At 36.9% G+C, this 288,358-nt stretch overlaps 9 protein-coding genes across 14 annotated transcripts; 3 read left to right on the top strand and 6 right to left on the bottom strand.

The window, feature by feature from the left end:
* Nucleotides 1–1,378: 1,378 nt before the first annotated feature.
* Nucleotides 1,379–32,208, bottom strand: fbxl4 (F-box and leucine-rich repeat protein 4). 3 transcript variants are annotated; one of them, XM_088909460.1, is made up of 9 exons: nt 32,121–32,193; nt 30,519–30,578; nt 28,638–29,203; nt 22,128–22,473; nt 15,324–15,568; nt 14,583–14,796; nt 10,631–10,702; nt 9,665–9,977; nt 1,379–7,806 (listed from the first exon to the last, which is right to left on the bottom strand). In XM_088909460.1, exons 3-9 carry the CDS (start codon nt 29,138–29,140, stop codon nt 7,643–7,645), a joined length of 1,857 nt encoding a protein of 618 aa, XP_088765586.1. In that variant the 5' UTR covers nt 29,141–29,203; nt 30,519–30,578; nt 32,121–32,193; the 3' UTR covers nt 1,379–7,642. The 3 variants fall into 3 exon arrangements, with proteins under 3 accessions (XP_088765586.1, XP_088765585.1, XP_088765588.1); XM_088909459.1 differs by lacking the exon at nt 30,519–30,578 and having other exon boundaries at nt 32,121–32,208; XM_088909462.1 differs by lacking the exons at nt 30,519–30,578; nt 32,121–32,193 and adding an exon at nt 29,469–30,493.
* Nucleotides 32,209–78,085: 45,877 nt separating this feature from the next.
* Nucleotides 78,086–91,283, bottom strand: faxcb (failed axon connections homolog, metaxin like GST domain containing b). Its single transcript, XM_088908795.1, has 6 exons — nt 90,759–91,283; nt 85,637–85,772; nt 84,710–84,906; nt 82,804–83,021; nt 82,077–82,193; nt 78,086–81,183 (listed from the first exon to the last, which is right to left on the bottom strand). The coding sequence occupies exons 1-6, from the start codon at nt 91,016–91,018 to the stop codon at nt 80,888–80,890; spliced, it is 1,224 nt and encodes a 407-aa protein (XP_088764921.1). The 5' UTR covers nt 91,019–91,283; the 3' UTR covers nt 78,086–80,887.
* A 3,287-nt stretch (nt 91,284–94,570) lies between these two features.
* On the bottom strand, nt 94,571–111,066 carry coq3 (coenzyme Q3 methyltransferase). The gene is made up of 6 exons (XM_088909476.1): nt 110,764–111,066; nt 109,884–110,036; nt 105,230–105,329; nt 104,250–104,492; nt 97,393–97,552; nt 94,571–94,975 (listed from the first exon to the last, which is right to left on the bottom strand). Exons 1-6 carry the CDS (start codon nt 110,973–110,975, stop codon nt 94,797–94,799), a joined length of 1,047 nt encoding a protein of 348 aa, XP_088765602.1. The 5' UTR covers nt 110,976–111,066; the 3' UTR covers nt 94,571–94,796.
* Nucleotides 111,067–114,263: 3,197 nt separating this feature from the next.
* Nucleotides 114,264–124,690, bottom strand: pnisr (PNN-interacting serine/arginine-rich protein). 3 transcript variants are annotated; one of them, XM_088927802.1, is made up of 12 exons: nt 124,471–124,690; nt 122,682–122,796; nt 122,014–122,196; nt 121,454–121,683; nt 121,032–121,188; nt 120,008–120,201; nt 119,471–119,617; nt 119,226–119,325; nt 118,507–118,560; nt 117,832–118,005; nt 115,063–116,152; nt 114,264–114,566 (listed from the first exon to the last, which is right to left on the bottom strand). In XM_088927802.1, the coding sequence occupies exons 2-12, from the start codon at nt 122,767–122,769 to the stop codon at nt 114,536–114,538; spliced, it is 2,448 nt and encodes an 815-aa protein (XP_088783928.1). In that variant the 5' UTR covers nt 122,770–122,796; nt 124,471–124,690; the 3' UTR covers nt 114,264–114,535. The 3 variants fall into 3 exon arrangements, with proteins under 3 accessions (XP_088783928.1, XP_088783919.1, XP_088783936.1); XM_088927793.1 differs by lacking the exon at nt 124,471–124,690 and adding an exon at nt 123,928–123,992; XM_088927810.1 differs by lacking the exon at nt 124,471–124,690 and adding an exon at nt 123,909–123,964.
* Nucleotides 124,691–128,966: 4,276 nt separating this feature from the next.
* usp45 (ubiquitin specific peptidase 45) lies at nt 128,967–173,163 on the bottom strand. Of its 2 annotated transcripts, none has more exons than XM_088909381.1 (18): nt 173,004–173,142; nt 170,338–170,446; nt 169,786–169,955; nt 168,823–168,923; nt 168,500–168,600; nt 157,885–158,033; nt 155,456–155,551; nt 153,060–153,190; nt 141,839–141,926; nt 138,439–138,520; nt 137,094–137,185; nt 136,314–136,370; nt 134,684–134,839; nt 133,895–134,576; nt 133,361–133,458; nt 132,917–133,003; nt 132,672–132,813; nt 128,967–130,188 (listed from the first exon to the last, which is right to left on the bottom strand). In XM_088909381.1, the coding sequence occupies exons 2-18, from the start codon at nt 170,438–170,440 to the stop codon at nt 130,061–130,063; spliced, it is 2,463 nt and encodes an 820-aa protein (XP_088765507.1). In that variant the 5' UTR covers nt 170,441–170,446; nt 173,004–173,142; the 3' UTR covers nt 128,967–130,060. The 2 variants fall into 2 exon arrangements, with proteins under 2 accessions (XP_088765507.1, XP_088765508.1); XM_088909382.1 differs by lacking the exon at nt 128,967–130,188 and adding an exon at nt 130,437–130,662 and having other exon boundaries at nt 173,004–173,163.
* A 740-nt stretch (nt 173,164–173,903) lies between these two features.
* On the top strand, nt 173,904–177,652 carry tstd3 (thiosulfate sulfurtransferase like domain containing 3). Its single transcript, XM_088936225.1, has 4 exons — nt 173,904–174,169; nt 174,469–174,648; nt 175,113–175,272; nt 176,181–177,652. Exons 1-4 carry the CDS (start codon nt 174,019–174,021, stop codon nt 176,245–176,247), a joined length of 558 nt encoding a protein of 185 aa, XP_088792351.1. The 5' UTR covers nt 173,904–174,018; the 3' UTR covers nt 176,248–177,652.
* Nucleotides 177,653–179,698: 2,046 nt separating this feature from the next.
* Nucleotides 179,699–196,575, bottom strand: ccnc (cyclin C). The gene is made up of 12 exons (XM_088936213.1): nt 196,405–196,575; nt 192,873–192,979; nt 191,267–191,351; nt 190,917–190,986; nt 188,230–188,281; nt 186,346–186,401; nt 184,717–184,752; nt 184,376–184,467; nt 183,706–183,773; nt 183,202–183,281; nt 182,697–182,815; nt 179,699–181,926 (listed from the first exon to the last, which is right to left on the bottom strand). The coding sequence occupies exons 1-12, from the start codon at nt 196,434–196,436 to the stop codon at nt 181,872–181,874; spliced, it is 852 nt and encodes a 283-aa protein (XP_088792339.1). The 5' UTR covers nt 196,437–196,575; the 3' UTR covers nt 179,699–181,871.
* A 5,132-nt stretch (nt 196,576–201,707) lies between these two features.
* Nucleotides 201,708–211,898, top strand: LOC148839778 (desmin). The gene is made up of 11 exons (XM_088909029.1): nt 201,708–201,922; nt 204,152–204,302; nt 205,658–205,801; nt 207,195–207,314; nt 207,438–207,533; nt 207,618–207,752; nt 208,621–208,731; nt 209,334–209,444; nt 209,695–209,819; nt 211,026–211,181; nt 211,805–211,898. The coding sequence occupies exons 1-11, from the start codon at nt 201,708–201,710 to the stop codon at nt 211,896–211,898; spliced, it is 1,458 nt and encodes a 485-aa protein (XP_088765155.1).
* Nucleotides 211,899–223,216: 11,318 nt separating this feature from the next.
* Nucleotides 223,217–228,782, top strand: prdm13 (PR domain containing 13). Its single transcript, XM_088909455.1, has 4 exons — nt 223,217–223,357; nt 224,762–224,893; nt 224,999–225,119; nt 227,299–228,782. Exons 1-4 carry the CDS (start codon nt 223,217–223,219, stop codon nt 228,780–228,782), a joined length of 1,878 nt encoding a protein of 625 aa, XP_088765581.1.
* The last annotated feature ends 59,576 nt before the right edge of the window (nt 228,783–288,358 follow it).

A 288,358-nucleotide genomic window follows, 5' to 3' on the forward strand; every position in this document is an offset into this window, starting at 1 on the left:
GTCCTCCTGTGATATAGTTTTACTCACTATCTATTAGGTGTTTTCTCTGTAATGTGCAAGTTGAAAATGATCATAGTCTCATTTAGTACAAAGCATACAAAAAATCTATTGCTGAATCAATGGAAAAGGGTATATTGATGAATAAAATGTTTTGAAACTAGACAATTGCAATTATAAAACCTAGAATAAACATTGAATTTCGGTGACATTACAGTACCATTAATCAGAGAAGTGTTCAAAACCACTTAACCCAATCATAAACAGATAAGAGATTAGCCAAATAAAACTTAATAATGGGAAGCAATACTGTATATTGAAAGAAATTAAATCACTATCCCTTTGTTTAAAAAAAATATCTTAAGAGCATTTTGAAAATAATGTGTCCATTACAGGTCACTGCTGTAGTTTAGTACCATTTAATTTGAGAAACATTACTTCAATATACTGCACATTATTTACTTGAGCATAATTGAATCACACTAGGCTATACAAGGCAATATCAATACTTATTGCAATATTAAAGAACTGAGTGGTACGGTATCGAAGTCCATACAACACTACTGTATCCATGTGTGGCTAAGACAACGAGCCCATGCACAGTGAGCCAGACTTGTCTTCTGACCCCCTCTATTGTAATCGAAAATGGAGGTCAACATGAGTCCTTGGAAGCCCATGCAGAACACTGGAAGTTTGCTGATAGCGCCCTTCCTTTCAGATAGTCGAGAGAGAGTCTGAAACAAAAGAGCGACTTCACAACCAAGTATTTCTTCCACCACTCGCGACGATAACCTCAGAACTAAGACTTAGCGTTAACAAAGCAGTTACACGTCATGGATGGGTGTAACATTCATATGTAATGCTCCTAGATGCCCACAATGCGGAAAGGAAAACAGCTACAAATCACTTTCATCTAAGATATAACCCTCCTCTAATCACTCAATATCCCACAGTCACATCTTCACTATAAAGTAAATGTAACACAGATGTCCATAATGCCACTTCAGATTAGATGTATTCCCATTGTACATTTCGTATTATTGTACAATTCCTATCATGAAAGGCTAGGGAACCAACATTCTACACCAACAAGCTTCCCTTAACGTGCAAACAAACTTCCACAGAACTTTAATTTATTGCCTGTGATTTTCAAAGGCAGTACTGAGACTGGTCAGATGTGGAAATGCATTACTTCATGTCTGGCCACAAATATTTTCCTTATCTTGGAAGATTATCTCCAAAACCCAGCTCAGGGTTAACACAAGCGAGGACGATATGGCTGGGCATCAATATGTGTACAGCATTTTACATCTGAAAATAAAAAATGAAACAAAATAATCTTCTTGATAATTGAGTCAGTTATTCATTTAAAATGCACAAAGAGATTTAAAGCTATTTATTTTTTCAAAAAATACCACAACAGCATTGTCCATGAAATTGAGAAAATATTAATAACATAAAATAAATCCTGATATTTACTTTGTTTACATTTAGCACTAGGAGAAAGCAGAAGCATGAAATTCTCCTTTTCTTGTTTTTTCAATGTGTTAGTTGCACACTTTTAAGGAATTCATAAATAAACCTCTATACTAAGCTATTCAAATATTTTGTGTAATAGCACAAATTAACCACAGATGACACAAAGTTTAACAATGATAAAGGAAAAAAATCATTTGCATAAGATCTTCAATACAAAATTAAACCTCAGTACATGTTTATTTAAATAAAAACTATGCAAATGTTAAAGGACCCTCATTTAAAGTAAAACTTCAATTCTGAGATTATGGTTTGATGGTGCTTTCACAAGGTCAGTGGTAATTATATCAGCATCATCTACAAAAACAAGACTCATGAAATGTACAACTATTTATTTGTTTTTATTTTGTCACCCTGTTTGGTATCACAGCCTCAGCTTCCTTTAAAACCTGAGAATAATGTGAATCCACACATTGTAAAGCATCTTCTTTTTCGTGTAGAAAAAAAGTCCCACAGATTTTTACAAATGGACAGGCGATTACAAATTTACTATTTTTTATAAATGTGAAAATACATGCAATTAGTAGTGCCAATGTTATATTGCGTAAATAAAGAGTATCCCTATATAGGTAACATTTTGTAATATGCGATGATGATTTACAAAGATAACATTTAGGTTCCATGCAAATCCCAACCTCGGCTTTGTTATGAGAAGTTATCATGACAGCGACATTCACTACAGAATACTTAGTGATATTTAAGCAGGGCCAGGAGCTTTTCTTGAACGCAAGATCTTCGGGCTCCTAACCTGCAGTTCACTCCTTATCCTCCAGATGTCCTTGCAGGCAATCTAATTTCAGCAGTCATTAGGCAATCGGCGTTGGCAGTGCGGTTAATCATACCATTAGAAACTAATCTGGTAAGAGACAAATTGATGCAATAAAGTATAAAAACAGAAAAAATGTAAAAACTACATTCAAAAGCATTTCATTGTGTGAACAAACACAACATCTTCAAGGCGTTCTGTACACAGATTTAAAATTTTGCCAAATGTGTAATTTAGCATTGGACCATGCTCGAAAGATTACAACAGACCAAGGTTTAATTCAAAATCACAAAATCATATAAAACAAAAAGCTAAGATTGACTCTGGTGAGATAGAGTCCTCTGTATAATAAATGCAATTGATACTACACCAATGCATACCTGCATTTCCCAACAAACGTACAGTAAAACCTCGATATACGCAAGTCATACATTCGCAATTTCGCCCATTCATGCAAAATTTTTAGAAACCGCTTTTTCTGCATTCAGCGACCAGATTCGCTCATTTGCAGGCTGTGCAGCAGGACGATAAATGTTGGCAGCTGCCTGTGCATCTTCATCTTGTTGATGTACTTCACCTGACCTACACTGGTCTCTGTAGTAAAAGTATAGCTTGGTTAACAAAGAGTTAACATGTTTATGTAGCAGTGCATCATGGGTCATTCTTTATTCAGCATCCTTCAAGAAAGCATTAGATGTACATTGTGTGTAGACCTGTTATCATATAAGTTATGCCTGCATACAAGTTTTGTGCTGCAAAATAAAAGAAACATTAAATAACAAAATAAGCCTCTGTGCTATCACAGGCTCAATTCAAGTATGTCTCAGAAAAAGGATAACAAAATAAATTAGAAGACAGAACTAGACAAACCACAGGAGAAAGAAAGTGAGCTGGTTGAGTGAAGGAAATAAGTACACTTAATTTACTTTGTTATTACTGTTCTGTAATAAATCTTATTACAGTACATTAGTGATACATTTATAACATGAAAACAAGATGTTAAAAGTAAAGAAAATGCTCTTGTACTAAGAATGAAAAAAATGAATGCAGAGTAAGCTATAATAACAGTGATCTAATTTGTTTGCACAAATAATTATATAATTATGGATTGTAGGGGGAAAACAATGCTTTGCTTTAATTTTGCAGGATCCATTTTCATTAAAATACTTCCTTCCAGTAAATACAAACACTACTTCTACAGTTACACCAAAAATATTACTACAGAAATGCTTGTTTCTCAGGCCTTGGAACCATAACTTGTTTTTGCCATAAGGTACTAAATGCTGCATTCTATGAATTCTCCATTTGTGGAGACTTCAAGGTATCTATCCCGCACAAATACAAAGGTTTTACTGTAATAAACTGGAGGCAATTCCCACAGCAGGTCAACTGAGAAAGAAGTGTTTATTGCATGCCTTCTACTGACCAATTCTATGACACTATAAAGAATCACTCTATTTTGCACATTCTGTTTTACAAGAGCGTAGTAGTTAGAGCTGGTGAAATGACAGTTATTCTATTTTCTCTTATGTGCACATGATCATTATTTTATAATCAACTGTTTAAACGCTTTTGAAGTGGATTTTAAAAATATGAATGGATTTTTCTCAATGCCAGAATTACAAAACAAGGTACATGTATACATTTATATTCTTCATGGCTTGTTGTCAAATCTATTGCCTGCTATTTTGTCATATAATGTCCACATATTTGCCTGTGTGCGTAAGATATAGGCAAATAATTTCCTGAAAGCAGACATGCTTGTTGGAGCTACAATTTAACTTTTTAAACATTGCTCAAGGTTAAAACATTTTAAAGAACATCGGAGAGATATAATTCTATAGATTCCACTACTAAAGTACATTTATGTTCTAAGCCATACATAACACGATGAGGCACTAGGTATTCTACCCCAGAATACCTTTCCAAATATACAGTATTTGTTTTTGTCTAAGTTTTGTGGAAACGGACACTGAATACAATGTAACACAATATAATGTTGAAATCATTGCTGAAGGATATACAAGTCTTCTTTGACTGCTACACATGGAAAGCATCTGGTTGTTTTAATACAGTGGTTTGAGAGTTGTGAAGTTAAGAGTCCATGAAACATACATAAAACCAAGGAATTAAATGCATTCTGAGAATTGGTACAGCAGATGCACAGCACAGACACCACAATAAATAGACATACAGCATAGTTGCTGATAAAATGTTGTATACTTCAAACCGGAAAAGAAAAAAAGAAAAAGAAAACACGTTTCATTCATTTCTCGAGCCAGTCAGGATATTCAACCTAAAATACAGTAAGCATGCAGTTTGGATGTGGATACCCTCCTGTAAGATTTCTGAATTTCATGGTGAATGCAGATTCCAAATTGGAGAAATATAACCACTATGCAAAAGAAGTTAGCTGTGGAATTGGTCTGGATGAATATTGAATTGAAGCTAAAAAACTATTTCCTAACTTAACACAAACAGCTAAGTGGTATTTGTTTTATACACTGAGATTTTAATCCATAAAAAAATAAAAAGTAAACCAACTGACAATGATTACATTCAACAGTAAATTAGAGAAGCGGATACTTTTTTTCACTGGACTGTGACACTTACAGTAAGTGCTCTTTGCAAACTGCCTTTAATTATTTTAATTGTCTGTTTTATGTAGCCTACAGCAGCAAAATTATGTTAGTGCTCTCTTTCTGATTTAAATTTTTTATTTTTTTTCAAACAAACTATTCAATTGACACATTATACATATTCCTGGTTATTTTAATTTATTGCCATATTGTGATACTACTGAATAAAACAGATGCATGATTAAAAGTCAATAGTTATATCACTGTTAATCTACATGTTTATGCATGTAATTTGAAGTAATTAAATAACGAATTGAGATGATTAAGGTACCAAAATGGAAATAATGTTTGAATAAGTGGCTTTAAGAGAGGCTATATCGACACTTTTGGTACTGTAGGACTGAAATAGAGGTTAGAGAATTAGTCAAGAAAACTCCAAGCCCAATCTATAAGGCACAGAAAATGTCAAATACTAAAAGTGTGCAAGAGGAAACATTTTATGAGAGGTAATAGTCCATTTTCTGTACTAGATTCATTGCTGGCTGTCCCACATCTCACACACAGCAGAATTCTTGTAAAAGAGAATGATAAATAAAAAATAAAAGTACACACAAAAGTGTTTGCGTATATACATTGTATCAGGATGGCAGGAGCATAGGGCAAGATGATGGATCTGGACCCTTCATCCTCCAGTAGTCTAGGGGATGACCTTTTACCTTCCATTACCTGAGTACCCAACATATTGCAGACATTTTTCGCCATATATGAAATTTTGTGTGGTGGCTTGGTGTTGTGGACTTTTCAATTACACAAGGGCATCAATATGGTGGAAGATAGTAAATATATGCGGTGCTGAAATCCAAATAAAACCAGAAAATACATTTCTTCTGATAGCTCTTTACTCAACCAGGCAGATAAGCTGCATACTGACTTACACAACACAGCATGATGCAACCAATAAATCTAATTTCTTAACCAGATCATGGTAAACAACTTTGATTTATTGCTCTTCTTCAGCTACATCGCTCTCTCGCTTTTCCATACAGCTAACTGGCAAGGATCTGCTCCCTAAGGTAGGCAGCAGATTACTGGAGCTGGAGCTCTCTCTCTCTCATTTGCTCCATCTTGTTTTACATAGTCACCTGACCGATCACTCACTGGAGTGGTCAGGAGAAGGCAGATAAGAGATCATCTCCTAGTGGATGTAGGAGGGAAAAGATCCACCATCATGCCCCCTTCCTAATGTTCTGTTATTATATATAAATAACCCATACTCCATAAGGAGCACAGGGCAGGCAGGCACCAGATCTGCTTTAGAGAGGGTAGGATTATGAGGTGGGGTTGCGTAGCTCCCCTCCATACAGGGACCAAGGAATGAATCCAGGGAGGCATAATTAAAGTGTCCAATCAAACCTATTCTGTACATCTCTTTGAGATGGGAGTAAACCAGAATACCTAGAGAAAAACACACATGGGGAGTGCATAAAAACTCCTCAGTGACAAGCATCCTAGGCAACAACTGAACCCAGGAACCTGAAGCTGTGAGGCAACAGCACCAGGTACTGCAACACACACTCACATTCCCCTACCAAACTGTTATAGAGAATGCCTCCAGCAATGATTACAGCTGACATGAGATGTTCACCAATGTCTATTGAGATATGGCATCTCACATTGGTCTTACAAGATAAAAGATGCTGTGCAGTGCATCCTTTTGGTTGAGCAGCCTCTTGTGGCCAGTATTATGTATTATGTTTTTTTTTTCATCCATCAACCACTGTCTGTAAAATGCCAAGTCTGAATTAATACATTAGCCAAGTCTGTCACTACTACCTTCAGCAAGGCTCCAAAGGTACATGCAGCCATAATCATGTCTGTTTTGAGGTTACTTGTATCAGCCTTATTTCCCAGACTCCAACACAGTGAGGAAACACCTGGTCTGGTACTATTTTACAGTCTGCAGGAATAATGAGATGTACCATAAAGTATGTTGGGCCATTGCCATCATGTTGAACAGGATGCAATATATGATTTTCTAATATTTTGGTAGAGGAATGTATATTTGAATATATACATTTATATATGTATACATTACATACAAATAACAAATTTGCACTAACCTTCCACGCTAAAATAAATTTAAAATGTTTCTTCTATTTCTGGATTTTATCGCAAGCTGTTAATTAAGATTACAATTGCATAACAGAAGTAACACTATCAAAACTGTTCTTCAATTTTTGTAATTAAAATATCTGTGATGACTTGGAACAGTTTAAAATAATAAAAAAAATTAAATGTTATTTCTTCCCGTAGAAATCCCAAGACGTTTGATTTTAAAAAAGTTTGGAATAAGCAAGAATTTACATTGATACATTACAAAACCACTAAAGATCAGGAAAAAAGACACCCTGAGTTTCACAGCAATGCAGTTTTCAACGAACAATATTAGTAGGGATGGTGACAACAAAAAAATGCAGAGCTGTTAAATCATTGTCTCTGTGGTGTGCTTAAAGGTGTTTGAGATAGGAAGTCAATTTTTCAAGATTATATAGTATTGCACACATCTTTAATCTTTCTCCAATCTGGAGGCCCCGTAATTCATTTTTTTTTTTATTATCCAAGAGCACACTAGGAATTCCCCAAAAAATTACATTCCCAAAACATGAATGGGAATTACTCATAACCATTCAGCCCTAATCACTTTGATCCTTGCACTACTGTACCTTGGTGGACTGCAGTCACGAGAGGGACAGGAGTCCGGGAGTCACTGAGTGAAACTTTTTTGGATGGACACATTAGGAAAGTGAACGGTTAGCTCTTGTACCACACGGTTGTCAATCTGGGAGCAGAAGGACACATCAAGCAAAAGGAGGTTCTTACAGGACTGTAGCAACTTGCGAAGAGATGCTGGGCTCACCATTCGAGTTCCTGAAATTAGGAGGAACAACAAGCTTTAACCAACACATGACAGAACACATAACATTAATGGTCTACAGGAAGGGTGTTTACTATAGAAATTAACAATGCTTTGTATGCTTGACTTTTTTTCCCCACCATTACCTACTACACCACACTAACATTTCACGTTGCTGTTTCTGCATTGACTGATATCTTTTTAACAGGTTTAGTATTTTTAAATTAATTTTAGCTGCATCTATAAAAATGCAGAGCTTAATTGATTTAAGCAAACACACAGAACAGGTGACTACTTCCAATACTCAACTGTTCAACAACTGTATTAAAGTTCCTAAGAGGAAAACATTAAGCAATATTAAGAGAATAAAAGAACTGCTGTACCTTTGCACTGCACATTTAAAACAACTTCTAGAATTTCAATATAGAGAAGATAAAAAGCCACAAATGAAATGGTCCATTTCTTTATCAGTTGTACAGGAGCTTTTTTACTCTCAAACCACTTAGAAGATAAAACCAACATGTATTAGTGTTCATAAAATAATTACATTTCCACCAGAAAGTAAATACCTCCCTTGGGATTTTGCCACAATGTGTTAGGTTGCAAACTCAAATAGAAATACATTTATATGGGATTTTATGTGACTGATCTACACAAATGACTCTATCATATCAAAGCGGAATTAAGGTTCTGGAAACGTTTTTGCATGTAATTTAAAAGCAATCACTGAAATGTCTTCATGCCTTTCCTACAACACTCCAAATTGAGCCCTGGTGCATCTAATTCTCTGTGAGATCACTCTAAATCACCTGATCCTTGGATTAAGATTTAAGATTTATTTGCCATAGACAACAAGTGTATTGGGATGCTGACTCATTCAGCTGTACCCAGTAACATTAGAGAAAAAGAAAATAGGCACAAATGACAAACAGACATGGACAATAAATTTAGACAATAGACATTACAATACAGCCAACATAGAGTAGGACATAGTGCAAACAGTGCGGTACCTTAAAGTGCAGGTGCTAATCTGAGCTGTTTAAGATGCGGACTGCTTGGGGGTAGAAACTGGGGGGATCAGACAAGATAAGACACTAACTACTAAATGGGATAAATGGGCCGAATGTCATCCTCTCATTCGTGACCTTTATATGTTCTAACAAAAATGCAACATTATATTTCATATATTATGCAACTGCTGTATATGCATAATTTTTAAAACAACCTATTTTGGTAAAGATTGGTGAGGGCAAGATATAGACCCTAGTATGGCAGAGGAACTAATTTTCTGAGATTTGTTTCATGCACTTGAACCTACTGTATATATTTTTTTAATACTCAAGGTCATAACATGAAGATTCCACTTCAGGAATATACAATGCAGATTTAATGACCATTTAAAAGAACTGCAACCGTTTATACTGTAGGGTGGGTCGTGTAATTAGATTACACAAAATTAGCTTGCACTGATCCATTCATAACGGTAATGGTACCTTGGTATTTGAATTAAAATGCTCATGAATAAACTACAATACTGAGCTGTGCAGAAAAGTCATTTAATTCATGAAAACTGTACGAAGTATGAGGCACAGTGGCAGGGTGGCTGAAGTAAACCTGTAACCTGAAAAAAGACCCAACCAAAACATAAACATAATATGACAGTGGGCATGCTTAAATCAATTCTTGAGTTTTCAGGATTGAACCCTTTTTTGCTAGAAAATGTGCATGATTTGGCAAAGAAGATCAATTCTAACACTGCTTTTAGTCATGGGGAGGTTATTGCGACACACATCGGCTTCTATTCAAGTATGGCCAGGGATCCTGACACACGCCTGTGCACCGGGCTTTTCAACTTCTCGGTTCTCTGCTCACCGAGGATGTCGAGGTGCTGCAGGTGGCGGCAGTGGGCAGCCAGCTCCTCGACGTCGGCGTCGCACACGGTCCGGTTGGCGGTGATGAAGAGCTTGCGCAGGCCGGGCAGGTGGCGGGCCAGGTGCACGAAGCAGCCGGTGCTGCTCTGCAGGGTGGAGCACCAGCCCAGGTCCAGCTCTTCCAGCAGCCGGCAGCCTGACACCAGGTCTCTGAGGCCTTTCTCCGTCATGTTCTTACAGCGCCACAGGTCTAGGGATCGGAGCTTTTTACACTTGGCGCTTATCATGCTAGCAATTAAGTCATAGTCTTCAATCTGCAAAACAGGTCAGCACAGTATACTAGGTACAGTACGTCCCTCCTTTCTCTACAGGTGAGAACAGCATTGTTTTCCTCCCAGTGTTAACCCTTACTAGAAAGCCATTAAAAAAATTAAAAAGTTGGATCATTTCAAATCCGTATTGTGCATTTTTTATAACGTGCTATTCAAATCAACGGCTCTAATAATCCATAGGTGCATTCTTATTTATAAAGTGTACATTTTGCTTGGCAAAGTATTCTGAAGGACAAGCCACAGTAAATGTGAAACACAGTAATGCCTATTAATTTTTCTGTCAAGCAGTATTTCTATTAGGCTGTTGATAAATGTGACACAGAAGTATCAATTCATTTGCAAACTAAATGCATGCCACTCTTAGAAATAACCCATGAAATCATTATGGTGATGAAAAGTGATTTGTACTCTTAAAAATAATGAAGTTACGATGTACTTTAAAGCATGAAGCATTGAGTGTCAGAAGAATCTAATTCATTGTACAGCATCACAATCTAATAATAAACCAGTACAGTCTAAAGAGAGAATAAATCTAGAGGGTCTACTACGGCTGTATGGATGATGTCACTACATGGCAAGTAGCTCCCAATCTGCCATGACATAAATAAATTTTAAAAAACCCAAGCCATTCTTACCATGATGCAGCTGCCAAGGTTAAGGTGCTGAATCTCTGTGCAAAAAGTCAGAATGCTGAGCAGTGCTGTTTGCTGACAATGAGGACCACATCAGAAGCAGGCATGTAAAGAGAAACAAAGAGAAAAGAGGTCAATTAGGCATTAAAGGCTGTCAGTAAGTTCTATAAAATACTGCTCCCAGCTTAGGCTAAAGATACCACAAATGCTAGTTAATGAGTCCCTTGACGCCAAACCCATTGATTGTCTTGCAGTCAAGGCAATCATTACAAGGCTCAAAGTAGCAGGCCCAGATATGAAAATGCATGAACTGGAGCCACCATGGTCCCCTGGCCGCTAAGTACTCTTCCCATAGGAAGTCTCTTGGAAAATGTGGGAACCTTAAGTAACAGGCAAGATGGATGTACCCAGAGAAAGGATCAGCTAATGTCCCAGATGAGCAGAGGCAACTCTGACATTCAACGATCAGCCCAGTTGACAAGGCTGTCAATAATGGAGACAGTCAAAGCCACATCAAGTGATGGTGACCTTACCATGTCAGAGGATTTCTGAGACTCACAGCTGTGGAGGACAGTCTAGAATGCAGTGCACACGTACAGTATGCCTTATTCTAAGGTTTTGTAAATGCAGTCACTTCATGGAGCAAGCATACAAATGGGTCATAAGGCTTGTAAAGAACGAATTGTGATTCTGCATTTATACTTATTTTTTTCTCTTTTTAATAGAAAAAAATAATAAATAATGATTAACAAAATAAGATTGATAACAAAAGCTCCTATTTGACCTATCTGGGTCAATTAAACTAGTTGGTAGCGCTGAACCTCTTTATTTTGAAGGAGAAGCAAATACCTTGGTACGAGTGGCTGACAGAAGTCTCTTGCTGGACAGGTGTCTGTTGTTGGATAACATAAGGCATTCATAAAAGAGCCATGAACATCTTATTAACCTGTCTTGCTTGGACTTCAGTGTTTCAGGTCTGTATTCCAAAGTAAAAACGGAAACCAAAGAACTCTCCATTATAGAAAGGGGGATATTTTTAAAAGAAAAACAAACTGAATCAGAACCACAGCAAAGAAGCTGGACATACCAAAATCAACAATTTGGAATACGCTGAAGAAGAAAGAAACCACACGCATAATTACCAATCAGTCAAGTCTGGGTCGGCCAACAAAAACATCTGCAGCTGATGACAGAAATATTTTCAGAGATGTCAAGAAACCTAAAGCAACTGTCAGTGAAATCACCCCCAGAGTGGAGGGGTGAAGGTATCAAAATCCACAGTTCGGAGAAGACTGAGACAGCAGGATAACAAAGGCTACACCACAATATAATCCTCTAATCAGTACCGAGAAAAAAAAGCAACATTTGCTAGATTCAATTCCCATCGAATACATATTTTACATGCTGTAGAAAAACATAAAGTCACAACACTCCAAGAAGAGGCAATAACTCAATGTGACTGCAGAAAAGTCTGCAGGAAAAACATCTCAAATGATTACACAAAGAGTTTGGTAAACACAAAGAGTGAAAGACCTCGTGCATTTATCATCTCAAAGGGACATGATACCAAATACTGACTTTTACACTCTGAACTTTACTTAAAGCTAAGTTTTATTTTGGTGTCCCAACACTATTATAAGGTACTGTAAGGACCAGATTATATCTACATCCCAAAGGTGAAGAGATTGGCATCAAGCCTAATCCAAGGCATGGGTTTTGACTCAGTTGGTTAGATTACACTAGGCTAACAAAATAGTGATTTAACCTGCTAAAGAGAGACAGTAAAAGAAAGCCTGTCACACAGACCTCATCATCATTACTGCCATGCACTGTTGCTGAATGAGTTACTTCTGCAATGTAAACTAACAATCACAATTTCTGTTTCTAGTTTTGTAATGTTCTTACAATTTTCCTGTTAGGAACACATAACATAGTGATAATTTCAAAAGAAGCTTATAAAACTTGTAAATAATATTTATGTAAAATAAGGAACAGGTGAAGGTTTATCCATACTGAAAGGAAAAAGAAGAGACACAACTTTTCAGGTATGGAGCCTTCTCCTTCTGTCAACACCTAAAGAAGGCTCCACAGCTGAAATGTAGCTGCCGCAGCTACCCACTCAAACATGTATGGTAAAATACATAATTATAAGAGCAAGTGAAAAGCATCAACATAGTGCAATCTATCTCAAAGTTTCTATTACTTGTAAAAGAAGAACCCAGGTAGCATGTTTTATTTCATTATTTACTGTACATTATGTATAAACATCAAACGTTATGGAGTAGCATGTCAACCTTCATGGCTCCAGTGGACTCTGCTGTTCTCTCTCATTTTCCCAGGCATTATTGTTGTGCATATTATTAAGAAAATAAAATAACTTGAAAACACATAATACAGCTCAATAAATGGCTAAGCACTCCTTCAGACATAAATCATCTCAACTTGCCTAGCAAATACATAAACCTACTTACTGTTTATAAAGGTTATTCTGTTCTTTTAGGTTTAAGCATTATCAAGTTCATCAAAGTAAAATGAATGTAATATTTAAAATGAGAAAAAATAAAATGATGCATGCATAGTGCAATAAATACAGGGCCACTAGACTTTTCTTCTGGCATTATTTCATGCACAATATTCAAATCATAAAACTAAGAGACAATCTGACTCTCTGCCCAAATCATGGGGTGGCAATTTTTTAAAAAACAGGTCTTGACATGTAAAATTATATATACAGAAATTCTAACTCAACCTAAACTTGCAATGGAATACATAATTATCATTGTCTAATTGGTAAATGTGGTTTTAAAAATGGTTTCTCTTCCAGGTTTCTGACATGATGCTTATCATGACAAAAAAGGTGCCCGACATGGGTATTTGTGGTTTCTTATTTTGCTACACATGCTCTTTTAAACAATAAAACCATAATACAGTAATTATAATCCTGACAACATAATGACTATCTGCACTGGTAAGGTATCGGTATGAACACAGAGGGTGCTCTGTTTGTCAGATACTAAGTATTATGAACAAGACTGAGCAATACAAGGATACAAAGCATCATCAAGGTGAAAATCATGTCAGTAAGAGAAATCTGGAACCCCAAATGTATGGTAATGACATCTGTATTCTTTAAAAGAATAACTTTAAACTTTCACTAAAACATACCATTGGTCTAGGGCTTAGAATAGATTAGAACTGCAGTAATAATTTGCAAAGAATTAAGAATTTACATTATCATCACTAATAGTTATAATTTAAGAATAATGAAAGTTACTATGTTTCTGAGACTGTTGAGCGCAGCTCTGTTTTATATACATAATCCGCTGCTTAGGTCAAAGCTAGTGCATATTTATTCTTGTTTAATGCAGTAAAATGTATAAGATATTCCTTATCTGTTCAAGATGTAAGAAATTTTATACTAATTATTTGGGGTACAGTTTTTCATCATCAGTAGTTCCTATACAGTAGTTATAACTAATGTAGTTATCACTGCTCTGAACTCACAGTTCCCCAAAGTTGCTACACTAATCTGGTAAGCACTGTAATACAATAATTGGCTATCCAATAGCATTCACAGTGCCTTATTGCTTATGATTTGTATTGCTTTTTAAACAAGTATTGCAGAATATCAATACATAACACACTTAACACAAATAGTAAAATTCTCGAGTATCTACCAAAAATGAAATCAGCTCAGTGTTGCATCTGACAACCTTGTCTGAAAATGTTGCTGGTTTTGGTAATGAAAGTGGCTCTGAGCCTGTCTGGGAAAGAGATAACCATTGCCATAAAACAAGCATTTGTACATCTCAGCAATAATAATTATCTTGCTTTGATTAAACACATCCTCATGTACTTTAAGGCATCCAAGATATCAGCTGCAGCTGAAAATGTAATTTCATCACAATGAATTATTTGCCAGGGTACAGGTTTTTCCACGCTTGCTCCTTCTTACCTCAATTTTCGTGCGATAAAGTACGAGCCGTCTTAACCATGACAATTTGGATATGTGGAGAAAGGACTGAGGATGCAGCCTATCACAGGAGGAGAGGTTTAGTTCCTGGAGGTTTGGACACATCTCAGCAATGACCTCTAGACAGGCTTCATTCAGAAAATGGCAACAGGCCAACTCAAGACAGACCAGCTTTGCACCACACGCTTTCATAAAGCTACATTTGGGGGAAAAAAGAGAATGATTTCAAGTAATTCCAAACCTGAAACTAACTTTTCCGAAGAAATAATAGCATACTGTAGTTCAAGTTTTAAGATATTACAGATGCACAGTTGTAAATAAAGAGTTATTACTTATTATTTTCTGTAAACACATAAGGTTCTGAATTTTATAGGAAAGATGATTTGTCATTTTAACTGTGTATGCAGTACTGCACATATAGAGAAACTGTTCTAATACTACTGTACAAGGTACAGTATAGGGCAAAATAATATTGTGCCTTAATATTTTATAGTATAAAAAGAAATTCTTAATGTTAATACTGTATGTCCTAAATTAATATGCACATACAATCAAAACTAAACAATTCCTTTGGTAACTCTTCCAATATTTGCCAATAAAGAAGAAGCAAATGACAATACCTCTGATATTTGTTCACAATTCCACAGATGACAAAAGAGGAAACCGCAATGGTTTTACACCACATTGGCAGACAATAAGGCCTTTGTTAAAACAAGCACTAACCTGTGAAAACCTGAGTATGTTATGGCTCCTCTGTTGCCACACCATGACATGTTGAGCCTCTGAATCTGGGTACAGCGAGACTGCAGGTGCTCCAGAGAAGCATCTGTCAGTCGAGCCCAGTATGGCTGTAAACTCAGCTGGATATACTGAAGAGGATCACAGCAGTGCTGGTGTAGCAGCTTACAGGTCTGTGCCAACCTGCATAAGTCTGGCAAGGTGAGGTGACTCACAATCAGTTGAATCAACTGGAACAAAAAAGATAATTGGAGTGAGAGTTCACTGCAGGGTTTTAATACATAACAGGAATGCACTTAATCTTCAAAAGGAATATCAAAGGGAACTAATTACAATAAAAATCTGTAGGTAGAGAATGTAGTAACACATGTATCACTTAACCGTACAAATGCACTCAAGGGTCTTTTGAGTTGAATAATGGTGCTAAGCAGACTGTATTTTGTATTTTACTTTGTCAATTAAAATTAACAGCTAATATTGAGAAAATAAGATATCTAAAATACATGACTTGTGGGAAAGAGGACTTCCTAAACCTTAATTAATTTTGAAATGTTGGTGCATTCACCTTTAAAATCTTCTTCCATGCTCATCCCTTAACATTGCAATGGTTCCGGGCGAAACCATGCAACAGCTTCAACTTGAAGAGCTAGCTAGGAGAAGTTATTAAATCCATCTAAGCCAGTTATGATGTGATTTAGGTAATTAAGAGTGGAGCTGAAGTGGAAATCTGAAGACACACCAGCCCTCCAGGACCAGAACTAGACACCTCTGATCTAAATTTTAAGACACGTTTGAGATGAAGTCAAATATTCAAATTATGCTCTTTTTCTTTGCGGTTTAATTGAAATACATTTAGTCTCAATGTCTTTATAGGGTCAGTCAAGATAAAAACCAAACACTGAGCACAAATGGCTTTCCTATATACCTGAGGGTATATATGCAGGACGTATATAGTATACTGAACTTCTCTTTAGCAACCTCAACACTTTCTTGTTTTACTTTATATGCAACACAACATTATGCTACTGTCTTCTTTGCGTGTTTTTCATCACATGCACTCTTTACATTGGAACTGAAAAGTTCAAATATTGTTTCATATGTTCAAAACACAGTACTCTTCTGTGCTGAGACCTGATATGGAACTCAAATAAGGATAGTGGAGTAAGGAAGTATTTGTCTTGAACTTTTAAGTAATCAGTCTGTCATCCGTTTGAGGTCTTTGCCTTTCTGCATGCCATTTCTGCTAACATATTTACAATTTCATCTACATGTTGATCTCAGAATGCACACCATTAGCCATACCATTGATTGTTTTTACTACTGTATGTTCTCACAGGACATTCTTCCTAATAAAAAGGTAATTATAGATACAATATAATTTTGTTTCTTTGTCTGTGTAGCTTCTGTAGTCCAATACAAAAAGAAGGACAATAAAATGAACATGATGTTTTGTCTGTTTGCACAGTACTTACTGCAGAAATAGAAAGAAAATGTCTAAAGGCAGAACATAATTTGATTGATTGATTCTTCAATATTCTCAGCCACTAGTTGATAAAGTTTTTTTTCCCAACACAATTATGACCCTAAATGAAGTAGGCCAAATGCAAATTCAGAAAGCAGAAAATTTTAAACTTTCTTGGAATGCAATTGGATGAGCTTGATAGGAATATTAAGCTTATATGTTGGTTCGGACTTAATGGTGAATATCTGATGGCAATCTGCTGCTGACAGTAAGCCCAGAGTATCCTGTGTGTGTTCTGCAATTGCTAAAAAGGGTTAATATATTTGTAAAAGAAAAGGCTGCCGTAAAATGACAGCAAAATACTCCTCTGTTCTTTTAACGTTTGAGAAGGTTAAATAATTTACATGCTAATAACTGTTTTCTTAGTTATACAGCAGCGACATTTTCAAGGTGATTCCATACATTTTATCCACTAGTGTATTTAATGTATCACAAACGTATCTATATTACTTTTCTGAGTTGAAAGCAAAACTTTTCAAATAACATACTAAATCAATTATTAAAAGCATACATTTCAGATTCAAAAAGGTACAAGGTAAGAGACTATAACTGAGCTCTGATTACAATAAAGCCCAGTCTTGTCTTCTTCCAGATTGCTTTACACCTGTGATGTCAGGCATTGCAAAGGAATAAGGTAAACCTATTATTATTAAAAATATATGATATGAAGCTGCTACCATCTAAGTACAGCCCAGAAGAAAACCATGTGAAGGTTGTGAAGTTGTGAAGGAAATTTAGGTGGCTTACAAAACTAACTAAATATCCAAGGCTTGACAAATTTTGCCAGACTATACAGGCTTCAGCTATTGTCACCCATGATGATAACTGATGATACAGTAAAGAACACTAATTGGAAGCTGCAACAAAATGTGTTTTTTTCAGCAGCAGCTTCAGTGTCAGCTTTCATATCTTTAGCAATTCCTGCTCTAATCCAAGGCAAAATAAATGATGGTACTGGAAACGCATGGTGAGCATGCATATATTATTATTTGTTTTCTTTACTTTAATTAAACAGAAGATGGGTTTCCAGGCCTACAGGGCAAATCTCATTAATCATAGTTGGTTGGGAATATATGGCGACTGCCATAAAGCTGCTTTGTCTCAGTGTAATCAGCCCCATTACCGAGCTGTCATAACAATTTAGGATTTCAAAATTCTGAAAAATCTGATAGAAGGATGGCTTCTGGTCTTTTATCAGCACAAAAAGTATATATTTGGATTATAGAAGGGACAGTACTACTAAATAAAATATTCTTGCTGAGTTAGGAGGAAATGCATCAAGACAAAAATTAAAACACTTTGACAGAAAGTTGACAAATAAGACAATGTGTGAAAATAAGGTGCCGAGAGGGTAAGAATGGACAAAATGGACAAAAAAAAAGTCGGATTAAGAAAGGATTTAAGATATCTCTGAATTTTGCAATGAGTATGTTGTTCTATCCAGAAATGGACTCCTGGTTGTCACTATGATTCTACATTCGCCTCCTATATGATGTACAAAGTATCCAAATTGATGACTTGTGTCTATTATCTCATGCAGACTGAGCTCTTCTCCAGCTGCAGTGAACACCTGCATTAACTAAACTTGATCCTCTGCTTCTGTACTTGCACTTTCAGGTGGAATGTTTTACCAAGTGACAAGGAATGATCTAACTGCTCAGTGAATGTCTCAGAGTTTGGTTTTCAATTTGAAGTTAACAGTAGACAGCAAACAGTAATTAGTAATAATTTGTACAGGTACGAGGAAGATGGGATTTGCCTTTATGCATTAAAGCAGTAATTGGAATTTACAGGCTACCAGTGTGCAGTTACAGAGATGCGAATATTGATTTAGGTGGCGAGTTCTTACTTTGCCAAACTACAAGACTTTAACATGTATGTCTGCTACTAACTTTTTAAAAGTGCTGTAATTCAAATTCCCAGACAGTGAAAATGTTTGTGATAACCCCCTAATATTTTCTGAGGTTAAGCACATTTAAGTTCTGTGGTGAAGTATATTTAAGTTAGCTTATACAGTTCTGTAGAAGTACTATTTCACTTCTCCCAAAGTCATGTTTTCATTACTGAAGAAACACTAAGTTTAGTTGTGGCCAAAATGCCTTTTAAATTGCAAACGGGAAGGCTAAAATTATATATTCACTGATGCAATCACTCTAAGCATTTTAAAATGTGAGGAAATCCAATAGGAACAGGCAACAGAAAATCCAGTGTCCCACACACAAAGAATGGAAGAAGAAGAAGTATTAGAAATGAGAGTAGGGTATTTGGCCACTTTGATTGCGTGGGTCTACTTGACTTTCCAAATCCAGCCTAACTTCTTCTGGAAGGTTCCCAGAGTGTCAGCTTCAACAGTGTGACTGGGCAGCATGCTCCAGATTCCCAGTATAAAGAAGCATGTTCTATTCTTAGTCCTGCATGCATTTTAAAGTTTAATTTACATTTGTGATCCTAAATCCATTTTACATTTTTGAGTTTGAATGACTTTATATACTTTTGTATAGGTTTGGCTTTATTTACCTTTGAGGATTCCTAACCTTAATTCAAATTCCCTCACCATCTCCTCCATTAAAAATTAAATACATTTGGTTCTATAAGCCTATCTACACCTGATATGCCTTTGGAACCAAAAATAAATTGTATTACTTTTCTCTAAATAATTTTAAGGGCAGCCACATCCTTTCACAAATTATTGACCACAACAATAAACTTAGAGAAAATACCTACTGTATGTGTGTTAGTAGCTGCCTTGCTTTCACAACTATGTAATCCACTCTTTTCCACATTTAACTTCACAAACTACACCAGAATTCAAATCAATTACATCATTGAACCAGGAAGAGCAATGGCCCTAAAACAGATCCATGTGGAACATAACTAGTTACATGTGTTTTACATTATCACTACTCTGTTAAATTACCTTTTTGCTGAGTATGGAAATCTAAGTCCATCCAAAGTTCTATTCTTTTCCTTGAGCACTTTTTCTAATTCAAAGAAAAGCTAAATATCTGAACACCATTTACAGCTTCAAAGCAGAGGGGATGTTTGCTGAGATGTACTGAGAAGTTGTGGGTAAATGATTATCAATGAGCAGTCCAGAAGCACAGTAATTAATACATTAAGACCACAGAGGGGAGAAGAAAAGGAAGACAGAAGAGAAGAAGAGGAAGGGAGATAATAGAAGGGCAAACCACAAGAGAGAGGGGAGTCAGGAGGAGTTGGAACTTGAAACTTGCGCCAGGTGAAAGCCCTTACTTCATTGTCATCCAGAAAAAATCTGACCGTACCTGAGTACTTAAGCCGTGCTAGAGAGAGTTTGCTATGTGGTGTTTTTAGGGAACTTGGGTTTCCTAAGGAAAAGATACGTCAGTTAATCACACCCTTTCCTGCTTGTGGGTGCATTTTTAGAATAGGGAGATAAGCTCCCATCTTTATTGTGGCATCAGGTTTTCCAGAGAGACAGATTTAACTGTAGGTTGTATTGCATTTATTTAGAAGGCAGCTTTTCTCTTATTTTGTCCTCTTTAGGCATATTTGAAGAGTTTAATACCTAGTAACAGTCTGGGTGATAAGGATGTTAGGCCTCTGAAATGCCTTGTCTATACATACTGTAAATATAGTAACTTGTGTGTGTAGATTTTGTTGTGTGTAGTGTTTGTATTGTCATTGTTAATAAACATTTGTTTAAGCCAGTGTGCCTGGATTATTACTGTTTCACCAAAGCTGTGCCAGAGAACAAAGAATTCTCATGTCTCTAATGTATACCAACCACTTGGGTATATTCTGGAGAAATCACCTGGAAATTGGGAGTTAATAACAATATTTTACTATTTGACTAAACCACAGTCAATTGCTGATATTCACCATTTTTGTAACCCCCCCCCCATTTGTAACAGTAGTTTAACTATTGTTTAAAAAAACATTGCAAAAACAAAACATAAAAGGAGGCTGATTGGCTTATGGTGTCCTGGGATAATTATGACATTTCTTTATAGATACATTTGCAATTTTGAAATTGCTTGTATCACTCCCTGTCATTTGTAAGATCCATTTCCTCTTTAGGAGCAGCTAGAAAGCTATTTATGAGCTATGACAATATTAAATGTCTATTTGATAGTTGTACCTTTAAGTTTTCAAGATTTCCCAGGGCTGCTTAATCAGCCTGAGGCATGCAATCTCCATTTTCATTAGTAAACACCACAACAGTTTCTGTTTTCTTTTCATTATATAAAATTAATCCTTTTAGATCCTTTATACAGTACATCTTACTTTCTATCTGATATACTTTTGCAAAAAACCCTTTGTATAAGAGTATAGCCACGATTAAATAATATTTTCTATTTCTCTAATAATTTTTCTTTTTTCATTTCCACTTGTGATTGAATGTATTATTTTTGCTTGTTTGGGTCTTAAATTATGTCTTTCTCTCTCTCATACAGGGTTAGAGTGTGTTTTAAGAGCAAGCAGTAGCTCTTGAAACAGAGATGCAAAAGAATATTCATTAGCTATCATTGTTTCACAACACGTGTGAGGAAGAACCATCTAAACAGACTTTTAATTGTAATTGTATTCAATGTTAACAGCTGCCATTCACTTTTATTAGGACTCATTAGCAGGCCATAACTTTGATCAGTGAAACAAGAGTATATACTGTATGCGTCTTACAATGCAATCTTTTCAAGGTTATGCCATGTTTTTAGAACAAGCAGTCACTATGAAGTATGAGAATGAATCTGCATTACAGTAGTTCTCATCACTTCAACAGATACCCTGTTTATAATGTTAACCTTTCAGTTAGTTTGGCGTTTGACTGATTCCACAGTCTTCCTATACCTGTGCTGTTGAAAAACATAAAACCTCATGGACACATCTGAGAAGCAGCTCTAAAAGATAAAACAAGACAATGGCAAATTGCTTTTTTTACCTGTGAATCATGGCATAGCAGTACCATATAGAACTATACAGTGTGTGCCCTTGATACCCTTGCACTAGTGCAAACAGACACTATGCCCAAAGCTGTCATTTTAACTATTTAAGCATGGTCTATACCAGAAGCTTTAAGCAATGTACCTGCAATGTGCAGAACATTCATTTGCATTCCATAGTTAATCAACCCCTGATAAACTGTATGTGGTTTCATTTAGCAGTGTCCTCTGCTAATAAAGCAGTCAGGTTGTTTCATGAACATGAAGAAAAAGAAAATGCTGCTTTTCAAATAAAAAAACAGCACTATGTGAATATGACACATTTCACATTTGATCAGCAATTACCTCATAGGGAAGTTTATCAAAGAAGCCGTTTCCTGTGAATTCGTGGGGACAGGGATGCCCACACTGCTTACACAGTCTCCCAGGGTCGCAGGCATCCTTCTCTTCATCACTGTCACTCAGGTCACTGATGTCTATCAATGGCATCTTGTACAGGGACAAGACAGGCCTTTCTTTCACACCGTGCAGAACCACTGCATCCAGCTCCGTATAGTACTCCAGCAAGGTGCTGTTCACTTCTAAACGGATGAGGTTCGTTGCGAAGTTGATTTGCTTTATGCTAGGTGAGAACTGCCGTGCCTGAGGTGTGAGCATTTTTGTAGGTTTTCCAGACCAAAGCACCTCCCATCTTAAAAAAAGGAAAGAAACAATAACTGAAGCACATGAAAAAGATGCAGAACATTAATCGGAACTCTTCATAAAGCATAACAATAAAAATATCATTTTAAATGGTTAATAACATGCTAGAAAATACTATAGTCATTCCAACACCAGCTGGACACCAATTGTACAATATCGTTTCATGAACTCTGCTATTATTTTTAACAAAAAACTACAGTTTACATTATGGCTTTACTGAAACAGGGGTTCTCAACTTATGCAAGTTTGATGTGGGATTTGGAGCATACTTTTTAATATTGAAATATTAATGGCTAATTGCTAGATTGCAAGAGCCTCCCAGAATTAATTTTGGGCAAGAAGCCCAATTTAGTGTAATTTTGCAGAAAATGTCATATCTGACTGAGCCAACAGAACTGGATGGGCATCTGAGCAGAGAAATCTTACTTGCCTGTTAAATGGCAACTTGGACAAAGAGGAGACATAAAAGAGGAAGAGTTAATCCTGAAACTCAGAAGAAATAGTAAAACATGAGTAGTGTTGCACTGTGAGTTTATTTATAATTTCCTGCTCAGGACAGACATAGTATTAATACAGTAAGGTTTGGAACTAAGGCTAATTAAAGGCTGATGTATGTTACTATGAGATGGGGAAACACAAAAATGCTTAGCAAAGGGGCTCAACCAGAATCATCAGCTTTAGTTTATTTTCAAAAGTCATACTGTAAAATCTGCTTAGCTCAACTCTTTTCCACAGGTCCTAGACAATGCAAAAGTCAGCCACATTCAGACAGACCTGAGAAAATGCTATCATAACATTGGTAGGCATAGTACATCTTGGTTAGCTTTAGCTGGAAAACAGGACATAGTTACTGTATGTTTTTCTTTTTAAACACCAGCAGTGACCCTGGCAGCTTTGTCGACTAAGCTGTTTGAATCAGTGTAATTGTGGTTGCAGACATTTCACTGACAAAAGAAACAGATGTTTTGCAACTATCTTCTGGGTGCTCTCTGGGAGCAAATTCTATCACACATTTTTGCTGGTACAGTATGTCACTATGTCCCATTCTTTACTGCTGGAGTTCTCTCACAGTCCTTGTTATAAAAATCAAAGCCTCTCTAAAGTCCCTTATTTCTCTAATGGTTTTTCAGCTTCATATAAGAATTAGTTTAACTTACTCAATATTCAAATACAGGTATACCCATATTAAAATATCTTGTTGCTGCATTTTTTTAATGGAACTTTTTTGCTATCCATGAAAAATCTCTTGATGAAATAGGTGGCATAGGAACCATATTGATGCCCAAATACAGTCCACAGCGATGATTTCTGAGTTGTCTTTCTTAGATTTCTGGAAAAGGCTATCACCTGGATTCTTTCTAAAAGTCTGCTCTGTGTAACTTACCATAGATATCAAAACGTGACAGCTTCCTACTCAAAATTAAGAAAACCACAGAACAGATAGCCATGTTATTCAACACACACAGTAAAGCTTCAGCACTGGGTTCACCTTTGAGCTTCTATGCTTAAATATTAAACTCTGCCTGAAATGTTATCATCAAGTTAATAGAGTCACCTTCACCCTAATAGTCATATTTTCAGAAACATCCACTTTTGCTGCTATTAACACAAATGTTTTAATATCTCAATTAACCTAGCAATTTCAAACAAAATGATACCAAAGCAGTGCCTACAGCTCAAATGTTTATTAGATACATTATCCATTTGGAAGACATAGCTAAAAATGTTTCTCAGTTGCCAGTTGAGGAAAGCCACAATTGTGAATTTGGAAAACCTCACAAACAATCATTTTCAGTGGAGTCCTTCCATCATATCACACTCACACTTTTCTGAAATTTGGCACATAGATTTATCCTGCTCAGAAAGAAGATTGCTCAGAAGATGCCACACAATACAACTTCTATTTTAGGATCTTCATTAATCATATTACTAAATTTTTGCTTTTAATGTATAATACACGAATATTGGTTCTCTTTCATATTCAGTTTTAGAACAAACCCAGCATAGTGTGACTGTGTGAATATGTAACACTTAACAGCTGAAATTAAGGTTAAAGATGCAAAGTGAATTGTTACAAAAAATTGAAAATATATTTATTATGGTATCAATTTCTTCTGGGCTTATAAAAGACTAAAGCTGCACAAGATGTGTTGTGACCTTAGCCTATTTTCAGTAAATTGCCACCTTGTTTCTGCTTAAGTTAGAAAATTGATGAATGCATGGACTATGGAACCAGAAAATCACTATCTTTTTATCAATTTCAGGACATAACTTCTTATCAAACAACATCATTTAAAGAAGTCATTTTTAAGCATTTATGTACCTACCCAGGCTTCCTTTAAGACATAGTAATGCCTGATCCACATGTGCTACAGAAATATTTAGGTTATAATAATATAATCAATAATATCAATTAATTTAATATTATAATTAATATTATATTTCAAAGCTTTGGAAACATTGCATTCCCCATAGTATTAATTTGAAGGCTATTAGAAATGAATGAATACTGTACAGTATATCAATAAACACCAATCTTGCAGAATAACTGGCTTGGTGTGCTTTTATGTTTGATATGGTTTTCAACAGAAAAGGGGGAGGGTGAGGACAAAAAGGATGCTATTCAACGTACAATCATTAGTCTTCACCAATGTCTGCAATATTGGTCATTCATTCGATACGCAATTCTTGTATTGGATCTCCTTACTCACATGCAATGGGAGGTAAGAGAGTTAGTGTTGTACTGTAGTTCAGTAGTTGCTGAAATGGAGTCGTTGCAGTAATCATCATTAGCATCATGATGGTGGTATATGGGACAAATGCACGTGCAGAGCAAATGTGTGCCATGTTTCCCAGTAAGCGCACATCTTCTTAGTCTTAACTCGGCAAACCTTGAAAGTTTGATGTATTTTAAGCATCTTTAAAATTCATGTATGCCTTCTTTTATATTACACGGTCTCAACCATTCAGTATTTCAGTTTTCCCCACACATTTTTGTATTGAATGTTGCTTCAATATTGGAAACTCCCCAATGACACACAAGCAGTCACTGAAATATTTACTTTCTTAACCAGCCACATGGACATCTGGACCTTGGTGGCTGTGGCTCACGGCAAATCCAGCTGCATCTTCAACAGCACACACACTAGCAGGAGAAACGTTTGCAGTGTTACTACATGTACATTTCTTATGACAATTTTCACAAATACTCTACACAGCTACTGGAGGAGCTGATGGGAATTTCAGAAGAACCAAAGATAGCTTTCAGACCTCTAAGAAAGTTTCTTGGTATGTATTTTGAAGAGATCACAACAGGCAAATTGTTTTCTGCGTAAGTAGCCAGACAAAACAAAATCCATTACTCATTTTAAAATCTTCTAAAACTAGTTCCAACTAGAACTACTTTCCTTCAACTCTCAATTTAAGTTTTGAAGTTTTACTAGATATGTTGGTTTATAACAAAAAGACGTATAGCTCGCATAAACGTCCGTGCTATTAATTAAACTGTAATGGCCAGGAGTGGAGAACCAAACCGTTTTAAATTTCAGGCAGGTTTTGAATGACGACTTGCTTGGAATGACAACTTCATTCAGGTATTACCTCTGTAGAGTCTGTAGAACATCATACCAAAAAAAAAAACAAGATGGTCTTTCTGAAAAATGTAGATTCATTTTTTTTATATTAAAGATGAATTATAATTCCTAACAAACCTCAAAGACAAACTATTAGCAAAGAACTTAAAAATTACAGAAAAAAATGTGACTGTAGCATATGCTGATTAGAAGTAATGATGTCTCTAAGGAAGCCTAGGAAAGCTCAAATAATTTTTGAGATAAGGTCATTATTGTGATTATATTATTTTGTGAAATTTTGTCTCAAATCCTCCCTTGACAAGACATATATGCCAACTTTCTGGATCATTTGAGCTGGTCATGTCAATATAACGGTTGTTCTCCACAGAATTACCCATTAAACTCTTAAATAGTGCTGTTCAGGGTGTCATGGAATGAACCCGTTGTTCATGTGGTGCCTACTAGTAAACCTGCAAAAGATATCAGCCATATCCTTTAACCATGAAAATAACCGGCAAGGACACGCAGTATTGCATTTCTGTAACATTAAATTATTCAATTAATTTTCAATTCAATTACAGCTACTAAGAAACAACATTTAACGGACATACGTCATGTTTAAACTAACACTGAAGAAAGTGATTTGCAGTTAAGAGTGCCGAGAGAGGTATGAAATGTAAACAGTGAATACCAATTGACTTTCATATTTCATTAGTTTATTTATTTGATTGCATGTTGTCTTTTAGTATTTTTTAAGGAGATATATTAGTACATAACCATGTCACACAATACAACTTCTATTTTAAGATCTTCATTAAGCATATTACTATATTTGTGCTTGTAATGGATAATGCAAGAACACTGGTCCTCTTTATATTCAGTTTTAGAACAAATCCAGTAAGAGTATGATTGCATAAATATGTAATGCTTAATACCTGAAAATAAAGGTTAATGATGCAAAGTGAATTGTTAGAGATTTTTGACACTATGTTTTATCATCAATTTCTTCTGGGCATTTAAAAGACTAAAGCAGCACAAGATGTGTTGTGACCGTAATTTACTTTCGTATTAAGTTGCCACCTTGGTGCTGCTTAAGTTAGAAAATCTGTACATAGATGGACATTAGTTCATTTAAAATGACTATGGGTTTTTATTCTGTACCATGGATTACATAATTATTTCAGACTTGTTTCTCTTCTCACTACAGACAACAATAACACATAGCATTAACAGAAGAGGAGTCTGTGCCATATGAAATCCATCCATGACATTTCTAACCCCTTTATCCAATGCAGGGTTGGGGGGAGCCACAGCCAACCACAGCAAGCAATGGGCACAAAGCAGGGCATTTCCTAGACGGGACACCAAACCATCACAGGGCAGACACAGATACAAACACACTCATAGGGCCAATCTTCCCAGAGGCCAATTAACCTATGAGTGTTTCTTTGGACTGTGCAAGGAACCAGAGCACTGGGAGTAAACCCACATGAACACAGAGAGAACATACAAACTCCAATCAGGTGGTTAACCACCATGTTAACCACTGCTCCAAAATGCTGGCCTCTATAAGAGATCAATCACCAATATTCTGATTAAAATGTGTACATTTGCCTTTAGAAGAAAACATTTGTGGTATAGGTCTCAATTTAGATCTCCATGCAAGAAAGTCCCAATTTTCCTTCATGCCTGACACATTAATATGAACTTGCTTATTGATGAGACTCTTGATGAGCAGTTTGCCACACAATGAAACATGTCGGCTCACTCTCGAGGGGAGAAGAAAGACATTTTTCCTGTTTACATTGAGAAAGTCAGGAAAAAGGGAGCACCTACAGAAATAAAGGGAAAGATTTGCCCTAAGTGTAAGACAGCCTATACAGTGGAACTGTTCTGACCACTCCAACAGTGCATCTGTTCACTCTGCTTTAATATCTAATAACCAACTGCAGAAGGATGTGCCTTCAAACATTAATGGGTAAGCTGCAGAATTCTGGAAACGTCACAGATATGAAAAATGAAAAAATGAATAAATTAACCATCGTTTATATATATAACTTTTGGGCAGTGACCAAAGTGTCAATGTTTCAAGCTTGATTTATAAACAAGACAGAAGACTGTTCACAGGGGAATTGTGTGTGTGGTGCAGTTCACCTTTTTCACTTCTCCCGACATGAAAAAGAAAAAAAGAAAGCAGCTGAGCAAGTGTTTCACTGTCATCAAGTTCTGCCAGAATAAGCTGACTATGCACTTTGACGCAGACACATAACAAACATTGAAATAAGTAACTATATTTATAATACTGTGCATGAAATGATAATGTACTCGTGTGAGTGCTGGGGGGGTCTTTTTCTGTGATCATTTCTCCCAAAAGAAAAACATGAATCAAAAGCAAAGATGGTTGAGGATTCCTGCGATCGATATCTTATGACCCAGAACTACAGCCACCAGTCAAAAGGACAATATCAGCTTCAACCGATAGAACTACAGACTCATAGGCAGCAGTGTTTTTATTTAGAAATAAGTTCTCCAGCTCATTTAAACCCCTCTTGTGCTGACTGAATGGTGATTAGGGTTTTACCTGACGTCTGCTGGTGGGTTCTGGGAGAAAGGATTGAGTGAGCAGGCAAGAATCCGCACAACAGCCCCTGGGTGGTACGTTTCCATAACATCGATAGCCGTTGGATAAACGGGCTCTTCGAACGCAAGCTCTACAAAGTCCCGACTCTGAAAGGTAAGAGGAGTCCTTCGAAAGGCTTGGGGGGAGCTGGCACACTGCTCCCACCATTTTCCATACGTGCGAAACACAGCAGTCTGCGTAAAATCTCCGGAGCTAGGATACACATTGGGCATCCCGGCCAAGTTCCACATGGTGTAGGACATGCTGTTCTCACTGCCATAATGAGAACTGAAGTCGAGCACTTCTTTGGCAAACTGTTCCACTTCAACAGTGAGAGGTAGAGTGCGGTGGTTGGATTCAATGGCTCTGCGACTGTTCATGACTTCTCCTCTTGTTCCTGTCCTGGCTCGGCGCCGGAGACAGATATAGTAAAACATGCTCAGAACTGTTAGCATGGGGAACATTGGGCTGGAATTCGACTAGGTTGAAAGCAGCAGAGCCAGGCTGGATTTTGCCACATGCATAACCTGCAAGGTTAAAAGGAAAAACAGCATAAGAGCAGCAAAAGTAATATATGGTACTATAAGATAAGATAAGACCACTTTATCGGCCATATACAATTTCTTTTATTAGGAATTTGTCTTTTCCGATACCCCAGCTTGCTCTCCATGAGACACACAGACAGGGAGAGAAGCTTAAAGTCAGAGCACAGGGTCAGCCATTTATACAGCACCCTTGGAGCAGTTGGGGTTAAGGGCCTTGCTCAGGGGAACAACGGATAGGGATACGAACCTGCAACCTTCCAGCCACAGGCGCAGATCCTTAGCCACAGAGCCACCACTCCACCCATTTAGGTTACAATCTGAAATTTAAATTTAATCACCTAAAACTAGACAATCAGTAATGTACAAAATTAGGCTACATACTGGTACATGATAATGTCATGGTGGAGAGTTAATTTGACCTATGTTATTTTTCAGAAGTATCAGCACTGATAATTGAGCTATTTAAATGATAAGGCTACTTTAATTCATTAACATGTGCAGCAATGATGGGTCAAACTGTTCAAAATAGAATGTAAGTCTATTCACTAACTGTAAAAAGGACAAATTATACTCCCAAATCCAACAATGGAAAAAAAAAGTGCCTTTTCAACTTTTAAGTATTAAAAGCCCGGTACTGGTAAGTCGTTACTTTGAAAAACTATCTTCAATGCTTTGAAAACTATGAATTAAAACCAATGGCATGTGACTAAATGTTAGCTTCAGTTCAGAACCTAATAACTCTCCATACAGTTAAGCCACTTTCTATTTTTATCACATGTTCTACATAACGTCAATTAGTAACAAAACAAAAATATCAAAGTAAGATAATTAAACAGAAAACTATATAAGATTTTAAAAAACAACTGACAAGGGTGTCTTGAGAGGAAAAAAAAAACCAAAACCTTGCAAACAGTTCTGACTTGCCACTAACTCTTTGACAGCTGTTTATGTGATCACTGAACATGTTATGTGAAGACACACTTGAAGTGAACCTGATCAGGAATCCTTAAATAGCTCCCTCTCCATCTCCATCTCAGTACCTAAAAGGACCTAATAGCTTTCAATATCCCTTAAAATACAAACCGTAATGTTTATACTCATGTAGCTTTAACACAATGATTTGAAATGTACTGCAGACATGACTTCTTTCCAAGCAATTTTGATACTGCAATAAGACAAGCCAGCTAACACACAATATGTTTACAATCTTTCCAAATGCTGCTGGACATGTTGTGATTAGAGGTTATAGAGAACTGGACACAACAGGAAATGATGTTTAGGAGTGTCCAAGACTCACCGTTAGGAAGAGGACTGTGGGAGTAAAGAACCAGCTCCCTAGTCTTGTGGGAAGTGATTCCTGATTTAGAAACAGATGGCAATTCTTAGACCATGAACCTACTAGCAACCAAACAAGCTCGACTGTGACCTTTTTCAAGTTGTTATGTTCCACAGCGTAGTTAATGCTGTGCAAAAAAACCCTTCCTGCACTACCCAACCTTGCGTAGATAAAGGTACAGCACCGACTCCAGAGGAAATGCGGTAAATATGTAAAGTTTCCCCCCCCCAACAACGACAGATCATTCACAGAGAGCAAAACACATGGGCCAAGACAGCAGCTGTTCTCTGTGGTCAGCAACTTTGGCTAAATTATTCCCTTGGGGGCACTCAAATAAATTAGGCAATAATAGAATAACAGAAATAAAAATAACAGAAAAGGTATGATATTAGCTTTGGCTACAGTTAATTGACTTTTAAAGATTTTACTAATCAACTAAACTTATCACCATTCCTGACAATCCATGATACAATTTAAAACAATCTCCTAATTTGCTTAGAAGTGTCCTCTCATAGCAGATCAGTCAACCCTAAATGTCTACACCATCTCAGATATGTAATTAAACACATTGGCTATGGTGCAGCTACTTAACTTTGACCTGCTTGTCCAGTTAGGTTAGACTTAGAAATTTGGAGAGTTTCCATGGAAACATTTAAACAAACAATACAATAGTGATGAATCAACAAAGCAATTTGTTAAAACACAACACATTTATCATGAAATGGTCCAAAACCGTTTCAGTCCTCTGGAAAATAATGTTACCATACCTTAACATTAAGAGATTAACCAGATTAAAGCATTTTCATCTGAAACTCAACGCACATCTGGAAACTATGAACATTGCGCCGTGTGTTCCACCCGTGAAGTTAGCAGATGCAAATAAATGTCATATTATTCCAATGCGATTCCAAAGTTATAGATAACTATATATTTAATTAATTCTGAACTGTATGCTCCGCAAGGTAAATAACATAAAATGGAATATATGATTAAAACAATGTTAAACAATGTTTAATATCGCTCTTCAATTACGTTTTTATAATTTTACAATTAACTAAATGTGTGTGTTCAGCTTGTGTCTCGGTTTGGCAGTAGGCGTCAGCTAATAAACAACAGAATACTAAAATCTACATTTCCTATTTTAATTATGTTGTTCTTTAAGCTTGCCAAGCATTTTGCACCCATCCAAGGTATGAAACACACTGTCTCCGTCTTTACAATTTATTTTAGTCCAACCCTTTCACTCGTTGTACTTTAAAACGGGCAATAAAAAGTACCAAACTCTGGTAGAGATGACAATATCTGATTACGATTTCAACATGAATTTATAAACGTACCCCCAAAAACAAAGCAACAAAACAAAACGATATAACTACAGCTTTGCTTACGGTGTCAGTTTGGGTTAGCACTGCTAAATGCTTTTTTTTCTCGTTTGTTTACTAAAGTAGGAAGCATTTAGCTGGTGCAAGCCATTCCTGTTATTTACGAATTATACTTGACAGAGTCTGAATAAAAGAGGGATTCATTCACTATAACAAATAGCTTTCAACACAAAATACTTACAGCATTTACTAAACTTATGTCATAATATAAACTTGTCATATTTCCACCACTCTTCCTGCAACAACCCCCACCGGTACCACCTAACAGTGCACAGTTTACCTCAAGTTTCAACATCCGTTCATATCCGGTTACGGCAGTATCAAAGGATTGTGGGAATTGTAGTTCGTGTTTATCGTTGTTACTTCCGACGTCTTATTGTTTGATACAGACGGATTTGAGCAGTAAATAATGAACTTTTAAAGTGTAAATGTCAGTTACTTAAGAAACATTTTTTTTACGTAATGTCATCATTGTTAAGATGTGGCTGTGTTACAGGTTTCTACTGGTGGGTGCATTAACTGATTTATATAGACAACGGGGCTACAAGTAAAAGGCTAAATTCAGGGTAAATTTCTAAAATAAGGGCCGATATACCTGTATATTTTCTATCTATATCAAATATCAATTACATCCCTAATAAATGCAAAGCACTTTTGAAATTCCTTCAAAGCCTTGTTTTGTTAGTTCATGATATAATTTGTGATATAATTGTTGTTCCAAATGTGTCGAGAGCGTCTCTGCCCTCATCAGGAATCTAATATGGCCATTCACAGACAGCTGTGGCTTCAAAGCCACACAGCGACATGTCTTAGACAGCAGAGAGCTCCATTACCCCAACAGGCAGGACCTTCTGTTGCAGGAGAATTCAACACCACTCAGTTTCCAAGGGTCCAATAAGTCCTGTCACACAAAGACAATCTCATAGTTCGGAAGAAAATCCCCTTTTCGTGCTGGTGTAAATTTTAGCAGTAATGCACTACAATTTCCAGTGTCAGTTCATGTGTACTGAGCGGCTTCCACAATAGTTAATCTATCATGGCAGTAAAAGCAAACCAAAAATGTGCTTTCCATTTTTTTCATTATATCCATGCCATATCTCTAAGATGCTGCTCAAGACAGTTAATCCAGTATTTCACTTTAGCTCAAAGGTTAATGTGTGAATGCTTATATGCCAATAGAATATTTGATATGCGCTAAGAACAGGTAAACAAAACAAAAAAAATAGTTAAAAAGACAAATCTAAGTCTTTTTCAGGTAGAGTCAAATAACAGGTGTGCCCCAGAACTGTTCTGCCTGCTTCAGCCTCATATGCACTGAAACACACTCTCAACAGCAGGTGTGTCTCCCAAAACAAACCAAATTTGGCTCAACAGCATAGCCTTCTGGGTATTTTAGTTCTTACCAGTTTTTCTGCTCTTCAGAGGACTGCTATTCTCCGCAACAGTGGTATCAAGAGCATGGAGTTCCCTAAGAGTGATAGCCTAAACAATGGCCTGGCCCCATATTCCATCGAAATTCAGACAAGTCTCTACTGTACATCGGTTGCCTATAAAGTCACATATTCAATACAAGATATTGTTACTGACATTTAAGGCTTTGAATTATCAAAATGATACATTTCTAAAAGCCTTCTTGTTTACACTCCCTCTCGTAGGCTCTTTTCAGTTGAGAATGGTTCTTCGCTCACTGTAGCTAGAATAAAATCTCGGTCTTTTGGTGACCATTTTTAACCTGTCACTTCTCCTTTGTTGTGGAATGCCCTTCCTCTGACTCTTTGGGATACAAATTCTTTATCTCTCTTCAAAGCAAGTTCAAAACTCACCTTTTTACTGGGGCCTATGTCTGATTTCTCATATTCTATCCTGTTTTTGTTTAATTTTTTCTTTTACTTTTTATTGTGCTTGTTTTTCTTTGTCACAATATACAGTGTCTTACAGTGTCTTAAGGTCTGGAAAGGCACTTTCCATAAAATAAAAGGTTTTCTTTTTCAGTTCCACCCAAGCCCCCTTTGAGCAGTGTTCTGGGGTGTTGCTGACTCTGTAATTTTTGGACATTTTCTCCCATCTCTAACCCTGTACTCTATAACTCTTTCGGTGTTGGCATTGTGGCATCTACTTACCTGGTTGCTCAGACTGGAGGGATGGCCTGATCTACTGAATACTGAAGTCTGAATGCTTTCCATTTCTCAAGGATCAACTTCATCAGGCTCACCAGACCCTTTATACCCTTCTGATCTGGGTGATTAGCCAGCTTTATCCCTGAATTGTCTGGAAAGCTCCTCGGTCTTCATGCTTGCTTGAAATTTACCACCTGCCTGAGGGATCTTACAAACACAGGTGTATTTATTCTGAAATCATATGATGATCATACCCTGATAATTGCAGACAGAGACCACTTAACTACTTGCCACAGCAAAGGACTGGAAGACTTATACAGTCAGGACATTTCCATTTTTCTTTCATATTAATCATCTGTTTTTTTCTTTTTCTGTACATTTTTTGCTTTGAATCTGTAGAGCAGGTTTAACATATATTAAATTTAAATGCTGATTGAAAGTGTCATGACTGCAAAACCTTAAAGCCACAAAAGATGAAAACAGTCAAGGGTCCGAATACGTTTGCCAGGGTTGTATGCTACTCTGTATGTTAAGTGTTTAATCAAATTCACATTGGTAATGTTGTCATTAAAATGCATCTTCTGAATGTGAAACAAAAAAGGTGAACGCCATTATTAAGAGAACAATTACCCAGCCAGAATGCTGTCGTTTTTGTGTATGAAAGGTTAAGAAATAAAGGGATGAGAAACCTGAAGTCCCATCTCCTTCCGTTTCAGTAGTTTCTCATCGATCAACATCTGATTAAGACCCGAGGAAACAGGAGACAGGAATTCTAATCAAACCCAAAAACACAAGTTCTCCATGGCCACCCAGGGCTGGGGTTATGTGGGATATTGGATCCAGATTTCATGATTGAAGGTACAATCTAAAAGAATGCACAGGAAGGCCCAAGCCTGAATCCTGCCGACAAGCAAAACTTTCTGCATCTTGAGTGGATTATCTGATGTGAACATTGAAACTATGCGGTATTGAAAGAAGGTAAATGGAAAATGTCGACTTTAGTTGAATTATCTCATTATTCTTTTTTTTTTTCCTCAAGCAGACCCTTCTAAAACCTTCCTCTAGTGCCATATTTCCTGCGTATGTATTTATGGAGCTGAGGCTTACTGTACCCCTGCATTCAGCAATTGGCTCTGTGGAATGTTGATATCCTGCCCCGTTCCTGACCTTGAGGGCTTTTTGTACACAGTTTCACTCCCTTCTTAAATCCTAAAAATATTATATTACCAAACACAAAGCCTTTCACAAAAATCATTGTTTGATATGTTGAATAAAACATTTGTCAATCAAAAATCTCTAAGAATGTGCCGATGTGACATTTATTCTTTCATAAATCAACCAAGTCTCCTGTGGCTTGCCTTTTCCTTCTCTTTTGAAACACGGCTAGGGGCACATATCATACTAGGGGCCATGTTGATGATTGCCAGTCACGATTCCTGCCTTGTTTACTATAATGAGGAGAGTAATAAATTCATGTGACCATTCTTGGCTGGCATTTGCATAGATGAATGATTTGTCCAGTCATTTGCTCTCCAGTGGTTTGAGCCCCTATTGTCAGTACAAAGAGCATTCAGTCTCTCTGGAATCCACAGTGGCCAATCTGTCATTAGCAAACATCCTGTGCCAGGAATGATTCAGACAATTACAATTGAATAAATAAACTCCTTCAAAAAAACACATTTTAGAGGATGGCTCCAAACATCAAAACTTTTAAGTGAATTGCTGACATTTCTACAACAGTCAAAGAGCTGTTTCTTATTTTAAAATAGAAACAAAAGGCCTTTTTTTTTACAGGTTTGATTGCTTTCCTGCATTGTGGCTTTTGAAATGATGTGTCAGCTATGTATTCTTAATTCCAGTGGTTAATATGTAAATACAAAGGATTAGGTTTTGTTGTAAATTCTTGTATTTTATGCATACTATACATTTTTTAGACATTTGGAATCTTAAAAAGGGTATTAACTGTTTACTGTACATTCAGACTTGTATTGAGGACACTCAATACAAGATAGAGACAGATATCTTGATAACACCATATGCTGTAGATTTCCCTCCTGTCCTTATAGTAGAACAGCTCCAGTATGCAAGATTCCTATTACACCATGTCAAAAACACAGCATGATATTCTTTCAAGGCTCTTTCCATCATGTACTGTAGGTGGATTTTCTGTCCATTCCTTTCTACACTTTCTAGGCCTCCACCAACGTACAGGAGTAATGCTTATTTTAAGTTTGTCCATGTCATGCAGTTTGGTTTCAGTTGACGAGCCCAGCTGAGAAAATTATCTCGGAATCCTCCAAAATGTTGCCTGTGGTTTGTCTCTTCTGTGTTTTTGTATCGTTGAAATTTCAATCAATCAGCCCACGAGCAATAGATTATTTTTATATATGTGTGCATGTAATCAACTTTCAATCTAGCATGCACCTCCAAGCCCTGCAATGTTAATACATTTCAAATTAACATTCAATTGTATTTTGAAACCACCTTTTCAAACCACTTTATCCAATACAGAGTCGCAGGAGAGCCAGAGCCTAACCCTGCAATCTACTGTATGGGCACATGATGGGACAAACCCTGGACAGGATGCCAGTCCATTGTAGGGCAGACACAAACACACACACTCACACTAGGGACAATTTACGCAGATCCAGCCTTGTAAAAATAATCATCATCAACTGCACTCGCTGTTTGACAGCAACCATAAGACTTGTGGGTTGTAATTTCCTCCAAACGTCTTGTGATGCTGTGTAGAAAAAAAGGAGTTTGCATCATACCAAAGCACATGCTGATCACAAAAATACTGCTTTGCGTACCTTAAGTGATTTTTGCTTGAGATGTTTTTTCCTGTGATTTTTAGGTGAGCTCTGTTTCCATGAACAAGCTGATAATTACAATGATGCACTATTTAGTCAACTATAGTCATCCCAGAATCATTTTTCTTCAAATACCTATGTGCTATTAAAATACCTATGTGATAATATAAAGACCTATGTGTTTTAAATTATCAAAATTCTTTTGATAATTTAAGGTTACTAAAGAGTAAACTTTCCATGTCATCCACATGGTGGGGAGTTTGTAATACTATATCTTTTATCTCTTTTTCAATTTTTATACCATAAGACACTGTCCATTGTTACGAAAGGGTTTTGAAAGTTCTGTATGTTCTTTCTTGTTTTACATTCATAATTAATTTTCCTTCACAATCTTCCATGTTGTGTTATATAGTTTTAATGTACTACATTATTAGATACAAGTAATCCTAAAAAATAATTTTAAATAATCAATGATTTTTCTAATTTTCTCATTTTCAATCATGAAACAAGCGATTCATGCTGAATAGAGTACTTAGTTTAGTAGTTTAGTTATATACATTATACAGTATATAAACATAATTCTAGCTTGTATTTTAAGAAAAACCTGTATCAGTTACTGTATATCAACACATTATTTTGTTGAGCTTTATTCCATTATAGAGGCTGTCAATATGTTTGACATGACTGCAGACAGATAGGTTTATATTTTATTCTTCTGTGAAATCTCTACCATCATTATCTTCCAACTTTGTTCTAAAGGAGAAAATCCATGAAAAATAGTCCAAATAAAACACCATAATTTTAGTAAACCAGTTTTTTTAAACATGAAAAAGACTTGTCTGCTTTAAATATTAGTGAAAATGACAGCTGTCCTCTGAGTCATTTTGTCACTTTCCCTACTGAGAGATAAGATTCATACGCTGCTCCAGCATGTAATGCTACTGTCAGTACTTGTGAATTTCCATAAATCATTCAACACTTATTAAAAAGAGCATCAAGCCATTTTTTCCCACTGTTACTCTATTGTACCTATTTTTTTCTTTTCCTTTTTATTTTAAAGTGAAATGTTGGGGAAGACAGTGGGTGGCAGTAACATCCACTAATGTTTCTTTTAGCTTTTACTTTACTAGTAATGTACAATGTACGATTGTAATTGTTTTTTAAACTTATGATCATTTTGGAACATACTAAAACTGAACTAGTAGTAACTCCAGTTTAGTGGAATTTGGCTCACACCTTAGGAGGCAGCTCTGAGAACTCAGCTGCAAATGCGGTGACAGCAGAGAAAATACCGCATCGTGTTGATCAGCTAGATGTCAGAATGCATGCCTGGGTTATTGTGTTCCTCTCCTGGTTGAAAACACCATCTTGTTACCCAGATTTTCTAACTTTGATAACATCGGGGTTAATTTCCAAGCTTTTTCTTTGGTATCATGTCAAATAATAAGCTTAGCCAGATAGGTACTTTACTGTTCTGGTATCATACAGGTATGTGCTATAGGCACATTCTACGCTAGAAGATCACTGTTAAAATAAAAGTGAGCTACACTGGTCCATTTAAACATTCTGTAAATATTTTACGCTGTGGTATATCATACCACCACCATGTGGTATATCTTGAATCTCATCTACACAGTTTTCACTGTATTTAGCATTGCACTACTTGTATATATTGCATACACCATGGACACATAGCAGCTCTATTCATATTGAGTTTTATTCAATTTCTGTTACATCTATTATTATGTTACCATATTTTTTGTAACCTTAATTTTGTGATTGTAACCTTAATTTGTGATTTTTGTGATTTTTGTGATTCTTGTGATTTTTGTGAGCTCGCAGAAAAGACATTTCATTGCCAGCAACTACTGCTGCATGCTGTATTGTTGTGCATTTGATAAATAAACTTTGATTTGAAAAAAAAATTAATACAACAGAATTTGAATTCTAGGTTTATTAAACCAAGCAGGATATGTCTCTAGTGTCTAGTGGCAGTATATTTATATGTGAATGGAATAAAAACACTTTAGTCCCCATAATTTCTGCTGTTAATTCCACTATTGTCAAACCTAAAAATATGTGTCAGAAGGGATCTGTGTTTTCTCACCCAATCACCTTCATACTTGATAAAGTCTGCATTACAGTACTGTGACGATCTGCAGATGCACATACTTGAGTCTTCTACACCCTGCATATTGGTACTCAAGAGCATCACATTATCTGCAGTACATGCAAGAGGATGGCTGAATAACAAAGTTATTTGGTTATTAAATTCATTTTGAAAATACATGTATCATTTGAGAGCTTTGTAAATGAAACAAGTCAAAATGAAACAACTTCACATTTGGTATGGGACGAAAGTGAATATTTTGTTTTTAAAGACATTCCTAAATTCTCTTATACTGAAATTACCATTTTAAAGACAGGTGTTTAACAAATAAACTTCTTGGCTACTTATGACAACTTCTTGGTTACCGGTATTTCACACTCAAGCAAGAGCACATTCTTTTGAAGTGAACCATGTGTGTTTTGTGCAATAGGAACATTATATTATCACAAAATCATTTAAACATATGCAGTTTATAACACCCTAACACCCTGGTGCAGTATAAAATTAAAATAAAACCAACAAATAAAAGAGGAACAACACCAGATTCCTCCACCTCATTAGGATGAATTCACTAGAAATATGATTTTGTTAACCAACTTTCACTGCCTGCCTGTTGATCCACATGCACCAAATGCATCCTGACACCTTGTGATTACCATGTGAAAGCCTTTAAAAGCTCTGTGTTTGTGTCTCAACTAAAGTAACTTTCATTAATTTTTGTGAAAGTTTGATTTTTAAACATGAACTTAAGAGTCTCCTTGATTTCTGTACATAAGGTACATATTTGTAGAATCATATTTCTACATTTGTAGAATCTATAAAATGCACAAATATTTTCTAGGTTTCATAAAATAAAATAAGAGAGGAATGTACTTTTTTATGTCTGCTGTTTGAAGAAAACGTCCAGCAAGCCAAGTGCACTGTGTCCATTCAAACCAAGTACTAACAAGTGAAACTAAATTTTTTATGCCTGGTAACTTAGTCAGTTTAGCTGCAGTGCAGCATGTAGTCCTGATTGACTGTAAAAGGTGCTGTCAGCTTGTACAGGCATCACTGTCGAGAGCTCATGTCATCTGTCAGTGTCTGTTCCAGCTCAGTGTACCACACACAGGCAGTGCACTCTTGCTTTCCATTTGATAACATGCTGCCAAAAGTATGTTACTGTCTCATCACTCTTTCCCCAGCTGTCAAAACTAGTGGTAAATAATTAATTTATCCCTATTTGCCTTTTTGAAGAAGCCACAAATGAGGCAGTTCTACTGTGTACTGTTTAGGTTTTAAAGTGATTCTTTAAACCAAAAAAACAATCATATGGAACTGCCCTAAGGGTCATCATTACATTATTTGTGTAGATATTAATTGGCAACTTATTTGGGATCTGTCTTTAGTCATTCAGCGAAGAATTTAAAAAACAGAATGAACGACAAATAATTAATAATTATAATAATTGCTTACACTTATATAGCGCTTTTCTGTACTCTCCACTCAGAGCGCTATACAGGTAATGGTGACTCTCCTCCACCACCAGCAATGTGCAGCATCCACCTGGATGATGTGACACCAGCCGTAGTGCGCCAGAACGCTCCCCACACACCAGCTATCAGTGGGGAGGAGAACAGAGTGATGAAGCCAATTCATAGATGGGGATTATTAGGAGGCCATGATTGGTAAAGGCCAATGGGAAATTAGGCCAGGAAGCCAGGGTAACACCCTTACTCTTTTTAAGAAACGCCCAGGGATTTTTAATGACCATAGAGACTCAGGACCTCAGTTTTACATCTCATTAGAAGGACAATGCCTTTTTACAGCATAGTGTCCACATCACTATACTGGAGTTTTAGGACCCACACTGACTGCACGGTGAGTGCCCCATGCTGGCCCCACTAACTACTCTTCCAGCAGCAGTTTTCCCCAGGAGGTCTCCTATCGAGGTACTGACCAGGCTCACACCTGCTTAGCTTCAGTGGGTTGCCAGTTGTGAGTTGCAGGGTGATAGATCTGCTGAACATATCAATATTCAGTGCCTTGCAAATGTATTCACTGCCTTCTAATGATGTTCCATTTTATTGAATTACAAGTGAAACATACTTATTTTTACATCAATATAATATTGTTAATCAAATGTTGAATGATCAAACTAAACACTAGTGGGTGAAATATGTTGTCTGCACAATCTGCAAAGAAAAATCCAAAATATGTTATGTTCATAAGTATTCATCCCCCCCAGTGTCAATACCTGATGGAAGCATCTTTTGCAGCAATTACAGGTGCATATTACTATGAATAAATCTCTACCAACTTTATATACTAGGCTGGTGCATCTTTCTTTCATTCTTCTTTGCAAACTTGCTCAAATTCTGTCAAGTTAGTCGGGGATTGGTGATAGACAGAATCCATGCATGTATACAGGATTTTTTTTTATATAGATAAAGTATAAAAAAGCAGAACTAATATCTTTACCTTATAAAAGTATATCATCTAAATAGAAACATTGCTGAATGAAAAATTAATTCTCTTTGTGTGAGATGACATTTGTTTACATAATGACTAGAACACCTCCACAGATGCATGCTGTATAATGAAAAGTCTGAACTCTGAATGATCATTAGCTGAAAAGGATTGATTATGGGAGTCATTCTTCACCTGAATGATGCACAGCAGTGGCAGTCTTTATGTCACTATTATCACTGTAATACCGAGTATGAGAGCCTGCTGCCATTGGTGTGCAGGTCCAGAAAATTATTAGTCAAGCACTCAGGTCTCTTGTGTTCTTCCACGTGTCAGCTGTTAATCCTTCCTCATTAGGAAATCTGTCTGAAAGGTTCCTAGTGAACATTTTTTGATGGAAGGAGGATGTCTTTTTTGTTCTATGTGAATTGAAATGAGTGTCATCACACACTGTATAGATCAATTACCTCTCAATCACCAGGCTTAAAGGAAACTGAACCTGTATTTCAGGCTTTGCTTTGGGCGAGAATTGCACTAATACTAGATACAGTTGGCTAAAGTGAAGACCCTCTAAAACCTTAAGGCTAGACATGATCTGAAGGACATAATTTGTGCTGTCTTTCCTTGATATTGATTAAGGTTTTCACTTATGGGAACTATGATGATCTGATTATATTCTCATGCTTGCAAGTTAGAATATTGTGGAGATATATAAGACTGAACACAATATAATTCATTGGCCCTTAAGTTACCCTGATGACTGTGTTTGCATCTTTCATTTCTTAATTTTAGCATGATAAAGAAAGACTATACAATGCTTTTGGCAAATTAATCAAAGCCAAACAGTATGCATATCTTTATGTTCTTAATAAAAAAACATAAAAAGTACTTCAGCCTCAGTATTTTACAATATCACCACCCCATTGGAATTTTACAACAGCTCTTTTGGCATCTTAGTTTCTGTACAGCTCTGTGGTTTTGGTGGCAGTGTGCTGGCTATAAAGAGTTCTGGTGGTCAGTAGTCGCATACCTCAGTTACTAGTCACTGCAATGGCCCATACATTGGCTTCCTTGCATGTGTACTGGTTGACTGGCATCTTTATTGGTTACCTGGCATATGTGCAGTGTGTACTGGCTTGCTGAGATACTACATGTACTGTACATGTTGATTCCCTGCAACATGCATTGCTGTTGTGGTACAAGTGTTGTTGGGACACAAAGGCTGATAGTACTTCCCCTACAGACCCATAAGTGTAACTGGCTCAAAGCCAGATAAGGGAAGCTAAGGGAGCTGGCTTGACAGATACCTGGAAAGACTGAACGATTGCTGGGAGCCACTAGACCCACATTTGGGCTGTGTGAGAGAAGACCACCACCAAAGACCACCAGGACTGAGTTTGACTAATTGTTTTTTTAATGTATGATTACTGACACTTATATAACTCTTTTTAGGCCATAGGATCCCAAAGCTATAGGTACTGATAGGATAAATGTGGACTCATTCACCACTGCAGTGCAACACCCAAATGGTGAGACAGCTGTTATGTGCCAGTGGCTCCACTACACAGAAGTGAGAAACCGGGGTTGAAGGGATTTCAGGGATTCCAGATTGTGCAAGTTCAGAGTTGAATTTGACCTTTGCGCTGGGCCCCCTACTCTTTCAAAAAGTACTGTAGGATCTTTCATGACCAAGTGGTCAGAACCTTGGTTTGACATCTCATCCAGGGGAGAGGATCTCCTTCAGCACAATGTTTCTTGTCAGACACCATACTGGAACATTGCTTTGGAAATTCTGGTCCAGTGAAAAGAGTAACACTTACTGGTCTACCAGCATCATTTGCAACAAATACCTGGTTTTATTTGGAGGTCTCTCATCCCAGTTACTGACCAGAAGCAGCCTCACTCAGTTTCTGATTTTTGAGGAGATCAGGCTGCAAGGTAGCTAAGCTGATGCTGAATGTTGCTTTACAATATGGCATCCCATAATAAAGTCAATTTTTTAAACCCCTGTTTTCTGGGGTTTAAATTAAACTGGTAACAAAGATTCCTGTACATAAACAGAATTAGCTTAAAAGTTTATTAAATAGGAAACTGAGATGCCTACCCTCCCAGTAAAGTACATTTACATCTGAGATGTTAAATACTTTGTGGTTTTGACTGCCAGTTATTTAGGGTCATCTGAGCCAATGATCGAATTAAATCTACAGCAGACTATTTTTTTTTCCCTTGCCTGTAACAGAAATGTTTAGCTTCTTTGTTTCTACTGTAAATGTAATTTCAGTTCAGTACCACTCCTTGCCTTCATTATAAAGCTAAAGGCTCTTAGCTAGTATTCTAGTAGTTCTACAAATGATCTATAGTTAAGCCACCTACAGTGTAAACTCAAGGTGGACTCACACCACAACTCTGTCAATTGCCAGATCAACTTTGAAAGATAAATTTTGCAGCTATTTTTTTTTCTCACTGAGCAATCCAACTGAATTCATCATTTATTTTCCATTTGTATCACGAAAGATAATCATATGTGAAAACATACTGACAAGGCCCAATGTGCCCAGCTCTGGTTGTTTAATTACTGCTCCTTTATTTGTCTACAAACCTCATCAAGACAGCTCCTGAAATATCCAGACAGAGTATTCACAGCATGGCTCAATATTTATTCTGGAGAGCTACAACCTTCTAAGTCAAGAATGAGTTCAATCTTCCATTGCAGATCTACTTTCAATTAATTTCCAATCACGCCTCTCATTCTTGGTCTCCAAAATACTTTACAGTGATTTTTTCCAGCCCTTTTTTGGGATTTTGAAGGTGTCAAGCAAATCTTCCATGGCTTACACAGAGATATACTGCAGTGTAGGCTTGTACATGAGTTGTATAAACTACTGGTTGTTATAACAAATTCTGCTAAAATTGCATATTTTTTAATTACACCTTATGCGTTCTAGGACTTTAACTCACTTGTTTAAATAAAATGTTTCTAGGAGTCAATGTAATTATTAACATTTATTTAAATACATCTGATCCTCAGGTATACTGTAAACAAGAATATTTACATCACTTGAATTGCAATGTGTTCTACAGAAGCGTTGTTACTGGCATTTGAAATTGAAATACGTTCAAATATAACAAGGGTCTCCTCCACAACTCTGAAAGGTGTGTACATTATGGATATAAAATCATTTTGACAGTCATTTCTATGGTCAAGTTCAAACTACAACCGACTTTGTATTTGAGCATTAATGAAGCAACTTCAGGACCAGCCTCTCTATAAAAGAATCATAGTTTTAAATGTAATGGCATACTTAAGTACAACCAAAGAGATACAAAGAAAACTGAAGACTTGAATGAAGACAAGAATCTTACCTTGAAAGTCTAATAGGTAATATGTGAATCTATTAAGCTTTTGTGAGGGACTACTAAAGGAAATAAGACTCAAGTGACCAGTAAGCCAAACTTCTCTTTATATTTATCTAAGGATATCCTCAATTCCATTTACAGCTGAGTGTTTTATTTTAATTAACGTGTCTGCTGTAGTATTCAATTCTCATTTTACTTCCTGATTTGTAATGAACTGCATAACTCAATTTTCACACACATTTGTACTACTGGACATTGCATAGACTCAAAACAGACAGATCGTTTATGGATATCCTCTCCTAGAGAGATCAACTTTACACAGGCCAAAGCTAATTGACAGTTAGTGAGCATTAGAGAGGACTGAATTCACCCAAATGACGATTTGGCCTCTGCAATGTTTCTGTATAGCACTCAGACCAGCCAATTACAGAATTTACAGAAAGCACTATGCTTAATGAGTAAGGATGCTCTGTGTGCTGTTGTTTGTTGAAGTAATGTATGTGAGAAACGTGCTTGTCCCCAGTGCGAACCATTGTTTGGTTTTGGACTACCAAATTTCCAAAAATGTTCTGCTTCTGTTACCATTACAGAACCTTCTACCATGTAAATTGTTCAGTATTGATGGTCTTGCCCTGTGTTTGTGTTTAAAATACATACCATTGAGTGCTGCCTCTGCTGCCATCACAGAGACTCAGAGTGGAAACAGGGATACAGTACATCCTTAATTCCAGGACTATTTCTGTATAAATGTATGTTTTATCATTTATAAATGCGTGCATCTGCAAACAAAAGTCAATGAAGTAGCAGCCTAAGAGCAGATTATGGTTTATCTCTTAAACAACAATTGACTTAGATGCATAAGTTCCAGTACTGTGTAGAAAGAAAAAGCAATAGAAAGGGAAAAGAAAAGCCTACTAAGCAAGTCTATTGACTCGTATCCTAACTGTTGTTGCAGGCATGACTTCATGTAACATGATGTGAATGGTCCGGGTAAGGACCCACAATTTCCATCTTGTTGGTTTTTCAGATTAAGCTTGTTGCTCAATTAATAAAAAAAAAACAATTAAAGTATTACAACATGAACAATCGTCCCATGGGCACAAGGTTAGAAAGCAAAACAATTAGTGCAAAGCTGCCTACCAAAATAAAGTGATTGACTCACCACTAACTTTTGCAATATATTTAAAGAACATGCATTGTCACATTTTTAAAACCTTTTTTTAACATTCTGTCATCCTTACGTCTGTTCCTTGGGTCTTGTAAAAATGAAACTATTTGCAATGCAATGAAAATTATACAAAATAAAAGAAGGCAAAAACAAAATCCTTCCAAGTTGCAGAAGAACTTAGTTTGAGGCTCTGTCATTTCCTCACGCTATTGTACTCTCTACCATGCCCTCTATTTGAACTTCATCTGTGAATTTAATTGATTTTATGAAATCAGTTGTATTGCATATCAGGATTATTAAAAGACCAGTGGATATCGCAACCTTGATCTTTACCCTTGATAAGTAAGCATTTTTCAAATGCATGCTAATGCGGTAAAAAGAAATGCAAACAAAAGTAAATCATTTTATTTTGTGTATTTTGTACTGATTAGAGACTTTTAATTAAAAATGACTTTATTAAAGACATTTCAGGCACACAGTCCTGAATGTTTTTCCACAGTCATGACCCTGAAATCTTCCAGTGTTATTTGCGTTCCATGACCTTTATTTCACTTTACAATTTTGACGTGAATCGGCTTGCTGAGAGATCGTTGCCTTTGTGTGCCACTCTTGCTGGTCTTCTCCATTTCTAGATTTAGATTTAAAACAGCATTTGTAATCCTTGAAGCCTGACTCAAGTCAAGTGACTCAAGTGACTCATTTCATTTATTGCATATTTTGGACTCTTTTCAAAAGTAACAGATAAAAAAAATGGGTCAAAACATTGAATGGAAAGATTTAACTCAACATGTGGAAGATATTTGGAGGGTGAAGGTTGAGTATTAGTCTGTATATGCCACACAATGGGTGTTGCTTACATACTGTAGATGGTGATTTTCAGAATATGAACTCCAGATGCTTCCCCATGTGCAAAACATAATGTTTCCTAAACCAGAAGTAAACTTCTCATGGCAAAACTCTGTTGGTAGTGTTAACACCACTGAAAATATAATATGCTATTGTTTTTTTAATGTTCTTAGAACGTCCGTAAAGAAGCCTTTCAAACTGTTATGTTGAGAGTAGCCAAAAGACATGTCAGATTGACTGCCGCTCTTGCATAGACTTGACAACCGAAGACAGAAGACAGTATTAGAGAACCAACAAGGGACACTGGATTGTAATCTATAGCACCAGAAATATTTGCCAGAGCTGGTCACAGGGATTGCAAACAATTGTGGAAAATACTCACTTAAAAAAAAAAATTGTCCAAAACTACAGTACATGAGAAGAGAACCTGCATAACTTCAATTCCCAAGTGAATGTTGTCCCTTCATTTACAGAAGTTTACAATAGGGCTTGTGGGTTTGTTGTGTGTTTTAGCAAAAGATTTTTCCAACATTGGATGGGCACATCTCTTTTTTACAAGAAGTGAGTTAATAATATAGTATATTTTAAACAGTTGAATATTGGAAAATATTGGAAATATTGGCAAACGTTAAAAAAAATCTAGATAACCACAGGTCAAATTAATGTGTTTCCAGGAAGGCCTGAAAGACAAAAATGTGCTTCAACCGTGTTCATAACTACAAAAATATAAAATAATTTACTTTCAACTTGTATAAAAGCCTACAGTCATAAAACAGAAACATCTCAAATACACATTTAAAAGGACCAAACAAGAATATCAATGTTAAGTGTATTTTTTTTTCTATGCACAGTTCATAAAAATACATGGTTGTTACTCACTGCGCACAGTAATACTTCACTTGAAAGCTTGACCACTTTGTTTCACAAGATTATCCGTCCATCCATTAACAGAATTGGATCACCGTGGCAACCCAGAGCTTACCCCAGAGGCACTATAGACAAGGCAGGACTTAAAACACTGTATTAATACAAAATAGTTAAATACACTGTCAGTTCATTTGTTTTCTCAATTGCACATCGGCATTAAAGAACACACTACTGTGCGCCTTTTGTGTCAGTGCCAGTGCATAGATTCGCTTATCTCTCCTCCAGAATCCCTGTTGGCACTAAGGTCAACTCCCAGTGTCTTTCAGACCTCTGGCAAATTTTTTCACTTGAGATCATTTTTTTACATACACTATTGTGTAGTACAGAGGCATGTTATCTTCCAAGCCAAAGAAACTCCGATATTTGCCATGAATGCATAATTTGAATTGTAATGTATCAGTGTTCCATATTGTGGGTCATTGTTAAAATACTGTTTCACTAACCAGGGAATCAAAATGTTTCTCATTTTTCTATTTTAATCTGTACATTTCTACATTATACAGTACCTTACATATTGTATCTTACCTGAGTACACACTACTGAAAAGACAATATAAACTGTAACAGAGAGACATAAAACTGTCTATTTATATACAATGGAGTTACATATGGTTCCTGCACTTGGAACTTTCAGTGTTTTGGCAGGGAATGCTACGTGTTTTGGTCTCTCGATTTAATGCAAATTCCAAAAGTCAAACTGTGTAAATCCTATAGTTTCAGGACTGACAATTCTAAAAAAGGTATTTTCTGATATTACCAAAGTTCCTTGTATGTATGAGCAATTACAAATAGCAGTTTGTCCTCCGAAGTCTGTATTACTTTCTAATGACAAATGTCAAAGATAAGAAGACAGGTCTGATATGTCCACTACACAGACTTGACACTTTATTTTGTAGCTTAATTTTGGAAGATTCAGAATTATGTCTCCTCTTAATCTTCACATCAATTAAAATAATAAATCAGCATTTGTTTCTCTATGTAATTATGTCTTTAATTTCCACATCTGTAATTGAATTACTATATAATTAGCCTGTTATGATAGTGGAGGTACAAATAACGTTGAATATCGAATACGAATATGACTTATACTTTCAAATCAAGAAAGAAATGAGAAAGCCAAAAAGATGCAAAGAAGAAGACCACAGATCAGAAAAACTGGCCAGTGTCCTATAATTTGATAACTTTTCTTGTTACTGGGCAGCAGATCTTTATCCCACCTATATTTGTTCTCCATTTACACTTTAAAAATAATACAAAAATATTTTTAAAAATAAGGTATATATTTTAGTTTCAAGATTAAGAATTCAGCGTTGCATTTACTGTATGCAAGTATACTCAAATTCATATGTAATTAGCAATTTCTGAATGGCTGTATTTTCCGAAATGTTACAAAAAGATTATATTTTTTTATAATACTACTATTTCATCTGAAGGAGACCCCACCTCCCTCAAGAATAATTTCATATACTTCTCAGGAAAGGCAATCTTACATTTAACACATATCCTCCTATTTCCCCCCTTTTTTGAGGCTTCAGTGCAGATTATTCAAATATTTTGACATTTTGCTTCACCTCACTTCCAGAGCAGAAATTGTTTCTGACAGATACAAGATCGAGATGCTACTGTTTCACTCTGATGAACCTGTACTAAAAAGACTGAGATATTGCTTTCTTTTTAGGGAGGGGATTTCTGACACACAAAGTGGGTATTGCTGTCAACAGCAGCGGCTTTCTGAAACTGAAATTTCCTGTCCTAAATAAAACCTCCTGAAATACAAAGTTGAAATGTTAACACGATACAGACTAAAACAGCACAAACATGAATGCATGGTGTGTTTGATTATGACACTGCACTCAGAGGACCCATAAAAAAGCACAGCATTGCTGAAATGTAATTTCAGTTGAAGTGGAAAAACATAAACAAATAGTACTTCAAAAACATAAAAAGTCGATTTGACAAAACAATCCATTTTCTGATTTTATTTTTTTTTATTTGCAAACATCTTTATAATGAGAAAAGCTGAACTCTGAATGACCATTAGCCGGGATTAGCTGAAAAGGATTGATGATGGGAGTCATTCGTCACCTGAATGACGCACAGCAGTGGCAGTGTTTATGTCACTATTATCACTGTAATACCGAGTTTGAGAGCCTGCTGCCATTGGCGTGCAGGTCATGGAAAATCATCAGTCAAGCACTCAGGTCTCTTGTGTTCTTCCCCATGTCAGCTGTTAATTCTTCCTCATTAAAAAACTCTTCTTAATGGTTGCTAGTGAACATTTGTTTTTTTATTAATGGAGGTTTTCTGTTTTTACCATTTGAATTGAAATTAGTGTCCTCACACATAGTGCAGATCGTTTCCTTCTAAATTATCAAAATTAAAGGAAAATAAATTCGTGTTTTGGGCTTTGCTTTGGGCCAGAATTGGCTTACATGTAGACCCTCTAAAACCTCAAAGCTAGACATGATCTACAGGACATAATTTGCCATGACTCCCCTTGCTCTTTATTAAAGCTTTCACTTATTGTAACAATGAAATATGATTATTTGTATTTTACTCCCAAGCTAGAACTATGTGTAGATGGATAAGACTGAACATTAACTTGGCCATTATATTACTCAGGAGACCATCTCTTTTCTTACATACTGTATCATCAGATAAGTGGAGACTATAATGTCATAGGGAAATTAACTGAAGCATAACAGCAGGGATACCGTTAACTTTCTTCATTAAAAAAGATATATTTACTCAAAGAAAGTTTAAAATGCCTAGGTAAAGGCAAGGCTGATTACAAAATTAAATATTTGTTTACAAGTAAAGAACAATATTGACATTGACATGATGCATTGGAATGTATTAGTTAATAATTAAATAGAATATTAATTAAATATATATGCTTTAGTCCCGTGGTATAGATTTGTATATACGGAGTAATGTACAGCTTTGTTGATTTGGCAATGGTGATATATGCGTAGTAAAAAACACAAGTTTGTTGATTTACACATTGTACTGTAGCACAGTCCCAATATTTTCTCTTACCTTGTTGTTTGATTCTGGTTGGCTCTTAGGACCTTCACCCATGATATCAAAATCTTTACAGGAGGTTACTTCACTGCAAGCTGTTTTCTTTCCAAAAAGGAAGACTACTTGAAACCAAAACTTTACAAAGTGTAGCTACCTTCTCCCCAGTACTGCTTTCTCTCTAGTCTACCAGCAAACATATACTTATATAAATACAGGAACCATGATGAACGGCTAATTCAAAAACAATTAACGATATCACTGAGGTTAAACTATTTAAACATCGTCGAAGACACATTTTTGGTGGCCCCTAGTGTCAGACACTAGGTTATTGCATTCCTTTCACGGGTTAACCTGCTACATAGGGGCCCTTAAAACTGAACAGAAAGAGGTGAGTGTAAGTCTTTTGCATAGCAATGTATAAACAACGAGAGGGAAATAGCCCGGACAAGCATCACCCTTCTGGCTCAACCATCACTCCTTTCCTTGACCATCATTTGTGCAGTTGCCTGCAGCCGTGGGTACTTACTCTTCTCCACAGTTGTCCCATGGATACACCCTCCCTTTCATCAGGTTATTGCTGGGGCTGACTCGACATCCTCACCTTCACAATGAGATACTGGGAAAGATGCAGACTCCAGTGAAGTCCTCGTCTCCTTTGTCTGGCCACGAGCTGAGAACCTTGGCCTTTGGCTGAGATGAGCGATGGCAGCTCATCTTCCCCGTCCCCCTCTCGAGAGTATTCTGACTCTAGCTCAGGTCTCCAAGCCTCCTTCATTCACAGCAGCAATGTGGCTGCTGCTGTAGTCAGGTGTCCTTGACTGGCAACTCAAAGGGGTTCACCCACAAGTCTTCAAAAAAGTTCCCCAATAGCACTTCCACTTTTATCCAGCAGGGTGGCATTAAGTCACTCTATCACCATATTTGGAAGGTCCTTGGCTCAGGCAGTGTGGCAATGAGGAATTTCGCACACTCCAACAACGAAAAGACAGGAAACCACCTATTATAAAGATGTTTTCTTCATAAAACTAAAGACTTCCCAATATTAAATAGCTATAAATAATGGAAGTTTTTTTTTTTAAAAAAAGCATAATAAAGGCTTTAGAGAAGCTAGCAGCTACCACACATCAATATTCTACTGCTTTTACCATTATTGTTAACTCCCTGCTGAGCAACTACCACTTCTTCTCTGAACTATACACAGAGACATGCATCTACACTCAAATATATAACACAAATTTCATTAACAAAGCCCATGGAAGAATTATACATTGCAAAAGTGTTATTCAAGCAGTTATGCCCCACGAAGAAGCTACTCAAAGGTGAACTATTTACACTCTGGGATTTAGAAGCCATTTTGGCAACCTCGTGTGACATATCTGTGGTCATTGCAGAGTTTTCATGGGGAATTCTCCTGCATTTAAAATCCCAGTATACAATTCAATGTCAATTCAAGCCTTACTATCCCCTGGGGGAATAATTCACAGTGAAAAACAACAGACAAGGACAGACAAACACTACCAACAAAGAAAACAGTCCAATAGTGTTAATACCGCAGATAAGAGAGTTACTTTACATTGTTTGAGAGTGCGATTGCAGCAGGGATGAAAGATTTCCTGTGTCTGTTACTTTTACACCTGGGAACACAGAGGCATTTCCTAGATTCACAATGGAGGGGGTGAGACACACACTCTTGGCCTTCTTCTCAACCCTCTGTTTGTAGAGGATATACTGTAAGGCTACAGTGCAGTTATGGGATATGCATTGAACATTGTTAGTTTGCTGAAAAGTACATGGAATTTTATATTAAAAATATACTATTTTCCTACAGCTGAACTGACTTGCTGATAGTCCAACCTTAACTGACTAATGTAGAATTTAGTATACAAGTCTGTTGGTTAGCTGTTAAATTAATGCATTGGAATTTTGTTACAATTACGCTGTTTGGTTGGCATCTGTATTGGTTGACTGGCACATATTGTTCTGCACCATACAGTATGGTAAAAGGGTTGGAATGAATATTTTTTGCCAATGCATCGAATTATTGTATGGTATTTAAGGTATTTCAGCTGTAGACTGTTGCCGTTCCTGTTTTCTTGTGTGTGTTTTCCCTAAGTAAAAACAACATATCAAAATTCTTTTAACATAAGAACAGAAAGGCCGATAAAAACTGATTAACATATTTGAACTTGATTACACAAAATATCCACAACCAGCAAGGGCTATTTTATTTCCCCTTACTATAGATATAAAGGAACTGTTAAGGATTGAGAACACAAGAAACTGCGCTGCTTGACAACGGAGCGACTGTTTGAATAATGTCCCTAATTAGGAATGGAAAGTGTTTTCTATTTGGTCATTTTGTAGTGCTGTAATAGAAAAACATTTTTTCTCTAACTGAAGGCTGTCATCCATCAATGAACGGTGCTGTGTGTCCATGAGAAATGACTGCATTTCTTCTGTTTTTAGTGATACAGAGGACTGTCCGTTTGTCTTATGGAAGCTCTCTTGGACATTGAATTGAGCCAATCTTCCCCCAGAATTCCACAATTAAAGCAGTGCATCATACACAACTAGAAGACACATAATGTGTAAAAAATACAGTATGTCCACATATTGTTTTCCTTTTCAGAATTTAAGATGTGACTTTTTTACTGGCTATCGTAATTTGAAGTACATTTGTATCAACCTTCTCTCGTGAAAATGAGAACTGAAGCTGATTTTCATAATTTTGATTGTTTCTGTAAAAATCTCTGTTTAATTTTAATGACTGAGTACATCTCTAGACTGTGTTTGCACCGATTATGATTTGAATGTACTCTATTTGCAAATCACTTAAAATGATTATCAGAAAAGACCTGATAAGGTCACATCATAGGCAGAACTACAGCCAAGAGTGGGACTACATCCACAGGAGGCTGGACTACACCCATAGGTGGGACTACAGCTGTGGGTGGGACTATAGCCACAGGAGGCTGGACTACACCCATAGGCAGGATTACAGCCATAGGGAGCGGTGCTACAACCATAGGAGGAGGGAGAACAGCAATAAGCAGGGTAATAGCCACAGGAGGCAGAACTAGAGCCGAAGGCTGGACCAGCCGTAGGAGGTGAACCTACAGCCATTGGAGGATGGACAACAGCCATAGACAGGGCTACACCCATAGGTGGGACTACAGCCATGGGTAGGCTACAGCCATAGGGACATACAGGGACAGGTGACTGGACAGGATATCAGTCACTGAGACTTTAAGAACAACATTTAACCCAGTTGGCATGTCTTCAAAGGCATCCTAACAGGGATAACATGTGTTGGGTTAACTGGGAGGAAACTGTAGCACCTGTTTAAAGCCTTCACAAAACACACTGTAACTATATAGTGTCTACACAGACTACACCCCAGTCCAGAACCCAGGAGTTAAGACTTGTGAATCAGCAGCACTAACATACTACTGTGTCACCGATGTATAAACTAAGAAGGATATGCTGAAATATGGAAAGTAACAAATCAGGAAAATGAAAGAATGCTTTCTAAAGCATTGTTTAATAATAACTAATAATATCCCTGCCACAGTTCAACCTACAGAATGTCAAAACACTTAACAAAATGATTATATTATTATTAGTTTCATAGCTGTTCATACAAACAATCCAGATAATGTATGTAATTATAAATTTCCGTTTAGCTCTGCCTTTTCCAGTGATATTTCTCTGCATATTATCAATATTGCATTATGCAATCCAATTTAACCTCCTCATAAAAATAGTGAAAGCAAATTATATATAAATATAGGAGAGGTTCCTTTTGAAGGAGCACACAAACCATAAATCAATCAATGACAAAATATAGAAATACATAAGTGGCGAAGGCAGTGTGAGCTAATTTGATAATAGAATATACTCATCAAAGCACAGCCAGTCGAAAAGGCATCAACACTCAACACAGCTCAATCTCTTGTTTACTGTCTTCCCATCTTCATAATCTTCACTGCACACACTTCACACAGCCCCATCTGGATGCCTCTGTCCTTGGGGTTGCTGTCAGGAAAACGGTTTGTTTTCTGTGTGACTTCACTGACATGACAGGAGATTGAGAAGTTATTTTTATTTCCATGAACTGGTTAGAGCCAAGAGAGCTGCGCATTTGAATTTGTAAAGAAGCCGTGTCTGCTGGGAGCTGAGCTGTACTTATAAGAGAATAAAACTCCCTTAGCAGTGGGATATCTTCCAGGTCACTCCCCAACTTATCTCGAGGTCGTGACACCCACATGCATAAAAGAGGGTAATTCAGAAGGAGCTGAAATACAAAGTTCCATAGCAGAACTTTCCCTAATATTTTCTCTTTACTATTTTAAGACAAACACAGATATGAATGAGCTGCACATTGTTTGTCCAAAACTCTTATTTTATGTACGAAAGAGTATTATTTCCCCATGATTTGGATGTAAAAACATCATCTTCATTGCATCTACTGTAGGTTTTGTCTGTATTCTTCAAGTGTGCAGCTTGACATAGGGTAAAATGACTGAACTTCCTTTCTATAAAAGGTTTGTTCATGACAAACATGAGAGCAGTTATCACTGCACTGCTTTGAGGTGTGCTTACTGACAAATAAAGTACAATTGATGGAAGCAGGAATTGTTATAGGCTCACTTGTGCCGTTGTAGAAAACAACAGTCATCTAAGAGTCTGTTACTGTCCAAAACAATCTAAAATTGTCATATAATGCAAATTGTCAAGTTGTACTTACAGTGTACCTTCCTATGTTTTGGGAAAATTCCAATATTTTGTTTTTCTTATCTATTTTTTCAGAGGTTAAACATCATAATCTTCTGATAGGCCCAACCGCACAGTTATCCGCTATTTAACATCTACAAAACATCACAGAGCCAGACAGTAGAGTTGGCACTGGCTGGTGGACCAGCTCTTCTCTCGCCATCCAGGTCCCAGAAGTCACTGCTGTAATGGTTAAAGAGCCCTGGACAATCAATCCCAACTCCCTCCTTCTAGCACCGAACCAGCTGCCACACAGGGAATCCCAGTCATAGCTGGCTGGTGAAATGACCCAGGTTCGAACCCGTGACACCTGAGGCAAAGAACATGACATCTGCTCCGAGCAAGAGGTCACACTGGTTGAACCACTCTTGAGCCCTGTTAGGATTTTAACTGTAGTTACACGGGTTCTGTGACGTATCAGTTGTAACACTGTGCCACAGTGTAAGAAGGGCAGGGGTAAGAAGAGTTTGAGGGAAATTCTTAAGTAACTTTCAACTAAATTTTAAATCACAGTCACAATACAATACTGACTGTATTGGCTTGTGACTGTTTTGAGATTTGCTTGTCTGTCAACATACGGTCTAAATATGTGATGTGCAGACTTTCACCACATCACCTAAAGATGACAGACAACTATATGGGGGCAAAAAATTGCAACTATTTACAATACAACTTTTTTAGAAGTCACAGCATATTTAATTGACCTCCGTCAGCTGAAATGTCACAGATTTACGAAGGTTATCAGATCTAGATGGCTTCCTTTACACAGACAATTTCAAGCCAGTCAGTTCCAGATTGTCCATCACTTCAGCAGAAAATTAGATGTTATGGAAAAGGTATTGTATTGCAGAATTCAAAAACTAAGAGTGGCAGCCATCCTTTCCATTTTATCTATTCAGATACCATGATATGAATGACAGATTTTTCTGTTAACATATTAACTAAGGAATAGTTCGCAAGAATTATTAGTTACAAGATTAATGTTTTTAGTAATATTTATAAAGAAACAAGATTTGGAATTTCCCATACAAAGTTCTTTAATGAAAGAGTCAAATAAAAAAAATATAGTTCTCAAATGTTTTAATTTGGCATTTTATATCTAATTTCCATGTATAAATCAAAGATACTGTATAGTATTGCTTTGTCATTACTTCCCTTCAGTTATTCATTCATTTTAAAACAATACATTTTCACAGCTTTAAATAGTACACCAAACAACTTTAGTGCTCAAATAAAACTATAATATCAAGTCCTGGAAAAAAATGTTTGAGTATACAGTAAATAGGCAATTAAAGATATGTAACTAAGACATACCACCAAACTAACATGATTTAACTGCTGATTTTTATTGCATTTTTTAATAAGGGATGTTTTGGCTCAGATTAAGAGTTTCTCTATGAGAGATGATGATGATCAGTAGTCTAAAGGTTAAAATGATAAATATTAACTGGTCCCATTTGTTGGATCTGGGATTTTTGGAAAGGAGGCTGAGATTCAAATTCTCAATATTCAGAAGAGATGTGTCAGGTGTACAGTTAAGTCTCTAGAAACTTCCATCGGAGTTTTATACAGTGCCTTCCAAAAGCATTGGGACAGCAAAGCTCATGAGTTTATTATGAATCAGCACTTTGCAAAAGCATTCACTCTATTTGCAATGATGTTCCATTCTGTTAAAATTACAAATGAGGTATGCTCATTTTTAAATTATGTACTTTTAATCACAACTTGAATGCATTCAGACTAAAGTTTTTTGTAGGTGAAAGAAGTTAAATATCAGCAAAAACTACAGAACTACAAATAATTAATTTAAAATATTTCCAGGCATACATTTGATCACATTACAAGAACATATGTTGTGTTCAACCCAGTGATTGGAAGTGGCCAAACTGTACGTCCTGGCAAACGTTCACTTTAAGTAACTTTCAAAGTGTAAAAGTTAGTACTTGGTGTCATATCCCTTTGAAGCAATAACTGCATGAAGACTGTGGTCAATTGAGCTTACCAAACTCTGTGTTAGCATCTGCAATTACTGTAGTTCTTTGCTATTCTATTTGAGATATCACTTGCCAGTCTAATATTTTCCACATTTTTTCTCCTGATGAACTTGTTGGTTGTCCTGGCTATATGTTTTGGGTCACTGTCATGTTGCATGATGAATCATCACCCCATATGTATGGAAGGACTGACTTCAACACAAAATGTTTCTATACATTTCAGAATACATTCTGCTGCTGCTATACTGCATATTGTATTGTATTATTTTTATCATTCATATTAATCTGAGGATCACACATACAATATACTTAATGTCTATAAAACAAAAATAACATTTTTAACATTGCTGTCCTAAGACTTTTTGAAGGCACTGTAAACGTCACATAGAGAAATGTCAGATGAGGGTAAGTTATGGTGGCTGAATTCATCAATGAAGAGATGTATGTATTACCTTGTCATTCCCAGATGTAGTGTCCATGCTGTGATCTGACAGGGAGAAGATGTAGTTAGAGTGGCCTCTGTTAACAAGAAGTAGTATTGCACTCAGGTTATCAAATAAGAAAAAAAAACAGCAGTGCTCACCTAGTGCCACAGGCTAGCTCTTCAGCAATAAGACACTGGGATCCCTGACCACTTGAGCACAGAAAATCTCACCAGCGGACCATGGTCCACAGCTATCAGCAGTTCTTTGAAAAATGTTATTTGGTACAGAGTACACATAATTAAAGAGCATCCCAAGCACTTAGATGGGAGAATCCTTCTGTTGCTTTAAGTGATGTTTTTGGATCAGTAGGGGGCGCTCTTCTCTTAAGAGTGCCACCTCAACCATAACACCATTATACCATAATTTCATCATAACTCCAATGCTGTGGCATGGCGATAGCATACACTGAGCTGTAAGAGGGGCCATCCTTCAACAGCGACAACTGCTAATGACTGCCATCAATGACTTCACAACAAACAATGACAGCTTTGTCATTAAAATTCCCAGAGTGCTTCTTGTCAGAACAAGGGTATTAACCCTAGGAAACTGGTTGAATCACATTCTGTCTTGCACAGTAGTTCAGCTTCCCCAAACTTGCCCCACGGTTCAAATGGTGAAAAATGAACTACTTACTTCTCCAGATTCTGACTGGCATGTGACGTGGAGATGTGCACTGCACCTTGGTGATGGGTGAAGTTGGTGCCCCTCATCATGTAAAGTGCTTTGGAAACCTACGTGATGAAAATTGGTATACAGATGTAAGGAATTAGTTTTGTAATTGCTCATAGTACCATTTAGCCTTAAAACAGCATCAAGCATTCAACAATACATTGCATTAAAAATGATGTACAACACCCAGGACACCAGTTTCCATTGGTAACACTTGATAATCTTGTCCACTGAATCTTTAGCTATTCCCAGTGTCTTTGAATTGTTCTGTACAGTATGCCTCTAGATCAGGCTTTGGAAGACTACAAGTTAATGTGATGCAGATTTCTGATCGTGCGGCATTCTTTTCACATCAAAAGCAACAAAAGCAGCAAAAACAAATGTCTTTCTGAAATTTGAGTGTTGATTGATCACAGTATGTTTCCCTTTCCCTGTAATTTTAGAATGAAACCTCATGTAATTAATTTTATATCTATTTATAGCAAACACTTACAAGCATGATGTGTTCATATAAATTCTAGGCATTGAACACAAGTACAATTATTTAATTATTTGGTTATTTTAACAAAAGGGATAACTGCAACCTGTACTCATACTAGGGTTATTTAATCCAAAAGCCAATTAACCCACCAGAACTTCTCTGGACTGTGGGAGAAAACTCCCACAAAGACGGGGAGAACATACCAACAGCACCCCAGGAATTGAACCCAAGGCAGCAATGCTAATAACTCCACTAATGGGCCACCCTTAAGATCCCTAAGCAGCATTCCTAAATGCATATTCCTATTTGGTGTTGATATTCCTTGTGATTTAAGAATTAATCTGATTATGAAGTAAACAACAATTCTGCATCTTTTACTCACAGATGTAAGAAGGATTTCGGCAGTACTTTACTCAACTCTTGAAGATTTTACATGATTATGTTTGAAAATCTCCAAAGGATCCCCTCTAAGGGTTTTGTGCCTCCAAAATATTAAACACATTTATGTTCCTCTTCATTAAATCAAATAGAAAAAAAAAACGACTGCTCAAAATAAATAATACATCTCACAAAACATAAATCTGATCTTGTTTTTTAAGAACCCCAAACTCTTCAAATACTGTACTTTTGAGTTGTTTATTCTGTGAGTGCAAAGTAACTTTTTAAAGAAAATAATGTATTCCCCTACACGATACTAGAATTCAATTACACAGTTGCAACTGGGTTTACCCTTAGGATTGCTATCAATACCATTTAAAAGTATGATTACTAATAAAACTAATAACATTTTGACTCCTTGGTAATGGACCAGTAGATTAGAAAATTCAGAATAAATTTAACTGCCTGTAGATTCTCATTAAAACAGTATGAACTAGTTAGAACCAATAGGTAATTAAGAGTTTAATGAAGCATGCTGCAGTTAGCTCAAGTCTACTGTTTGCTTCTCTGCTGGGACTCCATTTTACTTTGCACTTATCCTACAGCAAAGCTACTCCACCAGCTCATTTGGGCAATACGACATATTTAATTAGATTAATGAATTTTTATGGCCTCTCTTAGGAATCAGTCTTGCTCTTCCTGGTGACAATGTAACAACAGATTATATATTAGGGAGGCACTGGTGGCAGGCTTTGAGATCTCACTGCTCCAGGCCTACCTCCCTCTCCTGGTAGGAACAGGATATTTGACAGGTACAACCTGTCTTTGAAATTTTTTGATGTTAAAAGTAAATATTTTCCAAGCTAGTTTAATGAACACAAACTTAAATATGTTTGCTTTTCAAAATTATAACATTTAACATCACCCAGGCATTGTTCATCAATAGTGATTTCAAAACTTAAAATTGTGTTTGTGGTTGTCTGTTTTGTTCTTTCATTTTCTTTTCAATTCACATGAACTGCTATGCAAAAGTCTTTTTTGCAATATTTACATTTACATTTTTGCATTATTTTTTTTCTTTTCACTCAGTGCTTTTCTGTATTTATGCAGAAACACAATTCTGTGGTGATCTTCTACTGAAAATGTAGCTTTGTTTCAAGATTATAATTAATCCTGGTACTGTACGTCTGTATTTTACAGCACAAAAAGCAGTATTTAGCTTTATGGCTGATCAGAGATGATCAAATGATGTAAATGATGAGAAGCACCAGACAATTAGCTGCGATTTTTAGATATGGACTAGTTAACACTTCATATTGGATGCTCACACACAGATTATTTTGAGTTCATTTGAATTATTTCAAGATTTTGAAAAGGTTAAATCACCCAAACAAATCTTTAGTGATAATTAACATTACGTTAATCGATATTAATTGACTAAGAACATCTTAGTCATTAGAAAAATAGAAGACACTAGTGGAGGCAGTGAATAAGTTATGTTCATAACAGACATTTACTGTATTGTAACTCCTACTGTAATTGTATCTGAGATGACACAGACCAGCATGTTACAAATTATTTGCAGACGTCTATAGGCATAGGATGTGAAAGCTAAACATAACTGTACTAAATTAGCAAAGTACTGAATTTTTGTTTTATGTTATTTAATCTCTGGGTTCTGTGGTTCTTTGTGCTTTTGAGATCCTCCCAGATTCCAGATACTGGATTAATTGGTTTCTGTGATGTGTCCGTGTGTGTTTGAGTCCCCTGTGATAGGCTTGGCATCACAATTCAAGCATTGTTTGGATTGTTTCCAGAACAATCTCTGAGTTTTACAAGGACAGGCTCAGAGTTGCCAGGAATAAGCATCTTTCTGACAAATGGTTATTGTTATTATTATTAATAATAATAATCCATATTTTAATATTGTAACATATTTGTTTCCATTAAAAAATATCTTTAAATGTTTACTTGTAGTTTAAAACTAGGCAATCATTCACAAAGACAATCAAAAAAGGTGTCATATTAGCACAAACTAAACACAGTCTGAAGATATTCTACTCAGAAAGATTCTGTGTTCAATATTCGACTGTGTTGAGAAGAGTTATCTCAATAACGTCAATGAATAATTTAAAAAGAATAGTCTAAGACTGCCCTCTGTAGGTACCATGTTATAGTGGCGTGCTTTACAAATACCTCTACCTTTTTGAAAAGGACAAAGTCCTGTTTAATTCCCAATCTACTTCTTAAAATGTTCCACTTTTCTGGTAAGAGAAACAGCTGCCATTTTCACTCATCAAAATTTGGAATTTTTGCGTCACCCCTGAAAAATTACACATAACTATGAACATATATTTTTAATTCCTGTGTTGCTGATACATTCAATAAACTTATTTTGGTTGCCACCCTATCAATAGGTCAGTGAGAAAATGAATTTTAAAAGTGTCCCCTGGATGGCAGTGCAGGTCAGTCACATGCTTTGATAACCAAAGAACTATACTGTACATCATTGTCTTGATCAGAGTAAAACTGTAATTACATTATATTCAATTGTTTGAGCTAAAACAGATTGTTTGAGGGAAAATACTCCTCTAAGCATTAGCTAAAATGTGAGAATTAGTTGCTTGGGCTTTTTTATTTTTAGTTTTTCATGTCATATTAGATAATGTTACAATAATTACAATAATGTTGAAGATGATGATTTGTGTTCAGAGACAGTTTTTTGTTTTGTCTAGTTTGTGTTTGTCTTTTGTTCATGTTAGTGTAGTTTTTAGTTAAAGTTTTTTGTTAGTTTTAATTATTATATTATAAATCTCCAAAATATTTCAGTGTTTTTTCAACCATATGGCATTCTGTTCTGGAAGCTGTTAGGTGAAGGGTATACAGGATGGAAAGTATTTTAAATATTACCGCTGTCGATCAAGAGTGCAGACACTTTTATAATTTACACATAATTTTAACTTAATTATAAAACACAGTTACTAATGGACCCTTGCCCCCTTAGTATCGATCCTCACTTTATATATTTTTTAAATCTAAATTTTAAATGTATTAAATATGATTAGAAACACGTTTTCTAGCACTATTGGATCTGGGTAAAGTGGGAGTTGTTTTTGCTTCTTGAAGGTGCTTATAAACTTCTGCAGTTTATAAGAATAGTTTGGGAGTGCAGGTTGTCTACTAATCTATTTCCAATGCATTCAAACTAGAGACAAAGAGAATTTCCCGCTTTGTCATCACGTTTAAGTTATCTGAGACTATTCCAACTCGCCGAGGCATCTGGACTCATGACCATACACTCAGAATGGAATACAGATTGGCAGTGAGCTGTTCCCTCATGCCCGACGGGAGTCTCAGTAGCACAGGCTGCAGGCGCGCGCTTGCGGCGGTGTGAGAAACCTCGCCGTGTCACTCGCTGCGCGTGCGACTGTTCGCTTGTGGAGAATACGGACACGGCTTCTGGCTTGATTGCCACCGGTTAGTCCTTCAGCGCGAAAAGGTCACCATTCAAAAAAAAAACTCATCAAATAAAGCATAGATCTTTTCAGTTTTCTAAGAGATCAGTCGCATAAAATTCTGCAGTGCTCCCTCGTTCGCCTAAATTGTTATTAAACTTTGGAAACGTAAACAGCCCTCTTTGACATAGTGTACACCAAGAAAGTTACTGATCTTGGAATAAGTACGGACACAACAGCGTTGTCTTTCGTACTAAATCCTTTCGATTACAATAGTTTTATATTAAACCAACAGAAAGCAACGCACTGAAAGTTTACTGTAAATGTTAATAAACTTTTCACTAAACAGAAACATACAGATCACAGTACTACACAGGCAAAGGTGCTGAACAGGTGCCTCATACAGTAATTGGGGTACTTCCCATGTGTTTCTTAACACCTTTTTCGTTTATGAACCGTTTTCCTACGTCCCAAAAGCCGATTCTGTTTCCCCAGTTAAAACTAAACCACTAAAATGCCGCTAATTTCTAAAGAATTAGTGTTATTTTTCACTTAACATGATGGCCCCTGTGCTTTGCCTTTCCAATCCCCGTGGTTTACAGGTGACACTGATCACTAATTCCGATTAAGGCCTATTAAATCGCTTCCTAGGGTTTCCGTTTCACAGTTTAGCCTGGAGAAGATTTGTTATGGTGGCTGTTTTATTTTCACCAGCGGTTACACGAGACCTCGAGACATATTCTTTTCAAAAGCACGGAGTTGCATATAGTGTACAATAATCACAGGCACAGTGCTTCAAATCATTACTCTGAAGAAAATGCCCTCAATATATTTATAGAGAAGTGGCACAGTTTTATAGAAACCCTTAGATGATTTATACAGTCATTTATTTTCTTAAGTGTATTATTATTAATAATGTTAAAAAATAATAATAATTTATTAAATTACAATAAATATTTTAAATGTTTTAAACTATACTTTTCAATAACTGGAATCTAGTGGTGATTCAGTGACTTCTGAAAACCAATCTGGGCCATTCTTCAGGAGCTGTGGACTCTTTGTAAATGCATAACAATGCTATGAGCACTTGGGCAAAGTCCATTAACAAAGCATGCACTGTATATATAAACTGTATTTCTAAAAATAATATTTAACATAAGGTAATGAATTGGTATAAAACACTGCTTGGCCTATACAATATCGGACAAAATAATAATGGCACAGGGCAACATTTACAATTCTATATATATGTGTTTTTGAGACTTGAGCCCAAAAGTTTCTTTGTATTAGTTATCATCAGTTCTTTTCAGCGTTAGTGCTATGATTTATTTTAATGGATACTGCAAGTTCTGGTGTCCAGAAAATGTACTTCTTTTAACACAACCAAAAAACACTCTCAGGGCAGAGGGAGTGTGGAATGGAGCTCTAACAAAAGTTGGGAGGGATTAGGGCAGCTGGACGAATTAAGATCAGCTGTCACAACCCACAAGTAATCCTCAAATTAAATTCTCAGATTCCCGTATACACCTCACTCATTTTCCATTCCTCTTCCACCCCATGTCCACCTTTGGTCTCCTTTTCACCGGGCACAGGGACTTTTAGCCTCCCCACCCTACGGCTGGGAGGTTGACTCTCGACCAAGTGAGTTAATATGAAATGTGCACCTGAACTTATTCTAATTTGCTTCGCTCTTGGTAACATGGAAATTGTGAAGCCGATATCTCCCGACGGTAACTATATCATGATTTCTTTCACTAAAATTGTAACAGCATACTGATGCCTACAGATATTCCACTAGTGCAGACATCAATGAGACCACGTTTAACTGATTTTTCTATTGACATTCTATGGTGCTAAATTACAGTTTTGGGGTTAAGGGACAATTCAATGGCTTTGTTGTAAATGAGATCTTTTGTGTTATTTTTCCCAGAAATGTTCTTTAAAAAAACCAATACAGGTCAGCTTGTCATGCAGGCACCACATCAAGATCATCATGCTGTATTTTGTTTTAATAAACTGTAAAATAAATAAGTGTCAGTCCGAAAGGAGGGTAAAACTTTATAACAAGTGGAATAGTTTGAACTACTATTCAAAGATAGTGCATCAGTACAGTGTACTAAGGATAATGAGTTTATTATTTAATTATTAAGGTTTCTTCAATTTTCTAATTTCAGAGTAATATGAATTGAAGACTTTTCTTAACATGTTTATTAAGCCAGGTTTCCACAAACTCAATAAACGATTCTACTTTCACACAATCTTTGGCTGGCCTTCCTCATAAAAATAGCAACCTCCTAAAAAAATATAAATTTTGCTTGTCTTCATCACAAGGCATGCAGAATAGAACTGGACCGTATGTCTCAAGCTCAGTCTTGTTTTTTAACCCTTTTTCCGTAATACTGTATATGTGTGATTAATTTTGTGCAATGCTCTGTTCTACTTAGGAGTTAAACACGGTGCTAAGGTCTGCAATCCTGTTCTAAAATGGTGTCAGTCTTTTTTTTATTTACTGTGTATAATTCTAGGCAATATCTCCCATATCCTCTTCAACATTTAATTAGCTTGAGGTTGTCTTTTCTTCTTGTCTTAAGATGATTCTAATCAGTCCCTTTGAGGGATGTAAAGTCTCCGAATCTCAACAAAGCTCGCAGCGCAGACCTGCACTGTCATGTGGAGGGAGCAGGCTTTATCATCCCAGGAGCCTGGCAAGAAGCCCTGGGAATTTCTAAGACTCACTAAATGCCAGATATCAATATCCTTGTTTGCTGTAAATAGGCAGCAATCTTCCTGTTTAGGTGGCAGTGTATCTGTTTGTAAACAGATGAATAATTGAGCCAAATTCAAATTTCTACCAGTCCCAAAATGGGGAAAACTCTGACAAGGAACAGCGTGACAGATGGTCCTGTAAAGATAGTCTAAACCCTGCCCTTGGGCTTGCTCTAGAGAAAAAAGCTTTCAATTGTTGTTCCAAAAGTGGGTTGTTGTTATGCAATATATGATTATTCTATAAAGAGCTTATATTTATGGTGTCCATGTCCTTGTCCCATTGTCTCAGTGTTTTTAATTTCTAAATGCAATCAAGTGTGACATGAACTATTTACGTTCCATGTCTGATAGAGCTAAAATATGCAGCATCTCAGCACAATAATCCACAATAATGCCATGAAGTTAAAGCAGCTTTGCCAATACGCAGCTTCTCTCTCTCTCTCTTTCAAGAAAAAAAAGAAAACTGTTAAATTGGTCCAGTCTCTTTGGGATTGCTAATTATTGTTTCAGTGCACAACAATTAGGGAATTAAGGTCTAAGCGGCTAAAGTTAACATCCTTAAAAAATGGAAGATCAAAAGCATGGCTAGTAAGATAATGCAAGGTGGAAACTCAGACTTAGGCCCTTACTGTCAAGTCACCTTCCTTTTGACAAAGTTAAATCACTCACTGGGCCTTTAAGAAACAAGGACAAGGTAAGAACATGTAACCTCTTACGTTAGTCAGTATTATTCTTTGGAGATTCTTAGTTTTGGTTAAATGAAACATTAACTTAAAGCTGGGCTACATAACACCATAAAACTACTGTAAAAAAATACACAATTATTTTTTAAGAAAAAAGCTGCCATTGTATCATTTTATGAGCCTAAGAAAGGTTACAAATGAGATGTGGCAATTTGGCCCATTTAGCTTATTTACATTTTAGTAGCTAGTTCATTCAAAGATCTCATGTAACCATTTCTTGAAAGAGACCTGTTTGTTTCAATAACATGTCTGGATAGCTTGATTTTTGTGTCTTAGTGTAAAAATTGCCTCCTGTGTTTTAAATGCTCATTCATGAACACTGTTGTTTCTGAAGAGGTCTCATCAATTACCTTTGCCAATACCTGAATACCTGAAAATCTAATTAGGCACCTGCCTAGTTTTCTCAGTTCAAGACTGTAAAGATTTCTTTCTTTCATTCCTTTAATGAGAATATCTGGTCACTCATCTCTGAAATTATTCCAGAGCTGCAGTATCTTTTTGCAATGTGCTAACCAAAACTCTGGACAATATCCTAAATATGATCTTACTAGTGCATTCTGCAATTTTAAACTGAACTGTATTGTAACATCTCCCATTTCAAGTTCTATACCTTCGATTTCAGTAGTCGGGACAAATCCGAGTTAATGGGACGTGGCAACAGAGATTTTTAGGACAATGTATTGAGAGTTTATTTGGCATAATTTGCCTAGCTGAGGAAATGGCAATCTGACTTACAGTAATAATAATAATACTTTCTTACACTTGTATAGCTCTTTTCTGGACACTCCACTCAAAGCGCTTTACAGGTAATGGGGACTCCCCTCCACCACCACCAGTGTGCAGCATTGAGAGGTTAATGGGACCCCAAAAGAGATCAAAAGAACTCTGTAACACTGATGCAGAGTTCTTCACAGACAGATCAATTTGGATATGGGTGATGTATACTGTTCAGAGGACCACTGAACTAGGGCCCGATGGTAGAGACTGGAACTCCAGGAAGATGCTGCACCAACCTGGAAGGAGTGACCAGGAAGCTATCGTTGCTGCGATCGGCCTGGGATACCCCAACACAGAGGTGGTGCAGGAACCTTTGGTGAATGAAGAGTCAGAAGGAGGAATGTCTGCCCAAGATAGCAGTCCCGCATGGATGAACCCTGACCTGTCTGGTCCATTTGAATGAATAAGGATTTTTTCTCCATTTCAAACCCCGGAACATTGCAATCTAAAGTGAAGGTCTCTGAGGTCAAACAGGAGGCCTGTATGCTGGAGAGGGGAGCCACTGGGGCTGCCCACAGGTGGATGAGCTGGGGGGGCATGGCAAACTGGGGAAGAGGAAAAGATGACAGCACTGGGCGATGGGATGGAGGCCTGGCAAGGAAATGGCGGCAGAAGGGGTGTAAGGGTGTGGACCAAGCAGGGATTGAGGGAAGGGGGAGGGAAGAGGAGGGGGAGGGCATGGTTCTGCCAGAGGCCCCAAAAGGTTTGACAACATTGGAAAGAGCCAGAAGAGAAGAGCAGACATGATAGCGAAGGTAAGGAGCCAGTTGTTTTGTGCAGAGCATGGAGAATTAGAGGTCAAGGAGTGCTGTCTGCTACAGGAACTGTGTGGTAGAGGGGACAAGGGATTCACAGGAACAACGATGAGGAATGGAAGGTATGGGCTGCCTCTGGCAAGAGCAAACACAGACTGTGAGAAGAAGGTACTCAGGAGGCAAGATATTCACACATACAGTAAGAGAGTGGAAGCGGGCGAGATGACTTCTCCTGAACTTGAGTTTAAAATCAATTATCTATCCTAACATTCTTCCTGACTTTTTTATTGTTTTCCCACATTGTCTAAAGGACGAAAAGTATGTATCAGTATACTGTATGTATCTGTCTAGAGGATGAAAATTATGTATTGTTCGTACAGATGCTTCTTCAGACTCAACATCGTTTAATGATAATTTATGTTTATGCCACTGTCACACTAACCATACCTCTCTTTTTGAAGTTCACTTGCCACTCCCCCTGTCAGACAAAGTCAAAACCACAGGTGGAAAGACAAATGGAAATGAATAGCAAGTTAAGTTTAAAGCTTCATAAGTTTAAAACTTCTTGGTACACTCCGGACAAGACAGTGATTCATTTAGTACAGTAGGTGGAAGCTGAACACGTCATCTGTGTGTGGGTGTTCCTGTGTTGTACGAGATGGGTGTAAGTGAGTTCCCCCCATGAAAAAATCACTTTGTTTGATGTCTGTGAATTAGGTCCTCCCATCCATTTTCTAACCACTTTGGGAACTCCGGGAGTTAGAACCGGCAAGCAATGGGAGCAGGGCAGGATACACAGGGCACACACAGACACAGACAGGCACACACTCACACCACGGACAAGTAAACTACCAGTATATATTTGGACTGAGGGAGACACCCACGCAAAAATAAAGAGAACATGCAAAACAACTTCTTACAGACAGAACCCCAGGAATTGTCCCAACACCGCAAGGCATCAAGCCTAACTACTGCACTATCGTGCCACCTCTGAATTCTGTCTATATTATTACTTAAATTTGCACAGCAGACTTATATATATGAAGTAGATCCTCTCTGTAAAATGGAAAATGCCAAAGAATAAATAAACCCCTCGATGTCAAAATCTCTGAATCTCCTCCTTTGATATCTCTTCAACAGTGGCTCACCTGACAGGGGGGACTCTGAGTCAGTTCCAGCATGGCTATCCAGGAGCCACCTGGTTAACCCAAGCAAGTATAGCAGGATGACCAGCTGATTTCCTTGGATGGAAGCAGAAAATACCAGATGGTCAGGTCATCCTGTTTACCATTTTGAGGGTCACTCAGGTGGGGACCAGATGGGTCCCTGACCCTATAATTCCACTGGAAGATGTAAGAATTAGTATCAGAGTCTTCTTGGGCACCAGCTTCCAGATCCTGTAGGCAGGATATAGCATGGTCTGGTTGAGACGTATGACTGTCCTTTCTAACCTTCATACAAGTGACTAAATTTATCAGTCTTCAAATCCTTGGGTCTGAAGAATGTATCTGCAAACATTCTGTTTCTCTCAAAGTGAGAAGTAAGAGACAGTTATATGTAACTTGTAATTCCATAGTTGCACTTTAATATTAAACACCTTAGTGGTACATTAACAAATGAGGATGGTTCTGGGGTACTTCAATAGCTTTTGATCCAAAATTTTACAAAATGTAAAAGTCTGAATGTATACCAAAGAGTAACCCTGAGCACTTAAAGTTATTTGTGAATCAGAACATACTGGGATTTTCTCATCTTACTACCTGAGGTTGGACATACTGTCTGCATAAAACATTAATGAAGCCAGGCTGCTTGGACAAAGCAACATACAGTACATTCCCATATAGTACATAATGTACTACTACTGCAGTCATCCACAGGAAATAATGGGTATGCCAGCAAGATAATAATGATGTAACGTGTTTAGCAATAGCTGTGTAAATTGTTTGAAGAGCATAAGATTGTTTTGGAACATATCCTGTTCATAATATTTTCAACTTGTTACAAAATAAGTCCTAATATCTAGTACACGATTTCCATCTTTTGTTGGTGGAAAATTATTGTTCTGTGTAGAATGCTGTGCAGTATTCTGTTAAATGACAGTCAGATCTCTGATGTCAGTCCACTGGCAACAGCAGAAAAATACTTATCAACAGGTTGATGAATCCAAGGGTGATAGGATTCAGAAATTATGTATTGCACATAATAACACATAACAGCCTTCAGTTATTAATACTTGAAGCCAAGTGAGAAATAACCCTTTGTTTTGTCATATGTCATGCTGTGCCGAAGTGTCAGCTGTCTCTGTCTATGACAGACCTTGCTTACTTTCCCAAACTTTGGGTGATTCTAAATCACACCTTGATCCTTATATACAGTATGTCTGATCCTCTTTAGAAAAGTTTCCCTAAAATGTTCACCATCTGTACAATACTAAACATGACAAGCCAGGTGGGAATCTTTTAAACTATTTGTTAATAAAAATTCCAGTTGGCAAAGTGAATTTAAAAACAAAGACAAGCATAAGATATCTAAAGTGTATTGAGCTTGGACTTTCCCTTGTGACAATGCTAAACCCTCTGGATGTCTTCTATACAGGTATGTATACAGTGGCTTACAGCACGGAGACAAATTGCTAGATTCTTGGTAGGACGAGTGTGTGTTCATAGGAATGGTACCGTTCGGTTAGTTGTAACTTGCCTGTGCTGTTGCTTTGGTGGCAGACACAGCTCCGCCGCCAAGAAAGATATTCACAGATGCTCCAGTGTTTATTTGTTGACTCTGTGTAATTTGTTTGCTCTAATTTGTTTTTGTGTGTCATGGGAGTTCCCTTTTTAATTTCCTTTTTCTCTGTTTACCTCTCTTTGTGGAGCAGTGATCTGTTAAGCAGCAAGAGAGGGACAGGGAGAGAAGCAGAACCCAAATTAAAAAAAAAAAGCGCTGCAGATTGTTTTAAGCTTTGGCTGCCCCATCGGGCCTAAAGGCCTTGCTCGCAGCCTGCACCTGCTCCTCCTCCTGAGACCCAAGGTTCCTGATCTGTATCCCTTGCCTTCAGCTGCCTGATTCCCATTATCCTAAGTCAAACAGCATTTTCTACATTCACGCCTCCAGCACTTGGCATGAAATTAATAAGGCTGGCTGATATATTTCACTGGAAGCATGCCACTCTTTAGCAGTGGTGTTAGATTAAAAATGCTGGCATGCCTAATGAACAGAAAATCAGTACATCCAAAAGCTTAGTGTGGTGAAGCAGAGATGTGAGGTTTATCAAAAACATTTCAACCATTTATTTTATTGTCTAGAATGTATATAGACCTACTGATATATGATTTTCTGGAGAAAGTATTAATAATTTTAGGTCATTTTAAAGCTTTTTAATCTAGTACAAAACTGTATCCTATTTTTACCTTTCCCATATTATAATATCCCACCAGTTTTTCCAACATGAAGATTGATCGGAAGTTAAAGTTTGAAGTGAAATATACTGTATATTGCTTCTGTAGACTGACTACATTTTTGCTTTAAAGTGAACATCTTTGAAAGTCACCCTGTTGGTATAATGCATTCATTATTCTATGAAGATGATTTTTTTTTTAGAAGCATCTCTGTAAAATGTAATTGTTGTACCACACAAATCTGTCTGTGTCATGAAAAAAATGAATTGGCAGAAACTGGATCTTTTCTGTGAAACACTGATGCTTACCAGACCTATATTATTCGTGAATGGCAATCTGTAGGCTATTTTAAAATTAATTTGGGATATATATTTCTCTATTTGTGTTCAAATAGATTGTGTATTACACTAATGACCTTAAGAAACCTAAACCTTCTGGAGCTATATTTTCATTTGTGGTACTCAGATCTTTTCTCATTAATAATCAATAGATTCCTACTCCATAAGTATTGGGAAAAAAACAATATGTGTAAGAGAAGAACAAACAACAGTCTTTGTTTGTCATTTAGAAAATTATTTATTATTAGTTCTGAAGGGGTACTGCCTATTATGCATTCTTTCAAGAAACTCCAGTTACAAAATGTATCATATATAATATTTCACGTGCCAAACAGCTGGTCAGTGGCCTTGCTAAGAAATGAAGGAAAAACTAGAGGACAGAACACTGCGATGCTAGCTGCACTGGGGCGCTATCTGCATGGAGTTTGTATGTTCTCCCCATTTTTATATCCCCAGTTTCCTCCCACAGTTGAAAGACATACTGGTAGGCTAACTGTCTTCTAGGAAAACTGACCCTGGTGTGAGTGTGTATGTGTCTGTGTCTATACTTGCCTGCTAGGATAGACTCCAGCTCCCCTGTAACCCTATTTTACCAAAGCGACCCTGATAAAGTGATTAGAAAATAGATGGATGGATGACCTGAAAGCCATATATAATTGCTGTATCATTACTCATGATCAGGAAGCTGGTTAATCCCAGTCAGGGCCTCAGCAAGACACAACGGCACAACTACATCACAGAAGGCACAGCAGAGCTCTGGTGGGGACACCACTCACCAGGTCATCACAAGACGCACATACATCCCATTAAAGACACCAGTTACCTCAGCCAGTATTTTTTTGAGAGGTGGGAGGAAACTAGAAAACCTGAATAAACCCATGTAGAAGTGAGGAAAACATACAAACTCCTCACAGCCTGAATCGAGTGCTAACTCCCACAGTGTCACTCAGTTTCATCATTACTTACTATGAATATACTGGAAATGTGCATTTTTCTAAAGGTTTCACAAAGATTTAATTTCTATAAGGAAACAAATATAAAATGCAGAATGACAAACTAATAATGCAGACCCTTGAAGTATATCTTAATTTTACATGGAGTATAATGGAGTAAAATAATAGTGGATATTCTTTGTTAGGCATATGATACATTCTGTCAATAGGGCACATGTGGTAGTTTTATGTAGTGCTTAGGACAGAAGCCCACCTCTGAGCCCTGTGCCTGGCTGACCTGTGTCTGTCAAGCACATCTCCCTAGTTTGTCTTGAATAACAGTGTTTGCAAAAAGTCTCCGCCATAATTCAAGGAGCTTCAGTACTCTGACAGGCAACAGACACATCATGCTGAACTAAATCAAAGAAAACTTTAAAAAATAGACGTACCTGTTGTTTTTTTTTGTCTGGAAGAACTGGTCTGCTGTGGATTTCCCTGAAGCAAGAAACATAGGTTGTCATCTTGATGATCGTGATCATTTTGCTGCTGGACAAAGTTGCATGCTGGACAAACTATAATGTACCAACTAGTTTCTCTACCTTTTTCAATAACCACCATGAGAAAAGCAGAGATTTCATGTTTAACAGATATGAAGTGTTGCCCCATGCCTTCCTGTAGCCTTGGGCAAGCTGTCATTCAAGCACAACCTGCAACCTAGTGTGTCTTACTGCTTACTTAAGGCTTGTCACACTTAATTCCTCCCACAAGTTTCTCTTTTTTCTGCACTCTTCAGGAACTTCAGAAACCATCCTAAAAAACAGACTTTCAATCACAGTCATGGCCCCAGGCTTCCTGTATGCAACATTTCAGTCTCTACCTGTCTAGATGTAGACATTTCAGAATTTTCACTCTTAGTTTTATAAAGCCTGTACTAACTAAACTACTATATGTGGAGGGATCTTACCTACACATTGTTAAGTAGCTCAAAACATTGTGGAATGTGGTGGGTGAATCCTTAAGGGGCTGAGCAGAAACACAGGAAAATAAGTGACAGAGGACAGGCATACAGCTACATTTTCCGATTGTCTGGGACTGGTCACTAATGACACTTTAACGCCTTGAAGTCAGTGAAGAACCCATCAGGGATTGTGTCCAAACACTGGATAACCAGAAGAGAACAGGTAAACCCACACAGAAAATGACGATCAATACACTGTGCAATGCAGTGCTTTCCACATGCCCACCCTCAGAGCATTAAAAAGGGTGTGGGTCTTATGATAGTTAAATTTACATACTGTACATAAGAATTCATCTCTTCTCCTGCTTGCTTCTGTAAACTCCTAAGAATGCTGTTCAAAGAGTCTGTTTATCAATGGCTTATTTAAGATCGGATTGAGACCTGAGAGAATGTTAATTTTGGCATGGTGCGAAGAGAGTCCATACAAGACCAGATGTTAGCTGGAAAGCAGCTGAAGATTCTTTGTTTGATGGATTGTTTCCATATTGCAGAATTGCTTGGAATGCTATCCTGTGTCCCTTATTGCACTTTATTAAATGAATGGAGCTTATTTAAAATTTAAGGAAAAGCTCCCACTACATATCCTCAACCTAAAACCAAGCTGACCAGCCTCATGTACAGGATGATGTTGAAGGGTTTCTGCGGTGTATTTTATGTTCCTTTTTAACTTATTTTAGGCCATTATTCAAGACTGTACTGCAGTGAACTAAAACATTATTGTGTTTTTTCTTTTTTTATATTCCTATAGTCTCTACCTCTAGATATGAGGATTGTATTCATCTTTGATCCCACAGTAAAAAAATCAACAAATTTAGTGGGGGTAAAATGTTCTTTATGTATGTAATGTTAGTGGTTTCTTTTAATGGATACAGGGCAGACAGACAACAGAGACACCCATAACAGGGTAGAGTTATAAAGAGCTCTCTCACTCAGGGAATGAATCATTTCAAGTTTTCAAAGATTTCTGGAAGGTGGAAGTTAAATAGAGGGCCTGGAAAACAATCTTTGGGGTAATATGGAGTAAACATACAAACTCCTTGCAGAAAAACTCCCAGGAGTAGAACTAAATGCATTGCATACCTACAGGTATGTCTTATATGCCACATGACTACAACACTCTGCACCACACCAAAGTCCAAATAAAAATGTTTAAACTACAAATGGCCACTGTCATTGTTTACTTCAAATTTTCAACCTTACATTAAAAAAGTGGATAAAATATTTCTTTAGTGAAAATTGGGCACACTATCATTTTAAATTTTAAATTTAAACTGTTGGCGTATTGAATATTGCATCCACATAAAACTGTATGTTCAGTGTATGAACAAAACTCCCTGCCAAAACTGAACATATTATTATAACTATGATACTATATACCATATGAACTAATAATAATATTATTAATAATAACTGTTGTTGTTATTATTATTTATGACATAATAATAACTAATAAATGTAGTTCATTATCTAGCATGTTGAGAAAACATAAATTGATGTATACTGATTACAACAAAAGGCTTTACCAGCTACATCATTCAGTGGTTAAGTACATAAAAGTGTTCTACAGTATGTGTACATAAAACCAATCCTGAGAGCTACTGTAACAGTTCAGCATACTGTAACTGGGCTTTTCAGTATGTTAGCACAGCATTTAAAACACAAAGAGAAAACATTTCAGTTAAAAAGGTGAAAAGAATAGCATTCAAATTTTCAGTATGATCCAGAGCATAAAATGAACGGGATTATTTAAACCCTTATTATTTAAAAATGCTTTTAAGGAAGACAACAGTGAACTTGGCTTGACACTCTCTGCAGCATCTCTGGGCCACCTACAGCAGTATGGGTTTAAAATGTATGATTGTGTTGTTTAGAATTCACTGGAATAACAGACTCAGCCATACGAAAACCACAGGGCTGTTCTTTTTACAAGGCCTATTTGTATGTACTGTATATAAATATACAGTATATTAGATGCAGCAGGATAACTGATTTTTATTTAATCAATAGAGAGTTTGATCTCTAACTTACTGTTTACAAATGCTTAGTTTCATTTTAAAAGAAAGTTTGTAATTAAAACGTCTTATATTCAGTAATATAATGCTTAATGGGCCGCCACACATTGTGGTGTTTTTTCCCATCATACTCAAGACATTTGAACTCCACAGTTTTTAACTGTCATTTTTAAGTCCCATGGGCTGCAGATAAAATCATTGTCCCGGGAAGAAAATTACAAACCAAATGGTTCTCTGACAGAGCCTAGCTAGGTGTGAAGGCAGAGCTTGATTGCTAGCCAGAGATTGCTCGAGGGAATTTGGGAGCACCAAGGAGAGTTGGAATAAACCTTTGGTTTAGTTTTTGGAATATTTGGATATAAAGGCTTAGTGTTGTGACCTCATTGCAAGAGCTTCAAAAATCTTCTTAAGAGGCAGAGGAAGGAAATATCTTACAGTCATTTTACACAGGTCAGATTTGCTAGTGTATGGTGTACAATCAAACTGAGAACAAGTATTTTAACTAATACTTGATGAAGACTAAAAGACACATAAATTAAAACTTGTGAATTGTGTCTATCTTTTCCTGAATTACACAACTAACAAAATTGAGATTTTTCCATGGAAAACAAAACTGCCAATCCTGTTCACAAAGTTAAAGAGTGAAGCTCAACTATATATGGCGTATGAGTCATTTGTAAAGATGGTAAAATATACATGATTTACCATATTTATTTGCTATATATTAAAGGTAAATGTATACATCTAAACTAACCAGTAAGGGTACAGAATTACTGTTTCATTGGATACCCTATAAATAACCAAGGAATGAAGAAAATATACATAGTGTGCACATATATATGCAGTATATTGTATATTTACCACCAAAAAGCAGTTAGAATTGTTTGAGGTGAAATCCAAACCAAATGTCTGATATCATTTAAAAAATAATTACTTAGTACATCAAGCCCATTTGGTACTAGTAACTAATTGATCCAAAGATGTCTAAGGAAGGCAGGGTATTGGCTGACAAAACAAGTGATGTTCTTGTTCCAGACTCCCACAACCCTGATATCCTCTACTGAATAGCCTATTGGACGCATTAAGGTGATACAGTAAGTGTACAGACTTACCTCATTTCTTATTTTACTTAATTGCTAAATGTACACACTTAGCAGCTCATTGGACAATCTAGTCCAAGGGGCTGCTAAGTTCGTACATTTACCAATTAAATCTGTCATTTGTAGGACTTTAAAAATAAATCGTAATGTCAATACATATTTGCCCACACCTTTTTTATTTTATTTAATTAGAAATACAAACAACACGTTGCCTACTGATACAATGAGTGTTATGCGTTTGCCCTGGATTTAAAAATGCTTAATGCCTCATTTCTGTCAGACTTCCTTCTCCTAAACATCAATTGCAATCCTTGCCTTATGAATTTGACCAGGAACAAAGCAAGTCACTGATTTTTCAAAAGGCATATTGTGTAATGGAGCGAAACATACAGTATTTATGTTTGTTTCTAATAATAAATGTGCAATGTATGACATTAATTTATCCATGTACCTTTTCCCTTCATCCACCCATCCAATATGGGGTCTTAGTAGCTAGCAGCCATATCACCCTGCAACTTACAACTGACAGCCCACTGAAGCTCAGCAGGTGTGAGCCTGGTCAGTACCTGGATGGAGACCTCCTGGGAAAAACTAAGGTTCCTGCTGGAAGAGATGTTAGTGGGACAAGTAGGGGGTGCTCACCCTGCAGACCATGTGGGTCCTAATGCCCCAGTACAGTGACGAGGACACTATACTATAACTATATATAACCGGGGTCCTGACTCATTAACAATCATTAAGGTCATTAACAATCCCAGGGTATTTCTTTAAAAAAGTAAGGGTGTTACATACATTTCCCTTTGGCCTTTACCAATTATGACCTCCTAATTATTCCCATCTATGAACTGGCTGCATCGCTCTGTTCTCCACCTCACTGATAGCTGGTATGTGGGGAGTGCACTGGCTTTTGCATCATCAATCACAGTGGTGGTGGTGGAGTGGCACAAGGCAGTATTCAACCTCTTCATTGCAGGACACACACAGGCACAAACACTCACACAACCACAGCAGGGCTAATTTTCCAGAAGCCAAATAGCCTACTGATAGACATTTGGCCTGTGGAAGGAAACTGGGGGAGAAAATAATAGAACTGCACCAAGACAGCACGCCAGGACCTGAACCCAGGGCCCAGCCCTGCGAGGTCTCAGTGTGCCGCCAGATAGCTTTTCCCTCATTTGTTAATATTGAGAACCTAATCTAAAACCCCAGTAGATGAGAATAAACCTAACTGTTGCATATATAGTTATATAAAATGATGTATTGTCAGCAGAAGTATCACAGCTATATTTAATTCATTATTTTGTCAGAGTAATAACTTACACATATGTGAATACATTCATCAAAAATCATACGTATATCATATCTTACAGTACTTTAGACTAATGTACAGATTTGGACACATTATGTACATTTCCCATTATAGTGCAGAGTTCCATAAAAGGTTAAACATATATGATGTAAAATCTTCAATATGGCTTTATAAACTAGTTGTACAGATATGTACATGGTCACAAAAGAGTACATATCTAATTAAGTTCTAATCAGACAGGCCACTGCATTTCAATGTTAAAAACAGGACCCTCAGAATGTTTTATGCAGATTTCTAAATGAATGAGTTACTCAGCACAAAATGTTGCAACACAACCCAGTCATGTTTTCAACACATGCCAGACACGCCCTTCTTACATTTCGCAAACTGCTCTTTCCATATTTTTTTATAACCAAGATTAAAAGTAAATTCAGCTGCAATTAAACTGTTACACAGTTTTCATGTGACAGTAATGTTGTTTTGATCTACTACAGTCACTTTAACACACGTACATTTTGAGACATTTCATCAAAGATTTCTGTTACGTCGGCTCAGTCTTGAACTGTCTTACCTGAGCTATTAGCTTTACTAAACCATATAAATAATAGGTTTTATTGAGTTCACCGATTTAGACATTTATTTGGTACTGTATTCTATGTGCATAGCTAAGTAACAAAATCGCATTAACAACTGAACGCCCAAATCAAGTTCTTTTAAAAGAATGCTGCTGTTCAGCAACATCATTGTAACTGGAGAGTATACTGCGCATATGAAGCAAAATTTACAAAAAAAAATACAAGCTTGAATACGGTATTTTTAAGGGCTCCAACAGAATATTCAGAACCCACGATATTTACCATCTGAAAAGAAAAATGATACAATTTATACAACAGGGATTCACCTATTTCCCCATCCAAAGTGCATAAATTAATAAACGAGGAGTGGCTAAGTCCTCCTGTCTTCAAGCAAGGTGTTTATACATTTTACTCTCCATTGACCTGTTGCTTTTGATTTCTTTCTTATTCACTAAGGCAAAAACATGTAAATAACTGTATTTCATTCAAATCATGCACTTTGATTATCTTATATTATGAGACACAAATGCACAAATAATGCTGAATTCAATTTTTCAATTGAGAAACCTTAAGGAGCTGGATTACCCAGTACATTTATGATCAGTAACTTTGAAACATCTGCACTGAGTGCATTCGAATGTCTGTCTTTTGAGTATTTTAATTGGTAATAGTCATGTTTAAAATCTCCAGTGAGTAACCTTTATTCTTATTTTCCAGATGTCAAAATCTGACCTGACCAATTCACAACACTGAAGATGTAGTCAATGGAAAGTGAAGACAAACACAGTTATTGCATTTGGCAGAACAGGCAATTCTTTACATACATATATAACACGATACATTAATGATGATTCAAAGTTGAAGACTATGGAAATGCATTTTTTTTTCTGCTACAAAAAAATCTAGGCAGACTGTAGTCATTTCTATCTGAAACACACAGAAAGGCAGTAATTTGAGTCCCTGTTTTTTTCCAGATGAAAAGTGAAGTGACGAGGTAGTGGTATCCCAGCTTATCTCAATTCATGATGTCACAATGTAAATTGAATTCTTTAAGGAGGCTTTCCCATTCCTTACCCCAAGTCAAACGGATGGCAACAAACCTCAATGTGGTCCAACGTTAAAGTACAGAGCAATGATATATTTAACCAGATGACACTACAGCACTTGTGCAAGTATAAATTGCTCAAAGAGAAAGACCTGTGATTAATCAAATGACACATTATTAACAGCCGAATCAATGTCAGCTGAATTTCCCATTTTTTAATAGCAAATGCAATTTCATTCAGCTTGGTTTGTAATAATTTCCCAACTTTTTAAAATCTAATTTGTCTTGCCGGCCAATTGTACTTTGTCTCATTTGTATAGAGATCTCATTTTCATTTCAAGAAGAATTCTTAAAATCTCACTTGACAGAGCAAGTGTCAATAAGAACAATAGGTCCACCAAATGGTCATTTTTTGTTTTTTTGGCTAATATAACCTAACGATCATTCAAATGAGAGATTTATTTCCATATGTTGCCGACTTACATGGGATATAGAGATAGGAAGTGGTAATATTTCTACGAAGGCCAAAACAAAAATCAAAGAGATTTCTTCAAGCAAATGTGTTGTGATGACTTTCTAAAATGAAACTTTCTGCATTTGGGGAATTTCAGACACTGAAAAATGTGACTAGCTACACGCTGCCTTGTGTATATTTTATTCTCCAAAAACTGCATTGTTGTGGCACATAAAACGCACCACATGCTCCTCTGTTTTTAATGTGAACCCATGGAATGTTAGGAATCGCTGAATGGCTGATGCTTAAAGAGTGACGGGTCTGGGATTTAAAGTTACATACTGTAGCTTTTTTCTGTGGGGAAAAAACCCAACAAATATAGCAGTCAAAATATTTAACTGTCTTACCACTGATACCCGAATATGTCATTGGTCCTTACTGAGGTTGTTCAAGCACATATCATTAGAAAGAAGCCGAATAAAATAAGTGTAAAATCAAAACAGTAGTGGTTACTCTTCTCTCTTGTTGTATTCTGTTTTTCAATCCATCTGAACACCTTCTATCCCAAAATCTTATTATGCCATCTGTTATTCATTCATTTACCTTACTGTTATAGTGACTGGTTTCCCCATATGATTCATTTTGACATCCTTGAAAGACAGGCACCTTGCACCTACTGTACATGTGATTACTTACTCGCTCCATCTAAGTGCTCTTGATCTGTGAATTCTTCCATTTCAACATCTGAGTCAAAGAGTGAATGTCCGGTATAGTCTGTGTCTGGCGTGTGAGAGAAAGACAAACTGCTTTCTGTCACTTCTTCTTCGAATGTTTCAGTTCGTGAGTACAAGCCGTACTCATGGAGCTGTGTTGGCGTCAGGCTGTCTTCACTGGTCTCGTCATAAAAATCAAAGTCATCACTCCACTCTGGCCAGAATTTTCTTCGGATTCTTTCACAGTACATGGCTAGGTTTATTAACTCACCTGCGAAGAAAAAAAAAAGACAAGACAGGACTGTTTGTTCATTTTAAACAACACGTGTTGCTTTCAAAACACAATGAAATGCACAATGGTTGAAAACAGTGGCTCTTTAATTGTATTTGCCATGACAAAAACTATAAAAAAAGAGGTTGATCTTTCAAGTTAAGCTTTTCAATGCCTTTCAGTGCTTCACTAGCTTAAATAAGGGTAAACAGGTCAGCAGCAGCATCTTGTGGAGAAGAGGCAGATTTGCACTTGCAAAGCAAGTGTAATTCCCAAAGTTGACCAGAAGAGGGCGACTTTTAGCTCTCAGTTATTTTTCCAAGAGCTTACGAACACCCACACCTGAAGAAGGCTCCACGGCCGAAACGTTGTGTTTTTTCTCTCTTCTTTTTTTCAGCATGGAATAAACCTATTACTTGCTCCTTTGCAGCCTACGCATGCTGACGCAGCTACCCACCTGAACTAGAACACCCATTTGGTTCATTATATTGAAAGCAAAAACACAAAACTACTCATAGCTTGAAAACCAAATTAAATCACTCCAAACATTCTAAGCCTTTACAAAGCTTTGAAAGTTATTAATATACGTTAATCCTTTATTAAATATGAATGACAGAACAAAAGACGGTATACTTATTTGAAACTTCCAATTAAATATCTGAAATTCAAAAGACAACAGCAGCTGATGTTCCTCTGACCCCAATAACCAAAACAATGGCAAGAACATAACTGGAAGACGTATAATGATTAAATCACATCTTAGAAAGAGCACGGATTTTTGCATTGCAGACATGGCTATTCCTTAATCTCATCACAGAGGAACAAAAGACCAATCAGTAGTTTCTATAAGATAGTGGTAAAGTAGTAAAGGAATATGAAAAGATGAGTATTACCTTTAATCAGCTGTTCAGGCCTTGTGCCTGGTAGTGTCCACATTGCCTGAGCTAAATGTCCAAACACCGTAGCATCTACTGAAGAAAGTTTTGGTCCCATTATATATTTCTTATCACCTGAAGAAGATAAAATGATAAATAAAATGTCCCCTTTAAACAAGTGCTAATGATCTGCGAGTAATATATTGCACACATGACATGGTGTTTTAAAACACAATTAACACTGTATTCCAAGGTCATATCAGTGTTGTTAGACACCACAACCCCTTCATTGCTGTAAAGCAATGATAATTGTTGGAGATCTAGACAGCACTGATTTGCACATAATACAGTGCACAACATTCAGCAGATGTCAGGAAAACATTAATACTCTGAATTCAGTTTGTCAATGAAATGAGAGAAATAAAGAAATATTTTTTTTTACAACTTACTTTTTAACTTAAATGTAACTAACTTAACCTGTAAAATTCTTGACATTAGTAGAATAGACCTTATTTATTCCTTAGTCGTAAAAATAATTTTAAAAATAATTAAATAAAATACCAAGAAAGTAATTCATCTTAAAGTATATAAAGCACTTTTACATATCTTGTATATAACACCATGATAATCTCAACATTACAACACCTGTAACCTTATGCCTGTACTCGAAACACCGATAATTACACGATAACTACAAGCCAAGACGTGTCAAACAAATGCCAACACAACTCCTCCAATCCCGCACCTAAAAGGGTTGCTAGAGTTCGCATGTCCTTCTCCATCAGTGCGTAGATTTCCTCCTTGGAGAAGCGCCCGATGCCATGACCATACATCTCCCTCTTGACGATGCCTCGGGTCAGGTGGCTGAGGATCCACTTCAGCAGGTCACTGAGAGGCCCCGTGACTGACAGCATCTTCTGAGTCTCCTGCAGATTGTCCACCCACTGGCAGTAGGCAATGGTCCTGTCATTGAAAACGAAGAAATTCAACCGATCAATCAGACAGGCTGACATACTCACTAACTCCTCAGCTGCTGGCAGTGTTTGGGGTTCTTTTTTGGATCATCATGTGAAACTACTTTTATTTATCTTAATCTGCCTTTTAATAAAAATCCTTCATTCTCGGAGGCTTGCAGCACAAAAATATCTGAAGCATTGGAATCTGGCTAATTTTATTTAAGGTCGGGTTCAACATCAACAAACCTTTACCTTTTCTACAGGTACATGGGAGAAATGTTCAAAACAAAAACTCCCGCACACCTGCACAAATATAGATCAGTGAATCATTATAGAGTTTTAGTCTGAAACGGGGCATAATGAAAATATTACCAAGTTAGTTCCAGGTATGACCTTTAGAAAGATTAACAAGATTTTAGCAGAGCTGACACAAAGACCTGATCAGCCTCTGGACAGACTACTGTGGGAGGTTCCACCACTCTTCCTGTGCAGCTGCCAGATGCACTGCATGAATGTCCATTTAATATTAAAGGTATACTTAATAAATAGTTTTTGTGAAAAGATGCAGATTTTCCTTAAATAACAGCAAAGTTGTTTCTCATTCATTTTTTGTTTGATGTTTCAAATCAGAAATTGTATAAACCAGACAGAACTGAATCATAGTTAGAATCATAACAACACTTGCCTTATTATATAGAATATGATCAATTTTGGAGAGATTCTGCTATCACAATATCCCATCATCTCCTACTTTAATAACTGAATGGTCTGATAATCTACAATGGATTATCTCCTGAAGTCACTATCCATTCCATATCAATATATCACAGTTCTGTATATTCAGAATTCATGTGGAAATATTTATAGTCTCAGTATTTTTCTACTTGATAAAAGTTTTTAATAAATTAAATGAAAAAAGTCAAAGAAATGTTTTAATTTAAAACATTAACAACTAAACTATATTATAATACTATGACTGCGCGACACGTCAGCCTAAGAAGGGACTGCAATTACCGTCAATTTACCACTAGAGGCCGCCAAAGGCCTCAAATTCTGCAAAAAGTCATTAGATTTTTGCCTTCTGCACCTAGTTTGATAATAATCCTTACATTTACATAGTGCGTTTCTGGACACTCCACTCAAAGCACTTTACAGGCAATGGGGACTCCCCTCCACACCCATCAATGTTGAGCCTCACCTGGATCCAACAGTATCCAGAGTGCGCCAGTACGCTCACCACACACCAGCTATCAGTAAGTAGAGAGGAGAACAGTGATGAAGCCAGCTCATAGATGGGCATTATTAGGAGGCCATGACTGGTAAAGACCAGGGGAAAATTTGGCCAGGACACCGGGATAACAGTCCTACTCTTGTTGAGTTTTGATGGTCATAGTTTTTATGTGTGTAGATTGAGATGAATCTACAGGTAGTGTTTGTCACAAACTGTAATACTGAATAAATGTCATATAAACATCACATAATTCCTCTTACATGACATAATGCACATAATCTAAATTTGGGCAGTTCACATGCCTTGATTTCAAGTGACTGAATTTAACCAAAATTGACACTATAATTGAATAATATGAATAATGAAAGTAATTCAAGTCTAGCACATCTTTATATTAACTAACTGGAAGCACTGCACAGTGAGAAACAAACTACTGAAGCCTCAAGAAAGAAAGTGAGACTCACCAGTACAGGTGTTCTTCAACCATTTTAGTCACTGCCCTGGATACAGCTCTTTCATGGGGGTTCAGGTTCTTATTTAAGTTCACTCCCAGTTTTTCTTCTAAAAAGTCTATGATGAATTCAGTTCCTGAGACCTTTTCATGGTTGTATTCAATCCATGGCATCTTCCCTTGGGGAGAAAGCTTTCCATCAAAGTAATTCTAAGGAAAGGGAACAATTGCTCATCATTACAGTGAACATGTTTACATAGGATGATCATATTATTTGGAAAAAAAAAAGAATTAAACTTATTTGGCATGCGACCTTCCTAGTCACTATTGTTTTTTCAAGCTTTGCACACTTACAAATTGAACTTTCCACCCAAAGCATTCTGTGATTTAAAATCGGATTGACCAAACTGGACTCCATCGTCCAGGAGCCCTTCAGAGATGCGACAAAAATTTGTTTGCATTCTGTCACAGTGTAAAGACAATGAAAAGTACTACACCTGTGTTAATGCACACTTCTTCCATGCTGTGTATTGTACGCACTGCATGAAAACATTATTTTACTCTGGTAACTACACAATGCTCTTTGACCATACATTCCAAATTGCATGTTTCAGTCACCATACTGTACATACAGTATAGTGTCAGTGTCTTAGTATGGACGGGTCTAGAGTGACTCTTTCTCAGTTCGTTTAATAAGACATTTTATTCAAAAGTGCAGTAAAGTGTGGCCTTCATCATGCACTGAGCTGAATGCTGTAACTGCTATGGCTTAACATCCTTTCCTACTTTATGGAGTAAGTTTTTTTACAGAACCCAGTTAACCTGCCAGAATGTCAGGTTGGACTGTGGGAGGAAACTGGAGCACCCAAAGGAAACCCACCATGCTGCCAACACCACCAATGTTTTGGAATGAAAGAAGAACTGCAGAAGAAAATAATACCTGATAAGGTAAGTCCACCATTCTGAGGTAAGTTTCCATCTTTAAGCAAAATGGTGACAAACTAGGAACTCCATTCTTTGGCCTTGAGAACTGATGGAGAATAATTGCATCTTTTGAATCAACCTCCTGTTCCTTTCTGCAAAAGGAAATTTCTGTCACGTTTTAAGTACAAAGACTCAAAAACCATTAAGGGAATCTTTACGACATTGAAATAAATTCATCATACCTTTCCTCTTTGATACTTGCAATGACTTGTCTTACTTCAAATTAAATTCAAGTGTGAAACACTCTTACAAATGTGACTTCTTGACTTTTTAAGTACATACTGTACTTTTCTTAACTATATACTTACACGTGTATATATAAACAACACTATTAAACAAATATTAATTAATAAATAACTGAGAATACTGAGGAGGCAATGTTTAGATTCAAAGCAAAAATCAACCTTCACAATTTTATTTACAATCAATAAAACAACAAAATGTCCCTATTGCAGAACAGTTGGCTTTATGGTTGAAAATAAAAGCTCCAATACATTTTAATACTCAGTAAAAGGTTTAATTTGATTTGATGATATTTTGTTTTTTGAATTTATAGCTTATATTTATCGAATATAATGATCTGTTGTAACTTTCTATTCATTGGAAGTGTTTGTAAGAAAATACAAGGGATCAAATAATTCTGTCAATTACATTTCTTGCCTTTTGAAATTGCTTTCTCACTGCCTTTTGTGTTTGTACTGTGTAGTTCTCTGTTGCTCTTATTCCATTAATCAACTTCCATGTTTCAGTTTCAGCAACAGGCGCCGGTGACATAGCTCTTCTATTCTTTGCCCAGAAGTATACAGAGGAAGCTTATATTTGTTTAAAAACTTCAATGACATTCTACATCTTAGACATTTATTATCTTCGACCAATTTTGTCTTTACATATACAAGAAAAATGTATTAATTCTAAAGAGTTAGAAAACAAAGAAATGAACACTATATTAACAACAAATGGGCCTATGACTCAGATACATTTTAATGTTTACAGGAACAAGTTCCATTATTCCATGATGTCGTGCGGTTTCTCATATAAACAGTGATTTTCTGAAGGTATCAGTTAAATACACCAATAGCAGTGTAACTCAGTGGGCTCTCTGCTAAGTTGCTTTCCATTAGAACATGGTGATGAGGCCTCTTTGTATTACCTTTCTGAAAAGAAACAATCTCCAGCAATGTCAAAGCATCTTCTAGGACGGTGAAGAAGATGCAAATAAAAATCTTTATGGAAAGATAACATGTACAGTTATATTATCAATCTAAAATAAACAACGATACCTATACAATTCCACTTTTTATATTTGTTAATAAAGAAGAACATAAATCATTCAGAAAAACATCATACAATGTTATTTAATACACTGGAGCTACATTTTGTGCACTAAATTCTAAGTGCGAGATTTAAAAAGCATGCATCAGAGCTCTTAAAAAAAACACAGCCACATATAACATTTCTGTCACATTACAGTGACATTATAGGTACAGTAACATTACAGATCGTTTTGGTGGACCAGTAGGTGGCACTATTCTTTCTGGACCAGACATTCCAATCAAATGCCCCAGTATCATGTCAGGGGACTCTGCTGCTGCTAAACTTAAATTGAGATTTTGACTAATTGGTTATGAAAGATCCCTTGTGCAAGTTGAACTTGGTCCCAGCTCCAAATTTGTAAAAAAAATACAGAGAAGTCGATTATGATAGCTTTCAAGGTGTCAGTTTGCATTTCGCACACACCTTGACACGGAGCACATTAGACTTCTTAGTTGTAGATTTACACGCTTGTCAGGATGTTAATTAAGGTTACTTAAATACATGCTCCAAAATCTGGTGATATGCAACATTGTTTAAAGATCATTACAACTTTGACAATGTTTCCGTTTACAACTGTACTATAATAACTATCTCTACAGTATGCAGTTATGGGGTTTTTAAATACATCTGTTTGCAAAAAAAGACAGTAGAAGTCCATCTTTTTCAGTTATCAAGATACCTTCACACAAGAATTTGAGTTTTTAGTATGAGGCACATTTCTTAGTGGTGTGTATCTTTGCAACCTGATCCCTCCTACCTTAAAGACATTCAAAATGTGGGAATATAGTGGGTGTTTTGATTTTGCAAATTAAAACATTGTTGGCAGTTATTCCTGCGTTACTATTTGAGGGACGTACTGTAGGTCATAATAATCAGCAAAAACACCCGCTACAGCTTCTCTCAAGTCAAATTAATGTTACTCCTCCTGGTGTGGGTGAAAGTTCACACTGTGAACTTCATACTGTTTATACCTACTCTACCTAGTAATACAGACTTTTCATTAAATTTTAATGAATTAATTTTCATTAAAGCAGACACTCATGAAAACTCAAAGTATTTTTTCCATCTTCTTTTGTGCTCTTTTTAAAAAATTAATGTTAAATCAATTTAAAGAGCAGATGGAATTGATTGACTAAACTTCAAATACTGTTGGAAAAAGGTTAAATACGTTTTAGAGTTTTTGTTTTGTTTGGGCCCATTTCCAATACACTGTCAATTGTTTATGATCAGAAGGTGCACAGTAAGCAGATCAATTGGATTTTACTTTTTACAGTTGGGTACTGTAAAATCTGTATTGTAATGTCTGTACTCCAAATTACAGCAACTGCTTTATCCAATATGGTTTTGCAGGGGAGCTGTAGCCTATCCCAGCAAGCAACAAGCACAAGGCCGGATACTCCCTGGAGGGGACCCCAGTCCATTGCAGGTCAGACACAAACACACATACTCAAACCAGGGCTAATGTTCCCTGAAGCCAATTAACCTATCTGTATGTCTTTGGAATGTGGGAGGAAACCCATGTGAACACAGGAAGAACATACCAACTCTAAGCAGATAACCCCCGAGGAACTGACCCAAGGCACCAATGCTAACCACTGCGTCCAGAAACTCATGTTTCGGATATATTGCTCAAAGCATTTTTTTTATTTACAATGTTTACATTTACATATATAAGTGATCAATATGAAGTGAAAACCATATTTTGAAGTAGTTAAGTTCAAAGTAACCATGGAAGTCTGCTTCCATTCATTTTGGTGTTTTGGGGGTTCTGTGCTGACACTTTAGTTTTACAATGTAAATGATATACATGTCTTTACCTTAAAACTATCAAGTTATTGTTATTACCATTGTCATTGCTATTTAATTCTCTGTAATTGATAATTGTGTTACTTCTCAAAGTCACACCAAATAAGCTATAAAAGAAGAAAATAACTAAGCTGCCTTCTTGAACACATACATACAGTACTGTAGAAACAGACTCCAAGTTAGCTTAAAGTCAGGTCTAGCTTGAAACTTAATTTGGAAAGGTAGAGGTTTAAAAGCCTGCAAAGCATTGTCATGAGCTGCGGACAATGATAAATAATCACATTCAAAATGTGGAACACAATGAAATGTCTCATTCTTATTAGACAACTTATCTGTGTGTTTTTAAATTACTGTCACTAGAATGTTTCTTACAAAACGTATCCACAACATTGTTACGACACCTTTAAGAATAGAAGTTTAGATACAAAACAAGGGGAAGGTGATCTACTTCCCTTCATTCTTAGTTTAACTCTCTGTTTTCCCCTTTCATTTCAAAACCAGTATACCATTGTCTTATAAGAAGCTGTGCTCTGTCATCAAAACCATTCCTTGTACGAGAAAGTGCTCATCACTCTGTTCCTACAGAGTCTTCACCCTTCCCAGTGAAAAGAGTCATTATATTGCAAACTATTTTACAGGTAATGGTGAAAAGGGTTTGATACTTTCAAAATTTAAATGTTTTATTTAGACAAAAGCACAATGCCTGGCACGTCACTGGGACCATAAAAATGAAAGAAGAGATAACAGTGACAGTCATTTTTAGCAAATGACTTGGTTAAACAATTTAAAATTACTTCTAGGATAACATTATGTAATTTTAGGTCAATTTCTGCAATTGGTATATACAAAACTAAGAACGATTCCTTGAAGTAGGCTTATCTGTGACAGTAGTGCTGTACTATACAGTATAACAGTGTTTACAATCCAACAGGCTACTGTATACACCTTTGGTTATGTAATGTGTAATATTTAGCGCTCTGAAACACCATTATGCAACCAAGTGAATCATGTTCATTTTCACATTTAATTTTATCTTAGTGTCTATTTTTATCTGGTTACCTTTCTAGAAAGCCTCTCTGGAAACCTCCCGCAACGAGGTTATTTCTGAATATCTTTGAAGTCAGTAACGGTTAAAAGGTCATTCGAGATATTACCGCAGCATCAAGGGCCTAAGATAGCTATGATTTGTGTTTGTTTTAATTAAACAAAAAATAAACATTAAACTGGTTATATTGTCCCCAACTGGATAGGAGACTTACGATCTAGTGACCTTGATATCTGTGTCAGAAAAAGGGATTCGGATTTGAAGCAGGCCAGTGTAAAGAAGGCAGGTAAACAGATGCGTTTGCCCACCCATCCACAACATGGTGCTTAGTATGAATGCTAAAGTATAACTACTGATGCAAAACATCTTCTATTTTAAGCACATATTATACATATATATGGCTCAAGAGCGTCAACGAGCTCGTAGCTATTACTCTGGGATATGACTTTGGTTTCATAAGCATTACAGCTGTAGTAACTCCATCATGAGGGCAGGGTTTGCGTAGTCAGATCACGATGGACTCAAATGAACTGCGATATCAAACCGTTACACATCCAGAACGATTCTGTGTACAGTACACCCACACCCCGCTCACTGCCTGATCGGGTGAACAGAAAGCCTTTAAATACATTTACAATAAAATAATAAAGGGGAAAAAATATCAAATGGGAGTGATATCGAAATGTAAATTCCAAATGCATTTCAATTGGTCTGAATACTTCTTATCAATAACATAAAGGTGCCCACGTCCCTACATGGGTCTGTACGTACATATTATCATGTAGCTATACAAGCACAAACAAGGCCTAAGTGTTTATGTTTGTGTGATATACATATATGCATAAACACCGTGTACAGCCAGTCTTTATGAGGGCACGGTATGTTTATGTCACCCTTCCTCGTGTTTTCCTACCTGATTGCCAACAGCTCATGAAGAAGGTAGGCAGCAGCGGCGAGCAGGGCCCCCCCTGTCAAATACAGGGTTTTTTTCCACCAGGAATCTGACCCCAGCCCCGACATGATCCAGCTGTAGTCCTGCAGAGGGAAAGTGACGATGTACCCATAAAAGGAGTAGTGATCATCGGAGCCGCACAATCCAAAAGAAAAGCTTTGATTCCTGCTCAGATCAACCACACAAGACCGGGACGAGGCAAAACCAACACCCCAGTACATTCTTCGTCAGATTCACCGCCCGCTTCCTCGACCGTAAGGTTTTTTTTAGGCTTCATCAAATTTGTTGCATTAGTGCAAATGCAGGGGGACCGGTAATTTCAGATGCAGAATGCGAAAAGACAACATTCTGCCCGGTCCCGGTCTCTGCATAGGAGACAGCATCCTTCCGCAGCTACTTCAGCCTTTTGTCTGTTCCAGGGGAAACTCATGATGTCATTGAGTGTTATTGATTCTGTCCACACGCAGAACCCTCCCTCCTCTGTCTGAAGACCATCGGGGATAACAACAGCGGTTAAGGAAGTTTTAGATGGGAAACACCTGATTTGCAATGCACATTACGGAATTAGAACAATCTACCCCTCTCAGTTTTCATTCTCAAAATAGCGGGCTGGTTATCTGGACTGAGACGTGCAATCGTGAAATGGTTTGCTGTAGTCATAGCGATTATTATTTTAAAATTTACACTCGTGTTTATTCGCGATTTTAAAAAAATAGGGGTTAACAGTCTGTTTCTTACATAATTACAGTCACGTAGCGTAAAGTTCCCGTTACTTTAATGTCTTTTGGGATATTACAGTACGTAACCAAAATATATTGCAGTCCTGTAGCATGTCCTTCAAACCGGAAATAAATATTCAAATATTAATAATATTAGTTCCGCAACTCTGGTGGATTTATATTAATATTTGGCAATAACGGTGACTATTTTAATCCGATATTTAGCCGTAATTGATTTTAACGTCTAAGAGTTTGTAAGTGTGTATTCCGTAAGGGTCATGTAAATAATTTAAGTGATGTCAGTGAATTAAGGGTTTTGAGAAAAGGAATTGAGACACATTTCAATTAATCAATCGACGTCTATCGCCAATGTTGTTATTTGAATAATAAAGCTATTTGAATGATATAGACATATATGATGATCTGTAAATTCAGCAAAAGTATCGCAGTAATCCATCGCCATTGCCAAATGTAGATAATACAATATCAGGTGCCAAGCATAAACATGACAATTATACTGGTGCTCCATTATTTCCACCAGAGTTCCCCCACGTCAAAATTAAAACAATGCAAAACCTAAAAATGGTGGTGGCAGTTTTAAAATACAAATGTTCAAGACTTACCTCACTTTTCTTGTAGATAGGCACTCGTAGATATTGTCACTCTTACTGCAGAATTGATTATCTTACCTGCACTAAATTTCTTCAGACAAATTATGTTTGGAACTGGTTGCCACTACAACGTTTTGCATCAAAAATATTGTAACGCAACGGGGGCTCAGGCGGGCGCCCTTGCCGCATCAGGTCGGCCCCACACTGTCCGGGGCTCGAACCCGGGACTTCCGCGTCTCTCTGCAGCGACCTAGCCCTGTAAGCTAAAGTGAGATCTCTCCACAGCCCAGTAGCTGTAGTCCTGCTATCACAGGGAAGGGCGGTGACGTCACCTGCTCTGGTACGCCGGCTCTTACACAGTACCTGTCGGCCGTAAGCGTTACACTCTCCCCCGCTTAAATCGCCGTCCCCGGCGAAGGGCTATCCCACCCCGCTTCTGACACCAATGTAACGCAACGGGGGCTCCGGCGGGCGCCCTTGCCGCATCTGGTCGGCCCCATCCCGACTGAGGCTCGAACCCGGGACTTCCGCGTCTCTCTGCAGCGACCTAGCCCCGTGAGCTAAAGAGAGATCTCTCCACAGCCCAGTAGCTGTGGTCCTGCTATCACAGGGAAGGGCGGTGACGTCACCTGCTCTGGTACGCCGGCTCTTACACAGTACCTGTCGGCCGTAAGCGTTACACTCTCCCCCGCTTAAATCGCCGTCCCCGGCGAAGGGCTATCCCACCCCGCTTCTGACACCAATGTAACGCAACAGGGGCTCAGGCGGGCGCCCTTGCCGCATCAGGTCGGCCCCACACTGTCCGGGGCTCGAACCCGGGACTTCCGCGTCTCTCTGCAGCGACCTAGCCCCGTGAGCTAAAGAGAGATCTCTCTACAGCCCAGTAGCTGTGGTCCTGCTATCACAGGGAAGGGCGGTGACGTCACCTGCTCTGGTACGCCGGCTCTTACACAGTACCTGTCGGCCGTAAGCGTTACAATATGTTGATAGCTCAAAAAGCTGTCATTTAGGAGACGTGCAGGCTCAGAAGAACAATCAGTTTAAAATATGGCTATGGTTTCACTTTAAGTTCTTCATCTTCCTTTGTCCTCTTTGCCTTTGTCCTGGCCTTCCTCTTCAAAAGCTTATTTATCTACCTCTTCCAGGTCTTCATTACTGAACGATTCTGGAAAGAAGCAAGCAGCTCAGCCAAATCCTCATTCTTGACGTTAACCAACACTGTCTTTGCTAGTGTTACCAGCTCATTTTGAATGGTCTCGGCGAATCCAGCAAAGTCGTTTACTGTTAAAGTGGAGATTTTGTTCCCCAAACACTGTTCATGCATTGAACATGTATTTCATCCCATGCTGCACTAATGTACATTACTGCGTCCATTATGTTAAAAGTTTTCCAAAAGTTCTGTGCAGACTTTTTCTTTGCTGTCTGTATCCTAGACGAGTCTCCTGATTCACTACATAGATACTAGGCCTTAAAGTTAGCGATCACACTCATTAATGGACCATTTATCCATTAGTTAGATCAGAGATATAGTGTGTAGCGGTACAAACTCAACTTTATTATTAGGGCATAAAGATTCATAATATAGGTCAAGTGCAACAATGTTTTACTATGCTCTAGATTTGTTTTTCCTTTGAACCAATCACTGAATGCTTGCTTTGTTATCCAAGCATTTCGCTGAGATTTCCCCATGATGGAGAGACTTAATATATCTCCATAGTCTTAATGTATTGTTTTCATGGCACCAGCATTCTTGATATGGCATACAATCAGTGGTTTCGTTTTCTTGTCTCACTTGACATTGCCACCAACTAGAGTGTCTGTTGAAGTGTCTTGATTTAAAGCCAACACGTTTCCCACACATTCGGCTATATACAGTACTGTGCAGTGCGTCACGGGTTTTTTTGCCTTTTTAATTGCATTGCCATTAAAAGATGTAAAAGATCTACAGTAGCAACACAAATACCAAAGTCTTTTTCATAAGTACTGTACCTTTTCTAGATCAGTGTTTCCCATTTCCCTGTGGATCTGAATGTCCTAATCATGCCCCACTACAGGGATCAGTAACATTGTGCTATAGGAGGATGTGAAACCAAGGAGCCAACAACTTGGTAATTAAAGATCCCAAGGCATTGTTTGGAAAAGCTGGGGTTTAAGATGTCTATGCTATAATATGCTGTGGACAGATCTTAATTAAGGCAATCTGTGAATTTCCCCATTGGCAAGGAAATCTACCCATCAATTGTGTAGTGAATCAGGTGGATACTGTACTTCAGTGGTGAGCAAAGTGGGTGCCCTCCTATGTGTAAAGTGCTTTGGGATGAAAAACACTATACAAATACAAGGAAATAATAGGGAATACAAGGAAATAATAGTTCAGTAGTTACTAGTGTAATTATAGTACACAATAACACTCTAAATACACAGAATGAAACAAGAAATGAAAACAAGCTAAATAATATATTTTATTCACAAAAGTTTCCTTACAAAGTACCTAGATACATGCAGAATGCTAACCACACTAAAGCAAATTCAAACCTGATTTTTTTAGGGATATTTTTATGTAAAGTGATTGACTGCTTATTGAGAACATTTTTTGGATGTCTTGATAAAAAAAATCAAAATTTAGCTTTCTCCACCATTATCAGCTATGAGTCGTAACCTCAGAGGTACTACTGGCTGCTATCCCACTGTTCCTGATCTTCTGACCTTTTTGTGAAATCAGACTGTGGGTGTTCTTTCTGCTTCACTGCATGAACTGCGTAGTTGATAGATGTGCTCTTAGTCCAGCTCCATGAACCAGACACGGGGTTGTAGAGCATTCCATTAATAGATTCGACATAGAATCCATCTGCGACAGTGGCAAAAAAGAGAAAAGAATTACTGTCAAGGGAACATTCATTTAGGAGTTTTTAGATATATGTATAGTGAAAGGCTACACCCCCCTGAACTTTTTTCAGATTTTGTTGCTTCAGTGCCTCAGAATTTCATACGTTTAAAATGAGCATTTTTTCCTCTCGTCTACTCGCCATACTCCACACTTTTAAGCAGAAAATGTTTTTTACTGGGGAAAAACGTCTGCATTAAGATACAAAACTGAAATATCAAAACTGGATAAGTCTCCACCCCCTGAATTAATACTTAAAGGAAACGGGTTTGGCAGCAATTAGAGCAGTAAGTCTGTTGGGATTGGTCTCTACCAACTTGGTCCACCTAGATTTGGCAATATTGGAGCATTCTTTTTTGAAAAACTGTTGAAGCGCTATTTAGTTCTTACTTATGCAAGCGGCATATTTCAGTTTTTTTCTGCTGACAAGTAACTAATTTTGTCTTTAAAAAAAATTCTGTGTGAGCATGTGAGTTTACAATAAAAATAGTGATTAGAAAAAGATGTGTAAGCATCATATGTAATTCAGCAACTTTCAAAACTTTTTAAGGGTCTGAACACTTTTGCAAGGCACTGTACACACAATATACATATTATAATATGAACACTTTCTTACTGTAACAAATATACATACAATGCTGTACTTCTTTTCACTTTTATATCTTCGTGTCACTTTTGCATGTCCTATATGTTCTGCGAAAAACGCTACTTTCTAATATCCATGAAGACTGACATCTACCATTTTTCAATAACAGCTTAATATCCATCTCAGGGTGCACATATATACAGGGAACAACTCAGAGAACATTGACTTAAATAGTCATAACAGCACATGACAACAAACCACTACAGTCACCGGAAGGACATGCAAACTTTACACAGAAGGTACCTCAGGCCAAGATCAAACCCAGGACATAAGAGCTGCAAGGCAGCAACACTAACCGCCGTGCTACCACATCTTTGGGATAAAAGCTTCGCACAAACAAATCCTGACACTTCTTGTGTAAGGTATAAAATATACAGTATATCAGATTAATCTACTGTAGGTACATAGGAGGAAACAAAAATGTATTCAACATCATTCAGAATCTAGGATACACCTTTAAAAGGAGTTCAGGAGGCAACTACTGTACTCTGAGGCTCCCTTCAGCATACTGTATGACAAACTAATCCCCTTCAAAACTATTCTTTTACAAAATTCCCTTCCTTGACAGCTCAAGTAAACTTCAAATACTTGACATTTTAATACGACCGTTTTCTTCGAACTTTTGACCTGGAATACTTGACTCAAATGCTATATCTATTGGATCTTCCTAAAAGCATTTTATCTTACACTTCCAGTTAAAACTACTGTAACTACAGTACAGTACATGCAGAACATTTTGCATCTGTAGTGGAGTTTTCTTGTTAAATTATTGATAATTAGCTGGCAAGCTCAAAGTAGAGCTGAATCTACAAGGGAATCTTCTGGTAATTTATCATCATGATAGAAACTTGAGTACATAGCACTAATTATACTACTCCAGTAATTTCCTTGAAACTGCAGACCTTTGCTGTTATACTGTATCTTCAAGACAGCATATTTTAGCCTTCCCTAAAGATTCATATGGAGTACCTTAACTTAATTAAATTGTTCATGCAGTTTTATACCAGTTATAGTCTTTCTCCTACATTGTTATGGCTTCTAATCAAAGCACTGAGTTTTTCCATTCTCAGAGAGAAAATCAGAATGTTCTCTATTGTAGGAGAGAACCACACAGCAGTATAGCAGGATTTAGCCTTCAGAATTGAAATAATACCCACAAAAAAACCACACACAACATTATCCTTGTAGTACTATATACTGTATGTTTTCTGTTCAAAACACTTTAAAATACTTGAAATAAAACCTGTCATTTAAGTTATTTCAATAAAAACCACTACTTAAAGTGAATACATATTTACTACTTTAAAATGGATTTAACCATTTTACTATTGCTCTAGATAAATCATTTTCTTTGGTAACTTTCATTTAACCATTCTTTACATGGTGTATAGATTTGATAAACATTGTGTAGAAGCACTGTTTGACTGTCAGTCTCACTCTCTTTACTACAAAATACGTACAAGTTAAAACATATTTAGGATTTGAAAGAGTGGAGCAAGAGAACTAACCAGAATAATCGGCAAAAGACGAAATGCATGAAGCTCATTTCTGGGGTATCTTTCTTTTTATTCTCTCAAACCTGTAATATTCTCTGTTAAAACCACTTCAATAAAGTTTTAGATCTAAATTAGTATCTGAGTGAATGCCAACATTTCACACGGAGCGTGCTGACTTGGAAAAGTCTGATTTGTTTTGTTTGGGAAACCTAGGAAAACCAAGCTGCCTTAATACTCACTTGATTCAAGAAGTCGTTCCAGATCCACAGGATTAATAAACTTCTCCCAGTCATGTGTTCCATCTGGTACAATCTTCAAAACTCTTTCAGCAACCACAATGCCTAATACATAGGACAGGTTGGTTTTGTTTATTGTAGTAATGAACAAAGATCCCCCTGGCTGTAAAATAAGAAAATTATATATATATTTATTAGCAGCTAACAGTGCATATATTTTAGCAAATATGTCAGAATTAGGGACCGGAAAGTCATGACATATAGTGAAACAACGTATAAGTGGGAAGTCTTCCATTAAGAACAATGTAAAAATAAAATATAAAAAAGCTGAGTGTGTGCTTTGCTTGTAGCTACCAAATACAGTACAGAGGGTCCCTGTTATACTGTAAATCCAGGTAATGCTCCTAAATAATGCATCTTAAAGCAAGATAACTTAGAAAGGGGAATTAATTACAAAAGAAGTAATGTAATCAGCTTGAGACACATTTCAAACATACTGTAGAGCTCAAACACAGATATTTATACTGTATTTAATGTACCTTATACCTATACAAATGAAACAGAAATAGACAGGGTAACCATTTCGAATCATGGGCTCATTGAAAAGACAAAGTCATTTGATGCTTCAGGAGAGATTTTTCCCCCACACACTGTTCATGCATATAAAGTTAGCACTATCAGATCTTGATCCACTGGCTGGATTGGTGACGTACAGTAGTGCGAGATGGTAAGAAATCAACTTTAATGTTGGGACATAATGTTTCATAATCTAAGTTAATTGTAACAGCACTGTCTACAAGGAGAACATTTGTTTCATGTTAGATTTTGCTCATCAGAATATTTTATTCCTGAAAATGTTCATTTCAGGGAATTTCTGATTTTTTCATTTCATCAGAGACAAAAGTGCAAAACAACATACAACAAGTTTAACACATTCACTGATACACTGCCCTCTAGATGTATTCCTACTCCCACTGAAATAGGAACGAGAAAATTATATCACAGAGTGAGTTAGGGATTGGATAATGTGGCGTGCTTCAAACAATTTTAGAAATGCTATAATGCAATTGTATTTACCATAATTAACTGAATTCCAGAAAACATTAAGGTCCCATTTATTCATGTCTAACTAATCCTGCAAATTCAAAAGTTCTACTTTTTGAAGTGTAGTGGAAGCCTCCGTAACTAAATATACTGTAGGCATTCAAAGATTTCCTGTATCCCTGGAGTTAGTAGAGGGTAAGAAAGGCAGAAGACATAAAGTATCAACATGCATCATTACAGCTATTCGAAGACTGTAGACAGATGGCCATTGATCTCCAGAAGCTGGGGAATGGCTATAAAAGGATTCACAAAAAAGGATATCTACCAGTTTTCTCTACATTATTAAAAATATCCTCCATTATTAAAAAAAAAACTGATGTATTGTGGCAGCCCAGCCAGGAAGAGGATGCAAGTGTATCTTGCCACTACAGGCTGAGAGACCTGTGGTTTGGGAGGTGAGTGTAAATCCAAAGACAACAATCTTGCATCTTCAGCCAGGATGCAGAGTGTTCAAAACCACCATTCAATGTCACCTGCATGAATGTGGCATTCTTGAGCAGCTACAGAATAGAAGATTCTTCTGAGAGTGAGCCACAGAAAGAGGCACCTTAAATTTGCTTCAGTAGATTACATCTGAATGACAACTGAAACCATGTCCCATGGTCAAATGAAACAAAAATTGAACGCTTTTGGACGAGGTTATGAACATTATGTTTGATGCGAAAACGGTGAAGCTCACGTTGAGAAAACAGTCATGCCCACAGTACAAAAACAGCAGAGGGACTTAATTGTGTCTGAGGGGTGTCTAGAGTGTACTCCAACACATACAAGGTCATTATGGCCAAAAGCCGGTTCCAAGGTTCCAAGCTTGTTCCAAGCCAACAAGCTCAATTCTGACCATTTTCTAGCACGGTAATGATTCAGACGACACATCCCAATCAGCAAAGGAATATTCAGCTGCACACAAACATAAATGTTCTTGACTGACCTGACCATCTCAATCTCCAAATTCCAGTCCAACTGAACAGTTGTGATTCTCATTAAATAAGGCAGTTCACTAACAGAAAGCACAGAACAGGAGGTGTTCCAGTAGAGAAATTCCTGCCAGAGGAGGATTTATAAAATACCAACTACAGGGGTTGCGATGGACTGGCATCCCATCCAAGGTGTACAATAATCTGCTCTGGCTCCCCCGCAACCCTGAATTGGAAGAAAATGGATGGATGGATAACTACAGCGGTGTAAATAAATATAGCATTTGTGCTTTCTGGACTATATTTGTGACAAACATGAGTTTGTGCAATGCTACAAAGAAGCCAGTATAATGCTTTTATATATTTTTTATGGTTTTCAGCGGGACACATTATCCAATCAAAAGAATAAGATTTCTTTAAAAAAAATGGATGAGATGTTTGGATCAATTAACTACTAATTAACAAATGGGCTAGACAGGCTGAATGGCCTCCTCTTGTTTGGAACATTTCTTATGTTCTAGTAAATCTGGACTCTCTTTAAAATTAACTGAATCAAAATGGTAAAATGGCTTTGTCTACCTTCACTTCGGTGCTGAAAGTCATAAAATAATCCACGCGCACAATTAGGAGAACATTTTACCAACAGGATGAATGTGCAGGGCCTAGGGTGTCATCAGCATCTTCTCATTTTTAGACAAGACAAAACCACTTATTTTGGAGAAATCAAACAATTTCAGATGATATACTCTGAGAAGTGTTTGGTATATTTTTTGCGATTTGCCATTTACAGTTTGACCACCTCCTTGTTTTGTTAGTCTCTGTCCATGGGGATCTTGTTAAAGGCAGCATTTCATTTCATTTGTTGCTCCCCTATTATTTAAATTAGCGTTCTGTCAGACTTCGGCTAGCAACAGATCCTGCGTTAAGTAGATAGTTTCCTTCATGAGACGTTTGGTGTCCACAATTCAGTTTGATTGCATCAGAGTGGGTCTCACAAAGTGTTTTGGATGTGACATTTCTGGGATGGAGCGGCACTGAGACAGCCTGAGATTTTACTGCCTTCAGGAAGCTACAGTACCAGCTGACATGAGTGTCATGCTGAATACAAATGAAAAATGCTCCACAGTCAGAAACAATCTTAAAATGATTCAATATTTTTTTAATTGTAGGCGGTTGGGAGGGAAATGATTGCAGAAGAATTAAAAGAGACAAGAAAAAACACGTTGCTATAAAAATATACAAGACTGAATACAAGAACTGACGGCTACCAATGGAAAAAAAATGACATGCCATTTTAGAAGCTATTAATAAAAAAGTTTAAAAAACAATTCTGACATCAAGAACCAATTGATAAGTATCCCTTAATTATGATCAAATCTGGGTTATCAGAGAATAAAAAAGAGAATAAATGTTTTTTTACAAAATGAACCAATAACAATATTCCAAATCAAAGTAACAGTATTGAACTTCTGGCATTAAATGGAAAAATTTATGTACTGTAATTATGATGTACAACTTTTTTGGTAGATTAGACAATATACAATTTTCCCAGAATTCAATCAACCTACCTGCAAGTCTATGGACTCTGGGAGGAAACCAGAACATCTGGAGGAAACCCACAGGGATACAGGGAGAACACATAAACTCCACACAGATAGCACCCCGAGAACTGAACTCCAGTGCTGTGAGCCAGCAATGCTACTTACACTGCACTACCATGCTGCCCTAGTGTAATTCACTGGATTTAAATTACTGTCGAATATCTGAGTTAACACTTCAGTTGTCACGGCATAAACTTCTCACTCTTCCTTGTACAACTATGTGGCAAGTCATTCTCAGATGTATGTAATGATCTGAAATGTTAATTAGTTCAATGTTAGTGCCAATGAATTATTTCACTGTTGGGCAGAGAGCACAACCTGATAATGGCCGCTGTTGTGTTGCTAGTCTCTTTGTTTAAAAAAGACTGCTGTTTTCAGGTTCTAAGTTCAACCAATTTTATTAATTAATTGTGGGACACACCATACAAATGAAGGCTTTGAATTTTACTTTTTATTGCTTGAACACAGCTTTTTTCTTGCTTGATTTGATTGTTGCTGATCTTTGGGAAAGACATGGTAATAGTCTTACACATTCCTTCTGATTAGACTTATAGATACTCATTATTCCAAGAGGCACAAGCGATACAATTGGTTATATTTTCATAATGTCAAACAAACAGTGCTTCTGCTCTTTGCAGACTTGCAGAGGAAAGGTCCCAGACACCCACAACTGGAAAGGGGGAATGAGTCCCGTTTTCGCCCAGTGAGCTGTTAACAATGAATGAGGAAAACACTTTGGCATAAAACAACTGTCTTCCCAGGTTAGGGTCAACAGGCAGGAAAGGCAAACTAATCTGAATTCATAAGAAAATAACATATCAGTTTACATTACATCAGTTCTTGGGAAAACTGAATTCTTGCACTGTCAAATGAATTACCAAATGAGATGTTGGGAAACACAACGAGTTGCACTCAAAAGAAACCGAGCTCATTTTGAGTTGCAAATATGAATTGGTACCAGGGCCGACTCGTCCATACAGGCAAACTAGGCGGTCGCTAAGTTTAATGGGGCGCCAAATTAGAGGGGAAAAATAGTTTTAAAAAAAATCTGTTTAACAAATGTGAAAGACTTGAACAATACAAATAAAGCTACGAAGATGTAATTTTTCCAATTAATGTGTGTTAAGAGGAAATGTGAATTACAATTCATTCCTGAGAATTTACTAACACGCAAAATACGTATTTCAATTTTCACCACGTGCTCTGTCACGGCGCTCCGCAAGGGGGCACTGTACCGCTTCTGCTTTTCGCACTGCTGCCTGAATTAGAGCGGTGCGATCGCAGTTTAAGGCATTTGAGATTTATAAATCCAGAATGTGGGTATCATTAAGCGTTATTAAACTATTAGCTACATCAGGCTGTATAATTATGAACTTTTATTTATTATATCTAGCCTACGATTTAGAATTAAGGATTAAAATAAGCTTTTGTCATTTAATTGCTAGGATACATTTCATAAAATTGTTACGATTTAAGAGGTCACAAATTAAAAGAAAAACATTAGTAGAAACTGAGCTGTTTACTCAGCTGTGGGTGGGCTGTGTGAGACAAAGGATCTTCTACTCTGGTAAATCATAATGAAAAATAAATATTAAGCACAGAGAAAGAAAAACTCCCAACAACATGTGCAGGGCAGAATTAGGCCAATACCCGCTGCTAAGAAACATACGGAAAAGAGCAATAAACTATTGGCTACATCTAAAAAGCAGTGACCAAAACTCCTACCATCACAAGGTCCTGCTGAGCCAGCTGGTCCTGAGGCTCACTTGCCCGAGCCACACCGACACCAGCCAGCCTCAGGACAGCACTGCTAGAATCAAGCACATCACTGCACAGATCACACAGCCATATCTCACACACTGGGACACACACACACAACACTACCTCACACACTGAGACACACACAGAGAGAGGAGCCCCCTGAGCCAGCTGGTCCTGAGGCTCACTTGCCCGAGCCACACCGACACCAGCCAGCCTCAGGACAGCACTGCTAGAGCACCACAACTCAGAATCAACCTCATCACAGCACAGATCAAACAGCAATATCTCACACACTGGGACACACACACACAAAAACAGCATAAACTGGAATGCTAAAGAACCCTAAACAGCTGAATATCTGAACAGGGTAAGAAACAGCATGCCTACGCTGATGCAGCTACAGTACCTACTGTACGTGAACTACCTCAAATTATTTCTCCTGAAGAAGGCTCCACAGCCGAAACATTGCGTTTCATTTCTTCTTTTTTCAGCATGGAATAAGCTTTTACTTGTTCCTTTGCTACCTCAAATTATACCTACCATGAGTATATCTGTGACATTTCAGGATTAAATATTTAACTTTTAATTTCGTTAGTTTCCTTAGTTAGTGGGGAGTGTAGTTTCTCAAAGCTAAAATTAATGAAAACATATTTGGGTCAGTGGTTAACATTGCTGGGTTCAATTCTGTTATCTGCTAAATGCGTGGAGTTTGTATGTTCTTTTTGTGTTTGCGTTGTTTCCTTCAGGTGTTCCGTTTTCCTCCCACAGTCCAAAGACATACTAATGGGTCAATTGCCCCTGTCGTGAGAGTGTGTCTGTGAAGGACTGGCGTCCTGTCCAGGGTGTACCCCACCCTGTAACCATCTCTTGCCTGGATAAGCTCTGGCTCCCCTGCTACCCTGAATTGGAAGGAGTGGTTAGAAAATGGATGGATGAATATTTGCATTCAACAATACCTGTAGGTGAGAGATTACTGCTGGACTTGCCACCATGTCAGCAGAACATGAAATCCTGGTCTGGAAAATCGGACCTAAAAAACTAGGGACTGAGTTTACAAAAGGTAAGACACAAAGAACTGTTTCTTTGTATTTCAGTATGTCATTCAGATGGACTCTGTATGCCTGTTAAAGACTTCTATTTGGAAAGTACACAGACTGCATAGCACCAGCACTATTTCTCCTGAGCTTAATCTCACTAAACAAGATGTCAGTTATGACAAGACATTTCACACTGGATAACAGGCATCTGGCGTAACGTTACCCATTTATCACAGACGAATTCTAATCTTTGTGACAAACACATTTCTGTAAAATCGCTGCAATGAGAAACAAGTGAATAAGTAGGTATTTTGACGACAGTTGTTGGCTAAGCCTGATTTTTTTGGATCCATTCTCATTCCATTTTGAGATCTGTACTTGAATGTGTATACACAAAGAGTAAGTTAAAAGAAGCATCGTTAACGTGTGATGATCTCACCCACCTTCAAAACATCCAGACAACATTTTATAAAGGTCTCCAGGTCATTCACATGTTCCACCACTTCCGACGCTACAACCGCATCAAACACCTGTCTCGATTCCTCAGCGATGTCTTCCAGTGAACAGGCCCTGTACTGGACCTGCTTGCTCAACACAGGGTCGAAAGACTTGTGCAGCTCCGCAGTTTGGATGCTGTCCTCTAAGGGATCAATTCCCACGACTGAAGCCCCAAGTCTCCCCAGGGGCTAAAGAAAAGACGTTTCAAGCACTTTAGGAAAAGCTCAACATTAATTCAGAGATTTGTGAGAGATATTAAAACAGACTTATGTTCTCTCGAGCTATGAAATCTTAGGAAGCATTTTACACAACCAGCAGGCTTCTTATTAATAGTCTTTTCATAACAGATTTACGTCCTAGTGACACAAAGAGCTCCAGAAATTACTTTTCCTGCCTGGTGGGAAATGGTTAAAAACACCTTTTTAGAAAGTGCCATAACAGTTTATGAAGGCCACAAATTAGAAACATCTCCAATCAGAAGACATCTCCAATTTTGTAGAGCTGAACAGTTATGAAGTTATGTCTTATAATGATGCTATTTTTTTCTGATGTTAGACAATAAGCTCTTCTGACAGACGATTAAAGGCACATAGAAAGTATTTGATTAGACCTGATACTGTCAGGTTCAATAATGCAACTCCACTGGCAAGACTTCAGTAAAATAAAACTTAACGTATTCTAAAGCCATGGTGTTATTTTTATAAAAAAAAAGAAAAAAGCTCACAGCTCACAACTAGCCAGGAAAACCAAAAATGTGAAACAAAATCTATTTAATACTCATTTTAATTTCATATAAATCATAAATTTCTAACGTGTTTTGGCTTCCAGTTTATTATATGAGAAATACCTATACAGAATATATGTGATTGTTCTTAAAATTGATACTCCTCGAACTGTGAAACAGTAATGAAATCAATACATTTACCTCACTCAGCAGGCCTCCTCCACAACCAACATCTAGTATTTTAAAGCCAGATAAAGGACATCCCAGTTTTCGACCACCACTTAAATTCAACAGATTATCCCTAGAGGAAAAGGAGAGTAGATTACAGTACATAGAATATACTTCACCCTTTAATTCAAGGTAGGAAACAATCAAATGTTGTAAAATACCAAGTTACTTGACATAGATAAAGTGATTCATTACACACTCCCAGTCAATGAAGAGATTTCTCCTCCAGCTGCTACCAGGCGCAGTATTATGAAGAAGTATTATGTTGTGTAAGCATCTTTTTAACTGTAATAACTCAATTTCTGTGGAAGGCTAATCTGACCTGAAAAAGCACTCCTGTCCTTTCTCATCACAGGACCCAGGACTCGTCCAGGGGTGGCCTGAAGGAACTGTGAGTCCAGACAGTCGCACCTTCCTGCTCTCTCTCCCGATCATCTCCCAGCTGCCCTCACTCCCCTGCCCTGCCCTGCCCGCCATCCTCCATCCTCCGTGCTGGAGGCTGCAGCTTCCGCCCGCTCATTCTGGGACTGGCGCTAACAACCCACCTCCCCCGGCAGCAGAGACGAGAGCTCCCAGCAGGCTGCAGGGCACGACTGGAGCTCATTCCACCTCTCAGCTAGAACTGGTTCAGCCACCTGCCTGTCTTTCCCTACTGCAGTTGATTTATCCCTGCTTTGCTGTGCCTTTTAGATACCAGAGGTTAAAAGAAGGGGGAAAAAATGTTGAAACCTCATTCATTAATACCCCAGAACCGATAAAAAAAATCAGTTCTCAAGAAATCTTGGGAATTTTGCTTAATCATCCCAAGTTGACATCCGATATCTGCCGAAGAATACAAATCGGCCAGAGAAATTAAATACCACAGACTACTATAAACTGGACAGGAGCTGAAGCCAAAATAAGAGTTTCCACAAATACAGACAACAGAAATGGATAAAAAAGTAGTGGCACATTGATACTTGTAGGTGTTGAAAAATCATGAAAAAAAGCTTTTTTAATGCCTTCTGCTCGAAAACAGGAAAATACACTTTTATGTTTCAATAGAGTATTCATTTTATGAGTTTTGATTATATTAAGAGAAATAAGGAACCTAAGAAAACCTTATAAACAAGAGAAGGCCATTCACCCCATCTAATCAGAGAATCTATCTTGCAAGATAGATTGAAAGATCTCAACTGGCTGTTTCTTGCAGTGAGCGAAGGCTGACAACATGGCTGGACAAACTGTTCCAGAGTCCAACAGTGTGTGAAAAACACAGTACCTCCTCTACTCCCCCTTAGTTTCCATTTGTGTCCTCATGATCAAGTCTCACCGTTGACTATGCTGAAAGTGTTGAAAATTTTAATTTGTTCCCCACGCAGTCTTTTCTGTTCAAGACTACTTCTGGGACATCGGTTCAGTGTGAGTATAGGACAACCTTCCTTCAAGCTCAGGGGTGTCAGGTTGCTCTACAAAGAAGTGAACCCAGCAAAGTTGCATTTTGGCAACTGCAATTGGACACATTAGTAGAAATGGGGTCTTACTAGCTCACTGTACAATTTTATCACAACATTACTTGATGTTCTTTTGTTTTAAAACTATATAGCCTTTTTCACATTTTTACTGCTTCCTCACATTGCAATATTGAAATATGAAAATGATGTGTCTACATTAATACCTAGTCGAAGACTTTTGTATAAGTAAGCTCTTAGAGATTTTTTCCTGTTTTATATTTTATTTTGTTTTTACTACCTACATGCAACATCCTACATTTTGTCTCATTTGGTCCAAGCCTTTTTGAACTTCTTTTGATTAGTGTTTGCTAATACTCCTATTATGCCATCATCTTGAAACATGACTAATATATTAACTATACCAGCAACTAGATCACTGATATAAGTTAAGAGCAGCAGTGGTCCTCATACTGATGCCTGTGTACTCTACGAATCACACCACCCCAATGTGAGCACTTACCATTTATCAGTACTCTGTTTCCTGTCCATTAGCCAGTTCTCATACCAAAGAGTTACAGTACTTTGAATGTTTACTACTGGAATTTTGAGAATCAATCTTTTATGGGGAACGTTATCAAAAGCCTTCATAAAATCAAAATATATGATATAATATGCCCTTTTTTATACTTTCATGCTGTTATCTGTTTATACCCTAACATGTTTGTAATGCAAGGTCCTCCTTTTCTAAATTTTGTCAATTTTCCACTAGAATCCTTCTACCATACCTATACACAAGATCCTCCAGTTTACGTCTAATTACCATCACAAAAATCATACCCGTTATAGACCAGTACGTCTATAATTGCTTGGTTCAGCTGTGCTGCTTGGTTCAGTGTGGGCACTACATTAGCAAGTGAATAGTCAATGAGTATAAAAGCCTGCCCTGATTGACTGTTGAGAGAGTTTTGTTAATGGCTCCCAAAGTACATTTCCTTAAGTACACTTGGTTAGAATACCAGCGGGCACAGGAGATTTGCTTATTTAAGTGCCTCTAGTACCTGAAAAATGCCTGCCTCTTCTATAAAAATATTTTTTTGATATTGGCAAAGACATTGACACAAAGCCAATCCAGGTGACGTCTTTATTACAGTTAAGCATAGTTAAATTACACAGTATTCAGGTTCATCACAAATCAGAGGTCACAAGTGAAAACAACATTGCACGTACAGTAAGGAATTGAAAGCAATGTACTTACTACAGATGATCCTATGGTTAGTATAGAGCTTAGTGCTTAACTTGTACACTCTGTAGATACCAATTGCAACGAACGTGGCTGCTGAAATAAGTCCCCAGTTCTGTACTAAGAATGTTCTCAATTGCAGCAAACCCAAAGTAACAGCTACTGCCCTCTAGAGGCTAAAGTTTGAGAGTAAGTACAACTCTAAGTATAGACTGAGCACTTTACAATACATGCTAAGCAGAACACGGGACTGCAAGGGGAAGTTTCCAATGCAATACCAGCTAATTATACTGAAATAATATTGTCACTACAAAATGATTCTAGGCACTTGTCACTGAGAAATTTAATATTAAAATAAAATTGCATTCCAGCCACAATACAATGGATCTACAGTACGTCCCATGTTCTAATCATGAAGGAAGGTGTTATCAGTCTTGCTACTGCACATAGAGCCTGTAGTATGCAATTGTGAGTTTTGAGATATGTATTGACATAAATATTCTGTGGAGGGAAGAGAAATTAAATTAAAATAAATACATACAAGTATAAGTAAACAGGCTTTGAATCTTATATGTGTTCAGTCAAATCAGGGTGTCACCTGGGTCTATTTTCTACTATCATTTATTATGTATAGAGTCCATACTGATGGTTCTCGGAAGGTATATTGAGAAAGAGGGGTACAGTAGGCACAATTTCCCATTTTATGGTGTTAAATGTGAGGTTATATTAAAGAAAACACTGCTAATGTTTGTTTTTCACACTTTGATTATTTAAGTTCTTCACAACACTACCCCTTCTTTTTCCTGTGGCTCCAAGAAATGATAACAATGGTGTGGAAACCACTCTAATAATAATGGTGTGGAAACAGCCAGTGTGCTTAATGTCTTGGAGATGGAACAGGTAGTTTATCCCAGTCCATAGCAAGGTTGTGGAGGCATGCAAAAAGCACAATGATGCAGCTAGCTTTTACCGGACTGGTACACAAACCAAATGAGAGACAAAACTCTGCTTTAACATTTCCAAAGGCTCTCTCAACGTGGGATCTTGCTGTTTTATGTCTGTTAGATCACAGCTCTGTATGATGTGTGTAGGGATGTAATGACAGCAGTGATTTTGAGACCAGCACTGTAAACAGTGCCCTTGTGTACATTTATGGTACAGCCATCATAACAAAATAAAGAATTAGACAAGAACTGCAGGGTTAACAACATCTGGAATGTAGTGCCCAGTTGAGGCTTTGGTGGCTTAAACTTCAGTACGTCATGGTCATTATTCATCAAAACTGTAAAAACCAAACTATCTCGAACAGTCAAGAATTAGAAAACACTCTCAGATGAAGTGCAACAAATCTAGCACATGAAAGTGCATAAGGTATAACATTATAGTATTGCATCCAAATAAATGCGGCCTATCATAAATGACTTACCAATGTGTTTTCTTATGCATCTAAAATGTCTCTGTATCATTTGTCATATAAAATAAAAGCAACTGTGTTACACCATTGAAACAGACAGAATACCACATAACTACTTATGGGCCCCGATCTGAAGTATTTTAGATACATACATTATAACTGGTATTCAGCTATATATATATACAGTATAAGCACAGCAGGCAAAGTAATAAACATATATAATAAACTCAACCTACATATTAGCTTACTGGCCAGAATAATTAAAAAACTTCTGAATCAGATTCACCTTCAGTTTCTTCTTGGTAGAATAACAATGATGCTTAAACCTTAGCACCAACTGACAATGGGATCAGCTGGTCTGCCAGTCTTGGTACACAATTGTTTTTGTTACGAGTGATGCAGATGATCCTGAGATAGTACCATACAACTCTGTACTAAATCCGCAAGTTCACTAGAATTGATTCTAGATGTCTGTGTAAGAGCATTACATCTGACACATTCCTCATAGTGACAATAAAAAAAAACAGCTGTTAGTATTACCTTATAAAGGGGACTCTCAGGTCATTCATAGCATGAAGTGCTGCAAACTCCCCCTGTTCATTCCACCATTTGGTGGCAAGGGACTGGAATTTCTTCATTTCATCTGGGTCCAGTGTCGTCTGTGTTGCTGTGCTCATTCTCGTGATTGAAGGCCTGGAATAACAGAAAAGACATTAGGGGGCCAATACCTGTCTAACACTAACATCAATCTATCCATCCATTTTCCAGCTGCTTCATCCAATTCAGGGTCGCGGGAGAAGAGGAGCCTAGCTCGACAAGCAACCGGCACACAGCAGTGTACACCCTGGTTGAGATGAAAGTCCATCGCAGGACACACACAAACATAGACATGCACACACTCAACACCAGGGCTAATTCACCCAGAAGCAAATTAACCTCCCAGTATGTTTTTGGACTGTGGGAGGAAACCGGAGCTTTCAGAAAAAAACCCACGAACATACAAACTCCACACAAACAGCACCCCAGATTTGGAATTGAACCTGGGCCCCAGCGCTACAAGGCAGTTATACTAACCACATTAGCTTTTACTTTTAACTTGTGTATTTTATATTATAAAAAACTGTTGTCCTACTTTAGTATGAAATAATTTTGGAAATATTTAACTTGTTGTAAAAAGATCTGCAGACTTTTAAGTCTATACAGAATAAAAAGATAACATTCTTTCAAGATCCTACGACATGAAAAACGAAATATATATGTGCTTACGGATTACGAGTAAATACTGTACGTGGCACAGTGTTTTGCTTACAGTGTAGAAAGTACACAGGCTTGTCGTTTAATAATGAAGACACTGTGTACGGGCTATAAATATTGTAACAGTTCAGATCACTAGCTCAGGATCTTGTAGATGCGCGCTTACCTCATCCTGCAGGAGACAGGAGTGAACACAGGAGCACCTGACGCTTGACATTTTGCATAATTTATCTGGTGTCCATTCCCAGTACTCAAAAAGAACAGCGCCCGAGCAGACACAACTGCAGGCGTCAAGGCTGAAGGGCTTAAAAGACACCGATACTCTGATTTTGTTTTAAAGCCCAGTCTGAAAATTACAGGTATAATATTTTTTGACATTTTTAAAAATAAAATATGAAGAGCCTTTAAGTTACATTAGCTCGAAAAAGTTAATGTGACCTACGTTGACCACTTTGTTTAGATACCGTGTGGAAACTGTACAACTGATCATATTAGTTCCTACCTGTGAACAACGGCACAGCCAAATGTCGTTATGCAGCGCTGTGTTTCAGCAACGTTCACATCATTGGCAGTAGATCTAGTTAATATTTTTCGAAGTTCTTTCCAATCTTGAATGTAAATCATATAAAAAGGGTCTTGGGGACAAAGAGGGTAAAAAAAAAGTATTTTAGCAACAAAGTCTTACTTCGTACAATCATTGCAAGCTAGCAAAATCAGCTTGTGGAGATTAAAACTCCTAAATAGTTTGTTAAATATCCTTTTTTAAAATCATTTAATAACCTGTAATTATTGTTTAGAATACTGCGAACTAACACTTTTATTAAATATATATGTATTTTCTCATTAAAAATCCTTTCAAAACCAGTACAAAATAACTGGTTCATATTGGATGGAAGTGCCGAGTAGAAGTGAAATAGTGAGTTTTTTGCCAGAGTCTTTTAAGTAAAATGTTGTAGTTTGGAGATTGTCATCAGACCAGTATCAATGCATATATATTTCTCAGTTGTAGCTGGATTTTCAAGAGTGTCTAAGCTGGTGTGTAAACGTTATCCACATAGCGGGGCAGCTTGTTCCCTGTTGTCATAAATCTCCTATTCTCTGTGTTAAATGCATTTTCACACAGTTTCTACTTCTGTCAGTGCTTTTGAAGAGTATAATAATAATGATAATAACAGCTTACACTCTGGACACTCCACAGGTAATGGGGACTCCCCTCCACCACCACCAGTGTGCAGCAGTAGTGCACCAGAACGCTCACCACACATCAGCTCTCAGTGGGGAGGAGAGCAGAGTGATGAAGCCAATTATTAGGAGGCCATGATTGATTAAGCCAATGGGAAATTTGGCCAGGACGCCTACTCTTTTCGAGAAACGCCCTGAGATTTTTAATGACCACAGAGAGTCAGGATCTCGGTTTTACGTCTCATCCGAAGGACGGCGCCTTTTCAAAGTTTAGTGTCCCCCTCACTGTACTGGGGCATTAGGACCCCCTGCTGGCCCCACTAACACCTCTTCCAGCAACAACCTTCGTTTTTACTAGGTACTGACCAGGCTCACACCTGCTTAGCTTCACTAGGCTACTAGTTGTGAGTTGCAAGGTGATATGGATGCTGGCTTAATATGAATGTATAATTGTATGAATAACTGTATCAAGTCCCCCTGTAATCTTTCGTATTTCAGCTTGTTAGTATAAAAACATTTTGAATCCATGTAATCATCTGGTTGCGATTGTCGGAACTAATTCCAGTACAACAATGAACAATACAACAGATTATTGTGTTAGTGACCAGATTGTACACAATATTATGTTCTTAACGTGTGATGTACAATTTTTTTACAACTGTTTTTAACAATTTATCCTCACATTTTTTCTTTTCTACTTTCCTACAACGTATATGTCTATAGATACACCTACTTAGTCTTTCTCTAAATAAGTGTCCTTAAACTCAGTGATTCCCATTATATATTTGTAGTTTTTGCTACCTGCATGGAACACCCAGCATTTATCTACATTATAAGCCATCTGCCAGGTTTTTGTCCAGTCTTGAATTTGTTCCAAGTCTCTTTTAAATTGCTTTTAGACCTTTTATGTTTGTGAGTTCTTCTAGTTTGGTGTCATCTGCACGTTTATGTAGTTTACTAGATATACCATAATCTAGATCATTCATATAAAATAGAGTTGTGAAAGAGAAAGGCATGTTTAGAAAGCTGTTTGGATTTGAAATTCTGAGAAAAGTAGTGGTCTTAATACAGATGCCTGAGGAACACATTATTTTCTGTCCATTAATTCATAAACCCAGCACACACATCTCAAAAACTGACTGCTTTCGGTTCAGTTTTTTCCATTCTTCTTACTAGGGCACAACATTCATAATTCTGCAGCCCATGCATCTTGAGTGACAGCCAGGATTTACATCAATGGTTTCTGAACAACATTTCTCATTTGGAGAGATTTTCTAGGACGCATCTCACATTTGAAGAGAATTCCTAAAATACCACAGGGATCTGAGGATTTATTAATCTCGAGTGCTTCTACTGCATGAAAGACTTCTACCTGTTTTCTTGCCATTGGCATGAAAAGACTTGCCATGCCAATACAGTTGAATAAAAATCTGTCTTCACTGCCTGAGGAATGTGGTTGACTTCTTTAGTAAATACCTGAATGAAATATTGAGTTTACCAGCCATTTCTATGTTGTCACATGAACAACAGCTCCTTTGCCAGGAGTCTGTCATGTCAAGTGGGAGTATAGTTATTCAGATTCCATTCCAAATACTGTATAGTGACACAAATAGTAAATCGTTATGAATTCTGTTCCCCAAATTCCCACATCCTTTGCAGGTGGGCCATTATGTGTAGAAAGTTTAAAAAGACCATGCTGTCTGCAATTCCTGCGTTATAGGGAACACTGTACTGCAATTGAACGTTTTTCATGTCTTGGCCGATGACTTCAAACCCTGCAACCACATGCACAAAGTGGAATGAGGAAGTGCAGGCAGACTCCTCTGACCCACCCACTCACCATTGAGCCATTCATCCTTTAAAACATCTGGTAATACATAGCCGTGTCCATTGGAGAAAAGGCTCATGTCTCATTGACAGCACCATGAGCCTAAAAGCACCTAGAAAGCCACAGGTGCTTCAGCCACTGCCTGGCTGACTGATCCCACCATACCCTTAGTGGAGCACAGCCAATGAGTCACTGTTTGGGGAACCAAGGACTTCTAACCTCTTACAGAACCCAGCTGAACCCTGGAGAACATGGGAGAGCTGACCAACCTGATTTTATACAAGACCTACATGCACACACAGACATCAATTTCAGAGCTAATAGGACTGGTGAACTTTATTAGATATTAATTATTTTGACGTAAAAATTATCATTTACAAAAACCTTTCATCATCAAATTAAACATTTTATGTAAACAGATGAAGTACACATTTAAAAACCTCTATTCATGATTATGCTTTTGCACAGTTTAACAGCATACATGTATAGGCAACTGCATATACAGTGTGAACACTGCAGAAGAACGTCCTTATTGATCATGTTTCTAAAGCAATTTAGCTTTGTGAAATTTAATGATGTTGTTGAAATATTCAGGCATCTCAAAAGTGTAAACTACAGAACAAAGGGAGGTTTAAAAGAATCCACACCAAGCACTACTGATTTTTGTTTTATTGGACAGCAATTTACATGACGATGTTTTTTTTTTAAAAGTCACAACTGTAGGATCTGAGCAACTACTGACCCCAAATTAATGGATACAGGGGAAACCTATCATTCAAAATCTTGGACTGCAGACAGTACTTTAAAAATTGTACTTATTTACAGGAAAAAGAAAGATCACCTACACAGTTGCCTCTATAATGAGACAAGCCTTTAAAACTCATGGAATTTTAAAATAAGTGCACGCTTCAGGTGCCATTATCATTCCTCAACGTTTGCGACGTACTGGTGTGACCGACCTGCAAAAGAAATCAAGAGGAACATCAGTTGCACTGTACAATCTCCTACATTACTTCGTTTAACAACAGAATAATAAAACATTTTTAGTACATTTTTTTTTTGCTTTCAGGCACTTAAAACGTTACTGGCAAGGCTGATACTGTATTTGAATGCCATAAGGCTTTGGCCTCAATGAAAAGGTAGTACACTGAGATATACAGATCCTTGGTAACTCTTCAACTGCTAATACATCACAGTGTATGTCCAACCACAAATCTGAAAGAAGATGGCAATGCTTTAACCCAAAATCTCCCTGCAAGGAGCACAATGGAGACTTATCAGCAACTCCTAGAAAGGAACGGGGACTAAATATGGGATTTTAAGGAAAAAGAAGAGCAATTATTTTTCATCGAAAAGTTAACTTGTTAAACTGCTAAAACATTCAAGGCTAAAGAACAAAATCTCGACAATTACAAAAAACGATTAAAAATAAATAGATAAAAAATTGAATACTACCTTGATCGTGACTTAGACTTGTGTTTGCGGCTTGCCTTCTTACCAGACTTGTGCGATTTTTCCGTTGACCTTGAACGACTACGTTTGGATTTCTTAGACTTCTTTTCCTTGCTAACCTCTGGGGACCGAGAACTGCTCCTGCCGCTAGACTCCGAATCGGAATACTTTTTGCTATTTTTGGCTGAGCCCTTTTTGGTCGATCTGCTATCCTGCCGTGAAAATCTGCTCGAGGCCTCGCTGTAGGCGTCTGGCTGTTCGCTCTCCCTCTTCCTCCTCGATTTGCTACTGCTCTCACTCTGGCTTGCCGCCTTGTAATCTTTCTCCTCCCTCTTTTCCCTCTCTTTGGCTTTCTGCTTGTCTTTCTTGCGGTCTGCCTCCTTCTCTTTTTTCTTCTTGTCTTTGTCGTTGCTGCGGCTCCTGTCCTTCCTCTTTTCCCTCTCCTTGCTGACGTCTTTCTGCTTGTGCCGGCCCCGGCTCTGGCTTCTCCTCCTGTCGCCGCTGCGCCGCCTCTCCCTGCTCCTGCTGCGGCTGGCCCTGGCCCTCTCCCTCTCCTTCGACCTGCTCTTCCGCCTCTCTCGGCTGCTCCTCCGCTCCCTAGAGCGGCTGTGGTTCCTCCTCCTGCCCCTCTCTGTGCTCCTGTCCCTCCTCCTGTCCCTCCCTTTCTCCTTGCTGGGCTCCCTCCTCTGCCTGCGGGAGCTCCTGCTCCGGCTGCGGCTGCGCTGACTTACCCTGTGAGCGGGGGAACGCGTGCGACTGCGCTTTCTCTTTCTCTTGGGAGAGGAGGAACGCGAGGAGCTGCGGCTGCTAACCGAGCTAGAGCTGGAGGAGGAGCTGGACCTGCTGCTACTGCTGCTGCTGCTGCTTCCACTGCTGCTGCTACGGCTGGCGCTGACCGAGGAGCTCCTGCTCCTGCCTACCCTCTCTTTCACTGCCCTCCTGGGGTCGCTCGGGTCTGCCTCGCTACGAACCCTTCTCTTTTCAGCGCCAGGCTCAGGTTCTCTATCTCTGACTTCCTGCCTCACTGAACTGACGGCCTGCTCAGTATCATATTCGCTCATGTCTCGGTTTGATCTTTCAGCTTGTTTTTCTTCTGCAAGAAAAAACAGACACACACACACAAGAGGGAGGTTACTTCGATTTCTGCACCGGCTGGAAATGCTACCATTCTAGGTTTCAGATCTCAAAATGTTTCAAATCAAATTACTGTTCACTGAGAGATTCCTTTCAGTTAACAATGCCATCAAGGAAAAATAAAAACTCTGTGTGGAGTTTATGATTCCCTTAAAAGATACTAGCAAATCTCCAAAGAGGAAAACCAGGAAAGGACAAACTCTAGTGCCATTTAAAAAGCATGCAAAAAACTTAAATAGTACACATATTCTGATTTAAAAAAACAGAAAATAAACCATGCACACAAGGCCAATTAAAACATTTTGCAACTCACACGTAGACTGTGACCCCTTGGCAGCTCATACACACTACTGTGGATGTGCTACATGTATAGTTAGAATTTCATGATTAGATCACAGTCTGTGGGTTACAAATACGTTTTTTCTGGGGTTACTGAACAATCTGAGGTACTAAGTAAATAACAGTGCGAAAAGGACTTCCATCTGCACCGTGAAGTAAAAGGACATTTGCTGGGTGAGGAAAAGCTGCCCCTCATTCCTCCGATGCATTGGGCAAAGGAGTTTAAACATGGCAGAGGATCAGCTGAAGAGGATGAAATTCTAGGCGGCTAGATCCCTGCTGTGAAAAGCATATCTCCTGTAGAAGAGTTTATTTTTTGAAGCATTAAAGCTATTAGCCATGAATATCCTTGCAGGTCGAAAGCTTAACTTCTTAGTGTCCAAAAGTCTACACTACTAATTTAGTAATTCTGCTGTCTCAGTCTTCCGTTAACTGTGGATTGTGGTACTTTCATCCCTGCACTCTGAAGATTTTGGTGATTTCACCGATAGTTTTTTCCTTGACAACCGTGATCATATTTCCATTATCAGCTACTGATGTTTTTCTTGACTGGCCTGATCTTGGCAGAGAGGTAATACCCGAGGCTTCATTATTAATCGGCATATTCCAAATGACTGTTTTTGATAAGCCCAGTTTCTATGCTGTAGCCCTGACTGCTTCGTTTAGCTTCAAACACCTGACCAACATGAGACACCTGTCAACCAACTGGCCCAGCACCTTGGCTCCGTCAGTACAGAGTGGTTCAACATCAATGTAATTCACCCAAAATGGTCATGTTCAACAAGTCATTTTCACAAGAAATAATTATGAGTTTATAGTAAAAAGACATTTACTTTGTCATCCTAAATATTTCTCAAGGGTACTCTATTCTCTAGGTTTCAAGATAATTCTATTAAACATCATCAATAAGCAGTGATGAGGGTTCTATTACAGGGAAGCTTAATTTAAAGCTCAAATGAGCAAAGCATGCAGAGAGGAAAAGTTTGTATTCAAAACATTTTACAATTACTCAAACAAGTATATAATCTACTCTAGTTTCTATATACTTGAATTGCAAAATGGTTTGAATATATAAAGAAATGGGGAGCAAACCTCAGACAAGTCTAGACATTGTCTTGTGAATATTAAAGATCAACCTCATTTGATGGATATCTGCCACCTCTTCCTTGGACAGCAGTAATGTTTTCAACTTTACTGTGTTTTGCTGTACCACTGTTCAATGGCAGCGGTTTAGCTTCTGCAATAAAAGCAGTAAAAAGCTTTGCTTCTGCTCAAGCATGAACACTTGATCAAGCGCACCTTCCTGTAGCTGCCTCTCCTGCTGCAGTTGCATCTCCTTCTCTTTCCTGCGGAAGGCGTCCTGCTTTTGCCGAATTCTGTGTCGCAGCTCCTCGTCATCCGTGTCGGAGGATTCTGAGCCTCTCACACTTTTCTCCTCTTCACTGTCATCTGAACCGTACTCACCCAGCCCACCTGCATGCACAAACCCAGGCTCTTTCATAAGAGATAAAACAAAGGCTTTTCACACCGTTTTCAAACTGCAGTCAGTCAGCCAAAGCAGTTATCTGATACACCCCGGGAAACAGATGTAACTGTTTCTTACTTACATCCATCTCTCTGAAAGTATACTAAGATATATGGATATACTAAATGTGCTAAGGTCATGAAATCAAAAACTGCATGCGATTTCCAACCTGAGAACCAAAGAAATCCAAAACATTACAGGCTGCTGCTATGTTAGGTTGGAATGGCCTTTATCTGACAGAGAGCTGCACATTTTCTCAATCACTTTAAGAAAACAATGCTGAATGGAATCACAGAAGTCTCATGATTTCTCAATACAGGGCAAGTTTTTGTTTGTGATTAAACGGATATTCAGCACAGTGTTAAAGTCCTGTAGCAAGGGAAACACCTTATAACCTCCCTTCACCCCCCCCCCCTCCACCCTCCCCATTTTAAACTACAATTACTTACCGAGTCCTGATAGAGAAGCCAGTGCACTGGACTGTGCCAGCTGCTTTGCAGGAGCTTTGTATCACATCAACAACAGGAACAACATGTTAAAACATACAGCCACGATTTCAAAGTCACGAGAGTCTAGGGCACAGTTACAATGCACTATCAATGCTGCTTTGCAGAGGAGAGAAGAAAAATTAAGAACAAAATGAATTAAAGAGAGGAGAGGAGTACTTTCAATGAGTTTGTTAAAAAAAAACAACTTTGGGTAGGGAAATACCACTCTTTACTAATGCAGATTCCGAGAATTCACAGGAGCTGAATTTTAAAAGTTAAACTGGCACTCGTCCACCTGTTCTTTAGAAGCAGTCGGGTTGACAGTAAATTTGATGCCCTGTTAAGGATCTGGAAGAATGTTAATGTTACTGAATTAAAGATGACAGCCATATTCATAATAATACCTACTGCATTAAGATATCAGGTATTCTTATTTCCTACAATTGTCCACTGCATTAGCAGAGACTGGCTAGGGATGAACTGTACTTCAATAATCTTTGCACAGTACTGAGTTAATTTAGTGAAATAAACTGACACCAAAGACGCTAAATTGTAAAGACTTAACACAATTACTGCAGGACACTAAACTTTCTCAAGAAAGGAAACCATTAGGAATTTAAGTCCTTTCAAGCAAATGTCTTGATCAACAACTCCTACACAAATCTGAGTCAGACTTATACCTTTTGTTGCCTTGCGATGGACATCCTTTGCTACATTATAGATTTCTTCATTGGTGACCTCTAAAAGCACTTCTGTGAGGAGCATTTTGGTCAACATCATCTGTTGAGATAAGACAAGCGAATGCTATTTGCAGTTTAAGTAGTAAACAGTTGAGACAGTGAAATATTAAAACAGCGCAGTGAGTATGTATCATTTGAAGGGTTAAGCTTCCATATTCAGTTCCTCATTAACTTGAGGTACCAACCAGTTGAAATTCTCTCTCTTCATCAGTCAAGTCTGGTTCAATCTGCTCTTCACGAACTGGAGATGGAGACGTGCTTCCCACGTCTGACTTTCTAGCTTCAGTCCTTTCATCTTCCTCCTCCTCCTCCTCTTCCTCATCATCGCTGTCCTAATGAACCAGAAAATGACGTTTTTGAAAAAGCTTAGAAGAAATCAATACGATGAAGACAGGTACAAGCTGCATGTGGATTTAGAGAAAATAGTGCTAGCAATATTTTGCCATTCCTAAATTACAAATGACGATCTGAGCCCTGCGCGGATCACGACAAACTACATACCATATTAACACATTTATTTTGTTTTTATCCAAAGCAACATACATTTGTATCATTTTTACAGCTGTGTGTTTTACTGGAGTAATTCCTGTTAAGCGCCTCATGGGTCCAACAGGAGTGTCTCCCCTGGGAATTGAACCCACAACCTTCACGGGACAAATCCAGAACCCTAAGCACTACTCGACACCGCTGCCCCGATATCCGAGACAAAATCTGCTACTTACAAATTTACTTTTGCAGGGTAATCGAGGCCCATCGCCTTCTTCCTCCGGTAAATCATTAGATTTCTTTTCATCTTTTGCCATTTCAGCACGTTGCTTCTCCATCCTCTCCTTTTCAAGTTTTTTCTGTTTCTCTCGCTCCATCTTCTCCAGCCCCTCACGGATCCACGCAGGTAATGTCCGCCGTTTCACAGCATCTGGGGAAAACAGTTTGATGATCTGTAGCCTCGGAGGGACGGTAAATATCCAAAACAACCTGCTAGCAAATGGTTGTGATGCGCATTCAACGGGTAAAATAGCACACAATTAAAACACGGTGCCACTGAAGGAAAACATGATCAGAGTTAACTATTCTGCACTAGTTTTTTAACAGGAAAACGATATCGCCCAAACTGAAACCATCACAATTAGCTATACAGCATCACTTGAAAAGGAACCTTCTTCTATAAGGATTTTTGTCTCTCATTTGAAAGAAACTGAAACAACTGATTAAAAACATTGGTCCTTGCATTCTAAGGTAAGCAGATTTAATTTTGACAACGAATGCGGAATAGTCCAGAAGAAATTGCACTGGATCCTTCTCTGAATGAATCACTTTTTTTATGAATGCATGTCAAATAAGAGTGTGCATCCCAAGGCTCAGCAAATTATCAACGCTCTGGGCTGATTTTCAAAAAGTTGGAATCACTGGAAAACAATATTTCCTTTAAAAGGTTGGATGACCACAAGGTTATTTAATAAAGTACTAATTTTAAAAAGATATTGTAAGTTACCACCCTGGCAGAAAAATCCAGCCAGGTTACATGTTACTGTAGTTTCAGATTTTTGAGAAAATGAATTAAGAACAATAGTTAAACTCCAGATACAAATGCATAAAAAACTGTACGTCTGTATACATATCGACATACGCATCGGGGTTATGATATGTAACCGAATTAATTTCTGAGCAATTATTTTAGAGAACTGCAGAGAAGAAGCGTACTGTTCACTCCAAACCTTGACAACCTCGAGGTTACAAAGCACTTACCGAGAGCTGGGGGTTCCTGTTTCACTGGCAGCTGTACAGGAGATCTGGGGCGCTCCCTAAACGACGGGGGTCTGTCTCTGCGGTTCTGCGGGGGGCCCTGCTGCCAGTATGGGGGAGGGAATCCCGTCGACGGAGGGCCAAAAGCAGCAGCACCATGCTGGAGACAGCAGCAACCCACAATGAACACCAAACACATCATCAAGCCCGCTGCTTTTTCTTTATTACAGACGGAGAACTGCCTCTGGATTGGAACGCTCACGCGCTACTAACTAGGTTCAACCATTTCTACACAAACGTGGGTAACATCTGTGAGGGGTGCAAAAGCTAGGTGTGAAGTATCCATTAAAACAGTATATACGACAGATACCTCGTTTGCTTTCTCTCTACATTATGGTTCAAGCAAGGTCTTCCTCTCTATATACCTGGTAATCGAACTGGTTCACTGGCATCGGGGCCATGGGAAAGCTGTCAGGCTGCCCTCCAAATGTGTGATTATTTTGGTTGAACATTCCACGTCTGGAGTCTAGAGGGAATTCGATGCTGTCTTGGCTGTTGCTGTCTTCAGATGGAGGTACATCCATTGGCCCTGGGCCTGGAGGTATCCATTGCTGGTCAGGGGGTGGGTGAGGAGGCTGGCCATGCATTCCCCAGTCTAAAGATTTGAATACAGAAAGCACAGCTATCAGTCTGCAGAGCACTTAACACATACCCCCACTTAGAAAAACAAAGGCTTTAAATAATAAAGTCACACTGGCTGAGTCTCTAAAATGAAAAAATGTACAGTTTGAAAACACATCCTCTGATGCAAATATATAACACATTTATATATATGTATATTTTCCAAATCTACAGTACAACAGATTATATATACTCTCACTCTGTTCACATCAAATAACTTATACATACTGTCCCAGTTCTGATTTTCTTTCTGCACTAATTTGGTTTTCAGTGGGTGTTGAAGAGGTAAAGAAGAGAAGCCAACCTGGCTGCCACATTCTGTTAAAATTTGGATCACCCTGAAACGTCCCATGATTGTTGGGACCAGTCTCTAATCCTTGGATTTCCTGGCCATTGGGTTGCAGTCCTTGCTGATCCAGCACCGTTTGTCCAGTAGCTTCTCTCTGAGCAATCCAGGCTTGTGCCAGAGCTGCCCAGTCAACCTGGCCTGATTAGGAAGAGGAAATCAAGACATCAAGTACTGCAAAAGCTCAGGGACATTCAGACTGGGGAATTACTAGGTGAACATTTCCAGAGGACTCACCCAAGTTTAAAAAACACTATAAAGAAAAAGAAACCGTAAAGACTTCAAGTGTGAGGCACAGGGCTTTCTCACCCACCATGCCCATCCCCACATGCTCTTCCTTCAGTTCGACACCTCCCCGTTTCTTAATCCTACTCCCTTCCCTTCCTCCCTCACACCTGAAGGCTCTACAGCTAAAAGCATTTTTTGCTTTTTGGAGTTAATAAACCTCAACTTCTTCTTTCACAATAAATACGAATGAACTCGGCAGCAAAGCTCCAAAACTGTAAAGAAACACAATTATGGAACTCTTCAGCGGTACGTTTCTCATACAGGCCTGTGTGTTAATCACTCATGCAAGACGAGGGCAGAGGATGACGTGTCTGAGAAACACAAGTCGTCTCTCTTACTTGGGTCCTGCTGGTGCTGGAAAGACTGCATCCACTGCTGCTGGCTGAGAGGCCAGTGTGGCCAGGGCTGACCACCTTGATCCCACATGTTTAACCGTAAAGTTCAGCCTGGATCCTGCAAAGGCAGAAAACAGCCGTTGGCAAACCAGTATGTTTCTATAGCTCCTAGACAGCAAAGTTATCACGCTTCACCATTAATTACACAGAAAGTTTTTATTTTTTAAATCAGAATTTGAAAACAATAGCAATGGACTGCAGGACCAGTTTAGTTTCAGAAAGAAAAGGGGTTATTCTTAGTGTTTTGTCTACTAAGCAACAATAAGTAGTGAAAATAGGCAAAACAACGGACTAGAATGGCCGAATGGCTTCCTCTACGTTGTAACTTTTCTTTTGTTAATAAGAATGCACACATTTTCCTACACTCATTTTAACAGATGAAACTTGTTAAAAGAGCAAAAAATGAGCTACACTTAACGTGCTGCCTTGTTGCCTTTAACAAAATGCAATTTAGGCTATTAATCTCAATCGGCTTTATTATGTCAGTACAATCAACATTAGGTCAACGAGTCCGACTGCGGAATGCTACAAACATATTTCAGTTGTATGTTAAAAAAAGAAATCGAGTCCTCAGACTTCAGTTACAATATAACGTTGCGTACTAACTTGTTGTTAGTATAGATGTTGCTGTATTAACAGCGAAAGCCATTTAACGGTATGTAGAGTACATTTCCCAGATTTCATCTCTATAAAACCGATACAGAAACTACTAAATACGTATCGATTAAATTCTGCAAATATTTAAAAACAGATATGCATAGCACAATCAGTATTGCAATCGTATTAACAGTAAATCGTCTAAATATCGATGTCATCAATTTAAAAAACGAATCGCAACGCAAATGCTTCACAAATCAACTTAAAATGATACAATGCAGTCACGTCGACTAACAAAACTTGGAATTGCGCTTATGCAGCAAGTATCCGATTCCTTGCAGTTGTTGCTGCATGATCAAGCCTGAAACCCAGAGGCTGCTTTCTATGCGGGTATATCCGAGCTACACCCCCTGGGCCTCGCCAGCCCTCAAAGAAAAAACAGGCGGTTACATTTGAACATATTTTGAACTAAAGACGTTCGTCTTCTCGTGCAATCGACTCTGAGAATATTCGTGGTCTCACACTGTTCTACATCTAAAAAAAATACAGCAATCAAAACATAATAAAACAAACCCGCTTTCTCTTTCCTCACCTCTCCTCAACAGCTTCTTCACTGCCTCATAGACAATATGGCGCTCTGACTCTCAACCCGGAAGTAGTCCAGGGGAAGTCGAGTCGCGCAACTCGCGCGCTACTGTATTGTGTTGTGTATATATAATGATACAACTGGTGCCGTTGGTCATTCAAACAACACGATAGAAAAATTCAGTATTGAACGGACCAAGTCCAAGGTGAAAGATTTCTGTAATGTAAATTACTTCTTAGTTTCTAACCGTAGCGTTGTATATGCAGATATATTTCCAGGTTAGTGTAGGTTCATTTACCCAAAAAGCATATTATGTAATTGTCATAGTAAAATCTTTATTTCATACAATAAACGGAAAAATGACAAATTTATATGAAAACGCTTTTATACAGAAATATATAACCTACAGAACAATAAAATAAATTGACCATTTACATAAGTAACAAATTAATGAAGTTGTTGAATAAATGACAATTGCAGTATTTTCTAGCAGGACTACTGGTATTCTATTGAGTAGACACAACGTCGATGAATTCATTTTTCTTTTACCATTTGTGAAGAACAAGGGCTCTTCTGTGAAAGTCACAGATGTGCGAGCTGTGGTGCTGTCTTCTGGGATCGTGCCCCATTCCTCCCACAGAGCCTGGACTGCGCTCTGATCAGGACCCCGCTGGCCTCCCTTCCTGTGCGCTCATTCTCATGTGACTTCACATGCGACTGCAGCAGGGCAGCTGCTCGTGTAGCAGGGGCTTTCATCTGAGGTGAGAATGGGACAGTTATGCTGCGAGTGCCCTACTTGAGCCTCACTGCACACGTGTGCCTTGAGCTGGCATGACATGTGGCATCCCGGGCTCAGACACTAGTGGACAGGCACTTCCTTGTCCAGGCTCTTGGAGAGGAATCGGGATTCCGTCACGCGGCATCTGCAACCTGCTGCAAAGCACGTGTCGCAGATGTACCGCGCGTGTAGCTTGTGACAGCGGTTCCAATATTTTGAATCGATAATTTACTTTTTTTAATTCTAAGGTCTTAACAGAATATTATCCCCCCCCCCCCCATTTTTGTGTCCGAATATTGTATTTTTACCCGCCCTACCTTTGGTTATAGGTTATGATTCACTGCTGATTCTGGTCTCCCTTGGTCAATGTCTTCAAGGATTTGGAATACTTCAAAGTTTAAAATGGTTCAGTTCTTTTAGCCTGTCAGTGCAGGACACTCCTTTTAAGCACTTGAAGTAAAGAATTTACTAGAAAAAAAACATTTTGGTATTATTATTATTGAATCATACCGTTCTAATAAAGGATAGCTCAGACCAAACCAGTGTGCTGTGCTACAGTAACTGTGCAATCATCTACATCCAGAATTCGTTTTGTATTAAACCTTCATTTGAACATAATGCTGCACATTTCTATAATACAAACAACTACTGTATATTGGATACAGTACACTATGGAATGTATTACTAGCGAGTCTTTAAACTATAATTAATGATAAGTCTATTTTAATGATTGATGTAAACAGAAATCCCTATGGTTCTTGTGGAACAGCTGTCAGTGTTGCTACTACTGTCATGTTGATTTTTGTAATAGCATTTATCCTAGTTATAGGAATTCAGTGTTAAGACTGAATTCACTATGTACTGTTCACAAAGGTAATCTGACGGATGCACCTTTTCAACTGTGCAACATGATTTTTTTACTTTCGTCCCATGTTGAAAAATAAAATAACAAGTGTTGCCAAAACATTTCAAATAAACCTACTAAAGAGTTTTTCTACAATTTTGGCTGCATTTCTAGTTTTTCAACATACCAAACATTGCATGGAAAATGAGAATTTCTTATTATCTTAATAAAAAGGAATGAACAAGTGCATTTAAACCAATGTTTGTTTAATGTTTAACTGCATTACATAATGATTTGAATGCTGAAGTGTTGTAATATGAACAACAAAGCCCATTCTAAAAAAATACATGTCAATTTCTGTTTGGACAGTACAGTTTAATGTTAGAACAGTTGGATATAGATGTCACACAATGGGAAGGCATGTTAACCACCCAGTCACATTATCTTGACATTGCCCTTTTCTAAATCTGTATCCACCTCCTCATTACCAGCACAGGCCATGTTTCAAAACATGGCTGCTTTGTAGTTGTCATTCTGTATTGTGTTACTACATTTTATGCAAGAACAAGACATACGATTCAAGAAGACAGCATGGATTAATAGCTGAAGACATCTTCATTTATTTTTTCCTTTATCTTTCAAAATAAAGAAATGTTTAAGTGCATTGCTCTGTGGCACTAGAACTGCCAAGTATTTGTGCTTGTCAGTCGTATTGCTTTGGATAGTATAGAAGCATATAAAAGCGAATCACTTCAAACATATTTGGGGAGGAGGGAATACTATTCAAGGCTTTATGACAAATTCAGATACAAATTATCACAGCAAGTTTAGGTTCTTTTGCCATCCAAAAATTGCCTGTTATTGGCTATTGGCTGCCATGCTAATTTTAAGTCGGTAAACAAATATTCAACTCAATTGCAGTTCTGCACTAGATGCTACAGTATATATTGAGAAGCATACAAAACATAAATCATATGGGTTCCAATATTCACTTGTTGCATGTCTCTCAGTATATATTGTGTAGCAGAGCGTAATGGCCTAGTGCTCTTGCCTAAGGCCTGTAATGTTGAAGTCATGTTTTGGCTCTGTTTGGATCACCAGCTTTGGTACACAGTTTAATTTGTACTCAATACTTCATTTGTGTTTTTGAATTTGTAAAGAAGGACAGTTCCAGTTTTCAGAAGGGTGTACTGTCATTGGCTTTATGAAGTGTCACTTCAGATGACAAAGATAGCTGGTTTCCAAAATCAGAGTTTCAAAAGCTCATTGCACTATGTTCTAAGGCCAATGGGGCATTTCCAAATACAGGAATATCCATAGTGAAGGTACTGTGCATCAAACCACTGCCTGTTGTGCTGTTTGACTGTTTCTCTGGTAGTGCAGCAACAACTGAAGGGACGCATGTCACGTCAAAAAGAGACATTTCCAGACTAAATGGGTGTGGCAGATTTTTGGAAGAGTTATCATTTCCTAAATGTCTAACTTGTCTCCGATACAGACATGAATGGCATCCTTCTCAGGGAAACTGCATGAATGTTGAATAACACTAGTGAAGAGTAGTAATTTCAGCTGAGCTGCCACTAGAGGTCATTAGGGCCACTGTTGTTTGTATATAGATTCACATGTGGTCCATAATGAATTGATTAATCCAGTGGTTCTCAAATGTTTCGGACCAAGTGCCACCTACAAGCCATCTTCTCATAGGAACCACAGAAACTCTCAATAACGAACATGAGCGTGCGCGCGCGCGTGCACACACACACACGTATAATAAAAATAGCACTGAACACTTAGTTAATCTGGGTCGTAGCCGTTTTCCAACGCTTGCTAAAACTAGCAGTGCTGTCTGTGTCAGGTTCAGCAGCAGAGCTGGTGTTGGTGGCTGACAGGGTTACCATACATCCGGATTTTCCCGGCCACATCTTCTATTTGCCCTCTTTTAGGTCACTCCAAAGAAGGGCTATTCTGCTAAACTATATTATTATTATTAAAAACATTGGCTGCATGTTTTCTTGGAAAATGGAGCACAAGCTACCTAAACATTTCAAATATTCCTTTTTAAAAACATGTTCCTGTAAGGATGACTTAAAAGGAAAAGAAGACCTTTTAATTGCAAGTTCAGACGTCGTTAAAGTTGCATCACTGATGGTGGAACGGTGCCTTCTGACAAGGATAACCTTAAGTCCTCAAAGAAATACTGCCACTATTTGTTTTGCTCAACAGCCCTCAGTATGCAGGTATTCTGCAGATGCAGGAATACAACTTAACAGTTTCCACAGTTTTAATTATCAGCTTTAAAATGTATTTTAAGGGAACAATTAACTACCAGACCGTCCTATAAATTAGCCAGTGCCACACCTGCCACCTATTGCACTGAATCAATGGTATAATATTAATATTGTTATAAATAATTAATAAAGGAAGACTCCATGTGCGGTTGTATTAGTTAATATTTGACAACTGTTTGTGAAAGAAAAGAAACCCCAAAATGCAGTGAAGGAAATGGTACATGCACATTTAAGAAAGGTGATTTGATAACTTGTCACACTATGCCACCTGGAAATCAGAACAGGTGATTGAAAATTCAGAGAGCAGGAGAAAGTAAACTATAACTTATAGTCACTTATAAAAAAAACAGCTTTGTTTTCACCTTTTTAGACATTTCTTAGTCTTAGGAGGTTAACAGTAGAAAAAATAGGTGAGCGTTGTGTGCATCGTAGAAGCAGCAGACAGAAAATAAAATACAGTACTTGCCATCTGTGACATGGGTGATTAGTAGGGGGAACCAAATATGTTTGGTGTTATCGTAAAAACATCAACATAATCACAATGAATTGCAAAAATAAAGTATGTTATACATTCAATCAGCTCATTAAAGAAGGACTGTTTTAAGGTCAGCACCTCATTCCCTTTAAACTTCAGTTCAGACTCCACACTTTTCATCAGCCTGAATCTCCTACTTCCAAATCATCACATCCTTCCAGACGAGTGCTCAGACTCTAGTCTGTGGCTGGAGATGTACGATGTGCTTCTTGTATGATGCTTTGAGCACGTTAAGTGCCCTACTGTTGGTAACCAATGTGTTCTCAGGAAGATGATTCTTGAACGAATACAATATGCATGGTACATAATATTAAAATGCCATATGAATTATTGTTCTTACACTTTTTCTTTTTTGTTCTACATTTATGAAATAATTGAAACAATGAAAATCACTGGCAAAATGATAATCCACACACACCCACTTCCAAAAAAATCCACAAATTACCATGGAACTATAAACAAAGTCATAAAAATAACACAAATCAAAGTTTCCCCATTTGCCAATTTTGTTTTGCTTACAGTGCTGTTGTGTTTTTTTTGTTTTCTATGCAGTTGAAAAAATCTAAAGAGATACAAGTATGAAATAACTGAATGCCTATATGTATGGCATGCCTTTTTTATTTAAAATTAAACCATATGACTTCAGAACTTTACCCAATTAACAACACTACAACAGTTAAATGGTACAACAAAAGAAAAGCAGATATAAATGATTATTGAAGGGCATGCCACAATGTGCTCCATGAAATTCTCTTAATTTGGCTTTTCCCCATAAAAAAAACATTATTATTAAACAGGTTTGTTTTTCTAAAACAACAGCATGACCGTTGATTCTCATTCTGCAATCAAAGACTTGCTTGAATTGACCTCTTAAGATTTGACCTAACATTTCACAATTGTATTGCTTTGGAAAGAATACAAAGTGTTTATACTACTAAAAGCTATCTATAAATATTTTCTTTATATGATCCTTTTAGGAAAATATTTAAATATTTGTAATAATTAAAAAGAAAGTAGCAGTACGTTTGCAGTGTTAAATTTTCTATTCAGGGAAAAGCAATAATGAAAGAGGAACTTGTAACATTAAATAAATCTAACAATTTGATTATTAGAGATACACTGATTATATGGGTTTTCATTCTTGCTTCCAAGAATGTTTTTGTGGCACAGAATTAACCCAGACACCTTACCTACCAAACTGTGCTAGGAGTTCAATTTTACAAAATCTTTGGAATAACAATTTGAAAAATAACCCAGTAACTAGAATCATTTTAAAAAACTATAAAAGAAAACAATAGATTTTGTCTTGCACGCTATATATAAACAACTTTACTTTTCTGATACATTTTATATCATATAAACAAATCAAGTTACACATTCTTAATCTTTCTTATATATTGACAGGATCTTTCAAATCATATACAGTAAACAAATGATTCTTTTCTATAGAAAACCAATTGATAGGATCATAGTTTTTATTGTTTTAGAATGATACCATTTATTCTAGCAAAAATAAAATATATACAGCTTACCATGCATGTCAAGGGGAAATTCTGATGTGCTGAATTGAAAAAGTAAAAGCAGAAAAGCTTTTTTTATGTAATCTTTTTTCTCATACGCTTATCCTTTCATGAGGCACCTGGAATAGCATTACGTACTTGAAGACAAAAAGCAGGTTTTTTCCAGAACAATTACTACATTTCTTCATAGAAAAGCAAATAAGCTTGTGAACCGAGGACTCTTGATTCAGGAACCACCTGTACATGCGTGTCACTGACGTAAACCCACTGTCCAGGAGGTGCTGCAGCAGCTTCCTTCTGGCCTGCAGAATCACAGAAAGGACAACCGTCAACCACTTTCCTGCTTGGTTAACACAAACAAATATGATGTAGCATTGAGAGATCTGGCTGCTTTGATATTGATTAAAAAAGCCGAAACTCTTCACCAAAAACAACATATTATATCTGAGTCGATGTCCAAGGGTCAAAAAGTGTGTCTTAAACCCGAAGTGGGAGATGGGCACTACTTCAAATTCAGTGGGCTCAAATACAGCCACTTATTATATTTGACCAGCGATGCTTGCTGCTCTGTACTGGACGATGAGAAAACGGCAAAGACAAATGAGAAATGGAAAACTACTCCCCAAAAGGTGCTCGGCTGAACTAAAGATTTTTGTTACTCGGGTAAACATTGATTATCCATTCCTGGCATTTGGTGGAAAGATCTGCAGAATTCCTGCTCTCCCAGTTTTCATCATCATAAACTCCTTCCAGAAACCTCCCCATTCCTAATTCCACTTTGAAGAAATAACATGATTCACATTATAACACATACATTTAAGGAGAAAAGTCAAACTTTTAAAATGAATAAAAGTTCATTAAAACAATGAGACAATATGGGGAAAAAACAGAAAACCATTACTTTTTGTATTATATTCAAGGCTCCACCTATGTGAACATTGTAAAAAGAGATACCTTTACGTTTCCCATGTACAATGATACATTCCATGTTTACACAATAATATAAAATGTAAAAATAATCTTGAGGTAATTTTAAGGTGAAAGCTCACACTGCTGGTGTGAAGGAACAAGTAATAGGTTTATTCCATGCTGAAAAAAAGAAGAAAGAGAACACAACGTTTCGGCCGTGGAGCCTTCTTCAGGTGTGAGAGAGACAGGGCAGTAGGCAAAGGTAAAGTAGCGGGAGAACAAAGGTTGGGAGGGAGGAGGAGTGAGAGGCGGGAGCAGGGGACAGAAAGAGAGGCCAATCAAGAGGTGTGAAGTCAGAATGGGTGCAGAGAGGTGTGAAATGAAACTTCCAATGAATGGAGAAAATTTAAAAGAACAGTAGTCTGTCGTTAAGGGAAGGGAGAAGGTGTGATCCTAGCTGCAGAATAATTTTAGTTTCGGTGGTCTTTCTGATGTATGAGTTTGGAAAACCGTCTTTGAGAACACAGACGGAGAGATTAGAGTGGTCGTGGCCGTCAGAGGTGAAATGAGAAACAATGGGCTTGGAGAGATCTTTAATCTTTACAGCCCTGACGTGTTCTCTGAAACGGTCTCCGAGTCTCCTTCCTGTTTCTCCAATGTAGATGGCTGGGCATTTACTGCAAGAGATACAGTAAATAAGGTTGCTGGAGGTACAAGATGCTGTCTGGGTGATCCGGAATTGTCCTGAGGGGCCTTGAATGAGTGTGGTGGTGGCTGTGTATTTGCAGGTGATACAGCGACCTTGCAACAGAGCTCGCTGTATCACCTGCAAGTACACATCTAACACCACACTCATTCAAGGCCCCTCAGGACAATTCCAGATCACCCAGACAGCATCTTGTACCTCCAGCAACCTTATTTAGATGTGTTAGATGTGTACTTGCAGGTGATACAGCGAGCTCTGTTGCAAGGTCGCTGTATCACCTGCAAATACACAGCCACCACCACACTCATTCAAGGCCCCTCAGGACAATTCCGGATCACCCAGACAGCATCTTGTACCTCCAGCAACCTTATTTACTGTATCTCTTGCAGTAAATGCCCAGCCATCTACATTGGAGAAACAGGAAGGAGACTCGGAGACCGTTTCAGAGAACACGTCAGGGCTGTAAAGATTAAAGATCTCTCCAAGCCCATTGTTTCTCATTTCACCTCTGACGGCCACGACCACTCTAATCTCTCCGTCTGTGTTCTCAAAGACGGTTTTCCAAACTCATACATCAGAAAGACCACCGAAACTAAAATTATTCTGCAGCTAGGATCACACCTTCTCCCTTCCCTTAACGACAGACTACTGTTCTTTTAAATTTTCTCCATTCATTGGAAGTTTCATTTCACACCTCTCTGCACCCATTCTGACTTCACACCTCTTGATTGGCCTCTCTTTCTGTCCCCTGCTCCCGCCTCTCACTCCTCCTCCCTCCCAACCTTTGTTCTCCCGCTACTTTACCTTTGCCTACTGCCCTGTCTCTCTCACACCTGAAGAAGGCTCCACGGCCGAAACGTTGTGTTCTCTTTCTTCTTTTTTTCAGCATGGAATAAACCTATTACTTGTTCCTTTGCAGCCTACGCATGCTGACGCAGCTACCCACCTGCTGGTGTGAAGGCATGCAGATCCAACATTTCAATATTTCATTCAGTTACAACAAAGTAATATTCAACAAGACGTGAGGGACGAGTATGTCACTTGGCACAGGGCAGTTCTTCAAAATGAGCAAAACAACCAAAATCTGCAGATGTTTAGAAGCAACTTTTGTGAGCCGTACAAAATAACAAAAAGAAGAATGTCTTTTTTTCCCCAGAATGAAGTCCTTACCTGCAACATTCCTCCTCTGCTCCAGTTTCCTATGGGGCCCTCTGATCTTCACGTAAGCGGAGTAATGACCCCCCCGCATTGAGCCGCTGTGCTCGACGATTCCATACAGGCCGTACAGCACTCTCTCCCCCTGCACAATGTTCTGCAGGGACACAAGCACAAACCATCACAGGGCGAAACACATCTCAAACATGCTCGCAGTGCTGGAAAGAAATCTACTCAAATCTAAAATCTAAAATCCATACCTTGCAAGAAGCTGAACAGAACGGAGCTAAATCCAGGACCAAGGGAAAGTCCACATGACGATTCACTTTGCGCAGACTCATACCAGCCTAAATCACAAACAAGAACGTGAAAAGAAAGTCATTTAAACAACTAAATGAAAACGACAATGAAAAATGGGCCTCTTTGTCATCTTTGTAAATTTAAAAGTACTTGTAGGTTTCTAAGCTAAGGCTCACAGTAAATGTACATGTACAGGGAGTGGTTTTATGTGATAGTAACTCTCATTTTCCATAGTTTTACTCTTGGAGCTCATAAAATATTCCAGTATACCTCACACCTGGACTATCACCATGCGAACAATTAGCATGTTTTCTTTTACATGTTCATGAGGCTATACTTTCATCTTCTAAGTGCATATGGGAAATATTTGCTCTTTTCTTTTTTTATCATATTTGAATGCTTACCTGATGAAACCGTTTGAGATGAAGAGTGACAACAGGAGGTAGAGATGAGATGAGCATTTGTTTACGTGCGCTGGTATAAACCTTTTCCACTTTCTTTTCTATGGTGAAAAAAAGATTAAAAAGTTGAGATGTTACAATTTGATGAGAATCTTTTAGATGGGACAAACTTTAAACATAGATAAATTTATTGCATACTGTAGATTCAGAACAACATGTCACCTAAAGCAACTTCACAGCAACCAAATATCGCTTTGGTCATTAATAAGTGTGCTGTAAATTTCTAAATTTTTTTAAAATTCTCTTATAAAAAGTTTAGATTTAAAAACAATGACTTTGTATATTTTAAAGAGGTCCTAAAGAAAGTGACAAAACCTAAAATATCAGTGATACAATGCTGATACATGCTAATACATGTGTTTCACTTATGATTTAATCTCTCACTTTTCTATTTTTTGTAACTGATTAAAATGTCAAAATCACCAGCCCAAAAAAACCCATAAAAAATAACATACTTACTAAGCAACCTCAACTCACCTGATGTAATGGTCTTTTTCAGATGTTTTTGTCTTTTTTCAGTACAGTTCTCACACAGCAATTTGTTGTTACCCATCAGTAATTCCACTGAAGTAAACTGATACAGACATGACTGTACAGAGCATTCTTTGGAACAAGGCACATAGCTATGTGACAATGATTGGAAAGCTATTTGTGGATTCTGGGATATCAAGGGTTTCTCCTTTGATGCATCTTTGTTATTTGACATAATGTCTGTTTGTTCTTCCTGACTATGAGTATGGATCACGGATTCATGCACGTTATGGCAAAGGCCAAGTCTGGACATTGCACTTGCGAGATGGTCAATGTGATTGCCATCCTTCTGTTTGCTGTGAAACAAGTCACTCTTTAACTGGGTCTGATTGGAGCCGCCAGCATTGAAACAGTCAGCGCTGCTGCTGTTTAAAGTGTGCTTTGAAGTGCTTTCACTTTCTGAGGCCTCACTGTCTGCATCATTGCTGCTATCCAAGTGACTCCCATCTTTCTCACTTGCCTCAGATTGACTTCCATTAGCCACTTTTGAACTACCAGTGTCCTTGTAATTATTCTTGGGATCTCCAGCCAAGTCCTCCTCTGAACGGGTCTGGGAATAATCATTATTTCTCTCTTCAGAACCAAAGGAAGATTTCCTTTCATGCTTCTTCAAGTTGCTCTGCTGAATCTAGATAATATTAATAATAACAACAAAAACAGCATCAGCGGATTAATATCTGCCAAATGAAAAACATGAAACTGTGCAATTATGAAATTGAAATGTTTTTTTCTTACCTTGTCTTTCGCTGTACTGTGTTTCTTGCTATTTTTGGGCAAATGAGCCAGTGTGACAGTAGCTGTGTTGTCACCAGCCAAAATGAACTGATCCTGCTCTCTCTCCTGTAGCTTGTTGGTTTTGCTCCCTCTTCCTGGATTGGCCGGTTTAGAAACCTTAAAAAGAGACAAACAAAAGCTAAAGGTAGGCCTTTTGTTGAAAAAGCACACAAAACAAACATTTTGTACATTCAGCAAAACATTTGATAAAATGTCTTACGAGGTGCTAGAGAGATAAGTGCTATTACAGCAAATCTACAGTGTAAAGCTGCAATGTCCTACCTTACCCTACAAAAAAACAAACTGCAGGAAATTAGTAACAAGGTATAAGAGGATACAGAATTAGTTTTATATATGTACCCATGGCTACAAGATAAAGCTATTTAATACATCTAGAAAGAATGTTTCTCATAGGTAGTTAGCAGTGAAGGGACAAAACAAATCAATAAAGAAAAGAAAGTTCATTGTAATATATTTAAAGATAATTTAATTGATATGAGGCATTAATCCCCTCAATTAAAAAACTTCACATTTGATCATTTTCTCAACACATCAAAAAATGGAAATTTGGACTCATGGGAAGAATTCAAAGGAGACAGGAAGACGAGGGATAATTGGTAAGATACAGTCCACAGTCTGTGAAAGCTAATCAATAATTAGATGTCAGAGGTCAAAATTCTACATTATCTGTTCATAATTGCATGGATTAAAAAAAGATAAAAGATAAATGAAATTGCAATTACAATAGTAATAACAATGAACACGGTCTACTGAAATTCTAATCCAATTTCACATCAGACCTCATTCAGCTCAAAAGGGCTATCTAGCTTTTCACACTACAAGGGGTAATTCTGGTGGAACTTGCCGAGTCTGAAATCAGCCAACAATTCATGATGGTGTAGTCAATAGTCATAAGCAGAGCTAGGATTTGTCAGGGTAAATTTGGATTTAAATCACCGAGCAGTCACAGTAAATTTGCTCGAAATCACTGAAACACAGAGCCAGTGAGAATGAAGTCGCAAAGAGGAAAAATGGAATAAAACATACTGCAGTGCCTGGTGCACACAGGTTCAACAATTTAAGGTTGAGAGAAGCAGCCTGATAGCACCATTCAATTCGCCATGCAACTGCAAATTCTCTATCAAACCTTCATGTGCCACACTAAGCAGTGAGCAAACACATAAGCGGAGACAGTGCACACACACAAAAATAACTTCGCTCTTTCCTGATCATTAAAAATAAAACAAAGTTTAAAATAATGTCCCTGTGCTCACTTGCTCACTATTTTTTAATGTGGTGATTATTAGAGGATTAGAAGATTTGTGTCTTAATGGAATGCTGTTTTATGCTGAGGATACTGTACACATTTTGTTTTTGCAATTTTTATTTTCAGTTTTGTTCATTTTATCAGTGAAATTGCTGAGGGTTGCAACAGTAAAAGTAAGGTGACCAGTGTGGTAATTGTTATACTAAAATTCTCTCAAAATCCACAAAAATCACAAATATTAGTAACAATAACAGCATTTGCAACACTCAACGCCATACTAGCCTTAATCATAAGTAATATTATAATCAGAATATTATGTCTTACCCTTTCTTCAATTATTGGTAGAGAAATATCAATGAATGCTTCCTTCACAGTCGAGATCTAGAAAATGGACAGAATTTATACTACAAATGATGTCTCTTAATTCAATTTCTAAAATATTCTGTTGCAGGTAGTAATTGCAATTTTTACTACTATTGTTTACAGCAATAATAACACCACCTCTCTGCGCCAATACACCATCAATTCAGGTTATGGTATGAAAGTTAACTTTGTTGTTAAGTTTTAGTCAAGTGCTTTCTCAATCATTACATTCTTACTGTGTACATTTGAAGATGCTAAAAGTCAATTGTGATAATCTGCTGTGATTAAGAGACAAATTCAGTGACAGTTTCTTGAACTTTTGTTCTTTTTCAGCTTACACTGCAGGACATTTCTAATAATATGGCATCTACAAAAAGCGTGCAGCACAACCTATCTTTGGGTCTCCATCAGCCTGTGAGTTGATTAATGCTGAAGCAGAAGAGTACCAACCACATTTTGAACTCCCTGTAATTTTGACTACTTGATGTGATAAGTCTATGTCATATGCAGGTTATGGGAACAGCAGGATATTTTGTGGCTGCAGAGAAATCCCCATAGACCTCGTGTGATGTAAATTATAGGCAAGGCCTTGAATTCACAGGAAAGATCATAAGCATGCTTGTGAATTCACATGCAAATGCATATTCATATTTAATATAGACAAAGACTAACAAATTAAATTAATAAAAATGCTCTCTAGTACAGTGTCCAAGGGTGATTCAAATAATCAGAGATACCTACATGTTCACATTCCTCACACATGATTGTATTAGTGAGTTCACCAACAAAGATCCGATCAACAAAGTTCATCTTAACTCCTTCTTTTCCATAGGCTGTGAAAATATATATGTTAATTATGCATATAACTGTCAATTCTGAAATACACTGAGATTATTTGTCAATGATACACACCATCAATAACATTTGATTATTAAATCTGTACAGGAGACAGAACAAATATCGATAAACATCTATAAATACACTTTTAGCATGTATTTTGAGTGAATTGTTTACTGTATAATTCATTGCTGTATTCATTATTTTGCAAAAAATACAGTTCATTTTTAGATTAATAAAGTTCCAGTAAATATTCTTTTAATGGTGTCTGGCGTCAAATCATATTATTTATCCTGCTAAACTGTAAACTGAAGAGTTAACATTGTACAAATAGCACAAATCACATTTAAAAAAAACATTCATATTACTGATACCTTTTGTTTGCATTTTATTGCAAAGAACTACCAAATGAGGAATTAAAGACAGACACATCCTTATACTGGCAAACAATGCTAATTTATGCAAGAGGCCAACCAAGACAGGCATTTATCTTTTTGATCATATGGCCTAGCTCTAGGATTGATTACGAAATGCACATTACAAGGTGAGGTATTCACTCAAATGAGTGAACACGTTACAGTTCATATGATTTTGTGTCAGAAATAGGAGTTGCTGTCAGTTCATGTGTTTTTAATTCAATTCTATTGCCCCTCAGAATCCTTTATTTAATCATTTATTGCTGGGCTCAGGTACAAAATATTTAAGTGTGTAATGTGTTTGTGTGTTCTTTAAACATTTCTCATTATCTAGCATTATTACTAAAATATTTTACTAAATATCCCCTAATTATGCATAAAACACTTGTATTAGAACTGTACGTAACCTACATCACCTACACAAAAACACATCACATACCCTGTTATACATGTCTGTATCAAAATATAACAAAGCTTGAACAGCACTAAGGATTAGGATGAGAGAATACAAACTACAGTGTACTGATATTTAAGTTGGTAATTTAAATATTAAGTTATACAGCTTCAATGAATTAAACTCTCGGTCAGCTATTAATGCGTTCTCCCTTTTCAGCAATTTAATATTAAGACTGACTGACTTAAAAATAAAAAAATACACAAAAGTTTTATATATATAAAAAGGAGCTCAAACATTGAAAGCATTGGATGATACAAGCTCATAACAGGATTAAAAAATGCAGGTCATCTTCATTTTGATGGCAGTTCTGCCATTTTAACAGCAGATGGCATTATTGAGCTAAGTTTGTTTTAAGACTGCCTTTCATAAATCTTACCTTTCACTTTCCGTTTAGTTTCATCATCTGCAGTGCGTTCAGTGGGATTGTTAAATGCCTTCAGGATTCCAGCTTTTATACGCTGAAAAAAATGTATTAAAGAAAGATTTTAATGGCTCAAAAACAAATAAGTCTGATTACAGTTTTCAGCAGAATAAAGGAATATCTGCCAAAATACAGAACATGCCCATATAACATTCATAAAAGATTTCAACATGAGTTACATGAGAACAGTCACAAATGAGAGAAGGCCATTTCACAGATCTAACATGATTTTTTCAGTCAAGGGCCGGATTATATCATTAGATCAAATATCGGCAGAAAAAAAACCCAAGAGGATTTTAGTTTCAACAAAGTGGCTAAAACCAAACTACTTTTATTTAACAAATTAGTCAGCAACAAATTCCCTGTACAAAAATTCATAACGTCGCAAAAACAGAGCTAAAGGCTTAAAGATAAAAATAAAAGTACTGTTACTGCATAATCATTATTACTACAAAAACTGGATAGGTCCACCAGTCAGAAATACCATATAGCTATGAATACATCCACAGACACACATCTAAAATATAAAAAAGCACATTGTTTAAATAAACCCTGATTCAAAACAGTGTATATGTGAACACACAGTACAGTTAGGCAATACAAATGGAATGTACACTGTAGAGCCTACATTATTCTCTCATAACTAATGATTTCAAGGCCTTTATATAACGTGACATGGCCAGTGACTCTGTTCTCCTTTTGCCCTTTTATCCTTATGCCAACATTAAAGACAAAGTAGCAATCAATAGATAATTGGCCAAGCTCTATACAGTATAGGACCAAACAAGTAGCCCCCTTTTGTGAAGTTCAGTGCACTAGACCGTTTATTTAGGTCAAAAGCATCATTATTAGATGGTCGCAGAGCTGGCGACTGTAGTGCAAGACATTAATCAATTAGAAGCAGGATCTAGCTACTTTACAACCTAGCTACTAGCTACTTTGAGTATCTGAAACCAATAATTAATAATTACATTATTGTTAAATTTTACTATGAATGCCTTTGTTTTAAGTTTTAAAGAATTAAACTGTTCATTTTCTTTAAATTAGTCAAAATTTTTTCTTTTTTTCCCCCAGATAATTTTTAAATGTGTAAGAATATGTGACTAGATAGAAAAATGTGTCAATTGAACGAGTCATTGAATGTATTTATTTAAATTAGATTTTTTGTTTCTCAATTCAAATTCAGAAAGTGTAATATTTGGTTTATTATTACCACTTTAAATATTCCCAGTACAGAATCATTCGTAGGCGGCTAAATGGAAAAAGAAAGAAGCAGCCTAGACAAAAAGCGCCCAGTTGATGTATATGATCTAAATACAGACAAGGCGAATACTTAGAGTTTAATTCTGACACATTAAACAGCAAAGACGGACTTGTATTTCTGAGTGATATGATTCCAAATGAGTTAGTGGCCATAATCATTTTTACAGGATTCTGGTGGCCAGTGCGCATTACTAAAAGCCTCCTCCCTTCAAAAACACATGGTAGTGACACTTCACAACAATAGCTCGATTAGCAGATGTGGAGTTCCCAGGACACACAATGATGCCGTCCGGGTACAACTAGCAATTTCTAACTGGCACAACTGTCAATGCTCACAAGTTTGAATAGATCCATAGACCTGCCATTCTCATCTTGTCACAATGTCTGCAGTCCCACCGTGCAGCCACTGTGCTCTATTTTGCTAGCCATGTCACTTGCTGGGCTGCCTGGGGACATGAAGTGACCGTTAAAAAAATAATACAGCTCACGCTGAAAGGAGTTTTAATTGCTGTACACGGTGGGACCAACCCTACACTTGCCAAAAACAAGGTACCATAATGTTACCGTACAAAAGACCATGGCCAAGCCATGGGAAGGCAACTGAGAAACCATTTCAGATGCTAATGTTTGATCAGTATGCAGCTTACTAGCCATATCAATAGGGTTGATATGTAGCAAATCAACAGAAAATATTAAAGTACACTATTACGTGCGATATGCTGCAAGATTAAGGTGTAATAATAGTGGACCGCAAAGGACAGGCTTTGGGCTCCTGAGACGTTAACAGCAATAAGTGGCTTCCTGATGATAACTGCATGGAAGCTGTGATTTGTACCTTTATTGTAACGCAGATATACAGGGCACTGAACTGTTTTTTCCAGTGTGCAACATTAAAAAAATACAGGCAGTCCACAACATATTTTGCCAATGCCAGTGGAGAGAACAAACAACAACTACAACTGGAGAGAACAACTACAGAAACACAGACATCACCAAAAAAGTTATTTCTGGTTATGAATGTTGAATGGCATATGCACACCCCCCCCGTAAAAATGAAATTCTCCCCCACACACAAAAATGAAGAAATCGCTAGTGACGGAATAGAAAATTCCATAATAATCTTCACACACGTGCACATGAGTACCAACTCATATACTGCCAATATGATCTCAGGATTCATCGGACTTCCTGAAGTAAGAAATGAGAAATATTTTTCACATACTGTGCAAATATCCCTGGTTTCCAAAGATGGCATATTTGGCAGTCAAACAATTGAATTTGGCCCAGGATTTCGGTCAGGGCACCAGTGGCTCCCTGGGTAATAAGGTCACCTGGAGCAGTGCGAAGCCTCGCTTGAGGTCTCTCTACATGTGAACCAAGGAGGGTGGCGCTGACAGGAAAGCATGAAACCCCCCTCCCATTCTCTGTGATTGTGTTTCTGTGAATTCTATGTCTAATTAATTCAATTTGACTGATGTGTTGGGTTACTTCTGGGGATAAATAGATTTCCATAAATGACTGTCTGCAATACCAAGGATATTTCAGGAATCCTTTTACAATTTTAATGGTTTTTACATCCAAGCAAATTATGTCAAACCAAGCACACAAAATAAACATCCTAATGAGGGAGCGGTTGGCAACATGCAAAGACTAAAACCTGCAAAGTGAATTTGGCAGGGTGGGAGAGGAGGACAAGGACAGACCAGAGTTTAAAAGCAGTCAGAGGCATGGAAAAGAACAGAGAGAACAGCCCGAGCTGCTTGAGTTGGTCATAGTGAAGCTGAGCTGTTGTTAGCACGGTAGACAGAGAAGAGCAACGTCATTGAGGAACACAGCAGAAATTACACAATGAATGATAAATTGCAAATTCATTTTTCTGTCCTTCTTTCTGAGATTGTATAGGATCCCTCTTGTAATGGACAAAGGATGGAGGGCTGGGAGTTGGCTTCCACAGGGTAAGGATGAGGCACCCGACACAAAGGTCAGAGTGCCAGGTTGCACTCTAGAGAGATTACATTAATAATGATTCATAAAAAATCAAGATGAATAAAAATGTACTTAGTTTGTGTATTTTAAGCGAAACATCTGTTACCTTTGTTTCCTCCATTCTCATGGCATCCAGCAGGTAATGAAGGAGCTCCTGGCTGTCCTGCTGCTGGTAACCTTTAAATCGAGGAGCTCTGAAGCAAAGAGAAACAAATGGTTAAAAAAAGATACAAATACCCATGATGTCTATCCGTTATCTACTGGCAGTGTCAGTATTTTCCGAGACTGTTAAATGTGCCCTTTCAAACAACATGCAGACTAATATAAGGTTACTAAAAAGATTTTTCATCACAGCGCTTTCTCAAAGCCATTTGTCCACAGGTCTCCAAAACCATATTTATTTTACTAAATGTTTTAAAAGACAAAAAAATAAAGTGCTTGATGTGTTTCTAAATCTGATTTAACACTTCCAGATCAGAAACAAGACTGCTTTTGGGTGAGCTTCTGAAAAAAGGTTCTTCTTACCTCATAAAATCAACATTAGACAGTTCTTGAGCTAAAGGATACAAAAATGCCCCTTGAAATAAAAAATCACTTCATTGTAGCCTGTATCCTGTTGAGCTCATTCTCACAATATGTAAACTGAAGGCCTGTTCTGGTCATTTTTATTTTTACATACACTTCACTGCCTATAGTTCATCTGAGCACAGCCAAACTTCACAAGCTACTACATGTCCTGTTTCTGGGATTAACCCTATAATCTAATACCTACTGTACGTATATAAGTATTTAAATTACTTTGGACAAAAGCAATCTAATAACAACTAATAATAATAACAAATGGGGAAATTACTCTACATATTATGTTTCTACTATTTGTCAGTAGTTTTCACAGATCAAGTAGCACCCAAGGACATTGGTGCATCCACTCTCTTGGTTTCAAAGACTTGTCAGTTTCCTATTTCCTAGGATGATAAATTAATTTAGGTTTCCTATGTTTAGGTGCTTCACATGAATTCCAATGAGGAGGTTCTATACAAACCAATAACTGAAAATCCAGAGGATTTATTCTCTAGGTTTGCACATAAACAATAATTTCTCTGCTAATAATGTACATATGTTTTTCTATTAGGTTTAGGCTTACAGGCAATAATAACACAGGGTTACGCAAGCACAAATAATGTTCTGCAACCTTGGGTAAGCTCTTACAGGTAAACTTAGCTAGGGTTAGGTGTACAATCACACACAGCATACTAAGTAAAATGCCTGATCACGGATGTGGTACAGAACACGTAATGTATAAATGAAAAATTTACCATAAACTTATCAGACATTTTCAGGCACCTTTGATAATAGCATCATCAGTTTGATAACAATTTTACATTAAGCAATTATTTTAATAAGGATATATCCATTTTAATTGTTAAATATATTACATATTTTTCTAATCAACTGTCCAAATGATAGAATGCAAATTTGCTTTCTTTTAGTAATAAGAACATAAGAAGGATTATAAATGAGAGGAGTCTCATTTATAATCCTCAAAGGTCCTCCAGGCTGGGTGTCCTTACAACTTCTGATCTATAATGTGTGGCCCTCTCTGGCCTTTAGGATGGGATTTTAGGATATGCTGTTCAAAACAGTTCTTTTTCATTTTATATTAATATTTTAAGAAATATTAGCTTTAGTTTATATTTTATTTCTCAAAGCTGTTGTAATCTGTTGTCATCAAATATGAAATATACTGATATGCAGTACATCCATTAAATTCTTAAGTATATAATCAAGGCTGCTTGTTGAAAATTCTAAGGTTTCTGGGAGAAAACATCTTTTAATGTACTAGAAGACTACTATCAACACTGTATAGCTTTTTATCTAACACCTTAGCAACATACATCATTAGTGTGCAGAAAAGCAGGTTTTCCAGAATGTTTTTAGTGTAAACTAGCACTTCACCAGAAGGGTAACCTTATTCAGTTTCTGAAGACTTATTTTTTTTCTACTTCATTGAAAAAGCTCAATTAAAATACTTAAAGGCATCTCCTGTTAAGCACACACAAAGCAATGCATTTAAATGTTTGAGTCCTCAAGGCACTCATTTGAAATGTGTTTTTTTATAGCGTTTACTGCATAAAATACAATGCCAAATACACATTTGGTTTATTCTGCTAAAATCTTCTATGAATATATTTAATGAAAAGAGAGTTTAAAAACATGAACAAAAAAGCTATAAAATACATTCTGATGGTAAGCACCTTCAAAAAAAGCTTTTCAATAAGCAACCTGAAGATCTCAGTTGTTTTTTTTTTTAAGTGAAGAGAAGCTAGCAACTTCTAATACATAATGTCCGATCTCTTCTCCTTGAAATGATGCTTGAAGCAAGACATTGGCTGAAATGGACAAATCTTAGACAAACAGATGTGCTGGCATATGGAAGCCAGTGCCCGTGCTCTCCAACCTGTTGTACAGTGTCGGCAGCATCAAGAAAGAACAGGTTGAACTGCTGTTAATGCCCATGAAAACGTGTGGACGGTTGCCTTCTCTCTCAAGAAGGGCATACAGTGCTGCGTTTCCATTACATAAATGGGCATGACATTGGTTCTGAATAATAAGATGGGTAGGATATGGGTAAGGCTTGTGTGATATTGGTTTATGAAAGATTTCAAGGAAAGGTTGAAGTAAAAACAGGATCCCCAACCTGGTGATCAACTGAACTTCTGTCTTTGGGAGCTCAAACCATAAACGGCATGTCACATTCTAGAATACATAACTCAAGTTCAACAACCATCTTTAGTTTCACTGTGAGACCAGCTGCTTTATAATCAATGTACTGAATGAGTTCAAAATATTAAAACGCATATTAATGTTATTGAGGAGCAGCATTATTTTTACTTATTTTAATCACACATGGTTTCACTCAGTTATAAAATATGCATTCAAAGAAACTGAAATGGACACAAAAAAGCTGACATCTCATACCCCTGGAAATCATTCTATGAAGATTGAATGTAAAAGCATTTTACCATTAAATTTTTCTTAAGCATTTATTTTTAGAAATGCATTTATTACTGCAAATTAAGTGGATACTTCAGACAAGGACCACCTTTAAACATGTTTCACATTGAATCAAATAAATTGAGTCTTTCAGGTCAAATTAGAGATGTTGGAAATACGTTCAACAGCATGGCTCGCTTAAAGAACTCGGAAATGTTATATCTTTTGTGTGCTAAGATTTAATTAATTGCTGCAAAGCATTTTCACAAGAATGATCCTAGCTTGTGTCAGAGAGCAGCCAGAGAGACCTAATGTGTTCACATCGTCTACTAAAGGCTTTCTTCTCTTTTAATGTGTGGTGACATTTGCCCAACTTCCAGTATGGCCAAGGCTGAAGACGAATCTCCTGCCACCTGCTTTCAATACTGGTCAGGGCTGTCCTTCCAGGTGGAGCCCCACACTGCTTCAAGGCGAGGCCTGAAGGAAACATCATGTAGTCTCTTCATCAGCCCTGCATGAGCTGGGAGCATGGAAGGAGAGGGGCACCCTTAGTCCTCACAGGAACGAAAGGACGTGTTTAGAAAGTGAAAGCCTGTCTCATCTGAACACAAAAATTAATACATTAAAATACCAGCTGAACTGCCTTAAGACAACAAATTTCAAACTGTTGTCACACACCATTCCGATCATAAAATGCCAATAAAAATGGAACAAACTGGTTTCACAGGTATCAGCGGAATGGAATAATCATTATTATAATAAAGGGGACTCATCTAGTTGTTGGACTTTCTAGAAGAAGCTCAATGAGTAAAGCTGCTTCAATTGGATCAGTCAAAATTCTACAGTCGGAAAACTCAGCACAGTGGAAAACAAGCAGAAGGGCCCTGTAGCAATGCAGGCAATCTGTCGCTGCCAAACATTTGACAGCTGCAACACTAACAGAATTAACAGCGGATGAATTAGTACCAGACGCTAAGCAGTTTGCTACAGAAAGAACCATCCAACTATATGCAATGACTTTTCTCCTTATAATCTTTGCCAGTTCATTTAACCCCTCTGGAGTGTGCAAATTTATTAAATATACTAACTGCAGATGAAACTTTAGGCTATCAAATGAAGATGCTTAAATAAGTCAGAAATCAATGGTCTGAACTATCACATTTCTTCAAACATCGGAACCCCAGATGTGCATTAGTATGGAGGAAAGATCTTGAGAAATTAATTTATCATTATTTCAGCAGGAACCATAACACTTTTGACTACTTCAACCAGAATAATTTGGCATAATCTACATTCTACTTTGGTAAATAACATGCACTTTGCTGGTTGTACATTCTACCACAGCTGTGCCTTTTCATATCATAATACTAAAGAAAATGTATTATTAGTGTTACAGACAAAAAAAATACCCTGATATTATAAATAATTAGAGCTGTTCTTTCCAAGTCTAACTAAGTAGCTAACTGCTACCATGAAGCTGTTTAATACTCCTGAAACGATGTAGCATCTACACAAAAAAACTATTTTTAAACCCAACTTTTCCACCCTTGTGAGAAAAGCACAGCAAAAAAGAAGAAATGTTACAAACAAGAGGAAACTATTTGGGTCTCTCAGCTTGTATGGTTGTGATCCACAGTGATCTGCGGGTCTCCATCAGCTGCTTCTTCAACGAAATGAGTGGATCAGATCTGAAGGAGGCTGGGGTGCTGCTTACTTTGTCCTACAACCCTCTGTTTGAAGAAGTGCCTCATGTTCTCAATTTAAATGCATTTCCCCCATTGTTTAACCCTTGCCTAATCTGGTTCATGTTTCACTGTTGATTCTGAAGAAATATGACAGGTTGACTCTGCACCTTAAACTAAATATACAGCTGTGGTTCACAGTTACTTTGCTTGCAGTTTCTTTAAAAATGAAAATGGTGTCAACATAAACACCTAAGTTTCATATATAGCTTTTTCAAGATCAGATTTTACCACCTTGCAACCTGATTTTGAGAAGCTTTTATTTTTGGAGGTTCTGAATATTCAGACTTATTTCTGTTTGATGGGCAGAGAACATTTTAATCTTTCTTGTCACCGTGCTCCAGATTTGATTACTACACAGGAGTTAACTGTTAATTTTGACAGCACTGGACTTGGACTGGGCTGCACAGTGGTCAGCATTGATGCCTTGGAGCACTGGGGTCCTGAGGGGTCCATGATCACATGGCTTTCCTCCTGGTGCTCCCGTTTCCTCCCACAGTCCAAAGACATACAGGGAGGTTAATTTGCCCTCGTGAGTGTGATTCTGTGCATGTCTGTGTTTGCAATGGACAGGATTCCCATCCAGTGTGCGCCCAGCCATGCACCTGTTACTTGCGTTAGGCTCTGGCGGAATGGATGGGTGGACTTCTTAGTAACCAGGCTGTTAGCGAATACCTGTTTTCCATTACAATTTGTTCAACCTTGCAGTCAGAACACTACTAGAAACACAAGATTGAACCATTTACCACTACAACTCATTTAATGTAAATTGTTAACATTGGATCTGGCTAAGTTGTACAACAGACTGTCAGAAATGTTAAAATGTGTAATATGAAAACATTCTGGACATCTTTGTCCCAGTGTTGTTATGAGGAAAAATAGTATAGTTAGTCTGTTGTCTTCTTAAATGCATATTAAAATTTAAACCCGTTACCTGTTCCTTTGCAGCCTACATATGCTGACGCAGCTACCTACTTGAACTATTAAAATGTATTGCACATAACACTAAATCTGTAATAACAGGCCTGGAAATAACATTATGCACACTATAGGGCACCATTATGAAAAATCAGCCATTTATACTTGAAATTTGAAACTTCCAAGACAATTGTTTTCAAGATCATTAAAAGCTTACATCACACTTCTGTCTCCGTTCATGCTACTAAAGCAACAACGTCTGTACTGAACATGTGTTTAACATAATTTTTCTTTCATTTGGTTAAAAAAAAAATTTACTATGGAAAATGAGGCAATGTCTTTGAAGCCTGCAAATATCTCTCCTTCAGTTTTTTAGACTTCAAATTTCTAGTTTCTAACAAGTCCATCCAAGGTGCCAGATTTATTACATAAAATCAAGACCAGTACTCAATTTGATCCTTAGCCTATATCTTTACGTTCATGCTGTGCAGTTTTTTTTTTCCCTTTCCCAGTTGAGATTACAAAGACCCTCTGTGTACTGGTGACGTTGCCCCAGCTTTTAAACCTTCTAAAGATCAAAATGTCCTTTGCCACTTTCAAGCCTGCCTTTTGTATTAGGGGATTGACTGTATTCTAGTCACTCAATTACAAAACTATCTAGGAAAAAAAGAACTATAAGAAATGCCTATCTGTGTTGTGTTCAAAACATAGCACAGAAAAAGCTTTGGCTATGGCTCCACATATCCATTAATGACAGTGGTTTCTGGATTCCTGGTAATTACTGTATTACTCAGTCTGAATGCTGACTTTTGCACTGTTGATCACAGAAACCTTCTTAACAAATAGATTTGACTGTCTATTCACTTTTTTCAAAACAGCTGCTTGTGCTGTGATTTCACAGAGGTCAATATTGAGGCCCCTCTCGTTTATAAGCTATATGTTAACTTTAGTGCAAATCATTTAGAAAAATGGTGTTTACTTTTATACATTTATTCAGTGACAACACTCACAATTTCTTTAATTGTAGCTCACACACACAAACAATACTTTCCTTGTCATTGTCATCTAGTACCGTCATTTATTTATCAGGATATCATGCACAGATGTATGAAAATGTTAAGTTAAGCACCAATGAAATAGAGGTTTATATTCCTAGCATCAGAATGGAATTTAAAAGTCAAAGGTTGTAATTGATCATTTTGATTTTAATCCAAATGTTGTGATTAGAAAACTAGAAAACGTTTTGATTCTACTGCAACCTTTGAACACCATAATCGGAATACCATTAGAACATACATTTCATTATGTACTACTGCTTGGATTTTATACTAATCTACGTCTGCTGCTGAGAAACATGTTCATGCCTGTTTTTTTTTCCTGGAGCTAACAATTGACAACTCTAGCTCGCGCAAACAAAACCCAGAGCTGCTCATCTCCTGGCAAAATCAGGTTCTTGCTTCACCACTGTTGTAAGCACTGCGCTGCCTAGCTATAAAACTAAGTGGATTTTAATCTCTTAATTTTAAGTTGCACAACTCATAAATTTCAACTTACTTAAATTAGGTGTTACTAGCTTTATCAATCTAAGGATAATCAGTAGAGTTCTTTGTCCATAAGAAACTGATTCTGAAAGTTCTTAAAACTGTCTTAAAAATTTGGTGATAGTCCTTTAACTATACCTTCTTCTTTATTTTAAAGTGTTTTTATCGAGTGTCTTGAGATGATAAGTGCAACATGGTGCTTTACAACTAAAAATTGTTTGACTAATTGATCAGTATTCCATTTCCAATCCAAAACAAGCAAGTAGACTGAATTAACCATTCCATATGAATGGAATCACCAAAATACTTCTAAATATCTATATATCCATTAGTGTTGTTTCTTCTGCAAACTACTTATGCAACATCTACATTTTCTGCATCAGTTGATTGTCATCTAGAATAAAGATCCTCTGCTTTAGCTGTTTTCTAAACTACTGAAATTCCTTGTCTGTAATTGATTGATTCAGTTTTATCACCCATTTAGAATGACTGTTGGAAGAGTTTTGTTAATGATCTATGAATAATGTATATTTTGCTTAAGTACAATTGGCAGAAAAACACCAGGACCTGGAGATAATTCATCTTTAGTGTTTCTAGTACCAATAACACTCCTACCACTTCTATGTTAATACTATTTAATAAAGAACTTTGTGATTGCAGAGCCTTGGGCATTTTGTCAATTTCTTCTGTGGTAAACACCCAAGTCAAATATTTGTTTATTAGTCATTGCAAATTTTTACTTTTATTATCTGGCATGCCTTCCATTACTGCTCTTTAGCTGTAGGAATACAAATAAAACATTTTATTACATATTTTGTATCCTACACTGCAATATTTTTCCCCACTCTCTCTCAGACCTAATATCTGTTTTTACCTAATTTCTTCTATTTTTTATAAAGAGATTGGGGCCACATTTGTCAAAGATTTGATTTATTTACTCTATGGATGAATGTGTCCTGTGTTTTTAGAAGAATATCTTAAAAACCTCCCATTTTGTATTTATCATAATGTGGCTAAGGAATACCTCTTTACAGCAGCTTCACACTAAAATATCATACAGTATTTCTGACAAGAAATAAATTAGAAAATTAGTCACTTACAGTCTGCTCAAGTCTAAAAACATGTACTTGCAGCAATGCTTGGTAATTCGTAAGAGCTGAACGAAATGAATAACAAAAGGCACAGAGAACCAAGGACTCAGATGTACATAAAGCATAGATGCATTTAACAACTATTGATGTCTCCTATTATGTTCACTTAGACTCTTTACAATATTTCATATAAATAAGTAATTCAAAATGACCTTGCCTATCTTACAATTTATTGCAGGTTTAAATCTAAGAATTTAGTTTTCTATTCTTCTTTAATTCATTCAGTTCAAATGACCTGCAAATAATTTAATTATTTTTTTCAAGTAGTTAATGTGAAAGGCTCACAGACTATATTGATTTTTTAAGGTAACATTAAATGTCATTTGGCACAATCCTATTAATCTATCAGTACCCATGGAAGAGCTTTTTAAAAAATGATGTTTTAATTACTTTGAGGAATGTTTTTCCCTTGTGTTTTTAACCAAGGACCTAAGCAGATCATCTTTAAAGGCCTAAGGTCATTTTTAAAGCATGAATCTTACAAATCCAAAGAATCCTGACTTGAATCTAAACTGTACCACCCACTGGTTATCACCAGCAGTCATGGCCAAAGCAGCACAGAGTCAGCAATTATTGCCATTTTGTTCAGCTGTCATACTGAGATCAGATCCAAGGAATAAATATTGATTGAGACCACTTTTCCAGGAGACTGTAGCACTAACTCCCAATTCACAGTTTGCCTTTCTACTCATCAGCCACTTTCAAGAATTCTATTTGTACCTATTTTCAATATTAAATCAAGTTATAGAAAGCTATGTTGCAGAATACCTGTCTCATCACTGACCTCAGACAGCTAAATCATGGATTTGCCATCTCCATCGCTCTGTTGCTGTCCAACTGTTACTTCGATTTCCAGCTGCTTGCTCTGATGTAAAGTATGTAATCCAAAGTTATTTTTACTTCTGTGGTGGATTTAACTAGACCGCAAGCTCTCTCAGGAAAACATTCTTCAGTGTAGAAACTAGGACTGTTTCGCCTTTCTCCTGCAACATTTCATTCCACCAAAGCTCCTAACGACAAACCACTCAAATGGTTTGTCTGAATCTACTGCACTGAGCAGTGGATTATTTAGGGATCTACAACTGCCTCTTCTCCTGTGCCTACCACATTAAAAGTGTTTCAGATCTGATATGCACTCTAATAAGTGTAACCTGAGGATCTTGCCATAATGACTTAGTCATTTCTGTAAACAAACAATGACATTTTAACTTTCCTTACAACCTACAAGGACCACTTGTCTTCTGCATAGGCCTGTTTAGTCTCTAAAGATTGATAACCATCTCAGATCACTCTTTTCTCCAGTTGGTGGTTCTGTCTTTCTTTCCTTGCATTAATAAAAAAAACACATGTTCACTGTTCCAGCCTTCCCTCTTCCTGTTCGACCTAACCACGTTTCTCTCTGTTCTTACTCTGCCTCTCTGGCAGTGCCCAATGACCCTTGCTTCCTCCATATCATATATATATATATCCTAGCATTATATCTGTCTTTTAAAGGCATTGTCTAGGAGATGTAAGAGATGTGTCAATATAACATAATGACTTATTTTTCATAGGTAGCATTTTCTAGCTCAGTGTTTCCTATTTTTTATTTACAGTTTACACTTTTACTATCTACAAGCAATACTCTGCACTTTTCTATATACTTGTCAGCTGCCAGGTGTTCGCCTGTCTTGAATTTGATCATTTAGAATTTAATTTGCTTCCTGTAAAGTGTTTGCTAATTCTCCTAATTTGATACCATCTGCATCATAAACTTCACCAGATCACAAACTATTCTAGAATCCAGATCATTTATATAAATTAAGAAACAGTGGTTCTAGTACAGATACCTGAAGTACTACACGAATTATATCACCCCAATTTCAGTATTGTACCCACTGCTTTCTATTTAATAACTAATTCTCAATCCAAACACTTACATGTTCCTGAATACCTACCATCGTTCAACTGAGAATTAGTTGTTTATAAGGAACATTATCAAAAGCCTTCTGAAAATTTAAATACATTCCTATTATTAGCCCAGTGTGTATTCACTACTGTAATTACTTATTCAAATAAATCTAACCAGTTGGTAAGGCAAGACCTACCTTTTCTAGATCCGTGTTGACTATACCCTAGGATATTATTTCCATATACTTGATTAGGTCATTTAGTTCTTATAATCAGATCCATTACTTTATATAATCGTGGTAATAGAGGTCAGATTAATTGCAAATACTTGGTTTAGTTTTCTCATTTCGTCAGTCATTTCTCTTTCGTTGTCTAGAAGTTCACAGTTTTAACTCTGGATCCTTAATGGTTCTTTTGTTGTCTTGGTGAAAGAACTTTCTACTGTTTATGGCATTGCCTTGTCAAACTGATAATAGCCAGTCTCTTCTGAAATGGAGCTCATAGCAAAAATTCAGGACAATGACAGGCCCCAAGTCTACCAAACTTCAGCTCAAGTGCATAAATATGGGTCCTTAGACACTGTTCAGTGCTCATCACATGAACACCCCTTCATCATTACCCACTTTCCAGTGCCACTGCAGTTCTATCAACATCTAACAGATTCATACAAATGAAGCCGTGGAGTATCCTATGCCTTTAATACTGTGCAATAGTGTTAAATGAGGTAACAGGGTCTTGACCGATCTTGTCCATGACACACCTCAGCTTTTAAAAGCATGAAGTGAAAGCCTGGCATGGGGACAAGAGAAAGCTGCAGTTCTCGCTGGAGCTATCACTCACCTCTGAATGCAAACTTTGCACTGGCTACGCGACCAGCTGGCTCCTGCACAGTCAGTCCAATATTCATGATGCAGAGCCCATGACAACACCAGGAGCAGTTAACCTGATTCCGCTAAGTCCATTTAATGACGGATCAAGGTCCAGGAAGAGGACAACAATCTGATTATCTCCTCCACCCAGCAAAGAGACAACTTTTCAACAACCAGTTACATGGTGTATATTTACATGTTATTCTTATGCTCTTAACTTACTTTTGGCACAGCTGGTTGAAAAGTATTTTTGGAGAAACTGGTCCCTTTCCTGGTTCCTTCATGCAGTTCAGGAACAAGAACATGGCAGACGTCAAAGGCTCTGGACTGGGCAGGGTCACCACCAATGGGTCCTATACATAAAAAAATGAACCATTACATTTACGAGTTATACTGAGAAGAATGTAATGTTTTCCAAGATAAATAAATGTTATGAGGCCGGTTCTACTTTGTGTATTAACCACTACCTGCATCTTTGGACAAAAATTCAACCATCTAAATAAAATATTAATAATGATTTGCAAAATTAATAAAATTATACCTACTTATACAAAAGTGCCTTATACACTTATACCACTGTAGTGTAGCATACACCTGTTTTACATTATGCATCACAGCTCATCAAACGGGAAAGTGAGAAAGAGCTCCTTCATCTTTTAAATTGAACGTGAACTTTAGGACGTTCAGACTGCACATGCCCAGAATAAAATCGAGCCATGACACCGGGGTTAACACAATAATATAATAACCATGTAGTTGGAACTACACTGATTTAACAACTTCTTCAAAGGAGGAGTCTCAGGTGTCTCAGGTTACAAGGTAATTTAACTGTACCCTCAAGTTACAGTTTATGAGGTGTTTTTCAGCAATATCTTCCCACGCAACTTCCCACGATTTTGATTTCACTAGATAAACACAGGCTGCTGTTATTCGCAAAATATAAAAATAATCGGTGCAACGCTATAACAAAAGCATTAAGTATTATGAATAAATGGTGTATTTGCACAGGATGTTTATATTGAGACATCATTTACATCTTCTAGACTATATGGAGAAGTAATTAAAAAGGAAAACAAAATGCTAAGAGAATTTAAATCAAGTAGTGGTATATTAATCTTTGCCAATAAATTATTTTACAGCAATTGGTTAAAAAAGAAAAAAAATCACAATATAACAATGCATTCTTGGAGAAAAATACTGTAACATTGAAGTCGTAAGTGTACAAACCCCATATTAATAACTAATCATTATGAAATACACATTTTCTTACAGAAGAAAAGTAACACTCATGACTTGAAGGATAATTTCAACAATTTATTCTTGAAATGGTTGGTCAGTGCTGAGCGTCAGCGAGGCTCACTGGCTCAAACAACTCCTGGCATCTTTGTTATTAATATACTGCCGCTCTCCCTTCCTTCAGGTGACATGCATTTCACCCCTGTGACTTGAAACTGTCTCATCAACAGTGCCATCTCTTTAACAGGCTGAAGTTGTGCAGGGCTTCCAAACATGTGCGAGCCCACAAATCAATCAAGCACATGTGTAACAGCGGTCAGCTATTCTACTGCGACCGGCGGGGAAAGGCGTATCTGGAGAGCACATACAGTAGCTACGAGCTTGCATGTGAAAAGAGCAAATGCTATGTGAACAGCTGGAGTCGAGTGCCCTCCCACGATGACACAGAGGGTGTGAAATCAAATGCTGACTAAATAAAATCAAATTATTTTTAATATACCAACTATGTTTAAATTTGGTAATGTCATTTTTATACACCCCAGATTACATGAGAACATAGACAAGAGGAGGCATTCAGCCTGTTATATAGCCATATAGCCTGTTCGGTAGTTAGTTGTTAATTGATCCCAGGATCTCATCCAGAGTTTTCTTGAAAGAAGTCAGAGTATCAGCTTCAACATCAAGACCGGGTAGCTTGCTAGAATTTCATTTTTTCATACTTGGGACGTTTAACTGTTCCTCATTTCAAACTGGCAGTAAGTAAGAAAAGTAAAATAATGACTCCCTTTTTCTCCCAGGGCTGCTCACCTTCAACTGTGCTTCACTTTCACCAGATCCTGTTTTACGACCATCTTGTGTTTTTATTTATAGTTTTACCCTTGAATTTACACAGAAAAGAAAGAAAATCCACCATTTTTTCCACAATTCTTTTCTGGGGTGCTCCTCACCCCAAAGACCTCTGTCTCTCCCCTCCTCTCCTCACCTAGGTATAAATACCCAGAATGTAACCAAGTATGACTTTAAAAACAACCTTCACTTCATCTAAACTTGTATAGCACTCATTACCAAATCTAAAATATCACAGCAATAAAGATGTTTTAAAAATCACAACAAAAGCTATGAGTTCACTTTGATATGTTATTATGCAAGCCTTGAAAGACATAATAATCTTAATCTTTTGTACTCTTATTTACAGTACCTGTCACCATGTATCATCTCAAGGCAGTTGACAATAACAAAAAAACAGAATTAAGTGCTAGAGTATAATAACAGTGAGTTGGAAAAAAGGTTGGAAAGTTTTGGAAAGGTTTATTGACCTGTGAGCTCTAATATGGGCTGAGACATCATTCTTTTTTCCTGGAGCATTACCCAATTTTACATACCAAGCTTGTTTCCATAAGTGGACAAATCTTCAGCTTTGATCCTTTTTCCTTCATCTCCGAGACCAAATCATTCAGCATGTGTGTCTGAGACAAATTCTTCAAAAAAATATCAGAAAAAAAACAGTGCAGTAATTAGCATTTAGACTGCTAAAGTGCCAAGGCCATATCTGCAAAAACATAATGTCTTTAAAATACTTGCAATAAATTACATTTTTAATAAAACCTTTTGAGGCTTATCAGAATGTTTTAATTCACCTTTAAATCAATAGAAATGAAACTATGGACAGATCTGTGGATGTATTACATTTTAACAACACAATTGCACTGTGAATGTGTATAAGCAATATTTCCCAGAAAACTATTTTTTCAGCTCCGTACATGTCTGTCGTAAATGAACATTCATCATTTTAAGACAAAAATGTGGACTTAGAAAACATTCAGCAAGAGTCTCTTTGTAATACAGAGCAAGGCCATGCTTTATAACTTAAAGCTGTACAGAGAGCAAATAATTCTAAAACACAACCTATGAGGGAGTCCTGACCAGCACAGGTCATAATTTCCAAGGACAGCTGGTGTTCAGTAAATTGTTATGATTTTATTGAAAGGGTAACTTAAAAGAAGAAAAAAATAACAGGCATGATTCTATTACAGACTCATTTCAATGACATTCTAGTGTGTGAAATGAAGCAACGCAGCTATTCAGTGACTCTAATGCTGTCAATGCCCCCTTCCTTCTCTCTGTTCATCCTAACACATCTAAGAAAATAACTACTGAGAAAAGACACGACAAAGGTGCAACAAAATATAAAGTCCTTGTACAGTATAACAAAGTTGGAAGTCAAAACTGAATCTTAAATATTTGCTACACAAATCACTTTTAACTCTCGCATTTTAATTGTGTAGTTCAGGTGGGTAGCTGCGTCAGCATGCATACATAGGCTGCAAAGGAACAAGTAATAGGTTTATTCCATGCTGAAAAGAGAAGAAAGAAAACACAATGTTTCGGCCGTGGAGCCTTCTTCAGGCATACCTGCCAGCCGAAACGTTGTGTTTTCTTTCTTCTCTTTTCAGCATGGAATAAACCTATTACTTGTTCCTTTTAATTTTGTATGCTACTTTATTTGCCCTGAACAAATACACTGCAAAAAATAAACGGTTGTTTACATCCATCACATAGGTAGATTTAGTGTAAGTTTTGGGAATTGGGAAGAATCTCTATACTTAAAAGAAGAATAGTTTTCCAAATCTCTTTATCAGTACTATGAATATGGCAGATTTTGTACTTAATTGATTTGTTTGGTAAACATGACGGAAAACATTATTTTACCACTTTCATTGTGTTAATGTCTCAATATCTTCACTGACATTATTATCTTACACTATTCTCTTTCATTTATGTGTAGTGGGGATGCTATTACAGATTGAAGGAAATGAATCTGCTTCAAGCAGAACAAAGCAGAATACAAGAGCTGGATAACAAGTAAACACATAGTGAAAGGTACAAACAATGACAAAACATGGGACACCCTGTAACCAACAAAGACCCAAAAAGTTTAAATTAAATCATACCATTCCATAATAGAATGGTTATCTAAAATATGTCTCATATTTTAAAAAATTATGTGCATTTCTTCAACCAGTTATCCATTTAACTATGTGTTTAATTTTTAACATCATGCAATACCTTAGGGTGCAGACATGCCAGAAGTTTGACATAGACTAATAATTACTAAGTAAATTACTGTTTAGGATTTGGAGAGACAAAGCAGCTGCTCCTGTTTTTAATCACAGTGCCGTCTAACTGCAACAACTGAAAAACATTTTTTTTTCCTATGGAATAAAAGGTAAAAAGAGCAGAGGCTTGCAAATTCTATTTCACAAGTGCTAGAGATGCGACAAAAAGAGTCTGCCCATTGAAAAAAGAAATCAAGGATGTGGATGGGTTTCCAGTTTGTTATTTCCATTGTTGGCAGTGCTGTACAGCCCTTCAGGCTGCTGCTGTGCTTGACACTACCCAGCACTGTTTCAGAAGGCCTCCTACCAGAGGAGCAGTGCTGACGGGTGAGAAGGCTGTTGCTATGGGCTGCCATAGCCTTGTGGCTTCTCTAGTTTCCTACAAGCATATGTAGGATGGAGGCGGAAAAACACCTGTGTTTGTATGATTTTACCTGAAAAATGTAGCAGTTTTTAGTGATACAGTATGATTATGAGATGCACACACTGACACCAAAAATGGTTACTACTTCACCATATTTCTAAAATGTCTAAATTGACCCAATTGTCCAAAATGACTAAACTTGTCCAAACAATGTTTTTTCAAGAGTATAATGAAGTCACACATGTGACTTGGCACATTATATAGATCATTGTGGATCTACCTGCAAAACATTTCTAAAAAGCTTATTCTAGACTGTACAGGAATATCTTACCTGCATCACTGCATTAAAAAAGCATGTATTTCCTAAATTGTTTATGCCTTTAACTGGCACAAAGGTGCTGTTGACTGGATTCTTTCCTTTTAGGAGATCAGTACCTTCAGTGGTTTCTTCTCGAATTTTTATTATTTTTGATGTTGTTCCTAAAATAAAACAAATTATTGGTAAGCAGAAATCATTTATGCCCTCTAGTCTACAAAAACACACTTTACAAGCATTTAATTAATATCAGTTTCAATTTTCTAAAACCAGCTTCGCTACTTTTCAGTAATAAAAAATAAACTCCAGATATTTGCAAACAACATACTGTACCTATTAGGCAACACACCTACTGTATTTTAAGAAACATCAACCTAATGATTCCTGACACTAGAAATGTGAGTTATACACTTTCTGTGATAGTCAGTGACAAAAACCTGCATAACTTTAACTGAATTTACAAACAACCTAGATTAAATTACTACTTTATGTACCAAAAATGCCTATCTGGAAATGAAGCAAAGCCCTGGAATAATGCATTCACATAAAATAACGTTTCTGGAAATTATTTAGCAGTTGAAAATTAACATCTAGAGCAAAGAGGGTATAGTCATCATGTCATGTCATTTGCCAAATCACTTTATACCATACAGTGTTGCGGGAAGCCGGAACCTACCCGGCAAGCAACGAGCGCAAGGCAGGGTACACCCTGGACGGGGCGCCAGTCCATCACAGGGCAAGTGCAAGCCAATCAGACATGGGGACAATTTGGAGGTCATGGTGAAGGCCAAGGGGGGGAAATCTGGCCCAGACATCGCAATAACTCCCTACTCTTATCGAGATAAGATAAGATAAATCTGGCCCGGACACCGCGATAACTCCCTACTCTTATCGAGAGCTGCCCGAGGATCTTTAATGACCACTGAGAGTCAGGACCTTGGTTTAATGTCTCATCCAAAAGACAGTGCCCACTACAGTATAGTGTCCCCGCCACTATACTGGGGAATTAGGACCCACATAGACTGCAGGGTGGGCGCCTCCTGCTGGTCCCACTAACACCACTTCCAGCAGCAACCATAGCTTGTCTTGTTTTGCAAGATCGTACCCCAATTCTCTCATTAAGGCTAGATAAGCATGTGCCTGTTCACAGCTCTCTGAGCCCTAGATACCACACATCATCCAAGATTATTCCACAGATACTCAATGGAGATCAAGTCTGCCAAGTACAGCATCCATTTGTCATATTCTCATCTGACAAGCAAGTAGTTACACAAAAACAAAAGGCCACGCTTCATTCTGCTGGAACGCTGTCATGTTATAATGAGCTCGCAGGAAGGGCAGTAAGTGAAGTCCAAGGATTTGAACCATTGAGGGTCAAGCAATCGGGTTGCCACCCACTGCAACAAGCAGAGTTCTGTATTGACTGAACACTTCTGCCCAGGCCTTCATGCCTGGGTCTTGCACCTCACTGTTAAGCTTGGTAAGATATCGAAACTTGTGGCTTTCCACATTGTGACTTATCATTGGTGGACTATGTTGGGCAACAATGTTATGACAGGTCAGAAAGTGTAATCACTTGATAGTCAATGACTTGGTCTACCCTCCAACATACCAATGGCACAATGACATTGTTCTCTTGCTAAACAGGAAATGCTCTCACTATTGACATGATTTAGTAGTTAAGCAACTGTTAGTCACTTTGCATTTATCACCATCAGCTACGAATGATCAATTAATCAAATGATGCCAAGAAATGTTTATAGCATATTCAAAATATGAATACTTGAAATATATGAATACTCAAAACATACATGTTTATTTATCCTTACGGATGTCTCAAAACACCATGAACCATCGTTTAAAATGCAAAACGGCTTTGACTCTGGAGAATTAGATATTGGAAGGCTAAGCCGTATGTGTATGGACATGTTCAGAAACAATAAAGACAATCTGCATTGTTGCAATGTAACTAGGTTAAACAGTTTACACAGCATCTGGATGGAAGTACTGTCATCTGGGATTCCAGATGACAGCTGGCATATCTTTTCACACATTCAAAGTCTACTACATTGGACCCAGCTGTTAAAACGTACAGATATGCAAATAAGACTTGTTTCTAATTATGTGATAAACTATATGTGAATAGACTTGAGACTTTTCACAACCTTATTTTTAAAGGACAGGTGCATTATAAAGTAACAGAAACAGGCCATGGCATCAGTAATATTTCATTCAACTTCTGCTCTTAATGGAACAGTTTTTTAGTATTTGGTAAAAGGTCTAGACCTAGAAAACCAGCCAAATTCCAGCCCAAAAGGACAGGCATCATCCATTTATCATTCGACAGTTTCATGCCTTTATTTTGATTTTTAGGTCATATATGCAAATCATAAAAGAAATAAATAACTTTTCTTTAACAAATCATCATTTCCAATGTGTCCATGTATACATATACAGTATGTTGATTACACCTACACCATTTTATTACAAAGATGGTCTGGGAGGACTACAATCTGAAGTCTTCTTTTAAATTGGAATTGATTCTATAGCCTGATTTTTTAAAACATCTTTCACATAGATATTACATAATTTTATATTGTGCACTTAATGTCCATAATAGCAATAAAATAACAAACAGGAATGTTATTGAGTTAAAACAGTACCATTCGTGGCCTAAAATTCTTGTTTTTACTTAGGAAGTCTAAATATAAAACAAAATTCACCAACTTTTAAAATCAAGTTTTATAAACTGAACACGGAAAAAGAAAAAATATGAAAATTAGGTTTGTTTGATTCCAGCTTTCAATGAACAGGCATACATTTCTGTTTTGATTTGCAAAACCACTACAGTACCAATTACATCTAATCTGCTAAGCAATGTGGACTCAAGTGCTTACTCTCCATTGCAGGCTACAGTCCTCCTCATATGCAGAAAATATTTTAAAGCATAACACAGGAAAGGGATTCATAAACTAAGCTCATTAGGAAAAACATTCCAACCAGAAAATGGCATACCCAGAAAGACGCCAGTTTAATTTAAATCAAATCAAAAGCATTCCTTCTATAAATGTCCTATTACAGTGTAATATTTCCAAAGAAGGAAAAAACATAATGGGTTAAAGCGAAAGGACTAGCAAAACCCAGCAAAATACTTTAAATTAAAGGACAACATTCTATCAGTCTTAGTTACTATTTTATAACATAACCTGTAAATACACATACAATATATTACATTTATTAGGGGACCGAGGCATACATAAATGGCACAATGAAAAATAAAGTTTACTTTTCTAACCATTTTGTTTCATACTCACAAAACACCAGCTAGACACGCACCATTACAAAAAACACTGGACTATTACTATACCATTCTGTCAGAAACAGGTTAATGTATTCATTTTTAATGTCCTAGAGACAAGTTACTCCATAATTGATTATTTTAATTTTCTAATCCTTTGTAACACAAACAATAACAGGCACAATGTGGAGACTTCAAATTTCCAAATTGGAGACTGTGCAAAGCACAGCACAGTGACCTCAAAATTCCTCTAATAAAATCTAGCAAGGTGGCACCATGTTAAAATAAAAAACTAGGTACCATTATTCATCCAAGAGAAAACAATGATAACATTGTCATATTTTATCACTCGCAAAATGACTATTGGTGAAAAATATAGCTTACAATTTAACACCTCACAGAAAAGTTAATCTTGACGAACTTTAATGTGACCAGATAGTAAAACAACAATGTAACTCTCGCTTGTAAAGAAAATAAATTGTTTCTTCTACGAATTCAGTATCTGACCTTGACCTGGGTGATGCAATCTATAAAAATCAAATGTGAGCACACAAACATTCCATGCAATTTCATACACTGGGGTTTCTCTCATTAAAAATAAAGCTATAATAAGGCTACACTTAATCTACAACAAAGTAGTTAAAAAAGTGGAGGGAAAGCGGTTTACATTATGTTACTTGTTCTTGGGAAAACAAAATCATCTAAATATGAATGCCTATGGATAAATACTACATCTGGGACCGCAACTTAAGGTAAACAATGTTCACAGGGCCATCTGGCCAGAACTGCAGGCAAAAAGTAAACCAGAAGCATATGGAAAAGCAGATTTTTCTCTCCCCTCCAGCAGTATGGGATGGCAAATGTCAGGATGAGATCTGTCCACGCTTCACTGTGCTGTGCTTTGCAGCACCACCTGGTTCTCCTTGCTCAGCCACCAAATATGGACAACACTGACACTGTGGACCTTATCTCCAGGGCAAACAAAGTGAGCATGCTTCTCCTCCTTTCTGAACACATATTTCACACTAGTACTACACAACCGGGAGGTCAAAGTCCCATCCACAACCAAAAGGTATACAAGCACCAACCTAAGATCATCAGAACCAGTTTAAAATACATTGAAAGACTTCTTTTATATTTCAATATGAGAAAATGAGACATTAAACAAAGTAACATGGCAGATGTAGTGTAAAACCAAGACTATACAAGGCACAAAAAACTCAAAAGAAACAAAAGCAGCTTTGGATCTATTACAGATTTTGCTGTTAACTGTTTGTTTTAATGTTAAATACATTTAAATCTATTTACAAATGAAGTAGCTATACATTATACTGTACAGTATATATGATATCACACAAATCTGCACAGATTTCGTATTATTCAGTCTGTCAGAATTAAAGAATAATAGAAGTGCTACAATTGTAAATAGTTTTTAATTAAACAAATGTGCCAAGGTTTTTTTATTAAACAGTTAGCATGCTGTCATGAAGCAAAGCTAGCAGCTCCAAATGCCCTATTAATTTGTTGTCACTGGAGGGCATCAATCCTTCAGCTTTCAACATCTGAGGCTTTAAGACCCATCAGAAAAATAACCCCCAAAACAGTAGTTAAACAAATGTACGCATTTAACAATATTACTGTGGTCAGAATTCTCCAGGAAAAAGAAAGTTATTTGTGTAACTGTGTGTACTCAAAAAACATGACAAGTTCTCTGGGTGAAAAGGGCAAACTGATTTACTACATTTCTCGCCCGTTCATTTTTTTTCATTTATTGGTATTTTATTTTAAAATATTTTAAGTACAGAGAACTTAATTCCACATGTTATTGGTGGGGGGCAAATAATGTTTTGTTTTTTTTGGACTGGCACTAAACCACTTGTGTTGATAATCACTTTAAACCAATCAGCACTTGACAACTTTTGTCTTTTAGAAAAAGACAGCTCTACACAGGGCTGCAAAGGGCTTCTATGATGCAGTTACTGCATGAAATCAGAAGCTATCATTTGTGGAAGTGTGAATCACTGCATCAGGCCTGCTCACAGAAAACTGAGCACATTCCAGTGTCAGTTTTGTTAAGCCACTGTGGCTTTTAACTACACCAAAATATTTTTTTAATGAAAGAAGGTCCCAGTATCTCCTGCTCATAAACACTTACATAGTGCATTTTCATAATACCACTAAAGCAATTTTTGTTTTTTCCTGAGATTTACCCCATTACAAAACTGTTTTAAAATTACATTAGCTATGACTGTATGCATATCACACCTTTTTGAGTACAGAAAATAAATATTCGACATATGATTTTTTTTTCTATTTTTGTCTAGATACATTTTTAGAGATAAGGTGATCACTTTTAATAAAGCAACAATAAGTGCAACAGCTAAAGATCCACGTTCACGGTTTTTTTATATTCTGTTACTTGAACACAATTTGTTTTTCCGTAAACAACTTTATTCTTCATCTCTGATCAGGTTTTACAATGATAACATTTAAAAGAATAATTATAAAGAGATACACTAGAATGGATTTTTTTTTTTTAATCGGTGGAAGAAAATAAAGGCCACAATTCTTTACTTGCGATCACTGGTGCCTATTCAGAGAAACATTTTAATTTCCCCAACAAAGAATCCCAGCTGTGTTTCAAGACCATATGCTTTTCTGAGGTCAAGCCTCTTTTTACCAATCCTCTGCTACTTCAGCTGAAGGCCTTGTTGGTAAGAGCGCAGTTAATAGATTTTCTTTTCTAAGCTTTTGTCATACAACATTATTATGGATTCTAAATTCTTGCCGGGGCTCTTTTGTATTGAGGGTTTATGGGAAAAGAATATACAAAAATCTCTTCCCTTAAACCTGGCCTTCAGCAGAAATCTAATTTTATCAGTTCTCTAAGCAAGCTACAGCCCATTTCATACAACATTGGAACAATTCCAACATAACAATGGTAACAGGTAATTTTAAGAGTTGGAAACATCCTAACATTTCAATGTCACTCTACGTTTCCATTTTCACTTTTTATACCTATCTAAAACACAACCTTTTATTTGACTACAGTATTTTTATCATTTATCATAACTGTGTTAATTCTTAGATTTCATCATTATCATAACAATAATGAATAAAGTATGAGGTATCTCTAAAAGAAACTGAATTTTGTAACTATCTTATTTCTTCCATTTTCAAAACACCATCTCATACTATTTCAACAAACTGGATTTCTTTCCAGGGCCCAAGGCCATTCATTAAGAGGATTCTTGCAGTATTCGAATACTTCCCCACTACAAGCAAAAGTTATATACACTTTTGACTGCGTACAAATGATTTCGACATACTCGCTGTGTGAAAAAAGTTACAAAAAGATGATGAAAGTTATAAGAGACACAAAACACATCTGACATACATACCTGACTCAAGAAGAATTGCAAAATGACTAATCTGAAGCATATTTAAGCCATTTTTGTCTGTCTTCCAGAAACAAGCAAGCCACAAAAAGAAAACTATATATCCCAAAGCTACAAGAACACAAAATCAATGTTATATGTAGAAGGAATTTCTACAGCAGCTAGTATAACATGAGATTTTTACACTGATTAAAGGATTGTAATTTAGGTCTTAATACTGGCACTGGATTCACATCTGACGCTTGAGCCACAGGGATTATATCTTGAATGATAGCTCTCTAAGAAAATGTAATCTTACCATATCTATAATTGTACTTTACATAATAATATAAAAAATAAATATACCTGAATACATGTATTTATAATACATGACAGCATATGTACTGATCGCAAAGTCTTCAGAACTAGTTTTGTTAGAATCACTGAATCTGCGAAACTCAGTATGTCAAACAGAGAACTGGACTGAAAATGGACAGATGGATGGAATGATTTATATTTGGGGAGTTCAAAATTAAAACCCAGGTGAGTCAATGGATCAACTTTAAGCTATACTTTTGAGAAAAGTCCAGGGACAGTGATGCGGTGCCGCTGTTGAATAAACTTTAGTTCCAGCTCTCATTAGCTTTTTCTGCTAAGTGACAACTTTCTTGGGACTACGCAAAGACTTCTGATTCTGTTTTTCCTCCACATGCATTTATTAGACCTCTGGCTCCCACAAGCATGGCAGAGCTCTGCAATCCCTGTAGTGTGTGATACACACACTGAACCGCAGAATCAAATTTGCTTTACTCACAGCTGCGAACATTCTTTTGGGAACCCAGCAGTGGAGATCAGCTCAACCGTTTAATGTAATTAATAAATGCATCCATGTATTAGTAATGTAATTGGAGCATTGTTTTTGCTTTGCAATCTGATTCTCAAAGACTCAGACTGCATGAAACAGACTGCCTGCTGCCACTGTATTCCACCATTTTGGTACCAAGTAATGAGCTTTTTTATTTAGTGCCATGATGCACATTAAGACTAAGAATTTCAAGGCTCATAATATAAATACAGACACACTATAAAAGTATACCACAAGAAAGTAGTATGAAGCTAAACACTTTGAATGAGAAATGTGAATAACACATTAATGCACTTCACTGAGCATTTATATTCAAATAGCTGATTACAAACACTGCACAGCCTAATATACCGAGCAAAGTAATAATTTCAATATTGAGAATCCAGCAAGAGGATTGCTTGACTTAGCAGAGGATTCAAGAGTTTTTCCTGTAATAATTAATCCAATTCTTTCCCTGAATAAAAAAAAACATAGCTAGGCAACAACTCTGACTAATACTGAATTTAGGATAGCAATAAAACAATTAATAAACTAAGTGACAAACAAATGCCCTGTTTCAAGGTGATTTTCAGCAGTTCAAGTGACTGTGACATGCATTATAAAGCTTTGTGTTTTGTTGCTTATACACTTAGAGAGTGCCATACAACCACTGAATGTAAATTGCTTCCCTGCACACTCCATGCAGGTTAATTTGACGGAGTTTAGTTTATTCTACCAGCGGAGGTTCAGCCGTTCATGATCCTTCTTAAAGACTGTTTTTATTAAGTACACAAGCATAAGCATCAGAAAAAAATATCTTAACACCAAAAAAATCCAATAGGTTCTATTCATAAAGGTCTAATAATGGTTAAGAATGGAAGACAGGCACACACTGTATGAAAGGATTTCGACTACAACCACTGGTTTAATGGAAGCTGTGATTTATAAAGGACAAGAGAAATGTCATTAAGTCCTAACACCATTCAACTATACAGCCATATTTTAAACAAACCGAGGTAAAGATTAGCAAAACACTTATTCGGAAATGTTTACATCGGTGCGGAACACTTAAATGCTAATGGGCAACATGAATGGCAGGAAAATGCTGGCGATAACTGTAGATTTTTGAATACTACATTGAGTGAATCTAAACTGATAACCTTGCAGTACTTGCCACTAATAAAAAACATTTAAAAAAAGCATAATGAGTAAAAAGATAAGGAAAACATAGTAAAAAATAGTATCACACTTCTAGACTATGCGGGTTCAAGTACCACTGTAATGGAATAAAATAATTCTCGAGAAGTGTTATTCATTTGGTAATTTGTATATTGAATATAGCACAGATCTCCCCCAACTTACTAAATGATCACAGCTAAAGGTACTGGACACAAAAATGGAAACACTACTGTAAATGTAAGGTCACCTAAAGTTACTTAACAGGGCACTGGACAACCACATGCAGCCAACATAGCCTGGATGCTACATGGCACCGAGTCTGCCAGAGTCTGGATTTCTGCAGGAGTGATGTGGCACCAAGCAGCTCAAACCTGGCTGACGGAAGTGAAAAATGTTGTCTCGGGCATTGCTCCATAATATCTCAGGAATATTGGATTGGGGTCAGATTGGTGACGGAAAACATGACATGACACTGCTAACATCATTTTCTCTGTGGCTGGGGACCGTGTCATCTTGGAAGACACCCCTCCCAGTACGAAAGAAATGTTGTGACAGGGGGTGACCATGATCACTCAGAACCATTGAGTATTAGCATTGACCTTGTCTTCGAAGGGAATGAGAGAAAAGGAAAAGAAAATGAACCCCATAACATTACAGAACCACCAGAACCCTTCAGTATTGGAGCCAAGCACCCAGGGCCACAGAAGTTGTCGAGCTGGTGCCAGATGTGCTCTTGTCCATTTGTCAAGAACATGGAAAAGAGGACTTGACTGATCAGGCCACACTTCACCACATAACTTTCAACAGTTTATTACAATTCTATAAGGCCCTTAACTTCTAAATCTCTCCTTCGACATCACACAGTCATAACTACCCATTTAATGAGAGAATAAGGTTAAATGCTTTCCTTTTATCAAAATGTGTTTTTACTAATTTTTTATAAAGAATTTGTTGACTTATATATAAAACAATTTCCTCTAACAATACAAATGCATCAGCTTCCAATCAACAGATTAAAAATCTTTTGTGCCCTTTTAAAGCATTTCATCTAAACTGTGTTAATAAAGAACTAATAAAATACTTAGATAAAACAGTTTTAAAAAACAATCTATCCATATGAAATGACCACTGACAAAACTTCTTTACTTCTGGTAAGCAAGTGAAAAAATATATACAGTATATTACGCTGTTATAAATTAAATAAAGTACAGTACTTCAATGTACTATCCACTGCATTGCAATGAATAGTATTTGAATTTGTGGTATATTTTTCCTTCAGCGCATTTTCAGGTTCACAAGTCAGCATAAATCTACTCTTTACAAAATGACCAGATATATTTAAAATCTTACAGTTAAGAGGGTGATTATAAAGACCTAGCAGGTTTTACCATGAACAATTTTGAAAGCTTCTTAATGTATTGACATCTGAAAAATGGGTACAGCAAACTCACAGAGCATGTAGTTATACTGACTCTTCAAGGTTCTTAAAGATTTAAACTTCTTTGAATAGGTAAACAAGATTTTTAATATTTTAAAGATATTTTCTAATATGCAGAAATAAGCAATACTTAGGTCTGTTAACAAAATACCCAAATTCAAAGTATACACCCATCTCTCTAAACATCTGTCAGGTCCTGTCTGAAGAACAAATCAGAGTTCCCTATTACTACTGTGGGCGAGCCTGTCCCTCTTATGTGTCACCGATATTATTCTTGTGTCAAGCCCGTTTATTTAAATATAGTAGACATTTGTTACACGTACAGTAAATTTTAAGTTTATTACAATAGAAAAAAACACCTCGGCGCTTTTAAAGTGCTACTAGTTTCAACAGCTTTGACCTTTCTCTGAATGGCATTCTTCTAACCTGCTACATTATTGACCACATAATTCCTTATAATATTTTCCCAGATGTAGAAATCTAAATAATTTTACCAGAGGATGCCTTTGCTGAATGCTTCTGAAGAAAATCCACTGTCTGAGCAAGAACTTTTTTGTTACAGTGTGTTGATAATTCCTCATTACATTCATAGCACCTGTATTGGAGAAAAATAATTGGTTACAGTTGTTGCTTGTTATCAAAAAACCTTTATTAAAACATTTGGAATCAAAACACAAACTGTTTTTTCAGTCCTAAATAGTGTTACACATTAAAATGATCTATAACACCATGATTCGACAAAAATATAAACCAACTCTTAATTAACTTTAAATATTAAGAGATTACCAAAAATAAGCAATTGTAACATATTTCTTACCATGCTTTCCATGTGCTAAGGCTCATTACAATACAGTGGGATTCTGCATGTACAGCCTGAAAGTGTTTAGTGGAGTGCTGTCCATCAGACTGGTTACAGCCCTGGTGTACAAAAAAAAAATAAAAATATTAAAAATGATTCCACAATGTCATACTTTAAAAAGTTTTGGGAAAGATGGCCGTGAATTACAGTCTTCTGATTTGGTAATCAAGTGGAGATTTACTTTTAAAAAGCAAACTCTCGTACAACCACTTTGTATAACCTACCTGATTACAATGGTTTGATAAAGAGAGAAAAAACAGAAAAATGCCACTTCCGTTTCTCCACGCTGTGGTTTTAAACATTATCCATTACCAGTCTCTGAAAGCGTGACTGGACATTGCGTAAATGAATGGCAATTTGCATTGAATGTACTTGCCTGGTGTACTCAGTGAAATCGAATGCAATGACATAACAGGCAACAGACTGCTATAATTAATGCTGCCAGCACACTGACTCATGTAACCAAGGCCTAAGTCTGGTTTGCAACTAATATAATACAGTCCCCTTGCTGCACTGTATTTCAAAACCAGATGGTCAACTTGCCAGTGCAAAACATACATAAAGCACTGTCTTAGTGCACTCTACCTTCTTTTATCTGAGTCCCATCTAGAGATTTCCTGGTTATAATATATGTGCTTCAGGAGAAGGGATTGTAAATGCTGAATCTCAGCTGTATGTTTTTAATAATATACTATGAAATAATAAATAATATATTCCTGACGACCCTATAAGGACCAATCTGGAGATTAATTGTGATAAAATGTCCTAGTTTACTATTTGTGTCAAATCCAAAGGCAAAATCTGCAAACTGCAGCAAAGCAAAAGACTGCACTCAGAAAGCAAAAAGCAATAAGGCTTACATATTTACAATTTATTGCTGCTATTGTAATTATCAGACGAGTAAACACCAGATTCCCTTACCTGAAAACCACATTTGAGACACACCAAAATATCAAAAGGGCCTGCAGGCTCTCCATCATAGACTGTCCTTTCCTTAAGACACTCTGAACAAACCGACCACAGGTTTTGTGACACTGCTTTCTTCACAGAGCTCAAATCAACTGCCTTGCTCACATGCTGACATGTCATCCCTGATGAATAAGAAAGAAAGGAAATCCATGAAAAAGTGCAACATTAACCTGAGAACCATGTAAAGGTCAGGAAACAGAAAACACGGCATAGAGATAAGAAAATGAAATGCATGAAATGTTTGTTTCAGTGGTGACCCCTTTAATTGTACAAAAATGTACAATGTATTCTAAATTTCTAATCAGTTTTGACTGAATTGCAGGTTTGCTTTTTTATGTATTCCATCCTACAAAAAAAAAGAACATCGTTTCTGACAAAATGTTCAATGAGCAATAAGAAAAATGTGTCCATCATTAAAAGCAGCAAGATGTATTTTGTTAAACAAAGAATAGTGGTTTTGCATTTTGCCCAGTTATGATGAGGAGAGAAATGCTTAAGCCTTACCACTGACTTCATCTGAGGACTCTTCCTCTCTAGGCTTTCTTGGCCTGTTCGACCGCTTTGTCATTTCGGAAGCTTTTAAAGAGAATGGATCTTTTAACCGCATCTGTACCTGCAAAAAAAAAACACAGGGAGCTGTTAAAAATGTTCACCACTCTGTCAGCATTAAAAAAATTCAAAGAGTGAAACTGCCTGATGATGATGATGTTATGAGCTAAATCAGATTATATACCTGTATTAGAGAACAACACAATTAAACCTTAAACAGTAAAAGATATGTTATGACTGTAAGAACAATTATAGAAGCGATAAAGTGTAACATATTTAAGACATGATCTATAAGACAACATATCATGCAATACTATTAAAGTATTTTGTTTTCATACAATAGTACTGCATTCTTTGTTGCAATAGGACATTTTATCAAAGTAACGTGATGTTAATTTATATATTACACTAAGAAAACTGAATTCTACCATAACATTAAAATATTCACTCCTTATTTCTCTTGCGCCAAACAGTACACTCAAGTTATTTTAACCTTGCAACTATTTATGGGAAGGATGTCAGGCTATACATATCCTGCCTTCATATTAAGGCTAATTTTACTTTGACGAACCTTGGAATAAATCTGACAAGTTTCACTTCTTGAATATCTTTTGGATAACAAAACTTTGCATTTAATGCAAATTACATAACTATGTTTACTACATAACTATATCTTAACATGAGTGTAACTTCTGTTAAAGAGGGCAAAAAGAATGTAAACACGTGGGTTAATGAGGGGCACCATGTACAGTATACTGAAAGCCAGGGTTTCCACATACAATAGGTGCGGCTCACGTGCTAATTAAGCAGATAACATCCCAGCATTCTAAAGGTATACATTAAGATGGGTGCCAGTACGGCTAAGGTATGCCATATACAGTTGTATGCAAACGTCTGGGGACCCCTGGCCAAATCACACATTTTGTTGATTTTCAAAGTGAAAAGAAGTTAACACAAACTCTCCAGTGAACAAACTTAAACTTGACATATTACTGCAAATGTTAATGCACTGTTACTAATTATTTTCTGAATTGAACAGATTGAAAAAAAATAAATAAATGTGGCATGTGCAAAGGTTTGGGCACTCTATCAGTCTGTACTTAGTAACACCCCCTTTGGCAGAAATCACAGCCTCCAAACGTTTCTTGTAGCCAGCTAACAGTCTTTCTATTTGTGCTTTAGAATTTTTTTCCCCACTCTTTCTTGCAGAACGCTTCTAGTTCAGAAATATTCTTAGGTCATCTTGCATGCACTGCATGTCTGAGATCTACCCACAGATTTTCAATAATATTCAAGTCTGGGGACCCTGAAGGCCATTCCCAAACCTTAATCCTTCATTTCTTGAAGTTCATGGTTGATTTTGAGGTATGTTTTGAATCATTGTCTTGTTGTAATTTGGCAGGAGCTTCACTGACCATGACATCTCAACCTGCTGATGTTTCAAGGAGCCACCGCGTCTAAGATGACGTTTGCATGAAACTCCGGAGGAAAGACATCAGCAGCCAAGGGCAACAGTGGGCAGAGACATATTGCTGCACGTTGTTCATCGCAAAGGATCCCAAACAAGCTAACACAAAAATGAAGTGCAGCAACCGCCTGGGTGACATATGGTGCTCGTTATAATAATAATAATAATTGCTTACATTTATATAGCGCTTTTCTGGACGCTTTACAAGTAATGGGGACTCCCCTTCACTACCACCAATGTGCAGCCCCACCTGGATGATGCGACAGCAGCCATAGTGCACCAGAACGCACAACACACTATCAGCTATCAGTGGGAAGGAGAGCAGAGTAATGAAGCCAATTCATAGATTCATAGTTATATGGCAAAAGCCACAATACAAAGCAGATCAGGTGAGTAAATGCCAAATTACTTCACTAATCTAATCAATGGTGAAATGTTTGTGCCAGCCCAGTGTCCCCAGTCACCATACTGGAAGAGCAGATGGCAAATCCCAGTCCAAAAGAAAGAGCGCCACCTAGGTGTCCACAAGAACCACATGAGCAAACACCCGCTTTTTTTATAATGGTGATCTCCCATCCCAGTGCTGGCCTGACTCAGCCTTACTGACAGGTGATAGTGCTTTTTTGAATAAACTGAAGCCCCTCCTTTGCACACAATTTTCTTACCAAAACAAAAGCAATACTGCTTTGAGGTGTCTTGACATGAGGCGTTATATAAAACTATTATTAGTATCCTCCAATGCAACTGCAAAAAAATCTAACCATAGTTCGGATTATTCGCCAATTAAAAACTTCACAATGTTAAGGCTGAATAGGCCTTCTTCCATTACAGCACACAACCAGAAGCTCAATATCATATGAAAATTGAAAAACGTCAAGCTCCCTCATCAGGGGGAAATAAAACAACCCAGGGACCAACAGACTTTTATTGAACTTTTCTGAATTTCAGAGAAAACCGTAATACTTCCAGGGTACGGTAACTGCGAAGTTACATTAAATGGAAGCCTTCCTTCACTTTTATTTTGATGTTGTATAATAAAGTCTTAAAGCGCACAACGGACAAACTACAATGAAAAGAAAGGAAATTCCATTAAAATAAATCAAATTACACAGACCTGGCTAGCGAACTAATAGACATTTCGAAAACGACTTACCTTTATGGTATGTAGTTAGTGGCTCTGAAACCTGAACAATTTGTTTTCCGTTTATTGTAGAGAAGCTCAAAATACAATTCTTGCTTCTGTGTGTTTTTAACTTCGAGAATATTCTTAACAATCACAACAACACACTGACATACAAGCATTTCCTAACCCCGAGAAACAGGAGCTCAGACGGTCACGTGCAGAGACCTCAAAACATTTCGCCCTACGGAAGCCCAGTTGGGTTAAACACAGCGGTGCTGTTGCTTGAACTTCTCTAAACGACCAAACTGCCCAGGTGCAATTTACTGAGGGCAAAGTTTGGTCTAGATGTTACTAGAGCTTTTCGGTTCGGTTGGCTGTTTATTGCCATATTCTTCTGGGCGTGGTTTGTTCTTATCTGGTATTCACGTCTTGGAAACCTTGGTGTTTGTCACGCTTCTTTATTTTTAGCATCATGGTGTTTAACACTTTAGAAGCACGAAACAGAACCAAAAAAATGCAGTTTACGTTCGCAGAACAATTAAGTCTTTGCTGTAAGAAGTTGAAAAATGTATGGATGTATAAAGTTGTATTGCCTTGCGATGGGCTGGCGTCCAGTGCTGTGTGAAATCCCACCTAGCGCCCTGTGCAAAGTTGCAACGTGGTTGATGCGACAACTCTCCCATTCCAAGAGCGTTATGCCTGCCAGTTTGCTCATAATGTCTGGAAGGCTTTTTCTATGAAATGGCAATCCCTTATGCAATCGTGTGTTTGCGAAAACAATGAAGAGGCGGTTTGAGCGGAAAATGTTTAAGTGTAAGCAGTGTTTCATCGAAAGCAGGACCTCCCGGGACTGTGTACCGCATATTTAGCGACTGCAGCGATACGACAACGGAGCGACGCCCACACGAGCGCAGCGGCTCGGGCTGCACCAGTGCGCAGGCGCCGTGTGCAGGGCAGGTGACCTCTTCACTATCGCAGGATAAGCAGTATTTGTGCGACTGAAGTTTTCCATTTCCCCCCCCCCGACGTTCAAAATATTTTCGAAATGTCCGCAATTGGGGGTCTGCGGCTAAAGGAAATCATTCCTAGAATTTTATTGTATAGGAATGTTGCAACTCGGGACTTTTCTTGTGCTTGCAGACAATCACTTCTGCTCGCGAAGAATCCGGCGAAGACGTCCTCGACGTATATGATATGTGAGTGTGAAACAGTTTCTGAAAAGCCATGGTTTTGTCATCATTAGTAGTGTTTGGTTGCTTTTTAACATTTCGAAGTCAATCCGCAACTACAGCATTGGCGACTGAAAGCAGTTCTCTCTAGTCGTAACTGATTCTACAGTATGCTTGCGAAGACCTGTTTTACTGTATGTTGCATGAACAAACTGATCTTCCTGAGTTTCTGTAGTTGTTTTTGGTTCCACATAAAATTACATTACAGCAGAAGTGATCTCGACTTCATTGAGAGCTCTGGGCTGATAACCTAACTTGGTTTCTAGTTTCCCGTCAGAGAGATCCTGTCTTCCGCACTTGTAGTAGTACTGCGACCAACGTAGATGTGTCCTATGAAAAGTTGAAGCAGCTGCTCGCAGCCAGAGACGAGGTTGTGGTTATTGATGTCAGAGAACCGTGGGAACTCAGAGAATATGGGCAGATCCCTGGGTCAGTAAATGTTCCCTGTAAGTAGACACGGAGTGTTTCGTTTGCTTTTACCTACGATTGTTTTTGTAATTATTCGTCACTCGCTAGTAATCACATTTCTGTGGACTACTTAATTTTTTAGCAACAAGTAATAGGTTTATTCCATGCTGAAAAGAAAAGAAAGAAAACACAACGTTTCGGCCTTCTCTGAGGCTCCACGGCTGAAACGTTGTGTTTTCTTTCTTACAGTATTATCCAGAAGTAGTATGGTCAGGTATCTTGTCTGCATGCAATAAGTGCAGACTCATTTTATTTGAATACCTAAATAAACAGGAGAACTGTTCTCAAAATAAAACTTCCAAAAGGGTTGCCTTGAAACCTTCAGTTTTGCTGTTTGTTTTGGTCAAAACATCCTCCTCAGCAGTCTTGCAGTGATGTCATCGTCTCCTTCCCCAGGGTGAAAGATACACAGTAACCACTCTTCTTTACTTGTTCTTCACAGTGGGACAGGTTGACCAGGCCCTGAAACTGGACCCTAAAGAGTTCAAGGAGAAATATGGTTCAGATATGCCATCACAGTCTGAGAACATTATCTTTTCCTGCCTTGCTGGCGTTAGGAGCAAAAAAGCCCTGGACATAGCTGTATCTTTAGGATATTCCAAGTGAGCGTCTTTTTGTGACTAGGAAATGAAAAAAGTCCATTCTCATTTGTAGAACATATAAACAAGAGTATGTCCTCACGAGAATCATTAGACTAGTAAAGTACTTTCACACTTGAGATCAGCTCTTAGAACTGTATATATAACATAACTATTTTATGCAACTAATTGTGAATTTCAGTGCTTTGGACAAATTAAGACCTGTCTTTTTGGAAAGGGTGACAGTTTATTATTTCACTTTAAATTCTATATATATATAACAATGTCTATGGCTTAATAAAAAAACAAACATCATAACAGATATTTTAAAATCCCAAATACATATCTGCAGTGAGATGACAAAATTACAAATTGCCAAAACTTTTTTTTAATGAATTCCTTTAAAATCATTTGAGAAATATCTGTTTATCATTGCTCTCTGAAGATGCCAGAATGTATCAAGAAAGTGATGGAAATGTACATTTATTTGCTTGAAAATGCTACAAATCATTTATTTTCACTATTGTAAGAATCTAAATGAATTCAGGTATAAATGGGGGCTAATAATAACATGTAATATCTGGTTTCTCAAGCAAAAAACAGTCAATCAAAAAAGCATTACTGTACATATTCTTTTTTTCCCTTAACTGGCAAATACGTCTGGAAATTATGATTCATAGGCTAAAAAAGATTTGCATTGCATGTTACTAGATTTGCACCTTTGAAAATTCATAGGAATTATGGAGTACATTTACCTAGATGAATAACCCTTTATTTTAAGCATTTGAAATGAGACATAGAAGTTTCATAGGAAAGAAATGTTTAAATTCATTACCTCATTCATCAACGTGCTATCTAACATTCTAAGATGGAAATTGCTCAATCTTTTAAGTTGCTGAAAATAACCATTTTTATTATTTACTTCCTTGCAGTGTGCAGCATTATCCTGGAGGTTGGGAAGAATGGGTGAAGAATGAATTACTGCACAGGAAAACCTAAGGACTTTATCACTGAAAGGGGTTTTACAGTATTGAATAGTGGTTTGAAACCACTACCTGAAAAAATCAAATGGAAGAAAAACATCTAATGATTGATTCCATGAAAAATGCCTCCTGTTTACATCCAATTTAAGAAGAAGCATGGTCTGTATAACCGATCTCTGTTCCAAAGCTGGTTTTGTGCATGTGCAAAGTTTGATTTTTCTGAAAGAAAAATGGCTTTACAGTTCAGATATTACAGTGGGGCTGCGTTCTAGAAATTGCACTTTAATCATTGGCTGTCCGTAGATGATATGGAAGAAAAAATGTCCTCTGATTATCACCCAGTGAAAGGTGTCATTGTAAAAGCGTTTAATCAATTTAAGGAGTTAGAAAGATTTCTTGGTATCTTTTAATATGAGCCTTATCTATGTACTGTATAGGTAATAGAATTTCCTTGTTCTGTGTCCCTGTAATCAATTACATTATTTTTTTACATTTTTGCTTTTATGCTTTACATTTAGTATCTGTATACACGTGTCCCCATATATATAAAGGTTAATTTAAAATCTGTGATAGTTAACTGTTAAGGAGTATTTTTTATTCTTGGACTTTTCACATTTTTTAAGTGTGGTCATGTCCCCTTGTTGTTGACATACAGAACTGCGTGTATATGCATCTGTCTTTTGCATTGCCATTTTCTGTAGTTACTGCTGAAGATGCCCCATGTACTGTACATAATTGTACTGTTAAGGTCACTTGTTTTCTATTGAGATAAACAGAACAGGTTTATGCAAAAATATTAAGAAAACACCTCAGTTTGTTTAATTTAATTTAATCGCATTTGAGAATGCATGAGAAATATCCATTGATTTATGTATATTAAAAATTATTAATGGAGATTCATGGCTACCACCATTATAGGAATTTCCAGCTTTATACAATTTACAGATTAATCATGAGACAAGTGTATAGCAAGGACACGTGGTCATGCGCTGCTGCTGTCTATTAATGGACATTAAATGCTGTATCCATAAGTTTTTATACTGACAGAACAAGAGAATTCATATTCTTGTGGATGCATCACTCTTATTAAAAGTGAGAAATATACCATGTCTTAGAAAGGCAAAATTACTAAATTTCACCCACTAAACAACATTCCTGCTTGTTGGACTGGGTCAGCACACTTCAACATTGAGACCAAGTTTGAGGAAAAACACAATACAGAGTGCTTCCAGTTTAAAAATGTTCCTCATTAAACAGTCTTAAAAATATTGTGCATTGATTAGAGATATAGCGGAGTAACAGAAGGCTCAGAAACAGCAATAGTCAAATAAAACAGTTTAAATAAGATTGTATCTCTTGTGCATATTCTATACTCATGTAAACTTTTGCAAGTTTGAAAATTAAAACCCACTGCATTTCTTGTCCCTTTGTACTAGTATTGTTCTCAAAAACATCTAAGGTTTTGCCAAAAATATATGCTTATACAGTGCTGTAAAAATGGATTTGCCCCCTTCCTGATTTCCTCTATTATTGCATATTTTTGATGTTGAATGTTTTCAGATCTTTAACCAAAATCTATTATTAGATAAAGGGAACCTGAGTGAACAAATAACATTTTACTTATTTAACCTTTTTAATGAACAAAGTTATCCAACGCCAGTTGTCATTGTGAAAAAGTAATCAATTAAATCAATCCAATTAAAGGGATAATTGGAGTCAGTTGATTGAACACAGCCAGGCTTGATTACAGCCAGCCCTGCTCAATATAAACCTCACTTATTTTGACCCTTACCATCACAGTCAAGTTGCTAGCACAAAGATTCAACAAGCACATTAGGCGACGATCAAAGGATAAATAATAATAATAACATTGCTTTATTAGCCCTATACAATTTCTTGCATTAGGAATTCGTCTTTTCGCATACCCCAACTTGCTCTCCATGAGACACAGACAGGGAGAGAAGCTTGGGGTCAAAGCACAGGGTCAGCCATTGTACAGCGCCCCTGGAGCAGTTGGGGTTGAGGGCCTTGCTCAGGGGCCTAACGGAGTAGCATTCCTCTGCCGGCTGTGGGATTTATACCGGCAACCTTCCAGTCACAGGTACAGATCCTTAGCCACAGAGCCACCGCTCCGCCTGCATTTCTTCAGGAAATTCCTGAAGAGATCAGAAAAAACGTTGCTTATATCTATCAGTGTGGAAAGGGTTACAAAGCCATTTCTAAGGCTTTGGGAGTCCACCGAACCACAGACAGAGACAATCTCCAAAGGGAGAACACTTGGAACAGTAGTGAATCTTCCCAAGAGTGGTTGGTCTGCCAACATTTCTCCAAGGGCACAGTGTAAAATCATCCAAGAAGTCAGAAAAGATCCTTAAAAAATAAGCAAAGAACTGCAGGCTTCTCTTGCCTCAGCTAAGGTCAGTGTTCATGACTCCACAATCGGAAAGAGACTGGGCAAAAATGGGTTTCATGGGAGAGTAGCAAGGCAGAAACCACTGCTAAACAAGAACATAAATACTCGTCTCTCATTTGCCAAGAAGCACCCGGATGACCCCAAGCCTTTTGGAAGAATGTTCTATGGACAGATGAGTCAAAAGTGGAACTTTTTGGATGTCCCATTATGTCCGGTGTAAAGCAAACAGCATTTCACAGTAAGAACATCATACCAGCAAACGTGGTGGTGGTGTGATGGTGTGGGGATGCTTTGCTGCCTCAGAACCTGGACGACTTGCCGTAATTGAAGGAACCATAAATTCTGCTCTTTATCACAAATTCTTAAGGAGAATGTCTGGTCATCTGTCTGTGACCTGAAGCTGAATCTGAAGCATAGTTGGGTCATGTAGCCAGACAATGATCCAAAACATAAAAGCAAGTCCACATCTGAATGGCTGAAAAGAAGCAAAATTAAAGTTTTGGAGTGGCCTAGTCAAAGTCCAGACCTAAACCCAATAGAGATGCTGTGCCAGAACCTGAAACGAGCAGTTCATGCTCAAAAACCTACCAATGTTTCTGGATTAAAGCAGTTCTGCGAAGAAAAGTGGGCTAAAATTCCTCCACAGCAATGTGAAAGACTGATGTTGAATTATAGGAAGCATTTGGTTGCAACCAGTTATTAAGTTTAATTACTTTTTCACATGGGGGATATGGGTGTTGGATAACTTTGTTTATTAAATACAATAAATAATAAAAAAGTGTTATTTGTTCACTCGGGTTCCCTTTATCCAATATTAGATTTTGTCTAAAGATCTGAAAACATCCAGTGTGACAAATACGCAATAATAGAGGAAATCAGGAAGGGTGCAAATACTTATTCATGGCACTGTAGTTATAGGTGTCAGTTTTAGTAATTAGGATGTTTACAACCATACATAAAACTTAATTTCACTGGAAACTGCAAAGCCTGTGATATTCTAATTATACAGTGCTCGAGTTGCACTTAGGAGTTTTGGTAAGACAGTAACAACAAATTTCAAGTAATACTTTATTTGTGATTTTAAAAAGTGGTACTTGAACATGAGTGGATTAAAAAAAATGATTAAAGCAACATATGTTCACCTAAAGGCTTTTCAGATGGATCTAAAACTAATGCATACAATAAAGAAAGGGCTACTTGAACAGAAGCAAGCATGAAATTTACTAATAAAATGAGTTAACTTAAAAATAGTGTAAAACACTTTCAGGGATCAATCCCTTATTCCCATATTCTTTTTGTTTGTATATGACAAAGAAAATATACTGTAATAATATCCAAATTCAGCTACTATATTAAACACTACTTTGAACAGCTGAATCCATCATAATTACATTTCATTTTTAGACATTTTCACAGTCTGCATTTGTCAAGTTTTATCATTTTGAAACCAGCAGCTTTCTTAAGGCATTCAAGCATTTTTGTCTTCAACCAGTGTTTCAGCAGGTGATAGATGGAAAATAAAAAGTTCCCGTTAGAAAGGGGTCCACACGTGTATAATACAGTCCAATAAACTGTATTATGTACCCATTAAGAGACACTGAACTCACATTTTTGCCAACACTTTCAAAACATTACTGTAGTCCCTTAAGGCAAATACACATTGCTAAACAGTTAAGACTTTCTTAGCTTACACGTGAATATAAAAAAACTACTGCCACTTTTAAACTTCAGTGTTTCATACAAAAGCCACTACGTGATCACTCAGGAATTTCCAAATTGACACTTGTTGTTTTTCCAGGTACTTGTTAACGGTAGCCATCTTTTCTGTGCTGAAAGTATTGTCCCAATTACACTGCTCCAAAAGAGATATGGGTCTGCCAAACAAATGCTGTGCTGATTACCAACCAGCTATACAGCTATTCAAAAAATGAATAAAGGTACAATGCATTCAATTTTAGTTTTGAAGATAACTGAACAACTCATCCATATTCATAATCTTAATGTGTTCTGTGCTTTCATGCATTTCTGAAGTGAAAAGCCAAGTAACATAAATAGTAATAGCAATAATAAAATACCAAAACATTTCAAGAATTTTAAAAGTTTTGAAAGTACATGATCATTTTTCATTTTCAGTTTATGTGTGGGATTTCTTCAATTATGTTTAATAGACGAATGCTAACTACATGTATAGTATCCTTTTATTAATGAGTAGTAACTCCTCGCACTTAACATTTGCTCCTACATGTAATTGCCTTGAAGGGTGTGAGCCCGAAATTAACAAGTGAACATATACATATGTACAAATGAAGTACCAAGTAGGACCAAATAAAAAGCTGGCTTTTGGTGGTAAATGATGAGTTTGGCTGAACAATCACAATGTGCAGTTCTGTCTCACAGCTCTGAGAACTAAAAAAATGGGCATGATAAAAAGTAAAAATATTACCTTAAATTAGCCTTATATAATTTTTTTACATTTAAGCATTTTCAAAAAGATCTCAACTTGCACTCAAAAGATATCCATTACAGAAATAACCATAATGCCCCCTAAAATCAGACATAGAATTGTAAGGTCATTTAGCACACCAACACACTTACATTTGTAAACTTAAGCTCTCTTTTATGGACTCTAATAGAACAGAAATCTATTGCTGAAGGTACTGCTAAAATATGGTGTGCAAAAAAAGGAACACCCACCAACCACTTGCCACTTAAACATTTATATTTATATGATCAATCAACTTTCCACAATCACACCTCCACTTTCAAGAAATCCACTACTTTAACCCTGTGAACACTCTGGGACTCTTCAAGGAAGTCAGGATCGGCATATAGCAAGTCTATAGCTTTTTTATGAGCTTTGTCTGATTTCATACCGATTGTACCCAGCAGTTTAGTTTTGGTTCATAAGGTACATCAGTTCTCTCTGTTTCAAGCATTACAGCCATAAAGGCCATACACATTAATAGAGTGCCTTAAAGTGGTGGGCTATCAAGATGTATTCCAGCAGCCTACCATTAATTCAAAAGTCTACACATAATTCAGGATAAAAATTTAAATACCCATCTTGTCCAGTGGACAAATTGGAGATGGTACCATAAATCCAAGAATGACCAGCCCATACAACGGACCACCATTCATTCTTGAATAATAAGTGTGTATTGCTCCCAGGTTAAAACAGATTCTGATGCACTGTATTCCATTGCTGCATTTCCTGTTCCACATGTAACCTAAGACTGATTGTAGGTAGAGTTCTGATTTCCATTGGAACTCTGGTCACTTTCGCTGTGTGGAAAAAAGAAAGGTAAGAAGGTTTAAATAAAGTTAATAATAGTTTCATTTTTTTGTGAGCAGCATAACTGTTCAAATAATAATATGTAAAGCCCTAATCCTCTTAGAACCACTCTGGTGGTTTGTGTCCACCTGGTAAATATATATAATTTAAGGAATTCATGTAAAATGTCAAAGATAACTTGTACAGGATGTGGACTGCTCCCTACGCAGAAAGACAGAGTTTAAATAGTAAATTTTCATCTATTAAGTCATGAACTATTACATTAAAAAACTTCAACACAGTGAAAACATAATTCCACTAAGCATTGGATGAAACTTCTTACGAAAATGAAAATTACCAGTCTGCACACAGAAAGCTAACTTGCATCACTAAGACCACAGTATTAGAGATTTTAAATGATCTAAGTGTTGTAGTTTAGCAAATTGCTTACATTCAGATTAACATATCTGAATATCAAAATGAGTTACAAGCATTCTGAAATTCCCGAGACCAAATATCAAGGTTAAATATCACTCATGCTTAATGAAAATTGAAATGCAACTGACCCTACTTTGCCAAAATGACACCAAACTCTAAAGAGATTGGTTTTTAGTTTCAAAATTGGATAAAATAGCACTATACGATAATACCTGTGCTTTCTAATTTAATATCCAGTGGTTTATTTTGTTGTGTTCAGTAATCTTCTATAGTAATTCAGATAATAATTTCAAGAATTATCCAAGCAATATGTATACATTATATGGATCAATAAAATGTGTACCTGTTAGGAGGAGGCTTTGGTTTAGGCATCTTGTTGAGAACTGCAGCCATTTCCTTTCTGTCATCAAAGTTTTTCCACTGGTCATACAACTTCAGAATGACTCTAATGATTTCCAGGATCTATCCAAAGAGTCATTTTAGATAGCTTTAAAACCTGATAACATGCACAACTCAACAAAACCCAATGGATTAATGCAAAACAATGTAAATTGGTGTGTGTTATTATACACTATTCATTATTTTGTAAACTGTTAACTCTAAAGACTACAAAGAGAACAGAAAGTTGGAAGCATCCACTTGATAACCAAAAGCCAAAAAACAAAAATCACTACACCATCCCTGTCTCTATGTAAATGCAGTTTTCAGGATTTATGATAATTAATGTTTCTATATAGCCTGCCATCGATTTATTAAATACAAAATCAAAGCAGATATGTACAAAAGATTATTTGGCTTATTAAAATATTACAAATCATAAACGCATACACGAAAAACTGCACTATTACCTTTTCCATGTCAACCGAAAGCTCAGCAAACCACTGTCTTGCATCCTTTTGCTGCACAACACAAGCAACATGTAGGCAAGCTGGAAAGTAAAACATTTCATAAACATCTCTAGCACATGTGCTGGAGTGCTTTTCTTTCTGCAATCACAGTTTGAATCCTGCAAAGTTATTCAAACTAAACTGCCACAGTTTCATGAGGTTGATTTGTATATTATGCGTTATTCTTTGTCTTACACAAACCTACAAGATTACCATGACATTAATATTGTTAACTGTCCATTTAAACAAAATCATATGTTGTGTCTTTCTGAGCCACTACAGATCTGAAAGTACTTCATAATGAAACTAATAATTTATATACTGAACAGCATTGATGGAATGAAGCTGCACACTGGCATAAAACACTACACTGAGTCTATGGGAACAGCTCAAAGGGCTTTAGTAACAGTTCTAACTACCGCATGATCATATTTTGGTGAACAGAAAAAGAAATCCAAGTCTTACCTAAGGCAATCATAAACGGGGGATACAAAAGACAGAGATCCGTTCTGTAAGTGTCATTCACAATCCTCCTGTATAGGAAAACATAAATGACATAAAATAAAGTAACAATACAAATCTCATTCTAATTAAAATGCACCAGCCAGTAATTTATTCCACACACTGTTACAAAGTTCACTATGTTAACTTATGTACAAAGTGAAAAAATGTCTAAACATACAAAAATCTGCTTAGTTGCAAACCAGGAAATGAAAAAATCTGATCTCCTCCATTATTCATGCTAATTGGTGTTCAGTGTTTCTCGAAAAGACTAGGGGTGTTACCCCGTCATCCTGGCCAAATTTCCCATTGGCCTTTACTATCATGGCCTCCTAATTATCCCCATCTCTAAACTGGCTTCATCACTCTGTTCTCCTCCCCACTGAGAGCTGGTGTGCGGTGAGAGCACTGGAGCACTATTGCTGCCGTTGCATCATCCAGGTGAGGGTGCACATTGGTGGTGGTGGAGGTGAGTCACCATTACCTGTAAAGCGCTTTGAGTGGAGTGTCCGGAAAAACGCTATATAAGTGTAAACAATTATTATTAATTATAAGTATTAAGAGTATGGGATTCTAACCCTAGTCCACTCATAAATCTTAAATATGACTTAATCTGTTTTATCAAACTATGTACCATGCTAAAGGCAGCAACATGTCCTCTTGCCCCATGTCCTGCACATACTGAAGCAGCGGTCTATAGGGATGGTACACTATTAAACAGCAATCCTGTAAAATACGAAAGTAATGTCAGCCATTCTTGCAGCAAGCCGAAGAAATCAAATGTGTACATTACACCTCCCACTTCCTCCTAGGAATCATCAGCTATATTACCTGTGGCAATTTTTTGTCATATATCTTCTGAGGTATACAATTACAAAATTATAAACTTTTAGAAACTTGTTTGTGGCTCATTACTCAGTATTCTAATACTACAAAAACCTCCCATTAAAAACTTATATCTAACATTGAACTCACCATTAGTTCTAATAGATAGAATTCACATTCCAATATCTGTAAAAAAATAAAATCATTAAAAAACTAAAAACAAGTATGAAAAGAATACTGTAGTGTGTTTTAGGTCAAATATAAATATGTAAACACTTGTTGACAAAAAATGCATTATTAGACATGTACATCTTTTAAGAATACATTTAAAAAATATGGTATTTAACCATTATATTGTACACTTATTTTAGATTAAATAATATTGTCATAAGAAATATGAAAATTAAATTGCTATAATTACAATTCTAGAAACAGAGTCCTTATATATATATACTGTATATATATACTGTACATGGACTGTTCTATTAAATAACAAAACATAAAGGTACCTTGGATCAGATTAAAGCTAAAAAAAGTACGATAAAGATAATGGATCCCATTTGTTCTTGTAGACTGAGTTGTCATTTCCTCAAACTTATACAGTATTATGATTAGGACATTAAGTCAATAATAAGTAACATCAACAAATTACCTGAAAACCTTTGTGAAACAAGCCAATAGTTTATTCATGCTTTTTAGAATCCACTTTTATCAAAAGCAAGCTATTAATGGTTACAATAATATAGTCCTAAAGTGAACAAATTTAACATATACAAAACAAATATACAGAGCTTGAAAACGTGAACTGCCATTGACTATCCAAATAATGTGCAACAGTGCTGAAGCTTTCCCAGTCACTTGTAAATGAGCCTGTTGGAATGTAGCGACTCTATTAGATGCTATTCATGGAACAGCATTTTGAAGCCTAGCAATTAATTTACTTCCAAGTGACACCGAAAATGCAAATAATCTAGTTTGGTCCCTGAAAACAAAGCAAAGATGTCAAAACGTTTTCTGAACTTTGGAATTAGTTTGTTTTTTACATCCGTTTCCTACTTTTGAGTTTTGGACAGAAGTCTAGTGATGATTATCACTAGGACATCATTAGATGACTTTGATCTAAAGAGGAGTAATAATCAATCAGGAGATACAAACAGCAGCTGCCACAGCAATCTTAAAAAGGATGAGCATTTGAGTACTGTAAATGTAAAAGCACATGAAGAGGCTAAGTCTTCAAAATACTATATTTTATATAGAACAAATAATAAAGTATTATAGTGAGTTACCTAGGGAGTGGCTCGAAGTGATTGTGCATTTATCTCCAAATTCAGACACAGGACAATTAATATTTATGAAACCAATGAACAACAAAGTTATTTCATACAGTTCAGCTGAATCCTGCTGACTACTGATTTTTCAAGGTACAAGCTTCTCAATTTTGTCAACATGCTCCAGCCGTCCTTTTTCTAAAATCAAGGATCAATGAAAAATCCGGGGAGGCTGGACTGGGAATTCAGTAGTGCTGAGAATCTCTTATTTAAAACTTTGGTATCTCTGTATCAAGGTAACAGAGCAGCAACACAAAGCTAAAAACATTCTTCAAGCCAAATGTAAAAGGGGAAAGGTTTTGATGTCAAAAACGCAATATGTTTTTTCTTTGTATTACCCTAGATTACAACAATCCCAATTAGTTAAGTATGTTTAAATACATGTAATGGCTTAATGTTTTTTAGTTTCTTTCATCTTCCTCATTGCATACTTTCATTGTTTGATACTCACATGATTCATTCTGTAAGGAAACTCCTTTGGGAAAGCATATGAAAACCTAGTTTTCACTGCAATTAAAAAAAGAAACATGATTTTAAACTCATTTTTTAGTTTCCTACAGCACTCATCTTAAAACACCAGGTCAGTAAAACAGCAAAGCTACTGTAAGGAAATATCCTTAAGATTTCCAGCTTATTTCATAACACATGCAACTTGGCGTCAACATCATGACAAGCAAAACTTCACTATCTAGACTGTTTGCTAGCTTAAGAAATTACTTCACTTCTAATTCACATTCGATTCCTTGAATCTTCATTTCTTCCTTGACCTGAGACATCACTGCATCTCAGCAATGTTGAAAAATTAAAGATATAGGAGGATGTTGAGAGCTTCACCTGGAGAACAGAAGAACAGACATAGTTCTTGTTGATACCTCCTAGATTCACAGGCCCCCTGGGCAGTCAAAGGGGTTGTCACATTGATTATGGAAATATCTCAGATGTTTTTTTGTGATTTAATACATGGAAGCAGATTTTGTTCTGTTCAGGCTCAGATAATATTAAGCTGGCGAGAGCTGAAGTTACAGTGAAGTCGAGCCGAGATGCTGATTTGCAGTTACATGTGACCTCGGTGCTTCTTTTCTTCAAGCGGCCTCCTCCGGCCCGGGTTTGATGGCTGAAGTGTAATGTTAACCGCCGGAATCAGCCTGTTGTGGCCTCCGTGGCACTTCAGCGCTCTCGCCGGCCGTGAACCTGACTCCAGGGATCAGCCCAGGTCCGTCCGCTGTGGTAGATCAGCATGACAACCGTCTGGAGCGAACTGGGCGGAAGAATTCAAGGGGATTATCGAGCAGGCACCTCCTTTCGTTGTTGTTTCTTGTCCTGGCCCAGTGACACTCAGTGGTGCAGGCGCCTCCACAGCTCTCCGCCCAGCAGAGATTGCTTATCCAAGTCATTGTATCTTGTGTTGTTCCTTCTCCTCCAGTTGCAACCCCCCCACACAGCTTCCTTCCACTTCAGCCAGAGCCAGATTTTAATCCTTTCCACGACTAATCCAATGTATCCAAAGCACCTGGTCACACACTGCCGAGAATCTCTCATTCCCCTTCCAGCGGATAGACACAAACCGTCCACCTTCACTGTTCTGCTTCCACTGCTACACTGGCAGACTGGAGCTTCTTCCTCTTGTATGCCTCTTGTCCAGCATCCTCATTATTAACAGTCATAAAGTTACTCAGAGAGCAAGGTGTGTTGAGCTTGACCACGGGAAGCAATGACAGGTCATAGGCTTGTTGCGACGATCTTCAATGAAAAGGTAAGGCACTGACATCTGCCTGCATCATTTTAAGCAACTCAATTTTTCCCCAATGTAAATCCCCTCTACCTACAATAGCTTGCCAGTAGCTTGCTCTCCAGGCCCAATTATGTTTTCCTTTTTCACTCTGGTGTTGCCGATACTGGGGAAACACTGACAACCTTATTACACCACTCTAGCAGTGCTGCAGCCAAGCGCCAAAGGCACCAAAGAACCTGATCATAACGCCAAGTCTAAATTTTTAGTTCTTGGGGGAAAATGAAATCATATTTAGTCTTTCTTTTCCCCATAATGTTTTAAAACATGGTGATGCTGTTCCTTGGTTCTGATTTCATAGTTACGTAATTAAATGTTTAAACCAATCCATACATTTTGTATAGATAATAATTGATAAACTTGTTTTACTTTAATTCAAAAAGTAAGAAATGTTTTATAAGCTCAAATGGAGAGAATAGAATATCATTAAATACTAGTCCCCTTTTCACCATATTTTAACCAAGTAAATTCATTAACACATTTCTAAGCAATGATTTTTTTTTCGTATTTAAACTAAAACAGTGTTTACATTAAAGGAACACTTACATACAGATGTAGCAGCTGAGATCAATCTGGTATTTGAAACAACACCAAATTCCTAAAAGATAAAAGCAAAAATAATAAGACGACATCCTACACCACACCAAGTCCAAAACAAACAAAAAGCAAAAAGGACAGGTAGTTTTTTTCCTAATAAACACAGGTTATGAAAAAAAAATTACAAAAAGTAGTAATAATTATCTTTATTACACTGAAATGAACATAAATGCAACGACACTTAACCTTCAGGTCACTTTTGTTAGCAATCTTAAACAAAAACAAACCCTTAGATCTCGTCAGCTTTGTTTCTGAATTGGTGACAGCTGTGCAACACCCTCAAAAGTGCCCAAATTTCAGGGCCTCCCCAAATTGACCAGGCTCAGCTGGTAAAGGCGACACCAGAGATGGTCTCGCCTCTCCTCCAATCAGCACTGAAGCACTGGTAAGGGACTGAGCTGCCTGGGACATGTTAAAGGACCAGTGGCTCGAAGGTGGGCAGTTCAGAGAGGTCTGCCTCCACTTCCTCAATTCACCTGCCTGTGGGTGGTCTCTGCAGGCGGTGGGGGGTAGGAGCTACGGGCATAACCGCATACCCAAAGCAGGTGGGTATAAGAAAAAATACCTGGCGATTCTAGATGAAAGATGCATGAATTTCTTGGAGCAAGGATGTCACAATACATGTGCCTTGTGCACATCCCAGTCCAATAAAAACACTGCGTTCGATGTTCAACTGGGAGATGCCATGAATGACCAATACAAGGAGAACCCAGACAGAGTTCCAGATCACGACAGCAGTTGATTACATGTCGTGTTACCATGCACCTACCAGCTGCTGCCTGTCTGTTAGTGTCAGAATGACTGGCAATGCTACTAATCATCCTCATCCTGGTATGCCACGTCACAACAGCACAAAAGGGACCTCAACATCTGCCCTCAACATCCTCACAGCCAGTTTCAATCAGCCACAGCTACAACAAATACACTCACTGGGACTCGCACAGGTGGATGATGCGACAATTCTATAGTCCATATCACATCTGAATCGTTTCTCATCAGGATCACTTCTATACTTTGCACGGTAGTAATAGGAAGCAAATGGAGGTATTCTTTGTCACAGAAAGCAGATGAAGTCATTTTTGCTCATGAACTCAGATTTGGTGAGTTTTGCTGATGGACGATTCCTTATCTATCAAATCAACCCCAGGAACAATAATTTACAGAGAACCTTGTTAACAAGATCTGTTTGGAGGACAAGGGGTTACAGTGTGGGTGCAACTGATGCTCAGTTCCAATCAGATCTTGTTGTAAAAGAATAGTCAAACCGAAATATCTATTTAGACAACTTCTTGTCATCAGTCCTCCATCCACTGTTATTGCTAAATGGCAGACATTCATCTCATTTTGCAACATGACATTGAAGTGTTGGGTTAGCCTTCACAATCACCTGGTATCAATACCTGCAGGATGTTTTTTTTCACAGGATATTTTCTTCTCACAATGTCATACTCAATTTTGCTGCACAACATACAGAACCACTGGCCACCTCTTCCACAAGCACTTGTGAAGTACAAGTAATGATAGATCCTGCGTAGAATTTAGGCTTGTATTCACACCAATGTCAACTGTGGCCGTGTCGTCCCTCTTAGTGTCTTGACAGACTAACCCAAGGAATTTATTTTCATTATTAGCCTTTTGAATTATTCCTTATTATTCACACAGCACTTATCTCACAGGATCTCAAACCATATCACACATAAGAACGACGCCATCTTCATCCTCGCTGACATGTAGCACTTATTAAGCGCCAGCAGGCTCACTACACAGCAGATCAGGCAGAGAAGTGTGAAATCCCTTCTCCAACTTGATAAAAGAGGAGAAGTTAAGTAGGCCAGATTGTACAAGCCCAGAGTGGAATTTAGCCAAGACACAGGGGTTATACAAAAGTGTCATGGGATATTTACTGACCAAGTCAACAAGACCTCAGTATAACATCTTATCTAAAGGATGGCTCATTCACCATACTCGACCAGACTGATTTCCAGAGCTGCTGTCCTCTTTATCATTTCTGTATACACTGGTGTTAAATCAGTAACATGATAAGAAAACATCAAACCTCCATCTGCTTCTGAAATAGCTATATAAATATACTACATAAACCATTGTGGTAATTTTTCATTCTTAGTAGCACTTCAATTACATTTACAGATGTCCCCTGAAGTGCAACAAATTGTAAACAATGTGAAAAAAGTAAAACATGGCAAAATACACAAATGTAGCAGATTTCCTTTTCATAAAACATTCATTTTTATATTAATGCACACCATGCACAGCACTGTAAGCAAATTATTTCAACAGACCATTTATAACAAATCCCATATATAACAAATAAAAAGCACACAATAACTCAAACAACCATGACATGCCTTAATTTTGGATTAGTAGGCTGTACCTTTTGTACAGCACACATTACCATATATGATACATTTAAATCCCTTTTAAATAGGTGTATACATTAAAGTATATTTGACTATCTACCAGATACCTCTTTTTAGTGTAGATTTTAGATTTAGCTTTTCAGGGCAGAGTGAATTGACGGCAATGGATTTACTAAAACCTATCAATTGGACATTAAAAGGGATGTGCAACAAAATGTATAAAGATTTCAGCAAAAATGATGAAAAAAATCATATTACCTCTACTTTGGATGCCAAGAACACACAGGTTGGAGCCATAAGAACAGGATCTATACTTTTGAGTGAGTATCTGTGAAAAAAGTGAAATTGTGATTCCGAGATTAAAAAAACAGTTTATTGTACTACATGAAACTGTTTTAAGAACAAAACTGATCTCAAGGCACAAAACTCTCAGCCTTCTAACGCAGCCATGTATACTGCAAATTGTGTTTTTATAGGCAGTACTTTAAGACTGTGGAGTCTTCTTCAGATGTGAGCGATTACTTCTATAGGTGAAAGAAGACATTATGGATTCCAAAACTATTCTTTAATTTGTTCAAGTCACTGTTTTGGAGAAAGAGTTTCCTTACCTTGCATAAAATCGTTTGAAGTAAACGGTGGCTGTGGCTATAACCTGCTGTCTGAGCTTCAGATGCTCTCCCAAGGCTTGTATCACTGCAGCAGAACAACCAGAGAACCGAATGACATAACGTCCAAGGTGTCTCCCTGCTATTTTAAATAAGTTCCAACTTGGATGAAGGAAGCTTTCTAGGATTATGAAAATTTTGAGGGACACCCCATCTTTCCTTCTGCTATCAGTAGGCTGTGTTTCCTGGGGGTCACAATAAGCTGTAGCCCATCCCCTAGGCATAAGGTGCCAGGCAAGGACTGAGCGCACACTAATGCTCTCCCCATGGATGGCAATAATCATTTTGAGATACAATGATATAATCATAATCAAATATGTAAAACTGTGAGTTTAAAATGTTCTTGGCCTTAAACACGGATGTAACACTAAAACACAGCCCTGCTTTTCAAACCAATTTTTGCCATTGTTAAAATAAATTTTAGAGTTCTGCAATACTGCCCACACTGTTTGCACCTTAAACGGTATAATATAAAGCAGAAAGCTAAATTCAGCAATTAACTACCCAAAAATGTTTATATTAAAGGACACCAAGTACAACAGCATTTTACATGACAAGATTCAAAACGTACATTTAAATTAAATGTTAGATGGGCCGGGATTATTGTGAATGAAGTAGGAATCTCTGTCTCAGTTGCATTTCCACAAACTGTCTCGATGTTAAATCAGCTATTTCAAACAATTATTTCAGCGTTAATGCTGTGCAAATACTTTTTGATTTCACAGGGTATTACTTACACCAGTGGTTCTCAACCTTTTTGGCCGAGGTATCCCCTGGAGGGTCAGCCACGTCTTCAGGTATCCCCTAAGATTATCGTAGGCACAGAACACTAAGAAAGGGGTGGTTTTCTGGGTTTTTTGCACATGTGCATTATAGTGTAATCGCTACTCTTCACATTTGAAACAAAAAAATGTATTAAGACTCCAAATTAAAAAATAAAAAAGACTTACTCAGTGAATCTAATGAGAGACCTGCTGCGACAGATTTTTAGCGATTCTGTGAAAATGGGTGTCAAAGCTGACAATTGATAGCAAATGTCTGCTGAAGTGTCAAGTTTCTTTCTCTTTTTTGATTTTGTGTCACAATATTTGGCAAACCCACATTCACATAAATATGTCGTCACAAATGGTAAAAGTTTACAAACTGCTTTGTCTGCTATATTAGGGAAAGAGTCTAACAAACTTGCCCAGAACAAAGACTGGCCCCCCTTTCTCCTCATAACAACGGAAATAGGAATATTGTAAATATGCATACATCATTTATAACCTAAATGATTTTAGAACTTGCTGATAAATATTTTAATAAAAACTAACCACATAAACATCCGCCATTTTGGATGCAACACTGAAGTACCCCCTGGTACATCTCGAGGTACCTCAAGGAGTACTCGTACCCCAGGTTGAGAACCACTGACTTTGACTAATAAGTATGAATCTGTATACAATATGTGTGGATAAGGCTGAAGCACAAATAGAAAAAGATTAAAGCAGAAAGAAAAACAGCAATATCATGTCCCTTTCACATCTATCAACACATTGACAGAATGTACCATTCGCAAAAAAGATCTGCAGTTTCCAATACTCTTCTTCTGTCAGAAACTTCAAGTCCTTCTGGCGCTCCTTCATCAAATCCTGTTTGTCAAGGATCCACTGCAAACTAACGATAAAAAAAAAGTGGCAATCAAAAGGGGCAACATAAGTATATTAACAATCTCGCTAATAAAAAAGACAAGACGCAGCTTATATATTTTCTCCTTTAAAGGGTTTGATATGATTTTTCAAATTCTTCCTCAACTGCTTGATTATTTACCAATTTGGAAATAAACCACCAATGACAATCCATTTACAGAATTAGAACATCCACAGCAGAAACAAACACAGGAGAATTTGACACCTCGGGCCTGTGCTTCATGCAGGGCCTGACACTGATTGAGAACCTACAGTATGACGTCAACTATCTGAGGATCTGGACATTTTAATAAAGCTTTACACAGTCAAGTACTGTTAGTGGGTTAACTGGTCATAACACTGGAATTTGTCAACTAAAGTATTCAACTCATTTCATAATAGGTATTTAAAAATTCTTAATGAAAAATGTGGTACTGAATAAGCTTTCAATGTAATACGTACCAGAAAATTAAACAGATTATCTGTTTAGGGACTGGAATGTTCCATTTGTTCCTCATGGAACACTTTAACAAGGTCTTCTGAGACATACTATTGGCATTATCACCAAAAACCTTATCCCTGATTTTTAAACAATTCTATAAACCACGCTCTCTATGCTAAACTAATAAGCACTATGTGTTATACAGAGAAAAAAAAACGTTGCAATTTAACAATGGGATAGGTGAGAACATAAATACTTTTGTGCTTTACATAAACCCTCAGCATACTGTTTTGCATTTATGCCATGTTAAATCCAACCATATATCTTCTGGCAAGCAAAGGGCACAAAGAGAGACACAACCTGGATGGGACACTTGTCCATTGCAGGACACAAACTCACGCCAGGGCCAACTACCCTACCAGGATGTCTTTGGACTGTGGGAGAAAACCTATGTGAACACAGGGAGAACATACAGGCAGCAGCCATATCACCCTGCAACTCACAACTGGCAGCCCACTGAAGCTAATCTAATGGTTCTTGGGGTTTCTGCCCTTGCCGCTCCTGCCCTGCCCCTTCGTCCCTCACTGCCTGGGCGCGAACCCGGGTCTCCGGCGTCACACAACAGGGAACAGCCAGCTGAGCTAAAAGGAGAACTCCCTCAGCCCGGGAGGCTGAGATCCCTGTTATACGCAGGGGTATATTTGTTACACTAAGCAAGTGAGCCTGGTCAGTACCTGGATGGGAGACTCCTGGGAAAGACTAAGGTTGCTGCTGGAAGAGGTGTTAGTGGGTCCTAACTCCCCAGTATAGTGACGGGGACACTATACTGTAAAAAAGGCGCCGTCCTTCGGATAATAAGTAAAAACCGAGATCCTGATTCTCTGTGGTCATTAAAAATCCCAGGGCGTTTCTCGAGGAGAGTAGGGGTGTAACCCCGGCGTCCTGGCCAAATTTCCCACTGGCCCTTACCAATCATGGCCTCCTAATAACCCCCACCTATGAACTGGCTTCATCACTCTGTTCTCCTCCCCGCTAATAGCTGATGTGTGGTGAGCGTTCTGGCGCAGTATGGCTGCCAACGATCAGCTTGAGTTCTTCCTGCACCATTTCACCAACTTCCACCCATCCCTCAAATATACGATTAACATATCTTCCACTACTCTTCCGTTTCTAGACATCCACTTGTCTATCAACTACCCCCGACTGTCCACTTCAGTTTATTACAAACCCACGGATTCACACAGCTACCTCCTGTACAGCTCATTTCACCCCAACCACACTAAAAACTCTCTTCCTTTTTCACAGTTCCTTAGGTTACGACGATTATGCAGCGACGACATCGACTTCGAGAACCAAGCCCTCGAAATGTACTCATTTCTCATCAACAGAGGATACCCCAGCAGTGTGATTGACAGGGCCCTTGCCCGAGCCAAAAACACCCCCCGGACCATCAACCCGATCAGGAACTCCCGCCGTAACAACCGCATTCCTCTGGTGCTTCCTTACCACCCTAACACACTTCCTATCCCCAGGACCATTAACCACAACTTTTCCATCCTACAGGATGATCCCTCCATTGGGGCCCTCTTTTCTGATCGCCCTATTATCTCATATCGCCGACCACCTAATCTGCGTAACCTCCTTGTTCACAGCTCCCTTGACCGCCCTCAACAACCATCCACACCAGGCACTTTCCCTTGCAACAGAGCTCGCTGTATCACCTGCAAATACACAGCCACCACCACACTCATTCAAGGCCCCTCAGGACAATTCCGGATCACCCAGACAGCATCTTGTACCTCCAGCAACCTTGTTTACTGTATCTCTTGCAGTAAATGCCCAGCCATCTACATTGGAGAAACAGGAAGGAGACTCGGAGACCGTTTCAGAGAACACGTCAGGGCTGTAAAGATTAAAGATCTCTCCAAGCCCATTGTTTCTCATTTCACCTCTGACGGCCACGACCACTCTAATCTCTCCGTCTGTGTTCTCAAAGACGGTTTTCCAAACTCATACATCAGAAAGACCACCGAAACTAAAATTATTCTGCAGCTAGGATCACACCTTCTCCCTTCCCTTAACGACAGACTACTGTTCTTTTAAATTTTCTCCATTCATTGGAAGTTTCATTTCACACCTCTCTGCACCCATTCTGACTTCACACCTCTTGATTGGCCTCTCTTTCTGTCCCCTGCTCCCGCCTCTCACTCCTCCTCCCTCCCAACCTTTGTTCTCCCGCTACTTTACCTTTGCCTACTGCCCTGTCTCTCTCACACCTGAAGAAGGCTCCACGGCCGAAACGTTGTGTTCTCTTTCTTCTTTTTTTCAGCATGGAATAAACCTATTACTTGTTCCTTTGCAGCCTACGCATGCTGACGCAGCTACCCACCTGAACTATTATTCGTAAAATGTAATCTCTTAATGACGTCACATCTGTTGTGTCCTGTGCTGTCGGGTTTCTAAACAATGAAATTTTTCACTTAGGAATGAAGACAATACATATAACAATTGCAGAACACATATAAGAACATGCCAGAAAACCACCCGCATTTTTAAGAAAATAGGATATTACAGATACTACTGGTGACCAAGGGATAAGAGAAAAATCATTAAAACTACTTTGAATTTAGAAAAACATAGTACAACACTGAAGCCATAAATTAATATTTTTATATCGAATTAGTGCCTGGTGAACGTTAATAATTACCAAATTATTTTGAAATTCATTAGTACAGACACTTTATTCGGACATGTTATGATGTATAGTTAGACTGGAAACGCGAGTGGTAAATCTCGATATTAAACAAGTGTTAAGTGCATGAAATCGCCCTGAATTTAACGCACGTTTTGTCTAAAAACAGTTTCAGAGAAAAAAATATTTATTACTAAATCTGAAGGTATTTTAGGCCCCAAGGAAAGAAAGATTTAACAGACCGCCGTAGTTTAATATTGTTTAATCAAAAATGACTTACTAATGTGAGCTCTGCCAGAAGTTTCCTGCCATCACTTAAAAAACGAGGTAGAAATTTGGACTATTTTCCTTTTCTCTTTTCAGGAAACCTGGATAAAACCTAAAAAAATAACGAAGTAATTATCCTGGCGTTTGGTTTCCTACCGTGCAACAACACAATCACTCCGACTTCGTGTGCACTATGTAAAACCTTCCTACTCTAAAACCCATTGTGCTGTGCTTAATAGGTCCGGTGTGATAATCTTCTTTGCATTCCTCGACTATTAGAGGCATTAAAACGTATGCATTGCATGTATAATTATCCAAATGATATATTTTCCAAATCTGGACAAAATTTTAAATATATTTTATCTAGATATAACTTTCATCCCAAACAACTTACTTTAAATCTATTTTTACAAGCCATGCATTTTAATGAAACAATTTCAGGAAAGCACCATGCTCAAGAGCACACCTGCAGTGCCCACAAAATCCCAGTTTAATTTTAATTGTGTTTGCATCAATTTTATTTTCTCTTTTTCTCACTGTCACTCACTATTTGAATATTAGGGACAGTACATCTCTGTGAGCTTGCAAACCTGCAGTCCTGTTTTCACCTTCGATAATACAATACATTATACTCAAATTTTGTTATTAATTTAAACAATATTGAAAGCATTCTGTTTTAAAAAGCTATATCTTATCACCTACATACCTTGTGTGGGGTGTTGTGAGGTGAATTATTCAATGATAATTACATACGAAGGATTACATATCACTCTTCCATCTGATTTAAGTAACTAATTCATCCTTCTTTCAGACAATGAATGGTTAGTGGTGAGCTAGAGTCACAACCACCAAAAACAGAGTACAATATGGGGCTACACCATGGACAAGGTGTCAGTCCATCGTTGTGTAGACTTATGCACAATCTCACCTCATGCCCGTTAACCTGGATATGTCTCTGGACTGCTAGAGGAGATCAGAACACCTGGAGAACCCCATGAGGATGCAGGGAGAAACCCTCCTCGTAAAAGGTGCCCTGGGTCAGAATCAAATCCAGCAGCCAGCAGTCCTTCATGATTCCATTCATTCATTTATTCCTATGAGGGTGTTTCAACAAATAAGGTATGTATGCATAAACAGCAGAAAATGTTGTAAACATAATATCCAAACCTGTCTGTGCATGTGTCCCATTATAACACATATAGTAGGTGTAGTAGAAAAGGTGGGTAGCTGCGTCAGCATGCGTAGGCTGCAAAGGAACAAGTAATAGGTTTATTCCATGCTGAAAAAAAGAAGAAAGAGAACACAACGTTTCGGCCATGGAGCCTTCTTCACGGCCGAAACGTTGTGTTCTCTTTCTTCTTTTTTTCAGCATGGAATAAACCTATTACTTGTTCCGATGTAGCAGAAAATCCGTGAATCTGCTGGAGAAAAGAGTTCGCTGCCTACCACTTTAGGTTTAATTCATCTGCTGAACAGATACTTCTTTAAGAGACCAAAGAAGTGGAAATCAGTGAGCTCCAGATCACAGCCTTGAGATCTGGTGTTTTTGCACACTGCTCTCACAATGCCACAGGTGTGGTTCACAGGGTGTGACCCTTTATATATGTCAGATCTGACATGTATGTCAAGGGTCTTGAGAATACTTTGAGTAAAAGGCACCATATAAATATTAAATTGATTGATTGGTTGATTGATTGGTTGGTTGATTGATTGAATGGTTGATTGATTGATTGATTGGATGAATGAATGAATGAATGGTTGGCTGACTGGTTGGTTGAGATGAACCCAGTCCTGATTGGATTTGTGAACACCTGTCAGTTGCTTCAGCACTCATCAGGTGCACACTTCTTCAGTACTCCTAGTGGGTACAACTATCACCTGTACTGTATGTCTTGTCTATATATTAAATTATGTGTAAGTGATCATTAACATCATCATGATTAATGTTGCTGCAACGTGGGATAATTGCTACACAGCCAGACATATTTAAAAAAAAAATAATTTCAAATTTCAAATTATAATTTAAAGAGAGAAATATTTATCTGTTTACTGTTCATCTAGCAGTGTACTAGGTTTAGCATACAGAGGATATAAACATTCAAAATTACTTTATGGTGTGCTGATATAAGGAAGAAAATTCAAGTACATATCTTTTTCTCTTTTTTAACAAATCATATTTCTCTTAATAGCATCTCTGTTGAGATCACTTTTTCATTAGTATGTGACACAATACGTCACATGTGACGCGTAAGCATTAAAAAATAAGCAATCTTATCACTGTAAAAATCACAATAGGGATCTGTTGTTAGGTCTGGCCCCTCAATACAATCATATTCTGACAAAATCATCGAGCCTCGATTACCAGAGGAAAAACATTGTGTGATATTGCAGGTCGGTGTTTAAACTCATTTCGGATTCATTCACATTATGGGGAGACAATGCCCTTTCCACCTTCCACATGGGTATAAGAGCTGACATAAGAGGAAAGAATCTCTTGAGTGCTTAAAACAATCACAGGGACAGCTCGTCCTCTCCTGACACTGTGCTGCTATTAGGAGTTGTGGTAGATCTCCATGGGAGCACTAAACAGCTAATATTCAATGTCTATTTCCAGCAACAGTAGGGCCACACTTAAAATGGTTTAAATAGTACTTCAAAACTCGAACTTAAAAATGAACAGATACTTTTTTATTCTTTTAAAATGAATAGTCTGTTAATTGGGAACTGAAAGGAAGTGAAGCTGACCACACTATAGGACCACGTTACCATGCCCAGTGCATAAATGTACTTGTCTTTTTCAAGGTTTCCTGGAGTTTCACTACTGTAGGTCTTATTGTGTCTTTATAAGCCTCTCCACCCTTTCACACCTAGATTGTAGGGTGTTGTATTACACCTGATTGTGCTTTTAACGTAATATAACAAACCAAACGTTTATAAGAGTTATATCAACCAAATGGTAGGTTTATTTTGAAAATGTTTGAGGATTTGAAGGAATGTTTTACACAGCACAGAAAATTAAACTTTTATTGTAGAAGCAACAAGCAGTATTTATTTAAATGTGCATGTGTCTGTTGTTTTCCCCGGCATTAAAAACTAGACAACCAGCAAACAGACATCAGCATGGAGAACTCCTTTCTTGAACTTCATCTTAGATTTTAATTTTGGTATTTAATGTGAATGCTCAAGGTTGCCAAGTTTCAAATAAATAATTATTTGACTATGTGAAAAAACATACATACAGCATAGAGAAATATATTGTCACCAAGTCAGCCAGACCTATTACAGGAAAGGCAAAAGAGCTTTCCCTCTAACTCAAAACAGGAGGAGCCGCAGAAACTTTACAAGCAGCAGATTAAATTCTAAAATGCTTTCACTCCTTCAGGTTTTTCATTGCAGTTCGTAAATATATACACCTGAAGTAAAAACAGAAGAAGAGGGACACGGAACATAAAAAATCTACTGAATGAAAAAGATCCAGACTCATCATTTTCCTGCTCAGGTTGAGCTGTATTAAAAATATACCTATATTAAAAAAACACCTGAAGAAGGCTCCACAGCCGAAACATTGTGTTTTCTTTCTTCTTTTTTTCAGCATAGAATAAACCTATTACTTGTTCCTTTGCAGCCTACGCATGCTGACGCAGCTACCCACCTGAACTACTATATTAAAAATAGAAAAAAAATGTTAGTCAGAATTAAGATGGTAAATTTTGAATCTAGGGAATTTTTGTTCAATCTGTACATATCTTGTTTGGAATACCACATACAACTTTGGTGGACACCTTACAAAAATTACTTTGCAACGTGGGAATGGGAATATGGGTGTCTAGATTACTGATCTTGAAGGAATGTCACACAATGACAGCTTAGAGGAACTAAATATCTTTAGTGCTAAATAAAACAGGTTACAAGAGGTCCTGGCAATCATCACCTTGAGGATTTGTCAAACTCATTCTAATGGGACACAAGTAAAAATTAAAAAGAAGAAGATGTCTGACAACAAGACACACTTTTCAAAAGTCATGCGAGTGTGTAACAAGCTACCCAGCTGACCTGTTTTTTGAGAAGCCAAAGCTGAAATTTAAATCAACACTCTACCAGCAGCTCTATAAATTAACTGGACCTCCTTTCTTTTGTATGCTTTCTTACATTCATCCAGATATACTTTCCATAGCTGCTTGCTCTCTTCAGAGGGTCTTTTTAGGTTTTTCATAAGGTTCATTCTTTTGATGTGCAGATGTGTATAGATGTATATATGTATGCTCCGATATGTCCTACAGCATACTGGTGTTACTGTATGTACTTAATTATATACAATATGTTGCTATTTAGTCTTTTTTATCTGTGAAAATCTTTATCTTTTTACTTTACTTAGATATTGTTTTGAATGATTTACTGATCATACATGATGAAGAAAAGAGCTAATACTTTTATAGACATTTGCAGACGTCTTCTGTATGTCGTGAGATAATTAAATGCGCAATGTGAATGATAGTAAGAACATATGTGTGTCTTTCACTTATCAGTGTTCAAGCTTTACTATGATACTATTTCGACACAAGAAATAGTCAAATACATAGCGGATAAGCAGATTCTTGATGCTATCATTCTAATTATATGTAGATTTCCAATGTTACTGTGCCGACTATTATACATATGGAAAGTGATGACAGCTGTTTAATCCACTCTGCAGAATGATAATTAAATAAAAAACAATTCTAGTATAGTCCTTCGTAGATGACCAACCCACTGATGGAGAAGAAGGTCTGGGCAGATTGCAATTGTCTCCGCTCACGTCTTTTAATCATTCCATGCAGAAATCCCAGACATCCCAGGCTCTGATTTATTTTTTTGCTACAATAGTTAATTTTGCTTTTACTGCGCCAGTTTTCTTTTCCCTTTTCTGTCATAAATGCTAACCCACTAATGACCATATATGTCAAATCTTCAGGGAAAGAATGCCTCACATTTCACTGTACGCTAATGTAATGAATTCATCTGTTTGCTTCTGGCCCTGCTTTGCATGCAATTAAACTTCAGTCACATCCAAAAGCATTAGATCAGCGCTGCCTAATTGGCTAAACCTTCTATTTTTAAGATATTAAACTCTTCACATGACTTTGACAAATATTCATAGGGAAGGTCAGCCTTCTTGTTGTACTTAGGCTGGAAATTCCAGAGGTGATGCCTCACGAGTGCATCAGGCCCAGGCACAAGTATAAAAAGGAGGGCCTTCGTCTGGCTGTGCAGTACAGGGTGGAAGGTGTCAGTGTCCTGAAGCAGCACAAGAGGGGAAAAAGAAGGCGAGCTGACAACATGAGCCACAGCCCAGAGAGGATGTCTTCATACCGGCGCCATTTTGAGGACAGCAGCTCCTCTTCCTACCAGGTGCGAGTGTCCAGCCCCTCTCCCCCTCGCACCAGGGGGGCGCGGCACCGCTCTGCCAGCTACTCCCGTTCCTCCACGACCCTCAGGGCGGAGGCAACAGGCCGGAGGACGGCCTCATCCAGCCGGAGACCCCACATAGCCAGGTAGGATGGCTCAATCGAGTCAAGAGCGACGAGAAGAAGCCCAGAGGATCCGGCAAGTTCATTGTCTCGAAAACCCATTGGCTTGACGTCTTCGAGACATGGTAGAGAGCTGACACACAGATGTCGCTCTGCAGTGCTTTTAAAATCCCAGCTCGTCCTATTGAAGTGTAGGAACTGGAGTTTTTTGGTCTCTTGAAGAAGGGGAGGGAGGGGGAATCCAGGTATTTTAATGTCAAAAGGTGTTCTTACAAGAGAAAGTGAACAATGAACATTTCAAACAAAGCTTGTAGGTCATCAGAGTTTAGCAAAGTATTTATAAAATAGCAAAGGCTGTTGCACAATGTATCGCTGCTTAGGATCTTTGAGTGTGTGTGCACGAGTGTGTTGCTACTCTGACCCCCCGGGTGTCAGGTAGCCTGTGTCGCTCTGTGATAATGCCAAACAACAGAAAACAAAATGAAAGTGAAAAGATCTTCCGGGACGGAAGCTACAAGTGGTAAAAACAGATGTATGGGGAAATAAAAAGAAAAGGGCAGACCCCCCAAATAAAATGGAGGAGCTGCTGTCCAGTAAAAAACTACAATTTAGGCTTACTGATGAAGACTTGTATGAGGTGAAACATTGATGAGTTCTAGCAAGTCACAATCAAAACATGTGTGCATCCAACTCATTTTATTTCCTCGAGGGATAGAGGTATGAACATTAGCTAGATTGTACCTTACTTATAAAATTTGATTAACTTATTTTATTGAAATTTTACAGAGATTTTTTTTCTTCATTTTGGCGTTGCTCTTTCTCAGAACGCAGTGTGTGCTGGATTAGTACTGAAAGGTGGCTTTATGGGTGGACTCAGTTTTGCCCACTATTACAAGGCTACAAGAAAAGAAACAGGAAAAGGCTTATGGAGCCCAGAAGACAGTACTAAAAAACAAAACAAGAGGCATTGACACAGCTCAGTGATATATCACCGCTGTTGGAAAATGTAATCCCAGTGAATAATAGGCCACAAAGAACACATTACTGCAACTGATGGAGCACCATCTAAGTTTTAATTTGGCTGTATTTTGCGTTATACGTTACTATCTGCTTGGTCAACCTTTAAAATGAGATTATCTGGAACAGAGAAGAAACAGTTGTTGTTATTTCCTTTTTTTGCAGAATTTGTGAATCTGCATTATGATCAAACTGAGACTGATCCTAACTTGTTACAACATTTTAATGTGTTTTAAAAAGGGCTTTTGGGTGGTATTTGTTTCACTGGTGTAATGCAGAATAATTATGTGTACCATTGAAAACTAGGAAATAAAATTTCCTCAATTCATGCGATAGTCATGTCTTAATGCTATTAATTTTTGAAGGTTTTAATGATGTTAAAGAAAGCGTATCTTTGCTCGACGTTGTCTACCACATTCATTTTTTAAGGTCTTCAACCAAGTTGAATGAATGTCTTAATGCTAGATCTGTATTTATGATTTCTTGTCACTGTGAATCAGATTTCTTTTAACACATAAAGTAACGTGCTCCTTTACAAAACAGTCCCTTGCTTACTAGTTCTTAATTTTGTTTTAATTTTTAAAAACAGCATTTAATTTGTTGTTAATTTATTATTGTCCTACAAATACTCTTTTGTGCACATTTCTTGATTTGGATAATTGGATAATTTCAAAGTTATTCGTTGACATTCCTTCAAATATGACCACAACCACAACACAATATATTCATATTAAATCTAGGAAGGACACAATCTTAAGAACAATAATATGAGTAGCCAACCCATTTACTAAAGACATTTAGTTGAAATATTAATCGCCACCCACGTTTAAATTACATCTTCGCTGAAAATAAGAAATTTGCATTTGCAGTATCTTACAAGAAGGCGACGAAATGATTAACATGAATCTAACAAGATACAAATATCTTTGCCTGGTGACAAAATACAAACACACTCACGCTTCATTCGGTTTCGCGCGTTGCCGAGAAAAATGCATTGGCGCGCATTAGTATTTCTTCACTGCTTATTCCACGGATTAGCTCCAATACATTTTTGAAATATCTTTTCATATATTTCCAAATATTTTCTAGCCTTTTAAAATATCAGAACTTTTTTTTGTTGTTGTTTTCATATTTTGTTTTTTAGAGTGCGCATTTACTTGACCACTCTCATCTTTCTTGCTGCAATTTGTCTTCTGGTTCAGTGTAATGAAAGCCGTTGATTAACGGTTATTTCAGCATGGGGGCGATCTGTCTGGGAGTTGGGCTCGGGCCAGCGCTGGATCTGGATGCAGCTGCTGAGGCGAACCAGGAATTCCTGAGCACCCGAACCAGTGAAAGACAGGAGATGGTCGTCCTGAACGACAGACTGGCTGCGTACATTGAAAAGGCGAGACGTCTACCGTTTTTCTGGCGAAAATAGTTGTTGCCTTTTTTGCAAGATTTGTAGTGATCTATCTCCATCTATCTCCACTGCGATCACATTAAGACTGATCCTAACTTGTTATGAGAGCGACATTTTAACGTGGGTATTCATTTCATTGTTATGGAAACTATCGCTATCCATAACGCGACGTTCACTTTTCAGGCAATTGTTTCCTCAATGGACTGGCATTTTTTAAAGACTCCAGAATTTGTATCTTAAAAATCATTAATTGTGATAGATATCATTTCTAGGTACATACAGTATATGCATTAATAGGGTTAAATTTGTAACTCGAATTATTCGTCATTATTGACGGTACAAATTAATTCTCAACACCACCTATCATTTGGGCTTCTGAATGGAGCTTCTCTCCTCTCTTTACCCTGTGTGCACCCAGTGTTTTTTCAAACCAGTCCCGTGTAATTTAATACAATCAGAAAGTGTTCACACCTGAAGGTCAGTGAGGATAATAGTTTTAAGATGTATGTTATCCGTTAATAAATGCTTACAGAACGATACAGAGGTTGGATTAAAGTGTTCCCAGGAAAGTAAAACAACTTTTCTATTTAAAGAAAAATGATGAGAAGCTTTCTTGAGTGTTTTTTTTTTAGTGAAAAATCAACATGACTTACAACTGAAGATGAAAAGCGAATATTGAAATCTTCATGATTTGTCTCTTAGATAAATGGAAAACTACATTTTTCCAATACAATTTATTGATTTCGGACAATTTCATATATTGAGTGTAAGAGATCCCGTATTTCTGCCACATCTGAAGTATTTCTTAATAGTGCTTTTAATCACCAGCACGCAATCTTGTAATATTACACTGTAATATTTTCTGTATAACGGGTCTTGCACAAGTTGACAAAATACGTCGTATTGTTCTGACTGGAAATATAGGAATAGGCTACTCAAATATGTGATTACACAGTTGTACAGTCTGCTTGTGTATTGTGTGTAAAATAAAAACACAATTCATAACATTTTAAGATCCTTGAATCATTTTCAAGCAGCCGTGTTCTGTGGCCTGCTGATGCTGAAACAGACCATTTCTTTTACCTGCGAAACGGGCTTTTCAGAGGGCCTCAACTCCCGGGATTATCTCGGAGCGATTCTGTTTTCTGATTTTACCACGCTTGAATGTACCGCACAGACTGAGTATTTCGAAATGTGCCCTTCTGGCGGCCTGATAGAAACTAATGATCTTCATTAGTCATACGCTTTTTTTGCAGCACGCACAGTAGAAATGTGTCTTTTAGGAAACCGAGTGACCTGTATCCTTATTTCTTATTATTTCTATGCTGCCTCTCTTGTAGGTTCGTACACTGGAGCAGCAGAACAAACTGCTGGAGGCGGAGATCGAAGTTCTGCAGAAGAGAAAGCCGTCTGGGCTGAGGGTACTTTATGAAGAGCAGCTGAGGGAGCTGAAGAGGATCGCAGATCTGATGAAAGCGCAGCGGGTAAGGTTACGACATCCAGGCAACAGGATTTTGTCTACTAATGTTCGACACACGGAAGTGAGGATTCCCCTGTCAAACTGTCATCGAATGTGAGACCCTATACCTGTCAGACTAATTTCAACCTGTGCCATTCCGTTCAATGTTCTCACTGGGGCGTCCTGTCAAAGAAATGTCCGCCAGGTGTTCCTCATCTACACGCTCATGACTTTTACTTTCCGGGCCCGCTCATGAACTTCAACAAAAGTGGCAGAAGTTCAAAGCTTAATATTTCATTATGATAGTGTACCACCATCGCACGACCCCCACAGTTACAATAGATTTGAGCATCATAAGGATCAAAGTTTGAGAAAGACAATAGATACGTACAGTAGCCTATATATAAACGTGAATATAGTGTAAATACTAGCTGTATGGGTTTTGAAGATCGCACACAATTAGAACGTAGGACAATGTGCTTATCTTGGGTAGAATTCATCCAGACTTACCTGCTGAAAGGGAAGGGTACATGTCCCCATTTTAATTATAAATGATGAAAATGAATGCTATGTATCGTAAATTCTTTTTTAAAGATTTAAGAAATTATAGTTATATTTCGGTTTTGGCACTAACACAAAATATTTCAATCTCGGGGTTGTCATAAAACAATAATTTTCAAATTATATCTCCCGAAATCGGATTATCACGAGGGGTACTCATTATGAAAGAGAAACGTGTTCATAGGCAAGAACTGATTTTTAAACTGTTTTAACTGCCGTTCAGAATATGTTGCAAGAGATAGACCTATCACGTCTTTATTTCTTATTTTGTATAATTTAACAGTTTGCTCTTTATCTAAATGTATCTTCACCTTATAGCTAAGTCGTTTGCGAAGCGAATCATCACAACATTAAATACGGATAGCTCCCGTCTGTCTTTACTGTACAGTATATGCACTTAATTCTGCCGCAGGTCTCCAGAACTAAAGCCATTATTATGACGAATAACGAGGCCTTAATTAATGTACATTAATTATGATATGAAGAACTTGCTGTTTCGATATAATTAAACAATAGTGGTTGACGATACGATCGGCATACTTAAACGTCTATTAAATGTTAAAATGTCTTGTTTGCAAGCCATGTACAGTACTATGTTGTATGTATAATATGTATGAAAAAGAAAAACGTCCACACTTCCCTTTTGCGTGATACCAGGAGGAGGAATTTGATTTTATGAGGAACAGAAATAATCTTAACCGTAACCTTATACGTACAAGGGTGTGAGGAGGATGGGAACAGAATACCTTAAGGCAGAGAAATTAGAAATGGTCGTAAACCAGCAATAGGTCTTGTAGTACATCCTTGGCTTGCCGATAATACCCGAATTTATTAACTGATAATACCGTGTTTCGCAGGACATGTCTCTAGCAGCTAAAGAGGCTATGGCTGGACAGCTTGAAATGCTCAAGGCAAAATACGAAGAAGCGGTCGAGGGAAGGAAGAAAGCCGAACAGGACATCGAAGCTTTCCGCCCTGTAAGAACTGTTGTTGGAACCTCATCTTCGACCGCCTTTAATATTCAGTCTACTAAAGAAAAAGAAGAAAATGTATGAACAACAGTAGCCTTTGTTTTTTTTGCTTTTCCCAATACATTTCAGGATGTGGACGCTGCTACGTCGGCGCGAATTGCCCTGGAAAAGCAGCTGGAGACCCTCGAGGTGGAGCTGGAATTCCTTCAGCGGGTGCACAAGGAGGTGAGCGGGCCTTCTCCCGGCGCCTCGACTTACACGACGGTTGTAAGACCGAAACTGATCGCCTCGTTGTTGTGTTACAATCAGGAGATAGAGGAGCTGATGAAACAGATTTACAATGGAGTCATGACGGTTGATGTCGCCTTCTCCCTCCCGGACCTTGCTGCTGCCTTGAGACAGATTCAGTCGCAGTATGACGATATTGCTGCAAGGAATTTAGAGGTAAACTATGCAATGAAAAGCCCTTAGGATTCTAGAGACATCACGCCTTTAAGACTACAGTTTTAATGCTTATATCACTTGATATGTAAAACTTTGGGAGAGCTACGGTATATACAACCTTGACATACTATAGTGAACACCCCCAAATATAAAGGGATTGACACATTGTCCCCCAACACTTCTAAGCCTCTTTAAAGGCCAGCCTTCTTTGTGACCATTTGCACCAGACCCTGTATTACTAGTCTAAGTTGCCCAATACTACTATAATCTCCATTGCGTGCTAGGTGTTGTATCTCCATAAATTAACATCTATTAACTGTATACATTCAGATCGTTTTAGAAGTTGTAAAAGATTCTCTTTGACATGAAGAAGCAAGGAATGCAACAGTTGGACAATGCACTTATAAGACCCCATTTAAAATATTTGGCGTACAATTTTGGCCACCATGTTCCGAAACTAGCATCTCTGGAATTGGACCAGAAAAGAGCAGCCAGATACCTTCTTAGGATTAAAGATAAATCCTGTGGTCAACTCATTGGACTTCTGAACCACCAGTGAAACAAAAGCCAGTGGATGCCAGCAACATTTAAAACCTCCAGAACCGGAGGCACTTTTTTGCACAAGTGGTTGTAGGAATTGCAACCTGTTTCTCAGCCATGCTGCGAAAGCTGATGCCCTGACTTCGTTTAATATGTAGCTGGATAAGATCCAGAGATCAATTAGCAGCTCGCAACTGAGCCATATAGCTCCTTAATTCTTTATGTTCCTCAGCAGGTTGCAGCAACAAAACTAAAGATCTCATGAACTTGACAGACATTGCATGGAACTCTTCTTCCAGTCCTTGACACATGCACCTCTCTTTTATAGGAAATGGATAACTGGTATAAATCGAAATTTGAGGATCTTAACCAGGCTTCAACAAAGCACGTGGAGAGAGTCAGGAGCGTGAGAGAAGAAATTGCAAACTGCAAAAGAGATGTGAGTCGTGGTTATCGTACGCAAGATGCTATACCGACACGTTATTTATGTTGCCGTTAATCTGCAAATACTGTACGTTCTTTGTGTGTATGTGCTTGTATGCGATAGAGTAGGGAAAAAACCCAACATAAAATACATAGCGTTAACCAAATCCAATCTTTTGATAACTTTAATTACAAGACGAGAAATTCTATGGAATAATCGGTCACAATGAAAACTGAAGGGTTACAAGTTCAATGCAAAATAGGCTATATCTATTTAGACAGGTAACAGGAGGACAACTAAGCATCCAGTAGCGTTTTCAGACTATCTTGATGAGTCTTCGAATCCCGTTGTTCGGTATTAAGCCATTACTAATTTATTTACATTATTTGCAATAGAGGCAAAACATTGGCACAACATGGTTGTCAACACAATACATAATGTTCGTCAAAGCTACATGACATAGTGGAACAAATTTAGTTCTCTGCAATAAAGTAATGCGAGATGACCTTCGGAAACATTACGGTTGTGCCGTGCTCGAAACTGATGAAAACCCGACGATAATTTGCTAACAGAAAAGTCTTTATTCAATGACAAACGGTATGCAATCTGTTTTACAGATTCAAAGTAAAGAACGAGAGCTTGAAATGCTTAAAAATAAGAATGCTGCGCTGGAGGCCCAAATACGCGAGGCACAAGAGAGACACAAGAAAGCGATTGAAGATCTGGAGGTAGCCTAATTTGGCACAGACCAACAACGGAAATGTAGCTCTTTATGCTAATAATGCATGAATACATGTTATATGTAGTATATTTGCTCGTATATTATAATAATATGTTATATTTCCTTTCCCAACAATATTCCTGTTGACCCATTATTTAAAGTAATTAATACAAGTACAGCTGCACGTATCTGTTTATATGTTGACCACATCGAGCGTAAAACTTAGGAACGTTTTGTCTGCTTTGATGTTTGACCAGGAAAAAATAAAGAGACTCCAGGACGAGCTAAAGTCTACAAAGGAAAAAATTGCCTTGCATCTTCGAGAATACCAGGATCTGTTGAATATTAAAATGGCCCTTGACATTGAAATTACCACCTACAGGTAATTCGTACAGATACCTACAGGTACTGCTTGAAAATGAAAGAAAACGTTATATTGACAATGTATACCTCAGTGAACCAGGTAAACCAACGTGACGTTGTTGCTTTGTAGCGCAGCAAACGTACAGTAGCCTTATCTTTAAAGCGAGCTTGTCCAAACATACATTTTTGCAATAATTAAAGAGAAACATTTGGTAAGAACCTTTTTATCACTTGGAACCAATGGTTTTCGGACTTTTTTTGTAAAAAATCAATTAATCGAATGAATAAAAAAATTCCCTGCTGTCAATCTTATAGAGTATTTTTAGATATCCGGAGTGTTTTTACGTCTTGAATAAAGATAATGCCTTTCAAATGATAGTTTATTCATCGATTTTAAACATGTATCCAGTATAATAATAAACAAGACATACCCAAACACTAAAAAGTTGCAAATAAATATGTGTTTCGTTTCCCTTCAGATTAGACAATACATTAAGTGCTTTTATAGATATCCTGTACATAAATCCATTTGGAATTCCTAAGGAGTTTCCAAACTAAAAAAGCAGGACGGGTAACTCTACAAGGAGCTAGTGAAAGCTAATCGAGTCACTAAGAGACGCCTTCGCCTTGTTTTATCCCAAGTCTTGGATAACTGAAAACCGCTTTCTGGAGCCGGAAGTTGTGTAGATGTAGTAAATCCACAGTAAATCCATACTCGTGCTTTACTACGAATGGCGATGTAAAGAGATACATGGCCAGAATCAGCATGATATCTGTTACAACAGTGCAAGGACATTTGATCTGAAACACTGCTACCGGCGACTGGGGTCAATACACTGTGACACCTGGTTTTCTGACAAATGTTTTCGACTTTCAAGTACAATGCCAAAGAGACGTGTCATTTGTTTACTTATTCTTTTAGTCTTCAAATCTATCAAATCTATGTAACTGAATAAAACATGAGAAAAAATCTATGCCACTTTAACGTTTATTATTTACCTTTAATCCAATTTGCCATTCTTATTCAGCACGAATTTATATTGGATTGTCGATTTATAATAACATAGTATGTGGGCAGTCTTTACCAACATAAAAAAAAGTCAAACAAACATTTCGAGATTTTTTTGTGAAATCGCGCGTTTGGGTCTAGAAAAGGCGTTCAAGCGCACCCGCGTGTAGCGCTTGACATTGGAATTGAAACAGAAAATGCTTTTCTTATTTGAAGGACGCTCATTGAGGGCGAGGACTCCAGGCTGACCGGTATGGTGAGAAGCTTGCACCTGACGAGCGGCAACATGATCAGCCATCAGCTGGGGGCGGTTGAAAGCATTTCCAAAGAGCAAGCGGTGGAGGTGACTGAGAGAAAAACTGTACTCATCAGGTAAAAGTAACGCTTTAACAACAGTTGAAGACTACAGGTGAATCAGTAAACCATTGGCAGTAGTACTTTGTGCTTTACAATTTAAAAATGTGTTGCCTTCTTTACCGTACATTTGTATGTAATTATGCACAATATGTAAAGGTATTGAAAACACACACATATATATAGCTAATATATAAAAATATCTGCTAATTACTGTTGCAATAGAAATTACTTTTGCGTGTGCTAATATTAATTGAAAAGCTTAGTACGATAGTAATGGCTTATACTTAACCAGATACAGATAATGCCTATTCATTATTTTATGTGATGTATCTCCCACACACTACCAATTGACACTTCAATTACAAATATATTCAGAGGAATTCTGCAAAACGTCCTCTCGAAATATTAACGTTAACAAGTAGGCCTATACCTCTTATTTTCGGGTGGTCCTTGTAATGTGAAAGGTTAAAGCCAGCTTGAGTTTACTATAGTAGTCCGTTATCTGAGTTATTCCATCAGACAAAATATACAAAATATTAATACATAAACATGGATCTATAAATAAATCTAAGAGGAAGAAATTAAACGCGGAGGGCGTGTGTTTCATGTGTTTCATCCTGACCCCTGTTTTCTCCCAGAACAGTTAAAACAGAAGAGGACACGGTGCTGAAGGATACCCAGGAGCGCACGATAACCATTTCTGGCGCTGCTGATGAAACCGACGAAGAATAAATCAGGACTGAAAACGCCTTTCTATCAAGTGATGGATATGTCTTAGAATTAACATTTATTACAAGTGCCTTTAACCCACAAATACCCAGGACTGTGTTCCTGAGATTAGCATTGCTTGTGCCTTGTAATGCCTTCTTTCAGTAAGCACAAATAAAACTAGCAGCAATCCGTTTTGGCTTTTTTTTGTAACCCATCAGTCATCGATATGTCCGTAACAGCCTGCATAAACTACTGGGCAATTAAAGTGCACACACTAATATATAGCTAAGAAGATGTGTTTTAGGTGGCATTTCTAAAACCTAAAATCCTTACAATGAAACACAGGTAGCTTTGAGGAATATATATTTGAGGAAATACAGTTTTCAGGCGCCAGCATTACATCAGGATTGAGTTTTTTATATTACATACATTGAAGGTAAACGTTTTTGGGTAAATAATTTAATAGAATTACTTTTCTTTAATATCTTGGGAATTTGGTCAAGCATTCAGTATGTCTTAACATCTATTTCCTATAAAAGATTTTGCAAACTTTAGAAGCGCATAAAGGTCTGAGTAGTATTCTTGAAACGATTTAATTACGTTGATTGGTCTAAAGTTGGATGCAGTTTGCTCGTGAAGGAGGGGAAAACGTTGAGAAAATGATAAAAGACAGTTTTCTTATTAAACCAAAATTAAAATTAATTATAATTTTTAAATTGAAACTTCTATGTACGGTATGTCCAACAGTCTTGCTACTGTATCTCTTTCTTTGAAGTTTCGTGAGAAAGAGTAAGTTCTGCTGAAGCCACCATTACCAGATTTATTTGCTTATAAAACCTGATTCGGTTTGTTGTTTCAATCCAGTGGGAAGATTTACGACTCACAGATCAGCTGTTCAATATTAAATGGAAGATCCCGATATAAGAAATTGAGCCCTTCCCTAACCTTAGCATCAGTGGAGAAAGTTCGAAAATTCTCTCTCGTTGCAAGCAATAACACCTGCCACTGTTTTAGTGGGAAATTAACAATCCTCGATTTTTAGTCTGTATATTTAAACCCAAGGGCAATTTATTCTAAAGGATTCCACATACATTCTGTTTTATGCAAAATTTGCTCTGCATAAACGTTTGTATTTTATATTGCTTTTTATAGTGAGCAACATTTCAACGTATTTTAATAAAAGGGCGAAAGAACAGACCATTAATAGAGTAATATAATACGGACAGTGTAATAATGATACTTGTTAAAATAATATACAGGTAACATGACACAAAAAATGTTTAATTTAGGGGTTGTAGGACATTATAAACCACAAAAATTGGAGTTAAAGCTTGAATGGTTCATAAAATGGCCACATTACTGATACAAAAGTATGCTCACTGAATTCAGTGCTCTTTATGTTTTTGATGAAAAATATACTATTTTCCTATCTGAAGTGATCCCCATCAGTACTGCCCAGAGGAAAATGCGCCTTATGGCATTATATTGACTGCTGTCTTGTTTTGAAAATATTAGGCTGTGTAGGTTCTCTTATGACACACTGTAGGAGAGGATCATTTGGAGAGGAGGATAGCCACATCTGTTTTTAATTGAGGAAGAGAACTGTAATCAAGCTAAAAATATGATACAAAATAGGAATTAACACAAGAAACCACCCAGACTGCCTACTTGATTGTCTACATGCAAAGTTAAACATCCCAAACAGGCTAAAAATTACATGTAAAAGTCCTTGTTCAAGATTTCTTACAAATGCTTATAAATTATTTTCTACCGTGAAGTTTGAAAATGTGATAAATATACGAAGAAAACAATTTTTTGCTCATAATATTTTGATTGAAAAGTAATGTCTGCCCAATATATATATTTTTTGCAGGATGCTAACAAATCATACATGCAAAACAATTCAAACTTCTGTAAATATTGAGCATTTAGACACCACTAATATGAAATTTAAAAAAATAAAAGCAAAAACTAAGAATCTGAAGGACTGGATACTGCACTTGGATGGAAACCACTTGACCAGACAGAGGCAGTTGTATGACCAAATAATATTATAATGGGTCTTAAAAATGTAAATATTCAGTTATTACAAATCATAAGATGTTGTTATTAAGAAAATCTAGTCTCTTTGTCTAAATGGATAGATTCAGTAATAAGAAGTAAATCTTATAGTACTGAGGAGTTCGTACCCAAGAGAAGAATTGTGAAGGGAATTTTAAATAATATAAGCAAACAGTGTGCATGAGTCATGCCTCCTTGTACCATTTAGAATCTTTTTAATGAACAATTCAACACAGATCACAATTTAACTATAATGCCTTATTGCTGCAGGAATTAAGAAACAGTAAGACTGCATGTGTTAGTAGAAACCTCACCGTAAAACAAATACTTGTGCCATGAGGCACCTTTAAATGTAAATTATTCTCTAATCTTTAAGTTAAGACTCTTATTTACAACACATTCTCAGATTAGTTTTAGATCCACACTAGTCTTTTGTAAATCTTAACATGGACTTTCTGCAATGTCAGATGAATAATTTAATTACTTACTAATTCATATAAGTTAGTTAAATATACGCTAAACCTTTTAGCCCAGTAGTTTTGGTGAATTACACTGAACATCTGAAATTCAAAACCAGAGATGGACATAAATATTGTACACCACTTTGTGCATCAGTCTAATGCCGAAAGAATCAAATTAAAACACCAGAATACAACCGGATTTGTATCATGCAGTGTTTACAGAACAAAGGGTGACACTTTTCCTTCTGATTCACAGAATCCAATCAGTACCCCAGTCATGGAAGAAGGACCCATTTTTCAAACAGGTTTTAGCGGTGCTGTGGAGACTGAAGATCTAAAGATGTCTTTCACAGGATTGGGGATATCATGACTGTTTATGATACTGTAGAATGTCCAGATTTTCTAAACAGCTACTTTGATTTTGTAAAAAAATAAGGCAAATGTCTGTTTCATTTTAAACAGAATGTGGCTAAGATGTAGTGTATGAATGTTCATTTGACAGACTCTATGTATTGAGGAACCTTGGGAATGCAAATATTTCTTGTTATGTCGTTATGCATTCTTTCAGTGTGCAACACAACTGAAACGTCACATGGCATTTCTTGCAATTGCATTTGAATTAATGTAAGACAGTCAAAATATGTCCTCGGTGAAATCAAGGAGGCTCTTTACCATTTCTCCCTTCCCTAGATATAAAAGATTACTACTGTCAAATCATTGTCAAGATTCTTTGAACAGAAAATAATCAAAGTGAATACAAACTAAGTTAACCTGTCAGAGCCTGAGAAATACCTCAGTCTGATTCCAGATTGTTGTCTGAGCGCTGCTTCTCAACATGCTCTATACATCAGCTGCTCCAGCATGATCACTAACTGCCCACATGAAGTTGCTGCATTCTGCATATTGTTGAGATACTGAATTCATATCTATGCTACTATGATATTCCATTACCTAACTTGGAGATTCTGGGTAGCATTTTGTATTTGTAAAGTTCTTAAAGAAAATATTCTACAAAAAACAGTCAAAACAGTATGAGCTACAAAAAGTAAGCAGATCTAAAAATGAAATCTGTTTTGTCCACACACTTACAGGGTACAGAGTTGTGTATTGATACTGTACCAAATTGCACACAAAGGACATCTGAGGCTAGCCTAATATACATACTGTATATGAATACATGTAATTAATGTATGATGAATGAATTAACAGATATTGTTCACCCAAGATGTCCTATTTTTTTTATTTCTGTGACTGTTTGTGCAACTTGTATATTTCTCTGGATGCTACAATAGCAGACATATTCTGTAGTTGTCTGTAATTCTGTCACATTCATCAAGAGCAGTGCCATAGGATTGAGTCTACATCAGTTCTGTAAACATGTCACAGCCTGAGCATCTATAAGGTCTGTAGTGCTGTCCTCATTAACACAGAAAGGGACAGCGTAACTAAATTATTTAATTGTACTATGGTAATGCTACTATAACAACCTAAAGTATTAGACCCAACTTTTAATAATGTTTTCATAAATACAGAATAAATCCAAGAGTAATTTTATTCTCGTAACTGATACTGACATAAGAAGAATGATTTCAACACTTTTTGTCGAACAAGGCTGTATGAGATGTGAGAACAAAAAGCTTCAAAGTGACACTGCCTGATACCAACATCAGAGATAAACTAACAACACTTGAAATCCTTTCTTTTGTCAAAATAGATTTTGTCTTTCTTATATGTATTTTAAGGTCATATTGTGATTTAACAAGGAAAAGACTTCATTTAGTGTCTTGATATGCATGAGTTTAAATTCATTGCAAGAACATATCAATGAATATAGACGAATAGTCGTACAATGATTTAACATAAAAGTGAGATTTTAAGATTTAGAGAATTAATGGCAGTACTAACAGAGAACAACAAACTATAGAGTGAGGGTTAATCTGTGAGTCTATGTGTCTGTCTGCCTTGAATATTTGTGTGCAAGATAAAAAAGTCCTAAAACATGAGTAATAAGAATAAACTCACAGCTTGATTTTATCCATTCATTGCAAACGATAGAAAATCTATGAGATGAGAATTGGATTAAATCTCAACATGATACACTTTCCCAAATCTTTTCACTTCTCATATTTACTAATACAAATGGACCTGTATGCTAAGACTTAAGTACACATATATGTACACATCTGTGCCTTTTCATTATATTGTATATTCAGGAAGACCATAACATGCAATAATAAATAAAAAAGAAAGATAATCGAATCTGCAAGTAACTGTTTAAATCTCATCACATAGAAGAAGCCTACAACATCTTGTTTTGTAGTCCACACTGTATCTTACAGATTAAAATACGACGCTATTAAAATAGGTCTTACTGCAATCATATGAGTGAATTAAGAACTGAAATCTGACTATAATCAAAGGCACAGCCATGCGGTCAGTTAATCCAGTCGGCGTCATTCCAGTTCATCATTTCCACAAGCTCAGTTCAACCGAAACAGAAACGTAATTAATACCAAAGACGCTGGCCCTTTTTCTAGAAATGTACCTATTAAACCTAGAACTGTCAGGCCGCATCTCTAATGAGGAATTAAAGGCCTGTTGTGCCCAACTGATTACTGCCATTACTTCATATCATTAGTTCGAATTCTTTAGTCACTTTACATTTAATTGGCCAACGATATAAGAAGACTACAGGACTTTCGATGACATTCACCATCGATACTATAGACTGCTCATTTATGAATTGCATATCCTTAATATAATTAGCAGCGGTGTAGGAAGGATGAGTTGGGCTGCTTTCTAGATCGGCCGGAGCTGTCCGCGGTCCTGTCAATGTCGTGGTAAAGCTATAGTATTACAGCTTTGAATAAGATCAGTTTAAGGATGCTTTAATGAGCACGGAGCTTAAAAAAACTGTGAAAAAGAGAAATTGTATGACACCCAATATAACTGAATACGGATACAGCTAATAGCCCTTTACGTAATACATCTTTAGTTACTGTATATTAGCGTTTCACGGGCAGTTTGACTGTCCTTTCCTACAGACGCTTAAAATGTACAAGTTCCCTGGGATCCTTCAAGAAACGACTGGATAAAACCCTCGAATCAATAATCTGCTGTACAAACATTCAGACGAGCAAAACTGAGCAAGTTGTTTTCGTTCTTCTGCAATCGAGAAAATGATCCCCAAAATATAAGAAAATCTCGTTTTTACATGGTTTAATAGCAATTAGAAATGAACGTGAGACTTTTCAAATGCAACCTTCAACGGTAAAACATATTGAACAAATTAGGATGATTCAATCCATAAAATTAAATCAGAGATTTTGATAATCGAAATTAATATAACTAAGAAATTAAAACTGAAAATTCAATTACTATTTTAATATGTATCACGATTGAAGAGTCTCCCTCGAATTGATATTTTTTAATTTGTTGGAGGAAAAACAAGATAACAGAGAAATTTTCTAAAATGCATTTCAGTATTTTGAAGAGATTTCAGCTGTTGAAGTTTGTAAAACATGATATTGTGGTAAATACAAAGGATAAACAAATACAGTAAACCGTTTCCCAAGACATTTTACCAAGCTCCAGCCTTAAATATGAACCCAATCTGTGAAATCCTCTGGTATATTTATGTTAAATATTTGGCAAATGTTTATTTCATAGAACTGTATAATGTCCCAATTGAGTGTATTTATTAACAGCTCGCTAAAGTAACTGTAGGTAAACATGGGGATGCTGGAAAATTATCTTATCAATTTAGATACAGTACGTATTCTACAGAATTATCACTAGCCTTTATTTCTATTTTTAAATAAAACTAAACATTTTTTCATAGCTATGTAGTAATGGTGATGGTTAAGTATATCTTAAGTTACGTAAAGTAACTATGTTTCGTTTTTCTTCTTAACAAAACTCGGAAAAAAAACAGATTGCACCAAAATTTTTCACAACGCGCTTAACTGCTAGTATTACACCAAAAAAAACCAATACAAAAATTAAAATTATATATTGAAGTTTTAGATCTCACCACTACATGGAGTACATTTTGTTATATTTAACGGTCATTTAAACTTACTTTTTTACCCCAATCTTAAGACAATCAAATGTTTTCACAAAATCAGTTAAGTAGTTTCTACAACGAGTCTGCAATGAAAGAAAGATTTTAAAAAATATATTTTTTGTTGGTTCAGCAATATAACATGAAGAAACGAATAAAAAATGTTGGAGATACTGAAAATGTAAATCTAATTAAAGCAGCCAGTTATACAGTACAATATACAGTACAGTATATTATTGATTGTAACTATACATGTCTGTAATGAAAGAAAGAAATACGAAAGTAAACCGTTTTTCAAAAACACCATTCTAAAGAACGTACTGTAATTATTTCAATGTAACCACGTATTTTAAAATCCAAACATGACGTTTTTAACATATTTAATATTTTTATAATTAATTATAGAAATCCAATGATGAGCACAGCTTTCTTAATCACAGTATCTTTTAAAATATAGAAATAGGTGTTTAAAAACAATAGCAAAAATTAACCACATTGAAAACGTGTTTTAATTAACATTTGAACTTTAATCAATATACATTTTTATTTTTGTATATTAGAAATCCTTATCATTCTCTATTACAATACCCGTTGTTTAACCGAATATATTGGATAATGGGAGAGGAGAGATCTTTGTTATGGAAAGTTTTAGGATTACTAATCGCGACTTTTTTGGATATCGGTATCCTATGATTTAAAAATCAAACACGATCTCCTTTAAAATAAGACACTTTTCCCCAAAAAAATTAGTTAAGAAAATAATTCAGAAAAGTGTGTAATAACACAAGGCATCTAATTGTCACAGCTACTCTTCCGAAACCAGGTGTTTCGAAGATTAAAGGGAGGAACGATTTGCTCAAAATAATAGATTTTTGTGCCATCATTTAAAATTTAGTCAGAAAAGTACTGATAACATCAGTGAATTTAAGAATGAAAGGAAATGCAAGCTACCTATCGCTCAGAGCATTTGAATTGGTCCTGTTTTAATTATCACTCAGAGAGCCATCTTTCAGGACGAAATTTTGTATTCACTGAAACCTGAGAATTTCTGTCACTCCATGCATATGGTTCTAAGTGCTTTAATCCCAATTAGGGGCGGCTGACACACAGTCCTATTCATCCCAATCAGCCCCTGAATACATTTGCCTAGAAATGAACTTCACAAATAGAGTCTCTACTAAATGTGACCAACAGCAAGGAAAATCGAATTGAGTGACGAGCTCATTCTAAGGCGATCGAGTGAGAAAAGGTATGAATTTATAAGGTACACCGAAACATTTCAATTCAGACAAGTTTACTCCCTTTTATCCGCGTCTTTTCAACCGAAACAAGCGAGTTAAAGTTAGGGAAATTTGGTTCAAAAAGGAGAGCTAACTCCATCCAGGCTTTGAATACTTTAATGAAGCACTCCCTTCTTTAAAAGGGAGTATTTAAAGAAATGAGAGCACGCATGAACAGCACCGATTCAGTTGTCACTTATTTCGCTACTTTCTTAATGCGATTTTGAATATTAGTCTAGGTTAAAATCCCAATCATGTCATCTGGTGGGATTCCCATACAAGCATAATTACTATTCAAAAGCTGACTTAATATCCCACCCGCATCTCCTATATGCTGCACAGCTGGTCGGGGCTTCTTTGTACAGCCTGATCTTTCCCTTCACTACCGAAGTGAGAAGGCAAATCTAATTAAAAATTAATCACTCACTGGGAGGAGATTAAAGGTACACAAATATTTATTCCTAAATAACAGATTTTTTTTTAAAAAAGTGAAATTATTTAAACCCGAGAAGTAAAACAGACCGTCGGGATGTTCCCTCCTTTGCTACCATCCAGAAGCGGTATATGTAATCGACAGCAGTAAACTCCGGTTTCTACAGGGCCATAAAGGTTGTTTTTTTTGCCATTATTGCTCAGTCAACGAATCATAACAAAACTAAATATTAAATAAAAAGTTAAGATGACTATTATTACAAAACGAGCCATCGAAATCCCTTGGTCAGATATGAAACCTCTAAATAAAACATCACGTACACAGTTTTGGACATAAGAGACAATTCAGGTGAAAAACGGGAAAAAAAACACGAAGGCACCGACGACTCCTTTTTGTAAGTCAACTTAAAAATCTCAACAGCTTAGTAAAGGAAAAGGAAGCGTAATGTTCATTTTTGAAGTCCACGTTTCGATTTTTGAAGTTTTCGGTTGGCATCAGAAATGTGTTCTGCCCTGTGTTAGCCCCGTTAAGGCATTCATGCCGAGTTAAACGCAATGTTGAACCTTCTGTGCTCTGGAGCAGTTTGATGTCTTGAATGGAGTTTCCTGGTGGGACATTGCACCCTGTAACTGAGCCTCTTTAGACAGTTGTTGTTCTTCTACATTCATGGCTCATTGTGTGGCAACCTGTTAAATCAAAACCCCCATTAATGGAGAATTGTAAGGCAGAGGCACTGGCGGTTCAACTGTATAGGCATAAGTCATTAAAATAACTTATCTCAAAGTTTATTTCGAGTGCACAGTTCGATCCCTAACTGGCAGCTTCTGAAGCACGGTTTAAGTCTATAAAAAGAGTGCTGGAATGTTTTGATTGAGTCCACAACATTGTTCTGGAATAAAGCTGAAACCATGTAATTAATGTGTCTTTTTAAGACGGGACAATGCCGTCGTTCAAGCTATTTAATTTCATTTAATTTTCCATCCCATTTGCTTCGAACACTGCTTTCACTTTTAACACCCAGCCTTTCATTTTGGATCTTGCTCCAGTGGGCACATTAGATTGGTTTCACCCTTGCTTTTTGAGGAAGGAATATATAAAAGAAAATGTCTTCCTTCCCTCTTTTGTGAGCAATTTATTTCACTTGGAGAACTTCAACTTTGAGCCACAGGACAAGAATAAAAATCGGATGGCTGGTGTGAACGGTACTAAAGCCGGGTCTTTCTTTTCTTGGTGGATGGGAACCAGTCACAAATGGCAACATTAATAAATAACTTTCCTCACAGCCGGCCTTTACATGGTCCTATTGATAAAATTGTTCGCGTGTCGTTCACGCTCTTTGACTCATTAAGAAGGGAATAGAACGGCTCCCCAAATGGAGCTGTGGGGTACCTTTACGGCAAAAAGGCTTCCACCTCTGCTCTTCCAATTAAAACCGAGTGTCATCCTAAAGTCGCCAGGCCAGAGGTTAGCGGGACATGTTCATGGCTTAAATTTATTGCCCACAACTTCTTGTTGTTTTCTTCTTCTCTTTTTCTGCCATTCAGACAGATGATCAAAGGGGTCATACACAGTTTTCAACCCTTGCTGTAGTCACAAGTAGGCTAGGACAGCCATTTCCCAGACCGCGGAATGAACGGTGCCTTACTTTTCTCGTTCCTGTACCTCGCCAACTACTGTAGATAAAACCGTTTACATGACTTGAAAAACCGAAACCTTTAAATCTGTGAAAAAAATTACATTAAATATAAAGACATATTGAATTTAATGTTGCATTTGCTGTTCGAAAATCACCATTCACTTTTCTTAATATCAATGTTTTCGAATTTTTTGACAGTGATATAGGAAAGCTGTTTATACGTATTTAATTTTATCGTTGGCGGCCTAGATCTAAATTCCGATCTGGCATATTAGAGTTCTTTAGACGGAATAATAGTACTGTTGTATATTGGCCCTAAAGATTTGTGCTTATACTCCTAATATAATTAGTTGGTTATTATAAACTAGGTTTTAATGGGCAAAACCTGAATAGGAAGTAGAGTAAGACAAAGCAGGTCTATAACGCCATTAAACGATTTTCCGATAGTAACAATAGAAAGAACTAAAGCACGTCGTGCTATCTGAAAGGTCGCTTTAAATCTTTTCAGGAAACGTGCATTACTACAAATAGTAGACCATACCTGCTTCACTCTAATTGTAGTACGTTTTTCATTTTTTTACAAGAAAGCCAGCAAACAGAAAACACTTTGCACGCAAATCTGATGACTAGAAAGCCAGAAGTGTGAAATGATAAGATGGTGGTTATTTTGAAAGCTGTTGCTATTTTTCTGGTGTTTTCCCATCAAGTACCTGCCCAGTTTCAGCGAGGCACACGCCAGGAATCAATAGAAGTTAACAAGTCCTCCAAACATTCCTGCTGTCTTTGTTAACCAAGTCATACAATAAAGCCAAGGAAAGCGAATAAAGACCTTTGAAGTATATTAAACCTAAAGGGATTCAGCCAAGTAGATTTAAAATAGTCGCTGATTTCCAAAAACTGGTTTGTATAGGAACAATAAAAGGAGACAAAATTTATGGAGAAATTATACAGTGGATTTGTCACTTAAAATATCGTAACTGTCTCTGGGACAATACCACATGCTGAGGATTAATGGTCTCCCCAGACCTTTGATTCACCAGAGCCTTTTCTTTGCCCTTGACAAATTGGATTTTAGGAATGGGAAGGTCGCCTGGCCTATTGTTTCCTGACCATTTAGAGCAGTTGATTATGCAGGAGGGTTAGGGAAAGTCTCCATGTGACCCTCTTGGAGAGATCTCTGCAGCTGCGAAAAGAGCTAAACTCTCTCACCGAGCTGTTCGCCCTAGTGCATTAATGTGCCAAGGGGTACCCTCCTGTTCATTTGAAAAGCCGGAGCACATACGCCACCGCGTCACTTTGCAGGCGGAGATAAGCCTGTCTTCATCTCTGTGTCTTTGCCTGTCTCAATCAGTCCACCCCTCTTTGGTCTTCCTGGTTCTGATCACTTTTGTACTCAGAGCCAGCTATGCAAGCAACAAGGGCTCCGGCCATTAGCGTGTGTGCAGAGAGCAGCATCCCAGCCGGTCTGAGGATAGGGCCGGTGCCGGGCGTCTTCAAATTAGGAAAGTATATGTCAGACCGCAAGGAGCCTGGGCTCAAAAAAAAGGTAAAGAAATTCAACTCACTCATTTCCTTATTGAATATCTTTTAAGTCGGAAAATAGGAAATCATGTAGTGATGTTAAGTGTTATTTTATTGAATATTTTTTAAAGTTTGTTTATTTTTTTAAGTCCCAACAGCTGTTGCGATTTAAAACCTAGATTTTTTTTAAATTGTTTAAGAACATTTTGAAGTTTAGTCTTGATTAAAACTTAGATTGTGTTGCGAGATAAACGGATTTTCGTTAACATTTAAATTGAGGATTAATAGGTATTTCCACACACTCGGAACAGCAGGTAAAATGAAGCGGTTCGGCATGGTTTCAGCAGCGAGGTGGACATGTCATACTTCATTAGATGCTTTTCTTTATTAATTGGTTAGTGCTGTCAGTTTCGAAATAATTGATCTTTCTCAGTGGGTCTACATGTCAGTGCAAAACTCCCTTCAATAGCTTTAATAAGCAAATACGAATTGATATGTAATATTTTATGCCGTCTACTCATTAAAATGATATAGCCTACTTATTTCAATTAACAATTTATTTCAATTTCAATAATCTGCCTAGGCATAGATGCTAACAGAACCACAAAAAGAGGACTGGCGGAAATAAAAAGAAAAGACAATAGGGTTATATTTATTGATTTATTGAAAGTACTTTTTTTTCGATAACTCAAATACTTGGTTAGTTTATTTAATTTACCAAAAGATTTTTTTTTTACCTTTACCCACATTCTATATTCTTAGACAAGACTATGAAACATTTTTTGTTGCATTTTCAATATGTTTCCGCACAGGCTACATAATATAGATATATAGACACGTTAGGTAAGAAGCTCTTCATGCTGTTCACGTTTTTGATTAATGTTCCTAAACGCAGTGCTCCGGGCTTGGTATATTATCAGGTGCACACCCCACGTCAAGTTTCACGCTTTAATTTTTAATTTGCTTTAAGCGTTTAGAAACGCTTTGACACTCCCTCGCATTTGTTTCTCGTTTAAGCTCAATTATACAGTCTTTGGCAAAGTAAAATATGAGCGCTTTTGAGTCTGTCAAAAACAATGTACCGTCCTGTATTAATCTTTCATGACTTGAGATTCGACTTCACTGTCTTCACCCTGCACTTCTTCCTCTTCTGATTTTAGGAATAAACGTGGTTCAGAATCGCAACATTAAGCACAATTTAACAGGGCAGAGCCTAATTCGAATTAAGTTATTTTTGTGTTTTCTTCCATCCAAAAATATGATTTTACTTTATGTCTTTACCCCCCCCCCCCCTTCCGAATGCATGTAGCTGAAAAACCATGAGAAAACCACTTCATTGTTTCTTGTTTTTCATTTTGTTCGGGCAGTTAAGTATCAAAACATTTTGTGAACGTTGATCTCTTCATATTTGTTTCTTTTATTCCCAAAGATTCGGCTGTTGCGGGGCGATTTTGTGGACGAAGCAGGGAGCCCTGTCCCGGAGTGGATAGGGTTAATCCGAGCAGCTAGAAACTGTCAGGAGCAGAATCTCGAAGCTACAGCCGATCTCCCCGGAGGACAGGTATCCGACGACGCGTTTTTCACTGTACACATCATGTAGATCGGCCGGCATTGTTTATATTCGCATGACTTGTAAACACACCTAAACATGTTTCTTTTTTAACAGATTGTTTACAGAGCTTTGAGAGACATACAACCCGGAGAGGAATTGGCTGTGTGGTATTCTAATAGCCTGGCTCAATGGTTTGATATCCCTACTACAGCGACTCCTACACACGACGAAAAAGGTAAATTGATTTGAGCGGATTCTTATTTTTGTTTTACAGTTTAAACCAATAATTGAAAAAAAATGTAAGTAAGGATTATTTAAATAAACTAAATGAGTCGCGTGTTCTACCATAGACGTCTCTTTTGTTTAATTCAGTCACTGAATCGATGCTACGTTTGCGTCGAGACTGGCGTTTATAATAAAAAGCACACTTAAAATAATTTCAATACACCAATAAGTTATTCACAGCTCGTAATTTATTTAAAGGAGTAAACAGTTCAAAATTATTGGGAAAAAACACCAGAAGGATTAAAATTCAACACTTTAGCTCGGCTCAACAGGTGCTCGTTTCTTTTACTATTGTAGTCTATTATTTCAAACAATATACAATTTTATGATGCATTGCTATTACGTTGTATTATGTTGTGCTTTTTTAAAAAGAAAGCATTATTCCACAATGGTCAAAATAAAGACATCGTTTATGAGCGATACTAACCACCAACGATCCGTTAATATTATAAGCACACAATCAAACGTTACTTCAGTTTCATTATAGAAATTAAAATGACGGAATATTACAGACATATTGACAGTGAAGAGTCGTTTTAAAACGAACATTCATAACGTTTTATTTTCAGATGTATTTTAAATAATAAAAATAGAATTCTTCTACACATTTCCTTTGTACATAGTAGATGTAATCTCAATTCAGAAATTCCAAAAACTGAATTAAACTTGAAACCCTTTTTTTTATCAAAAGTCCGCTTAATTTAATAATCTTATCTGTATTTAAATATTTAAAGTACAATTGAGAATTAAGTCTCAGGTATATACAGTATATATGCGTCTGTCACCCGTTTTAGTAATAGAAGTGAACAAGTGCATGTTCTTTAAAAATAATATTACGTATTTATTCTATTAAGGATTTGTAAGAAAAAGTAATCGGAAAAATGAATGAAGTCCTTTTACTACCAAACATACACACACATTAATTACCTGGAGGCAAGTTTATTATTATTATTATTATTAATAAACATCCCTTGATCGGCACCTATTTTCTGAGTGAATCTGTTTTATTTTCATTTTTATTGTCCATTTTAATAATCGTTATTAACTACCGAATAGAGGGTATATAGTATAGGAGAAATACATGTTCAAGCTTCTTTATTCCCTCTGTAAAAGTACTTGGCCATTAAACGAGATCGAACTGGATGACTGAAGACGCTTCAGTTACTTCAGTAATTATTGCGAATTTTCGGGTACCACCAACACCTATACATAAAATAAAGACGTAAAACACCAAGCAGAACCTCTATTAAAGTAACGTTACCGTAAAACAAAATGACTGATTACGACTTCAATCTCTATCATTACAGCATATATGGAGACTTCTATTGAGGACCGTAAAATCACATTCCTGCAAATTAATTATATTTTAGCTTTAAAATATAAATTTTAAATATGTTTGTTATTTTTTATATTGTGTAGTGATAAAAAGTGTGCTCTTTCCATTTATCTTTTTTAATCCTAATATTTCGATGTTTTTAAAGTAACAGCAGCAACAACAACAACAACAACAACAATAATAATAATAATAATAATAATAAACGTATTCACAAATTACCGCTTTTATTATTCATGACTCCTAAAGAAAATAAATTAAAAGAACGTTATACGGTAAATTATGAGCTCACAAAAAGGTATTGTTGTCTAATGAATACTAAGTTATACATAGGATGTATATTGCCCTAATTTGGATCGAAAAGCTTCTCTTCATGTGTACATTGCTTTCCGGCCAGTACAGCCACGTCCTTGACATACGCCTCCTATTCTTCAGCATCAACAGATGGGCCAGCCTCATTGTTTATTGCGCCTTACGATTTCAAGCCACAGCTGTTATCACTTCAACGGGAAAGTAGAAGATAGAAAGTAGTAATTCAACAGATTGGTTTCTCAGGCAGGAATTTGACTCGCGTTTGCTCTTTTGAAGGCAATGATAAATATTACAGGAGCATTACATCAAATGATCGATTCAGTATCGCCCACTTTTAGTCACTTACGTGTTTAAGGACACTGAATAAGACATTTTCTTCATGTATGACTGTTATTATTAGATGATCCTTCTTGTTTTGACTTTGATCAATACAAAACATCGGCCGAACTAAGTTTGTTCTTGTTGCTTTTCTTTTTTGTGATAGGAGATGAACGCTACATCTGCTGGTATTGTTGGAGAATATTCAAATATCCCAACACACTGAAAGCGCACATTCACTTTCAGTGTGCTTTAAGCAATGGAAGGGCCTTCATGAGCAGCGAGCAAGTCAGGAACTCTGAAAATTCAAACAGGTCTCCCAAATCAGGCGACATACCAAATACCTCCGCGCAGATGAGAAACGGCCATAGCCATAACCCCGCAAGCTCCGACAACATTAAACGGACAGCATCATCCTCCCCGTTTTTAAACAAAACGGGAATTAGCAAGAAAACGTCGAGTTCCGAGGAGCAGGATAGAGCGCTAGACATGAGCGTCACTTCCGCAAGAAACCACGGACACCTCCTAGGCCTGGGTGGGACCTCCTCTGTACTGAACAGCATGGGGTTTCACCCTGGAGTGAGGTCGGCTTTTAAACCAACGGGGCTATCAAAACTCCCTCCCTCGGATGTATCCAGAGAGGAAGGTAATGTAAAACCAAATGGACTGGGCTTTAGTAAACTTTTAGGCAACATCAAATCCACACGCACATCTAGTGACCCCTTAGTTGGCAATCATCCCTCGAAATGTGTGCACCCTGTTGATTCCACGTCACCGGTGTTGCCATGCAGTAACACCATCCGCGGGTTTCCATTACTGCCGCACTTTGAGGAAACGTCTGCTTTTAAACACGTGGAGAGCCGTCTCCACGCCGGGCTGTCTCCATCACGCTACTCCCAGATTTCCTCTGGTTTCCATTTTGAACGGTTTTCTATCCCCCAGTTCGATGGGGTTAAGCCCTACGGCGGAGACTGCAACATCCCGATCATGCCCTTTACGGTCTACAACGGGGAACTGCTCTACAGTTCTCCTTATTACCCACTCAAATTCCATTTCAGCAATCTGATCAAGTATCCGGAGTCCATGTCCTATTTTGGTACTCCAGCCCTCAACCCAGATTTGAGTTCCATCGCGAACATCGACAGGGAGATTGCCATGCACACTCAACAGCTTTCTGAAATAGCCGTTGAAAAGAACCGGGCCAGATTAGAGTCAATGCCCACGACAACATCTGCGTCGGGAAAGCCTAAAAAAGGTCACCTCTGTCTATACTGCGGCAAACTTTACTCTCGGAAATATGGCCTCAAGATACACATGCGGACTCATACAGGTTACAAGCCGTTGAAGTGCAAAGTCTGTTTCCGACCCTTTGGGGATCCCAGCAACCTGAACAAGCACATCCGCCTTCACGCCGAGGGCAACACTCCTTACAGGTGTGAATTCTGCGGGAAGGTTCTGGTTCGACGAAGAGATCTGGAAAGACACGTTAAATCGAGACACCCTGGACAAACAATCAAAAAGAATGAGGACAAAATGGAGGACATTTTTCAAGACCAGGAGCAAAAGAGCGACAACAGCAACGACAGTGACGTGGATGTGTGCTTCACGGACGATCAAAGCGACCAAGAATCTAGCAAAAATAAAGACTAACAAGACACTGCGCATTAAAAAAAAAAAAAACTAGTTTTACAATACAAGCAAACTCTTATTTATATATACAAATGAGATCTCTATTTATGTTACTGAATCAGAAAAAACAAAAACAAAACAGGCATCACAGTTTGGGGAAGAGTGTGAAAGTGCCTCTGCAAAAACGACTTGCAAAATGTTCTTTTGATTGTATCGTATATTTATAAACTGTTATTTTATGGAAGTTGTTGTTTTCTTTCTATGTTTCCAAAACTGTGTTTTAAGGTAGACTGTATGGTCAAATCTGGGGCGCATATGCATTTCTTTTTTAAATACTCAGTATTTTTAAATATCTGATATTTGTTCTGCATACTGTACGTCTTTTTTTCCCTGAATGAATAATCAGTCATCTAACCCTTGCAATAAATATAATGAGTATAGTTCTACGAATCATTCAACCAAATAGCTGCACTTTAAGGGTAATAAATGCAGAAACTAATCTGCACCAAACCACAGTCTGAAAGCTAACAAACTTTTTGTAGTTGTTGTTATTTAAATACCGTGCCTTTAGAATATACAATCCCTTCACATATTCCATGAAAAAAAATCTTGGGATGTTATGATCACGACTTTTATTTCGACTTTTTAAATTGATTTGTATTATCAAATGGCGTAGTTTTTACACAATGTACATCCAAAATAATTATGTTATTGAAATTTCTACGGATTGGTACAATCATAGAATCAAGAGAAATGTAAATTTAGGCACGACCAGTCTTCATATTTGCAATTGTTTCAAATATATATTGTTTGATGTTTGTAAAGTAGGTACAATGCAGAGCATGATTTTTAAAGCACGGGAGTAAATGTAAAAAATTAAATATAAATTACTGTTCAGTAGGATATGTGGTGTATGTTTGTTAAAATGAACATTGTATACGAGCTGTTCTCTCCTCTTGTTTAAACCGTTGTTTCTTTTTAAATAAATGTAATTAAAATGTTTCAGCGTGCAGACTCATGGTTTTTAAAATGGAGACCTCTAATCTGTATGTGTACGCATGCAAAAATTCCATTTTAGCCATATGCGATTGATTTAACAAAGGTAACTGTAGATGAGATGCAGTACTAATTTTAGTTGACTTGTTTTTAAAACATTTATTTTTTTCCACATTAAATGTTTGTTTAAATCCCTGCATCTCGACGAAGTTAAAAAGTGTTAAGGTCACAATAGACGATTTCCCTTGTTTGCATAAAGTTTACATTTCTAGTTTATTATTGCTTTCAGACAAAAACTTCACTTAAAATACAAATAAACATTTTAAGGAATAAAGACTATCAATAAGTTGTATAATTGCCTACATTACAGTACCTCTCTTTTAATAAGAGATATTCACACACTCGATAACACCAACAAATGATTACTTAGAATTTTAGTGCAAAGTATGCATTCCATGATGAGATTCGTTTAGAAGGTGTATTTACTCATGTTTTATTCTTATTTTATTTAAGTCACCTGTGCATGTCCATATTATTGCTTTTAAGACAATGCAGTCTACCTTGAGTATCTTCGGAATTCCTAGAGGCCTCTGTTATCTTTTCCAGACTGGATGCTTCAGTTGTGCTCACGAAAATAAATCCGTAATCAATCTTTCTTGAACTGAAATGGTACCCATTAAAAAGATAAATAGGAACATTGAAAAAGAGCGAAGGGTCTCTCGTTGATTTAGAACTAACCTGTTGATACTTAACCTTGCAACATAATCTGAAATAGTAGCAACTGTTGAGCTATTTTCAGATGTAGAAAATATGCGTTGTGAAGAAGTGCAATATCCCATCTCTTTATTTCTTTATCCTACTCTTCGTAAGGTGAACCACGCGAAACTGTCACCGAAAATATGACGCTAGGAATCAGATTTTACAATACTCTGAATATATCACACATACTGCGGGTGCTCAGAGGTTAAAATGACTTGTCAAAATGAAGAGCAGTGCAATAATGTGTTAAGAGCGCACGTCTATGCCGTTTTGGTAGTTCAATGCGGGGTCTGAATCCGCTACAAACGCAATTACTGTATACCACTGCCTCTAAAAACTCGTTACATTAAATTTAGAAAAAATAAAAATCCCAAAGTAAACATATAGTCGGTTTACACCTAACCGACTCTTCACTATTTGATTCAGAACATCTGCATAAATGCTAGAGCTTTAAAACGTTTAAAATCTATTAGCTTGAATTCACAGCTCTGTTTCGAAGGAATCTCAGATCACTAATCTCTATCTCGAAATATATATATAATACACACAATAAGCTATCTAAACAGATAGCTCGCACATACGCGTAGACATTATGTTATTGTTATGGAATACCATGGTCAGTTTGCATTGTGTGTACACAGAAATCCAAGCTGCAAATAAACGGTAACCTCGGGCAATGTACAGCGACAAAGGGAAAAAAAATGCTTACAGAATCTGTCACCAGCAGTACTAAGGTCACATTACCGACGAAGAACATACATCGTTTTAGTTTTTGTTTTCTGTAGACCACTGCAGTTTGAAGAGTAATCTTAAACGTGTCCTTGTGAAGCGTCTTCCTCTACCACCAATTAAATGTAAACAGAAACTTGTCAAGGTCAGGTTGGATGTAGCTAGTCTTAACTGACAAGACACAAAGCACCACGATCAAAAGACTTTAAAGACAAATGGACATACTGCATTGTTTTTCTTTGTAACGTATAAGCTTAAGGATGCCCCTGTGAAAAGCAGGAATTTAATTATCAAAATCAGTAAAGATACATGTCGAATAAACAATAAAAATAGCAAAGCCTAATTAATTTTCTGAATATCTTGAAAGCTTCTTTCATTTATGTCTGATCACAATGACAATGTTATTAAGCCATAGCAAACATACACATAAATATCAAAATTAATTATTGCTTCACTTCTGACAGCTAACCTGGAACATGCACATTTTGCACAGAGCAGCACGGAGCACAACCAGAAGTAGGAGCTGATTAAGAAAATATTTTAAAAAGGCAATGAAGACCTAATCGCACACAGAGGGACATACAGTACACCAGGCTTCATCCAATCTTTACAAGCCTACGTTTATGATGAAAGAGCATCAGCTGTACCTGAACACTAATTACCACAATTTTAACAATCTCCTCAGTCCATTTTTTCCTAGTGTGCAGCAGTTCAATTATTTTAGTATACCTCTTTTTTTCAACGCAGAGTGATGACATCTGACCATTTGTCATGTGGTTGGTTGCCAGTCACACACTCATTGAGGACTACAGATCAAATGCCATCAATCAGAGAGTGAGATACCAGCAACTTTCATCATAATGGGCCTCGGTATTTTTGAAATTAGACAGCTATGTGTATGTTAGCTTAATTTTACTGTGGTGTATTAATATACAGAAAGGGAATGATTTTAATGCATCTCCTGCATGAATTCTTAATGCATCAATGCATAATCCATCTTTGTATTTTCACATCACACTGCAACAAATAGGCAGACTGCATTTAAATATTTAACTTATGAACTTATTATTTATATTTGTATTGGCTGCAGTGAAGTTTTCAACTGCAGTTCTTCTACAATTTAATTTGAATAACCTATTACTATTTCTACATCATATCTCAATATCCAAAGTACAGGGTTTCAGAATGTCAAGAAAACAAAACAGCCCCAAAATATTAGAGTCAGTTCATTTGTTCCTCAAAGTGACTTAAGTTCAATTCAATCTGTAAATTACTTTCTCGGCTCAGGGGACCTTGGCTCCAGGTGTACTCCAAACCGGAGAGGCTGAAGGTAAATAAATAACCCAGCTCTTTCTTTCCTTTATGACCATCCTGTTTTCATCATTCTGTGTGTGGTAATAATGTGCGCATGACTCTTGTGTGCACAATCCTATTATTCTGATTTTCTAGACGAAGTATCAGAAGGCCATTTGTTTTCATTCATGACTCTTGATTAGGCTATTTAAAAATAACTTCGCTATGTACAGTACTGTATATAGTGTATTTTTACAACAGGTTCCTTCTTCATTACATGGTATTATGAACTACTAATGTAACTGGTTTTAAATAAATCAAGAAAATTCACAAAAGGTACCCCTCAAACCAGAGAAACAAAAATTTTGATAATACAACAGATGATAATACAACAGAACAACAGATCTTCTCCAGCACCTTGGATGAAAAACCCAACACTAAATTTTGTTTTTTGACATACATGCAAAAAATAACTTGGGACAAATAAAAAAGAGATTCCATTTCGGCATCAGTGAGCTACTCAAGTATTTTACAAGTTTAACAGAGGTGATATATCAAAACACAGAGAATCAGATCTTTAAAAAATGGCACCACAACAGTGTAGTAGGAGCAAATAGAGGATTTTAAAGAGGAGGGGTCGAGGTTTATTTGTTTCTCATTTCATGTTTCTGTATGAATGGCTAACTAAATCTCTTTCAGGCAGGGAGCCACATTCCACTACTAAACCAGTAGCACCAACTAAACCAAACCTCAGCACTTAAGTAGTATCCATTCAAAAAGCGTTTAACCAGTAAACTAATAATCATTACTGAACCATAAACAACCACTAAATATCCACTACTCAACCAACACCTATGACTAAATCCAGCACTACACCAATTTAACCAGTAAACCAATAACTTGTACTGAACCAATAACCACCAATTAAACCAGTATCCTCCACTAAATCAGTATCTTCAATAAAGCAGTTGCTACCACTAAGTTTATATTCATCTATAGCCAACCACTAAATCTCAACTAAATCAGTAAAAAACACTTAAATAACCTACCACTAAAGATTAAACCAATAAACTCATCTCATCCAGTATCCACAACAAGATGTACAGGTATACCCTCCATGGTGGGAACAATAAAGACACAGTCACTATGTTATTCCCTGTTCAAACAATACCAGCCACCAAAGTAAAGTCCACTGCTAACTATAAAAACAGAGGTAGGCTGAAGAAGAGATTACTATTGGGACCAACAATAAAGGAAAAATACACAGTGCTACTGCGTGCTCTGCACTGAAAACATGGAGCAGTTCTGCAGTGACAAGACATCTTGTTAAGAATGGCCTTGCAGAGCTTAGAGGGTGAATGCTTCAATACTTCAGGGCCAGTCTTTAAAATCGAAACAGCCCAAACCACTTTCATAAACTGCACTGTGAACTACAGTATGGAGTTGAAGTATTTTTTTTTCTTTCTTGCCTGGGTTACAGCTGAGTGTTTTCTTTCAGTAGACTCATTCAGAACAATTACAGCATTCATTAGCATGATACAATGATAAAAAATATTAAAGAGATTAATGGGAGAGGCTCTCAACCTGAGAGGTGGGCATTTCTGTCTGGAGGAGAGCCTCTGCAGCTCACAGAATAACTTGACTTGAAGCTGAGATTGCGCATTTCTCAAAGCTACAGTACTTGGCAGATTTGATCATCTGAGCCATTGAAAGAAGGAATGAGTCTTGGGACCATTAAGTGCTGCATGCACAGGCTCACCCTAATTAGTTGCTTTTTAGGAAGATATGAAAAAGACTTCTTTTTCACAAATATAAAATAATTATTTATTTCAAATGTCCAACATAGGTTCAAGGTAAGATCACAGTTCTATTTCATTTTTCATTTAAAATAGGGTTCATAAAAATAGTTTTTGATGATCTTTCCCAGATGTGAACATTTAAACCCAACAAAGGGCATACAAAATCTACTGTGCTTTGGCTTTTGAATATTCCAGTCACAGAAGCAGACCAGCACATTTCCTTGGTCTTAGACTTCATCAAATTCAATCTGATAAGCTGTTGTTACTGTGAGGTTGAATTTGTTTTGAAAATAATTCTAACCTTTGTGCCTTTGGATCTGATGTGCATTGAACTACAGCCCTCTTAGATATCACCATCTCTACTTTCTATTTTCTAGTTTCTGAAAATTGATCTTCCTAGATAATCTACAGATGAATTGCCTTTCAAGGGGAACAAATAATGTCTCAACTAAGTTAAACATGCCCCCCAAGGCATTAAGAAAGGTAATGTATGAGATTTGCTAGACCCAGTATTACTTATTTTATTTTATTACTTATTTTGGTAATTCAACAATTGACAAAGGCTTTTCTTCCAAACCAAGCCTTGACAGTAATCCACCTTCTGCTAAAAAGGTGAAGGGCCATTGTAATTATTCTAGCTTTCATTCATTATTGAGAACATTATTCATAAAATAATATGTCATAATTAAACGAAAACACTGGACCTCTGATAATGTCAGGCATCTATTACATATTATCCAAGAATGTACAGTGGCTATCAAAAGTATTCACCCCCTTGGACTTTTCACATTTTGTTGTGTTGCCAAATGGAATCATAATGTATTAAATTGGAACTGGATTTTTTGCCAATGATTGACACAAAACACTCTGCAATGTCAAAGTGAATACATAATTCTACAGATCCTCCTAAATTAATCATAAATGTAAAACATAATATAACTAATTTTGTACATATTTGCTATGACACATCTAAATAGGTTCTGGTGCAACCAGAAACATAAGTTAGTTGACTGGGTCCACCTGTGTGCATTTAAGGTATTTCACATGAGTTCAGGTTAAATACTCCTATCTCTCGGAGGTCCCACAGCTAATTTTGTACAGCTCCTGAATAAAACTGTCATGATTACAAAGGAACATTACAAACAAATCTGGGATATGGTTATAGGATTATTAAAAGAAAATTTAAAAACATATTTAATGTCCCCTGGGCAGCATTGTGGTGCAGTAGTTAACATTGCTACCTCTTAGCGCTGGGGTGCCGGGTTCAGTTCCAGACTTGGGGTGCTCTCTGTGTGGAGTTTCTATGTTCTTCCTGTGTGCACTTGGTTATTTCACCAGGTGCTGTGGATTCCTCGTACAGTTCAAAGACATACTGATAGGTCAATTGGGAAAATCGACCCTGGCATGTGTATGTGTGTGTCTGTATGTTCTGTGATGGACTGGTGTCCTGTCCAGGGTGTACCCCACCTTGGACCCATTTCTTACCAGGACAGACTCCGGCTCTCCCTCGAGCGAGAAATGAATTTAGATAATAGATGGATGGATGAATATCATATAATTTAACTGTGTGAATCTGTGTAGAACAGGGTATCCTCAAAAACTGAGTATCCGGGCAAGAAGGGCACCAGTCAGGTTGGCCATCAAGAAGTCTATGACAACTCTAAAGGAATTACAGTCTTCCAGAGCTGAGATGGGAGAAACTGGGCATATGACAACAATTACCGGAGAGCATCACAAATCTGGGCTTCATGGGAGAGTGGAAAATTAAAGCTATCATTGAAACAATCTTAGATAAAATCTCAACAATAGTTTGCCAAAAGGCATATTGAAGAGTCTGAGACCAAGTGGAAGAAGATCTGATAGTCTGCTGAGACCAAAATTGACCTTTATGGACTACATGCTAAGCTCTATGTTTGGCACAAGTGTCACACTGCACGTCACCTTCAGAACGCCATCCTTAGCGTGGAGCATGGTGGTGGGAGCATCATGCTATGAGGATGCTTTGCTGTGTCAGGGTCTGCAAGACTTGTGAACACAGAAGGTACAATGGATGCAGCAAAGTACAGAGAAATCCAACAGGAAAACTAGGCAGGTGTCTGCAAGAGACTTGGGACTTGGGAGAAGATGCGGGAGGACAAAGACCGAAAACATACAACCAAAGTCACAATGAAGTGGCTTAAAAACAAAAAAGGACAATGATCTCCCCTACTGTATACAGTATACAATATCTAATACTTTGCCTGTCCCTACCTGGATACACTCGCTTTCAAAAATGCAGTGCTTAGTTCAGTTACTTAATACTGGTATGAATCTCTTTCATTTCCTCAATTCCATCTAGCACTTTCAATCTATCATCTGTATACATTTCATTTCCTAGGGTGCAGTCATTTGGGTTTCTCATGTATTTTTTCTAACTCCATAGTTTTGGATCACAGCTTCAGGACTCATTTCTCTGGCGGTGACTCCCACACTTTCTTGGGAGAGAACTAGACAAGCTCCTCCAGTGCCTGCCTGCAGAGCCATTCATCATTTCACATGTCGCAGACTCCACAGTACCTGCATTGAGAGTTTGGCCTGTCTCACCGATGTCACTGCAAGCCTGCAGGCATCTGCCAAATCACAGGAGCTGCTGTCTGCTGGGAAGCACAGAGAACCCTGGCTCACTTATCCTGCCTGACTCGACCCTGTTGGCTCTCTGTCCATTGTGCGCTGCCGCCGTAGCCTGTCCCAGTCACAGCTGGTTAGTGACGTGACCCAGGCTTGAACTTGTGACATCTGGATCATAGCAATCCCCCATGTGATCTGAGTGAGTTTTTTCACAGGTATTTTAAAACTGATCATTGTCTTATGACCCACAAAAGGTCAGTTTTGACCAAATAAGGAAACAAAAACACATTTAGTTAAGATACTGCAGCTCAGATTGAGTGAAGTCAATATTATCTTTGGATTCCCATGACTCACAGTTGGTCATCTTAGCCATTAAGACCATGACCAGGACTAGGAACACCTGATGGAAAGAGTCATTATTTCTGTTGTGTATCTCAACGTCTTCTATATAAATGCTGCATCATCAAAGGCTTATTTGCTTTACCAGTTATACCACTATCCATCAATTGTTTATCATCCACATTCCTTACATAGTTTTACAAGATTACGTTTTCCAGCTTAAATACCTAAACGGGTTTTATTTAAAATTCAACTATCTTTGTATTTATCTAAAGGTAACATAGTGACTGTGTCCTTCATAGAACTCTCTCTCATCACCTAATAAATTACAAGTATTGTATTAGTATTATGTAGACAAATGTAGAAAAAAACAGTGATTAAATACCAAACATTGATAACATTACTTCATATCACTTTGGGGCTAGCTTGATACCATACCATTTCTACAAGTAAATTAAAATTTTGATAATAAGGTCACAAATTAGGGTATGTGGGATTATTCTTCCCTCTTTCTGGGATTTGTTGTGGATTTCTCAACAGGACTCTTGTAAAAAATATTTATGCTATTGTTCTGTTTGTCACTGTGCAATTGTAGCGTCATTGTCATTGGTGGATTCATTCATTATTTTGTATACTCTATATGGCCCTTCAAGGAGTATTTTAACTAAATGTCCATATCAGATAATTTTCAATACGTTGTTACAACAACAGCAGATTGGATAAATGCCAGAAACAAGAAATAGACAAATCCATTCCCACCAGTGTTGTAATCAATTAGTGCCATTAATTTGTACCAGCACCAGACGGAAATTGATTTTAAAGTCTTTTGTTGCTGTTAAGCAATCACACACTTAAATACACATTTACCCAAATTATTCAGTAAACATGTCACGGACATGCTAAAAGCATTTAAGAATATCTAGGTTATGTTGGCACATTTTCACGGAACATCCTTCAAGCACCCAATGTGATTAAAACATTATCAATAACTTTTCAAATCAAAACCAACAAATTCAGAGTGATTCTTCAAATCAGCATCTGCTACAGTAACAATGTTTTCAAATTTAAATTTCCACAGCTATTAACTCACTTGTTTACTCACATTCATGTAAACACCTATGAGCAGTTTCTCCTTAGGTGCCACTAACTACAGTATGAAGGGGAGCAATCTATTAAAAAGTAAGAGGAATTCCCAGATATATTCACCTTAGCGTAAGTCCACTATTTCATCACCACTGAAGATGACACTCAAAGGCACTTTACTGTATATGAGAGACTTTAAAGCGTGTGGCTGTAAATATTCTCAATATCTACATATTTTCCTGTTTTAGTGCAGAAGATAATACATCATAATTCTAATAATATATCGAATTCTGGATGTGAATGTGTATCTTTAGTTAATACACCAAATTGACAAGTTACAGTTTAATTTGAATAATTATAAGTAAAGTGATATTATTAATTCGAACAAATGTGAAGGTGGGACATTAGGATAAGTGTAAGTCATTTTAGCAACAAAGCCATTTCTGTGTAAGTGCTACTCCCCTGCTATGCATTGTGGTTTAATGGGATATTCATGCTGCTGGTATTGAAAACCTTTTCAATCTGAATGCTTAAACACCTAATCTTCCTTGAGATAAGCACCACAGGAGGACTTTGTGTGTAAACAGGGATTATACTTGTACTTTCAGAGGCTGCTGTAAGCCTTCTGAATTCTTGCATTCTAAATTCTAAATAATCCACCTGATTGAATGTCTCCATAAAGACTCCTGATTGAATTTCAACATGAAGCACGTTATCTACAGTAAGCTAATTTATCTCTTTACAGAGTATTTGTATTTTTTCAACACTTACAAGTTTCTGTTTATTACATTTTATTCGCACTGAAAGTAAAAACAATTGCTTTAAGCACAAATCTGTAAAATCTGGTTTCAGATTTTTACTAAAAACATCATAAGATACTGAATTTATAGAAAACTGATCATTTCCTCAGTTACAGATATTAACACACATTGTTGTTATTATTTATAGGTGTATGGATACAGTATTTCATAATTATATACATTTAAATAAATCTTGGATTAGAGTACTGTACATATAATTTTGTTATTTACTACATTGTATTTCATCATATTTGTCCTTTAAACTGGGGTCAAAAGATTATAATAGAAGTGCATACACAAAACATTACATCGGTTATTGTTCTGAAGAAAATGTGCTTTATCTTAATATACTGTATCAATACAGTCTTCAAATAGAAAGTAATTTGGTGAGTTCCTGATTTCAACTTTTCTATTCTTTATTTAGAATGTAAAAATGTGTTAAACTTGTCATTATTTGAACCCAAACTAATTCTTTTGTTTTTGAAAATTAACTGTTGAATGTAAAAAGGACAGAAAATAGATATATCCGAATTATGTGAAACAGTCTGCATGAATATAAAAGGAAAGAAGTCACCACAAATCAATGAGCAAACACCTGAGCTTGTAATCTGTGCCATAATGACAGTAAAAAATTCAGTCATGTCACCTTAAGATACGCCTGTAAAGAGTGGATTACTGACAGGGAGTTTAGTCATGATGGGGCTCTTAGCTCACAAATCTTTTTTGCTGTGTATAAATACCTTTTGGGGTATACCTTTAATGAATCAGAAAAGTTTATTTTTGAGATTAAAATCAGGTGGCTTACTTACACCACTCTAGGAGTGTTTGTTCAAAGGCATGCCCTACAATATACAGAGACTAATGGGAGTGAAAGATTGGGATGTGTATTGAGTTCACATTTCAGATAATGAAGCTAACAATACAGTTAGCTCCAGAAGTATTCAGACCTCAAAGCATAAAACCAGCAACTAATGACACTGCACAAGTTAAGATTCTTTTCTAGCACTTAGGTCACTTTAGAAAAAAGAATGCAGTCAAGGAGCTTCTGATTACTTAAAGAACAATAGCAGGTAATAGACTTAACAGTAATATATTCATGTGTAAAAAGACTTTCTGTTAAAAAACGTTAACAAATTCCAGAGAGAAAATGTAAGTAAATACTGAAAAAAATGACTAAAAAGGCTGATAGAATACTCAGTTCCAAAAGAAATGCATCATTCCTATTGGACTCATTACTATGTCGCAATATATAAGCATAATAATTGTACTCACAGTCATTAAAAATATGAATATGTGTGAGTATTTAACTTGCAGACTGATCATGATTGTAAGCTGGAGCCACCATGCTGTGTTTCAGTTATGATTACCTTAAAAAAGATTTTGATGGGAAGATAGAATATATATGACTATGATTTTCTGAAGCAATCACAATTACAATTAAGGTCTAGAATGCCTTTTTTTTAAACTGATTACTATGAAAGTTAACCACTATTTTTTGTCATGGGGTGCAAAGAAAGGCACCAATGTGTCATTTCAAGTCCATTGAACAGATGCCAGGTTGTAAAGGAATACTAAATATTCCTGATTAAATAGTAGTGCATTTCTGGCTGTCTGCAGTCTTGGTCTCTCAATACCATCATGATATGCTCTCATTTACTTTCACGTTTATAAACTGCCTTCTTTGGTCACCGAGGGATGACCTTTAAATACAATAGAATTATTTATGATATTATCCCATGTTAATATAATATGTTGTGTACAGTATATTACATCATTGTGTTAAATATTTATTATTTATATATAATATAACAATATAATATAATGTAACTGTGGCACAGTGGTTATCATTGATGCCTTGCATTGCTGGGGACCTGGGTTCAATTCCTGTGATCTTTCCTCTGGATGCTCCTTTCTCCTCCCACAGTCTAAAGACATGGACTGACTTCAGGGGAAATTAGCCCTGCATGAATGTGGGCATGTTGGTGTGTGTGGGCCCTGAGACGGACAGGTGTCATGTCCAGGGTGTGCCCTGCCTCACATAAAGAGATAGGCTCTGGGTCTCCCATGACTCTGTATTTGATAAAATGGTTAGAAAGTGGGTTTTTATTTTTAAAGAATAACTTAATTCCACACTACAGCTAAGATGGTTCTCCAAACACATGATGCAAATATTTTTTAGTGTTGAATGTAGCAAAGCTTTGCTGTACAGATCATCAGAATCAAAGCCTGCTAAAATGTGTGAAATACAGTTTTGCACTTGCTTAAACCTAGGCAAAGAAGCAACTCTAGAAAATTGTTTTGGAGAAGTATTCAGATCTTTCACGTTAAGTTGCTTTAAAGCTTGCAGTCAGTCCAATTTGAAGTAGCAATCAAGACATATATTAATTAATATTGAATAAATATAACCCACTCCACACACTGGAAGCAAACAAGAAAAATAATTTAGAGATTATAAAAAGAAAAATGAAAAGATTGATTTCATGATTATACAAGTAAAAGTGAAAAGGTTGATTTCATGATTGTACAAGTTTTTTAAACCCTTTTCTGTGGCAACCCCCCAAAAATGTAGGTGCACAAAATTACCTCAACAAGTCAATTAAACTGGCCACTGTGTGCAATAATAGTTGTTTATATGATTTCAGAATAAATATACCTGTTTCTGTAAGGTTCCTCAGCCAAGTATTGACTTTCCAAGATAAAATTTACGATTTAAAGTTGTATAAAGGCCCAGAACAGGAAAAGGGTATTAAAACATTACTATGAGCCTTAATATCTGGGAAGGCACTCAGACAAAGGTGGAGCAGAGTTCAGTACACTGAATTACATCGCCCCCTTCAGAAGTCTAGACGGTGTAAAACTAGCATGAAGAGGACAGTACCTTGTCTTTTAGTCTGGCAGATTTATCCAGTCTTGGGAATGGCACTGAGCATGCTCAAGGTCCATTCAAAGATCTGACTTGAATCCTATTGAGAATCTGTGAAAAGACTTGAAAACCGCTGTCAATAAGCCATTGCCACACAACCTGATAGAGCTTGAGCAAATCTGCCAAAATCAATGGGCAGCAATTGTGTCATGCTGGTGTCCAAAGGTGGGAGAGACGTCTCGCTAAAACTACACTCCTATACTTGCCCCTGTTATTGCTGCCAATCAGATTTTGATGTTCAATATCAATACTTCCATGGGTATAAATATAAATATTTCATGGGTTGAAACATTCATTCGATTGATTAAAATGTTTCAAATTTTGAGTAAAACAATGAATGCTCCATTTTGTAAATTCATAACATAGGACACAATAGGAATGTTATGAATACTTTAGGAAGCCACTGTATATTCACGTTTCCTAAACAACTAGGCATCTCTGTAATACATTTGTAAGCGCTTTCTGTGATCTTATGTATTTTGTAATATTTATAGTAATTAATATTAACACTGTGTAAAAAAATCCAATTTTTATGCATTTATTTTCCAAATTATTGAAAGCCTGATTGTTTTAAACATTCTTCCAATGCACTTAGATTGTGCTTATCTTAAATTAAACAAGAAAAATCATTTTTTTGAATTATGAAATCTAGACTGCAGTATTTTTCTTTAGTGAATTTTGGACATAACATATTTTTGCTTTTTTTTTTCTGCCTGTCCTTGGTGGACTCTCAGCTGTACTTTGATAATTCTAGCAGAGATTATTGTAACTGGCCCGTATGGTGTTTTTAATCCTCACATAAAAGAATCTGGAAATACAGTATTGTTCCAGCTTGGAAACAAGACAAATATGGAGCTACAACAGTTCTGGCACTACCTGCCAACAACATTTTGACAAACAGCAAAATGTTCCATCTAGAAATAATTCACCCTAAGGTTCACCTGCTCTCTTTCAATCAGTCCGGTTTTTTATCACTGCCCTTCAGTTGTTGTGGTATGTGCACAATACAGTAGGTGATTCTGCGTATATTTTAATTGCGTACAATGGTGGCCATCTCAATATTTTATTCCTGTAATGAAGAACCAGTGGACTTTTTAGCATAATATATTGGTGGTAAGGACATTTCTTCTTTGTCAAAATTGGTTTCTCAATTTTCTTTTTTATGCTTTGTACATCCTGTTAGTGTACATGTGATTTCATTAGTTTAGATTATTTTCTTATGAAGCAATTTGTTAAGACACCTGAATGAAACCTGAATTAGAAGAGAAGAAGTGGTTCAATATACTTCCAATTCAGGGTTGCAGGGGAGCCGGAGCCTATCCAGACAAGCAATGGGCACCAGTCTATCTCAGGGCAGACACAGACACACCCTCACACCTAGCGCTTGTGTACCCAGAAGCCATTTAACCTACCAGTACTGTATATCTTTGGACTGTGGGAGGAAACTGAAGTACCCAGAGAAAACCCATGTAAACACGGGGGGAACATATAAACTCTGCACAGATAGCACCCCATGTCTGGAATTAAACCCAGGGCCAATTTCACCCATGCACATGTATTCATCTTACAGTATGTACAGTATGTTTCTTATTTGTTAAAGAGTTAATGTTGTATTAAATGTATTATGTATTGTATTATACCTGTCTGCAAAGCAAATATCCTTTCTGGGACAATAAGGGAAGTAAGTAAGATCTATTTTAGCTTTACTTCTGCTTCTACAGTGAAATCATTTATCTGAGATATCAGTTTGTTTTGTGCTTTATCATCCATTTGCAGGAAATTTTTTTTCGTTGCATTTTATGTTAAATTGTGAAGATAAAAATGGTGGGAAAAGTGAGAAGTGTTATTGTATTGTAAGTGACACAGATTACTCATGTGTTGAAGCCTGCATGCCTTTCAATCTCTTGTTTCAATACCGATGTTTTAAACTAGTTGTACTCTGTCTTCAAAACATTTCGTTGCCTTCTCAGTGTTAACTTGAAAGAATGATCATGGTTTATTAATTAAAAAAAATAAAGTATCAATTTTATAAGATAATTGCACCTCACAAAGCTTGTTTGAAGTGGATCATCACATTTAATACACATTTTAAAACATACTGTGCTGATGGAGGTCTTTTACAAATCTAGATTACATGTTTTCATTCTGATTTCCTGTGATGCCAATAAAAACAATAGGAATTGCAACTGCCAGGACCACATTGAAGTTAAGACAAATCTTGTTTCTAAGGCAACCAGAAATGTCAGCATTCATCCAGAGCAGGCTATGGAGACCTAAGAGCACAAAATAAAGTATTGGCTGAATCTGAAGAATACCAGAGTCAAAGTGCCATACAATTAAATGTCTGTATTATGCTTAAACGATTTTAGTAATATACTAACATCAGAGAATACAATTAAACAAGCAGAAATCTCATAGACAGCTTTTCTAAATTGTGGTTTACTTACATGTAATTCAGTACTCCAGCCACCCAAGGTTGGTTTAGTCTCTAACGAAAGCAAAACAATTAAACAATAAATTGTCACCAAGTAACACAGATTAATAAATAGTATGCCAGTCCACAGCTGCTTATTCAACCCTTAGTTAAGGTTTAATATTCAGATTATTTACAACATTTAAAGGCTTTAACTTATTATACACTCTGTATTAAAACTTATAATTACTGTATTTTTTTCCCTATTCCTTTGATATCCGATATCTGAATCTCATTAGTAACATTTCTGTGCAGTAGTAAGTCAATTCCTTGGATTACTTACAGTAGCTACTGAAAACCAAACAAACTAGATGGGCTGAAAGGTCTCCTCTCATTTGTAAACATTCTTGTATTCTTAAACAACGGGGCACAGAGATGATTTTTATTTCAGTAAGAGATAACAGGGATCACAAAGGTAAAGGTCTTTAATCACAACACGTAACATATACTACACATTATGGTACATAGCCTACACATTATAATATATTTGTAATATAGCGATTGTAACAGACTTCATCCATTTATCCCATAATGAAGCTTTAATTAATTTTATTAAACATTCTTTAATTCTACAAGCAGAATGGAACCAGCTTCTTGTATGATTCAATTATTCAATTTTATCCTCTACCTCATTGTTTCCCTAATGTTGAAACATTTTCCAGAGTTAGAGACTTTCTGGAGTTATGACCGCATGCAACATCACTGTAAGTGGAGTCCTGTGATCTGTACTAGGACTGACATGATTCCCTGGTGACAAATTAGGGAGGTTTTTCGAAAGGTCCTTGACATTAGAAGGTCTGCCTGGTTGACGATGCGTTTCAGGGTAAGCATGCCTCTCGGGAGAGGTTTTAGTAGACCATCCAATTTGTATGGCCCTTCATCTTTCTTTTCACTCTAATATAGCCCACAGTTGACTTCTGGATGCCGGTTGAAATTATTAGCAGTAATGGTTTGACAAATGCATTCAGCCTCTTGCATAGAGAATTAGTGCACAAATACAGTAAAGGCAAAACATTAGATTCTTGTATTCATGTTTTAAAAAGTTCTGCAAAAGAAGAATACAACCCTATGTATACTTTATATATCAAGGTACCTAAATATAAATAGACAATATTATGTTTAATAGGACAGACCGGCCAAAGTAATGGCCCAGTATTTGATACACCCCAAGATTCCTGAAGCTGTGATGTGCAGTCAAGGTTGTAAGTGGGGTGTACAAGGGGGTGTAAAGACAGTGGTTGGTACATAAAAAACACAGATAAGAAGTGCGGCTTAGGCCCCAAAAGATACTGAAGTGCCACTCACAGCTGGTGCCTGCTTGGTTTCATATCACCCCATACATATATCACACAAACTGGGGTTTTATAATACATTGCGATAGAAATATGTCTCTAAAAGCTTTAAATATAAGATGTGAAAAGTTTTAAGGAGCTACATGAAAAATGTAGCTGTCTATATTGACACATTATTTACAGTCTCTGGTCTAAAGGTGGCAAACCTTGGTCCTGCAGGACCTCTGCCTGCTGTATTTTTGTTCTGACTGGGCTGTTTAATCACTTGTAGCTGAACAGTTGTTAATAGGTGAACAACATACAATGAACGGACACAGTTGGGAAAGGTAATGGGTCAGACACACCCTCAAGAAGTGTTCCTCTCTTCTCCTGTGGAGGTCCAGAGGGACACATGTCAGGCGACACACAGAGATCGAAGATTCAGAAACTGGTAAAGGGTTTATCCCAATCACAAATCCCATTCAACTTTTTAATGGGCTGAAAGCACGTCTAAAAACATGCCTCCAAAAAATAAAGAAATCAATTAACCTGTGATTAAGAACTCCAAGCTTGACTATAGATATCACAAGATTTCCCCAGGACCAGGGGAAACCAGGGGTGTGAACGAGTATTCTAAACAATGTGTGGAAGCAAGAAAAAAGACAAAAAGAACATACTAATAAATGTAATTAAAACAGACTAAATTAAATCAAGGGATTTTATATTAGAAGAATTACCCATGCCCTATGAAGAAAGACCTGTTAATTCCACCAGACACCAAGTCAGCCAGACAGTGGAAACCATTCACTTCACAGACACATTGTGTTGCCTATAATTATAAATACAAGTACTTACATAAAGCTTGCTTCTTCAGGCATACAGTAAATCCATCTTTAGACATATTTTAAGGCTTTCAATGCTGAGCTGTGTTTGCAGAGCTATCTGTCTATTCTAGCAGTCAGTTTTCACCTGGTATCCTGGACCTTTCAGGCTAAGAGGCTAGGCTCTTAAGCAATTATAAAAAAAGCAACTTAGGTAAAATGAATGCATTTGCTTTAGATCATTCTATTTCGAATGTGTGAATTATTTGATATTACAAAATGTATGTCCTACAGGTATTTTACAAGCATACACATTTTCTGTGGGCAAAAAAAAGAGAACAATAAAAGTAAAAGTTTTCTGTTTTATGTTCTGCTATTTTCTGGTGTCACACAGTGAAAGCAGCCTTACTTGGGCCAGCTGAAACACAAGCAGTGTGCCATCTTTGTCAAGCAGACGATTTCACAAAAGGTCCATTTCTTAAATGAAGCCTTGTGGATTTTCATTCCCTGACAACTTCAACCACTGTCTGTGTTAAAGTGCTAACTGAAGGCGTCTTGTGCTGAAACTAGCTGTCCTTCCGAGTCAGTATCAAGTCTGTAACTAGTTGTATCAAGTGCCAGGTTTTTGTGGTAAGTAGCAGGTACTAAGCACAGCCCACACCAGCTGTAGAATGCTGGTAAGCACTCTATCATGGAAACAAACACATGCAAATAAGGGCACACTTTGCAATTTTCACGAGAATGAAAGGACATTCAATTGCAAATTAGTCATTTCATGTTTGATGTAAGAATAATAAAGAAGCATTTTATATGAGACTGTGAACCAGATCCAAGCATATTTCAGTGTATTGTATTAATCAGCCAAGGCAAATATTCGTTGTGCTAGATGGAACTGCATAAAACAATAACTTTTCAATGCATTAAATTTGAAATAATTAAATTATTAAAATAAATGGAAGATGCCTGTTCCTTTCATTTTCATTTGCTTAGTTGTTTATCATGAAGCCATTTGGATTTGCTGCTTTCTGTTGAATTTAATTGCTTTATTTTTGCTGCTGAAACTGAGTGACAATTGTGGTGCAGGAAAAGTCATGAACTATGCATGATGTCATTGATAATTTCATATAATTGGTGGCAAAGAAAATATTTTTGAGAAGGTGTTGGGCTATTGGTTGTTGTGAGACTATGTAAATGCGAGATGCCAAATTGAACTGCATGATTTCAGCAGCACAGATGTTTCATGTATGTGGTCTGGAGAAGAATGCCTCACATGAATTGTATGAAAAGACTGTGATAGACCTATTCCTTCTTTTGTTTTATTAATAATCATGTAATTGATACTGATCCAACCTACATATCTCAATGTCTTCTAGAAGTATGTCTTCTAGCGACAGGGACAGACAACCCAATGACTTTCTAAATACTTGTCAACATATCTTCTGCCATTGCTTGATTTAGAAGAAAACTCCACTAGCCAATAAATCAGGTATTACTTCAGGGCTCATCTTTCACCTTGATTTACTGATTGATCTCATAATGAACATGTGAAATACCTACAATAAGTCACAAAATACACATTCTAAACTGTACAATTCAGTTGCATTTTTTCAGTTTCTGGTAATTTCTTCAGAATTTTTGAACGTGTTCTATTCCATTTTTGTTTTTGTGTTTGTGTTGAATATCATCACAGATTTCAAATGTTTCAATGTGATTGAGGAATTCTATTTCATTTTAGAATTTATTATTATCACATTTTATGGAATTATTTAACTTATAATGCTTTATCATTCTTTTTGGCTATCTCCAAAGGCCCTTGTAATAGAATCTCATTATTTTTCATAACTTTATACACATATATTATAATAATGAACTCTTTTATTGAAATATGATGTTCATTTAAGGTACATATTCCATTGAGAGTGGTGTTGCATGTTCAATATTTTAAAGGGATGGAACCTCAAGTAGATGTCAATTTATGACTTTTAAAAACAGTTTTATATAACTGTAATTGTACTGCAGGTTCGCAAAATAGTTCTCCTCTTTTTCAGCGCATGTTCTTATCAGATGTGATTTCTCTACAGGGGGCAGATCCTTGGAGCACTAGTATTTTAATAAACAAAATCACTTACTGACAGGCACAGGTAAGACTTATAAGATTGGCAAGGTCTTCTTCTGAAAGAGATATGCTTCATACCAATGCTTCTCTTTCCCATGTAGCTTTCAACAGCTGTCATAGCCATTACTGATCTCCTTTGATTTTGAACTTTACCTGACCAACCAATGTGGAAAACTGATGTTGGGTGACAGCTGTTGTCTCAGAACACTGCCCTCTGGTGTTCCCAGGAACTCTTTTCAAGAATTTCTACAGCAGACTAACCCCTGAGTCAAGGTTTACAGTGGTGAACAGAAGAATGCCACTTCACTGCTGACATGAAGATTGCTATGTTTATGCTACCAGCTCATATCTCTGAAATTATGTTTCACGAACAGAGCAGAATTTCCTGCCGGTTATGTTCTTTGGGGAAGATTTTTTCTGCATTCTCAGCATCTTTTAAGATTTAGCTCTCAGGCCATGCTTTCAAATCAATCTTTAACAGCCAATTCAAAATAACTTGATTGCTGCTAACTCCAACTGGTCATTTTGTTTTTCAAAGTTAACTAGAGAAACTCTCAAAAAATATAGCGTATTTTTTGTGTTAAGACAAAATTGAGTTTCGCAAGATTTGTTTAAATATGTCCTTAACAGAAATGGATGATTTCCTAACTGCAGTGTGTATCAGAATTAAATATGTTCTGTGACTAATTTTGCCTTTACAGCAGATTTACAGGGTAGTTTTCAAATGTTTTTGATCTACTGCAAAATTGGCTCCCCAGTTTTTCCAAATTAGAATTGAAAAGGAACATCAAATCTCTTAGAAATAAATATTTATTATGGACTAGTCACTATAGATTAAATAGAATTTGTATTCCAGTAAATAGTGTTTGGTTTTGTGCTGGATCAAATGGCTTGTTGAAACATCTCATATTTTTCAGCATTTTCATGTTTTCAGTAATGTGTTTGATTTTTACTCATTTACTGAGAATGTTTGCTAATGCAGTACATTGATTTCTTGTTATATCTAACCTACTAAGCATTTGGGCCTCACTTGCCTTTTAATGCATCAATTGTAAACTCAATCTGTGTCTGTCACTCTAAACATCTGAATAATAAGACTAGCGCTGGAGTCTAAGTGGCACAAACCTGATGAAGAAAAACATGATAAGCTTATTGACAAAATGAGTTTGAATTATACTAGTAGGGTCATCTTTGTCATTCTTAACACCTGCTGGCTGTGCATTAATCGTGGAGTAATTTAATCAGATACAAAGCGATAAATGTTCTTTTCTGTAGCAATATGAAGTGCTTTTATGGCTGATGTCAAGGAGTAAAACTGTAATGTGTTTATTTGCAGGACCAAGTACAAAAATGTTATGGCATGTTAAGGCATTCTTAGCATTTCAGATCAGAATTCATATTTTAAATACTATTTACTGTATTTCAACCACAGAAATAAAAAAATTTAATTTAGAATTGCTAGTTGTTGTTTTTATACCCACACTTTAGGAGCCGAATTGTGTCTTTATCATGTTTCGGCAGGAATCTGCCATCCCCGCACCTCTGTGCAGCCGAGACTGAGGACGGTGCAAGCCGACCCCTCAGCCCCGCCCACACCCAAGCCACTCTTTCGTCTAGATGTCACAGGCTGTGCAGCCCAGAGAGCTTGAGTGGCAACTGGAGGAGCTTCCTTTCCCTCACCACAGGCCTGCAGGGCCGTGCCCCCAGGAGCAGACGGAACCATGGCCACCTGAGTCCGTCATGCACCGCAGGCCTGGGGAATCCTGGTCATTGTCGGCCGCGTACTGGGCCCATGCTTCAGGCTCCAAAGCACGGATCACGGAGCTCAGCCACTGGCCCAGGCACTTGACATCCCCTCCACCATGACACTACTCTCTGCACCACAACAGGATGAACTCAGAACGAAATCTGATACAGAGGGGCCTGCTGTTTTCAGAGTGAATTGCACTTCTGTGTAGTTTCCATTTGTCACCTCTGTGTTGTATTACACTGCTGGTTTTGAAGATGTCCTCATCAACCCATCAGGCTTTTTTCAATACTGAAACATGGAGTTATTTTAGCATGACAGAGTAAGACATTCATTTGAGCCTCAGAAAGCAAGTGGTCATTATATTCTGGACTGATTAGAGAGCAACATTATGTTTTTTGAGGGTTGGCATGGTGGCGCAGTGTTTAACATTGCTGCCTTGTTGGGGTCTTGGGTTCAATCCCCAGGGTGCAATCTACATGGAGTTTGTATGTTAATTAACTATAATAATTGCTTACACTTATATAGCACTTTTCTGGACACTCCACTCAAAGTGCTTTACAGGTAATGGGGACTCTCCTCCACCACCACAATTGTGCAGAACCCACCTGGATGATGCTACAGCAGCCATAGTGTGCCAGAACACTCACCACACATCAGCTATCAGTGAGGAGGAGAACAGAGTGATGAAGCCAATTCACAGAGGGGGATTATTAGAAGGCCATAATTGGTGAAGGCCAATAGGAAATTTGGCCAGGATACCCCTGTTACATCCCTTGTTACCCTTGTTACACCCCTACTCTTTTCAAGAAATGCCCTGGGATTTTTAATGACCACAGAGAGTCAGGACCTCGGCTTTACGTCTCATCCAAAGGATGGCGCCTGAAGGATGGCGCCTGTTTACAGTACAGTGTCCCCTGTCACTATACTGGGGCATTAGGACCCACACAGACTGCATGGTGAGCGCCCCCTGCTGGCCCCACTAACACCTCTTTGAGCAGCAGCCTTAGTTTTTCTCAGGAGGTCTCCCATCCAGGTACAGACTAGGCTCACCCAGTTGTGAGTTGCAGGGTGACATGGCTGCTGGCTCCCTGTGTTCACGTGGGTTTCCTCCGGGTGATCTGATGTCCTCCCACAATCCGAAGAAATACTAGTGGGTATTTGGCTTCTGGAAAAATTGGCCCTGGTGCAAGTAAGTGTGTCTTTGTGTGCTTTTTGATGGACCGGCATACTGTCAAGAGTGTTTCCTGCCTTGTGCCAGGTACCTGCTGGGATAGGCTCTGGCTTACCCAGGAAACTGAATTGGATAAAGTGGTTAGAAACACAGTGACCAAATTGTACAGTACATTCTTAATGAGGTCTTATTAGTGCACAATTTCTTATAGCATAAGATCCGAACATCTGTTTAAGTTCTACTTATCCAGTATGTATCCTATAAGTTTAGCTTTCAAGTTTTTGTTTATTTCTTTCTCACAATGTCTAAAAGGTGAAGATGTCAACATACTGTATAGGAGAGTAGACACCCAAGTCTTTTTCATGTTTTTTTGTAGCTCAAATGTTTACATCATCAATATATAGAATATATTTTTGCCAACTGCATATAAATCTCTGCATCTCTGTCTATTGTAAATCCTTCAAAAGTTTAGAGGTCTAGATGGAATGCAGCAATAATGATGGCACAGCCACAATTACAAAGAATTGCAATGGTGTTTATTATGAGGAACATAAGTGAAAAATACAAACTAACCAAGGGAAAAAAACACAAAGCTATAGCACAATAATATATATTAATTGATTTAAAAAAATTGTTGAAGGTAGTTCCTATTCTACACTACTACCAACTTCCTCCTATCCGTCTTCTCCTATCTTGAGGAGCTCCTTTTCTAGGTTAAACTCCTCCCCCTAGAATATTCCACTATAAACCAAAAAATAATTCTACAAAATAATAATTCTGATATACACCTTTCTCCACTGAGTACACAATTAAACTATTATCATATTATTAATAAAAATAAAATGTTATTACTCCTTTTATGTACATAAATATCTTTGATATTTAGCACTATTATTGAGCACTATTGATATTGAGCACTATTAAGCCAGCCGCCGTTGACGTACAAAGGTTTGGGTCCTACAGGTTGCGGGAGAAACCGTTTTGCCGGTGAGAAATCAAAACAAGGTATTTATTTGAAGCACGTGGGTTAAACGTCAATTTACTTCGTTTCATTTATAAAACAAAGAAAAAGGGGTGTTCGGTTTGAATTAATGTTTAATTTTGACCACACGTGAATAACATTACTCCGTGTGTGCACCCACAGAGCAAGCAAAGCTATCCCCGGAATTCCAGGCTAGGTAAAGCTTTTTTTACGTTTGAAACTAGATTTATTGCCTTTGTTTAGACAGTGAAATGTTTGCATTGTGTGTTTGTGTACATGTCGATACCTCCTGAGTGGCAGGTGATCTGGAAACGTAGTCTCCAGTCACATAATCTGTCTTGAATAATGTAGTATTTTTAAAATTCCTTTCTGTCAGGGGCAAATACAGTATCTATACCATTAAATCTACAGTTGGTAGACATATATTTGTTTCAGATTTTTAATTCTTACAACCTTGCTGAGAAAAATGTGCTGTTTCAGCTTTATCTTTTTTCATCCTTTTACTACATTTGGTATGACATAAGTTCAGTTAATCAACTTTATAATTTAAGTAATTTTGGTTTAAAATATTAATAATATGGTATATACTGATTAAACAGGATCGTCATCTGCATTGACAGCAAATTGTTTTTTTGCAGCGATTGTTCCAGTCCTTTAAGGTTTTTTTTCACACCTGAATAACATGTTCTCCCTTTTAATAAATGCAGGTTATTAATGGTGACACATTAATGCACATTAATTGCACAATATTTTATCTATTGATCCAGCACACACAACATCAGAGATAAAAGCTCATTTCAATACAGCCCTGATTGAAGCACCAGTGTAATGGTGTAAAGTAGGAAGTGTCAGACAGATGTCAGCAGCTATATCACCCTGCAATTCAAAACTGGCAGCGCCCTGAAGCTCAGCAGGTGTAAGCCTGGCCTGTACTGGTATGGGAGAATACCTTGGAAAGCTGAGATTGCTGCTGGAAGTGGTGTTAGTGAGGCCAGTAGGGGGTGCTCTCCCTGCAGTCTGTGTGGGTCCTAATGCCCCACTATAGTGATGGGGACACTATACTATAAAATGGCGCTGTCTTTCAGAAGAGATGTAAAACCAAGGTACTGACTCTCTATGGTCATTAAAAATCCCAAGGCGTTTCTTGAAAAGAGTAGGGTTGTTCTGTCCAAATTTCCCATTGGCCTTTACCAATCATGGTTTCCTAATAATCCCAATCTTATTATTATATGAAGAATACACACACCAGGGCCTTTATATGCTCAAATGTACAATGGAGCTGGTGCCAAAAATCAGCGCAAATTTTATGGAGCAATGGGTGGATATATTGGTAGCAATAAGGAAAAATATACAGATGGTGACTGGACAAATAAGAACAATATATATGTTAAAAATCTGTTATTAGTAGCTTCTTTTCAGTACTCTAGGTAATACAGCTTATTGCTTCATTTCAGCTTTCTGTTCAAGGTTTTGGAAAGATGCTGTAATATAGATATGGAAATTATCTGTGAAATATGTGCATGGAAACAGGTTGTTACTGTGGTTTGTCTCCAATTCATATGTAATTAACTGTTATTAAAGCCCCTCTGGTGTGTACCTTTTGTACAAAGTAAAAAGTCTAGGTCTTTTCATTCAAGCTTTTGTTTTATTTTCACTTTTGTGACTGGTTGTGAAGATACTGGCAGCCGTTTTGTGACATGTCACATAATCTTTCTTCTTACTATTGACAATGTTTCTTTGAAACCCAGCAGGCTATATTATTTAGCTGTCAAACCCAGTGTAGAAAACGGGGAATTCTGGGACTGCAGATGGAAACCTGCCAGCTTCAGAAGACCTTGTTTTTGATATCTGCTCATTGTTATTTGTTGTGTTTTGCAAGAAAGCCATTGTTGCCTGCACAGTGAGTACTAGGAATATGTTCTTTTCATGCACAGGTCTAGTTTTCTAATGTGCATGTTTCATTCTTAATGGCTAGGGTGCTGCTAAAATATTATATATTAAACCATGAAGAATTAGAAGCACCTACGATGATTAAAGAACTGGTAACAAAAATAACATTTATTTGGTTTAGTACAGTTATTCATTTTTATGTACATACTGCAATTTTATATGCGACTTATAATGCACTGGACTGTATCTTTGTTAGTCACAACACAAATAATATATACAGTACAAATTGTATATTAATATATACAATACAAACTTGATATGTGTGTACATTAACTTGTAGATGCAATTTGTGTTCCTTTCTTGGCAGTAGTCTCATCAAATGGAAATGTTTCTAGAAATTAAACATACTGTATCTAGAAAATGGCAACACAGAACACATATGAAGATGCGAGATTTGTTTAAATAGTAGTTCAGTTTATTTGTCATATGCAGTCGTGCAATGAAATGGTTATTTGCGAGTCTGCTTGGATACAAAGACATTAAGGAATCACCTAAATATAAACGAGAACAGCAGTAGCGACAACAACTAATTCAATAACATACAACTTAAAAACACAAGTCAGAGAAGCAGTGTGAGAAGAGGAAAAAAAATGAGGACATATACAAAATGACTGCTAGCTTTTAAATCTTTTCTATGTCCGTCAGCCTCAGAAGAGCAAAGAAGATGAGCAGATCTGGGCCTTGGTAGTGCTGGGACAGGAGCTTGTAAGAAAAGCCAGGTGGTGTTGGAGGAATAAAGGTGATGCTCTTCCCTCTGGTCCAGAACTTCCGAACTCATCAGTATGGCTACAAAGGACACTGTACTGTAGGAGGTGTCATCCTCCAGATAAGGCATTGAACCAGTGGAATGATCTGTTCGTAGGGGTATTAGCCTTAAATTCCACTCTGGTCCAGCAAAATCTCAGAATCCTAAACTCACTGCATCTTGACAGTATAGTACCTACATCAGAGGTGTCAGAATTTCAGAGTGGAACTGATGGTTGGTTGCTGCATTGTACTGTTGCCAAAACAAAGAGATTACGTTCACAGTCCTGTGAGGTTAATGTAGAAGTGTAGAATTTTTTTTCATCTGAGGAAAGAGTCAGGCTGTGACGACAATCTTCGCTCTGCAGTACATTCAACCAGCTGTTCAGTGAAGAAGTGGCAGTGTGATGGTGAGTGCAGTTTTTCTTGCATGAGACGAGGCTTTCTCTTTTGAAGGGCACTATGAACATCAGAATATAATACATTTTAAGCAACAAAATACTAAAGGCATTGATGAGTTTTCCTGCTCAATGTGACCATGCTTCATTTTAGAACACTAGCGTGCTGTTTCAATGGGTCGTTCTTATCTCACAGAACTCCTCTGGAAAGAAATAGGGTGGCGGGGTGAAGAGAAAGAGGCCACAGATAACCTTTCACACATTAGAACTGGGCAGAAAGAGAAATGGTACTCTATTATTACAGCCATCTTTCAAGAGGTAATGGAAAATGTCCCTTTTAGACCTACAGATTAAGACCAACAGAGGGCTTGCTCCTCACTGAATAAACTGTGCACTGCAATAATGCAACAGACTGTTAAAGGTAGCTCGTTAGGCATAAATGTAATGTTATTTATGTTTTAGACCGAGAGCTGATCAATTTGTTCATTGCTTGAGTAGTATTGTTCCTTTGGATGACAAAATATTGAGCTTGTGATATTGAACAAAAATACCAGGCATTCAGAATTTAATATTTGATGTGAATAAAAAGGGTCCACATGCAAACATTATAAAAACCTGGAGCAGCACAGGAAGCTGATGAGGTCTGTTTACCAGCCTTGAGAGGATTGTGTTAGCTATAGGTCATATAAATGATTAACTTAGTAATGCGTTCATTTTGAAAATGTTACATTTCTTACTGAAAATATATGATCCTCCTACTTATTCTTTTTTGCTGTGATTGTGTTAGAAAACATTGTTTTAAATATCTGATTAGATCTTTTACATGAGTGTTACAGAGGGGCAAAAGATATGTACAGATTGTAAATAGCTGCGATCTCATCAATTGTTTAAACGCTTTTGGAAACATATCAGCACATCCAAGTGCATATACTAAACCAAAAACAATAGTAGTTATTAAATTAAAAAATCTTTTTATAGCAAAAAAAATACACAGTAATAAAAATAGAATCACCAGTTATGCATTTGATGTTTCAGCTCTTGGACTCTTGAACTGGCCAGCTCTTGGAGCCATTTGACATTTGACCCATTTTAGGCTGTGTATTAAGGAGCTATGTTATGCCATGCTTGTTTTCTTTCCCCTTTGTGTGGAGAAGTGTCTCTTGTTCTCTGTTGTAAATGCTCTTGCACATTGTTTCCATTTGTGTCCTTCAATTCTTGTTTCACTATTTGTGCTAAAGAAATCTTCTGGGATGACTTTGTTGGTGCCTTTGAGGATTTTGAATACTTGTATCAGACCCCTCATAGTCTTCTCTGTTCAAGTCTAGAAAGGGTCAATTCCTTTAGCACTACAGTGAATGGCAAGAATGTTCTTAGATGAGAAGTCTTTTTCATAAGCAGCCTCTTCTAGTTCAGTGCTACATATTTTGTGTATAGAGTAGTACATTTTATATACTGTTATACTCTTACATGTATAGTTTATGTACCACCAACATGTGGTACCACCACATAACACCAACACATCAATTTCCCTTCGGGATCAATAAAGTCTTATCTATGAAAAACCCTGCACCTGTTGACATTAAGTGTTGTTTGTCATTTATTTGCATCTTTTTGAACGTTATTTGTTGTTTCTACAATGTTTGCTAATCCACTTAATTTGGTATTCTAGAAAACGTGGCAGTGTATTAACTATGCTAGCATCTAGCTCTGAAATTGTAACACATACGGCCGACATTAGAGGTTGTGTGGGCCGGCTTACCAGCGCAGTGACGTCACCGCCCTTCCCTGTGAATAGCAGGGACCTCAGCCGCTGGGCTGACGGGAGATTTCCCTTTAGCTCAACTGGCTGGGACCCTGTTGAGTGTCGCTGAAAGCCGGGGTTTGAGTCCCCAGAAGTTGGGGGCCGACCTGGAGTGGCAGCGGCGAGGGCACATACCCACGTGAACCCGAGAGCGCTACAATATAAATTAAGAAGATTAATTCTTCTTAAATTCAGTGGTACTAGTACATATGCCTGTGGTACTCCCTTAATTGCATCACCCCTTTTTTATTTACCCCCTTATTTATCTGCTTACTAGTTAATAACCAGTTCTCAAGCAAAATTACTCGTTTCTCTGATTGCCTACCGACTACAGTTTGAGAATTAATCTTCACACAAGGAACTTCATTAAAAGTCTTCAGGAAATCTAAGTAATGTCTAATGTCCTACTGTATGTACAACCATATGCTATATGGATACTGTTCATATAGTTGGCTAGTGACAAGATGATGCAGCTGAATCATAGAGCTCAGTAACTTTACCAGTTGAAACACGCAGTAGCCTCCTAAATTGTTACAGTCCCTGAATTGCATTCAGTTTTTGTTTCAGTTTACTGAATAATGTTTGAGAATAGAATCAAAACCAGGCAGCCTTCAAAAAATAAAAGCAGCTAATATCTGTTAAATTGAAGAGACCTCCTTTTTTGAAAGATGCAGATGAGACAATTGTATTGCTAAAGAAATATTATCCAAGAATGCAGAGAACAAATATATTCGATTTTCAATCACTGGGTCTGAGCAGAGCACAAGAGAAGTATCTGGAATCAATTTCTGCTTGAACAATTTAAGAACTGAAACTGTTCTTCTTTTTGTGATATAGATAGGAGGTTTTAAACTTTCATTGTTGTTTATGAAAATGCCTTTTGCAATCAGACTGATAACTGCAATTGTTACACAAATGTTGCAAATTCCTAAAATGGAACATACTGTGGAAGAATCACATATTATATAAATATTAAGGATGTAAACATTTTCTTTTTGGTTCTTCTTTAATATAGCAGTGTTTAAAGGCGATTTTTCATTTTTTCATTTTCATTTGCATCCATAGGCTTAGTTGTATAAGCAGGAGAAGTTACCAAAGACAAAAATGCAGCAGAGAATTATGAAACACCATTTTGTTCAAGTTAGAGTAGCAACTAACAGACTTTGTAAACTGTGTTAACAAGCCAATGCATTGTTGCAGAATGGGCGTATTTCCTTCTTAGAAACTGGACACTTTACTTTAAGGGATTGAAAGTGTGAAGAATATTAATAAGATTTAAATGAAGTGGAAGAGTCTCTTTAGTGGGTGTCTGGTGCTTATTTGTTTCAAGATTTTTCTTCTGAAGCCAAAAGGTCCTTTTGTCTTACACGTTTTAAATGGGAACTGAAAGGGATGCATTCATTCAGTGTTGCTACTGTGCTGGGAATAGGATGAAGAACTCTTTTAAGCTTTTTCCAAAAAAAAAAATCTCAACTGCCTTTGATATTTCATAACCTCTCCTTCTGTTTGCAATGTCTAATGCCAGAAGCAACAAATCCTTTAATCCTAATAGGAAACGATTTGGATTTAGAAAAAAGTCCCTCAGTTAACCTCAGCAGGTTTCTGTATGGTGTTTTCAAGACGGCTATTCTACTCATTGAACTCGCAAAAAAATCTTAACTAGTACAGCAAATATGAACTTATCCTCAAACGTTCGTTTTCCGAAAGAACTGATCATTCTTACTGTTTTGTTTTTAAGATTGTTACAGCAACCTGAAACGTTAGATACACTGAATTACTTTTTGATTAATTTTGCCAATATTAATTGTTGTTTGCTATATCATTAAATAGCTAAGACAGTTTAGTTAATACCCTTTGCTTAATATTTTATAGGCATTTTCAAAACGAATAACTTTTCTTAGTTACCCACTCTGCAGTTAGCATACATTACACTTGTAATGGACTGTTGAATTGAACTATTTAATTGGATAAGTACAAACACTTTTTTCTTGAAATGTTTTTCTGGGTGTTAAACTTAATCGGTTATCAATATTTCTTTTAGTTTAAACTTACCTTCAGGGTTGCAGACAGGGGCGGATTAAAGTGATAAGAGGCCCCCTAGGCTACACGTTCTGTAGGCCCGTCCTACCCTACCCAAAAAAAGCGAGAGAAAATGCTGTAATAATTCAGTGAGGCGTGCCGCCGATTCAAACGGAATATGAAGCGGCGCACACACAGGGAACACGCACCCACAGTACTATAGCCTGTAATGCAGGTACAGCAATGCAGCCACTAAATCAGCTTCACAGCCAATCTAAGAGCTGACTCGTCGTCATGATCGGCGTTGATGTGGTCTGCGCCCAGGCTAGAGCTAACTGCAGCTAACCTATCAATCGCGGTTGTGTAGCACTCGCTGCAACGTTGGCCATAAACTCGGAATCGGGGTCTGGCTCAATTGGGCGACTTTTTAAGTAGATCTTGCTCACGGTGCTCTTTTAACTGCTGTGCTTTTCGTTTTTGCGCCCCTCTATAATATTGTAACGAGTACGGGGCCGACATACAGGTTGTACGAGCCCGTTGCAGCGCGGTAACAGCACCCCCCTCTACTCCCCTGCGCATAACAGGGATGTTGGCCGCCCAGGCTAGTGAAGGTCTTCTTTAGCTCAGCCGGCATTACCCCTGTTGAGCAACACTGGAGACCCGGGTTCGAGCCCAGGCGATGAGGGACAAAAGGGGGCGGGAGCAGCGAGGGCACAAGGCCGAGAACCCAAATTCACTAAAATATTTTTTATCACACATTTTGATGCTATGAAACCGTAAACTTGCTTCATAGATGACCTACTGCGGACACATTGCACCTAACAAATCATCAATTCAAAAATTATTCAATGTTTTTATGGACCAATGGTGGCCCACAGGACCTTTACAAAAATAATAATAATCCTGGCCAATCAGGGGCCCCTAGGCTACAGCCTATGCTAGCTTGTTCGTTAATCCATCCCAGGTTGCAGAGGCAATGTACCCATACAAATAATTCCTGGGCTTTACAGTATCAACATATCAATATAAATGTTAGGTATCGCACAAATTACATTTTTGCAAGGTTGGTTCAAGGGAAATAAACAATCTTGTTTGCAAACTCCAAATCCAAAACTGGACACTATGGAGTGAGGGGGTATGGCAACAAAACTTTGTTTTTAGGAAATGCACAAACAATGAGGAGGCCTTTCAACCTGTATAAGCCACTTAGTTACTAGTAGCTAATTGATTTCAAGTTCTCAGCCTAGCTGTTTCTTGATAAAAACTGGGGTATCAGCTTCAGCAACATGCTTGAGTCACGTTGCTTGGGCTCTCAGAGCCTTTCATTGCAAAGGACTGTGTGTTGTCAGTTTAAAATACGCTTTCTCACAGTTTCTGCTTTTGTCCTAAGGTTTGTATTTCTCTGTTGATTGAAAAAGATGCCACTGAGCAGAGCATATTCAAAATAAAATTCAAAGAGCTTTATTGACAAGACTCATAAATTACAGTGTTGCCAAAGCAGACATGATTAACATAACATTTAAAGACATTTGAAGTATGAACATATTATTGGACATTTACGTACATCACATAAGACATTATTGCGAGACAGGTTCCTTGTCTGTTCCTCAGGCTGTGAAAGTGATCACATACAGGGTTGCAGCTCTACTGAGTTTCCTCCCCAATAGGATTGCAAAGGTATTCTGATTCTGGCAGGTGTGGGAATTCTGGCATGAGTTTTATTATTTTAGCAAAGAATGTTTTCTAATCCCAGACTACTGTATTTCTTCCAGTACAGCAGAAGGTGCATCTCTGTCTTTGCTTCTCCCCACTGGCAGCTGGTCTTCTCTAGGCAGCCTGTGTCACCCAGTTTCTATGACCAGCTATGGTCACTGAGACGGTACATTGTCCGAGTCTGTTTCTTGCTGCTGTCTCTTGCCCTGATCAGATACTCGGTCTGTGTCTATTGTCTAAATGTATCAATCCAGTTTGTGTTCCATTTGCAAGTGTCCCAGAGGGTAAGGTATTGTTATCAGTATCATTGATATACTGTAAATTAGAAATAGCAGCAGACTTTATACAGACTCCAGTAGCGCTACATTCATTACATTATCCAATTTGAGATATACTTTATTTTTATCTCACTGTTTACTATGATTATTATTTCTCTATTTTAGCTTGGTGTAGAAGCCTGAGTGTCAGGCTGTACAGTATGTTCAGTGTACACCTGCTAGACAGAGGCCACACTGCTCTAAGTGCACAGGGGACTCAGGTGTGCAGCAGGAGGTAGTCTGGGAGTGGTAGAGTTCCATGTCACTGTCATCATTCCTCCCAGGATACAAAGACTATGCACGTCAAGACAAATGCAGATTAAACACTGAAATACAATGTTTATAATATGAATCATAATGGGCCGGAGTATGTAACTATGGAGAAATTGTGCTGCACAGTATTTATATTTGTAAGTGTGCTATGGGATGGAAAATGTTGGAAAACACTGCCCTAGGATACCATATACTGTAGGTGATGCTGTAGTTTGTTCTAAATTTTATTGAATTTACATGTAAGTGGAGACAAGCAAAATCCCTTTTATAACAGAAGAAAACAACTGTGCGTGTGCAACTTTCAAGTCAGTTATCCCCATCTTGATTGACTGTTGGAAGATTTTTTTTGGTTATTGGCTTAAGAATAATATTTATTGTTTCCTTAAATACAACTCATAGAATACCAACTGAACCTGAAGAATTGATTAACAAGTGCTTTCAATACCAGTATCTGCTTCATCTTTACTTATATTATTTAATATGGAATGTCATCTTTCTTTAGCCTGGGGCATGTTGTTGATTTCTTCCTTGGTAAACACCTGGGTGAAATAAGCATCTAGTGCCATTACCCTGTCATTGTCTAGCGCTGATTCATATCACAAACGCATACAATCTTTTAACATTATGTTTTATTACAGATTCATCATTAATGGCAGTTTTTAAATACAGTAGTGACAAGACTTGTCACCCTTTAACAAAGCAGATTTTTGAAATTGGATTTACTTTTATTGTTGAGACAATTTTTTTTATTTTTATGCTTTTGTCTGTATTGCTCTTAACAGCTTGTGTTTTTTGCACTTTCTTAATTCTAAAAAAAAATAACTAAAACAATTTGGGGATAATTCAGATGAACCTCTTACCTTCACAGTTTCATAACATTGAACATGATACAGGATACTTTGTTTGAAGCCCTGTTAGTTTTTAGGAGTTCTGACTTTCTGTTCTTATTTGGGTCAGAGAATAAATGTCTCATACTTGTTTTCACTATATATTCTGACAAGCTCCGTAAAAGTATAATGATGGCTATTACATAAACATGCTTAATTTACCAGTACCTTATTAGAGTGTTATGAGTGAACAAAGCCTTAAGACTGTTCTGGAGAAAAAATGATTTCAAATTGCATGAATAAGGTTATTAAAGCATGGTAAAAGATGCTACGGGTTGCCTTTTGTGCTTCCTTTATATATTTTTTGCTTTCTTGTCTAATTTATGAAAAGATTTTTTCTATTCCTATTGAGCAAATTGTTTCTAAATACATGCTATCAGAATACTCCTATGGATCAGGAATTAGTTATTAGTTGCAATTACTGGTCATCTATTATTGCCATATAATAGATCTAATTAAAAACCAACCTTTTTAACTTCAGAGGAAGCAATTTCAAGATACCCTTTTAAAAACCTAAAGATAAAAAAGCTAACCTCATTTATAAATAGTATCCTTCTCTTAAAATATAAAGAAATATTCCAACATGCAATTTTGAATGGACAGTAGCACCCTGTGAGTTTATTAGATTGGGTTATATTAAGTCTACATTGGTCTTGTCACAAAGTGAAAAGAGATGGTGAATGAATTGTCAATTTGCACATTAGGCTGGAAATGATATGTGTTTACAAAAGTTTATTTCATTTAGATGTACTGAGCAACTGAAAGGTTACTAGCAATAACAGGACACTATAAGTATAATATTTAAATACATATACTGTACATATACATATACAGTACGTGTGTTCATTTTCAATGTTTGTATTCTAGAAGCGCAAAATTACTGCACCAAAACATTTCAAAGACACATTTTTCCTGCTTGACACCTGTTAATTGTGTCTGGCTCAGTTGCAAATACTTAAACTTAGGATTGATGGTTAGCAAGTTTAAATGAAAAGATTCTGACTCTTGGATTTGGCTAAAATGGGCAATTAGCTGTAGCAGTCTTTGGATGAGCAAATGCAGCTTGTCAGTTCGGAGAAGGTCACAGGGATTTCCCCAATTGCTGACCTCGAGACTCAAGACAACACCTATTGAGCACCTCATTTCTGAAGTTGGATAATGTCTCAGGCAAACAATAGGCACACAGTCTTCCCAGACACACCCACAAGTAAACTGGAAAATCTGGAGTTCAGAGTATTCAATTGTGAGGACAAAGGACACCACAACATCTGAGTTATGCTTTGTTCAGAGGTACAGTATCTGGACATCCAAGGTTGGTTTCCAGCTTAGGCATGAAGAGATTTATTCACAGAGAACACACAGGATATATGGGGATCACTCTTTTGAAATCCCTAACCAAGCCTCAGGTTTATATTTCTAAGTTTTCTGGATACACAGACAGCTCTTTTCAAAGGAGAGCAGGCAGTCTGGTGTTGTCTACACAGCAGAGGCATCTGTTTTGTGTTTCGTATTGTTTCCTAGCAATGAGGGGAAAGCTATAAAAATGCAAACAAAGTATTGGAACATACAGCTAAATGTGTAGAATATAAATCAAGGCCACATTTAAATTTCAATATTGTTTGCGATTTTAGTCATCATGTTACAAGAAAAATATTGCTGCTCGTGCACAGTCAAGAGAAGTTCAGCCATTCTTGAGCTTAAGTGAATGTCCTATGGTGATAGGTTTAAAGGGCTTAGTTTCCAACAGAGAAGATTACAAAAGAACCTGATCTAAATACAGTATTCAAAACTCTCAAAGGTATTGACAAGTCAATCCAGTGAACGTTTTCATTATTAACACTGAAACATGAAGTAGAGGTCACAAGTGCAGACTGTGCAAGTGCATCTAAATCTGAGAACAGGAGAAACATCTTTATACAAAGAGTTGTAGGAGTATGGAGCAAGCTAACCAGCCATGTCTTTAAAGGCAAAACTCTGGCTCTGGCCTCTTTCAATAAATGGTTGGATAAGATCCCTGGATCCGTGTCCTACTATCAGCCTAGTGGCCTTTGATGGGTCGAACAGCCTCTTCTCATTTATGTCCAGATTACAGGCCAGTGACTATAGTTTATTGCTATTGCTATTATATAGCTATTGTTTCTAAATATAAAATGAAAAATAGCCCCATGAGTTTTGAAAATGTTAACGTTTTTTGGAGTTTGAGAAAACTAAGTTAAAGGGGAACCTCAATGGTATTTTGGGGTTAGTAAGAATCAGTAAAAGTAAAACGTAACTAGTAAAGCCTCCAATTTATACCACAAAATAGATTACATTTCCAGGTGTGAGCAGCGCCATGTTCTGTGATTCAGAATGAGTCATCCAAAACGTCCGGCAATATGTACAGCCCTATGACATTGTAAAAAGCAGGCTTGTAAATAGATTTCTTTTAATCCAATAGGAATACTGCTTTTGATTTTGAGTTTTGCCCACAAATACTACTTGTTAACTCTGCATGCAGGTCACGTTGGGAACTTGAATGAGTGATAAGTTAGTGATGGGCTAGGATACCTGCATAGGCAAAATGGGGAATGTGCATGTTTGCATACTGCTGAAATGTACATTGTGAAACCAGCTGCTTTTTTTGTATTTTGATCCAGCCAGTGTTAGCATAATTCGAAACAGGTGTACACCTCTCACTGACCATACAGCATGCTCATAAAGGCCCGGGAAGTTACGGTATCAGTCCCATGCACTCAGACCGCAACCGACCTTAGGAGCTGTAGACGCCAATGATAACTACCCAGTCATCTTGCCCATCCTCCACCACACCCCTGGTCTATGGATACTTCAGCTCAACTCGCAGAGAACTCAGTGCTCAGTATTGGGTTTACCCTGGCGAGCTTACAGTACCTCCTGCGTTTGAGAATTCAAACACAGGAGAACAGAATTCGCTAGTGACCGGATTTCTGCTCTTCACACGACTTCGGCTTGTTTCCTAGCGCTTCACATGGTAACTGAATTTTGGAACTATCAATTACCAGGATGACTGGATCTCTCCTCGGCTTTGTTTGTAAGGAACTCATCTCGGGTTTTCGCTGGTGTTTTTGTTCTCGGACCTGGATTTCCTTATTATTCGGTTTTGGTTACTCACTGTCATCTGCTTCCGCATAATTCCGTCTTCTAAATCGCAACAAGCTTGTGCATATAACTTTACAGAATTGGCTGACTGTGCTGCAGCTCATGACTAGGGTAGGCCCAGAGTTATAAATTGGCTTACGAAATTCTCTATGTATTCATGTTTCTTTCACATTCTCCCTTGATATGTAGAAAATACTGTAATACACACAACAAACCAAATGGCAATAGTAACATGATACATCACACAGGTTTTTGTCTACACTAAAGAAATATGTCAGTCTAGATGCCGTCCCAACAGGCAGACTCGATGCTGTCTTCTGGAACACAAAATGGTGTGGGCCATAACTACTACCATTATTTACTGGGAAGCTAAAGGCTCTAAACTGGATCTCTAATGCTAAGACCTCAGTGGACATCAGGATCAGTCACCACCTGCACTTTCTTTGTCTCTAGTCCTGTAGATGCCACACATCTTGGAGGAGATGGATGTCAGTAAAGCGATTATAACCAACAAGAAGTGCAACTTAAATTCTCTGGGTCTGAGTACATCTCATTTGTACTTGACAAAAAAAACCTCTGAGCTCCACCAGTTATTTGCAAAATTCCCAGTCACTATGAAATAACACCAAACAGGCTTAAAACAACAAAGCCTGGAAACTTGTGGTCAAAACAAGCCTTACTAGTTTTGCTATACAAAAGCTTGATTTTGAATGTTAAACTGTAATAGGTACTTATTTTATTACAAATGATGCCTACATATATGCATGTCTAAAGGGAATCACTTTCAATCCTTCCTGCACTTTATAATAAAGATTGCTGTTTAGCCATTGACCATTACTAAAAGAACACAACAGAACCCCAAATTCTAACTTAGTTTGCAACAATCTAACATATAATCATATCTGTAGAAAGCAACAATGAAAACAAGTGCACCTTTGGTGGTTTTTCTGTGTAAACAAGTGTTTGTTGCCGTCCCAAAAGCAAAGGCAAATGGATAAGTATAAATGAAAAATGGACAAAAACAAGCCAACTACAAATAAATATATATATATATCTTCACGTTTTGTTAAAATCACAAAATGAAGTACCTTAGAACTGCAATAAGTTTGTAAGTTTCAATACAACATACAGGTAAAATAAGAAACATTTCTCTCATTATGCATTTCATGTTGCCATTCATTCAGTTGGAGTTGTTCCAAGGGCATCCTTTCAGTGAAATGAAAGCTGCATATTAAGTTTTAGTGGAATTAATAGGTGTGCTTTAAATGAATTCTTTAATTAACAAGAACAATATGACTGATATATTTGAAATGTTTATGTTTTTCTTTTTAATTAACTAAAAAACAAACTGCATAGAATGAAGTAACAATAAAAATGTGTGAAAGCATTTAAATGAAGTCGCTCCAAGAACAAAAAAAATCAGTAAATTTTTTTAATGCTCCTGCTAGGTATTGTACATATTTTTTCAAGGTTTTTTCACATTCTTTTGTTATACAAATAGCTGAATCAAAAAAATAAAAAAATGGGGAAGTTACAAATGTTTTCAGTGAAATACAAAAGATTAGAAAATGCAAAACAAGTTGATTAAAAGTGTCGTATTAAATAATATTCATCAGTGTTGAATGCTACTATTAATGCTACTAATAATAAAAGTCAGAAAAAAGAAAACCATGACAAGAGTCAATTATAAAAATGTAAATGTTCTTTACTCCCATTTTCTCTAAAACTTGTTTTCTGCCCAAGTCTCTCCTGTTAGCTTATCTTATAAAATGAGAGAATAAAAAACACATTCAAACCAGTTACATGAGTGTGTCCTAGACTAATAGAATATCTGTATACAGTTAATTCTCCTTGAACTTTTCAGCTCCTGAAAGCACGTGTAGTAAAGGGAATTTAATAGGTCCAATAGTCCTTATAAGCAGCATGGGACCTATTATATTTAGCAAAAGTAGTTTTTGCCTCACATTATGAGGTATCTCTGGACATTTTCTAAAAAAGTTAAATGTGGTGTACTAGGCCAAGCTGATATTCTTCCTCGTGGAAACACATCTAGGATGACCAAAAGACAAATACAGTGGTTTGCTTTATAAGAGGGATAAGTCTCCAGGAAATTCACAACATTTTGTTATATTCTTTCATGTTTTTTTTTAAGAATTAAGAGAAAACTAATGGGATTTTAAAATATAAAGGGTTGGGCACACTGTGTCACATGGCCTTACTGAATATGTAATTTATAATTAAACAGGAGATTAGATCTTAACACTGTAATCATTTACCACACACTGATCAAAATATCCTACCAAAAGACAAACAACTTTAAGACTTCATAGATAAAGATAAGAAATTATATTTTTACCGGTATTAAAATGAAATAATATAGCTCATGAGCTTATTCAGTATTTTTATACATGACACATATCAAACATTATTTGTTTTCTTAAGGACACAAACTTTTACATTGTTAAATTTGCCAGTAGTTCTTAGCAAACTAAATAGCAGTTCAGTGATTCACAATCTGAGTTTAACTAGCTACTGTACTTCCTGCAAAACTGCAGGGTGTACTTTTATCCTGTGCTTTTTTTCTTCTTTCATCTGCAATGTGCTGACCTATGACAGAAAACATGGAACTTTGCTGATAATTCTTCATAATCTCTTTATTTCTGACATTTATGGTGCATTTTCAGGTTTATTTTCTAGACTTTTTAATTTTAATCCGAGAAAGACGAACAGCTGGTGGAGACATGTCTCAATTATATATTTCCTTGGGAAAAAACAAAAGGACCTCAGATGCAGCAGTATCTATTGTGCTGTAGTCAGCTATTGACAGCACTGCATATTAAACTTGTACTTTTCTCTCCTATAATGACAGAAATAAGGACAAGACTGTGAACACATTTAAATAAGCTGTTACAGAATGGTTTGGACAAATGTTAAGTAGAAAACATTTTGTTCTTAGGTGTATATTGTATTGTATGTATGTGAATTGCACATAGCCTTCAAATTGTGTCCCTGGGATTAATAGAACACCACAGACATATTTCTTACCCATTTATTCCCGATCATTTGTAGGTTTGTTTCCTTTCATGTGCTAAATCTTCAATAAGCCTTATAAGATTTATATGTGAAGTGATTGAGAAATTGTTTATGCAAAATATGTTTTGAAAAACACATTACTAGACAGACTTTATACCATTTGATTATTATTTTTGGTCAGCTAACACAAATATATTACACTTTTTTGTCTTTGCCTCATATTCTCAATCACCTGGTTCTTATCAAATAATAAAAATCTGATGGTGCAGTGGTACAAAATGAGAAGATTCATTAAATACCGGGTCTACCTACAGTGGGGTCACTGTCGGATTTTGTAAGTAGAAGGTAATTGGAATCTAAGCAGAAGACAGGGCTTCTATGAACAAAACTGGTGTAAGTAAATGTAATTACACTGCAGCCCTGAATACTGAAATTTTAACAATGTTCTTTTAAACATTTACAAATGAGCTAGAACTTCCTAGTAATTACAATACTGGTCCTTTTGTACGGTTCTACTTCTCTGGGTTACTGTATGATAGGGCCAACTAAACTGGACTACTATTTCTGTCAGAGGCCTCAGCACTGTACTGATTACACTCACTACGTAAAACAGTCTTGCAATCCTCTAATTTCTCAGAGACAGTCAGCCATAAGCCCAAGAACAAAACCCAACTATCAACCAAACAGCATAGAAAAGACAATATAAACAAGTCGACAGAGGCTCTGAAACCTCACATTTGGTGATTATACTGCCAAACCTGTATCAGGAACAATAGTTGTAGAATAGTTGTTTACCTATTGTGGGCGGACACAGACAACAGACTGTTTATGATCACATAAACATCACATATGATCAATTAATCCAAAGAGAAATCCACAACTGTTAATCTGTATTCAGCGTCACTGCGCTGCACTTTTCTAAAAACATGCATGTTGAAATGGACTGCTGTTTCTTTTGATGCTCATTATGAAGGTAGATGCCAGTTGCAGACATTAAGCACCTCCACAAACAAAATATTACCCTCTGTTAAAATCAGCACAACTCCCAGGTTCAAGCAAAGAAATAGCCCATGCAATTTTCTCTTTTTAATTGTATTTTATGTTGATGAAGATTGTCTTTCACTGGGACTCCATTGTTTGTTTAAGGGAACAAGTGGGTGAAGAGCTTAATTTAAAAGCTCTTCAGACTGTCATCTACTGTAGTCTTCTTTTGCCTTCCAGTGACTATATGTATATTATAAACAGCCCAATATGATAGAATAAAATAAATGCAGCACTCCATATTTGGTATAACTTACAGTATATTTGGTATAACCGAACCATCACAGACCTATGACACAAATTAAACTGAGAAGGGTCACAAAGGACAATACTTCAAGATAGGATTTGGAGAGGAGGAATTGAAATTGTGCTTTACACATTTTACACATTGATTAAAAAACAAAACTGAAAAAAAATATTAAGAGCTTTGGTTGCGAGTGTTGGGCTGGCTTTTATTGGAAAGCAAAATGTTTTATTTTCTGTGATAAGTTTTGAGAGAGTGGAAACCTGTGCATAGGAGTGTATAACAAATGCATCATTTAAAACTGAATTTACAGATGTCACATTAAGGTTTTTGTTTTTCTAATATTTTCAAGGCATATTTATGCCCCAAACACTCCTTTTCTTTGACCACAGAGTCTGAGTGCCTTCTAGTTCTCGTTGACTTTGCAAAAGAAGAGAAAGGAGGACAGGAGGGACTGCAATTTGTGTGGATTACTGCCTAAGTACAAAACTTCTAAATCAACAATAAAATGCATATATTCACTACATAGTTTTTCATCATCAATGACTTTCTTGCAGGCTTGTTTAAATCATTTTATTAAATTACTGTTTATTCTTCTACACAACAAATTAACTTACGGTTTATGCCAACCTGTATTGTACCTTATTTTTAAAACATGGGGATAAAACAAAGACAAAATCATGCTTGTATAAAGGAGAATCTGATTTTAAGTCGCCGACACTGCTGATAGACATCACAGAGTGATAAAAAAACAGTATCCAATCATACGTTAGTCAGTTGGTCCAGCTCAGTATTGAAGTGGCTTTAGTCTGCTAATTAGCCAAAGCCACTCTTCTTCTAAATGATAGGCTAAGATTGCCAGAGGATGATTCTTATAGTAGTAATACTGGTAAGCAGTAATTCCGTATAATGAGACTTTTGTTTTGTAGCATTATGAAGATCTTCTTGAAGTCATCCTCAATGGTTTGCCAAAATGACTGCCATGTTAAATTCCCTCTTTTGGATTGATTTCCATGAGCCGTAATTACAGCCTGTTACTTGGGAGTTCCATTGAAGTCTCAATTTTCTTTGAGCTGGGAACTCTTGTCGGGAGAGCCAGGTGTGTGGTAATAGCTGCAGCTCATACCATCCGCTTACCGTTTAAACTCAGCTGAAATGCTGCTGCAAGTCTTTGATTTTTGTGCTTAGGATCAATGGGTTGCCTTGACAGCAAAATGTGATTTATGCATATACATGAAATCATCTTTGTGTTCATATATTGCATATGATTTTGGTACAGTTTATTTTGCTTGAAATTGAGCTTTCCAATGTAGCAGATTATACTTATGGGTCGAGGTTTTTGAATGGAAACGTATTTCAGAGGGTACAAGAGCTGTTTAAATGTTTTCATGAACATCTTAAATAGTTCCTTTTCTGTGTTCCTTAAGTTTTTACATTGTGACTTTATTTAGCTCACATGATACATGTTACATGTTACAGCAGTGTTGTTCCTGAAGGCTTTTCCAGACATCAGCACACAGTACATAATCTAGGACAGACTAGTGTATGTATTCAATTCCTTGAGCAATTCTCATATATACTTTATTATTATTTATCAACAGCAATGATGGTAAAATGTAACATTTGAAACTTTCAAAAATTTAAAACAGTCAAACATTTTTCTCTAAACATAGGAATAGTTCTTCTTTATACAAACAATAATTACAGCAGATTGACATGTGTTGTATATATGTATTCCATATCTACAGTTAATGCAGAAATATACTCCATTTCAAATATGACAAATCATTTTTTATATTAAAAAAACATTCTTGCTTATATATACACTACATTTTTAAAATAGAATTTCAGAATGTTAAATTTATTGTCCACATAAAATGTATTACTGTGTATAATTAATAAACAAATATATTCACACTCTGAACATTATTGCCTAAAGCATAAATTTCATAAAGCATGAATAATATACTCTTCGCACAATACTTTTTAAAAAAAGGATATTTTTAAAATATACTAATCATTCATTTATACTAATATATACTATTTCAGTCATTATATTGGAATATGTACACTGTAGATGTAATAACATTTTTTCATAATATATTAAACAACTATATTCAGTGGTTGAAATCATATCTGTAAAAGTGCTTTGGGGTGCATTCTATTCTTTAAAGTTCTGATATAATTCTTTATATATACCAATCATGTCACACAGATTGTTTTAATTTTTTATCTGTACATAATTATAGAGTGTTTCATAGCATTGCATCCTATTCAAAGGTGTATATGATGTATATAGCAATCGTTTTTATTGATATTTGACTTAATTTTAAAATGTAAACATAACTTTTGACTATTTAGGTAGTTTAAAGAATGATATGCTTAGAATATTGTATATCTGTTCTAAATGCGCACTGAGCTTGTATGAAAAGCATGGTACCATATATTTTTTGCTTTTGTTTTGCAGTTCAGGGTGATCAGTGTGATATTTTTCATTGGTATTTTAAAGGAGTGTAAATAAGTATAAACATTCCAAAGTGGAGGAAAGTAATCTTTTTCCATGCCCTCTCTGTATATTATTGTGGGAAAATATTGCAGGAAATCAATGCTATCATTTCTGAGTTCAGCTCCTGACTTATCTTGAGTCAGCAGCTGCACACATACTGTAAGTGATGGGAACAGTTGAAATCATTATTCCAGTAAGCAAAAGAGCAGAATGTTAAGAAAATCATAGCAAACTCATGCAATGTACCAGTGAGGGGATTTCAAAAAGATTTCTCAGTCTGCACAGTCGCTGTTAGGACTGATTTGACCAGAATCAACTTGGAGAACAACCTGAGAATCTGCCAAGAAAAGAAACACATGGAAAACCTGAATACGCATCCTTCCCTATCCTTGCTGGAAAATCTGTTTTATTCGCCGTGTAACAAAAGAAAGGCTCAAAAATGGCTAAGTATGTGTAATGTATGTATTGCTTATAAATAGGCACTCCTTAATTTGGGTTTCCATCTGTGTTGTGCAGCCCATGAAAGCAGAGTGGTAGTGTATGCCTTCTGGCAAGCCCTGGTCCGCAGTTGCTTATTTCCCACGCTCTACACACAGAACAGATGCCCCTGTCATGCCAGCATGATACTGTCTCTCTGAAAATTGTCACGGCCAGAGAGCTGGGCTCTCTGGACTAACTTATTATTATTATTATTATTATTATTATTATTATTAGAAGGCTCCACGGCCGAAACGTTGTGTTTTCTTTCTTCCTTTTTTTCAGCATGGAATAAACCTATTACTTGTTCCTTATTATTATTGTTATTATAGAAATGTGCCACTTACATCGACACTTTTGAGACCGAACTATGGTTTTGTCAACAAAACTAGTACTCCGACACACACTCCACATACTGTATACAGTATACACTAAAACACTACCATTTTCAATGCTTAATTAAGTAAAGAATGTCCACTTTGGCCAAGTTTAAATCAAATAGTCAACCTTCGCATCATTGTCTGGTGGTAGATTTCTACTGTTTAAAAGAATATCTGTGACACAGAAACAAGATATAGCAAGTACTGGATTTGTATTCCACATTTAGCGTTGGGGTCAAAGGCTTGATTTAATTTTGGCCTTAATGTTTTAGTTTAGTTTATAGGTTTGTTTGAAACACCATACAAGGTCCCCATTTCTAAGGCTTAAAGTACTTCTATTATCTAGTTAACTAAGGGTTTTTTTTACAAAAAAATTCACATCTACTGTTGTGTGGCAATCATTGCCTACACACTGCTTTTGCACATATGGCTTGTGATGCTGGATGGAGTGAAAACGAACATATAACTGAATGTACAATATTGAATTAAAGAGTACAGATGTGCTGAAGGTCACTTTGGTTTTTTATTTTCATAAAATATAAATATTCTAAATGTTGTAATAAGTCAGACAGCCATTTGTCTTTTCTCAATAAACAAGAAAACTAGAAAAATGTAACACGTTTGGCTAAAATGTTGGTTTAGAACAATTCACATTGGGAAATGTAATACATTTTAATTGAGGTCAAAGAGTATTGGAGTATTATTTTTCTGGAAAAAATAAAAACAACCTTAAATATCTAAAAAACAAGCATATAAGACTAATGGACAATTTAATGAAGGCTATGAAACACAAGAGCTCAGACGGGGACTGGCTGTGACTGAGTAATGATTTTAACGTAATCACCAAAGTAAGGTAGACAAATTCAAGAATTATGTTGCCAAAAAAAGATTTCAGTGACAAGATTGTTTCATCAATGTGTGGTTTTCTTAAACATTCTGCAATACATCCTGTCTTGATGTTTTTTTTCCCCCCTGTGTTCTCTGGTCAATTCAATTTTAATATTAATTTTTAATATTTGAGCGTTATGGTACAGATCGATTTTACATGTTAAATCCTACCATTGTATCACAATCTAATAAGAATAGTTATACATTTTGTTTTTATTATTAGACGGAATAATACCTGTGAGGGAAAAGGCAAAATAAACACTAAATCTGGAAAATGAAGAGGGGGGAGGGGCTGCTAAAATTATTATCATTATACAGAGATAAAAGCCACATTGTCATAGCGCATTATCATGTTTTGCACGGGCTGCATCATTTTGTTATTTGTTTTCTTTGATTTTTTTTAAAACTTGTGTTCTTTTAATAATCTCCATTGAGAATGCATGTGAGGGCTTACCATATGAACATGTTCTCAGTACCTACTCAGATCTTTCTGTAATTTGCATTCTTTTGTGTGCAGATAAAGGCTGCATGAGCCACCTATTCTGAGGACAGAGTTTACCAGCTGCTATCCACTGCTAGTCCTCATTAGGAGCCTGCTGTGCTTCTGAGAACCACACCACATGTTACACCCTTCCTCACCCACACATTAGCCTGTTACTGCTCCCTAAATTACCAGCTACAAAAGGTTGCTTTGCCCCTCAATGCAGACAAACGCCTGTCCCCGTGTTCGAAAAGGAGCCGCGCCATGATCTCGGCAAACTAATTGAGCGGGGGCAAAGGCTACTGTTTTAAACAGGCCAACAGGTTGTCGGAGGAAACGCCATCATGGCTGACATCTTAATCTTTGTGAAATGCATTAAAGTTGCCATGTGTTGGAAACCGTACTTTTCCTTTCGGTGTTTAAATGCTCAAGACAAAACAGTTCTTTCAAATGCACTATTATTAGTAGTGTTTGCAAATATGGGCACGTTCACACAATGGAGAGAACAGGAGTGTTGGGTAAATTGGCTACATAAAGAGGTATAACTAAGGAATTAATGGTATTACCCACAAACAGATGTAAAGAATGAATAGGAAGATGTAGAAAAGTCACTGTCTGATGCAACTAAAATGAGAGAAGAGAATTATATTTTTTAAATCAGTTCAAAAATCTAACCCTGGCATTTTACCCTCTTACACTTTATAAACTTTGTCTTAGGTGTCTGTTTCCATTAACTTCTCTTTGCTTCTAGATTATTACTGTTTTGTTCTGTCTCTGGTATACATGTTCTTTTTGTCAGGATTTTTATGGCTGATAATTGTTTTTTCTTTTAACCTTAAATTGGGAGCTTCTTAATGTGACAAATCTACCTACATAGTTATCTTTCTTTCTTGATCCATACATTAGTCATTGAATGGTATCATTAAGAACACTCAACAAATTAAGCATAATTGTGGTATAATTCATGATAGTTATAACATCATTTTCAATTTCATTTAATTATATATGTTTTGCTTTTTACTCCATGTTACAAAAATAAAATTCTTTGGCTAACTATGTAGTTTTAATAAGTGTAAAAAGAACTATTTTTATTAGCTGTGACATTAAGAATGAGAGAAACCTGAGGGAAAACACCACTTGATAAAGTGTTCTTAAAATATCTTATGCAAGATATTAAAAATATGCAGTAGGTACAAACATTTAGTTAATCCATCTACTGTGTGAATGTGTCTAATGTAAAAAAAGAAGATAACTGTCCTTTTGCAAACCATCTGAACTGTCCTTCTGTATATTTGTTTACAGTATGTAATATTGTACTTGCACACAACTGTCTTACAGAGGTCTGTTGAAATATCTGTATCATGGAAATGGTGGAATGTGGAACAATGAAATTAGTCATGTTTATAAATATGACTTCAGATAATGTGCTCCTATGACAGTGCTCCTTTCTGTGTGCCATGCACCTTCATCCATGCCAGTCATAACGGATGCAGAGAGTGACCACAATGTGGCAATTTAGTGCCCTCTGGTGTGTGCAGTTACAGTTCATGGGAACATATTCCTTTCAATCCTATTTGTATGTGTTTAACATTTCATTTTTTTACGATATAGGTGTTAAAATAGGCCAACTAACTCTGTAAAAACCCTATTCATGTTTGATGCTCCTAGCATAATCTTCCATGCTTGCAACATCAATGGTATAATAGTAACCACAAGCAGACTTGAAGTGTAATTATAAATATGTTAAAGAACTTGATTTAGTTAACATATATTTTTCTGTCATAGTTGTTCTTAATGAGATTGAAACATTTAACATAAATATTTTCTATATAACGTACAGTGTGTGCCATCTTTGAATATGTTAATACAGAAATACAAGGAACTGTCAACAAGAAACAGGGTTTTTGAAACACCTTTTGAAAAGCTTCTAGGAAAATATAGCTCACGTGTTGCAAACTGGATTTCAATCTAGCAACGGTAGTGATCATCATTGGTTGAAGGTTCTTGGAGCTCTGCGTTTCCATGTAACAGGTCCTGTATTAAATTACAAACTCTAAAAACAGTAGTCAGCGGTCTATTTTTGACAGGTTACTTGAGTCTGTTCAGTGTGTTTAGTGGTTTCAGTTACATCAGGTTTGATTTCGATCAGTGAAGACGTTGTATAATGTAGATTTCAAGTAGATCCATAAAAACCTTTAAAGGGGACTGCAATGCTATTTTTTTACATTTTGGGGTTATAAAGAATTGGCATTGATAAGTACATTTTAAACTACAATGATGGTACAAAGTACACGGTAACATGAAAAACCTCCAATTTATATCACAAAATAGACTAAATTTCCAGGTATGTGTGGCAACATATTGCCGTCTTTGTCAGCAATTCAGAATGAGGCAACAAAACGTCCGGTGACGTGAACCAGCCCTTTTACAGTATAAACAAGCAGGCTTGCGAATACACCTCTTTTAAACCAATATAAATATTGCTTAGTTGTAAAAATATTTAATGCACATCTAAACTTTGATCTTAAAAGATAAAAGCTCTTCATAAAAAAAGAACATAAATCATGAAGATAGATTTTCTTTTCTATCAAGCACTGATATCGTCCTATGACTACATTCTATTTTCAGTAGTTGCTTTTTATGAGGAAAAATGGTAGGAAAGGAACCTGGTTTGAGCACGAGCTTTGGTTCCTAATATGAAATGTATTTAAATTTCAGAAACTGACCTCTCGGGCTTCATAATCATGTAGATCAAAAGCAGAGAAATTTTCAATACACATGTCCGATCTCAAATTGACAGTATTTGAAAACCAACCTATTTCTGTTGCAATGTTGTATAATATCATGAAACCAACACATACAAGGTGACATGTTTTCATATTTTTTTATACTTTATGTAGACTGCTGATGTGAATGAGTGCAATCGAATTGAATTCAATATATTGACTTTGAGACACTTTGCCGACAAATACTACTTACTTGTTAACTCTGCATGCAGATCATGTTGGCACATTTCTGTGGTGAAATGCCTGCTGCACAACCTTTATTTATTTGCTCATCCATCATGCTGAATCTTATGGATAAACTTGTCGATGGGACCAACATCAATGTCATGTTTATTACCCATCTCTTGGATGGTTTAATATCCCTTGGAAAATGAAACGGTTTGAATTTCTGCTGATCCAATCCTCTGTTTTGTGAAAATGATTAACGTTGTTTGGAGACATGTTTCTCATTTGCTTACAGAGAATAGTGAGCAAAAAGGGCCGTTGAACATCATACTTTTTGCAAACTCTCATTCACGCCCCTGCTGAGATCAGTGGTTTGCGACAAAATGACAAGACCGTACAGAAAGCTTTAATTAATTTTTGTAATCTCTCTTCTTTGTTGTAAACACTGGTCTGGCTGCCAAGAGAATGGACCGTCTCTTCTTTCCCTCCAAGAGGCAGATAAGACCCTCAGGCATAGTGTCACACCTGTTCTTCTTTACTGCACAGGAACATCTGTGCTCCAGTGTGTTTGCTGTAGACATAACCAATGTTCAGCCTATGTAGATTATTTATTGAAAACTGTCCTTGTGTCACAGCATCAAACAAAAAGATAATCTCTGTTGTGTAACTGTTAACAGTATGCAGATATTTCAACAAGAAAGAACATACAGTACAGAAGCTGGGGTGAATAAACAAAATTAAAACAATATTCAGTGAAATACAAGCTAGTCTAAATTATAAAAAAGTCTTTGTTGAATCTGCAGAACTCTATTAAGTGCATAGAACTTTTGTACGAAACAGTATAAAACAAATCAACAGTGATAAAGGTGAAAGCACCTTTTCTTTTCTTGTGTCCAAATATATAATATTTTTCAAAGTTAATTTACGAGGGGCAGTGGCAATTCTCTTACATCTCGTATAAGTTTGGGAATTTTGTTTGAGTAATATTTGTTTCTTGAGGCCCTACAGTCCAGACTTTTCAGGCTTGAAACAGTATTAACCATCTGAGAGGAGATGCCTTGAGTGGCAGTGCACTGTAAGCCAATCACAGCCACATTTGGTGGGCTAGAGTTCAGTAGGGTATTCCTTGCTTGCTGCTCAATAGCATTCCTGGCGTAAACTTGTGAGTGTGCAGTGCCATCAGTGAATGAAGGATTGCTCCTCCTGTCTGCAGAGTTGAAAGGAAGACTTTGAATAAATGCTTTGTTACAGGGAACTTTATTTTGTGAATAATCTGTAACAAACTCTGAAACATTCATAAATTCACAATTTACTGCTATGTAGAAGTTTAACACAGTATGTATTTTTGTAAACTTTCCAATTTTTCCCTTCTTCATACAGAAGCATAGTTTTATAATCTTTTACTGAAATGTAAATCATTTCATTTTAATCTAAAAGTTATTCCCTAAAGGTCTGTATTTTGTAGTACCAAAGGTAGTCTTTTAGCTTAATGGAGGTGTAGAGAGGAGCAAATAGTGTTAATTGCAAGTGATACCTGACAATGAATCAAGTACATTTGATTGGTAAATCCCAATGATTAACTGCAGCAGTAATTTATACACATCTGCTCATGACATATCTGCTCTTGTACAATTTGCCTGTATTTTGATTAAGTCTTTGATGAATGTGAATTCAAGACTATTAAATGGCAAAATGAGTTTCTTCTCATCACCCACCGTAAGCTGTACTGACAGGAATCAAAGTTACCTAATAGCAGAAATCACCATCATAAGAGGAGTTTTGAGTAAATTGTTGATGCGTATAACACAGATTAATTGCAATTCCTTATAGTGTCTAAGGTGTCTAAGTCTTTTGCACAGCAGTGCACATTCAATTAAGCAGTAATTAATATATATTTAAATGTATAGTTTGCAATTTTATGAATTTAAGTAAGTATATGTATGAATTTTAAATGTAAAACTGAGGAATTTGGAGAAATTCAAGTGGCAACATTCTATCCTAAAAATACTATACCAGGGACAGTTCTGGAATTATAACAAAGTTATTACCGAAATCTGATTAGGTCGTAATGTCACACACTGGACTTCCTTTTCTCTTCATTGTCCACCCCATGAGCCCTTGGTTGCCGCCTTCCATTCTGCCCTGCAGGCCTGAGCAAATGTTTGTTTTATGAACTAACTCAGCTGCATAGAATAGCACCTGATTCGATTTTTAATTGGGATAGCAGTGTACCATATTCATTATAAAAAGCTTTAAACATTTCTACTTATTCATTCGTTATCAGAAAGCCATTTATTCCAGGTAGCGGTTTTGGCAACTCGGATCCTATCCCAGAAGCAAATGAGGCATGGCAGAATTACAACGTGGATATGAAACCAGTTTCTGAAAAATAATACGCTTGCTAGATGCTTGATTTTTTTTATACAATCATCATTCTGACTACAGTTCACTTTTAATGTACTAGACATGTTTACATGAAACAGGTGTCCGGGTTTAGCAATGGGAGTTACATAATCTGACATCAGTTACTGTGCTCTTGTTTTGTTTGATTACAATCTCATCATTTTATCATGGCAGCTATCCATCCTTACCTTTAGGATCGGCCTCTGGAGTTCGGGGGTGAATATTCTTGTGTGTTCCAGAAAATGTCCTGCAAGACTCTCTTAGAAAAATGGCACATGGCCAGTTTCTCTTTGAAAATGAAGGATCCCCAAGGAAATCAGTCATAATACTTGCAAGAAAGTATATGACATCTGATTTTCAATCAAAGTCTTTTTGGAATTCATGTATAGCTTGTTTAAGTAATGTCAACAGCAGCCAGGTGCTTCAATTGTATTCATAATGTGTTAAAGTTCAGGGCATGCTTCATTTGAACGCAATTTTGTAACCATCACAACACTTTCAAAGAGGCTATGTTGCTATAACGACATTCATGGTTGCCTGTGACTAGTTCTCCAAAAGACAAAACAGGGACACTGTTAAGATAAAACAACATTTGGCATGGAATAGAACATAACATATTTAAGGATTTGGGGATATTGTAATTTGTAAATTGGGATTAGTAGTGTAGATCAGATTAGGATAAAGGTGTGCATTGGGATCATTATGGATATATGATCTGCTTTTCCTGTAGAGCATAAAGAGCATGACATTCTATATTCAAAAATTATATATTTGCAGTCTAGATTTCACATACTATCAGTACAAGAAAACTAGTACAAGGTACAAAAGTATCTCTGTGTGGGTTCTCAGAAAGAGGCTATATAGAATGGGAAAAATATTATCCCATCTAAAACATGGACAAAAACTAAAGTTCTCAATATTTCATGTTCCTTTAATTTGTGTTCATAGCTTTGTGTGTGGATAGAATAATCAGATAAAGTAACAAGATAAAGATTTAATTTCATTCATCAAAGTGAAACAAATGAGTACATTGAAATGAATAGCCAAAAAAAGTAAGTAATTTTATAACTAAAGTGGGTTATTGGGTGCTGATCCACAAGGCATTGTAATCCTGTGGTGTATTCAGAAGCCAATATTCATTTGGAGCATTGAAAGTAGTTAAAGAGACATAAGAATGATAAATGCAACTCCCTAAACTGATTTAAAGCTTTAAAAATGTGAGAAATGACATTGATATTTAATACTCAATAAAGAATATGCATGTTAAAAGGAAAAAATACAGTATTTTGTGCTGATGTGAATGAGATTCAAGCCATAAGCTGGAAACAACTATATAGTATTGTATAGTATATGGGCAGACAGAGTCGAACAGGCAGTATGAGCCAGAAACAACTCCATTCTTATTTGTCTTTCTTCCATCAAGCTCAATATTTGTGCATAAAGTGATACTGGAAGATCTGTGTTTTATTAATTTCAGTTGTTGTTTTTTCCACTGACCACTATTAAGACATTAATTTGGGAAATTTCAATTAAGAAAATTTAGAAACCACTCGATGAAATTATTTAAGATGCTTAATTAGTACACAGTATGCAGTAAGGCTTCATGCCAGGAATATCATTTTATGTTAGCAACAGGCTTTTCAGTTCTTCAGTTCTTCAGAATATTATTCTTTGACACAAAGTGCATTTAAAAGATTTATTTTATACCCAGGGCAGCATAGTGGCACAGTGTCTAGCAGCACCAGGGTCCTAGGTTCAATTCCTGGCGCGCTATATAGACTTCGGCTCCCCCCTGAATTGGATAACGTGGTAAGAGAATGGATGGATTTTACACCCCATATTACGTTCAGTTACTGAAAAAACTGAAAAGCAAAACAATGTTGGGAACCAATTAAACTAAAAGCACAATGTGATAGCAAAATAGGGCAAGTTATTTTGAAAGTTCAAAAACAGGTGACCAAATTCATTATACATGATTCTATTAATCAGAAGAAAATAAGGTTTCACCAAATGAAAAATATTCATATAATTAAAATTAAATCCAGAGAAATGCATCTTGCTGTTATACATATTGCTTGTCCTGTAATATACTATATATACCCCTGCTCTTTTGTCATAGCATTCTAAGAATGTCAGTATGTAAGCTGTTGCCTGGTATGTCCGTCAGTAAAAGCTACTAATGAATTTATAGCAAAAGTAGAGAGAAGGTTAAAATCCTTATAAACTAATACTGAAGTACGAGTTGGCAGTGAATGTATGACAGGTTGAGAATAAATTGATAAAAATTGATATAAATAAAATTATCAAACTTTTTTTGCTAAAATGAAAAAATACACTCTATCACTTCCTGAAGCTTTTTTATAGGGGATTGAGCATTTCTCTATAAACAAACAAATACATTTCTGTTACTGTCATTTCATGAATAAACTGCAGTCAATTTAAAATAAAAGATCGAATCATTTTATTGTTGTAGTCAATATTTATTAATTGTCAAACAAATATGCATGAGTGTGCATTCAAAATCTAAACAATACAACATGGTATTTTAGACAATTTATGTCAGCCTTTGTCACAGGAAAGAAAGGATATGATTTTAAAAAAATAGAATATTATAATTTATAATAAATTATATAATAAATTAATGGCAAGATCCTTAATCTCCATGGAAATAACAAATAAGTGACAATCTTATGATCAAACAGACTAACAAGTTCAGAGTTCTGGATTTCCCAGATATTAAGGATAAAGACTTTATCTGACTGGTTGATACTACATTCTGCTGGAACAAATAAAAATGAATAGTATTGTATTCTTTGGGGGACTGAAAATTTAGTTTTTTAACATCTGAAATTCTTTGTTTGCAAGATATTTTGATTGGCAGAAGATCTCAGTTCTGCTTTTTTTCAAAAGCATATTGAAATCAAGAAAATGCCACGATGTTTCTCAATATATAGGGTAGGTAACCCAACTGATAATTATAAGTAATTTAAGTTCAGTTATATTCATGTTTGAAATGCTGTCATTGTATGAAGGTTGCTAGTATTTGTGGCTGGTGATTTACTTCCTGAAAAGCCCTAATAATTGCATGTCCTCAGACTGAGCTTGCACTAATTGTCTTTCCTATATGACAAAGCTATTATTTATGTTCTTTAAAAATGCTTTTGTGACTTTAAGTATGCTTTATTTTTTGTGCTGTTACACAGCAATGTTTCAAGGTCATTCCTTTTCCTCCCATATACAACTGAAAACAGAATTAACAGTAAAAGCTGTGTTCCTAATGTTACCGCATTGTACAGATGGCCAAAAATTTTGCAAGGAAAGGTTACCTGAAGTAATTTGACATTCTTGTAATCAAAGATAAAACAACGATCTAAATCCTACAATAAGAAAATATAAAAAACAAAAGTTTGACCAGTTTTTGAAAATATCATAACATGATCCCCAATATTTTGATACATTTTCATTTAAAATTGTACTTCTACAACAAAAGCTTCCAAGAAGCTAATATGACTGTGATCATTACAAAAATTAAATCCATGACAAATATTATGTTAGAACAGTAGGTGTGCAACAAACATCATTTGGTCTTTCCATTCATTCCATTATCTGCTGGTTTTATTTACTTATTTAAGTGTCACTTGTCATAAGCACTTACATTGGCACAACACAGTATTTTACCAAAACATTGTGAGTGAGGTATCTGGCTCAAGAGCACAATTGTAGTGACCTACTCTGGACTTGTGCTCTCAATACTCCAATGAACCCTAAAACACTGCTCCATACTGTTATCATCATGCCTGTATCATGCCGGTATGATAATAAAGTTACTAAAAAGATTTGTTTCTCTAACCATACCTGCTTAGATTGTAATATTTAAGATGAATGAGACACTAACTCATACTCTACAGAGATTTCTGATAAAAATGCAAACTGGTGCCAAATTGGGAGAATGGAGACAAATCAAATATCTTTGCAGATCATATGTCATAGAACAAGGGTTTTTAGCTTAGGGTCTAGAAAAGGTTGTTCAGCCATGTTGTTGTAACCAGCTCTCTTGGGATTGTGATGCTTCACGAAATAGCTGGGTGAGATAATCAATAACCTAGTAGCAAACAAATAAGCACAATGGGTATGTAAGCCTTCTTATGCACTTTTAAATTTAAGCATTGGAAAGTATGAAAATAATGCCTAGACTTCAAATTGACCACTATCATATCATCAGAAAAGGTTGTGCTACATTTCAGTAGTGAGGTCAAATACTAATAATAAAATGAGCCAGTTAATATAAAGGAATAGAATATAGTACTTCACATAACATGCTTTGGTGTTAATTAACCTAGCTGAGGAATTGACAGCTCAGACTGGAGATCAGTGCTGACGCAACCCCTCCCACTTACGAGGAATGAAACAGGGAGGCAGCTAAAAGGGTGAATTTGGGGTGGACCAAGGGGTACTGGAAAAAATGTGTGCAAATTAATCAATACAACTTTCTTAGTCTTCAAACATACCTTTTGGTTTTTTTGTGCTGAAAATATAAAAATAGAGCAGACTGACTCTCTACTTGGGCAAACACACTTTAAAATCCATGTGGAAATAATGGATCAAATGTAGCCTGCTAGAGCTCGTTAGTTGTTGTTGGAGAAAAAAATAAAATTTAGTTAGAGTATTTACATTTCTGAAAACATATTACCAATCAGATGGGAATAATTTGTGAAAAATTCAGCCTTTTAAACAAAAGCACAAATTCCCAGGGTTTGAATCCTGCCAGTGAACAAGCTGCTTACACTATATGTATCCTTATATACAGTACAATACAAAGCATAATGACTCATGTGATGATTCATTTGTTAAATTGCTTTCCTTTTTAAACAGGATACAGATTTTGATCCCTACAATCCAGCTACAGGTGTCTGCATTCCCCAGTTAAAAAAAAGAAAATTACATGACCACTGCTTTTCAGCATGAGATGAATATAAATATTATAATAATTTTTTAAGAGGAAATAGTGGAAATGATTCATATTTATTTCTTTTAAATTACAATTATTGCCCTTGAAGCTTTTGTAACATTTAACAACCAGTTCAGTTCTGATATTTATATTGTTTCTATTTTGAATTAAAAAAATTGTAGGACATTTTATTTGACCTTTCTTATGACTACAGAACATTGTCACCCTCTAGTGACCTACAAAAGACCATTTTCCCTTTGATGTACTGTAATATGATCCTTTTTATCACTATGCTATATAGTTTAGGGACCCCATAAAGACTGTGAACAGAACATGTATGTGTGACCTGATAGTAGCAGTCACTGACTGGCACATGGTACTGAAGGCTATCGCTATAAATTCTGAGACCAGTTGATTATGCAAATAATACCAACTGAAGAGGAATATACTGTAGTATAGCTGGAACTAAAATTGCTTTGTGTTTGAGAGTTACTAGCAATTCGCCCTTGAAATGCCTCTTCGTAGAAAATCAATCTCGATGTAATTAATAGATGCTTTGCCATAGCCTTCTTTTTAGCATATATCTAGTACAAACATTAAAATAGTGAAATGGTCATGTATTCATTTAAGTATAGTCAATGCCATAGTATAATTTGTCATCTATTAATGAAAGAAGAGTTATACACACAAATATGTAAAGAGTATGCCCTACCTTATTAAAATGAGTAGCCTTGACATGGAGATAATCTGTGAATGGCAACTATAAGGACAAAGTAGAGCAATAATGAATACAGTACAGTCAGGTAATGTGACCCAGAGCATCATGCAAGGTCTGATAGGAGCTGTCAATTCTCTGTCCTGTTTTCTTTCCATCAAAATAAAAGTTCAAAATGAATCTAAATAAATAATACATACCACACATTAGATGAAACTGAGAATTGCCACGATTGTTTTTAGATTTCACTGGTGATTGAATGTATTAAAATTTTGAAATTTTATTTATTTTGAAAACACTGAACATAGAGTTATAAATGCCAACAGCATACTTGTTTTTAATATTAAGTTTTTCAAGAACAGATATTCCTGAAGCAAATTATATTTTATAGTGGGGATTTTGATATTGTTGATTATAAACATATTCCTGTCAGAAGAAAAGTGATAATTTGCTTAGAAAATCACTGCCTATTATTTATGCAATCATTTTATAACTGCATCCTCATTAACCTCTTGAATAAATAGTTATTCCTATATATTCATTTATTCTAAGATATATGTTACATAAGCACACATCAGTGACCAGTATCAAAACACGAAATAAAGCAACAACCGTTAAATTATATAGTTTGTCTATTAAGATTTTTATTAATTGCTTACTTGCTTTGGCTTTTAAAAAATGATGTAATTTTTTACTCTAAAAAGAAAAATAGTTACATCTTAACTCTATTCTTCTAATTAAAGCTGTACAGTGAGACCCACGGGGGAAACCGCATGCAAAAATAGAGATCTGTGCACTTTGCCATTACCCTGGAACCATATCGTTCCAGCATGGAATGCAATCTTTTATTGTTAATACCACACATTGTGAGTTTTTAAGGCAAATTTATATGCTTGCCTTTCTGGTTTTAAGATATTAGCTTTAGCTGTGCGAGTTCTCTTGTTTTGTCCTAGAGTCTTGGGTTAAATTCCAATTTGGGACACTGGTCTGTGTTGAGTTTGCATATTCTGCCTGTAGTCTTGTGGAATTTTTCTAGGTCCTCTTTGCTCTCAATGACAAGCAATCTGGTTTATCTAAGTCGTCCAATTTGGTGGTTGTAGGGAGCCTGATGGGCTAAATGGTCTTAAGTCCTACACTAAGGTTTTAGGCGGAGAAGTAGGATCACTCAAACACCAAAATACTTTAAATATTATGTTGTAGAACAACAGGAATCCAATTCAGCCAGCCCTTTCACAAAGAGAAGAATAGTTGTAAAAATGCATCTGAAATCACTAATTCCTTATGGTCTGGAATAATGAAAAAATGTACTGTAATTCCTTTTAACAGTCAGCATAATCGCTGTTTAAATTAACCTAGTTCAATGTCTCTAAGATAATAGAATGGCTAATATTTCCTTATAGAATGTGCTCTTTTCAATGATTGGTTCTTTTTACCATTATTTTAATATTGTATATTCACGAGTGAAAATGTGATTGGGTTTGACCGCTGTCATAATATAGGCAATGGTGATGTTTGGTGAAAGTGTAATTTTTATCCTGTACTGAAACAGAATTATCCATTGAATATTTGCCTGCAACTACTAGAGCTTGTAATAATTACTTTAATGATGGCCTTGTTTTGCAATGTCCATGCCATGATTAGTCAAAGACTGATAAAATAAAGTTCCAGCAAGAACAGAAGACAGTCAGAAACATCTCATTAATATGTTGTAGGCTAAAAACCTTGCTTTGCTTTTATTGGAAATGCAATAAAAGGGTGTATTAATAGAATTTACCTACCCTATATTTTGGTTTGACTGTCATTGTCAAATAATTTTATTTATTAGGTTTCCAATTTCTGGGAAAAATACACTTTTTATTTGAATAATGCCAATAAATCAGTGGGTATTTGGCCTTTCAGGGCCAAATTGCAATGTTTTTGTAAGTTACAACAATATACACATCATGATTTATAGAATGTAATTAAATTCTCTACGATTTTGTACTTCAGGTCCAGCTGAAGATTAGACTTTTATGCAATTTTTCCATGCAGAATCCTAACATGATTCCTCACAGTCAGACACAAAAAGCACAATCTGAAGGGAAACATACTGTAGTCAATGATTTAATAATATTACAGTATTTCCCACGTGAGAACATTTCTATAATGTGAGAACATTATAGATTTCTGAAGATGTATATGATCAAGTTGTTGGTACAGTACATGTGATCATTTCTTAGACCAGATAAATCATATCAACAATGCCATTTGATGTTTAATATTTACTACTTTTAATATAGAAATCTGATTCATTAATGAATATTTTGAGGTTCAGTTTGCCTGAAACTGCACTGCTGCATGTTTACCCACTTTAAAAAGAAGGTCATCATGGCTTCTGGGATCTTTCTATAATAATTGGT

Source organism: Atractosteus spatula, chromosome 2 (genome assembly GCF_055471065.1).
Source record: "Atractosteus spatula isolate fAtrSpa1 chromosome 2, fAtrSpa1.hap1, whole genome shotgun sequence".
Classification (NCBI taxonomy): Eukaryota; Metazoa; Chordata; class Actinopteri; order Semionotiformes; family Lepisosteidae; genus Atractosteus; species Atractosteus spatula.

What these genes read in the sequence shown, in the direction of transcription:
- fbxl4 (XM_088909459.1), bottom strand. Translation starts at nt 29,140, where the DNA reads ATGTTCCCCATGCTAACAGTTCTGAGCATGTTTTACTATATCTGTCTC. An exon ending in TTTATCGCACGAAAATTGAG is followed by an intron (nt 10,703 to 14,582) that starts GTAAGAAGGAGC and finishes CCTCATTGTCAG; the next exon opens with CAAACAGCACTGCTCAGCAT. An exon ending in ACCTTGGCAGCTGCATCATG is followed by an intron (nt 9,978 to 10,630) that starts GTAAGAATGGCT and finishes CCTGTTTTGCAG; the next exon opens with ATTGAAGACTATGACTTAAT.
- faxcb (XM_088908795.1), bottom strand. Translation starts at nt 91,018, where the DNA reads ATGTACTGGGGTGTTGGTTTTGCCTCGTCCCGGTCTTGTGTGGTTGAT. An exon ending in CATGAGCTGTTGGCAATCAG is followed by an intron (nt 85,773 to 90,758) that starts GTAGGAAAACAC and finishes TTCCTTTTGCAG; the next exon opens with AAAGGAACAGGAGGTTGATT. An exon ending in GTTGAAGAACACCTGTACTG is followed by an intron (nt 83,022 to 84,709) that starts GTGAGTCTCACT and finishes TTTCAATGACAG; the next exon opens with GACCATTGCCTACTGCCAGT.
- coq3 (XM_088909476.1), bottom strand. Translation starts at nt 110,975, where the DNA reads ATGTCAAAAAATATTATACCTGTAATTTTCAGACTGGGCTTTAAAACA. An exon ending in CCTGTCTCCTGCAGGATGAG is followed by an intron (nt 110,037 to 110,763) that starts GTAAGCGCGCAT and finishes CTGTTATTCCAG; the next exon opens with GCCTTCAATCACGAGAATGA. An exon ending in GTTGTCTGGATGTTTTGAAG is followed by an intron (nt 97,553 to 104,249) that starts GTGGGTGAGATC and finishes CTTATTTTACAG; the next exon opens with CCAGGGGGATCTTTGTTCAT.
- pnisr (XM_088927802.1), bottom strand. Translation starts at nt 122,769, where the DNA reads ATGTGGGATCAAGGTGGTCAGCCCTGGCCACACTGGCCTCTCAGCCAG. An exon ending in CCAGCACCAGCAGGACCCAA is followed by an intron (nt 122,197 to 122,681) that starts GTAAGAGAGACG and finishes CTTCCTAATCAG; the next exon opens with GCCAGGTTGACTGGGCAGCT. An exon ending in AAGTCTAAGTCACGATCAAG is followed by an intron (nt 114,567 to 115,062) that starts GTAGTATTCAAT and finishes TTTCTTTTGCAG; the next exon opens with GTCGGTCACACCAGTACGTC.
- usp45 (XM_088909382.1), bottom strand. Translation starts at nt 170,440, where the DNA reads ATGCGGTTAAAAGATCCATTCTCTTTAAAAGCTTCCGAAATGACAAAG. An exon ending in ACAGTACAGCGAAAGACAAG is followed by an intron (nt 134,577 to 134,683) that starts GTAAGAAAAAAA and finishes AATATTATCTAG; the next exon opens with ATTCAGCAGAGCAACTTGAA. An exon ending in ATCTCAAACGGTTTCATCAG is followed by an intron (nt 133,004 to 133,360) that starts GTAAGCATTCAA and finishes TTTGTGATTTAG; the next exon opens with GCTGGTATGAGTCTGCGCAA.
- tstd3 (XM_088936225.1), top strand. Translation starts at nt 174,019, where the DNA reads ATGTCCGCAATTGGGGGTCTGCGGCTAAAGGAAATCATTCCTAGAATT. An exon ending in GTCCTCGACGTATATGATAT is followed by an intron (nt 174,170 to 174,468) that starts GTGAGTGTGAAA and finishes CTTGGTTTCTAG; the next exon opens with TTTCCCGTCAGAGAGATCCT. An exon ending in GTATCTTTAGGATATTCCAA is followed by an intron (nt 175,273 to 176,180) that starts GTGAGCGTCTTT and finishes ACTTCCTTGCAG; the next exon opens with TGTGCAGCATTATCCTGGAG.
- ccnc (XM_088936213.1), bottom strand. Translation starts at nt 196,436, where the DNA reads ATGGCAGGAAACTTCTGGCAGAGCTCACATTA. An exon ending in TTCAAACGATTTTATGCAAG is followed by an intron (nt 190,987 to 191,266) that starts GTAAGGAAACTC and finishes CTTTTTTCACAG; the next exon opens with ATACTCACTCAAAAGTATAG. An exon ending in CTCAGCTGCTACATCTGTAT is followed by an intron (nt 186,402 to 188,229) that starts GTAAGTGTTCCT and finishes TTTTAATTGCAG; the next exon opens with TGAAAACTAGGTTTTCATAT.
- LOC148839778 (XM_088909029.1), top strand. Translation starts at nt 201,708, where the DNA reads ATGAGCCACAGCCCAGAGAGGATGTCTTCATACCGGCGCCATTTTGAG. An exon ending in TTGCAAACTGCAAAAGAGAT is followed by an intron (nt 208,732 to 209,333) that starts GTGAGTCGTGGT and finishes TCTGTTTTACAG; the next exon opens with ATTCAAAGTAAAGAACGAGA. An exon ending in ATTGAAATTACCACCTACAG is followed by an intron (nt 209,820 to 211,025) that starts GTAATTCGTACA and finishes TCTTATTTGAAG; the next exon opens with GACGCTCATTGAGGGCGAGG.
- prdm13 (XM_088909455.1), top strand. Translation starts at nt 223,217, where the DNA reads ATGCAAGCAACAAGGGCTCCGGCCATTAGCGTGTGTGCAGAGAGCAGC. An exon ending in CCGATCTCCCCGGAGGACAG is followed by an intron (nt 224,894 to 224,998) that starts GTATCCGACGAC and finishes CTTTTTTAACAG; the next exon opens with ATTGTTTACAGAGCTTTGAG. An exon ending in TCCTACACACGACGAAAAAG is followed by an intron (nt 225,120 to 227,298) that starts GTAAATTGATTT and finishes TTTTTGTGATAG; the next exon opens with GAGATGAACGCTACATCTGC.